At 44.5% G+C, this 236367-nt stretch overlaps 3 protein-coding genes across 9 annotated transcripts; 2 read left to right on the top strand and 1 right to left on the bottom strand.

The window, feature by feature from the left end:
• Positions 1–29226: 29226 nt before the first annotated feature.
• Positions 29227–153837, top strand: RREB1 (ras responsive element binding protein 1). Of its 6 annotated transcripts, none has more exons than XM_082754007.1 (12): positions 29227–29538; positions 80754–80879; positions 85428–85547; positions 86816–87018; positions 91703–91792; positions 93198–93361; positions 111252–111396; positions 112557–112693; positions 126020–126209; positions 128155–130894; positions 145466–146212; positions 149445–153837. In XM_082754007.1, the coding sequence occupies exons 4-12, from the start codon at positions 86905–86907 to the stop codon at positions 149963–149965; spliced, it is 4848 nt and encodes a 1615-aa protein (XP_082610133.1). In that variant the 5' UTR covers positions 29227–29538; positions 80754–80879; positions 85428–85547; positions 86816–86904; the 3' UTR covers positions 149966–153837. The 6 variants fall into 6 exon arrangements, with proteins under 6 accessions (XP_082610133.1, XP_082610131.1, XP_082610136.1 ...); XM_082754006.1 differs by lacking the exon at positions 29227–29538 and adding an exon at positions 30022–30334; XM_082754008.1 differs by lacking the exon at positions 29227–29538 and adding an exon at positions 75411–75429.
• SSR1 (signal sequence receptor subunit 1) lies at positions 153778–173264 on the bottom strand. Of its 2 annotated transcripts, XM_082754012.1 has the most exons (9): positions 173085–173264; positions 171813–171931; positions 170473–170560; positions 170033–170295; positions 169176–169252; positions 167441–167519; positions 166518–166611; positions 163978–164041; positions 153778–153941 (listed from the first exon to the last, which is right to left on the bottom strand). In XM_082754012.1, the coding sequence occupies exons 1-9, from the start codon at positions 173164–173166 to the stop codon at positions 153917–153919; spliced, it is 891 nt and encodes a 296-aa protein (XP_082610138.1). In that variant the 5' UTR covers positions 173167–173264; the 3' UTR covers positions 153778–153916. The 2 variants fall into 2 exon arrangements, with proteins under 2 accessions (XP_082610138.1, XP_082610139.1); XM_082754013.1 differs by lacking the exon at positions 153778–153941 and having other exon boundaries at positions 163265–164041; positions 173085–173262.
• Positions 173265–187813: 14549 nt separating this feature from the next.
• RIOK1 (RIO kinase 1) lies at positions 187814–203136 on the top strand. The gene is made up of 17 exons (XM_082754132.1): positions 187814–187956; positions 188084–188297; positions 190021–190111; positions 191222–191291; positions 191728–191770; positions 192449–192541; positions 193520–193632; positions 193766–193846; positions 194395–194481; positions 195029–195166; positions 195698–195801; positions 197480–197586; positions 198817–198882; positions 200631–200750; positions 201011–201064; positions 201697–201837; positions 202849–203136. The coding sequence occupies exons 1-17, from the start codon at positions 187883–187885 to the stop codon at positions 202957–202959; spliced, it is 1707 nt and encodes a 568-aa protein (XP_082610258.1). The 5' UTR covers positions 187814–187882; the 3' UTR covers positions 202960–203136.
• The last annotated feature ends 33231 nt before the right edge of the window (positions 203137–236367 follow it).

The raw sequence follows: 236367 nt of genomic DNA, 5'->3' as shown, positions 1-236367 counted from the left end.
CTGTGTCCTTAAGTTCTGTTTAATTCAGCACAAAAATTAGCTCTGAAGAATACGTCAGATATTTATTTCTGACAACAACTGGCAATACTTGTGTGTGTTTCAAATGCAAGTCCAAGAACCTTTTGAATTGTTAAAAGGTGTGTGAAGGTTGTAAAGCTCAGAAGTCTTGCCAAGGATGATACAACTTTGCTGAATTTGTTAGCCTTACATTCCCATGAATTTTTCACAGTCACCATTCAACGTGACATCTGCCTAAGTCTGTCCAAATCTTTGGGTTCATGTGACAGGGAAGAAGTGACCAGGCAAAACAGCAGAAGAAACGTGGAATCACCAAAGAGGCCCAGTCAAAACCTGTGCCACTGTGGGGTTATATCTCGCCAGGCTCTCCTGGTGATTGATTCCAGCAGCAACATTTGGGTTGGCACACAGTACCAGTGAGTCAGCATTTTTAAGTTACAACTGAGAAAACAAGAAAAAAAAAAAATAGTTTCGTTATTTGGTAAGGCAAGGAGCATCATAATGTGCTCAAGCTTTAGTGCAAAGCAACCTCCTCCCCGTTCCCTCCCCAAAGCCTGCCTTATTTTCCTAAACTGTCGATTCATAAACCAGGAAGGGTGCTGCTGCTTTCTGCTTCGTATCCTCCGTCCTGCTTGCACATGTGCTCAGCCAGTAACAGGCACCCAGAGCGAAACAGGATTACGTTCCTCTGGTTTGGAGCGTGAGCACAGCCCTGGGTGGGGCTGCCGGAGGATCAGCTCTTAATAAGGTGTCCAATTTATAATCTAGCAGGGTGAGGAGCAACTGGCTCTCACAATGAATAGCTCTTCTGTCTTACCATCTCCTGAGGCTGGCTGCCTGGCCAGCCTGCCTCATCCCTTTCTTTCTCTCTCTCTCTCTCTCTCCCACAGATGTTGCTCTTTTACTAACTTTTTGCTGTTTCCCAGGCTGGAAATATAAAGAGGAAGGAAAACAAGCAGCATCCACCCGCATCTCGTTGGAGACTGCAAACCGCGGCAGAACGTGCAAACTATCTGCTAGCTAGCTGAATAGGAAATTGAGCTAGTCACTTATTCCAAGGAGGCTGAATTTCATCTTATGGTCCTGCTCCCGGGGTGCCCAGAGATGCCTGCACCAGGCAGGCTCTACGGCCCCGACACCCTTCCCCTCACAGCTCAACATGGCCACAAGCCTTCTCTTCAGGGGGGAGCCGGGGCTGGCCAGGCAGCGGTAGCTCTCCCGCAGGACCAGCAAACCGAGCAGCCCCTGCAGCCACAGCCGGCTGCTTTCTCCTGCCAGGAGGGCTTGGAGCCGGGGCTGGCTCCCGAGGGGGACCGGGAAGCCTCTCGCTCCCCTGGGCCCCCGCCGCCCCCCGGCCGGGCCCGGCCCGGCGCAGCACCCTCTGGCGGCACCCGGCGGCCGGGCTCGGGAGCTGGGCCCCGGCCTCCCCTTCCTCCGTGGCGACACCTGCTACACACAGCGCCTGGGCAGGGAAAAAGCACAAATCCACCACGGCCTGCCTTCAGGAAATACACCTCTGCCTCCAGGCACCTATAGGCCCCCTTTCCGTGCATAACGACTTGTTTCCCTCCACAGCGCTTAAACAAAAATTAACTACATCGCCACCTGGAAAGCCACCATCGCCCTGTGCTGCTCCCCTTGCCAAAGAGCAGTGAAAGGTGATACCGGCAGCCACCTGATCAGGCCTTGTCAGGGTAGGGGGCATCTGGCTCCCGCAGGATTTTTTATACAAGCAGTCTGTTTCCAGCACCGCCGCTGCTTCTGTAGCAGGATGCTGTTTTCAGGATGTGATTTAAGCTGAACTAACGACCACAGAAAAAGAAGAAGCAGGGAGCGTGCACTCGGCTTCCTGGAAAAGACACCCGAGCCGATCCGATGGCCTCCTGCAACCACAGCCTGTCCTCTGCAGCTCATCCCAGCCAGCACTGTGGGCTCAGGGGTCGTGGTGAGCCGTCCGCAGCTGGCCAGGGAGCCTGCCGAGTTTGAGCAGTGAAATGCACAGTGTTTTCAATTAACAGCCTGCTCGACAGCCATGTCACGGGCTGTGAGAAATGCTAAGTGTCTGAGGCAGCTTCTTGGTCCAGGCTGTTTGGGGGGGCCGCTGTTCTGCCCCCATCCTCATGGGCTGCATCTGGGAGCGGTGCAGGAGATGGAGAGCACAAAGGGACAAGCTTAGCTGCAGTACCCGTTATGCCATTGAAAGAAAAAATAAAGTAAAAAATAAGATGTCAACAACTTCTACAGGCCTAATTGTTTCTTCTTAAACAGATTGTTAGCTTATGTGAATCAGGGTAGCTCTGCTGAGTAAACCAAAGAATGGAAAGGGGGAGGGGGATAGCCTTGGGTTCAGAAAGACACAATATGGGTCTTTATCCACAGCAAGCCCTTTGCTGCTGGGTCCTGAGTAACATTAACTTACTGCCACCACCCCCACCACCAAGAGATAGTGGCAGTAAGGCAAAGAGACACAGGGTGGCAAATGGTAAGACCACATTCCTGCAACCACCTCCATGCGAGGCCACCTGAAGAATCGGGCCTTGGCTCCCTGCAGCTTCTGTTCTTGCCCTGCTGCTAAGCCCTGTCACGAAACCGAACCACATAAAACAAGGCTGATGAAAACCCAGAAACTGTTATTTTCTGAGCCAGATTCCTTCCTTGCTCTGGTCCACCCTACAGCCACGTGCACCCTGGACTAGATAAAAGGGAACAGGTATAAAGAAAACATGACTGCTTCTTTCAGCATCAGTGCCAGCTTGGAGTGTTCATCCAACGGCAGCCTTGTGAAATGCTGGGAAATCCCACTGCGAGCAAAAGAGAAAAAGCTGTGCTTTAATTTCAGCAAAACACTGCATACAGACAAAGAACAGGCGGTGAGTGAGTGATACAAACGCACCTAGCCAGATTTCTCCACTGGACCTTCAAGAGAAAAAGAGGTAAAACATCAAGCACAAAGGGCAGCCTGAGTTCTCCAAACACAAAATCAGGACAAGCCAAATCCTGTCCAATTTCACAACATTAAAGAGTGATTCTGTGCTCTCTTACCTTGTGTTAAGGCAATAGCAATGTTCTGACCTGCAATGATTTATGTGTAGTAAATTCATGCTCATAAACAAGTGAGAGGAACCAAAATCTCATGCCCTAATCCTTCGAAGCAAAACCAACCTCTTTATGGGCATGTAACATTTAGCTGAGCTTGCTGCAAAGGAGGTAATGTTTATCCTTATTTGAATCCAATAAAAGACCAAAACAGGAGCAACAATGCTCAAAGAGCTCTTCTCCTTTACATGTGCAAGTAATGCTAAAAAAATATATATAAAAAGAATAATCGCTTTACATCCTTTACTAAAGTTAATTAATTTAGCCTTATGTCTCCCCAGCTGGACAGGTGTTATCCCCACTAAACGTATGAGCAAGCTGAGTAAGACAAACCTGGCCCTGTTTTTCTAAGTAGCATCTAATTTTCAGTGCACTTCTGTGTACAGGCAGCTTCTGTTAATTCTGGCTGGAGCTGTAAGTGATTAATACATGTGCAAGACAGATTCTGGGTATCTTGAGCTACAGGGCTAAAATTAAAGCCCAAGCCTGAATATGTGAACCTAAAGGACTTACCCATGGCCGGGCAAGACAGGAAATCTGTTGCAGGATCAGGAAAATAAGCCAAGTCTTCAGATTCCTTGGGGCTTGTCTCCACAAGAAACATAGGGAAGAAATGTAAAATTACAGCACGCCAACAACTGACTCCCCAGGTGGACCCTTCAGTGCTCACTGCTTTTAAAGAGCAAATTTTAACCCCTCTGTAAATTCATCCCTACACACACACACGCAGGCCGAGTTCTCGCTTACTGCTGAATGCTGTGGCTCATTGCCACTTTCTAAACTGAAAGGTGGTGGTGACAAGAGAAGGATGTGGTGACTCAGGAGGTAGCAATAAGAAAGCCAAGGGTAAAGTTTCACTTTGATTTCAGCAGCAAAGCTCCCTGTGAAGATGCTCTTGGTTTGCAATCAGCCAAGCAGCAGCTCACCTGAGTTTCACAGAGGGGTAAGCCACCTCATGCTTGGCATACACAAAGATTATGTCTCACCTAGTTTTAAGGCAGATGTGGACAAACCAAGTTGCTGTCCCCATTAGCAGGAGCACAATGGCAGCCCAAAGGAGGAGCTGCATGGTTTTGTGCTAGAAATAAGCAGCAGGTCTCTTTGCAATCATCTCCCTAGAGATAATCTAACAAAGTCCACACAGGGGGCTGGGCTACAGATGCATGTCCTCCCAAGCTAAGTGCTGGTAGAAAAGGTTATCCTCCCAGCCTGTGGTTACAATCCCTTCAGATCTGCTTTGTTGAACTGTACTTGAATGCTTCACACATTTTTTTTTCAGCCTGAATGGGGGCAGGTTAGCAGCAACGTAGTATTTTCATTTTACAAGCTACCCCCTCCGTGCATGAGGGGAAGCTCTCAGCCCACAGCCTGCACCCTGGACCTGAAAGCAAAGCAGCAGAAACCCCCAGCACTAGGGAAGAGCCAGTGATGGTAACTTCTGCCACAGCCTGCATGCATAACTGCTGCCTACGTGCAGGGTGACAGTGTCCAAGGCGTTCATACTCAGGCTTGTCACACGCTGGCTTTCACGTGGAGATAAGCCTGCTGCTAACACATCCAGCTTGGCTAACATTTTATGTATTGCAGGCATAGCTTTGCCATTTTTTAAATTCTCAAATCGGTGTGATGTAGATTCACTGGCAAAAATCAGTGTAGAGATGACCTGCCAAAACTGGTGGGTCCAAAGGAAGATATTCAACACATCCCAAGCTGAGCTAAGCATACACAGGCCAGGATTTCTGGGTGCCAGCCCATCTGTACAGAGGAACAATTGCAGTTGCTGTTGCAAGCAGCAGCATGCAGTGAGGGTGCCAGCCGACCACAAAGTGACCACCCAGGAGATGCATACTGTACACAGGCAGGCGTAAGGTCGCTTTATTGTCTGCTGACTTCAGAGGAGTAGGAAGACCAGAACAGACGTAACACAAAAACACATTTTTGCCATTTCAAGTTGCAGACATCCATCTGTTCAAGCTGAAGTGGAGCCCCACAGTATCACTGCCCTTCATCCCTCCCACACCCCCAGAGACTTATACCCGCAGTCCCATGACGCTGAATCAAGTGTTGGTGTAGCTCCACTCTAAAGATTTTTTTAAGGACTTTTGGCTTAAGAAGAAAAAAGAAAAACAAACAAACAAACAAACAAACAAAAAAACAACTCCATACATCCTCCCTAAAAATCACTTATTTTCTTGTAAGTGGATCATTTCACAGACCTGGCTTAAAGAGCAGCTAGACAGACAGCTGAATCAGCACAGCCGATGAAGCAGTAACCTGGGGCCACCGAAAAGAAACCGACCAGCGCTGCTGCCTCACTAAGCTGCAAGCTACAGCAGGACACCTGACTGTGGCCTAGCTCCTCCACTACTTTCCAAAGTATGTGTTTTTGTTTTGTTTTTGTTTTGTTTTGTTTTCTTTATGTTTCCTAAGGAAAAAAGGTTTATGCAATTGCTCTGTCTGTCAGCCTTCCTGCAATCCCTTCCAAATCTTCTGCCCAATCTCAGGCAAATCTGAAAGTGTCTTGAACGTGCAATGTCTCTTTAAACCACCAGCGTCTGTGTAGAAGCCCAAGCTGGTGTCTCTCTGCAGGGAGAAATGCAAGAAAAACTCAGCTGCCAGCCAGTGCTCCTGATGAGCCAACACAAGAGTCTGGCCTACAAATTTCAGAGGGACACAGAGGGTGCCGAGATGGTGAACTGGACACTCACCCTAGGAAGGATGGCTTTATCATTTTGATTGCTCATGCACAGCCCGATTTAATCCTGAGCTGGAAACTTTGAGCATGGAGAATTTAGCGTGTGCTGAGGTTTTAAAATGCAGCATCCTCTCCGAAGTTCCTTCTGGAAACTGTTGAGATGTGGTTAGTGCTCTTAGCTCTGTTCAGTTATTTCTGTATCAGACTATCATAAGATTAATTGTCTGAACAACACCAGTATTACAGCCATCTTTAGCGCACACACACACACACACACACACACACAAAAGTGATATTTTCTTCAATGCAAGGACTCAGATGTACCATTTGCACAATATGATGCCTGATGCTGTATTTATATTGCTTAAATGTGTTTTCTGAGGGGAGCTCAAGACAAAGATGAATTCCATCTAACACGAGAGGAAAGAAATAACTTGCTATCCAGATAGGTTGTTCACTGAACTATAAATCACAGAGAATAACCATGCATACTGTATTCCTGCCTATTCCCACAGCCTCCCTCTTGTCATCACAGAGGTCTTTAGTATCCTGAAATACAGCTTGACAATAAAAATTAATTGAAAGTGTGCTAGAATCATTGACTTTTGGAGTTTCACAGTTTGCCCATCCTTAAATAACTCTGGTTATAAAATCCTGTTTGTGCTACAATTCCTTGGCTCTCTGCCACGTAGCATGTACAGAAATCAGCAGTGTGTGCAGCAGGGACTTAGCCGGCTATATGAGTGCACATAATGGACTTTCTTCTTTAGCTCAGCAGCAAAATACTGAGTCAGATCTAGAGACCGGTTATAGTCCCAGTGGTGTTTACTCCATGTAATTAGCAGTATCAAGTGTGTTGTCTTTTGGGTAGTCTGATTGTTTCCATATGCACAAGTACCTTCGGTGAATGCACACAGGGCAAAAGACAGACAACACTCAAAGCGTACACAGTGCTACAGGAAGCACATATGTTTTAAATATATTATCTCTGCAATTAAAAGGAGATTATAAATTGGTCATATAAATCTTCAAGAACAGGGTCAGCGGAGAAAGGAAAAGATCTCCTTTCTAAGCATGCACTACGCCTAGGTAAGAGCTCGCACTGCAGGTCCTGTGATGGGCCAGACATTTCCTCGCTTGCCTACTGGCAAGTGGCATGGATCAGCAGCTCAGGCCAAGCTGGAAACCTTGCTCCCGAGCTGGGGCGCGTTGCTGCGGGCAGAAGGCTGCTGGTGCTGTGCTGGGGCCCGGAGGAAGATCATCCGTGTTTGTGGTGGGGCGTGCCTGGGAATGCTGCGCAACATTAATCTTAGGGGCAGGTACTTGTTGAAATTCCAGTTCGGAGGGAGATGTCTGAGGCAGAGCTGGGCCTTGCCTTCACAGCTGAAAGAGGTGTGCTTTTTAACCTCAGGGTAATGTTTCTGACCTATCCCGAGGTAAAAGCGGTGAAGCCAAGGAGCTTCAGCTCTCCTGTGAGGCAAACGAGGCAAGGTCAGCACCCCAAATGGGGGTATGCTGCTGGCCTACTTCACCACAGCAGCAGCAGTTACGGCAAGGTTAATAAATAAATAAATAAATAAAATCCTTGAGAGCAGGAAAGACAGGCCCTAACATCTGTTTCGAAATTAAGGGCATAAAAGGTGTTTTGTCTGTTTTCTTTTTTATTTTTTTTCCCTCTTGTTCTCCCTCTCCCTTCTCACGCTCCCCCACATTGCTCCATCCTCCCCAGCCATGCTCCCTTGCCCTGGCTCCCAGCCCTGCGCCCCGCGGCTGGCTGTGCTGCTGGGGGACATGGGGAAGGAGGAGAGGCAGGCAGAGTGATTCCTGCTGTGGCCTGGCTGCTCTGGCACTGTGCTGCCCTTCGTGGCTCTCCTCAGGGTGCTCCCGGCGCCGCTCACCGGGGCAGGGCTGCTCCAGGCCTCACCCATAATGGCAGCACACCTCGCACTGTTCTAGGCTGCTCCTTCATGTGCCTGCTTTTACGGCCGTGGGGGGGGGAGGGAGTCTGAAGAAAGGTGATCTTAGGTAACAGCCTCAGGATGCTCCCCAGTTCCTGCCCTTAGTGCAGCCCAGGCTGTGTGCTGTCCCTCGTGCCACCTTGCCAGACTGGGGCTGTCTGCTGGCTGCTTTCCTCCAATCCTCCCAAAACCTGCTCAATATGTGCCCATTCTGCAAATGGTATTTTAGTACTGTCCCATAGCGAACCACTGTTTATAAAAAGGACTCGTCAACGAAGTGTTCTTGGCCAGGATATTATAACTTGAGACTTCATTGCAGCAGATACGGTAAAGATCTCACCTTAAAATGTGCTTTACAATACAGAAAGTACACCTTCAAACTTGAGCAATTGTAGCTACATTTACTGTCTGTACCAACCTGCATCATACAATTTCACTCTTCAAGCTCTAGGAACTAGCACAAAAAGCTCTCAAAACAAGCTCTTTAGTTAATAAATCCTCATGATAAATTACTACAAAGCAATATTTTATATATTTTATATATTAGTTATTATATTATTATATACCTAGATATGTTAGCTATTGTAGCTGATATATAGCTATTTTCTATAGTTCTTCTTGGAAATATCATGCAGTTGCCGATTTGGACAGGATTTTTGTATATTTAGTCAGAAGCAGAGATTCTTTATAGGAAAGGGTTTACACTGATCATTGAATACATTTCATTAAACAGCCTAGCAATTTGTTTTGGTCATGTCTTCTGACATTAGGGATGGGGATGTTAGTATTTCAATAATAAACTATCAAACCATATTACAAATTGTCACTGTTCAGTAATTTCTTGAGAAGTTTGACTAGATGGAAAAAGGTATTTGTAGCACTGCTGCTACTGCCTAATCGGAAGCGTATTTGATCTCAAACACGAGATTTGGTTATCTCAGTGAAAAATACAGCATCCCAAATCATAGTTTAGTAGTTTTTACACCTATCACTATTGTCTCTATGTTTCATATTTTCTTGTTTTTCTCCCATCCTTTTCTAATTACTCTTTGCCCATTTCCACTTCAGTGTTTTTCAGTGACAACTGAATGTCATGTCATGCAGTGCTGTCATGGTCACAGCATATGAAGGGAAGCCCACTTTATTTACTCGACCTGAAAAAAACATCACTGGGGAGCACAAGAGCATTGGTACAGTCTTTTATCATTGTTAACACCCCTGCAGGTGGAGAACTTTTCCCTAGCACACAGTGAGCTTTGAGAGTGAACTTGCCCTAACGCAGAAATACCTGAGGAAGGTTTAAATATGATGCTTCAGGTACTACTGCCAGTTTAGTATTGGCCATACACAGCACAGCACAGGCTAATTTAAAGCTTAGGTAAACAATAGTTAGATGTGTTTTAGGGCCCTTTTATGTGTGAAACATTAGTTTAATGAGAAGTGTGAACATTTAGTTCAAATTTAATAAGTCAAAAGACAAATGTACTACATGTTCAGTATCTAGAACTCTGTTATATTCACATTTATAGAGAGAATCTGGAAAACCACCTTTTTCATGGTGCTGGAAATAATATACTGCTTGTGTGTCATGTTATTTTGAGTCATTATTAATCTATTACTCAACTATCTTTGTTAATTTGGTCCAGCTCTGAAGATTTAGGGTGATGTTGAAGATTAAGGCCCCCAAGTCCACGGAGGCAAGCATGTGTGTACCATGTGCTCAAGCACTTACAGGAGTGGAGCAGAAGTATGTATCAAGTCCAAACTTGAAAACAGGTGGTTTTAAGTTATACAAGCACAAAGAGCAGCGAACTTTTTTTTTTTTTTTTTTTGAGCAGCAGCTTTTATTTTTTGCGTTCAGAAATTGAACAGCTATTTTTATTTCTGTTTCAAAAAAAAAAAAAAAGATGATGATGAAGAAGAAGAAATAAACAAATAACAACAACAAGATAGCAGGCTGAGAAAGAATCTCGTGAAGTCTAGAGGCAGCTGTACAACCGAGGCTGTCCCCACCACACGCAAGCAGCGGATCAAGGCCTGTGGCCCTGGCCAGGCCGTGCTGTGGCTCCCGGGGAGAGCTCTGCAGCCCACTGGCATTGGCAGCAGGTATTTTGAAGTAACAGAACAACAACAACAAAGGCGTTCATTAGCATCTCTCGTGGAAGAAAATCCTCTTTAAAAATAAATAAATAAATAAAAGGGCCATCCCACCGCTAAGCAGCACTTCTTAACAACGCCACCCTCTGAGGGGAGCAACGCTTCCCAGTTCTGCAGTGGGGGACAGGAGGGGACAAGATGGGGCCAGGCAGCACCCTGCCCTCCCCTCCTGCCAGCCTCCCTGGCAGGGCATCCCACAGCATGGTGTGTCCTGGTGGTGGGGCTGAAGACAGGCCCTCATCAGCTCCTGCTGAGACCCAACACCCCTGGGGGGGTTGCAGGCTGCCTTTGTCACCCCTATACACATGTTTAGCCACCCCCAGGCCTCACGAGGCTTCTGCACCTCCAGCCTGGGTGCAGTCACCAATCCTCACCCGCACGCCCCCATCCTGAGCTTGTCTGCACACCCTGCAAGCATACGGGGCTCTACATGGCCTCAAAAGGCACAGGGCAGGCTGTGGAACAAGGCCGGGGATGTGTGGGGTGCCCTGATGGTGGGGCAAGGGGAGGTGGGGTTTGGGGGTTCACGTCTGCCCCAAGATGGGGTGAAATCCCTTGTGACTGTGGGGAAAGAGAGTGTCGCTCGCAGGGTAACAAATGGGTGCCACGAGCAGCCGTCAGGATGCAGAACCTGCCCTCCTCTTACTCACCTACCTGCCTGCCACGGGTGGGGGGAGGTTTTGCAATATCTGGGGAAAGGGACGAGCCCCGGGAGGATAAGAGTGGGAGAGGAATGGCGAGGTTACATAAAGGAGGTGGGTGAGAGCAGGGCAGTCAGACGTGCACACTGAGGCTAATCCAGAGATGAGGGGATGGCAGAATAGGTATTGGGAGAGGAAATGAAACACACTCCTAGCCTTTCACGTCCCCACCAGGGAGAGGAGGGAGGGGGGACAGCCTTGCGCTGTATTTGGTGAGGGTGCATGAAAGGCCAGGACAAAAGAAAGAAGCACCATCACTGCACGTACAGGGCAGGGAGAGGGAAGTTGTCCCCTCCAGGCCTCACTTGCAGCGGAGGTTTGCTGTTCCCTCCCCGCGCGCTGCTGGGGAAACCTGCGCTTCTGCTGCTTGCTAGGAGACAGCACACAGCTCAGTGGCTACGGGTGTTACGAGGCTTGCTAAATGGAGACTCCTGCTGCCCTGTTGGTTGCTGCTGTGCTCTCCGAGGGAGGAGGAGATGGAGGAGGGAGGGATGTGAAAGTGGGTCAGGAATGTAACTAGACTCTGCCCCCCTTGTTGCAGGCACAGGCGGCGCTGCCTTAGCGATGGAAAGCAGGCATTTCACTGTTGATGTTCCCCAGTCATACGGCTGACGGTTACTAGGGGATCCTGAAGGATGTGTTTCCCTGTGACCCTTTGAGAAGAAAAACTTAGTTGCCGCAGTAACCAAGTTTGGCTTGGATGCAATGATGCAGTAAATATCATAGGTGAGCCTTGCTAATGGAGGAGGAGGAAGCTGGAGCTGCATAGGCTGGATAACTCTCGCAGGCAGCTCAGAAAACATTTAAAAAATGTCCCAACAAGCTGTATTACTTAAGTACATGGCTTGCATTTCCTGCTGCAGTAGAATGTTCAGATCGTATCCCCTCTGTATTGTAGACTACTAAGAAAACAGAGAGAGAAATAAACTGCCTTACTGATGTAGCAGGAGGTGCAGAGCTCACTCACAACTCTGTAGTAGCACAGCCCTTTTGCAGAATTGGGATGCAAGTAATTTTTGTTTGATGGCCTTAATTTTTTTGAAAGTAAAGGGGTATGAAGGAAGATGAATGCTGACTGAAAAAGATTTGCATTCTGCTTCTTTCAGCATCACTACTTTAGATTAAGAATTTTCAGTATTGTTACTTAGATTAACAGAGAGAATTCTTCAACCCTGCTCTTAAAGGAAATCTTCAAACTAAGTACTTTCAAAGTGGAAAACAAACTAAAAGAACAAGCGAAAAATAATTCGGCTTGAGGCCCAGTCACACAGCATTCGTCTCTATTCCCTCCCAACTTTTGTTGCCTGATTTCCATCTTCCTTTTACAGAGAAACAGGCATTTATTCACAGGGGTGGGGAATTGCTTTTCAGAGTGAGAAATAAGAACTGAAAAGAAACACAGAAGGCAGATACTGTGATATATCGTTTTCTTCTTTAACTGTTTTCTGGAGTTGTGCTTTTTTCTGAAGCACTGGTCTTCTGAAGAAAATCTGTCTTGCTGTATGATGGGGTCAGTCCTGCTGGCAGCCTGAGCATCAACAGGGGAGAACAGAGCTGGCAGACCCGCAGATGCATCAAGAGCTAGAGACACACCAAATATGTCATTGTAGGCCATGCAGCACATAGGTATGCACCCTGCCGATGGATGAGGGTATGCGTGTACATTTCTATGGGAACAAAGTCACCGGAGTAAACTGCGCTGCTATTCCTTTGTTACCTCTTTGAATTATTTGTCGAGGAGGTATTGCTATAAATAAAACAAACACCCCTTTAGCTTCATTAATCTCTGAAAGCTGTTCAGTTTTTAAAAGCATCTATACCCTATAATTTGTGGACATTCAAGGATGCACAGTGAATCTTACTGTTTCACTTTTTATGTGGGATAACTTGTGAAGTTGATTTCCCAAATAAATTGCTACTGGAAGCTACATTTAATAATGGAAGTTATATAGAAGTAAGCAAAATGTGGTGAGATATGACTACTTTAATGTAACATTACTCCTGCTTTAAGAAAACAGTAGGAACCGATAATGATTGAAGTGCTGTGGGGCACAAAGCTCTTAAAAAAACTCAGTGGTCAGCCTGGGTGATACATCACAGATGAATGTAGCCTATTGCCTCCAGTCATGGAAAATATTTAGGCAATCTTTATCCAGTTTTACGATCAATAGTTGCTTTGGTATTTTATGCTCTTTTCTTTTTTTTTTTTTTTTTTTTTTTTTCTTGTGGACAAACATTATCTGTTTTTGTCAACTCCCCTGGCAATGTAGAAGAGTCAGTGGACACAGTCTTTCATGCCATCTGTCTGCACAGGCCCCTGCTTCTGTGCAGTCTTGCAGATACAGGCAGGGGAATCCCACAAGGATCCCTCATTACTGGAGAAAAACACAAGGTTAGAAAGTTTAATCTTTTGGGACTGCAAGACAACATCTTGATGGTCCTACCTATTACCAGCAAATTTCCACGTGTTGAGGCAACCTAGCGAGCTGGGAAAACTAAACATGATGGGGAAGAAGTGCTTGTCTTAGCAAGCATTCCTTCACTTACTGGTAGGGAGGGCCTGATTTCATTGTTTTGCTGGGCCTTTTTTATGCCCCTCTAGACAAGCAAAAGGCATGTTAAGCCTTATGGAAACAGTCACGAGAAAATCCTCCTGTGCTCAGTGTGGGAGCATGGTCCTTCCTATCTTTTTCCCTGCACCCCTTTCTGTAGGGATGCATGGTGCGGTGTGAGGAGGGAGGTGTGGCCAGCAACTTGGTGATTTCTAGTTATTCTTGGCTCTGGTAAAGGCCTTTCAATTCAAGGGTAAATAGCAGGGACCTTGACGCTGCTCTAAATCTGCATTGCTGTCTTAGTGATCCCCAGAAGGACTGGATAAAATTGCAGGGCTCGACACACAGTTTAGGTATAACAGAGAATTAGGCCTTTGAACGGGAGTTGGTTGTGGCATCTAAGAGTAGTTCTTCACTGGTAAACTTTGTGCATGGGCCTAGTCTGCCATGAGAGGCTTGTTAATGCAGAAGGATGGAAAAGGAAATACGGAGAAGTTTTGGGTCTGCTGTCTGAGTTCATCTGCAGAAGTATTTTTGCTTCGTTTTTGCTTTAACTTTAATACTGAAAATTTAGGAGGAAAAAAATCCTGTTTAAATAGGCCTTTTTCTAGCGGTGTTCAATCAAGTCTCCTGGTTATTACAGGGAAAAGAGATGTATGAAGTTTTACCAAATCATGTTAACAGGCTAGTGTGCATAGTTATACTTCTTTTCTCAGTAATTTTAGCATGTTTGGGCTTCTAAAACCATCATTTCCAACACAAATGATAATAATAACGAAAGTTGTTAGCTTGTCTTGTTTCCACCTTGCAGGGGAACTATTTTGCATCCTACTAAAGTGTCTGACTGGTTTCAGGGAGAGAATAGATCGGGCCCTACTAAAATAGATTTAAAGATTTGGCCACGTGCTATTTTTGGAGCTTTATTTCCTTGGTTAATATCTTGTTCTTACCAGACTGGATTGCAGAAACTTCTTTGTAAGTGGGATGAAACAGTAACAGCAAAGGTACAATCCCACACCATGCTGAATAGGGACCTCAGAGCCTATTACCATTTTAATGATGGCATTGTTAAGCAAAGTAGTCTCAAGATGAAACCATTTACTTCATTACGAAAAACATGCTATTTGTTGAGTGTTGTACCTTTAGCTACCAAAATACAGCAGTGTCTATCTTTCTTTTGAAACTCACTCATGCTGTTTCAAAGCTTTTTGCAGCTGAAGATTGTCAGCCGCTCACTGTACTTACAAAACAGGTTTAAAAGCAGACACGGTTAACAGGATGTGACATAGACTCTCTTCAGAGCACTATGTGACACATCCTTGTACTTTTCTAATACCTTTGAAAGAGTCTGTTTAAGCCTGTAATGCAACAACTCTCCTTAAAGCTTGGGTTCAGCAAGAAAGTCTTAATGAAGGTATATTCCATATGTATCTTATTCGGAATTATTTCAGCGAACTTCTGCTTATCAGTACTGAAAAGATGTGTTAAAACCAGTCCGACAACTTTTTTTTCTTTTTTTTTTTTTTTTTTTTTTTTCGTAACGCCATGTGCTGGAGGGCCTTGAGAAAACAGTTTTGAAACAATATCAGAGCTGAACTAGTGAAATGCTTTGAACAAGAAGAATGTTCATTAAACACATTTCCCTGATTTTTGTAGTGTCCCAAACAACAAAAGTCAGGTATTGAATGATTTATAGCCCCTTTTCCAGTCAGATGCTTCAGAAGGAGCTCAGAAGATTTGCATCTTGCAAGTAAGAACATGGTGGACTTAAAATGTTTAACCTACACAATTTTTTCAAAACTTTAGCCATGAATTTACTGGATCCTGTTTCAAAACATGCATATAAAAGTCTTAATTACCCACCCAGCTCCCCTTATCTTAATTCACTGTAATTCAGCCAACACCCACGGGAGAGGCTATGTAGTGACTGGACCACGGGAAACGTAGGTTTTCGTACTTCGTCAGAAACAGTCAATCCTCCTTTCTCTGAGTTCTCATTAACTAGAACTCCTTGAAGTGAAAATAGGTTTCATTGCCCAAGGTTGTACTCTTTGCTCTCCCGCAAAAGGGCTGTACTTCAGGTCACAGGGCTGTGCATAGGTCCTCCCACACCAGCCCCGAGCAAATGAGTGCCTGGCAGATCAGCTCCTCTGCAGCCACCTGGCAGTGCTCGCTCTACTCTGTAGGGTTGAGGAGGAAGGACACAGGTGGATAAGGCCTTTGCAAAGTGTGCTAGCTTCCTATTTGCTTCCCCTTTTCCAAATGCAAAGTTCTCAGTACTTCTCATCACCCCTTTTTGATGGGTAGCAAAGCATTTCAGGTCAGAATGAGTTACTCAGCACCTCTGAAAGACATAGTCACACTGTACGTGGCTTGCTCTGAAAAATAAGAACTGAGTGGAATAGAAAAGTAAAACAGGATTTAGAAGAAGTTGCATACATCAGTTTTCAGGATAGGGACATGAAAAATGATGCAAACAAGCAGTAGCATCATGTCAGAGCATGGGGAGCTGGGTTTAATTTAGTCTGAAGTATACCAGCTCAGACTGAAAAAAAAGTTTTCCTAAAGGTGGAAGGCCTTCCAGTGCGATCAGTCAGTAGTACAAAAATAAAAATAATAAAAAATAATAATGTAAAAAGTAAAAAAAATCAAGGCATTGAGAGAAATGTACACCTTGTGTTATTATAAAAATATAGGGCCCAACTCTGGAAATGTACATCTTGTGTTATTATATAGCGCCCAACTCTGGAAACATGCATGAGTCACTGGAGATGCTTCCTGAAGTAGCTAGCCGGCAGGGAACAGTAAAGGAAGAATCTTCTTTACATCCAGGGCTGTGTTTTGAAGAGCTGCAGTTGATGGTGCTTCCTCCTAAGCATTCCCAGGAGCTGTGTCTATGTCTGCTTTGGTAAGTAGAGAATAGATGGTGGATCCTGGTATTGACACGATCATTTGCACATGCATCTTGGTATTTTCTTTGAAGTCTTAGGTAATAGCAAACACGAGTCTCTGTAGAGATGACTTTTGCAACACAGGAAACACCTGTACACCCTCTTCAAATTATTTCTCTGTGTAACAAACGCACACCAGAGCTGCTGTGTCACAGGGCCTTCTCACCCTAAAAGCTGGGGTCAGGAGCTACCTCAAGGAAAAACATCGGACGAGGCAAAATCTTTTCCCTAAGCCTTCCCTCCTCTCATCTCCCACTTTGTTTTAAGTTCTGACTCTCTGCTTTTTTCTTCTGTATTCCTCAACCCCCAGCTTGCTTTCATAAAAGCATCAATCCATCACTCCCTATATTTATTTCTGTATGTATTCCTGAGTGGCCAGGGAACAGAAGATTCTTCTTTATTACCAGTGTGTGCAGACTCCAGCTACAGTCTGGTTTGCATTCAAAAGCTGTAAAAGTAGAACTGCATCAGTCAATGATGTGACTTCTGTAATTTCTAAGGTTTTATCTTTTCTTTTTTTCTTTTTTTTTTTTTTCTTTTTTTTTTTTAATTTTAACATGGCTATATGGCTGACAGCTCTCTTCCTCATTTAATGACAGCCAGTTCTATTTCCTGTGCTAAAATGAGCGCTATTGATATAAGCAGGCCAGGAGCTGGAAGAGGTGGCTCTTATTCCTGGCCTTTCTACATCTTGTTGATTAGTTCCCCTCTCATTGCTTCAGTTCCTTCAGCTGCAGAACGAGGCTCACAAAACTGTCCTTTTTATTGTAACGTACTTTAAGATTCATCACGAAGAACATGACATGAAATTAGGCAGCAATAGCGGCTGCAAAAGTATTAACACACCATTGTCACTGCATGAGGGAGTTCTGGCACATTGTATTAGTATACATGAAGCAGCAAAACTTTTTTCACAGTTAGCATCTTCTACTCTTCAACCTGGCAGGGGTACAATAGCATCTTAGATAAGAAAATGTTTGTGCAGTGTGATATCATTACTGTGGTCTTCTTAAGATCTTGTCAGGATCCTGGCAGAAGTGAGCATCAGGTATTTGCAATAAGGCCAAAAAAAAAAAAAAAAAAAAGAAGCAATTTCTCTTTTAACCAGTTATTAACCTTGAGACAGTCTATATTTACAGGGAGGTAGTTTAGTGTTTAAGCATAGTATCTCTTCCTTTGATTTGTGAAATCAGTGTGGTTTCTAATCATTTCAGTGTTGTTATTTTATTACGAAGTGCTACTGTATTTCTTTCAGTGTTTTACAAAAAACTGATATTAAGTGAACTACACAGTTCTGGAATTCCTTACAGTTGGGAATGTCAGCATTTCTACAACTTCATGTGCTGCAGAGCAGGACTAAGAAACTGCTCTTGGAGGATGTAGCTATCATTAGGCGATTCAGTAATGGTTTGATAAGCATTTAGACCTCTCAGCCACACAGCCTGATTTTCTCTCTGAAGAAGCTCAATGCCCAGCTTGCCATTGAGTTTTTTTTATGATAAGCTCAAAGTAACTTGGAGTGAGAATCATCCAACTAAAAATAAATGAATAAATTTGTTGCACTGAATCGTGGGCCAGTACAAAACTTTAATACCAAAGGCTCTGTTCCTTAATCTGATGAAATCTTAATGAAAAATCTTTCATTTTGTTTTCAAAGTAACTAAAACGCATGTGCGTGTTTAGGGTTGGTATTTTTCTGGAAGGAAAGTAATTGCATTGCACCTTCATCCTCCCCCAACCCATCCCTTAAAAAAAAAAAAAAATCCACCGAAGCAGCAGGCTGTACAAGCTGTGCAATGATTGTATATGTTGTATGTTTATTAATCTGACAGTGAGCCTCTTCATCCTTGGAGCATTTTGTCCCCAGGTCCTGTAACTGCCTCGCACTGGGTCAGACACCCGTTTTGTAAAGAATGCCCCAGAAAGCACTGTGTGGGTGATGCTATAATGCTGCATATTCCTACAATGGAGCAGTGTGTCTGCGTAATGGTATCAGGAATTTTGCTTTGGAGAGTTAATGTGAATGCCAAATGATAAATAAAATGCTGAAATGAAAAATAGGCCCTAAAGAATGGAAAGCATTGTAATAAGACAACATTTATCTTTCTAACCGTGGGCCCTCTGAAGTCTGCAGAAAGGGTTTATGGATGAGACATGACCAGCAGAGAGCACGCGGGATCATTGTTAAGAGCAGATCACCGGAGTTCTGTAGAGACCCTGTCACAAAACACAAGGCTATTTAATGTTCAAGTTAATAATTCATAAAGCATGGATTGTGATATTCAGAAGCATTTGGCAAACATCATCTAATATTACTGGATTGTTTAAAGATGTTTGCAGGTCACGTTCATAAGCAGATGTCTTATCTGGTATGTTTTATACGCAGTATTTTTAACAACTCTTTTGGCTGTTACCTGTGCACTACCTCCTTCCCTTCATAGATAGCATAGATGGATAACTCCATCCTCTCATTTTTCTTGCATAATGGCTGTCGCGAACAGCCTTTTGGGGAGGTCATTTTGTTATCCTGTTTGCAAATCCTTATCATAGGTGCCTGATAATCAAAGTAAAAATTTACTAACCATATGTGTTTTGAAATTATCTAAATAAATAGCTCTCACCTCGTGCCACTCTTCTTTAAAGTTCAACCCATTTCTTCATTATATTATTTGCATTCCTTAAAGCCTTTTCTTTCGTGTTCATGGTAACCTTCCTATCTCCCATTAATTGCAGTGGCCTCCATCACTTCTCCCAACCGTTTAGAATTTGTTGGGAAGAATTCATCTTGTTTTCTTATTGTAATAGTTTTTCAAGTGTTTCAACGTGCTGCAGCACATTGGACAAATTGTAGAGGATTCTCAATGAACACTTCTTCCCAAGCTTCATTTTTAAATTAACCTCCTGGTATTATTATGATAAGTAGATTTGCTTTGGATTTTTTTCTGCAAACTTTTGAGATACAATTCTCTCACATCCCAAATTTTTCACTTAAATGTCTGAGCACTGATCAAGCCCTTCTTGCAAGGATTTCTTTGAGTCAAAGGTGTCTCATTCAATATCCCAGGAGTTTGGGCAGTTACCTGAGATGCAGAAGAGTGTTTCCATTCATTTTCATTCCAATTTTCATCAGAGATCACACAACTAGTTATATGTGTTATGCCATTAAACTTTTAAATGGAATGACCATAGTTCAGCATCTAACTCATACTCATATGCTTAAGTTTAAGGGTTGTTCAGAAGCCATTTAAGTAATGAATGCACTCAGTATCTCTGAAAAGCAGGCTATGTAGGCACCTAGGAAACATAGAATCAAATATCTAACTGCAGGCATCCTACCTGGAAAAAAAACGTTTGCCTTTTATTTTCTAATTAATTGAATATGGCTGAAGTATTGGTTCCCAGCAGAAGCACAGTACATGACTTAATGGATCTCTTGCTCATTCAGATATGGTAAATCTGATACATAGGTCTATGTTGTCCAGCAAATTTTGTGTCTTTTCTATTCCAAAGCTAAAAAGTGGTTACTGAATTCTGTAGTCTGATTTTCAACATATTTGTTTCATTTTCTAAATTATAAAAAAAATCTGTTATATTTTGTAGAATTTGGGGAGAACTGGCAGTGTGTGTTGTGCCATGATGTATTTTACTGATCCTGAAAGCTTAGTGTAGGCCCTCCTAATTACATGAAGTTCCCTCTTCTCACGTAGCCCTGGGATAATTGGGTGGTATGGCAGCCTAAAGCCTTTGGGATGCTAAAATAATCATGCATTAACCCTATAAACATGCTCTTGCTTTGATGTTATCACCACTAGCTGCTAGCTGAATAATTACAGTTCCCTTGTGATCAACTTTCATATGATAAGCGTGATAGCAATGGTTTAAATAAAAGAAAAAAGTGAAAAAAATGCAAGACACTCGACATGTTTTTAGTTTATATGATGAAAGTATATCAATTTATAGAAACTGATGTGGAGGGTGCCGTGTAATTAAAGCTTTTGGTCCCCATTTTGTTACTGCAGGCAAACAGGGCTTGCGCTCCATGGTGGGGAGCAGCCACGGGAACTGGTTGTGGCTCTCTGGCTGAGATAAGTTTATGCCGTTCCCTTTGGCAAATCATTGTCTTTTAAATTCCTCAACGCTTTGTTCAAAGTACAGCTGTGTTTCAATAATAACTTATTTCTGTATAATTCCAATTCGGTGGTTTTTATTACATATGCTGCTAACATTTTCACACGAGTACTCCAGCTGTATACCAGTTCTCTGCAGTCTGCACTACCCAAAAATCATGCCAGGAACTGTCTCTATTAGTTTCCATGTTACTAAACTTTTGTATGCTGAACTGTACACTGCTCTCATTTCATTTTCCCTTCATTCCACCGTTGTCCTGGCCCTCCAAACCTCTTTTTTTTTTTTTTCATGTTTAGGCTGTTTGCTGCCACAAGCTTTTGCTGCAGTTCCTATTTACACACAGCATTATCCAGGTAACAAGCTTTAAAAGAACTGTCTGTTTCCAGATATGAAATCTGAGCCCGCTCTTTTCTTTCCCAGCGTGGTCAGGTAATGTGGTGTTCGTAATAGGACGGGACTAATGATACCAGCTCTACTTAATCACCGCATGCAAGTAAGCACAGTGTGTATTTCCTCTGCTTTGCTGTGTCAGTAACCAGGAGTCTAGACCAGAAACATCATCTGCAGATCTGTCTTCAAGATTAAGCCAAGAAAAGTGTGCAGACTGTGGTGAATCGTGCCCGTTGGCTGGTGGGTTGAGGGTTTAACAACTAACACAAAAACAAGTATTTCTATTGATTAAGTCTGTGCCCAGAGAACGATGGAGAAGATCTTCTGAGGTGAATCATCGCCACTTATAGCAGAAACCACAGTTCAGAATTTCATGTCTTTATCTGCTCTTTATTACATGTAACTATAACCATAGCAAAGCCCCAATAAATACCAAGGAAAAATGAGCAGGAAACGAAAAGAAGGGTTACTTTTCAGTTTGAGAGACCTTAAATGCAACTTTCTAGCTGTGTGTGTGCATGTATAGGATAAGCAGTGGTGGAGGACATCGGTGTCCTTCAACAGATGGTATTTTTACATGTGGACATGTGGACTGCTCAGAAGACAGTAGGGAGAGTTCATCAGATTCATTTCTATGCGTACTTTAAGTCATTCGTGTCTCTAGAGGTAGAAAGCCAGTGCTCCAATCCATTGTGCTACTGGGTGCCTTACTAGTGTTCTCCTCAGTCCTTCCCTTGGGTTGTCTTCTATATGACGCTTCTTTTAGTGGTTAGGCTCCACCCTCAGGCCTTTTCTTGTTTCTTTCTTTGCATTTTACCATTTTTTTCAATAATTTTGCTGAACTATTCAGACTATTCATTTGCACTCTATATTTTCAGTTACTTCTGAGGGCAGGATGGTATTGAGTAAAAGAGACAGCTTAATCAAACAAATTTGGAAGGTCACTGTGAACTGAGTACATAAGACTGTTCATAAAATTATTAAAGAAAGACTTTTTGCAGTTGCCATCTAATCAAAAGTAATATCTGTGAAGACTATTTCACCAGTGAAATTAGGGAGCCACAGCAGTGTATTATCAGTTCACAACAGGTTGCAGGAAAAAATTTGTATGACTGTTAGGACTTCAGGATGTTCATGTAGGTATTAATCACAATTTACTCCTTTGCTGTAGGCACGTGGGACACTGGCTGCAAGCTGAAAATGTGGACTTCAAATGTCTTCTGCCCTTCATAGTTACTCGGAATTCTGTAGAAGGCACAGATGTCTGTGCACTGTGCTTAGAAAACATTTCTTTCAAGAGTCGAGATTTCCATACAGTGAATCATTTCAGGTAGCAGCTTTCTTACGCTCATTTTAATAATAGTGGTTTGGTTTTTTTTTTTCCTTTTCAAGTTTCAGTTTAGATAGAGCACAGTCCTGTCTGACCACCAATGTAATTGTAATGGGGAAAAAAAAACGTTTAGTAGCATATCTACCAAATCTAGCTTCTACCAAATCTTTGCTCTCTAGATACTCATTAAGAGAGTTTTCACCTCTGTAGCTCTCTGTAGCTCACAGAAGGAAAACAAGATTACGAACATTATCTATCATACAGGCTGAAGACAGGAACAACCCAAAAAAAAAAAAAAAAAAAAAAGTATTGAGAAAGGTTTCTTCTCAAGAATCCTTTGTCTAAAAATCAGGATAATTTAATGACAAATGAATGTAAAAGTGTCAGTATTGGGACTCAAATCCTCTTAGCCATGTTTTCTTAATATTCAGACACTTTGCAAGCATTGAGTCTTCTTTTTGTGGAAGCAAGTATTTTCCTATATGAAAGCTCCAGCAATGATCTAAAACACTTCATATCTGATGGCCCTGTGGTCTACAAGCCTGCATTGTTCTACCAGGAGAAACCTTCTGCTGACAGTTTTTGCTATAGCCTGGAAGCAATTTTATTATATCAGTAGAAGTCCTTTTACCTGTCTTAATCATGTCTGTGTTACGGACAGTCTGCTAACTGTGTGAGTGTGACTGTTTTGACAAGCAAAGAGCTCTTCCAGCGTAGTTACACCTCGGTATGCTGTAGCAGAGGTATATCTACCATAGATACAACTTGCATCAGCAAAACTGTGCTTTTGCCAGTGTGGCTTATCTTATCGTTGTCCGAATGACACAAGATGTGCTGGTGAAAGTATAGTTCTGCCTGCATAACTGTGAACATTAGCTGCTTTGGGGAGTGTGGCTCAGTTTTAACCTCAGTTGCAAATCATACCCCTTTGTATATCTGACTAGCATAAGTAGGCCTGCACAACTTTACAGCAAAGACCTGGCCCGAGGCAATTTTGCCTCTGGTTTAAGGAGGCACACAGATTTAAGTAAGTACAAAGCTCAGGGGGCAATTTTCATGCTCATTTACCTGATGTTTTTTCTGCTCCCCATTGCTTCTTTGTTTATCACATCCTCCGGCCATTTCTTCCCTGATAGTTCTGTTCCTCTGTTCTTTTCCCCAAATCCTGTCACTGCATCCTCCCCTGAGTTACATTAATCTCTGCCCTTGAAAGTCGTCCTGCTTTTTCCTTCCCTGCAGGGTTGCTGCTCCCTTGCATACTTTCTTCATGACTGCTGCTTCACTTCCTATTTCTTCACTTCTCTGCTGTTTCCTGGCCCTCTCTGCCTGGTTTCTCCTGCTCTGTGGGTGCATCTCGAAGCGTTGCCTACCATGTTTCCCTGAGCTGGCTGGGCTTTCCTTCTCCCCCACCCAGTTTTCTACTTGCAGTCTGTCAGCTATAATTAGCTATGACATGAAGTTAGGAAAATACAAATGTAGGCTGGAAAAATCAAGGAAAACATCCCAACAGCGAAGTCTGAAAGAGTATGGAGCAAGATCCCAAGGGAAGCTGTTGAAAAATCCATAATTGAGGATGTTTAAAACTAAACTAAGATAGTTCTGAAAAAAATATATTGTGTAGAGCTATACTGTGGCAGCCTCAGATGATGAACAGCAGGTATTTTTCATCTGCCTGTGACACCAACGGATAGTAAATACTGCTTTAGGTGGATATCGTTGCCTTCCTTCAGCTCCTGATGTCTCTGTTGGTGCTTCTGAACAACTAAACATGAAAAAGTTGCTGTTAAAAAAAAAAAAAAAAAAAGGATTGTGGGAATTTATTTTGTTTGTCAGAGGTTTCAGAATCAGCTCTCCATAACAAATTGGACATGGGGAAACATGCAGCTGGCTTACTGCTTGCCTTCACTGGGGAAAATAATCACATTTAAACTAACGACCAATTAGGTGTGAGAGGCTGGGTGGTCAATAAGATTGAAACGTGTCATATGCAGTACCAAAGCACAAACTGGGCATTAAACACTGACTTTTTTTCACGCATGTGTTTTTTGCATTACCTGGCAACAAAAGCTTCTCGGCAAAAATGCAGAGCTTTAAAAGAAGCAAAAATATTGCAGTGGGTGGTTTTGCTTACCGCTGTTCTTTTTCCTGCTCTGTCTCTACACACAGCACATGGGCTATACAACCTGTTTCTGAAACTGTACATTAGTGATCAGAGAACTGTTTGAGAACGTAAATGTCAAACATCTGCTTGTTAGGTTTTCACGCTATGTTTTTTGAACAGTTTGGGCAATAAGTAGGCTGTGCTGTTCCAAAATTTGCTAAGTAATTAAGTATGTGTGAGTAGGTCTTACTTGGTTGTATCCAGTTGAAACATACTGTTTTTTTAAACCCTCCTCTTTCAAGAATTTCAGTTATTAGAATTGTAATAGCCCTCTTTTGTGCGCCTGCTCTTTGCTTCACTTATGAGGCTCAAGGACATGCTAGTTGCTTGCACATCACTGCAGCCGTTCTCTGCAGTTACCACTGTATATAGGATATAAACCTCCGAGTCTCCTCAAAGAATAGGTTTTGGTTGTTATCTTTTCCAGAAATGATTTAGAAACATTGGCCACTGCTAAGGTAGTTCTGTGGGAGAGTTTATGCTACCTTTTATACCCTGAAAATCAGGGCTGGGGAGGGGACTTGTTCATCAAGCTGGTCCAGTCCCTGGGCTGCTCTGCATTGCATCTGCTGGAGACTCCCACAGTGAAAGGAGAGGAGATGGGGGCAGCAGCTGTGGCAGGCAGAGGCTTCAACCGGTCCTGCAGTATGCCCTACACTCAGTGACCTATGGGGAAAAAAGCGATGTGGGTTTCACACTGTCTTCGTGTTGCCAGATGAGTCTTGAGACAGGAGGTACTCTTAGCGGGCCAGGTGAGCCAGCAGCAGGTCTCCTTTGCACTGCTGGAATGGCTTGAAGCAAGCAGGGAGTAAAACTTAAACATTCAATCTCTAATTTTTGCTGTGTGTACTCAGTAAAATACTGTATGCTGAGGATAGGACATAAACCAGTGGGGATGGCTTAGTACCTGAAGAACCACTCCAGGATTTCGAGGGAAAGCTGGATTTTATTTCCTGCTCTACAACTGCTCTCCCGTTGAGATGTCAGGCAAATTGCTGAAGTTCTTTGTGCTACCTCTGGTTTTCTTTCACTCACTAAAGGCTAATGTGAAGATAAATTTGGACTGAAATGTAGGTCTTGGCTTTCTGATCATCCAAAGCTGCCCTTGGAGATTAATGGGTGGGGTGGCTGCAGGAGCAAGTTCCACCCCTGTGCACCCTAGCTGCAGGATTTCCAGAGGCCAGGAGAGCAGAGCATGGCAGTACATCACATTAACCCAGGTACCGAAAATGGGAACGTTGTATGGTACTGTGTTATCTGACAAATGCTGGGAGACTCTGCTCCTGCTATTACACCAAGTGCCATTCTGTGTTGTTTTCCTCTGCTGGAATTCATTAAGTTTAGCTTTCCCAACATTTTGTTGGAAATATATTTAATTGACCATGCCACCTTTTATTCTGTATAATTACCCTGCCTGTATAGCGGCCACTGTTGACAGTTCTGGTTCTCGAATGGAGTTTTTGATCCAAAAATTGTTGGAGAAGAAACCCCTCACAAACAAATCAAAACAAAACCCCGGCCCCAGAGGAGACCCAGCAGTGGCATGTTCATTCATTTAAAGAAATGCTTGGTTGATATGTAAAGGAAATTCTAGAATTTCTTTTGGTCTTAGGTATTACAAAGACTTATTTCTCAAAGCCCTCGGGGCAGTGTTCTCTGATCCTTCGAGTACGCTTTTCCCTGTGTTAGTATGTCAGCTGGATTTTGCCTCTCGGCATGAGCGAGGACATCAGAAGTAGGATGGAGGCTGAGGGGACAAGGGGATGCCAGTTTTGTTGCACCAGATGCTGTACAGGCGTAAGCTCAAGCGGCACACAGGGCCTCTGATACTCGTAATCTCCTCTGCAGCTGGACAGGGTGAGGGAGCTGGCCTCGCCCAGCCTTCATCGCAGCCTAGAAAGCCAGGGCTAGAAAGTCAGGGGCCACCGCTGGCTCCCCAGTGTGTAAAACACTCCTGGCTAGTAGAACTGACTTACCAAAACTGCTTTGGTGGAAACGGAAGTGTAAGCATTGGAAGAAATTGAAGTTACTTCTAAATGCTATGCTCTGAAGCAGAGAATACTGGTGATGTCTAGTAAGAGAAGGAAAAAAAAATATTTTCTAGCTAATCTTTACCTCTTCTTTTAATGCCATTGTTTGCTCTGGTCTCTTCACTTTAAGACATCATTGTATCCTCAAGCTGTGGCCTTTATATAAGCTACATATCCTGTTTTTCTTCTCCCCTTGAATACCTTTAATCAGCATCTCTGATATTTGAATTGTGGGTGGGGGCAGAGTTGTCCTTTCCTTGGGACCGCAGCAGGTGATGTTTATGTCACCAATATGGCTACATCGCCCACTGTTTTTAATGAAATTAAGACCACACAAAATATCATCACAGAACAATTTATTGTGTCTGTACTACTGTTAAATGTATTTAACAACACCGTGTAGGATCAGAGAGGTGTGTGAGGGTTATATAGGAGACGGAGGAAGTCTTCTTGCTCCTTAGCATGCTTACCATCACTTCTGAGTGCTGATGTCACAATTCCAAAAAGCGTACAAGCCGCATGCACTCTTAGGCAAACAGTGACGTGACGCTTCAGTTGTCACACGCACAGTGATCAGAGGAGATGGGATGAAGCACAGGAATGGAAATGGAAAAAAACTGAGAAAGAAAAGGAGATCTGTATCATTTAAGCAATGTAGCAACATTTTGGGGGAGTCGTTTTATTCAAAGTAGTGGTTTCTATCAGGCGAAATTATATCTACTTTCCCTTTCACTGAAATACAAAAAAAATGAAACCATTTGCTTGAGATTTCACATTCAGCCTGCGACCACAGTGGGTTTTGACCTCTGCAACAGATAATAAAATTTCAAGTGAGGGGAAGTTTGAAAACTGAGTTATTTTAATTTCTCTTGCCCTGCGATAGCCCGGAGTTAAATCCTAAACCGTTAAAGACATATCAATCTTTTGACACTTTCATAAACCTTGGTAGTTAATTTTTTTTTAGTTATTATATCGCATTTTTACTTTTTTTTTTTATTATTATTATTTACAGCATTAACATAACATAATATATACTGATTTACCCTTCATTATTACATCTGTCTGTAAGAGTAGGGATGCTTAAACCATAAAAATATAAATGCGATTAAAAAAACGATCTACCTATTTTCCCCAAACAATAAAATCCTCTGATTTTTTCCAGCGAGAGGTTTACAGTACCTACATTACTTGCATTTCCATGTTTCCAGAGTAGGTTTCAAATGCTGAACTGATCAGAGCTGGTTTCCTACACTATCAATGCCCTGGCTAAATTTCCTGTGCCGGGCTGCTGAAGGACCTCTGAAGCTGGAAAGTCTGGGGAGGGTGGATCAGAAACTTCACCAAGAGGTGGTCCAAAAATCCCCGAGGAGTATTTGACAGAGATTAGCAGCAGGTGAGTTGCCAGCCTCTAAAGAACTTGCACCAGTTTAAACGAGAGCAGTTTATGTAAATGTCTGTGCAAACGAGGCCTTAGGTTGTAAACTCTCAGGCCTAATCTACAGCCAGCTTGTATGGATGTGCCATGCAGGCTGAAATCATCGCAGTCTGCTCATGCGAATAAAAACATGTCGAAGGCTGAGCCTGAAGTGGACAACTGTTCCGTTTCTGGTTTGAGGGGATGCCTGTCAGCAAGAGATACTCAAGTAAAGAGGTAAGGTGGCTACACTGCTACTCCATTTACCAACAGCCTTATCACTGTGGGTTGGCAGTCAGGACAGCGGCAAAGATAGTTAAAGGCACCTTACAATTAATTTATTTGCAGTGACTTCCCTCGATTATTTTTTTGTTTGCTTGCTTTTTGCAAAACAAGAACCTTGTAGGAGAACAGCTGGAATGCACTTTCTAATGTTGGCTGTCTTGTGGGGACAGCTTTCTAGAGCTGTTCTGTCAGTCAGCATCCCAGCTTTAACAGACCTCGTTGGCACTGAAATTTATACACAAAACTCACATGTAGTACCGCACAAAGCTCAGCTGACAAAAACTCAGCTTGCAGAAACCACTGCGGCAAACACATGTAAGTTAAAGCTGATGTTTTGTGTTGTGGATACACGTGTGAGCCTTTCAGCCTTGTGGTTGTGGCCTTCCCAGGTTCCCGATCACCAGAACTGCAGATGTTTTACTTGGAGGCTGGAAGGGAAGATGGTTATTCCTGGCCCAAGACACAGCTGATGGCCTTGGGATGGGTTCTGTCTATTCCCAACATGATGAAGCCTTCATCCAGCGTGTGCAAAGAGCGGTGCTTAGACAAACGTAATGAGGGCACCTTGCAGGCAAAAGGCTCGCTGTCACCTGCCTGGAATGCAGCCCTCCTTTCCATTTGATGAATCCCTTTTCAGGACAGAGCTAGGACACCACACCGTGTGGGCTGGTGCAAGCCGCCTGCCTCCAGGCCAGATCTCAACTTCTTCACACGCCAGCCTGCGACTTCAGGTTCCACCTCGCAAGGAACCGCTGCGAAAGGCCTGCCTGTATGCGCTCAGAAACAGCGCAAATACCCATTTCCTTGAAGACTAACCCAGTTCCTCCTAGAGCCACGACCTCACTCCTCCCATCCAGTTTTACTCTTCTCCCCCGTCCAGCTCCGAGTGCTCGGTTTCCACGCGCTCTTCCCACTCACCACAGGGCGAGTGTGAATCCCTGCTGCCAAGGGGCATCCCTGCGCCTCCCCCCAGCTCCCTGCGTCCCACGAGGAGCCCTCCCCAGCTCCCCAGCTCCTGGAGGGTGCACCCCCCGCAGCCTTGCTCCCAGCCGCTGCCGCTGCCGCTGCCGGCGCCGCTCCGACCCCGCAGGTAGCGGCAGCCCGCGGGGGGCGGCGCGGGCTGCAGCCCCGGCACCTGGCGGTCCCCCGCCGAGATGGGATGGGATGGGGTGGGGTGGGATGGGGTCGGGTCGGGTGGGATGGGATGCGATGGGGCGGGACGGGATCCCAGCCCAGCCGCGGATGCTGCCGAGCGGCAGCGGCGCGCCCCCGGCCGGAGGCGGCCTCCCCGTCCCCGTGAGGCGGCGCCTGCCCGGGCCGCGGGGCTGCGCGGGGGCGGGCCGGGGGCGGGCGGGCCGCGGAGCGCGCCGGGGTCCCGCCGCGCGCCCATCGCTCCCCTGCGGGGCGGCGCGGGCGGACGGCGACTTTAGCGCCGACTTGATGAACTTTGCACAGCCACACAAACGCCATTTTGAGCGCTTTCCTTTCTTTTTTTTTTTTTTTTTTTTTTTTTCTTCTTCTTCTCCTCTCCGGGAGCGAGGCCGCGCAGCCTCCTCCCCTCCCCTCCCCTCCGTGCCCCCTCCCTCCCTCTCCCCAAGTGGTGCCCCCCCCCCCGCCCCGGCTCCTCCCGGCATGTCGCGCCGCAAGCAGCCCAGCCCCAGCAAAGTCCGGCGTAAGTACCGCGCACAAAGGGCAGCCCCGGGACCCCCCCGGAGGGAGGAGGGCTCTTTCCGGACCCGGGGAGGGAGGTGGTGGTGGTGGAAAGAAAATTAAAAAAAAAAAAAAAAGGAAAAACTTGCTTGCTTGCTGGGGGGGGGGGGGGGGTGAGGAGGTCGCGGCGTGCTGTCGGCCGGCCGGGAGAGCGGCGAAAAAAAGCGAAACGCTCGTCCGGGGGGAAGGAAGGAAAAAGTTTCCTTGCGAAAAAAAAAAAAAAAAAAAAAAGGGGGAGGAAAAAAGTTTGGCTGGCAGCGGTGGAGATGATGATGAGTTCGTGCAGCCTCCCTCTTCCCTTCCCCCGCTCCTCCCTCTCCTCTCCTCCCTCCGCGGCTCCTGTTTTTTTTTTTTTTTTTTTCCTCTTTCTTTTTTTTTTTTTTTTTTTTCCTCTCCCCCTTCCCTGTTGCAGACTTTCTACCAACCAGCGGCACCAGCCGCGGCGTTTTGCCTCCAGGACCTGATGCTCATCCATATTAAACCGTCTGAGCTCAGGAATCCGGCCAGCTCATCCCCCCCCTCCCGCTGCAAAGTTTATTTTTAACCAGCCACAATTTGGATGGGGCTGCGAGGAAGCCACATCTTCTAGCCCAGCTCCGGCAGCCCCCCCGGCCCGGAGCCTTTTCCCTTTTCCCTTCTTTTTTTGCCCCGGGGCTCGGTGCCCCCCCCATTGCTCGGGGGGGCCGGCGGTGGGAGCGGGGCCCGGCCGGGAGGCCCCCGCCGAGCGACGGAGCCGGGATGAAGGCGCCCCTCCGCAGGTAGACCGGGCATCCCCCCGACACACCGCCGCCCCCCTCCTCTCCTGCCTTCCCTCCGCTGCCCCGTCCCTCTTTTCTCCTGCTTTTTCAGGGCTTTTTCTCTTTTTTTTCCCCCTCTCTTTTCCTCCCCCCCCCCCCCCCCCCCTCTCCCGGGACGTGCGTGTCCTTTCCCCTCCCGGCCTGCGCGGCGGGGCGGGGAGGTTTGGGATGGGGGGGGGGGTTATGGGGGTAAGGGGGGCAGGGGGACGTGGCCCCGACCCTGGGGGTGTCCCCCGGCCCTGGGGGTGTCCCCTGCCCTCGGGGTGTCCCCCAGCCCCGCCGCCTTTGTGCGCCGCTACAGGAAGGAGCCGGGCAGCATCCGAGGAGGGGGGGGGGGGGTCCCTGTTTCTTCTCCCCCATCCCCGTGTCCCCATCCCGTCCCCTTCTCGGAGAGCCCCCAAATCCGGCTGCCCCGGGGCTGGAAACCAACTTTTGCCCCCCCACACACCCAAACTCTCTCCTCCGCGGCCAGCCTGGGGGGGATGCGGCGTGCGGAGCCGGACCGGGGGGGGCCGGGTTTGGGGTACCGGGGGGCTCCGCTGCCGTGCCCCCCGCCCCGGCACGCTGCTGGGGGGCAGCGCAGGGCGGCGGGGAGCGCCGAGATGCTGCTGCAGCCCCACGGGCTGCTTTTCTCTGCCGAGAGCAGAGGAGGGAGGGCGGTGGATTGAACTTTGTCATGTCGCAGATAAGTTTCCTCTGGCTTCTTCTCCCTGCGCTTCTCCCCCGCCTCCCCTCCGCACGCACGCGGGGTTGGTTGTGTTGTGTTGTTTGTTTTTTTTTTCGTATTTTTTTTTTCTGCTTTCTTTTTTTTTTGTTTAGTCTTTTTTTTTTTTTTTCACCCTAAAACGAGCCAACTTTCCCTCGTTTCACCTCTCGGCTGCGATATCCTTGTCTGCTCGGCATCCTCGGCCGGGAGGAGCGAGCAGGGCGCTTCCCCTGGCTCAGCACATTTCCCTTCCCGGCCCACCGAGCCCCCCCCAGCTCCTCCAGCCCAGGCTGGGGCTGATGCTGCCTTGGTGCCGGCCGCCCAGCAGCCAGCATCCTGCCGGGGAGCCGCCGAGCTGATCCCCGGAGGGAAGCAAACCAGGAGAGTTTGAATCCCTCGCAGGCAGGCGGGCAGCCGAGCCGTGCCCCGTGTGCTCAGCCACAGGGCAGGCTGCAGGTTTCGCAGGGGCACCGAGGGCTGCTAGCGCAGTTCCTGTTTTCCACAGGGTCAGCCTGCCCGAAATGCAGGGATGCAGGGGCTCGGGGTCAGGCCAGCCATATTTGTTTTAGGTCCTGGGTTTCCCTTTGAAGGCTGGAGGGTGTGCAGCCTCTTCTCGGCGCGCCTGCATAATGCCCAGCAGCCCTAACGGGGGTTAGGTACGTCCAGGGAAGAATGGGGCCTTTTGTCTGCTAGAAACCCAGAACCAGCATGAGCCCAGCACCCAGTCAGCCCCAGTACCGGGGCTCTCCCTCACCTGCCTGCCTTCTGGCTGCGGGGCAGCTTTGCTCAGCCTGGTGTGGCCTCTTTCGCTGCCTCACCTTCCTCCTCCCAGCATCCGTCTCCGGAGCGGAATTTGCATCGTGCAGTTGGAAAAACACCGTCCCGTAGGTGCAGTTGAGTAAACTTTTCTGTTGCTCCTACTTCGCAGGAAGCTTCTAATTGTCAGGCTGCCGTTTGTCCGTCAGGAGTGGCTATTTTTGTCGCCACTATTTCACATTTCCTTTAATAACTGACGACCCTAAAAAATACATATGTGTATATACGTATCATGTATTTACTATATACATATAGATATCACGCATGTATGTATACGTGTGTATATATACCTATTTTTTTAAACAATATTAATTATTAAGACAATATAACAGGGTGTTTGCTGACTGTTTTGTTCTTTTTTTTTTTTTTCCTCCTCACCCAAACCTGGGCTTTGGAGCTTCGTTTGCTTGCAGATTTTGGTGTAGTGGAGCATCTTACTGCACCTCTGCTTACTCAGGTCGTGCACCCCTTAACTCCTTGCTGTGTTTGCTGGCCCTCTGACCAAATAGCTTTTGGCTGTGATTTTGAGGGTTCAGCAGATGCTCGAAGTTTCAAAACTGTGAAAGCTGAATGTCTTAATTATCTGTGAGTAATATCTGCAATCGCCATCGGTACCAAAGGCAAGTGTAGTGTTTCCCAAGGCATACAGACAGTGACTTCTGTAGTGCTTTTCTCAGTCCTTAAGGATGTTATCGCTTTGTCTACATTGAAGTCACAGGGCAATCATAACAAAAGCTTGACTTTAGCCAAAGCAAGTTTCTTCTTAAGCAGAAATGCAGTTTGGATTGCCCTCGGTTGGATTTCTTATTTAAATAAAAACTGTTCCTGTACTTACATTGTGTAGATTAAAAACATATAGATAAATCCCTTTGGTTATATTCATTATCCCTTGTAAAAGTAGGTGGTGCTTAGAAGGTCATAGGATAAGTGTTGCTAAGCAGCTAAACAGAAGGATGCTAAAATTAACCTGAGTGTTTTTGTAAGGGATTCACTTTTTAAGTTGCAGTGGTCTTTTAATTGACGTAAAATGCAAGTTTCTGATAGTAAGACATCTGAAAAAAAAATGCTTAGATGTGTGAATAAAGCTTTCCAGAGGACTGTGCTGAGCAGTCAAGTTGTCTAAGTAGAGAAGTAATTCCAGCCTCCCCCAGTATGCCTAAATGTTACCAGGATCGGGCCCTCCATTTGTGCCCTTTGCAAATGTCCTTCCAGAGTTATCTGTTGCTCGCTTCTCCGAGAGCATCTGATGTGTATTGGATAGCAGCCTGTAGGGACGGTCTTGGAGAAAAAAGAAACTGCAAAGGCTCCCCAGGAGCAAGCAGAAAACAAGTAAATCCTGTTAGTCTCAAATCTATGCAAGTGCAGAAAAAAAAGCCCCTTTTAACTTTTTGATGGATGATGCCTGAGATTGGAAATCTGTGTTTTAGGTGTACGCTCCTGCAACGTGTGAAGTCATGTCTGCTGCTTCCCGTGCAGCAGAGGCTGCTGCGAAGGGAGCGTGCTGTCGGACCGTGCTGGTAGCAGTTCGAGACGGCTGCCTTGATGATGTGGTAGTTTCTTTCCTGGGAGGTAATCGTCTTCAGAGGAGGACGGCAGCGCTGCTTGCAGCTCTCGGGAGGCAGGGAGAATGCCTGTTGCTCCGTGTCCTTTTCTTTTACCTCTTTTGTGAGTTCAAGCAGAACGGCCGGTCGTGGGATTACAGCTTTAAAATATGCTTTTTCAGGAGTATTCTGCGCATTGGAAAGGGGCCAGGAACTGCTTTGCTTCATCGTGGATGTAGTGCTCAGGTACCCGGCAACTTTTTTGAGAAGTGTCTGGAGGAGCAAACGTAAACTTGTGGGGGTGAGAAGGAATTGCCTCCTGAGACTGTGCGATGATTTAAACAGCCTTGTTTCTGGCTTTGAGGTGGGAGGTTTGACTTGCCGTGTTGTTGTCCAGAAGTTACAGCAGATTTTCTTTGGGGAGGCGCAAGATGAGCCCTTCCTGTGTGTGGTGGTTTGTAATATCCTACGTGAAACGGCAGCTGTGGGAGCTGCCCCCTGCCTTCCATTTAGAGGTACCTTTATAGGCAGCTGGTCCTCTGGAGCTGGGGAGGGCTCAAAAGTTGCTGAGCTTTGCCGGGTCCGGTTTGGTTATCAGCCTGTGGTTACAAATGAAGGGAGGTGAGCTCGGCTGAGCTGCAAAGTGCTGGCTCTGCTCTGGGGTACTTCTGGAGAGGAATTGTCCTGAAACTGTCCTCTTGTTTTGAGGGCCAGCGGCTCAGAAATGAGCGCGGGGCAGCAGTACCAGAGCATCTCAGTCACCTTCCCTTGGCGTGTTGCTCAGAGCAGGGTGTGACAAAACTTACCTAGAGCTCACGCTAACGTTTTATGGGGAAAGGTGAAAAGTGCAGGTAATTGCCAGCTGGGCCATATGCTGTGGACTCCTGTTGGGTGGCTCGTTTGGCTTGTGCTGCACTACCCCAGTGGTGGAAAAGGGTCGGAACAAGAAAAAGGGCCTGGACAAAAGGGAGAAGAGTCAGTGGGATACTTGGCTCACAGCTGTGCCAGCAGTAAAGCTGTTACAGATGCCTGCTGCAGTCAGAAGTGAATTGCTTGATGTAACCGAACAGCACCTGGACCCGTGTTTCCTTCAGAAATGACACAGGCACTTCTGGTGTATCCTACTTTTTTTTTTTTTTTTTAGTAGTAGTATTTCAGCCTTCAGGTTGGCCAGCCTAGGAATCAGTAAAGGTGCTTGCCTTTGAATAGGTGCTTTACACAAAAGAAGTAGTTGATGGGTGGAGACTGTTTATTCAGAGTGATTCAACTAAGTAATGCTAAGAGAATCTGAATACCTCTTTAGAGATGTAGGGAAAGGCAGCTGTTTTAACAACAGGATTCACCTGCAGAGTCCACAGAGATGCTAGAGCAAGGGAAAAGAAAAGCTGTCAATATCCCCCAGGGGCGTTGTTAGGCTCCTGGCCTGAAATAGGTATTCAATGACCATTAGAGAGAGAGGCCTTTAACGCCTTGATTGCCTCCCCCATCTCCTTTGCTGGTGTCCCTGCAGGAGCACCTGGAATGCAACTTTCACATTCCGCTGCCTTCCTGCATCTAACCTTACTCACCAAAACCACCTCGTGCTTAATCTTATTTGCTTAGCAACTTGAAAGATTTTTTCCTTGTGAAGAAGACATTTCCTGCCTTGGCCTGGTGTCTGATGTTGCTCTGAAGATGGGTTTGCACGAGGGATGTTACTTCGTGCAGAACGCGCAACAGGTGTTGGGAGAGCTGATCACACACTGACTTACCAGCACAATCACTGGCAGCTTCAAAAAATTAAATTTTGGCTTTTCAGTGGCTTTGAGTAAAAACTACATTAAGCCATCCTAGAAGTTTTCTATGCTGGTATGCCTGGGCGACTTGCTAATTTGCCGCTGAAAATAAATGTATTTTGTGGTTAATGATGGAAGTGTCAGCCCCTGATACATGTAAGACTTCTCCGGTTGGCATCTCCTGGTGGAGATTTTAAAGCATGCTTTCTTGATACAGCACAAACTGACTTGTAGGTGTTGTAGGAATGGGTGGCCTGCATCACCCCTCCTTTGAAAACTGAGGATGATCAACTGCTGACAAACTTTTTTTTTTTAGTTAATTTAGGTATGTATCTCCTCTGTAAAGGTGAGAGGAATGAAATGTTCACGTTGAAGTGTAGCTGGCCTTTGCTTTTACCGTGTGTGATGAGCTGGCGTTAGCAGGAGCCCTTGTTAGTCCCGCTCCTTACGGCAGGTGATGTCAGTGCTCAGATGTATCAGCGCCTGGGAGTGTTTTGCTTGCAGTACTTGCATCACAGCAATAAATCCATTCCTGTGTTGAGGCCGTGCTCCTTCACACTGCTGGTGCTGCAGCTCAGGCAAGGGAGAACTGCTTTGGATTTTGCAGTAATCAGCAGCAGTACTTCCTTTTGCTTCCTTTGGGGAGCAACATCACTGTTAATTTGGACCACTCGCAGCTTTGGGTAGGGGAAAGAGCCTAGTTTAAGTTCCTCTCCTTGTTCTATTACACAAAATGCATTTTCCTCCTCAAATTAAGTTTATTGTGTCTCGTTGCTCTTAGGGTTTTGAGCACATGAGAAGCGGCCAGGACATGAATACCCATGTACTGTTCTTCATCCAAGTGCACGTGTTTTTCTGCTGCTCATGCAGTTGCCTGTGTATTGAGGACAACAGGTGGCTGTGGCGTCTTGGGCATGTGCTTGCTGGCTTTGTCCTCTTCTTCTCCCCAAAAGCCTTAAGGGATCCTGAACTGGTGTGCACTTGGATAACTTGTGGCACCGCTCAGATGTTCTGCAGTCTGAGCGTCCTGATCTTTTTGGATAGAAGGAAGGAAAGCTGCAGCAGGAGGCTCACTTTTTAGGTGAGACTCTGAAGGTCCAGGAGGTGGATCTGCATGCTGCAGAAGACAGTTGTGGACGAGATGGAGCTGGGTTACTGGGGGCTTCTGTTCATGAGCTTTGACTCTACTTTCCAGGCAAGGAAGTATGAGTGCAATTACGAGTGCTTCTCAATGGAGATGTAACTTATGCCTTGTGTTTAGTTGATTTGGAGGACACATTTCTTTTGTTCTCTTTTTCTAGCAGCTGCAGGTATCAGTGGTTCTTCTTCCTTATCAGACGGCCCAGCCAGGTGCCAGCTAGTACCTCTTACCACGTTTCCAAGTAAGGTTCAAAGCTCTGGTCCTTGGCAGCTTCTGGAACAAGTCTTGGATCAGCTTCCAGCTTTCACAGCAGATAGGTGGCTTTTCTGCTTGGGAAGATCTCTTAGCAGTGTTTGAACTGGCAGGAGCCCGACTGTCGTGTTGCGAAATGGTAGAGAGAGCTGTATCACCGTGCCCCTAATTCCCTGATGTAAACTTAGTTTATTGTTGGAAACCGTGCTTCTCTTTAAACTGCGAGGAATTTCTCATTTTCATATCAGTGTCACCTACATTTTGAAGTAGAAGCCTTCTCGGTCCTCTGTCTCCATTCCTCCTTTTTGGGAAGCATCAGTGTTGTTTTGCTGCGTGTGAAGTGACTGGGAGTGGCTGCTGCATTCTGCCTACCCAGAGGGTGAATTCCTAGGGGTGGGCGAAGTGATCGATACCTCAGAGTGGATGCCAGTTACCGCAGAAGGAAGCCATGCAGATTATAAACTCTGCAGGAAGGAACTGGTGGATTCTGTACGCTTGGTAGCCCCGTTAACTGCACCTCAAGCCATTCCCAGTCTGTACTTTCAAAGCTCTTGGAACTTTTAAGCTCTTTAAATCTAGTGACTCAGGATTTTCCATGGCTCCCTTTTCCCTTGAGAAAGAAAAAAAAAAAAAAAAAAGATTGGAATAAGTGGTAAGGTTTCTCATCTTAAGTGCTCCATAGTCAGCAAATGCGTTCACGGAGCTGCTAAGTGGGCCAAGCTGAACACAGATTGTGTCTCATTACGGTTGCTTTTATGTGTTTAATAAATCAATAGATGTGTAAATAGTATGTAGAAGTGGAAAACATGGCTTCACTCGAATCAACAGCAAAATTCTTTCAGACTTCACTGGACTGAGGTTTTATGTGGGGTATGTACAGCTGAAAGCTCTTGAGCATTCATAGCATGAAAGACGCCAGGAAACTTTAAAAAACTGAAACACTAATGGTGCCTTTGTATTTTTCTGCTGCTTGAAATTCCTACAGGTGTAGTTACAAATTCAGTGTATCTATTTTAGGAGCTTGTTCGATAAACAACAAACTGAATTTGAACTATAATAGCCTATTTGACTAAATTCTCTTCCATCCTGGGTTTGGACAATGCTGAAACAGCGTGGGCATCCCTTTTCTAAATCGTAGAGGCTATGCTCTAGCTTTCGTGAGTATATTCCCTCTGCTGAGTGGGAGGAGGACTTGTCCTTCCCAAGCCTGTTGTTCCCTGCAGGAAAAGGAGAATGCAGAGAATTCTCCCCAAGGATGGATCTGGGGCAGAGATGGCCCCTGCGTCTTTGGGGATGGAGTTTTTATTTACACCCTTGCGTAACCCTTAATCTCCATAGGAAAAGATGTGGGCTAGTAGATTTGGAACGCCGCAGGCTTGCATGTGGCTGTGGTCTGCCCGACGGCCGACGTGTGCTGGTGTGGCATAGTGAAATGTCCTGCTGCCTGCCTGGGGTCGTCCAGCGAGGCACCCCCTGCAGAAGGATCTGCTGGTGCCTGACTTTTGGCCTGGTGCGTTGGCAGCCTCTGTCTTGCCTGCGCTTGACTTGCAGTAAATGCTTCCGTCTGTGTGCTCACTGTCTTTCTTTTCCAAATGATCACTAAAAAGTGTGTGGGCCAAAAATAATTTACGTTGGACAAGAGGATGCCAGCAGCACGTACAAACGGCGCGCTGTATTTGCCGTCCCGGCGGGTGATTCGAACAGGGCTGCGCAACTCGGTAGCACAGATGTGGATTAAGAAAGTCCAGATTGCTGATGTAAAAATTCCCCCTCTTTCTGGTAATGGATGTTTATACGAGCTGCCTAGTCCACAGACCCGAGAAAAGAGCTGGTGGTGGTCTTTGTTTAATTCCCACTATACAGATGCCAAGTGTTAGGCTTTGATTTCCTACACTGTAAACTCTTCGGGGCAGGGATCAGCATTCAATTACTGAGTTTTGAAAAGCCACCTAACACACTGTGGAACTGACCTGCTCGGCACTACCTCAGTATAAATGTTTAATTATAACTATCTCCTTACCCCGTGGTGGAGTCTTTCCAGATATCAAGGTTGAGGCATGCTGGGAACCTGCGCTGCTGCTGCGGACGTGTCCGTGTATAAACAGAGAGCTTTGGTTGCAAGGCACAATTTGGGTAGCTCTCCTGAATGCCTAGGTTGCACACGAGGGACAAGGATTCGGGTGTTTTTTTTCTAGGTAATAGTGCAAGAATATGCACATGTTCAGGGGGCTGCGTGGTGCTTGGTTTAGAAGGAGGTATGCTCCTCAATTTAATACTAGTTTGAAAACATCAGTCAGAATGCATCCTCTCTCGCTTTTGCTTTAGGTCTGAATGTAAAAATGACAAATATTAAAGTTATGAAACGCAGAAATTAGAAGAAACTGGGATTAGAAAGGTACCACCCCTCGACACGTCCTGTTCCCAGGACTGAAACGAAGTGCAGTTGCTGGCTCGTGCCGTTCAGAACATAATCTAATTCTCTTGCCTTGAGTGACTTGCATTGTAGCTTTAAAATGAGTTCTTAAATCACCCCAACAGTGATGTATGTATCATTCGTTATGTTTATATAACATGAAAGCATATGGAGTAATGGAAACATCTAGAAATTAGACCTCCGGAGAAGACTCCCATTTTAATCAGGTTACTTACTTGGATTAAACCAAACCAAATTTAAAACATGTGGGCTCATGTACTAACCTAGTCGTGTTTTCAGCACTCCGGGGGTCCGTCTGGGAGTTTATCGGTGCGCTGTCGTAGGCTGTTGCAGCCGCCTTTATAGGAGCAGTTTGGTGTTACTAAGGTTGGAATAAGCTGATGTCAGATTTTTGTCCACAGTGCATAGCAAGTAGAGGTCAAACACTTGCACAGCCGGTGATACTATGACTTGTTAAGAATGTACGCAGCAGGTCGCTTTTCAAAACATCTTTTGAAAAGCAGCCTGTGAGAGCGGTGCCACGTATAAGAGACATGCATCTTCCTCTGGCATCAGCAAATGGATGCATCCTATCAAATTGGACTGCTGAGCGTGTTTAGTCATGTTGCTGTAATAAGCTCTGGGAACAGGAATGGGTTTTACCCTACTGCACTTCATGAAGATTTGAATGAATTTGACTGGTTTGTTCCAGAGAAACTTGTGTTTGTTATCTGCCACTTTTGTGCTGGGTATACAGAAGGAAGGAGTCAGTTTTGTTTCTTGGCTGAAGGGGGTTTCTTTGCAGTGGAGGATTTGCTAAGATTACTGCACTCAGTTGGACCTCTTCTAAGGAATAATAACTTTTAACAAAATCCCAAGCGATTCCTGGAAGGGTCAGTGTTTCTGGAGCTGGTGGTGTATGTGGCTACTCGATCTTGAGACTCACCTTTGCCCTGATAAACCAAGTGGTGGGGACCCTCCTCTTGCTTCCCGCTGTAGCTTTCAGGCGCCTCTACTTCTCCTGTCCCGATGTCTTGTCCTACAACATGCACAGATGTAAAATTTGCTGTGCTGGGTGTTACCATCTTTACCTTTTTCTTCTTGTCTTATCGCAGCTTGGCCTGATGGCTCTCACGGTATTTTTAAAATTTGCCTCTGTGTGTATGTCGGAGGCAAGCCTAGATCATGCCAAACACTGATCCCGCAGACACTTCAAACATAGATATAATTCTGCTTCAGGAGGCTGTTCCATTTAAGTTAAAATGCTGGCATGGGTGAAGTTAAGGGAAGTGTTTCAGGACTGGGGCCTGTGTTTAACTTGCAGAAAAAGTATTCGTGACACAAGCCAGAATCTTTAACCCATTTGAGCTGTGTCTCTGAATGCATCTTGCTGCCTTCCATTTCTGACCTACTTGAGGAAGCAGTGCTGAGCTCACGGAGGTGCAGCTGGTCTCGTGGCCTGAGAAGAGCCAGCCTTGAGGAGACGCAGCGCTAGACATGGCTGCAAACCCAAACTCCTGCGGCACACGGTGTCTGCAAGAGTTAAAGCAAAGCGCTCCAGCAGCTCATGTGTTCTCTGTGTGTGCATACTTTCCTAATCTTGACATGGGGTCTGAGCTGCAGGCTCCGAGGCTGTACGTGAAGTTGGCTTGGCTGCCACCTTTTCGCTCCCCGAGTCTGGCTGCGGCTCAGCGGAGGGATGCTCTCTGCCGCTGGGATTACTGCAGGCAGCCAGCTGCCGAAAACTTGCGCCCGTGGGGCCGGCCGGACCAAAAGGTGTCCTGGCACAGCTCACGCGTCCTCGCGCTGCCTGGTGCCTTTGCAGGGAGCAGCAGAGGGAAGGAAAAGTCCCACAGTGGCCCCTTCGCTGCTTCTGGAAGACATCTCACACCCGCCTTGCGCTCTCGGGTTGGTCTGGGCGAGCTTTCTGCTGCTCTGCTATCATCATTTGGCTGGAGAACAGCTGCCTCCGAGGATGGGGGTCTGTTTTAAAACAGGGGAACAGCTGTACAGAGCGGGGCCTGCGGGCTGGCAGGCAGTCCCCGCGTCTGGGCAGGGGGAGGACAGAGCACGTGTCTTTCTCCTCTAGGTGACAAAGTCCTCAGGGCAACGTGGGTCCTGCCTGTCCGGGAAGAAGAACTGCAGTTCCTTCACCCCACAGCCCGGCTGTCAAAAGTTACTGAACGCTTCTGACCAGAGGCTGCAAATGAAAACAGCCTTTTTTTTTTTTTTTTTTTTTTTTTTTGCTAAGGTTTCCTTGGAAAGGCTGCCAGTGGCCACCTCGCCCCACCCTGCAGACGTGTGGGCGGGAGTGGGGGTAGCCGGCAGGAGGGAACATCACCAAAAAGGCAGAGCGACTTGGCTCCCGGCCACGAACAGGAGCAGGAACAGCTGCCTGGATGGCCCCCGGAGCCTCACTGATGTCAGCACAGCCAGCGCTCCTTAAAACCCCGCACTGTGTGTGGGGGGCGCAGGGGGGCACGGCTGGGAGCAGGTTCGAGGGGGGAAAGCAGTGCATAAAAAAACTGCTTTTTTTTTTTTTTTTTTCTTTCCCCCCTGTGTTTGCTCTTCGAAGCAAACCTCTGTTTTCTGTAGCAATGGGAAGGTTTTGGATGAGTGAGTGTGAGTTACGAGAAATTCGTAAAAGTCGAACGAGTTTCCAAAAGCAAGGAGCAGAAAGAATAAGCGTTGTAAAGTTTGTGTGTGTCTGCGGTGTGTCTGTTTGCTTGCCTTTTTCCTCTTAAGAGAAGCGTGGCTAAGAACAGTTGGGTGCTGCTGGAGAAATCTGTCAGTGCCATTCCCTTCTCTCTCTCCTGTGTTGTCTCTGAGAACTTGTCATACTGTGACAGATCATACTGTCAAACATCATACTGTGTTTGAAAAGTATCTGGCTTGCCTTGGGGAGCCGCATGAAGTATGGCAGGATGTGGCATCCTGCAGTCAGCGTGTAGCGTAGGCTCACTTTGCCTCCTGCGCTGGCTTGAGCAGGGGCAGGGAGCGCACATAAGAGCAGCGTTGTCTGTGCTCCCTTCTGCTGATCCAGAGAGACGGCACCCGCCTCACCCTGTGGTTTACTGAAGCTGTGTTTCCCCGTACGTGGATAGCCGGAGTCCCTCTGTGAATAAGGGCTGTGGGGGTGTCTGTGTAGCCGCCCTGATGTGGGGTTCACAGTGCAGAATTACCCTCGGCTGATACTGAACCAAATGAATGCGAGTTCCTCTCAGGCCTGAGACGGCTTCTTCCTATTAAACACGAGTGCAGTAGTTTCCAAAAGTCACAGGAGAATCTGACGTGTGGCTTGCAATGCTGAGGGAAGAGGATACCAGCTTTTCCAGAACTGTACAGCTCGATCGCAGAACGAGGTTGGACTGGACATGAAACTGGATTCCAGGGTGACGTGGTGATTGCAGTCTCCGCCGGCTCTGCTTCTTCCCACAGCTGGGGAGTTGATTTTCCCAGTAGGCCTGTGCCAGCATGGTCCTGCTGCTAGTCTTGTGGTGTTTCCCCAACACAGAAGTCGTGCTTGAATTGCTTGCAAGTGGTGTGCAGCGCACAAATCTAGGCGACAGGGGTAAGCCAACCTATCCAGGCTTGTTGCAAAGCTGAATTTGCAAAATGCTGTCTCCATCAAGGCCAGTGTAATAATAAGTTGCAGAGAGTCTGTCTTGAAAAACAAACAGCGTGACACAGGCGTTCAGGGAGGAGGTCGTTGTGCTCTTGTGTAAGGCTGATGCTTTTTGTTAACTTTACAAGTCGGGTTAACGTCTCCTGTATCGTTCCAGAATTCTTGTAGCAATTAGCAGAAACGACACAGGGTCATAGAAGTTGTACAGGCCAGGATAAGCATCTGTTCGTGTGCTTTTCGATCCGGAGAGTGGCATGAAAAATATGTTTGCTGAAGGTGACAGAGAGACAGGAACAGAGTCAGGGAAAGAACCCACACACTCTAAATCCTGCCCCGTGTCTTCACCATTAGATCCTGCTTCCTGTCTAGGCAGATGAACCCACATAAAACCCCTGGTTCACAAACAGATGACTTTCAAGTACTACCAACATTAGAAAATACAGCTAGGGCTAATATATTTGTCCTGACTTTCATCTTGAGTGCCTGGTGGAACACCTGTAAGTATTTACATTTTAACACGAGCTTTTGTACTTGTGAAAGCAGACAGTTTGACAGCAATGACCTCTCGCACAAAAGCCTGAATAAGTGATGAACTTCCAACAAATCCATGACCTGAACTCTGCTGGATGCATATTGAAGGCGACAAGTTAATATGGCCCGTGGCAGTACCAACAGGAGGCCTGGCTCTGTGCTGGGCTCTTCTGCTGGAGGTGGCCTGCCTCTCGCCACCCAAAGGCCTTCATGTAAGTCCTGGGAAATAAGGGTGCCTGTGCTTGCTGCCTAGGTGAGGGCCTCAGGCACATGTTTGCTGCAGATTTGACTTCAGTGTTCCTGGAGGTTTCTCGTCCTGCTGCTCTGCTCAGACGCTGGGTGAAGGGCTTGGTTTGAGTAGCTGAGAAGGCGGGAGGGTGGATGTGTCTGGGGCCTCCTAAGTGCTGCACTTCAGAGTTTGCTGTGCTTAAATTGAATTGAGAGATAGTTAAGACTTCAATTATGGGCAGCCCTGGTGTTGGACACGTCTCTGCTGCAAGCGTGGTAACCTCTGGCTGTCAGACAGGGAAGACAGCTGTGGTATGGTAACCTCTGAATTCACTCTGACCTGAATCACGCTGAAGCTGCGGTTCCAGGGATGTTTCCCAGTTCTGCCCTGCCCTGGAATAAGCAGTTCCTGGTACCTGCTTCTCCACTGAAACTTTGGGTCACAGCAGGGAATGCCTCTTCGAGCTGGCACTGCTGCTGTGAGAAATGCCTCTGGATCTCTGGCTGGAGGTTTTTCAGACCCATGGAGTACGTCATGCTGCATTTTTCAACTGCAAACCTGAAAACTCAAGTGAATGCTATTTGTGTCTAATACCAAGTCAGACCTAAAGCCCATCTAGCCCAGGTTGCCAGTTGATGTGAGTTTATCAAGACAGAGTATAGCAAAAGGGCACCTGCTGCTGATGCTTTTCCTAGTGAAGTCTTCCAGGATTTTGTAGCCTCTGGAATCTCTTCAGCCAAAGGGTTCAGTATTTAGGTTCAGGAATCCTGTTTCCTGAGCTTGCCCAGTGGCTCTTTGAACCTGTACAGGCACTTGGCATGTGTCTCACAGTTTCACTACATGCTTTGTTGGAGGGAAGGTGAAAAAAACAACTTTGTAGACCTGCCATTTGATGCTTCCACTTGGTACGATATAGGACGTGGGCTATGGGAAGTAATGCGTGATTGACCACTACTGACCGTCCTCATGCCTTTTGGGGTTGTGTGGACCTCTGTCGTATCCCGTCTGTGGCCTTCCTCCCAGGCTGGAGCCCCGGTCTGATATCAGTGGTTATGCAGAAGCTGTTCCATGCTCTTGATTACGTTGTTCACTGAACACTTGTTAAAGCCATGGTTTGCCTTGTTAACATCTATCACAGACACATGCCAAAAGTACTTTATTTGCCTACATATTTATTGCTGTAAGACATATACTTGGAGAGGCTTAAAGATTTCCAGGTGCTGCCAGGATTCTCCTCTTCAGCAGCTTTTTTAGTGGAACTTTCTCTGTATTGGCAGGTTACAGGCAGGAGATGCTGACTGGTGAGGGTGTTTGCAGATCTGGCTCATCTGCTGAGCTCCTGATTACTTGAGAACTGCTTGTTTAGATGGTGCTTAGCTCTCTGCCTTCCTCCCTTCTGGTATACTACTGGTTTCTAAGAGCAGTGTCCGGGTATCCCTCCACTTAATATCTTTTTTCCCCCTACAGATGGCAGCCTGAAGCACGCCCTGCACATCTGAAACCTTAGTGAGTGGAATTTAGTCAGAGACAATGGGCATCTGTCCTTGCCAGCTGTGGGGGTATTTCTTTGAGCTCCGCCCGAGCCAAGTGATACTGCCCACAAAAAAGTTAGCCTCCTTTCTTCATCTGCACTGCTCACATGGGATGGTAACTGGGATTTGCCCATCTGTACGGTCTCAGCAGCTGTCAGAGGAATTGTTTTGAGCTCCTTGAAGTGAAATGCTTATTGATGTAACTCTCTTATGTTTGTATCCCCTTGTCCACTTGTAGGACTGCTGCATGTTGCTGAACTTGGTGATTTTAGCTTCTTGCAACCGAAGGAATGTTGCTTCAGCACTACCATACTGCTGGTATTTAATTACGTTAGATCACTCCCAGGCCGCTTCACAAATCAATGCCTACAATACTTACTGAAACGCAGATACTTGTGAAGTGCAGAGTGAGAACGGGGAGCTGTAGATCAGGTCATGCTAACCCCTTTCTCTGTGTAAAGTGCTGCACATTCTTCAGTACTGACATAGCCTAAAAAGGAACCGTGGCTTTTAAAGCCCTACCTTACTTAACCTGTGTAACAAATGATGTGTGCTACTTGATTTGCCTTTAGTTGGTGTAAAACTTTATTCTGACTTGCCAGAACAGGGAACTTGGTTCCAAGTAATATGAATGGTGACAATAGTGATTCCAAACCTTTTGGTAAAGAAAGCATTTCACAAACAGAACTCAAATTTATCTAGGTTACTTATTTCCTTTATTAAGCATGTGAAGATTTATGAAATATAGCGGTCTTATGAGAAACAAACCCTGCTCGTCGTGTAGTACTGGTTTATAATGATAATCTTTCAATGTAGCTGTGTATAAAACCATTCTAATAAGCCGTTGAGCACTTAGTCCTGTACTCTGTGGGCCCTGTGATTTATGTAGTGTTTGGAAGTAGCTAGCATATCTGTTCGCAGAAGGGAGGCTGGGGCTGTCCTTTGAAACTATCAAGCTGTGTCTGTAGTTCTTACAGTTGAATTCGGAGCTCGTCTTGCAGCGCGCTGCTGCTGCCCTGTGCATTTAGTATCCTACATTTAAATTTAGTATCTTAAGGGTCGCACAAGGACCAAGGAATGTAGCTCTAGCATGGCATTCGCTTTGCAACTCTCTCTCCGCTGTTGGGTGTCGGACCAGGAAAAACTAAAAGCTAACATGGAGTCACTGTGTATGTGTAAACAGTAGGGCACATCTTTGTTGCTTTAATTAGAAGTATTTTCATTACTGCCTTTTTTCTTAGGGTACATATCTGAAATATTAAAGGTCTTAAATTTCTTAAAGGTACATCTTACAGTGCTAGACCAAGAGGCTGATAAGGATGTTTTTTTTACTTGTTCCTCTGCCTTCCAAAAGAAGTTTAAACTTGGCTGGATCAATTCTCTAATCTGACTTGCTGTGCAGCTGATGTAGCTGTGCTGGCACAAGGAGGCCGTGGAGAAGACATAGCAGAAGAGGACAGGACTTCTGATTGCGACACAGACAGGAGAGATTTAAAATGACCGTGCAACCAGCATTAAAAAGACCAGTGCTCAAGCCATCAAAACCACCACATCCTTGTAGCAAAGCAAGGGCCAGGAGGAAAAGTGGAGGAACTGCATGGAATGCCTTTTTGCCAGTTCATCTTTGCTGGGGCCTCAAATCAACCTTAGATGAACCAGAAGGCATTGTTTGCTAGGATGGATCCTAGACTCCATGCAGCTATGCTGCTGGGTTGATTAATTCCTGCTCACAGAGCCTAATCCAAGCTCTGCTCCATGGGTGGGGGGTCATTAGCAATGTCTGTTGTATCTGTCCTGGTGTATAGGAACTGCATCTGCTCTGTTCCTGTTGTTGGGCTTAGGATATTTGCTGGCTTGGAGTTGCAATGTTGAAAAAACAGCATGGCCTTTTTTTTTTTTTTGGGGGGGTGCTTTATTTTTAATTTTAGTATCTTCTTGTCTGCATTCTGGCTTCCAGAGTCACTGAGGGTAAGTGTGAGCATCCAGTCCATGGTTGCTTTTAGTTCAGAGGCATCTTTGTACCATGATGAGAGCAAAGTACTGAAAGAGTGGCATGCTTATGTTAATAGAGTCACTTTCCTCCTTCTTCCCCCTTTTCCTTTTCCTGCTTGTCCCTGTCTTTCAGGTACAGTTGTGGTATTTGCCTTCAAAGGTTGTGTTTAACACCACTTGTGTTTAATGCTTTTTCCTCCCACCACTTCAAGGCAAGTATTCTTCCAGGTATGTGACTACAAACAATGCAAAGGGAAAATCTCAATGGAGATCTGTGCGTGATGTTTGTTATCTCTTTGAAGCTGCCTTTTTCTTAAGAGTCTTTTGATATTTAGGTATTTCCTTCCATCTTTCCCTTCTGGTATGTTTTTACCTGGATAATTAAAAAAATTCGTAGTGATGTCAAATTAGTGACCTCGGAATGGTTTTGTTGGCAACCTAAATGTGTGTTTGGCATCAGAGCATGAAGAAGCAGTTTACAATCTACAACAAAAACAGCTTTGGAGGGTTTTTTGTTATTGTTTTCCATAATTTGTTTACCCCCTCTCCTCTAGCCATTCACTCCTGCCTCCTTTCCAGAGGTGCTGATACAAGTGTTTGTGGGGTTTCCCTCTAAGCCTAATCACTAAAGTGATCCAGGTCGCCAGTCCTCCTCCATTTTTTTCTTTCTTTAAACAGTCACACCCTGCAAAGTTCTGTTTTGTTCACTGAAAGGGAAGCAAACTGTAGGCTTTCCCTGACAGGGGAATGAGCATCTGGAGGAAGGGGAAGAGCTTCTGGAGAGGTGTTGACCCTAAGTGCAGGCATCACAAAACTACATGCTGTTTGTGTAAATAGGTTTTAGAGTTTCAGCTGTGCAGATAGACTCGTCTTCCCACCTTACCACACATTTGCTGGCTGCTCTCTTGATGCAAATAACTTCATTGTATTAGCTGTGCAAAAAATCTGTTGCTTCTGTAAATTGTGTTGTCTTCAGCTGTTCTTTCTGCTCCCAAAGTAATTTCCATCTTACGAGAATATCTGTCTTAATTACGCTTGATATTGTGTAAGGAGGTCATGTTTCATCATGTCAGACTGTGGTCCAGGTTTTGTTCTGGCTGAACTGGTACAAATCGGGTGCACCTACTGGTGCCCCTGGGTTGCCAATGCTGGTGCAGTGTCTTCTGTGGGAGAAGTTGGTTTGTGTAGCCAGGAGCAGAGTATCAATCACTGCATGGAGATACCGGGTTAACTGAAATAATAGTGAGAACTGATGGAGATTTTATTTGAATGGCAAGGTTTCTGCTATAAGATAAATAATTAAATATATGGTAAAGGCCAAGTAAGAACCGCAACAGCACATTTCTACGAAAACTGTCCTGTTAAAAATGAACATGGATTGTGAAGGGGCTTTGTGGCATATGCAGGCTTGATGCAGGCTCTATCAGCAGCTATCATCACTTACAATAGTCCATTTGTTTTTAGATTTCTGAAGTTACTTCTTACTGTTTTGGGGAGTAGCATGTAAAACAGGACGGCCTGTAGAAATCTAAAACGCCAGCCAAAAGACACCTCCTTTTTGTGTCTACGTGTTGCAGCTGTCTATCTCTTGGCAGCAGGCAGCGTGGTGTAGAATGTGAGGTTTCAGTGCTGAAGCATGAAAGAGTGAAATAAGGCAGTGCAGGACTTAAAATGCTTTTCTTTTCTAGGGAATTTCAGTCTTCACCGTTGCTTAGTTATTTGGGAACTATTTGTAGAGTTTGTTTTTTGTTTTTTTTCTGACGGTAACTCCTTGCATTCACAAGATGAGAAACTGAGACAGGTCGCTCTTTAATTTTCTCAGTTATTCTGCAGTTTAGTAATCAGATGAATTGTAGTCAGTTGCATTGATACCAAGCTGGGAGGAAATGGAGCACGTGTGTATTTCTTACAGGGAGGAGGGGAGGAAAGGGGAGACTGAACTTTTTTTTCCATTAAATAGACTCTTGTATACGCCAAATGACATTTTCATTTAGGAACATCAGCACTGGTAATATCATTTTGGTTTGGATCACATTGTTTCTGGATAAACTCTGGGCGGCATTGTAGCACCTTTTAATCTCCCCTAGTTCAACCTGGCAAAGCAGGGGATTTTGCAAAATGAGCCACCATAGATTCCCTCAGCTTGCCAACGTGACATTGAGAGCCTTTGTGTTCCGGGGTATGTAGGTGCACAGTTTCATACTGTGCATGTACAGGAGATGTGGGATGATAGGCTGTGAGGTTTCCTGGTGAAAGCTGTTTTTGCAAGCACGCCGTGCGTTCGGTTAGGCGGGTGTTCTCAGAACGTCGCATGGACACAGTGTCCGGGGGCTCGGAGCCCGGTGCTCCTGCACACGGTGTTTGGGGGATGACTCCAGTCCCTGGTAGCATTTAGGATTGGACCTTGCCTTTTGCAGAGGCTTTTCGTTATTCCAGCCTCGCCTGGGACACAGTTTCCCTTTCGGCTGATGGGTTTGTAGTAGTGCAGTTGCTGTGCCTGCACTGGGTGGGCTGAGAAGGCAGTCGGGGGCTGCTTGGTGTGCCTGTCATACTGTCCCCATGCTAGCCAGGGTTGTGCAATGCTGCCTTGAAGAGGTACGGTTATGATCGCTCAGTCTCTGTGTGTGTGGATGAAGCCTGACTTTTCTCTCCCTGAAACGCAACTTAAAGGCTGTGTGGTGTTTTGGAAGTCTTGGGCATTCTTTTACCTTTTTTTTTTTTCCCCTCTTTGCTTCTAACTTCCACACGGTTTTTGAGCCTTTCGAGAGGCTGGCATTCGGGGGACTGGAAGTCATCTCAGGGAGAGGAAAAGGACGAGCTAACCTTGGCACCTGGGGCCTGGCTATTACGTTGCACTTCCCTCGCGCGGCGCGCGGGGCCAGCCCCGGTGATGTTCTCGCAGCAAATGGAGGAAGTGGCGCTGGCGGCGGCCTCCTCGCACCAGGGGGATGGGGCTGGTGGGCTGGATGCGGGCCGCACACAGCACCGAGGGGGGGGAGAGGCAGGAAAAACCCAAACCACTTGGCTACGGGCGAAGCGAGGCCAACTTTTCCAGAACTCCTCGTCCCTGGGGGCAGAGATTGTTTCCCCGGGCGGGAGGGCGGTGGGGAAGGTACCACGGGAAGGAGCTGGGGAAGGATGGAGGGGGGGCGGCCGCTCCTCTGCCTGCTTGCTGACTAAACAGTTATGTCAGCTGGCAGCCGGCGCAGCCTGGGGATTTGCGATAGCTCCTGCAGGGTGGGGGCGGCTGCGCGGGGGGAAGGGAGGGGAAGGGAAGGGCCGGCCATGCTACAGCGCCAACTGCTGCTCCGGCCTCCCTTGGCGCAGGGGGCAGAGGCCAGGCCTGCGGCTGCACGCTCCTGTCCGGCACTGGGAAGCTTTCGTGGCGATGTCCCAGCTCAGGGGACGAGCCATCCTTGCTGGCTAAGATGCCACACAGCAGCCCGCTGGAAAGCCGTCCGGTGGGGGAAGGCCTCCCAGCCTCTCCTGCAGTGCTGGAGCCCACACACCAGGGTGTGAGGAGCAAGTGCTGGGTGCTGCTGCCAGCTGCTCGGGGTCAGAGCTGCCCCTTGGTCCCCCGGTGGCCCCAAGCCCTGTTAGCGAGGCTTTGTCACTGCTACCTGCTGGCCTGCCACGGGGAGGGCCCTCCCTGTGCAAGCACAGCACGAAAGGAAAGTGGATGGCGAATCCTGGCTACTGTTCAAGTTTAATGTTTCCTCCTTGGCCTTGAAGGCAGATGGAGCCCGAGGTAGCCTTTAGACAGAGCAGGAGCAGTTTGTAATGATTCCTGCAAGTCGAAAGTGTTCAAATCCCATTTTTTCTGTGCTTCTCATTTTGTTTTCCATAAATCGGATGCTGTAAAGCTGGAACAGCCTTGGAGCAGCTGTGGCTTTTCGCCCATGTGCTTCCCTCCCCTCCACCCCCCATCAGGAGTATGCGAAGGATGGGTTACTTGTGAATCACCTCCCTACCTACCTAACTTCTCCTGTCCCAGCAGCAAGACAGAGAAGGACCCTGTCCTGACAGGCAAAAAGGGTGTGTGTCTCAATTGTTTGAGGTCAACTGAGTTAGCTGAACACAATAATAAAAAAAACAGCCCTCTTGATGCTCCTTAAGGTACAGCCTGCCATGTCCGAAGCCATGTTTGTGGCTGCGTGAGACCAGTTAATGTGTTAACCTGCATCTTAATGAACATTCAGACAGATTTTTAGTAATGTTAGTCTGACTCAGCTGAGCTGACATGACTGCAGTCGTGAGTGAACCTGTCTAGCCCACTTGGACAAGCTTGCTTAAGTTAGCAATACAGCACCAGTGGTTCTAATGGCCTAGTTAAGATGATTTGCTTTAATTTTTTTTTATTTATTTATTTTTTTTGACAAACACGGAGCAAGGTGAGTGAAGGCCGTAGAAAAATGTTTATATTTGCGATGTGGAACTCTACAGATCTCAACCAGGAGTTGCTTTGTTTTACCTTTGTGCAGCTCTCATCACCTCAGCGCAGTTCTCAAATGGGTGTGTTGTGCCTGGCACTCCTTCACAGCACACCTGAATGCTATTTTATGCGCGAGTCAAATGGTAGCATGATTTCATAGGGCCTTGCAATCCTTTGCTGAATGGCCTTACAGATGAGCTGGGCAGTTGCGCTTCTGGCAGTTTGTTCAAAACCATCTAGGAGTTTTTTAGTTGCTGTGGGAAGGTTAAAAAGCACTGAAATACCTACGTGACACCTCAGTCTCCCTTTTGTTTTAAATGTTCCACTTTAGAACAATCCAGGAGAACGAGCACTTCGTGAGAGGGTGTTAAAGCTGATAAAATTTGAATCCTTAAATCATCCCTAAATCCATCTAGTTCTTTTTTTCCTGCTGGATGTAGGTAAAAAGGCTTGGTTGTGGTTTGGTTTGGTTTTTAAGCAGGGGGGAAAGTCTCCTGGAGATAGGAAACCACTCAGAAGTTACTGTTGAGGCAGCTGTATATTATCTGTGTTTTAAAGCAGTCAGATGGTCTGTGGTTGTATGAAAATGGGATTATTTTGAAACAAGAAGGGTATATAACTGCTTGAGTACTTAGATGTAGGGTCTGAAATGCTGAATAACTGCAATCGCAGCTAACTTCTCAAGGAACGCTTCTGGAAACTGCTCTTGATGCACTGGGTACAAAGCACTACAAGTGCAGGTAAATAGATCTCTAAAATATTTTGGCACACTGAGAAAACTTCAGTGAGTGCTACTTGGAAGCCGAGCACTTGACTTTTTGTGGCTAAGATCAGTTTAAATAGGTGGGTTTTTCTTCCTTCTGTGTGTAGGAGAGAGGGGAACAGAAGGGCAAGTAAAAAAATCAGAGGAAAGACCTCACTGCTGACTTGGGAGACGTGTTTGACCTTCTTAGCCTTATGCGCTTGTCTGTGGTTTCCAGCCAAAGGCTCTCACTTTGAGAGAGCCTTGCTTCTCGTGCTGAACTATTTTTTGACGCAGTGAATGAATGCAATATGTTAACACTCCTGTAAGTCCCAGAATTGCTTGGCTGCCCCTTGCCCTGCCTGCCTCATACTGGCTGAAAAGGTACCATTGTTTGTTCTGCAAACAGTGGGTGATGTTTGTTTCCAAGGTGACTGTGGCTCTGTTGCTGCCCTCTAGTACAAAAAAGAAAAAAAATAATTAAAAAATTGGTTTTAAACACCTGAGAGCATCCCACTGTCACCAGAGATGGTGGGAGGGTATAGCTCTCTGGGCTGTTTATTAGAACAAAGACAAAGAAAATGACAGTAATCTAAGAAGTGGTGATGCATATGTTTGCTTTATGCTATGAAACATTATTCCTAAATAGTACACAGGTATCACTGTTGAGACACTTGATTATTTCTAAGGACATATAAAATTTCTATTTCTATGTATGTCTTCAAGGAGAAGAAGTTAATATGAATTTCAGGTCTCTCAAACATCTTGGTCAAATGTTAGCTGTAGGTTCAGTTTACAGCAGTAATGCTACGCTTTGTCAGTTATTTAAATGAGAGGATATTTTGAAGACTTTGCTCAAGCAAGGATGTATGAACTTCCTAATAGGAAAGCTGGAAGGGAAAAATCAGTAGTTCTGCTAAACTTGTAGGTTTTCAGATTGTTTTGGAAAACTACTATTTGGCAATAAAATATGCATCCCCGAGGAAGAAAACTCCAGTAATCGGTTCTCTCATTCCTTTTGTGTATTCTTGGATTCCGTGGTTCTATGTATATGATACTCAGCATAGTGCTTTTTAAGTGTTTAGGTAGATGGATTGGAAGCATTTTGAAGTGCTTCCCCTCTGCTGCTTGCCCATCTACTGATGTCTGCTTTAGTATGGAGGGAATGAGTTGGAGAAAAACAAGACAAAACTTTTTTTTTAAGCTGGTCATGGATGCTGCTAGCAGAACTTTGCCTTCCTCCCCATCGGGTTTAGTACAGTTCATACGCAGGTTTCAGTAAACATTAACTACTTTTATCAGGGCTCGCAGCATGTTGAATGGTTAGCAAAGAGCATGTACCGAGAGAGACAGAGAAAATGAACAAGTCCAAGGTCAAAAGGATGGTAGATTTTCCTTTACTAAAATACGGGGTGAAGAAGGTTGACACCACTTTGTGGAAAAAGGTCTGTGAAAAATCCAGTTCTTGTCCTTCAGCTTTCCTCAGGGTGAAAGCACTTGGGGCCACTGCTAGGAGGATGTGCATTGTAAGTGTTTTTCTGCTGTAGTGAGATGATCAGAAGACATCAGCTCTTTCACACTCGCACCGGCTGGCAATGTGAACTCCTGACTTGGATCAAGTCAGAGCAGGGTATGATCTTTGTTATCGCTGTCACATCTTTATGTGGCCTGCTCCTGCCCAGCATCACCATAACTCCCGTTGACTTCAGCAGTGCACAGCCGAGCACGGGCAGCAAGAGATCGTAATTTCCTCCCTGCCGTGCCTGCATGAAGCGATGTTACAAAGCCATCCTGATTAAGAAGAGTTGGTTAAGAAACTGTATGGTTTAGCAACTTGCCTCACCTTTCTTTCTTCTGGGTGGCATGGATGTTTCTTTATTACTTTTGAGGGGTGCAGTGCTACTAATTTTGATGCAAAGTGATATGCTGTAGCGATTAAAAAAGAGTTGATCAGCTTACGAATGAAAAGGGGGAAAAATACAGTTAATTAATTTTAAGTTGAGGTGTGAAAAGGAGCATTTTGAAAAGAGTGTGCGACATGCCTTAATGAGCTCTGTTGAAACATCCGATGCTACAGTTCAAATTCTAAGTTATTTTTATTTGTGCAAATCAACATAACCTGTCCCTCCTAATTCCAGTCAAATAACGTTTTGCAAAAGAAGGAAGCAGCAGTGTTCACCTGTGTGTTTCCTAGAAGCTAGAATTATTGAAAGGTTGTACCTCACTGGAAAAACACAGATTTACTTAAATGACACATCAAACACACAAGAAATCCAAACAGTCTGTGGATGATCTGACAGTAGTTTGAGAAACACCCTCTGCTGCATGCCCCTCAAATAAGAAACGTGTGCGCACAGTTAAAAATCTCATCTTTGTGGTGACACAGATGATTCAGTGCAGGAAACGAGAGGAATCTCATTCAGCAGCTAAGCATTTGTGGGGCGGGGGTGTGAGGAGGTCATGGTGTTCAGCACCCGGCTAGAAAGCTTTGGGCTCCTTTCTCTCTTGAATTTTCTGCTGATTTGAATCAGCATCGGCGCGAGATGCAAATCCCTTCCTGTTCGTTCTACCTGGAGCAGCTGAGAGATCAAAGAAAGACAAGACGGGAATCTCCTGCTGGTGCTTTTTTTAACTTTAACTACAGATATTAGCCATCCTGCTCGAAGCTGTGCCCTGCAACAGGAGGTGCAGGGGCACAAGTGCCTGCACCCTTGCCACAGCCGAGCTGCGGGGTGGCCAGCCTGGCAAATGGAGGAGGCCAGCGCTGCAGCCCTGCTGGTGGCCTGAGCCCTTCCTCCTGCGGTGGCTGCACATCCTGCTGGGGGTGGCAGCGGGAGAGGAGCTTGAAGTGCAGGCTAGCAGTTGTTGCAGCCTCTTGGAAGATGCCACCATTCGTCTAAATATAAAATACGGACTGTGGTTTTGGTCTTAAATATTTGTGGGATTTTAGCAAACCACTACAAACAAACAAACAGCAGCAAAAAGTGACACGTTTGAGGCAGGATATATTTTTTATTTTTCTTTTGCAAGGTAATACGGAGGCTTGTATTCTGTGACTCAGTGTTCAAAGGGAAGACATTTCTCAATTTGAGAACTTCTTTGTTCATCTCTTATTCACAGACTTCCCTTAAAGAGCTTTATTTTACTTTTTTTTTTTTTTTTTCAGGACGCTAGGATGTAATTTTCTTTTTAACTCTGATGATGTTCTTCCACAGCTTCCCAGGTGTTTTCGCCTCCCTCTGAAGCTTAGAAAAAAAAAAAAAAAAAAAAAAACAACTCCCTTCCTTTCCTAATAAGTAGATCATGTGTGGTATTAGCAGCCTTTATAAAGCCTGCAGAGGGAAAAAATCATGTGTTCAACTTGAACTCCAAAATATATTCATTTGGTACTAAGGGCAAGTTTAACTGGAATGTGGACAAAACATTACATGTGTGTTAACTTCTGTCTTGCCTGGAAACTGACCAAGGAATAAAGTAAGAAAAAAGATTTTTAGATTTTTTAATGTCTCCGCAAAGGCATTTGCAGTTATGTGGTTGCTGTAGGTCCTCCACTGATAAGCAGCATTAATGAAGCGGCTTTTCATGCAGTTTTATTGAAATTATGTATGCAAATACAGTGCAAACTTTATTGCAAGCACAGTTATTTACAATGCACAGTTGGTAAACAAAAGCATTGCCATTCATTCTCCAGTGCCTTGATAGCTTGTAGAAAGCCGGCTCACTTCTCTCCACTTTAGCTGGCCGTGTGTGCTCCCAGCTTTTATTCCTTGTCTCCAGCATACCCACAGGTTTTGTCAGCTCGTAGCACTGAGGTGCAGGAAGGGCTCACTCTTGAAGAACCGCTCATCCTGTTTTGCCTTTTTTTTTTTTTTTTTTTTTTAAAGCGCTGTGGAAAAATATGTGTGCTGTCAGTCTGTGAGACCACAGTCCTGTTCCCCTCTGAAATTGTTTCATGAGAGGTTCTCAAAGAAGAGCTAGGTACGCTGTGGGCAGGAAGAATTACATCTGTGTCCTCTTTTAGATACCCTTGCAGAGGCTTCAGTGCGCAAGCACTCTCTGAAATCTCTGATGTACCAAGTCTTTTGATAATGTCATGTAGAGACTCGCTCTGTCAACCATTACCAAAAATGTGTCCTCTCTCCTTCAGCTGGGCCTCCCCTGGCTGGGGAAGACATCTCTTTACCACGTAACTACTGTGTTCAGGCTCGACTTGTTGCAAAATCTTTGGTCTGATGGTGAGATGTGAGAGGCCTCCGTGCTGTGCAGGCACTCACAGAAGACACGGTGGATGCCCCACCACAGCCTTGGGGCAGCCAAGAGGGGTCGGTGTGACTTTTTTCATTTCCTATCGACGTGTAGGCAGGCCTCAGTGCATTTCTCCTCTTAGAGAAACTCTTGCTGGCTTTCCTGTTGAACTTTAGGTACAGTCTGTGACTTTGGGCTGGTTTTTAATGGCCAACCTTAGTAGAACAGAGGAGGTCATAAGTATTTATTAATACGTTGTACTTCTTCTCTGCCATTTAGGAACCCTTCTCTGTTGACTTGCGTGGGTGCCTCACGTGTCCGAGGTTCAGGCAGGATTCCACCTCAGCGCTGCAGAGGGAGGCGATGGTGCCTGCTTCCTGGGCCGAGGGCTGACTGTAGGGCATGGCCCCATCCTGCAGCAGGACCTGGCCATCCACAGGACCTGTCTGCACACAGGGATGTCCTGGGATTTTGGGCACTTGCTGGTTTCACCCACAGCTGGCGTCTGGCAGCCTTCTGTCCAGGAGCACCTCGGAGCGGGAAGTGGTAGAGCCCAAGATGAAGGCTGCCACCCCGACAGGGTTTCTGCATCCTGTGGCTTGTTAATGGACACCAGGCGTGGGGTGTTGGCCTGGTGAATCCCCCATACGGGTACACAGGGCACTGAGCATCCCCATTGTGAGGTGGTGGGCAGCCCGGGAGGTTCCCTGTTCACGCCGAAGCCCCCGGTCTGCCCAGCTGAAAAGCCTGGATTGTTTCAGTCCTGCAGCTCTGGTGCAGGGTCCTACATTCAAAGCACTAATGACTTCCTCGTTAGGACCCAGACTCTTTAAATTTTTATTAAAGGGATTGTCTGTGCTGACATTTAGCTATTACCAGATGTTGGCTTTTAGTTACCAGTGTGGAGGTGGCATGGCTAATAAAGGCAAGGGTGAGAAACTTGTGTGAAGCTGACTGTCAGATGCGGCTTTGTGTACTGCAGCCTGCGTGATGTCTGTCGCGTCTTCATGGGCCAGTGTTCTAGAAGAAAGCCATTTTTTTTTTCTTCTTCCTTTTCTTCTATACTCTTGACTGGCCAAGTGTTTTCCAAGTGCTTGTCTTTTTCAGGTGGCGTCGCTCTTTTGTTAGAGTCTAGCTAATGCAGGAAGAGTGCAAAGGTAGCTCAATGGCAGCTTGTGTTTTTTTTTTTTTTTCCTTATATTTCGGTACATAACTTTACTGTAGATCATACTTCTCCCCCTCAACCTCTTTTCGCCATACCCTCCCTCAGAAAATGTCAGCAACCGATTGTTTCCTTTGCAGAGCGTAGAGCCCCTAGACAGAGGCTTTTCCAGTTTTATGAATGCACCATTTGTTGCTGAGGGCACAACTGTTCGATATAACTGGCTGCATCCCACTCTGCTTGGGACCAGCATGCACTACAGCCAGTCTGTGCATAAACCAGATTTTTGTATTAAATGGCACCATTTTGTCCACAGCAGCAGTCTGTCTGTCTTTTGTGTGTGCGCGTGTGAGACTTGCAGCTTTCAGATGCAAAATATATAAAGAGCAGCAGTTTTGCAGAAGTATGTGTTTCTCAGTGAGCATACATTTCCATTTTAAGGTTTATTTTCCTAGGGAGTTCCTGATGAGTGATATTTCTTCGTTATTTTGTGTAGGCGGACCGAGGCAAAAACAAGTTTTTAAATATTTTATAAAATGGATGCAGGGTATAACATTACCAATGTAGTAGTGTTATTGGGGGCACGCTCAACTATAACTTCAGTGAAAATGCATTTAGCATGTTGAAAGCGTATGTGCTCATTTATGTTTTATTCTCTGTCATCAACCCGCAGTATTCCCCCTCCTCTTATTTTGTTGAGTGCTGTAGGGTCGGTGACTGTATAGATGTACCAAATTAAAGATGCTCTGTGCTTCACATGTTCCAGCAGTATCTAAGAAGTGGCATGTGATGTGAAACCCGGTGCTTTTCCTCACTGCCTCCAGCAGCTACCCCCTTTCCAAGGTCAGCACAAGTCATCAGTTTCGGACAACAACATGTGCGGGGCAGCTGGAGGGGCTGCATGGGCACCACTCCACACTGGCTGCATGTCTGCAGCCGGCGTTTTGTGTGTATAACGTGGCATCCGCAGCCTCCTGGCAGAAGGGAAGGTGCCACGATGGGGGCAGAGTTGGCTCTGGGTGAGTGGGTACCGTGCTGTTTGTTTGCCTTCTCACCACCCTTCCCCTTCTCCCCTTAAACGCAGTTTCTGGAAGCGCAGCCCCCGTGTGCAGTGCTGCGAGTGCAGGCTGCAAACCAGGGAGGCTGCGTGGGGCTCTGGCCCCAGCGGCTAAGTCACGGCTTAGTCCACACTGCCTGCCTCGTTTGTCTCAGTGCCAGGAGTTTCTCCTCGGAAGCACAAGGCATTGCTTCCCCCGTCTCTCCACTTACGTACCTGCTGAGTGTCCCCAGCACATAAAAACACCTCCAAAGCAACCCCGCTGCCTCAAAGATCGCCCACTTTTACATCAGTAAAAATGCTTTCCCTGCTCCGCCTTCATGGTATTTAAGAAATGGGGAAAGCTAGAAGCACCCCTAATATTCCTGCTTGTAAGAAGGCAGTGGTACAGAAGATGGGGATTCCCCACCTCACCCTCCTTTGGGTACCCAAACGACTGAGCATTGGGCAGGCTCGTCTGAAATGTAATAATCCCTCAGCTAAAGAGAAATAATAAAAAGTACAGCTTTGCAGCCTTTCTGTGGAGGTTTCCATTGCCCCCCTCTCACCACGTTCCTCTGTATATTCACTGCCCACATAATGTTGCCCACGGGATGAGGGCGGGAGGGGGAAGCTTGTTCTCTTTCATGTGACTGCAGCACAGTTAATAGTTGTAGCAGACTTCAAGCGCTCCTGTGACCAAAGGGATCGATCAGATTCGTTTCTTGTAACTGGAGGGAAAATTTTCAGGCACATGTTCGTGTCTCGGCTTCCTAGCAGGTCCAGGGAAGGAGCCAGATCTGCCTTCTCTGTGATTGCTCATTTGTTAGGAGCTGGCTAGCGTATAGTGTGCAGAGACAAAGGCAGCCCTGGCCTGAAAAGCCCCCAAAGACAAGTAGTATCGTAAATACATCTGTAAAACTCTTCAACTTACAGGCTGCATGCGTCTTGCACTCGTGCTCCATTTCTCCCCCCACTGTCTTAAAAAAGGGATGGCAAAATAGTTTGATAAAACGCATCAAGTACTAAACTGTTGATACAATTTAAAAAAAAAAAAAAAAAAAAAAAGAGAGAGTCACAGCTCAAGCATATGTCTCCAGCACTTTAATCTTTTATGGGTTGCATACTTGCTGTGGGAGTGGAAGGGGATGTTGCAGGCTTACTTTCAGTGTACTTAGAAACCTTTCCCACAGCAAGAAAACTCCCCGGAAAACATGTGAAACAACTGACTGGAAACCAGGACATTTCTTATGCCCAGCACTCATTGCTCTGAGGGATTTGCTGTGCTCTGAAGGTCATTTAATAATCTTTCTTCTTTGTTGGTTTCTTTCAGCGTAGCTCACGCATGGTGCTGCTGCGATCGAGTTGTTCATGTGTTGCGGAGCTTTTAGGGGCCCTTGTTTCTCTACCATGTTTTTTGCCCCTGGTTCTTTTGTTACGGTGCTCCCATGATTACTACAACTGTTGCTTAAAATGGCTACCGAGCAAAAACACGTTCTTGCCATCAGTAAGAAACTGCTTAGCCCGTGTCAAAACCACCCTGCAAAGCTTTGAGTTGATGCCTGCATTGCTTAGCTGGTATATTTCTGGTCTTCAGGCTATCCATTAACCCTGTGTGTACTGTTCACAAGGAAGAAATAAATCTGCTGCAGTGATGGAAGTGGGTCCTGATGCTGTGATCGCTGCTGCTGCCCCTCACCGCACTCTGGTTAGATTTTTGTGGCATGCAGTCCTTTGGGTGTGTGGTTTGGGGTTGTTTTTTTTGTTTGTTTCCCCACCCCTTACCGCTTTGCATAGTTTTTATTTTTGAGGTGCTGCAGAAGTTGCTAACGTAGAAAAGCAGCGACGAAGGCGGGAAGTCTGGCGCTGGAGGGCTGGCGGTCCTGACGAGTTGATAAGGAAGATCCAGTTCCCTATCATAAAGAGGCTGTGTGTCCAGTTTCAGCCTGCGACGGACTCGGCATTTTGCTTTCTGGCATCTCCTTTCCGTGGGCCGATGTTTGTGCTGGAGTGCGATGGAGTGTGAAAGGTGTCAGAGGAGAGAAGGGGCTGCAACACAGCTCTGGCTGCCAAAAAAAAAAAAACACAACCCAGACCAACAAAACGAGAGTTAAACGAAACATACCACAGAACAGGTTAGGCAGGACTCTGAAGCCAGATACGAACCTTCTCCTGCACTTTAAGGCATCTTTCGTACACCCTCCTCCCTCTACCCTTTCAGGATTTCCCCCCCCCCCCCCGTTATGAAATAGTCCTGCACGGACTCGTGGCTCGCATACGGGGCAGGCGGGGAGTTGCAGTGCTTGCTCGCCTGCTGCCAGCTGTTTCTTAAGAAAGAGAGGGTGCACTTGTCTGTGCCCGTCATCCCGCGGCAGAGGCAGCGCTCCGCGCGGCATGCACCCCGTGTGCCTTGGTGCCCGCCGCCTGGCTGCCTTGCGGACGGCCCGAGCCGAAAAGTAGCGGGGGAGGAAGAGAAGCAAGGAGATGGGGAATGCTGGCGGGTGGAGCTTGCTGGGCTGATACTCCCCGTAGTTAATCATTACTTGCAGCATAACCTGTTCCTGTTTTCTAGAGGTTTCACTGGCACCCGCAGCCAGGAGCGTATGAGGAATATGTGACAAACTGCTCTCCGAGCGAGACAGCTCGCCTTGCAGCAGCAAGCCCGGCGTCTAATACGAGACATCCTTTCTCCTGTAACATGTTTATGCCTAATCGTTCAGTAAACATACCATATATAGTCTGGTTCGTGCTCGCTATAACACCCTGCCGCAAGGCGACTTCACCAGTACCGTGCAGATTCCTCAGCTCCTGGTAACCGGCTGACAAATAGGATGGTGCCATATGTAACATAAATATTCCCCACAACTGTTTTTTTTTATAGTCCTGCCCATAGAGCATAAAGCCTGTGGTGCTGACCATGACAGTCTTAAGTCTGGCGCTTTGAACAACGAAGAGGATTGCACAGAACAAGTTGCCTGTGGAAGGATGGGCTGGGTCCCATGCATGCACGGTTGTTGCAGAGCAAAGATGCTGCTCTTGCCATACATGTCAGACAAAGCTCATATTTATGAATCAGTGGTTCATCGACTCCTTTTTTTTCTTTTTTTCTTTTTTTTTTCTTTTTTTCTCCTCTCTCCACTTCAAATATCTGTTGCCTCCTATGGGTTGGGTCCCAAGGTCGAGCTATGATTCATTGAGAACTTTCTCTTTTCATTCTAGCATCTTTCGTAGAATTTCTGCCCTTCCTCTTTCTCTGTGCCCTCCTTTTGTTTACCCAGCACTAGCAGTGTACTCAGCACAGCAGAGGACATGAAAATCAGCATTGAGGTGGATTCACAGCTTTCTTAATCAGCTGTTATGTATGAATAGCCTACAGCTTTTTTCTTTTTATTTTTTTTAATGTTGTGAAATGACTTTCAGTAACGTTCTGACTCTTTTTGTGCTAGCAGAAGTGGTTTGGGAAAAGGAGATGAAGCCTGTCTACCTAGACTGGGGTAGGTTTTGTTTGCCTTTTGCTCCCTTCCCTGGTCTATGCGAAGACAGCACAGTGGTGCGGACCCAAGATAGCCTTGCACAAAGCTTTTCGTCTCTCTGCTTGGTAATGGCTGCTAGCACCTGGTTCCAGCAGTTTAGTGAGTGGCGGTGCCTCCTACAGCACTGAGATGATTTCTGAATCGGAGAGGGTGCCCATTAGGTGCAGATGGATACAGGTGGATTTTCCTCCCGTGGCCTGCTCCTCATTTAGGCAGAGCTCCCAGAAGGGGAGCGCTTGCAGCAGGGGAATGTTTAGGTGTTACATAAATGGACAGGACATGCATTTCTCTGACTTGTCTCTCATTGGCCTCGTCAGAGTGAATTATGTCTGACTGCCTGGCAGTTAATTGGACCATCCTTCCCATTTCCTAAGCTGATAAGCCCCTCACTGTCTGCCTCAATCAGGCTTCTTTGTTTGAGAAGTTACTAATGCTCCAGAAGAAGAGAATAACTACTTTCCTATGTACTGTAAGCAAGTGAGGTGCTCTGATCATTTAACTGCTGTGATAAGTCTGTGAAGATTCACCATCTCTCTTCAACAAAATCCTTTCATGAGAATTATTTGTACCGTAACACCGACAGGAGTTGGCAGGCAGTGAAAGTAGGTACAGCTGGTGTATTTACTACATACCTTGTCACTTTTTGAAAGAATTGCATGTGTACATAAGGTATCCTGTGAGCAGCTTTATTCTGGCAGATCCTGGTAGCCGTGCGGTGTACTGCTGGTGTCTGTAATGCTCTGCCCATCGGGATCGGGTCTCGTTTTTATGGCTCCCTTTTAGCGCAGAGCCGTCAGACTGGGGCCGTCTTCCTGATGAGTCTGGATGGTGCCTAGCTTAAAGTGGGTGTTGCCAGAAGGTGAGTAATAAATGATGATTAATCGTCTCTGCTCTATGGATGAGTTAGTATGAAAAAGCACTTGGCTAAAGGCTTCAAGCTCATCAAAATTAGCCATGCAGGAGACAGTAGTGCACCATCCTGAAGGCCTGATTCTTGCATCTCTGACTGGTTTTGTGTTGACTTCCGTGCACTTGCTGCTTCTGGTTGAGGGAGAAATGTGGCTCCTCTTGTCTCCTATGTAAAATGGTATCAGTACTACAGGTTGCAAATGGGTTGAGTGATACTGAATTGTGTGTATTAAAAGAAAACAACCTTCAGTTAGATTGGTCAGTAACCTTTTTGATGCAGAGGTATGGTTATGAACCTTGCAGATACCCATCCTCGTGTTTGTACCATTGAGTCTGTGCTATGAATGCAAAGATCCTGTATGATATTGTGTCTTGAAGTTGAAAACTCATTTTATTCCATGGGAAATGATTCATCTTTTCCTGTCAAAACTGTAAATAAGTAGAAGGAGAAAACCTAAAGCCGTACCAATTTTTGAAAGAGTTTACATTTTGAGTTTTCATATTGATTTGAGCAATGCATTACATCTGTTTGATTATGCAATTAATTCTAAAACCTTTTGAAAAGCAGGATTCATCACAGAAATCTTTCTTCTCCCCCCATCCTTCAACTATTTCTGGCGGCTTACAGGGCCCTAAGCACACAAAGGGAGTATTGGAGGACTTGCTCCTTGCACAGAAGTTGGAAGGACTGGGCTTTTTTTGTTCTTTCTTTTCTTCCTTTTCTTAAAAAAAGCTTTCCAAGGACATTAAAGTATGCAGAGAAAATAAATGTTTGCGCATTGCACTGTGTGCCTGCATTTGTAGGTACACTCTGACCTCGGGAAGTGACCACCGGTTTATTTCTTGCTGTAACTCTGAGTTTGTACTGTTGAGCCCCAGAATGTCTGTGGCATAGCTGGAGGAAGAGAGGGCACACACACTGTCCATGAGAATTCAAGCCACTGTTAGTGGTGCTCAGTGGTAATTCATTCATTAGGTCAAAGAGAGGTAAGGGCTGTGGTGAGCTGGACGTGGGGCCCAGCCAGCAGGACAAGGTCTTGTGGAGAAGCTAAGGGGGGCAGGTGTTCAGAAGCCCCATATATCCCACCAGTGGTGGCAGCGTCTCTGTGCTCTCCTCCCAAGGACTTGTCTTGAGCCTCCAGACAGCTAGCTGAGGACTTCTCTTACTGGGACATCCTTTACTAGCATTAATGTTGCCTGGCCTTCAGGACGATGGGCAGAGAATTTGCATTTGGGTTTCAAAGTTTTTGGAGGAGTGTGTGTGCTTTGTGTGTTGTCCAAACCTCAGTGAGGCTGGTAGCTAACAGCCATGGAGTGGCACTCTGAAGGCCTTGCCATCTCCTAAGGGGGCCGCGAGCTGTGGTCGTGCTGAATGGAGGTGCTGAGGAGAGAGGGGGAAGAAGTGTCCATGTCCTGCGGGAGATGAAAAGGGAAAACTGGAAAATGAGCGACTTATCACTCAAAAGTTATTGGAAAGAAAGGTGCTGCAGATGTAGTACTTAGTGCAAATGGCACTCTGCGTGCATGGAAATGCAGGCTGGCTCTGGTTTTTCAGAGGGCAAGTCGGGATGCTGTAGTGGCGTCACTGCAACAGTGAACTGAGAGAATTCGGAAGGCAGTCTGACTTTCCTGAAAGAGTTAAGGGAACATCAGGGATGGAGAAGTGTAAAAAGTGTTTAACCTCAAAATTAAGGCAACTTGAAAACAAATTAACTGCTGGGCCTGGAGTGATCTATGAATGTATAGGACCTTAAGCACAGAAAGTATTGGGGTGAATCTGGAAAGGGTCCACATGTAAGGAATGTAGTTCTTCTGGCTTCTGAGATAGCTTTTTGTGTAGACAGCATGGAAAACGATTACAAAAACAAGTATTGCAAGACACTTAGATGGCAAACTGGCAGTGCTAAAGCCTATGGCTTTTGGAATCGAGTGATTGTGGGAGAAGTGCAGCTTTGCTCTGCTTTGTTTTTCCAAGCAAACATTTTCTGACTCGTGAATGACCATGAGTGGAGTTTACCCCATGGGCTTAAAGTCAGCAAGCACCAAAAATGCATTGAAAATCTCTCTTGGGCTGAGGGGCTACGACAGCAGCTGGACTTGGGGAAAAAAGATATTTTTGATGTTTGATGGCAATTCCACCAGTGGAGTCCAAGACTTCACTTCATCTTTTGAGAAGATGTTGAACTTGTCCACTTGTGCTGGTTAGGAATGGGGTTGACTGGGACTGACCTAACCAGTTTTTAGGGAGCTTAGTTAGCTTCCTAATTTCCAGGTATACTGGGAGAGCCATGAGGAACAGGAGTGGAGAATGGTGGTAAATTCCTCTGCATGAAAGAGGCTGGGCTGCCGGGAGTATTTTCAATTGGAGATCACCAGGCAGCTTTATTATGAGCCCTGTTTTCACTTGCATACAGTTCTACCAAGCTTTAACCATTTGCACTGAAACACCACATTTCAGGTGTTTAGCTTCAGGCCACATTTGTTTTGTTTGAAAGAAAAACAAGTAATAATAATAAAAAAAATATCCTTCAGTCATTTCTAAGAATGCAACTAAGGGAAAAATAACTTCAGCTTTTGAATTCTCTTTTGTGACCTCTCTTTTCTTATTAGAAAGAAGACAAAACAAACCAAGAATAGCTAAAAAGGGGGAGAAAGCCTGACCTTTTTTCTAGTCCTTAAAGCACTACTGCGGGAGCACTGAGATTTGGGAAGGGGGTGGGAGGTTGCAGTTACAGCTAATGGTTGAATAAGCTAGCAGAGGTGTCAGCAGTGACGCTTAGTCTGGTGTGTTCTGTGCCTAACATCTGTCGTAATGTGTGTGGGGAAAAAGGGCTGATGAAAGCCAAGCATCCTCTAGTCCCTCTGACCCCGGACTGGATTAAGTTGGTTCAGCTCTGTGAATACTCATGTTGGCAACCTAGCCCCTTATCAAGTTAGCAGCCTCATGTGCCTGTCTATTTGTGTGCTCTTTCACTAGCGAAAAGTGTGGTGAATGCCCAAATATTTCTCTTGCGCTGTGACATAAGGGTATAGACCTTCTGTTTGAGGGGTTTGCTGGTGTAAGATGAAAATGCTTCTTGTGGATGTGTTGAGCTTTATAGGCACTTCTGTTCCATATGGAGTAAGGGTAGCTTGAAAGTTGTCTGGCGAGATTTGCACACCTTGCCAAGCACAGCTGGTCTCTTAAATTAAAACAGAGGCCCAGGAGTTCATAAATACCTGGGCACGTGACATAAATAAGCCTGATGATGCACAGGCCCTGTAGCCCTCCCTTGCAGACCACAGCTTGCCCAGGGACCTCTCAGCCATGCCGATTAGAAGCTTCTGTTGACGTTAATGGGTCTCTCCCGTAGAAGGAGCCTGTTGGTATGAATTCATTTGCAAGGCCGAGGCCTTGATTTGTGGTGAGCCCTGCAGTGTGGTTTGCAGTGGCCTGCCTGCATCTTCCCAAGCTGCTGTGGGTGTGAGAGGGAAACAGAGGAAGGCTGCAGAAGCCTCCACCACCTTCACTTCCAGCCAGGAGCACAAAGGAGCTGCGAGCGCAGAGGATGAGATTCCACCGGTGCTGCACGCACAGGGCATAGGCGGCCGCTGTCTGTAAAAATATGCATATGAAAACGGAACTGGAAGTGACTGCAAAGCTGCATTTGCAGGTATCGTAGTTTTTAGAAACTAGGTCCGAGGGGTTTAGCAGCAGAGAGTATTGCAGGACACTCCCTGATCTGTTTCATTTGTTTTGCCGAAGCATTAAAAGGACCCCTGGTTTCCATTGCTAAGGCTAGCAATTAATAAATCAGTTCAGGGTTTTACTTTATGTTTTTGTTTTGATTATATACGGTATATGTGTATAGTGTGTGTTTTAATATACACCTTAAAAATAACTCCTTTATTGCTTGATTATGGAAGCAGACACAACGGAAAGAGTATTTTGTACATTCTTTGACAAAACACCTGATTGAAGACATTTATTCTCGTTAACCACCCAGGAGCAGAATTGATTAGCTCTGTCCATCTCTGTTTTGAGAAACTCATCAAAACGAAAGAAAAATCACTTTTTTGTTTGCTTTCCAAGAGAGAAAAAAAAAAAAAAAAAAAAAAAAAAGAGTTTGAAGAGGGGTTAAATAGCGCTTTGTATTCCTTTTCTTGCAACCTCCTCCCTCCCCCCAAAAACCCTAACCACTCTTCCCCTCCGCCGTTGCCCACAGAATTACCATGCATCTAATTTTAGAGGTGGGTTTACATGTTTGTTCTAAAAAACGCCGTCGTCTCCCTCTCTGGTAATCCACCAGGTGGAAGCAAATGTGTAGAGTATTTGTATACGTATTTGTAAATCTGAGTTTGTGCAGGGCGGACTTCTGAGAGAGCAGCGTCCGCGGAAGGGCGAGGGAAGCCTCCCTCCTCGGTGCAATACCCTCGGTAAAGCAAAAACGTGCAGTTAACCACCGGCTCGGATCGTTGGTGGTTTTTGTTCATGTGGTAGGCCGGGTGACATTGTATTAGCCAATTCTTCTGATGGATGGTTAGAGATCAGTTGCCTGGTTGTTCTGAATTGCAGGAGGGAGCAGGCTGCCTGGGAGGGGATGGGGAGGATCGGATAGGAAGTGGTTTCTTAGAGATGGGTGCTTTTCTGGTGCTAACAGAAGTTCTGGTCTGTTAGCCACGAGTGTGCTTTTCTGACCTGCAAGGGTACGTTTGTAGCTTGCTGCTGTGCTTTTCCCTTCCTGCTGTCTTCCTGATAGCCACCTTGCATCTGGGTACATCTCTGCCCTTGCAAAAAATGGCAGCTTTGAAGTTTGGGGAGTATCCCTTTGCATTCAGCCCTCGCAAGCATTTTGCTTTGAAGACACCTTTATCTAGAAGTGCTAACGGGCTTGTTCAGTTGTTTTGGTGAAAGGGGGAGTCCACGCTCAAATGGGGAGCTTTAAGTAGCTGTGAATATCTTGAAAGCATCCCTCTGGCCTGCAGTTGTTTGGAAAGGGACCGTGCTATCAAGGTTGACATTGCCTGTAACATTTCGTTTAACATAAACCCTTTGTCCGCATACTGCTGCAGGTTCTTGGTCTGCTTTAATACAATTTTTGTTGTTTCTCTGCTGACTTGTCGTACTATAATTAATGTCAAAGGGTGACAGATCATGTTCTTAATAACTGAAGTTTCACTCGTAGGGCAAAGCCTGAACAGTAAGTCATGTTGAATAGGTATTGGTTTAAATCACTTGCACAGTTTGGGCTTTGCTTTACTCTGAACACGTAAGAGTAACAATCCAATTGCTTAAAATTTAAGTGCTCCTTTCCAGCTGTACCAGTGAATATATTTGCATTTTCAGTCCAGGGTTGCAAAACCTAGCCCTGTGCTTGTAGTTAGTGCATGTTAGGACAAAAATAAAATGGAGGAAGAGCTGAAAGAAACTGTTTGCATCACTTGAGGCCCATGGGAGCTGAGGGTCAGGATCACTCTGAAAATTAATCAGTTCACTAGAGAATATGATAATTCAAGGAAATGATGGTATTGCAATAAGGTTTTATTTATATATATATATATATATATTTATTACTAGCAGAAACTTTAAAAATAAGATGAGAGCGAGAGAAAGCACGGGAGCAGAAGTGGCTTGAAGGGGAAATGACCAAGTCCCCTTTAGAAATGCAGAGCGTGATGGTTCAGGGGTACTGCTTTCTTCCTTAGAAACTCCTTTCTGTCTTGGGGAGGAGATCACAGCCCTGTGAAATCTGATTTCTTAATACTGTTTTGATTAAAGCAAAATAATTCTGGTCCCTCCACTTCTCTGGAGGATTGAGGACTTAAACAGGGTGTGCTGGGCCTGCAGAAAAGCGAGTGTAGTCTCAAATCTGTAAGCGGTATGCAGCCTCTATTGTTATTTTTAACAAATTAAAACATCACAGAAATCTGCGCAGGCAAACTTTTGGTCCTGCTGTACCCCAGTGCAATAATTATAATGCAGAAACAGCTGATGGGTCACGTCTCCAGCCCTGCACAGCGTTATGACTTGCTACCTACATTCCATGTTTAGCTTTGAGCGATCAGATGGTGCAAGCAATGTGAGCTAGCAGCGCCTGAGGACATGCAGCCAGGCAACACGTCCTTTCTCCGTGCAGCTTTGGTTTCTTTTCTCCGCTTCTGTCCCACCCCATCCCCTTGAGGTGATGCACCGTACAATAAATGCCGCTCTCTGGAGGTGGTCAGCTGCTGGCGTGGGAGCATGTGTGCCATTCCCACCGCGCTGCATGTTAAGTCCAAGGGTCCAAGGTTTGTAAATATTGTTTCTAAAGTACCTGAGAACTCCAGGTGAGCCGTTTGCCCTACTTACCAGGTACTCTGTAGCTCTGGTTGAGACATGTGGTGGCACGTGGTGGCAGACTGTTTCAGCTTTGTTACTGATGTGGCTTAACAAAGCAAGAGTTGTACTTTTTTGGGAAGGGGATAACTTCATCTTTGTGCATGGGGAAGGGGTCATTTACAGAGGTTTACAAACAAAAAAAGGTTGAAAATGCAGTTTTATTCAGCCCTGAAAAATTTGAGGGAGGCCAGAGGGAGATATTGTAGACTTCTGTTTGTTTTGTGCTTAGCACTGCACAAAAGGTACACCCAGTCCTTGATCTGGGAGAGATTGGACAGGCAAGTAGAAAATGGCTAACTGGCTGCCTGGGACTGCTCCTGCTCTCTTGCTGCCCTCTTCCAGGGATGCCTTGGAGAGATGCAGTGCAGGCATTTTAATTGTTGTAGCTCATTTTATTGTGAGAGTCTTTTCACTGTGTTTAATTGGAGAGCTGAACTTCAGGTAGACTTTTAAGTGGAAGGAGTTTTCTTCAGTGGCAGAAGGACTGCAAACGAACTCCGAGCTGGAGCAAAGGGAGAGAGGAGGAGCAGGAGGAGGGACTGCAGATGGAGCTGGCAGTGAGTTCGTTCCCCGACATCTTTTCATCTTTCCCTGGTACTGCTGCACCGCAGGAATAGAGTTACAGACAACATTCTTGCTCAGGTCTCTCATCCCGCACTCAAATAGAGGGTGTAATTTGACGATGCTTCAGCTACCCTGTTTGAAGGCTGTTGATGAAACTGTATGTCTGTGCATATATAAAGAAAAACAACCCCCAAAAAACCACACATCCCAAAACAGTGTGACCAATTCCATGATCCCAGATCACTGTGTGGCTGTTCAAATGCCAGGACTGGCACAATGCTGGAGGGGGAAGGTGTAGCTGGAGCTGAGGGGTGAAGTGAGGACTGGCTTGTCTCTCCTTCTGAATGACAGCCGTGGCTTACATCAGGTTAAATCAGCCTGTACTCTGCAAGCTGAGGCAAAGCAGAATGGATTAAAAACGGTTTTCCACTTCTAACCTTGAGTTTCCTTGCAGCTGTAGCTCTAAATCAGCTTGTGTGGGGGACATGTATTCCTGCATCTCAGCAGAGAGACGTCTTCTTACAGGTCAGTTCTTGCAGTCGGTATTGGCTACAGTTTTTTTCTTATTGGCACGTCTGTGTTCACGACTTCCACAAATAGATTTTGAACTGGATTTGCATCTCCTCCTCCATCTGTATCGGCGGGTTAGCAGTGAGGCCTGCAGGGTGGCTGCATGGGTGGCCGCCTCGCGCCCTGCTTGGGCTGATGCAGATCTTCTCAGTTGGCCAAGGTTATCTTGCTGCTGACCTTGTAGCCAGAACTCAGGCTCTCAGAGGCACAGTAATTGTGAAAATGAGGGGTTTTGAAAGAATCTGCAAAGGCTGATTGTCCTTACTTGCTTTTGTAAAAGCCACGGTTTATTTTCAGCACCACGCTGAACTAGGAAAGAAAGCGACTTTGTGTTAAATCCACAAATTCTGAGAAGGTCCCGTTTGAAGATTCTTACTTCTGAAATCCACTGTGGAGACTTCTTAAATTTAGCATGACAAGAGGCTGCTTTACCACAGCTCAGCCTAAAAGCCTGCTCCTGGTGTACTTTCTCGGTTGTTTGCTGACGGGGCATTGATAGCTTGCTGTACGTGATACATGGCATCTGATTTCTTCCTAGCTGTGGCCGTTCATACCAGAATGTCTTTGCCTTGGTTGTATTTGGTTCAGTGTACTGAACTAAATATGTTTGCATGCTTTTGGGATGAAGAGGGACTTCTGTTAGCTGTGTGTCAGAATGAGGCATGGGGATTAATGGGGGGAACGGCGAGAGAGGGAGGAGTTGTATGGGTTTTCTTTTTTTCTCGAGGCATCAGGCTCCTCCTGTAGCGAGGGAGAGCACAGTACATCGAACCTAAAGACCTTTAAAGTACATGCTGAAATGGATGCTGGGAAGATACAGTACAGTGCTTGGGCACAACTCCAAGGCTCCCAAGGCAAGTAATATTTAAACAAGCTGAACAGCCCCTTTAGGCAAGCAGCAGGAAATCCAGCACTGAGCTTTGTGTTGTTGCATGGTCAGCAGAAGATAAAAGCTCAGGCTATGCAGCTGGGGTTCCCTCCTATCACTGGATGGCAAACTGTTAAGAAAAGATAAAAGGACAGAAAAGAACAGGGGGTCGTCTTACTGAAAAGCATTCCTTCATATTGTAAGCTGTCGCAGTACTTTGAAATACACCGGGCCTGGTGTAAGTCAGAAGCATCGTCATTCTGGTGCTTGTTGGAGCTTTTACATCAGTTGGCAGGTGAAAGGCGACTTCGGCCCTCGGCTTCACCGGAGATCAATGTTTAACATGGGCAGGATCATGACACACATAGGTGCCTCGCAGCAAGCAGGAGCCTCCCACGTACGGCCTTTCCAGGTTCCGCTTTCTGCAGCTTATCCTTGATTGGGCACTATTTTAACAATGAGGAAAACAAATTTAACTGAATGAGATTACTATTTCAAGTCTTCTAATCACTATTTACTGTGTTCCTCCCCTCCATCCCTCCCCCTTTTTTCCTGCATCACAGCACTGGTGTCTTGGGAAAAAAAATGCTTCAGAGCATTTGTTACCAATTTAGCAGCAAGTACGTGCTCAAATTTGGGATTTCTAAGATCTGTGTGTGCCATATGTAGGCAAAATGTAATCTTTGCTAGTTCCAGTAGAAGGGAACAAACACAAATTTGCTGTTCTTCAGATAGAGATTCTTTAATCTAGTGAGACTTACATTTGTGCAGCCTTTTTGTTTTGGTAAGACAGTTAACTGCCCTCCCTGGGGTGCCTAATTGCTTATCATGAACTAATCAGTCCCCAGGGTATATGAAGGAATGAAATGCTGCCGAGATAGAGCCTCTGACTTCCCCCAGAGGTGTGATAACCCTCCCAACTACCCCACCCTTTCAGGAGCTTGCTTATTTTAAAGAGCTTGCTATTTCAGAAATTATCCATGCTTTGGTGTTTTCAGGGAGTTTTAAAGGGCTATATGTGCTGAGGAACTTTTGAAGTTGCCAGCTTTTTTTTTTTTTTCTTCTGTCAGATGTGTATTGAATAACATTTCAAGTTCGGTGTGAAATATGCTGAACATGTTGCTGCTGCTGCTTCTGTTTATGGAAGTGTCTACCTCCGTAGTCTCCATGTCATGCAAGACCCTAACAAATGAGGAAAGGCCTCCTTTCTGTCTTCAGCTGTCAGTAAGCTGGGCTGGTAAAATCTTCTAGCTTCAGAAACCCTGTTTGAAGTTCAGATGAACGAACAAGGGAAACAAATCTGGTGACTGTCTTCTAATTTTTGGTAGAATGGTACTTCCACATTACCATGTGTGAAATGAGTGGGTAGGCTGAGAAAAGTTTTTCACCTTACCGTGAAAAATTATTTATTTGGCTGGTGTTTTTTTTTCTTTCTCCTTTTAGTTTCTTGTTTTAACTCATTCAAATATGCACTTCTCTGCTCAACAGGTGAGACTGCTGCTAATTTCTTGTTTTCTTCCCATGTACCTCTTTATACTGAACAGTTGAGCTTCAGAAGGCTTTATAAAGCAATACAGAGCAATAATGTCTGAACTGGAAGTGGAAAATAGCTCCTGCTATTTAGTATCTGACTGAAAGTGTGAATTCTGGCATTGAAGTTTTCTTCATCCTTTACTTTTGCTTGGAATTAACATCCATTTTCTGTGAAGTTTGGAGGATGAGATCTGTCAGTTAGGTAGCAATACTGTTTGTGCCTTTAAAGAGTTGTACCCCATTCAGAGAACCACCTCCAATGATTATCGTTTCTTTTTTTGGCTCTCTTAAAACACTTTTGTTCTTGTTTACCTCTTGTCATGGAATAGATCCTAAATGACCTCAGCAAGATTGGTGTAAACATGTATATATTGCCATAATATGGACTGGCTTATAACTGTAAAGCAAGGTGATTTCGTTTTTAGAATTAAAGGAAAATGGCTGTGTGGGTGTGTATGTATATGAACAAGAAAATGTTCATGTGAGAACATCACTCATGAAAATAAGTATGAATTTCAGTATCACAAGTTTGATTCTAATACTTTAGTGTTGCTTTGCTATGTGTGCACATGTGAAAGCAATTGGTCAGGGCTCCACTTAGCGAACTGTTGCTCTTCTGCTGTTGAATTGGGGTGGCCATGAGTGGATGCACAGGTCACTTGGTTGATATTTTTGTTTGCATGTGTTGTTGGTCATTTTTTTTCTTTGGTTAACATCAGCAACTAGTAGAGAATCGGGTTGAACCTTTGCATAATTCATGCTACTTTGTTCCAGATTAATATTGTGGTGTGCAATCTTACATGTCAATGGGAGTGAGCAGAAGGAAATAAGCTGCCCTTTTCATACATAAATTGTGGGAAGAATTGTCTGTGTCATCTGTTTGATGGTAATGTGTGAAGCGCTAGAAGTGAAATTGTTTTTTTGGAAGAGAAGAATGATTTTGGACCAGCAGCAGACGTTTTTGGCTGGAGGAATAGCAACTTGAAACTTCACTTAGTGAAGAAACCTGTTCACAATTTTGTCTGTTTTCCTTTCCTTTTTTTTTTTTTTCCCCAGCTTTCCTGAAATAAACTTCCTACAATTCTTTGCAGTGTGCAGGTGTCCAGACTCCCCTTTACTCATACTCACTTGTGCAGCCCGTCAGCCAACTGAGGGCTGTGCCTAAAATTCTGCCTATGGGTCTACACTGCAGTGGTCTTGGCGGAGTTACAGTGGATACCTTGTGCACCTACAGGCTGCAGCATCCCTCTTACGCTGAACAACTGAGTATTGCATTCCAGAAGTCTACACATGGGGAGCACTGCCCATAATAGACAAAAGAAAGCTGCAGAGGTTGTAAACTGCTACTTAATCCCTGTGGCTGTGGTGCCGAGGAGCATCAAAACTTTGCTGGGTGGATCTGACAGCTTATTGTGGAATAGAGGGTCAGTCTTGCTGGTATTTGCAGTTACTAACCTTAGCGGATTTTTTTTGTTTGTTTACTTTGATTTTTTGTTTTTCTCTGCGTGTGTACGAGGCTTGTGGCCTTGCCACCGGAATGCTCGTGTTCAGAAAACTTAAGACTGTTCCCACTGAAGAGCTTTGAAGATCAGCAGGCGTTTCCTCCAGGGGCTACAGCATTGTTGGAGGAGCCAGTTGCTGCAGAAATCTTCAGGCCTATCCGCCCGACTTTGGTCATTCCTTACCTCACCACCTCACGTGGATTATGCTGTTTGCAGACTGTCTAAGCTCCATGATGACCTCCATGGATTCCTCATGAGCTTTTACAAGGCCGGGCCTGTGTACTTTGTAAAATCCTTTTGAAATGCCTGCTAGGCTTTTAAAGTCCCAGAGCAAAAGCTATATTACAAGGAACGTAGAAGGTCAGCAGCGGGATGTGGTTGTGGATGAAGGGGGATTTATGTTTGTGAGTGTGTAGGCAATTCTTGGTTTTAGTATGCATCTTTTTCAGATTAGATAGAGAGATGTCTTTTCTGAGGAGGCTTCTTGTACTCATCTGATAAAGCTGAGGGACTTCTGAATTCCATAAAAAACTGTAGATCTGGATTTCTGTGCTCTTGTTTGGCATGTGTGCTGCACTCTATGAAAATTGACAGATGCTGTTTCATTTTGTCAGTGTGCAGGAAGCACCTCCCACAGGTTAGTTTCACTGTGTTTACTTCAAAATAGAATGAAAACTCGTACTGAAGAATACCACTGACAAGTAGTTCTGCTGTTTAAAATTTCCCTGCTGGCTCTCCTGTGAGGATCTCAGCTTTGCCTGCTTGCCAGCACCGTCTACTGCTGTAACTAATTTACCTAACTAAAACAAGAAGCAAACACTGTATTTCAGAATTTAGAGCTCCACAAACAACCCTGGAGGCTACCTGCCCAGCTGGTATAAGCCGGTGGGTGTGCGCACAGGGCTGCAGCAACTTGTTCATCAGCGATGGAGAGAGGTATTTTTCTTAAGGCTGGGTTCTTCCTTCACCTTCAGGAGGCAATAAGCCTCAGTTTGAGTGATTTCTGGTACTCCGGCATCTACGGCAAACATTGAACTAGAACACTCCAGGTAAAATTGAACACCTAGCTTGTATCTCTTGTCTCTGCTTGAAAATAGTGGGAGAACAGTATCCAATGGTCATCTAAACTTAGCATCACCTGGAGATGTAGATGGCATATATGTGTTTCTGGTCTTTAGCAGATTGTAGGAGGTGGTTGACTTAAAACCTGTTGTGTCTCGTGCAGTGCAGTGCAGGAGGGTGGCTTTGGCTTGTGAGTCCGTGCAGGGTCTGCCTGGTGTGGGGATACGAGGAGCGCTACAGGTTGTCTTGCTCATGAAAAAGCTGTGTAGTTGTGTTGGATATTGCACTGGAGGCTGACGTTAAAAAGAATGAGGTTTGTGCAAAAGACTTCTGACTCCCTTTGCTCCAGCACATCTCTCTTTCCTCCTTGTGACATGTGGTTTTCCCTCCTAAAATGTCAAACTAAAACCTTCTAATTAAAAATCTCTTTCAGTGTGTGTGTGTGTGTTTGAACATTTTAAATTGTCTTGGTTATAGATTTTTTTGTTTGTTTGTTTGGAAAGTGTGATAGAGGGAATAGTTCCTGTGCTGACCAGATACAGAAGACAGGAAGATAATGATGTTAACAAGGTGAGGGAGAAAAGGAGGTGTTTGTTTAGAAAAAGCCTAGTCACTAAAGCCTGTGGAGCAGAGAAACCCTGCTGATAACACAGATGAAATTGTCTGCCTTGCCTAACTTTAGAGGAGTGGAGCTTTGTAATAAATGGCTGCCATGTGGCAGCTGTCTCCCAGCTTCGTGAGCCTGGCAGTAGTTAATCCTGTCAGCAAGTCATGCTCCCTGGAAAAGAGCAGCAAGAAGAGCTGCAAACTCTTGAATCATTCTCTCTGCAAAACATTTGCATGTTGAATCCCTTTCTGCTTAAAACGAGTTTGGTAATTTGGTGGAGGCTCTCATCTTTAAGTAGCATTAGAGTGCAGCTGTGTTGGCTTTTAAATAAAAAGTTAGAAACGTGCCGAGATGTAGAGATTCTGTTCCCTCTTAAATAAATAAAAAAAAAAGAAAGAAAGAAAGAAAAAAAAAGCCATTTTAGTTTTGGAGGGTGTATGTTACAGGGTACAAACCACACTGTACAAAGAAAAGACTCCATGTTGATATCTGTGTGTTAATTCAGGTTTAACATCTGAGGTCATGATTATCCTTAAAAACTTGAGCCTTTAAGATACAAAACCATTCACCTTGGTTTGTTTTTTATATTTTGTCGAGCATCTAATGTTTCTGACCTTTCTCCACAACCCGGAAAACTAGAACTTTTGCTTAAAAAAAAAAAGTTTGAGATTCTTGTGCAGTAATGTAATACCATCAGATTTTTACAGGGCTCATGATAAAATCGTGATGGTTGACAACACCACCACCAGGAAATGAGTTTTAATCCCTGTAATTTCCGTCTTTCTTTTCACGTCGCGCATCATTTTACTGTGTTACCCTGTGAGGTTTAGAGTGCTTTGGCACGCTACCTGGTAAGGTGCTGCATGCGGAGTGTGCTGGCATCTCCCTCGCAACCAGCACTGTCGGGCTGCAAAGGATGCAGTAAGTGAGCTGATGCTGTCCCCTCTGGGCTTGCCTACACAAGGAATGTTGCTGCGTGTGGATGCACTTACAGTGGCAAAACTCCATGCAGGACATAGTGCAAAAGGAAAATGTCTTTTCCTGGTTTAGCATGCCCTGTTTCCAGAACACTTCTTGTAAACTCGCCTCAGTGAAGCCTTCTTTAAATCCGTCCCTGGAGGAAGAGGATCATAACCAGGGTGCTGTGCAAGAAACAGGGCACTGGCACAGGAGATTTTCTGTGCCTTCCTCTGCGTGATTCATCCTGCCTCTATAAGCCTTTCCAAACCTGTCCTGCTGCACACGCACGGCTCCAGCTACGTGCAAAGAACAGGCGTGAAGGAGCGAAACATTTGCTCGTTTCTCCTAGCACTTTCCTCCAGAGCTTTGCCTGGGACCTTCGCCCAGAGCCGCGGGTCCGAGGCTGCCCTTGGCCAAGCTGTTGGCCATCAGGGCCGCAGGGGCGAGGGCTGGGGCCGGGCCCCCCCTCCTGCCCCAACAGCTGCAGGCACCGATTGCCAGAGAGCGGCACAGCGGCGGCGTTTTGTGGCTTTTCTTCCTCTCACTGTTACTGTTCCTTCTTCTTTCTGTGATGCTGCGAGGAGGAACAACCAGACTGCTTGTCTCCCTGCCGGGTGTGTGCCTGGGCATCTGCACAGCCAGTTGGTAAGGCACAGAAGCCCCTGTTTTTTTAAGCGACACCAGGGGCTATTGATTGCAGGCTCGGGCTGTGCTGCTGCTGCACAGATGCTTGCTTTTGGCCCACCTTAAAAGGACAAGACATCCCGCGGTTTAGACTGGCCATATATTGTCGGGGATGCCAGCATCTCCGTCACAGCTACCCAGCAGAGTTGAGCGTCCCGTTTTGCCCGCGCCCCGTCCTTGCATCCTTTTCTTCATCGGAGTCGAGGGGTGCTGCAGTTTGCCTTGGCTGGAGGGGAGGTGGCTTTTCTTTCGTACTCTGAAATGTTTTCCATCTGGCTTTCCCAAGTGCAGTCCATCTAGCTCACCCCTCAGACTCTTGGGCAAGCATCCCGTTCTCTCAGCACAGTGCTTGCTTAGCTGTCTAGGTTATGGCACATCAATGTGTAGCTTTTTTTGTTTGTTTCTTTCTTTCCCCCAGGGTTTTAAGTTTACTGGGTTTGGCTGTGTTGAGATTCTTCCTCTCAGCACAAGGCAAAAATGTAAAAAGAAAAAGAAAAACCCACAGGGCTTTCTACTTGCTTCGCTTCAGATTGTTTCCTCATTTTACATCCCTTGCCCCTCTCTCAGGCAGCAGCAGCAGCAGCGAGTGAGGTTTTGCTTCCCCAAGGGCTGCTGGAGGGGCTCAGCTCCCATCTCAGCAGGGGGACATGCAAGGCCGAGGGGTGCCTGCTGGTCACCATTTCGGGCTCCTGCACCGCTAAATTTTCCTGAGTTTTCCTCAGCTCCTTTTGGGTAGCATCTATTGCAGCGGATGGTGCGGCACTACGTGCCCGGCCTGCTTTCTCCTTCACGCCAGCCCGGCATCGCTCATGCCTTCGGGGCTGGGTCCTCCAGGCCCTGGCGCTGCCAGGGGATCGCGGTCCCGGGCTCCCACGCTCTCCTGCACCACGTCCCACGGTGTCTCCTCGCCCAGCGGGACGTGAGCCAGTCCCGGCCCAAGGGAGGGCCGTGGTGGCTGGGCTGGGGAAGGCCCATCGGTCCGGGGAGAGACCCTGCGCCGTGTCTCAAGGCACGCCGCCGTCTTGCGGCTTGCCCGCCCGGGGGGATGCGAAGGGACTTTCTTGGGTCGCCACTTCATCTAAGGCAAATAAACTGGAGTCGAAGCCAAGAAACACATCAACTTCCTGGAACTCTGCGAGCCGTCCACACAGCTGTCCTAGCTTGCCGAACACATGCAAAGCAGAGCTTATAAGGACAGACAGTATTGCTTTTGTGTCCCTCCTCGGCACGCGGGGAGGGAGCAGGGGAGGGGACGCTCTGGGTAGTGCCGAAGGCCCGCCTTGCCCGGCGTGCTCCCTTGGCCGCATTTTGGGGAGCTGAATCCCTCCCCAGAGGCCTCTTTGCACCCTGATGGTGCACAGGGAGCTGGCAAGGATGAGAATGGAGGGGCGTTTGTACACGGGAAGGAGTGGAGGGACGTCTGTTTACAGCTGCTTGCATTACTTCGCTGTTTTCCCGACTTCAGTTTTTTGCATGTGTCTGAAACCGGCTCTCATGGCCCCAAGTTTGTTAAGCTGTCTTCAAATCTCAGTGTCCTTTTTGCCTGAACAAGTTCTCAAAGCTGACTGCAGTTTGGTGACAAAGGCTTCCTGGAGGGCCAGGTGCTAGCCCGCAAGCTGATACAAACGGTGAGGATGAGGAACAGCTTTTAGACACATCTTTGATATGGGGGAGGAGGGATAAGGCGTTGGGCAATCTCAAAATTTTTCAGCAGCTGGTCAGACAAAACAAGGGGGGGTTGCAGCTCCTGCAGGGCTGTGCGTGTTGTGTGGCATGGCCATCCTGGGCATGGTGATGCCGGAGAGGTGCTCGTGCAGGCTCAGACTGAACCCCTGGAGTTGCAGAGCATGCTGGCAGAGGACTAGGCTTTCCCATCAGGGGCCTGGGGGCTGTCAGATTTTGCTTTCACTCTCGAGCAGCATGTGCCTCGCTTCTCTTTTCTAGCCTAGCAAGACCACAGGCTGTTGTGTGAGCTGCGATTCCCACAGCACACAGCCATTGTGAAAGAAACAAATGGGGGGATGCTGTGTAAGTTAGAAAGCTGAGTGCAGGGCCAAGGAGACAGGTATGAATGCGTCTTATATTAATGCTGTCTAGTGTCTCCTTGTATTGCTGTAAACCAGTTGGAAAATACAGAAGCATTGCATCCAGGAAGCCTCTCTTTGCCAGTACAGCATCTGCCTGTTAGATTAGTGTAGCTTCCTTGTTTTCAGTGTGACTTTATCAGCACGGTACCAGGGTATCATGATGATTCAGAGCTGCAGTTCACTTAAGGCAGTAACAGAGTTCAAATTCCAGTGTGTTTTATGAGAGATGCTTTTGGTCAGCTAAGTCAAAGTCCTGAGGACCACTAACGTTCAATAAGTCATCCAGACATGGATTTCAAAACCTGCATATAAACTAAATACGCTTGCATATCTCATCGTGCTTGCAAAGGAATAAAACCAGAGGATTAAACATACTTGAATATTCAAAATTTAGGCTGGCAGTTAGGTGTTGTAACAACAGCGTGCAAAGTGATCTGTATACACAGGGGTCTTCTTGCTCCTTTGGTGCTTCCTCCCCTGCCCTGCCCTGCAAACAGGTGGTGCTCCCCAGCTCTGCTTTAAAGCATGTCCGTGAGCATGTGCTTCACTTGTTTATTCAGTGTCTGTGCATATCTGTCTGTGTCTGTGTTAAATAAGAAGAGGCATATGGCCATGGTGGGTCGTAGGGTTATTTTTCAGGGCAAGGTATGCTAACACAGGTAAAACAACTGTATCGGTAGTAGCTCCAAGAGGTTAAATAGGAAGATGAGCAATCTGTCTTTTAGTGCTCAGAGAGTGCCTTTCCAGAGATATAGCTCTCTTTGGTTGGTGTTTTTGAAGGTTTGTGGTGTTGGCTTCCCCTTGGTCCCCCCCATGGTCCCCAGAAGAAGATTGTAGTTAGAGGTACAAGTTCAAAAACATTGGGGTAATATTCTTAGTGTCTGTTTTTTTCCAAATACTAAGCGAACAAACGACCACCAAATATTCCCGTGCCACTGTCTTTTTTTTTATGCTTGTCTTCCTTTCCCCGTAGGCTGCTCTGTACTGGTGCTCCAGCAGTGGTGACAGTGAGGTGACGCTGCCAGTATAATTCTCTACCGCTGGGGTGCCGAGTCAGCACCAACACTTCAGTAGCAAGGGCAGAGTTGGTATTAAAAAGGTCAGTTGGGAAAACTTTCTTCTTTTGGTTTTCCTTTGCCTTGAGGCAGTGGCTTTGAATACCATTAACCCTTTTTTCTTCCCACACAACGCATTTTCACCCTCTTTCCTTCCTGCCATCTTTGAAGCAAAATCACATTCAAAAAGTAGTTGGAGCGATGTGCACATCTCTGGGGGTGGGAGTAGCTGTTTGTGCTTGGGAGTGTCACCTCGTGCCCTGGGAAGAAAATCTGCTCCTCCGGGTAGAAACTTGGTGCGAGACCAGTGCATCAGAAACATTTTTGAAAGTGGTGTAGCAGTTCTCAGGTATTATAATCTCAAGGGTAAACCATAAACTTTTGTTTATTCAAATGTGATATCCCTCTTTGAAGTTCTGTTCTTGTCTAAATTTGTATACTAGAAGTTCTGGCCTTCATTTAAATGATCCTTGTGTTTTTTTCTACCACTAAGGGGAAAAAAAAAGAAAAAAGAAAAAAAAAAAAACCAACAAAAAAAAAACAGCGGGAAAGCCTTGAATAAGCTAATAGCATTGCTAAGATGGAAATGATGAGGAAGGCTCAGGATTCCTGTTTTGGCCTCATGGGAGAACGTGGTTTGAAATGCGTGTGTGTGGGGGGGTGCATTCCTCAAACTGTCATTTGTTTCCCCCATTTCTCCTCCTCCCACCGTGTTCTGTACTACGTACTGCGGCATGTTTAATGAAACCAATAAAAGTATTTGGCGGAGAGTGTTAATCTTTCCCTGGCCCAATTAGTGCATGGCTTCTACTTTAACGTTGATGTGGACTGTTTTTTTAGGGCAGAACAATGAGCAGCTTTGTGCTACACGCAAGGTTTTCCCCCTCCTTGCCTGTATTGTGTATTTCTTCCTATCTATTCCGAAGGGAGAGCTCATGTGCAGGGACAGTGGAGCAAACTGGAGCAGAGACTTGTACCAGCTCCACGCTTGTATAGCCACCTCTGGCTGGCAAGTCAAGTGACTGTGACTCTGAAGACTCATCATCTCTTCTCCTTTCTTCTTCCTTCCCTTGTGGCCTGTGTTCTCCTTTTTGCTTCATCTGTGATGCTCTTCACCAGAAGGAGAAGCAGATATAGCTGTTGAGAGTGGTCTTCAAACAAGAAAATTAAATATAAATAACTGCTGATGGGCTTAGTACAGTGGACACACTTTATCCCAGAGGAGGAAATAGGTCTAGCAAGTGTCTTCCTGTACAGACTGAATGGGAAGCAACAAGGCTTTTTTTTTTTTGGTGGTGAGCCCTCTGCTTTCTCGATGACTCTCCCATTAGCTGGTTATGTGCAGCATCAGGGGTGGGCCTCTGGCAGGAGGAGGAGCTGAAGGCCCCTCAGGTTTCTCAGTGGGATTGCAGTTGCCCCAGTTACATGGTTTTAGAAACAGCATCACGTGGAGGGAGCCAGGTCTCTTGATATGGCCGGCAAAGCGGGCTGTGGGGATTTTGTATTGTGTTTTTTTGTTGTTGTTGTTGTTTGTTTTGTTTTTTCTCCTCACATGTCTTAGCACTCTCTGCTTTCATAAGAGAGGATGACTCGGGGGGGGGGGTTCATCAAAGTAGAAGATGACTTGAATGCTCGTGACCACTTCCCTGTTTCCTAGAGGCTCTGGTCAGATGTTGAATGCAACCTGAGGCCGCACTGTTTGCCAGCCTGTTTCCTGTTTGTCCCTCTTTCCTGGAGGTCTTTGTTCTCTTTTGGGGAAAGGGAGGAAGGAGGCTCCATCAGCACGGCCTCTGCGCTGAGGCCTCCACTGTGAGCTGAGAAGGCTTGCAGTCCTGCAGGCAGCCTGGTGCAGGGCATCCATGCTGGTCGCTGCCTCACAGATTCCCTGGGTTTCTTAGGTCTGTGGAAAAAAAACATTTCCCCATCCTCAGTGATGCATTTATTAAAAAAAAAAAAAAAATCTGCAAGAGAAACCTCTCAGTATGTTCCTGCCTGAAGGCTTTCTGCCATGGGTTTTCCCACAGGAAGGAGTGATTTGGCCCAGTATCCTTATTGTTCCTATATCCTATTGCAAATAGAAAGTTAGGCTTCTGAAATTGGTGCGTGCTGCTCATGCAGTTGTCTTTGTTTCAGAGGCACATTTTTATTTTGTGCAAGAAAATGGAAAATACATATGTAAATAAAAACATGCATAAATCTATTTTTTTTGATAATTTAAGGATTTTTTCCAACTGCTTATAAATTAGGAAAATTTTAATGTATTGAAAACAATTTTAAAAACAAGGTCTGTTGTTTGCATTAGCAGTAAGATGTTTTAGATTCAGAAATAAAATAGCTGTTGATTCATAGAAATTGTGAAAGACTGTAATAGCACAAATACAAAATTTTCCTCCTGAAAGAAGAACAGAAAGCAGGCTGGCAGGTGTTTCAAAATCAGGAGGTAGGTTTCTTAATGTGTGCCTGTATGCCTGCCTCTTCTCTTTTTGATGAAAAAGTCACGTTTTCACTCTCGCTAAAACCATCACTAGGAATTCTGACTCCAGTACTCTGGGAAGATCCTCAGCAATTTTAAAGTTACCTTCACTGACACAGCAGTCTTCACACTTATACAACAGATTAACTTTTTCCAGGATGTAACAGTGATAATATTAATGTTATTGGTATTGACTGAAAGAGAAAAAAATAGGTCTACTTTGGAAGGAAGAGGGTTTTTTTGTTTTGGTTTTGTTTTTTTGGTTGGTTTGCTTGTTTGTTTTTAAGTGCTGAAACGCTTATTTGCATTAATTTTGACAGCAATCCCTCCAAATAATTTAAAATGGTGGTACTAAGCAGATATAGCAGCAACTTAGAATATTTATACCAGTCTTGAAAATAACTATAGTGTTTGTTCTATTCAAGATTAAGCCAGCTACCACATAAGCGGTTAAAAAGAATAAAAAAATAAATGACTGTGTTGCTCTGGAATAAGATGAACCTTTTTTAAAGACCCTAACAAATCAATAGCTCTTGTGCTTGCTGGAGAAAATACAGAAGGATGGATGCTTGGCTTCTCTTTGAATCAGGCAGTCCCTGCCATCATAGGGAACACTAGTGTTTTGCTTAGCAGAAAAATACAAAAATGACCAGGGAAAAATTAACTTAAATTGTTTAGGATAGCATCAAAATGGTCTTTTTGTCAGTTTTTGGAGACTTTAACCAAAAATGCTGTTTTAAGAAGTTAATGTTATCTAGAGCCTTAGTCTAGCCTTAGTCAGGTCCTGCATTTTGGCTCTATCCTGTGCTGGTTCACTGTGTCAAACCATTCACCCGTGTGCAGCTCCCAAGAAGGTAGGCAGTTAACTATAGGGAGCTTGAGCCTATTGCTTTTTCTTGTGTTGGGTGAAATAAGGATCTGCTTGACACAAGTCAAGAGAGCAGAAGCTGGGCCTTTTCTCTTTGTCTGCCTTTTGGTGTGCACTGTGAAGTGTTAACAGTTAGGATGCTGTGATTTCTTGTTTGCAAATGCTGTTCAGAAAGCATTTGGAAGTGTTATGTGAGTGACCGATTTGCATGTCACCCTAGAGAGCATGTTTTTTAAAAGGAAGAAACCCCGTCAACCCCAGTTTGAGACTGAAGGCCTGTGCTTTCTGAAAAAAAGGGAAATCTGTATTAAGTCTGCTGGATGCAATCTGGAAATCTGAGATGATGCAATGTCCACAGTGTGTTAATTTACGCAATGAACCATTTTGCTTGTAAAGTTATAAAGGTGTATTTCTCCATTAAAAATGTATTAGTATCTTTCAATATTACAAATGACCTTTTTCAGAGGCTATCAACATGGGTGCCACAAGGCAAGAACTCCTCTCTTTCTCCTGTGCCGATCGTTCACCATCACCTCTCAAAATGGTGTTCAGCTGCCCTATCATTCTCCAGCCAGAACAGGCATCCTTCCTGAAACCCCAACGATAGCATGATAAGGTTGTGGTTTCAGAAAGGGGCGTGGAGAAGTTCTGTCAGCAAATATGGTGGTTGCTTATGTCTTCAGCTCACCTAAAGCCCTTGGGCCGTGGGTGTGAGGAATGTGCCAAATGGGCCCAGAAACCTCAGTAGTCATTTCACCGCTGCTGGAAGGAATACGGTCACCATGAAGTCTTCTATTGGAGTAAATGTTAATCCTCCAAGAAGAGAAATAGGAGGGTGGGATATTCATGAATGAAAACAAATTACTTATTGTATCTTTAGCTGCAGAATGTTCTTCCAGCCTCCTAACCAGATATCACAACTGTCAGTGATGTGCTGGCTTGTTCTCTCCTTTGTTTCCTCCTCCTTTTTTTTCTGGATGAATACTGGGGACCATGTTGGGAGGGTTTCCTCGCTTTGTTTGCCTGGTTTCCAGCAGAGGCAGATCTATCTCGTGCAGCTGTATCTCGTGCCAGGCCACTCCTGGGGGCAGGCGCTTGGCTGCGCTGTGCTGGCTGTTTACGTGCTTCCGTCATCAAACCTACGTACCCATTGGGAGAGCTCTCAAACTGAGGGATTGTAGTCTTACTTTGCTAAAACGTCTTCCAGCAAAACTTAACCCCTTTCTCTCTCTCTCCATCTCCATCACCTAGTGCTAGAGGGTGCTGCTGAAGAAGAGGCTGAAGAGCCTGACGCTACTAAACCTACTACACTAACTGAGGAGACCAGCAATCAAGAAGAGAGCCTCAGTCAATCAGGGGATAAAAATGAAGGTAACTGGTTTGACTAGCTCTGAGTAACTCTCTAATTTAGGACATTGATTAAAGCTTGTAGAAATATTTCTTACCCAATCCATAACCCTTATCTGTGTGAAGGGTGTAATACACATTGAGCAGAGGCACTGGTGCATACATTTCTCTCCCCATCCCTAACCTTTATCTATGTGAAGAGTATATGCTGAGCAGAAGCATGGGCACATAAATTCTCAACTACCACTGCAGGCTTCCAAACTAAAATTTTCTTGGCTCCAAGTAACTTGGCACCACATTACTTAGCCTCAAAAAACACCTGTTTATAATGCTCAAGCTTATCTTTCAAAGACAGTATTATGCAGAGATCAAATGTTCACAAACATTTTCCTCCTTGTTCACCCTCACATCCTCTTGTGTTAGAGTGACTCTCACAACACACATTAAGATCCTGTGCTGTCCACCTGAGATGACAGAGCAGTAGACTCACAGGGTGTTTCTGTTCAGCTGGGAGACTCCTTTTCAGGGAAAGGAGCATTTAGGTTGAAAACATTCTGCTTTTCAAACTCCAAAAGAGGAGAGTGGAGGGCCTTACCTATATGTTTGATGCACTAAATAGAGAACATGATGGAGAAGTCTGAATCTGAACAGCTTTGCCTGCAAGGCAACATTAGTCGTGGATGTAATACATACTCCATGGACTGATAGGAGTTGGTAGACCAAAAAGAAAACAACTCTACATTGATGACAGCTGTGGCAGTAAAGAGGCATTTTAGGGGATTTGGGGTTGGATTTTTGCTAATTTAGTTTACTCATATGCAGAGCTGGCTTAAGCTATGCTAGGCTGAGAACCCAGTATCCTTTGCTGTGTTACTAATGCCTTAATTGTGCAGTTCTGCTCAAAACACATGCTTGTTTGGATGACTGTGTTTGCCGGCATGTGCATTCATCAGTACTGCTCTAATAGTTCATTGTGATCACTAGGTACCACAAATAATACCATTTTATAGCAAGAGAATTTAAGGTAAATCGCTCCATATGTGCCATACTCAATTAAGGTTGAAAATCAAGATAACATGGATGTTCTGTGAGAAGAAATGCACACCTTAACCTACACATTCCAGTATAAGAAACTTTTACAAGAAAACCTCCAATTATTATGGGCCATTGTATATGGTCCATGAAGATCAAACAGTGTGGTGCAAGGTACAGGCAGCTGAAAATACTGTGAGGATTTGTTTTCTTTCAGATGACCTAGCAACTCCTGTGTGTGTTTTTGTTTTTAATTCCAGAGAAGCAGCTGGAAACCTTAAACAGTTACAAGGTATCACCAAGTTCACCAAACAGTTTGGACGGAGCGGACTTGTCCTCCATTGACGCCATGATGTCAGCAGTAATGAATGTGGGGAAGATAGCTGAAAATGGCGGGAACTCTCAAAATGTTAAATCCCCCTCCAAGTCTCCTGCACCAAATCGGATTGGCAGGAGGAATCAGGTATGTAAGCCCAAGTGCAGTGGACGAAGGGAATTCAGACAGCTGCATGGGAAGTGATAAAATGTAATTATGTTTTGTTGATGGTTTTGTCTGTTTTTCTTTCAGTGGGTATGCTTTGCCTCTGCCATTGCTCCTATATGGATGTTTTCTTGTGTCCCTCCATAACTTAACTTCAGAAAACTGGGGGTGGAAGGGGTCCACTTGCTTGGATTCACATGTAAAACATTGGAGCACACGCTCCCATATCATACAGTGGGCAGGCTGATCTGCCAGATGACAACAGCAGAGGCAAAGCCAAAATTGCCACATTTTCCCTGCCACATCTGTTATCCAGGCTCTTGCATTTGTGAGATTTGTTGGGAGACCAGTTTGTTCCATTAACCTAGGAGAAAAGAAGTAGCAGGAACTGAACTTGCTCAGAGAAGGAGCAGGGTGGTCTGGCAGGGGGCTGTGGGGCTTGGCTCAGCTGTTGTGGGGGTGGCTTCATGAGGTGTGTGATTGCTCCAGGGGAAGACCCAAGTGACTGAAGGTTAAAGGTGGTGCTGGAATGAAAGGTCCATCGGGGTGCTCAGTTCACACAATTGTACTGTAAGGAGCCCTTACTTCATTGTTAATGAAAGTATGAAGAGCTATTGCAGAATGCTTTGTATAAATCTTAGGGAGCAAATATATGTAGTTTTTATCTTTTTTTTTTCAATTTACCAGTTGATGGCATCAGTTGATTGCAATAGTGGTCTAGAAAAGTGAAAGGAGACTGTTAAAGCTGTGATTATTGATACCCGTGTTCCTGTCCTGCTGTGTCAAGCCCTGCACATGCAGGTGCTACAGAACAGCAAGAAATACCCCAAATCCCTTTGCCCATTTGACTTCAAAGCTTATGGCAAAGCACAGAGAATTTGTAAATAAATCAAGATATAACAGGGACCAGAAAGGCTGAGAAGCATGACTCATGTGATGTTCCTATAGTAGTTTATTAATAGCTTGCAGAGTAGCTGCCCAGTTGACAGACTTATGACTTGTCTTGAATTTTTTTGCTTAAAAGGAGTTAAAAGCTGTTAACAGTAAATGAACGTGGGAATTCTTAAATAAAGAGCCTGGGCAGTGTACTGGCAACTGTATTTGTGGGGTCGTACTGTCTAGCACCTGGCTTTGAGGTTTATTTGCAGTGTTGCCAGTTAAGGGCTGCCATGGTTCCTTGATTTCATCATGTGAAGTAAGGCACTGGAGTTCAGACGAGTCTCAGTGGCGGTGCTATTACACAGCTGTCTGCTGGTACACCATGTGGTTTGGCTTCAGGGAAGTTTATTAGCGTTGGTGACCTTTATTCCACCTGATATTTCGATGGGCATCGAATCAAAGGAAGCTCGAGAGTAAATGTGACAGGATTAAGAGGGATTCTTACAGTGTAAAAATAAATAAATACATTGAAAACATAGTAAATAGCCTATTTGTTTTTAGTCTGAAAGATTGTTACTGCCAGAGGGGCAAATGGCTACATTACTGAGAAAATAAAAGTGTGATGTGAAATATTAAGTGGGTATCAATCTGGTTAGCAACATCTAATACAGTGAATTTCCATTTTCAGAGTAGCAGAATGAAAGCACTGAATTGTTTCAGTGTGTAACAGCACACAGATCTCCGATTCTGATCAGAATGTGCCCCTTAGTACAATTGCAAGGATAATAACAGTCAGCTAGTTTTCTGGGTCTGACTGCTGTTTCCCATGAGTTGGCAGTGAAACATTTTGCCCTGAACCTTTGTCCCAAGTCTATGGTTCTCTTTATAATGCTGACTTTATCTTGGCTCTAGGCTACCCATAGTCTAACAAACGTGTTCTCACATCAACCTGCATCCATTTGAGCTTCTCATTTGCTTTGCTCTTGAAGAAAAGACAAGATGTGACAAAGGTCTTTCTTGAGCTGGAGAAAACCCTAATGCACAAATCTCGAAGCATTTGCCATCAGCTGAATGCAGAGCAGTCCTGCCAGGTTGACTAACTTGAGAGTAGCTAACAAATTAGCTGCTAATTTAATCTTTTAGTTCAGGAAGTGTGTTTTCACCAGCCTGGCTCCAGTGAAGTAGGCAAGTGCCATGTTTTACACTTGTGAGCCGGGGGGGGATGCTTTTACAGTAGGGATGCTAATGTTTTTTTGGTCTGGATTGAGTCAGTCAACAGCAGTCCAGTTGTAGCTACCCTTGATTTGCTTGAGCTGTGTTACGGTATGCAGCATGTACCCTGTGTGACCACTGGAGAAAGTTTGGGTTTTAGTTAATAATAAACCCCAGATTCAATAGTAATCAGCTCTGGCAGAGCTATAGTGTGTTTCTGATCTTTGCTTCAAGGTGAACCATTAATTACTCTATCTTCTGTTAATTTGCTGATGCAAAGAGCAGGCAGTCTAGAAAGCAGCCTCTGAAACAATTAATTGCATCATGTAGAACTGTATCACACATTTAGAAGGGGGGCAAAATAAAGTAGTAGGTTGATAATTTCACAGAAATACCCTGGGGATTAAACACCATCTAAACTGTCAGCACAGCTGCAGGGATTTTCCTCGCAGCACAGTGTGTTTGTTCTCTGTCCTGAGCCAACTTTAACAGGGTTGCAGTATAATTGGAGCCGAACGTTACTCCACAGACTGGTTGCATATAGTGAAATTAAAGTTGTATAAGTAGGATGGAATGCATGTGTGTGAATTATATGTTTGTATATAAAAATGTGTGTGTGGGCCACTGGGATAATGCGTTTTAATTTTCTTGGTGTGTTCAGACTTCATAATGGCAGCCTTTCTTGCTTGCTTTCTAATGTTTTTTGAGTAACAGTGCAGTAGGCTTTGGCCCGTGTGCATGGCCTACAGTGATTAACTTCAGGATGGAGAGCCCTGAAAAACATTTGGAAAAATATCTGCAAGAGAAACAATACGGGGGAATGGGAGAGCGTAACTGATGTGATCCTGATACTTCTAGAAGTGAGGTCTGAAGTTTTGTTTACTTGAGGCAAAATGAGAAAGTAGCTCTTCATTCATCACTGAAGTTAACAGAAAAGTATCATGGAGCCTACGTTTGAAAAAATGTTAGATTTTAGATTTTAGCAGATTCTGTAGATTTTAGTTAGATTTCTCTATAGAATTTTTTCCCCAAAATGATGTGGAAAGCTTTATTAAGTCGAGACTTAAAAAAAAACAAAACTTGATCATTGTGTCAGCATCTTTCCTCACCAAATGCCCAAGGATTTGTCACAGGGGCTTGAGTCAGTCATTCTCAGTGTTCCCCACAAATGCCCATGTCTGACAATCCAGAAACAGTCCTTTCTCAACTGGTGACTTTTGGGACAGCGATAGGGAATAAGAGTTGTTTGGAGGGAGAGGAAATGGATAGACAGTCACTTCAACCCCCTCTCATTTCTGACTGAAAAGCTGCTTATGTTTTTTGTTTGTTTGGTTGGTTTTTGTTTGTTTGTTTTGTTTTGTTTTGACTAATGATACCTACAGTGGCCAGCAAAGAGATTCATTAGAATGCTTTCCTTTAGCATAAATATTGTCGTTTCCCGTCGGTCACACAGAGATGGTTTTTGGTACTCTCATAACCAGAAGCTGAGATAACAGGCGGTGGATCTCTCTAGCTGGTAAAGATGTGCATTATTCTACAGAAAACGAAGATTTAACTCAGTGCCAGACCTTCTTGCTTTGAGTCATACAGGCTTGAGTGCAGAAGCCTCATCTGGGCTTGTTAGCGAGATGGTGAAAATGCCCATATGTTACTCAGTAGTCATCCTTGCGGACAATTCAGGCAAATCCCTTTGGTTCCTGTGAGAGTGCCATTTCATCCTTGGCTGAAAGAGTGGCGGTTTTGCTCAGTGTCTCAAGGGCATACTTAAATCAGGCTGAGCTCTCCGGGTCGGCTGCACTGTTTGTACTCGTGGTTTGACCATGGTTACTCCTGATTCTCACCTGGGTGGAGAACAGCCGGGTTCATAATGTGTTCTTTTTGAGTCACGTACACTCCTGCGTTGTCACCTCTTTCTCGCTATGATCTCATCAGATCTTGCAAGCTTAAGAAGGGTTGGGCCTGGCCGGTGTTGCCTGGATGGGATGCTTCCAGGAGAAACACAGGATGCTCAGGGAAATGGTGCTGGTGATTCAGTAAATGCCGCTCTTCCTTCTGAGTCAGACAAGGAGCAGAACGCACAGCTCTGAGAAAAGGGCACAGGGCTAGCGCCCTGCCACCAAGATGGGGTGGAAAACCCAAAATCCTGAAGACGTGTGCTTATTAAAGATCTTTTTGTAAGATTAGTGGTGTTTGCCCGCATAATCTGGCGGGTTTCCAGGCCGGGTAATTACTTTCTGCTCACCTAAATTCCTCCTGGCAGTTTGAGCTGGTCGCAATAATTGCCTTCACTTCCTGTCCTAAACTGCTACTGCTGAGTATCAGTGTGCTGTTAAAACAGCTGCTGTACTTCTGTGGTAGCTGAAATGGCCCCTATTTATAAATTCAGAAGTTTCTGAAACTTCCCTGAGGGATCTATCAGGATGATAAATGCACACAGACAAGTTGTTCTGTTAGCAGTAGCCTTTTGTACTTAGGATGGCTTCTATTTTTCCATCCCCAGCAGTAACAGCTTTCCAGTTCTTTTATATTGATACTCCTTCTGATTTTTTTTTGTTTTGTTTTGTTTTGTTCACAGGAAACAAAAGAAGAGAAGTCTTCCTATACCTGTCCTCTGTGTGAAAAGATTTGCACTACACAGCACCAGCTAACTATGCACATTCGTCAGGTACACGAAGTACAAGCTTGATTCTTTATTAATTGTGCCTGGTTTGTCAGTATGCATTTGCAATGGTGAAAAACAATTCCGTGTACAAATCAGAAATGCTTCATTATAACTTTTTTTTGCAATCGATTTGCTTTTATTTAAGCCCTCCCCTGCTATTTCTTTAAAACAACAACAACAACAACAACAACAACGGGGTAATTCTCCTCCCTTCCTCCCCTTCCTCTCCCCACCCCCCGAGTGGCTCAAACAAGGATGTGTGTCCTGTTCTGCATAGCTTAAGGTATCCTAAGGATCCGGAAAACCACTTCCATCATGAAGCATAAGTCCTGTTTTGTTATCCTGTTTGAATACAGTTCCCTTTACTGTTCATGCAAATTAAGAAGCAGGAAGACACAATTTTAAAATCATCTCAGCATTGAAGAACCTCTCTGTCCTTTACAGAGTGCAGCAATTTTGGGAGGCAGAATTAAAAATACACTTTACAAATATATGGTGCTTTTTTTTTTTTCTGTCAGCTACAGACTGCCTCCTGCTCCTCTTGAAATATATATGTATTTTATGAGGAGCTTTGGCCTTTTCTGTCAGAAAGTTCTACTTTAGTTGTTAGGTTGTGGTTCACCATTATGACTCCACTAGATACTACTTCAGTTTTCCCTTCTGTACTGTAGCTGTTACTTAATTTTTTTCCTAATTAAGCTGTAGCTGTTACTTAATTTTTTTTTCCAACAACACCTGCTTTGTTGTTGTTGTTGTTGTTTTCTCTCTTTTTTTTTTTTTTTTTTTCTATGTGAAGAAAAAATCATTTATCTGAATGCAAGTAACAAAGAGTGGTACATATATCACAGGTAGTTAATAGCCATATTTTGCCCTGTAATGCATTCATATGGCCATAGGAGCCTGCATGTGAATTCAGAAGCAGCTTCCTTCTGTTTTCTTACTACTCAGTTACTTCAAAATCAATATACTTAAAGAGCATTTATTGTGAAGTGTCTTCTGCCATAAAGTTCATAATTACATCCTCTTTCTGTCTTCCCCCTTACCACTCACCCAACCCCAAACCACTGCATAACTTAAGGTATCCCAAGGTACCATTTGTCTGATGGGTTGTTGCTGGATCCCTTTCTGTACCCCTCTGTTGCACACCCAGGGGAAATGTGGTGGGCACTTCAGGCTGCACAAAGCAACTGCCTGTGCTGGTGCATGAAGGAGTTAAAGTGAAGGGTGAGGGTGGAGTTGAGGGGGGAGTGCTCAGGAAAAGAGAAGTTTATATGGGGCACACCTTGATATAAGGCATTGTGTTAAGTGGCTCTTCAAAGCTGCTTTTAAGATGTTTGTAAATGTCTCTGATACTTTACTGGCACTTTAGAAGGGGCATTCAATGAAAAAAAATCATTGCTTTCTCTAGCATAACACTGACACTGGAGGAACAGACCATTCCTGCAGCATCTGTGGAAAGTCTCTGAGCTCAGCGAGCTCCCTTGATCGCCACATGCTGGTGCACTCAGGTGAAAGGCCTTATAAATGTTCAGTATGTGGACAGTCCTTCACCACCAATGGAAACATGCACAGGTGAGTGCTGATTCTGACCCAGGAGTTTGGAAAGCATTACAAGATAGGGGGCTGGTTTTGTTTCTGTGGAAGGACTTTGAAGCAGATTAAAGATCCTTACTTGGGCAGAAAGTATGGACTCTGGTATCAAATGTGGAGTGACACACATGCACGCTCTACAGCTACAAGGATGCTTATGTTGTGGGAGGGCACCAGAATTGAGACAGGTCTCCTTGCTCTCTTCACATAGTACTGAGTTGTTGTGGATATCCAGAAGTATTGTGGGTTTTTTTGTTTGTTTGTTTTATTATTATTATTATTTTGACAAATGGGATGGATTTTTCTTGAAGGATAAAAATATATAGCTAAGCTGTAGAGGAGCTTCTGATTTCATAGCTTCAGTGTAGCAGATGCAAATGGTTGTACCAGGGCATCTTTGGTGTTGGAGGATGTGAGGAAGTGAGGTATCCAAGTGCCATCATGAAGATGTATCTTTAGTATAATTGCTCTTGGTTTTAGCTACACGCATCAGTACTTACTTGCACTGTAGACAACTTACTGCACTGTGGATCTGGAAAATTCTCTGTAACTGGAGTTGCCAAACATATTTCATATAGTTTCTTTAGTAAGAATAAAGCAATATGTACAGTTGTGAAGTGGGGAAACTGAATGTTAAACCACATGTATGTTCCTTCCCCCTCTCTCATCCCCCAATTCAGTATTCATTTATTTGCATGGGTGGAGCACCTCAGAGCTGATTAACAGTTTGTGAATTCCCACATAGCTTTAGTCCCCATATCAAAGAGTTTACAACCTACAAAGAAACTGTAAAACAGGTGGGGGAAAGGAACATAGCTTATAAGCAAAATGACAAGAGCAATGGTTACGGACTGGTTTTGTGTGGGAGGGAAGATACCTTGTTTCCTTGATTATTACCAATCATTTTCCAAGGAATATGCTTGGAAAGGGTGGAATGAAAGGTGTGATTTCAGTGACAATGGAAGAGATAACATACTCCTGCACAAAGAAAGCAGTACCTGCTTGCAGCTCTACCTTAACTGTATCTTATTGAACAGTTTAAACAGTCACTTAAAAATGGAGGAGAAATGAGAGTGTGTGTGGTTTTGTAACTCTATTTGTTTAACCTGTACTTGATCAGAATTGGAGAGAAAAGCGTAAAATGGGAAGGGGAGGACATAAAGATGCTCGGAGGAGATAGTGGCCTTGGGCATTGAATAAATCACGTCTGACTCATCTGACCAGGAGGCAGTGATGTTGCGAGCCACATGTTCCCCAGACTGGGTCATTGCTCCATGTGCCATGAGGAAGGCAGGGCTGTTTCTGAGTTGCAGCTGATGCCACTGTTGGCATCAAAAGGGTGAAATCCAGCACCAGGAACCTTTTGTTGGACACCTTTGTGTCCTGTTCCTCAGCCCAGGCTGCTTGCTGAAGGATTGCATGTTCTGTGTAGTTTTTTGCTCCCTAGGCATCTCCTCATCGTCTCCCAGAAACTGGAAAGGGAGGCTTCCTGTGGCACTTTACTCCAGGCCTATCAGATGTTGACGTAATATCCTTTGCTTAGTGGAGTTTCCCTGTATAACAACCCTTACCATGCTTTAAGTAGTTCATCAGAGTTGCCAGGCTGACTGACTTGCCCAAAAGAAGTAACCATAGATTAGGACCTTCTAATGAGAAGATTGTTCATTTAAAATTTTTCCTCTTAATGAGATGCTACATGAAGTTTCCAGGATGGAGCACCGTGTTTACTGCCCACACTAAGAAGGACCTGAGTTCATGCAAGGAAAAGATTCCTGTTAAAAGTTCTTTCACAGCTGTCAGTTCCTGTCTGCTTTGTAAAATTCCTTCTTGTGTAGGCCGACGCTGCAGCAGCGTGGTGGGATATTGCAGAAAGCTCATTGATGCTGCGGCAAGTGGCCCCAGACCTGGGACAGGCAAGATCCTGAGCCTACCTACAGAGGGTAGTTTTGCAAAAGGAGGGTAATGGTTGGCAGGACAGCACCAAAATTTTTTTTTTTTTTTTCAGCAAGTTAACCATTTCTTGATGCCGTAACAGACTATAAAAGTGAATCCTGATGCCAAGGTGGAAAATATGAATGTGCAAGTAGGCAGATGAAAATAAATACAAAGTGAAATTTTATTTGTTATCTGGTACTATGACACACTCACAAGGAAGATGCTCATTTTGCCCACCAGGTACTTCCTTCAGAAACAGGTATTTCTAGTCTAAGATGGTCTGAAAGAAATTCTTCTGTAGGCACCGCAGACCTAGCTAGCATCGGGTCCCATGGCCTGCCAGTGCTGTGGATGAAATGCCTTTCGCATCCCATTCAAAACTGCTTCTGCCTCAGGATCCGGGGGCAAGGACCTGCTTGCCAGGTCCTGCCTTGTGTGCAATACCTGCAGGTCTTGCTTGTGGTGGTACCACGTCTGCTCTCCTGCGCCAGTTGGGTGATAACACCAGTGCATCTTTCTCTGCTTCTGCACGCAGTTCCTTGATTGTTCTCTGGCTTTGTGCTCGGGTGTCTAAGTAGTGACAGATAGGTGTCCAAACCAGCAAAGAACAAGGTTCCTAATGTGCCTCTGGTATCCAGGGTTGCAGTCCCCATGGAGCATCACACAAAATGTGGGGTCAGAGAGAGAAGCCGTGGGTTTAGCAGAAAGTTGTGGATGTTCTGCTAAAGAATCAGCATAGCTCGTGGAGGTCCTGAAGGAATCTTCCCATGTATTGCGGTATTTACACCAAATATGCTCAGTGCACAGGGCAGGACCAAGGGAGAATTTAGTCTGCTGGGATCTGAATTGGGGGGAGAAGGTGTATGCACATACTGCGTACGTTCTTCTCTTCTCTTTCTCCATCTGTGCCTTGTTCTGGCTCTTACTTAACTGCCTATGCTATTTTTTTGAATCAAGACTTTTTTTTTTTTAAAGACCTTTTAGGATTAAAAGCCCAATGAAACAGTTTTGTCAAGGGCAATGCTGTACTGTAGGAGTGTTTATTACTGTTCCGATAGAGGATGAAATTTGTGATCCATTTTTTTACCTCCTAGCAGCCAGGTCATTAGACATTTGGTAGAGAAGAGGAGGGAGGGAGACAAGTTCCAGTTGGTTTTCAGGGTTAGAAAATGTGTTCTTACACTCTGAGGTGCCTATCATCTCCGTGGAAAGTAATTTTTCTCTTCCCTCCCTTTCTTAACGGAGAAAAAAAAAATAAAAAAAAAAACAAAAAAAAAAACACCTCTAATTTGGTGTTTTTTTTGCACGACGGCAAAACTTGGTTGCAGTACCCAAACTTTTTGGCAAGTGGGAGCACAGTTTTCTGCCTGGCTCTCCTCCGGGTTAGTCTAGCTGTGCTGGGGTGTTGCTTGTACTCTTTACCTGTTAAATTGATGCTGCCCTTCCTGACTCCCACAATACAAGCAAACACTTCATTTGTAAATGAGTCAGAGCCTCTCACATAAGGTCCAGTTTCTTTTTGTTGTGCTCCTTGGCTCCTTGTCAACATGTCAAGTTGAATGGGCACAGCAAACGGAGGGGTGGAGAAGGAAGGCTCCCTTGTGCAGCACCATTCAGAAAAAGAGGTTAAAACCTGCTTCCTTTTCTGACCAGGGTGACTCTTGGCCAGGATTTTCAACAAAGAACTGTGAGCCCAGGGCATCCCCGAAAACTCGCCTGAAGCTGCCAGACTGCTCAGGAGTGGCCCCAGCCTCCTGTGGGGACAGTCACGGTTGGAGAGAGCAGAGGTCTCTGGAGATTGCTCAGTGTCTAGAGTGAAGAGCTAATTTTCTTGTTCTTCTGAATGTGCTGTCAACCTAATTGCCTCTTTATCAGTGCCCAGGCTCCTGTTAGAGGGGGGTTGTTGCAGTCTGGTGTGATAACTGGGAAACCCGTCCGTGCCTGGGATCCCTATCAGGGACATGGATTGCTCAGGAGGAGGAGAGCTGGAGAGGGTGCTGCCTTTTTCTTTTCGAGCAGTTCCAGAAGGAGCAAGCCTTGTAGTATAAGGGACCGGGACCGATGTGGGGTTTGAGGAGCTTGTATTGTTGCGGTTTGTAGGAATTTAGAGGAAGGGGTTAGATCATTGTAGTTTTGAGTTCAAAATTCCTGCAGCTGGAATGGAACTGTGATGATCAGTATGTAAGGAAAATGTACGTAACTCAGTATGTAAGAAATACAGCACATGGTAATCCTTCAACTTCCGTGCTAGAGACACAGGCACTAGGGCTTTATCTCAGTTGCAGTAACTTGAAGTTGAATACTCTCAGATCTCCAGCAGAAGCGTAAACTATATGGAAAGAAGGTGTGTGCATATAAGAGTTTTCTGTGGCTCTGAAATAGCTGAGCATTTCCGAAGAAGCATCTAAAATCAGTAGATTGCAACTACTAAAGGCTTTCCATCTGTAGCTCTCTCGGGAGTTTATCTATGAATAGTGAGGAGCCCTTTTGGGTCTAGACTCTGCCACCAAATAGGAAGTTGCAAGCCTCTTCTTCCATCGCCCCCATTACATCTCCCCGAAATGTAGACAGAGGAGTTAGCCCGCTGCTGTGGGTTTTGATGGTGGTGTTGATTTGTGAGCTTTAGCAAGGGACCTTAAGGTAGAGAAAAGAGTTTGCTTGACTTACTGTGCTGCATTCCAGTAGAACATGCATCAGGCTTCAGTGGGAAGAGTGATGCCTCCACTTGCTCCAGAAGGGTTTCCTCCGGGGTAGGAGAGTTTGCCAACAGCTCCTTTTCCATTTCTGTAGCTAAGGATGGTCTGTACCTATCACTTTAAAATCACATTTTCCTCCCTGCCAAAGACATGTTCTGCATGCAACTTGGAAATGTTAATAGAATATAAATGCCAGACAGGAGGCGAGAAATGACCTTCCTGCCAGTTTCCAGTGGGTAGCTATTAAAGGCTCTGTGGCAAGTCTGAAAAGAGTTAAGGGATAATATATGTATTTCTACCACAACTTCCCCAGTTTGGTAAACTAAGCTGCAGTGTCTACGGCTGGTGGTTGCCATGCTGTCTGTGAGTGTGACCGTGCAAACTAACTGAAGCGTTGTGAACCAGAATGTCACACGTATTGACCTTTTCTCCCCTTCCACTCCTTGCCCTCTGCCTGGCAAAATTCTTCATAAAGGCTTTTTAGTTGCATCCTGCTTAAGTACTCATAGGCTGTTTATGTACTATCTCAGGAACAGGTCTCAAAGTTTGGGGATTTTTTTTTTTGGCACATGCAAAACACCACATGCAACAACCACATGCAGAAGTCTTTGAAACTCAAATTGGAAGATCTGGATTGCAGAAGCTATGCTTTGAAGCATGCTTACAAAGGGTCCTATCAAAGAAGGTATTTCTTCTTTTAATTAAGAAGGCACTTTCATTCTCAATCCTATTCTCAGTGTTAGATAATTTTCCCAAACTTCTTTTTTTAACGTGCTTAGAGAGACAAACAGCTGTTTTTGTTATCAGTGTATGGTCCTGTTCTGCTATTCAGATTTTTTAAGCGATGCTTCGTGTGTATGTATATGTTGCCGAGTGCAGGTTTTTTGAGAAAGATGGAAAATGCATGTGCTGGAGGGGAACCTGTGAATTTTGTTGTTTCAGCCAGCCACCTTCACTGGCAAATGAAGAGCATACACTTAGTGAAGGCTGTAACTTACTGTTTGGATGGTGCATGCTGGATCCCCATAACGGCACAGGGATTGAGATGCATATGCTTCAACGATTTCCCAGCTCTCTTTAACATGGATCTGTGTTTTATGGGCAGGCACGCATACAGGCTGCCTGTGACTTCTCAAACATCCAATACGCAGAGTGTCTTCGAGATCTGGCTAAATCCATCCTCTCCCTGCGTTCCACCTGTGAATTTCTCCTATGTTATTTATGGCACTGGCCCGCTTCCAGTAAGTTGTGTGTGCTTTGTAGGGTGCAGTGCAGTAACAATGCCCAGCCTCGAAGTACAAATAGGATCTCTGCAGTCTAGCACATGCATTCAGTCTAGCATTTGCTTAAGATGGGAATTTTTGGAGGCAGAACATAGCTAAAAAGGCATGATGAGCTGTTGTTTCTTTTTTTTTTTTTGGGGGGGGGGGAGGGATGGGAAGGTAACAGGAGGGGAGTTGCAGAAGGGGAGAGGAACTGTCTTGTTAAAACAGTGTTTGGTTTATGGTGGTTTGCAAAGATGGCCAAGTGGAAATTTGGTATCAAATTTTGGGTAGCGTTGGAAGATTGAACACGTAAAACTTGAAACAAAAACAAGTACCCAAAGAACCTGCCACACTGAAAATGACTGACACTTCGCGTGTGTGAAAAGGCCATCGATTATTGTCTTGCACAACAGGAATGTCTCTTTGGTCTTCTCCTGAGGAGCTTTTATTTCAGTGCTCTTAAATATGAAGAAGCAGGATGCATACAGGCATCCATAAGGAATGCATTTCAAATGCATTCCTTATATGTGGGGAATGATTTAACCACTGTCACCGTGCTAGTAAAATATAAGCTTCAGCAAATACAAGTGCCCTAATTCTTGAGCGGGGATAACTAACACAAAGGACTAATTTCTGCTTCTGGTAATTGATAACTGTAGCTGTAGGAGACAAGTGAGATGTGATACCTGTTCTGGTTTTCTTTGCGGTTAAAAAATATTCCTTATGTTTTCACTAATACATTTTGTAAATAAAGGTGGGGAAACGGATGGAGAGAAATGTTTTTGGTCTCTCCTGTCAGCAGATATGTCCAGAGTAAATGTTGGGTACCCTGCTGGGACCTCCATGTTAAAAAAAGAAAGAAAGAAAAGGTCAGGACTTTTCAACAGCAGTGTATAGCAGGAGTCTGTTTCTCTGTGTCTTTGATAAGAATTGGAGGAACAAAGTAATTTTAATAGTACCAGGCAGAAACTTTTGTCTGTCTCACTGTTGCTGAGTAGATTGGCCATCTTTGTAAAGATTTTACATAAACCATTATTTAATTCACATGATACATAAATAGGATGCTCAAAAAAAAAAACCCACCATGGATATCTTCAGCTGTAAGTGACCCTAAAGGAGCTCTTGTGTCACAGTACCACTGTGAGCCCTTGGAGCTGTAAGGAGATGCCATGATTTCAGATGTGTTGAGCACTGCTTGCAGCCTTGGACAGTATCCCCCTTCAGTTATCATTAAAGAACAGCAAAGGAAGTTAACACAAAAACACTAATGCTGAGATCTGATTAGAATCAAGCAAAGCAAGGAAGTGCAGAGTTAAGATTTATATGCTGACCTTAATTAGCTCCATTGTTCTTGAGAACCAAAGCGTACACAATGAGGAACATTATACTTGCATCTCCACAGCTCTTCGGTACCTAAACATAAGAACCACTTCCGTGAGCTTTTCAGCCCCAGATTTTGTGTGTGTGCGTGTCCTTTAATTAATACCTAAATCTGAGCTTGCACCTTGTAAGGTTGTGGGTTTTTACGGTTTGGTTTTCTGCAGGCAAAGTGGGGACGCTCTGCCCTCAGTGGTCACTTCAGGTTTTGGGTATGAATCGTGCCGAGGGGAAGGTGGTCCGACATTGCTGGGTACTAACACCCTCCTCACAGGCAGTAACATAAATCTCCGTGTAACAGAGTGTATTCAGCATAGCTTAGTGCTGCTTTGTTACCCGTGTCACAGCTCAAATGAGCACAAGCCACTTGACAGATTAGACGCTAGTCGCAGAGCACATGGCTGCGGTGACCTTGATCTTTCAGCGTATGTACCCTTTCAGGAACATCACCTCCTCTAAAGGTTTAGTATTCCTGGGGATGTTACTTCCCCTTCTCACCTTGGAAGAGCCACAAAATAAATACAAGCTTTAACTTTGCAAGCACTAGAAAATCCAGGTGATCTTTGCAGCCAGTTGAGGGGCTGTTAGTCCTTTGCCATGAGCCTGACATTGTAGCGTGTCTTGTGGATATGTTGGCTCTCAAGGTTAACAAGCAGCGTGTCCGGATGGCATTCTGGTTTGTCTTCTAGGTCTGTAGTTCACTGTGGGCAATTCTGTGTAGAAAATGCTGGTTGCTGAGAAAGTTTGCTGGGAAAGTTTGTCTGTTAGGGAAATCTTTGCTTAGCCTGTTGTGCGTGCATGTCAGAAATGCTTGCCTTGCTGCCCTAATGAGCGCGTGTTGAATGTTGTCTGAAGAGACTCCTGGGCCACGTACCAAAGAGAAGGAGGAAAAAGTCTATCTCAAACTGCATTTGTGGTTGCTGTCGTTCCACCTTTAATGTGTCTTCCAGCTTTACCTTTTCTCCCCCCAGTATCTAACCTGCTCGACCTGTTCTAGTTCAGCATGCTGCAACCAGCACACTGTAGTATGTGCCCCCTCTCGGGGTCAGCGGGTTTATTTTGCCTTTCTCTTGTCTCCCCTTTTAAAAATAAGCTCTTCATTCACTGGGGCCTTTCACTCATGTTTTTGAGCTGTGATGTTCACCTGCACGATGCACAGCTTCAGAAAAAAAAGAAAGAAAAAAAAAAAAAAGGTCTATAAAGCAGTAGCACCATGGTGCAGCTGGTGAATACCACCCAGAGTACAAGCGCTGCTTTCTCTTTCTTGAGGGCATCAATAGGTGTGCTGACTTTGTCAGGCTGCTCCCTTAGCTGAAGTTTTCTGAACAGTCTCGGTGATTTTTAGTAATTCCTCAGCGCCAGCACTCCAGTGCATTGTGTGGAAAGATGTCGTCAAGCAGAGGAGGTGTGCAGCTTCTGTGTGGGCCCAGCATCCTGAACTCCCCATGTCCTGCTGCAGTTTCTGCTGCCTCCTGTAAAGTAGCAGAAGTCGTGCAGGGACTGCAGTTTCCAGCGACTCTGCTGGACTAAAGCAGAGCCGTGGAACGAGACGAGAAACCTTTTCCTGGTGCTGTGTGTGAGATCACCGCTGGTGAGGAAGGAGGACCACATGTTCAGGAACAGGAGAGGAAATGGCCTGAACACGTGAAGCCGGGCCTGCTAGGATGCCGTCTGCAGCGCTGGCAGGAGTTTGCACAACTTGTGTGTGCAGCGATAACCCTGGCTTCCTTGCCCCTCGAGTCACTTGGTGACTGCAGATATCAGGGTTATGTGGAGACCCTGCTTTAACGAAGATGTGCTTGTTATCTGGCACAGCTTCCTTGTTTGCAGGCCTGCGTGTGAGGGGGGAGGTACTGGGCTCCATCTGCGCAGCATCCCCAGCATGGCTGTGGCCCTGTGGCCGTCTGTTTTTTCCTCCTTGAGCTGTGTGACGCAGCAAGTTGTTCTCTGCTCTGTGCCATCGGGATTGCTCAACACTGGAGTGTGACAGGGCAGCAACTGCACGAGGGCTCTGCCTGGTTCTGGGAAGTAGCTGAGGCTAATGTTTGCTTGGTTGTTAAAAGGGTGCGGTGTCGGGGGAGGCAGGACGTACCTGGGACTTCTTCAGCCTTGCTTGCTGTTACGGATAAGACCTTCTGACATCCCTTCTCTATTTTTTTTTTTTTTCTCTCTGATTTTTTTCCCTGATGCTAAAATTTAAAACAGCTTCAGTTGTCCTTACCATCTAGTCACACTTGTTTTACTGTGAACTTTAAAATCAATTCTGAATTTATTGATAAGCCTTTTATACCATGATAACTAAAGGAAGTGCCTGAAAACCACAAATTTCCAAAAAGATGAAAGAAAACAGCAGTTCAGAATGTCCCAGGCCAGGTTTTTCATACACTTTGAAAGCCTTTTTCCTGCTTAGTTTTACTGTTGTTAATAAACTTTTGTCTCCAAGCTTAAAGAAGCATGGGGGCCGCAGAGGGATGTTGTTTAATACTTATTAAAGAGTTTCTTACGGCTTAGAAGTCTCCATGCAGTATTTGGCAATGTTAATTTAGGTCTGCTCTGAATTTAATGCAGACTGCAGGCAGGCAGTTTGGTGAAGTGATACTGGGAAGCTCAGACTGTATTTCTCGCCTCTTTTGCCCTCCCTTCTGCAAGGTTTGATGCAGTCGGCAAATGAATACTTTCTTTTGCTGTCCTTTGGTAAGCTTTGCTTTGGAGGCATGTTTTGAATCACTTCCCTGTCACAGCATCATCAGGCAAATATTTGTCTCCCTTTTTTTCCTTTGAGGTGTTCTGACAGCACTTCTGGTAGAGAGAACAGGAGTGACTTTGAGCCAAGCTGGGAATGCAGTTGTATCAATCCCAGCCTGTTACAACTTGCTGATTCTGCGTCGCAAGTAGTTGCTTAAATATCTGTGAATACAGCATAATTATTCAGAAATGGTACCTCCCCCCCACTTTTTGGATTTGTAGATCAGTATCTTTCCTCTCAGTCACGCTTGCAACTTGCCTTTATTCGGCAGCAAAGGAAAAATTTTATTCCAGGATAAAAATACAAAATACTTTGTGTGCATGTACGTGTATCATATGTCTTTAGGTGTCACGTACTGGCAGCTGTATGGCACTGGTTAACTTTGCAGGCCAGCCTGGTAGTGCTGCAAGAGGTTTCTAGTCTGTTGTTTGAACCCAGTCACAGGTGGCTTTTGCCACTCTGGTGCTCCCAGGTAGTCTGGGCGGATCTAAATAATTACGCTTGTGTCACCCAAATGATGCTGCCTGCCACCCCGCTGAAAGGCTGGTTTTGCTGTGCCTCATGTCGCAGGGAGATGGACAGGCCCAGCAGCCCGCACTGGGCTTGGAGGGACACTGGGGGCACGTCTGCATGGCAGCACGTGGCTGCAGACACACGGCCAAAGTGAGTCAGTGCTTCCCCACCTGGTCCTCCCGGGACCTGTCTGCCCTGCCCGGGCTTTTCAGTGGAATCGTCTGCATTGCCATGGCGCTCAGCAGCTGAGCCCTGGAGATTGCGGGCTGTTCCCTTCGCCACAGGTTAGCATCCGTCACTGGCTAAGACTAGGCTGTTTGGTGGGGCTTGAAATCTGTTTTGAGATTGGTGTAAGAAAGCGTTTCCCAAGTAGTTGAGTTTTTTGTGTTGTCACGCCTCTCAATTTGCTGTGAAGTGTGCTTGTGTGGCTTAGGGCTTTTGGGATCATTTTTGTAATTTTGAGGATAAAAGTAGCAAAGGAGCCAAGGAGAAGAAAAACAGAAACTCATCCAAGTACAGATCAGGTTTGATTTGCAAAATTACCTGCATCTTTCTGGTTCCTGTGATTACAACTGGCAAGGGCTGAGTGAATTGCTCTCTTAAGTGGCTGCTGTTTGTAATTAGCACTGGAAATACATTGTCGATACAGATTCTGTACATGTTTTAACGAACAAACAACTGACTAAACTCTTTAACCCAAGGGTATAATGTTACTGTACTTTTGACTTAAGTTCCAGTCATATTCACGAGACACTAAGGAGAGGGTTAGCAGAAGTGTATTAAGTGATTGCTCCAAAAAATGCTGCTGCTTCACTTTCTGTTTGTTTAAGATTCATTTCCCATGCATGTCAAATAGCAGAAGCTTTGAAGCATAGTCCCTTGTGTTTTGCTACATTTCTGGACCATTTGGGCTGAAGTAAGATTTGTTAAGCAGAACAAAGCAACAGTGACAAAGCTGAGATGACATAGAAATTTCTCAGAGGAGACATTAGCAGTGTAATTTTGAAGGCTGCCTTCTCTCGCTCTCTGAGACTTTTTTCATTTTGTGGGGTCCAAATAACATCATGGTCCAATTTGCATCCTGTGTGCACACATCCTGCGCTCTTGTTGGTCCTGATATGGTGACACAAAGTTGAAACTTAGATAAAGCAAATGTTTGTTTGTTTGTTTGTTTGTTTTTAAACAGAAAGTTGCTCACATATTTAATGTTAGGTATGTTCTTTACTGCAGATTACTGAAAATATATATTTTTTGATTCTTCAGAAATTTTACTGTTATTTGAAAGTAGTAATGTAAGTGAAAAATCTCAGGGTAGAAAACAGTGGAAGAAGTAAAGCAATTGTATCAACCAAATCATGCGTAGGGAATCTGACCAGCTCAGTCCTTCCCAGACTAGCCTGGTGAACTTGAGGAACTCTACTTTGGGAAAAAAATAATACAGTAGTATATTTTCAATAAGGTAAAGCCTAAAAAGCATTATTTTTTATTTTCATTCTGTGAGTGTCTTCAGATAAGTATCAGATGTGTGAGAATCATCCCCTAGATTTTGATACCAGACTGCTCAGAAATCACAAGGGAGATGAGGAACAGCAATATGCAATTCAGTAGAGTATAGGGTACATCTAGTGGTAAAGTGGAGAAACTTAGAATAATATGTGGGATATGAAGCCAGAACCTGAACTTGATACTGTCAGATGATCTCTCTGGACTGATAATGCCCAGATTCATTGGCCTCCCCACTGTGTTTTCACAGAAGTGGAGATGTGAGGGAGGAGGAGGGTGTTTGTACATGCACTGGATCCTGTGCTCAAGAATTAATCTTGATTTAGATGCTGGGACTTTCCCAACCGGGCCCCAGTGAAATTGCTTGCTGCTCCCCCTCTGGACATGCTGCTCCTTCTAATCAGACCTACCTGGCATAAACCTCTTGACTGAAAGCCAGCAGTGCTTGTGCTGCCATGGTTATAAGGGAGAGGCTTTAACCCTGGACCCTGCTCAGAGGCTGTAGACCCACCCTTTTGTTCCACACCTTCCTTTTGCCTGGGCCTCTGGGGCAGGCATGCCCTTTTTCAGGGATGTGGAGCACATCGGCAGCCACGGAAACCTGGGGCGCACGGATGGTGCGGTTTTGCTCCCCAGAGACAGAGGTGAGGGATTCCCACACAAGCTGAGGCAGAGGGATGCTTCCTCCCCAAGAGCCAAAGTGGTGCTGCTCGGGTTATCTGCATGCAAAGCAGGAGCTCCTGGTTTTGTTCATAATTCAGCGGGACCCGGAGCTGGGAGCAGCTGTGTTGTGCAGTTGCCTCTTTCAGGATGCTTTGACTCCTGGTTCTAGCCTTGAGCCAGCCAGTCAAAACCTTCCCACGTTCTGGTTTTGGCACTGGAGATGTGGGCTGCCCTGTTTCGAGACCTCCAGAAAGCTTATATGATCAACATGCAAATCCCCTCTGCATTAAGAAAATGCAGCAACCCTTTTTGGAGACGCAGTAAAGATGGGGATGTGACCAATAGAAACTGCGTATCAGTTCAGTAGGGCACATGCTTCCCCCCCTCCCCGTGAGTCACCTCCCTTAGGCACTGATCCAACACCATCCAAGGAGAGAAAAAGGAGTAGGGCACTTGAGTTCTGCATTTGTTTGTTTTCACAAAAGTCTCTTCTTCAGTGAAAAGCAGTGAAGTATTCGCTTGCCACTGTTCTGGTCCAATGTTCACCCTTCTGAAATCACGCTCTGCACTGTGCTGTTGGGACAAAGACTTACTGCCCATTTGTTTTTGGCTTTGTTTGTTTTGCTTTTTTTTTTTTTTTTTTTTTTTTAGAAAAAAAAGAGCAGAAGTGAGGGGAATTCTTGTGCACTATCATCTTGGTCATTCTGTTCACGTGATGCTTGGGGGAAGAGGAAAGCTGTGGCACAAGAGGGGAAGCGGAAGGTGATTCTCCCAGGGAGGATGGAATTTTTCAGCTGCAGTGAAGCAGTTGAAAAATGTGGTTTTGTTGTGAGGGCCGACTGGCACACAGTCATAGCTCAGTTGGATCCTCTTGGCTCACCTGTGAAATTCTTTTTGTGAGGGGGAGGAAAGAGATTATGAGGAGAGCATTTTCACGTACAGCTGTGCTGTGAAAAGCAGAGCATGTAGTAAGTTATCTGCATTTTTTGCATAGCAATTCTTAAACGTTAAGAGTTCAGATCAGAGGTGGATCAGACCTTGTTTGGAAAATACTTAATTTCCTCTTGCCGTTTCAGGGCTATTCTTTGCAAATTCTTCTGGCTCTGTGTCTGGACTCATTCTAAATAGAGATCTATCACTTGCTTGGAGAGTTTAATCAAAGCCAACTAGCACATAGCGCTCAGAATCCTCGCTGGTATTAAGCACAGATTTTTGTCTCCTTCATTTCATCTTGTGAATCATGGTTGCATTTTAGTGTTGCACGCCACAGAACTTGTCCAAGTGTGTGTGACCTACCTGCGTGCTGGGGGGACTGATAACCACTGCATGCAGTGCAGTTTTCAGGACTCTGCGCCATCCTGAGCTTGTCTGCTGCTCGTGGGCTGCCCTGTAGGATGGCTCACAGCTACATTTCATTGATGTAAATTAGAAAAAAAGCAAAGTTCCCTCAGCTCTCCTGAGCCGAGGTAGTGGTCACTTCAGAGATGCTGGCAAGTGTTATTGTAAGCTGGTTCTGTGGCTGAACATGAGCATTTCCGTGCATGTCCTTATTTTGCCCTTCTTTTTTTTCCTCACTTAAAGTGTTGAATGTTTATCTTTATTTTTTAGAATTTATGAATGTCATATCATTTTTCTTTGTCACTGTAGATTCTGAAAGCCAGGCTGACTTATGAGCTGGACTTTCGCGTTTGAAGTATGCCAGTGTTGTCAGGCCAAAATATGTTGTTATAGTCACAATGGGAAAATAACTTCTAAGCACAGCTTTGTTCCTGTTCTTCTGGTGTCTTGGCAGGCTAAACAGTGAGGTCGAGCATTTTCAGTGTTACATGTAAGATCTAATCAAGGCAAACTCTTCTAAAGGAGAATAAGGCAACACTTCCCCCCCTCCCCCCCCTTAGTTAGGAAACTTTTAAAGTAAAAGGAGCCTTGGTGAAGGGAACATCTAACTTTAAAAGAAAGTCTGTGGATGTGACTTGGCATCTTCTGCAGTTCAACCTAAGTTGGGTGATAAATGTTTTCTTGAGGCAGAATGACATCCATGTTGCAAGGTAAAAGAGGGAGATGAAGATTGTGTCTATCCTTTGTACTGCTCAGCTTTATCTTCACGCTTATCTTGGGTTGTAGCTCTAGTAATCTTTTTCCTCTCCACCCTTGACTCGATGTAGTGAAACTTGCTTAACCTGTCAAAGGAATAAACCTGCTTGCTGTAATGAAGAGGACAGGTTGCAACTCTCCTTGAGAACTCTGGAACCTGTTGCTTTGGTTTCAGATTTTTCTTTTTCCTTAATGATTGGATGCAGGGAGCTATCACGGTGTCTGTGATATTTGACCTACACAGTAAAAGTCAAAGGTGCAGTCAGGGTGTCTTCCTGTTTATAGCTCAATAGCTCAGGCTGCTTCCTCTCAAATATGCAAAGCTGAAACATGAAGGGATTACCGTATTCCCTGCTGGGGGTATGGATTCTGCTCATGCTTTTCGGGCATGGCAAAAGCGTGCATGGGAATGCAGGCAGGAGAACTGCAGGCTGGGGACAGCTGGTGACTTCAGCGCCAGGTGTAGTAGCAAAGCCCTGTCGCTGCGGTGCTGCACCCACATTAACAAGCCCTGCCTTATTAGCATGCATTATATTGCAAACACAGGTGGACTGCTTCTGGGACTTGCAGGAGCCGGTGTATTAGCATGGATTGTGTCAAGCCGGCCGGAGGTGCCAGGCTGGACTGGCACTCACCTGGAGGTCTCCACAGTTTCTCCTGTTGGTACACCCTGGATGTGCCATTGCACCCCTCTCACGTAGGAGCAGCTCTGTTGAAACAGGCAGAGTTAAGCAGATGGATGAACAGCAGGGAAAATAGCTCAGCCCTGAGGAAGCTGTTTTGCATGGGTAGCTACTAAACAGAAGTTCTGTATACTTGATACCAACAGAAAGAGACTTGGAAAGAAAATAGAAACAAAAAGTCCCACGCTTTAGGTATAGCAGTTTGTTGTTGTTTGTTTTCTAAGTGAATGTGATTTAGCTCGACTGCTTTCACTCTCTACCTCTGTGAAAAGTTACTGGCCAAGTAATACTAGCTAGGTGTCAGCCAGGCTGCCAGAAGGGTGAGCGTGCAGGCTGTCTGTCTGTTTGGCTGGCTGGCTCTGTCTGGGGGGACAGGCACATGCAAAAGGGAGATCTCATCAAAACTAGAAAGCACTCTTTACCAAAAAAAATAAAATTAAAAAAAAAGGGCCAACAGACCACCTTCTGCATTTTGCTGTGCCTCTGGAATTGGATCCTTTGTTTTTGGCTGGTCGTTCCCAGTTTCTTTCCAGGTTTATCTGTAACCACTGCAGGCAGCTCTTGCTACCCAGCCGGCTGCACACATCTGCACACAGATGCTCTCTTCTTCTGGAGCCTCCCACACTGTGACCAACACATGTCACCAGCATCCATCCCCTGGTTATGTGACTGGTGAGGGTTACCAGGGGGCTCAGTCTGGTCCACCAAAAGGCTGGGAGCTGAAAGCTGTCAGCATCTTACCAGCCATGTTAATCTTGCAGTGGTTCTGATACATCCGGAGCTTTTGAATGCTGGCTGTTCCTACATAACACCCTCAGAAGCCCGGGTGTAGTTTGAGACAGTAATTTAGTTGGCTTTATCTAAACGTTCACAGATTGTGAAAGGAAACAAATAAAAAGCATTGTGCTGGGAGACAGTCATCCCAGCAGCTTCTGCCCGTGGGTCAGTTTGGTCCAGTGTGCTATCTTGCAGCATCATGCCCTTGGCATTCAAAACTAAAATTGATTTTATGTCATAACACCCAAGCAGTTATGAGGACATATGAGACTCGTTTAGATTACAACATTCTCTCATGTTTGAACATGATAGCGTGCAGTCAAGTGAAATGGCACCGTCCTGAGCTGAGTTGGTGGTGTGACTTCTGAAGGAGCGTGCCCAAATGCCATTAACATTGTCTCCCTTGTGCTGCTTTGAAGTCAGTCACACAGACAAAGGACACCTCTCTCCTACACTCCTATTTCTAACTATTAGAAGTGAGAATTTCCATTGCATATAGGAAGGTAGGAGCCTCAGTTAGATTATTTTTGAAAGCACTTGAGTACAGAAAATTTAAGGCCCAAGGCCCTACATCTGTTTTTTAAAAAAGCACTAGTTAAGCTTTGAGTACTCCGAAGAAGAAATGCAGGAGTAATACCTGTCATCTAACTGGGCGAGAGTACCTTCCTTGGGCTGCAAACACAGCAGACTGTGGGGCAAGTGGGTCAGGTGTGCAGATATTCGTGAGATTCCTTCCTGAGCCACTTCCTCCCTCGAGTTTATACACAGCATCAGAGAACCAAAGAGATGCACTAGATGTCTCTCGGTCAGTCTGCTGGGGTTTAGAGACCCATCCTGCAGTGACGGTACTTGTAACCTGGGGGAAGGATGGGTGGCTCTGTGGAATCTTTTTTCCCTTTTTCAGTGCCTCTGTGATAAGAAATAGTCATGGTCCTGGGGACAGGGGCTTGTGAACACATTTTGGCAATACTGAATTTCTCAAGCCACACCTGCTGCAGCTAAACAGTGTTAGCAGATATATCCTGACTTCACATTTGCAGCTGAAATCTGATTTTGGGGTGCGCCAGTATTCTGTGTTAAGGCTGAGAAGGAAATAGGAGTGCATTTAAGTGTCGTTCTGACACTGGGGCATACTGATGCAATTTGGGGTACGGTCCGAAGCAGCAAAAAGGAGAGCCAGCTGAAGACAGGGCATTTCTTTTGCATTGAGAAAAGTAGGTGCTGAACTGCAGGCTCTTACTTGCTTGACCACCACCAGACTGCGGCCAGATGTGTGGATCACTGCGTGGCTTTGGGCAGAAGCAGGGCCTCACGGGTGATGGGGGAGAGATGCGTTGCTCCTGGGGCCAGGCGGTATCGGGGTGAGAGCCGTCCTGTGGGCTGGGGCACGGGGACAGATGCTGGGCTCTATGCCCACCACCCCGCACGCTCAGGGGCGCAGTAAAGAGCCCATGCTGGATCGCGCCCCAGCTGCCTTTCAGAAGCACGATGCAGTTTGTGGGATCTCTGCCGCGATCCTTTAAAGGCAAACCTTGGAGGAGTGTTGGCACTAAAATTTACGCGGACTTCCCGTCCCAATTATTTGCCCGCTGACAGTGTCGTCTTCCCCCTCCTGCTCAGGCACATGAAGATTCATGAGAAGGATCCAAACAGCACAGCGAGCACAACTCCCCCGTCTCCGCTGAAGCGCAGGCGATTGTCTTCGAAACGGAAACTTAGTCAAGATGCTGAGATGGACAGAGAGGAGAGGACGCCTGCAAAAAAGGTTCTTTACCAGGCATGCAGCGAAAGGCTTTCCTGGCTGCCTCCTAAACTTCCAGCTGCTGTGTTCATGCAGTCGGCATGGGAATAGTTAAATTTGGTCTTTGTTACAGCCCTGTACATTTTAAGATACCATGTTTTTCCTTTGTCGTCAGCACTGTTGTCTGAAATCAACAATGAATTTCTAATTTCAGAGACTGAAATAATTCCTTTTTTTTTTTTTCTATGCTGTTTATAAATTTCTGGTTTGCTTATGATTTGTATTAGCTGATGTTGGATGAGAAGAGGATGAACTATTCTTCTGCTACCATAGATTTTCCCCTATTTTTTCCCTTGTTTAATTATTAGTATTCTTGCAGGATAGTGATTGGAACTTTAAAAAAGAAACAGTGTTTACTTCAAAAGCTGAAAAAACTTAAGTGCATTTTTGTTTTGGTCTGGAGAAAAAAAATGTATAGCGTGTTTCCCTTCTGCAGTAGCATAATCCTGCATTATTTGAGTTGCAAGAGCAACCAGAAAATATTTATTTGAAGGCTAGACATTTCCATTAGAGTTTTGTTTATGAAATATTTTATTGCATTTCAGTCATTTATACAAAATGTATGGTGACTGCCAAACTTAACTCAACCCTTTCCACTTACAATCTCTAAATGGCGAACTAGTAGCAGCTCCATTTAGCTCAGTATCCCCTTGTTCCTGTGCAAGCTTTCTCCCTGTAATCAGAAGAGGGCTATAGAAAACATGCAGAAGTTCATTGCTTTTCCATGGACCACTTGAGTTAGCAGTTGGCAGTATTTCAGTGGCATAAATAATTTAGTCTGACAGCTCGCCTGGCTTTCTGAAGGGGGAGGAATGCTAGTTCAGTGGTATATAAACATAGGGGTTTATAAGTTGTTCCCATCACAGTTTCTCATTAGAACTGATATATCCGTGACTTAGCTGCACGCTTCATCTCTTGCTGAGCCTCCTTTTCTGTTGCGCGTATTCTCACATGTGCCTCTCACCCTCTTGCTGCTCCCAAAATGAGCCATTTCTGGTCACCTGCAGCAGAGTTGCAGGTGAAGCCCGCTGCTTTGTTTTTGAGAGGAGGACTTTGAATGGACTGCATATTGGGTTTGTTGCTTAAAATTCACTCTAGTGAGTTTTTTTTTCCTGTCTCTGAAGGTCGTCGAAGATGGTCAGTCAGGTGAAGGGGATAAGAAGGACGACGACGTTTATCACTGTCCAGTGTGTTTCAAAGATTTTTTTTGCAAGTATGCGCTAGAGTCCCACATGGAGACACATCCAGATAACTCGCTGAGGTAAGAAATGGGCCTGAGAGCATTTCTGGTCACCAGATGGTCTGAGAGAGCTTGCTGGGAAGGGGAGAGACCCAGGCGTCATTCAGACCTCTGCACTGTTAACTGTCCCCTGTTGTGATTTTGAGCTGTTTTTTAAACCCTTCTGCCTCATCTTATGTCACAAGGGTGTTGGAAGGCTTAATTTTTGGGGGGTAATTTTTTTTTTTTTTTAATACAGAAAATCTGCCAGTTAATAGCTGGGAATGTATTTAGAGGAAATTAAAGCACCCTTCCTCCCCTCCAAACTCATCACAGTTGTTATGTGAAACTGTAAAATGCCGCCATCGCAAAATTTTAACAAGTTAAACTAAAGATGGTTAAAATAAAAGTGTTCAGGTAACAAACCTATGACATTTTTCTTCTTGAGGAAAAGAAGACTGGATATAAAAGTTTTGTTGTTTGTCGTGGGAGTGAGTGAAGATAGATGAGTTTCTGGTTCCAAACTTTTTGTAAAATGTATTATGCTTTTCTGCCTGTTGAGGTTAGGGAATGTTTTGGATTTTGGCTTAAATCAGCATCTCTTAACAAGGAAAAATTAGTTATTAGTTGTCTGGGAAGGTGTTTCAGTTTAGTGTTTTCATTCAAGTAATTGCTCCTGGGACTTCTGATACTTTTTTATTTCCTGTTTTTTACCATAGAAAAAAGTAGAGCCAGATACATGAAGATATAAAAGAGGTATTCCAAGTCTAGTTTAAACACGTAGAAAAGCTGCTATTTTATGAAACCAGATTATCCATTTGCAGAAGCTTGTCAGTGTTTTGGGCGTATTTTAGGACACTGGACTCTCCAGTGATCTTTCCAGAAGGTTGCAAAATTCAACATCTTGAAGTGTCAACATTCTTTCCTGAACACTTTGCCTTAGTACGATGGGATGGAGCAGACCTGAGGTTAACTTTTTTTTTTTTTTTTTTTTAATCAGAAAGCCTTGGTAAATAAGTGCAAAACCATTTTTTAAACAGGCATTGTATGTATTGTAATTAACAGGGAAGGGATTTTAAAAGCTGTTTCTTAAACTTAGTCCAGCAAATAGTAGATATTTAAATGAAGTTCACTGTTTCTGAAGTAAATCAAGTAAATTTTCATTGCAGGGCAAAACTAAAACAGTTGTTATTTAACCCCCACTGAAGAGTCAAGTGTATGGCAAAATTATCTCAGACACATTTTAGAGAAAATGGCTGTATTACTAGGCTTAACCTGATGTTAGCCTCACTTTAAAGCTTCCATGAAGATACAACCTCGTTGCTAGGCCATATGCCATGAAGCTGAGTGGAGAGGTGGGTTCTGGCTTTGTGTGTTGGATAAAAGATAACAGAAGAGATGCCCTTCTAGCCTGGCAGCTTTACAGTCTGCTGCTGCAAGGCAGAAAGACACCGGCTGTGCAAACAGTGCTGTTCGTCTTCATGCAACTCTTCTGCTGGGATTGGGAGACTTGCTTTTCGGGAACTTTCTCCTGACATGGATTTTGTTACCCCTAGCTGTGTTGAGCAACAAAGGCTAGAATGTGTCCCTAAATCAAAGCCACGACTGTCGGTGTTGATAGTCAGGCTCTGTGGGCAACAGTTAAGGGTGGTGCTGGGATGCTGATCTTTATGGGCTTGTCTAGATGCTGGTAATGTTTTTTTTTGTCAAATGTTTGGTTTAGCAATTTAAGACATTTCAGTGGAGATAGGACAAGACAAGGAAGCCAGGATTTCCCCTGATCAGCTAACGTACTCAGATGCAGCTTGCCCTGTCTATCTGGCTTAAAACACACCTTTTGTCCTGGTCTAGACAAGTCAAATGACACTGTCTGCTTGGCCCAACCTAGCAGAAAATCCTCTGGTAAGCAGTCAGGGCTGCTGTTAAGGTGACTCTTTCATCCCACAGAAGATGGGTTAAATCCTAGGCAGGCATGGGCTGCAATTCCCTGGTTCTGAGCTCTGCAAGACTGTAGGATTCAACAAAATACGCCAAATGTGGTGTGCCATTCTCAGCCCTGAGTTAGTGTGACTGAAATGATTCCTCTTGTGAGGCTTAGGGTTGTTTTTTTGAGTGAAAGAGATGAAGAAAACAAAAAACATGTTGCTAGAATAACAGAGCAGGAGGCATGTGTGTATGGGTGTGTTTGTGGCTGGGGAGCAAACTGCAAAGTGTTAGAAGGCATTCATCAAATCCTGGTGCTTCCTTATTGTAGAAGACAAGGAGGAAGAACTCTGCTTAAACAAATTTCAAACAAACAAAAAAGCATACCGCCTGTGTTATGAGCAAAGGGCAGAGAGCAGAACATGCCCGGTCTCCTTTTATTGCCAGTATTGTAAAATTAGAGTCACTTGATCAGGACTTCTGCGAGGCAGGTATCAGGTGTGCATCCCACAGCCAGATGCTCTGGGTCTGGCAGCTGGTTTGCGGCTACGGCCGTAGGTAGCCCAGCACAAACTGTTGTGTCACGGCCAAAAAATAAGCCGTGCTCTGTCAGCCTAGCCGTGCCTTTCCTGCTTGGACCACAGGGCAAACATCCTCTCTCCCCGAGCGGGGCATCCGTCTGTCCCTGTGGAGAAGCAGGAAAGGTAGGGCTGTCTGGCAGCCCCTGGGTGGGTGTGTGAGCAGCTAATTCACGGGGTGGGCCCGTACCCTTCCAGAGACCGTCAAATGAACAACCGGGAATCGCAGGGTTAGCTGTTCAAAGGCGGATGAAAAGACATCCCGCATTGTCCTCCCGAGGAGGGCTTTTTCATGTAAAGCCCCGAGCTGGGAGCACCTCATTGTTTACTCGCAGCAGAATAAACAATGCTTAATCCATCGATTGTGTCAGAGAGGCTCCCGCTTGGGAGAGTCTCTCTCGATTATGTAAAATCCCAAATCGGGCATCTTTGTCTCCTAATTACGGTAAGAAGTGCCCTGCTCCAGGGAGCGAGAATAGGGCCCTTTGTCCCACAGACAGCGGGCTGCAGCACTGCATATCCTGCGCGCATTACCCCCCGGCCAGCCTCTGTCCCTTTGAAGCCCTGGGACCCGCACCCCAATTAGTGACACCAACTGGTCCCGGCGAGGCTGCCTGCATCCCTGTTAGCCAGGGGGAGCCGCACAGCGGTGCTTTCTGAGCCTCCCTACCTGGATTATTTAAAGCCGACAGCCATTTCCCTGCAGCCGGGGCCTCAGGACACCGTCTATTTTGGTGAGTTTGTATCTGAGCGTCGATATAATTAGCAGGGCGCTGAAACGCCGGGCAGCCAGTAGGGAAAATGAGAAACCTCGCGGAGCGGGGTAACTTCTCTGGAAACTTTTGTGGCTGAGGGTTGCTGTCAAACATGGTAATGTGCTTGTAAAGGTCGCCTGACAGGCAGCGCTGAGCACCATCAGCAGCCCGAGCGAAGGAGACGTGAGGATTTCCTGGGGAGAAGCCTCTCGAGGCGCTATGTGAGGTTTCTCTTCTTTCCCTTGGCAAGTACAATGGAACAGGCTTAAAGTAAAACGTGTGGCTTTTAAAAAAGTACATACACTGAAAAATTCCTCCGTTGGGTTTCTCTGTAACCAGAGCATACCCTTTTCATTTCCTCTCTCTCTCCTCCAGGAGGCTTCTTACAGTACTCTCTGTACCAGCAGCTGAGGTTTTTTTTAATTTTCCTTCCTCAGCAGCAAGGAGACATTTACGCTGCTCCTTGTGGCTGTGCATCTTTCCGCGGAGAGGAGGAGGGAGGTGGTGATAACATGGCAGTTCCCACCTTTCACAGAGGCATGTTTCAACATTAGCTCTCAGCAAGGACAGATTGTACAGTTTGAAATGTGGTAAAAGCCTGTGTCTTAATGAGCGCTAGGTGGACTTTTTGATCACACTCTGTTAAGTGTGGTGTTGCTTACAATAACAGGATTTGTTTCTGCTGACTTTTTTTTATAGGAACCAAGCAGACAGGAAAAGAAAAAAAAAAAAGACATTGCAGGGTGTGAAAGACACTGCCTGCCTCAGTCACTGAGCTGACCTAGAGACCAGTACCAGTAGATGCCTGTTGCCATGAATGGATTCAGGGTAGATGAAGTTTTCTGACCTTTTACAGAGCATGTCCAAACAGTGATATGATCTATTAAGCTCCGTAGCTTGCCAAATCCCAGGCATATTTTCACAAGAACAGCAAAAGCAGTTCTCTTGCTCCAGGGTAATGTACTTCTGTAAAACTTCCAAGCAAAGAACCAACAGCCATTCACAGTCTACCTTGTTCTTCAAACTAGCCTACCCAAGTTTTGCTGAAACTTGTAAAGTCAGATTGGCTGGAGGTGAACACCCCCATAGAAAGCTGTTGTTTTGAACAGTTAGATCAGTAAAAGATACAGCAACAGAGCAGCTCAGGACCTGGAATGAAAAGTGTCAGGACACCCTGACCATTGGAGTTTGTTGTCATCTGCCTGCAGTTTTGCCAGGGTAACCGCTGTGAGCTCAAGTTTCTGAAAACACTCCCAGGTAGGAAATGCTGCTGTGGTGGCCTGGTGTAACATGGCTTTGCTCAGAAGGAAGGTGTATAACTTCAGTGCTCTGAGAATGGTCTCCTTGACTCTGTGGGTAAATTGTTTCATGAGATGTTGCATGGAGCTTGTGATTCAGTCAGTCTCGTCACCAGGCTCCCCCCTTTGCCAGCACACCGCTGTTCTTCAGCGCATGGTGTCAGGTGGTCGGATGGTACTTGTCCTGCACCCCAATACTAGCCATTTTAGCTAATGCACATGAGCAGCCTATTTTAAGTAAAGTCAAAACCAAGTGGATTTTGAGTCAAAATTATTCCAGGTACTTAGAATGTTACATGTTCATTGCCCAGTTACCGTTCTTCACAGTGGTTCTCTACTTTGGTTTTGGGGAGATAAAATACCCAGGAAAATAAAACACTTATTTTAAAGTGTACTGAGATTATTATTTCATTCTTTGCCAGCAGTAGAAAAGACTAGTACAAGACTGAGTTGTGTACAGAGCAGCAATGTGACTGAGTAAAAGTACATTGTACAGGATGTAAAAACAAACAAACAAAAAAACACCCCCCCAAAAAAAACACCAGAAAAAGCCCCTTAAGTTTCATTCCTGTTTTTGCCAATGCCTACTTAAGCAACTTTAGGAATTCACTTTCTCTCCTTATGTAGTACAGAATAATCCTGCTGACTTCAATTTTGTGAAACACATTGCTTTCTACACACAGTCATCATTTTGTAGGAAGGGGGTGTTAGTGACACTGAAAAATTAAGAGTGAATGTGTTTGAAAACCAAATGTTGTATGCAATTTTTATTATTTGTGAGCCAAAACTACAGGTTTGTGGTGAGAAGAGAATTTTCTTCCTAGTAGTTGACATCACTGTTACTGGAAGCAACTTTGAGCATGAATGACAAGTAGTCTTCATGTGGCATTGTGAAATACCATACTTTTCCATCTTGATCACAAGCATTGGTGTGTGCATAGATAAGTCTCATTTGTTGTTTGCACTTCAAAATATGAAACTTGAGCTCTTACTATGCTGCTGGATAATTCTGAGGTTGTTGTAACCTGCACAGCTGTTGAATACAGAGAAAGAGAGAGAGGGGATGCTCTAGCATGGACGTGTCATGGACTCCTTGACCTTTGGTTTTGGCACTCTGTAGCCCTGACACTTCCCTTCTTAGTCATTGCTTTAGGTTCTACCAGCAAGGATAATTTATGTAGGAATGTTTGCTAGAGTTACCAAGTGCTAACTGCTCCAAGACTTCTTATAACCAAGGACAGAGACACAAGGGTCAGTTGTGTGGCATTGCCAGCTGGGCCAACTCTCCTGTGCTCAGAAAGCTGCTTGCTTGCTTGGTACCTGGCTGAGAAAAACTAGGAACTGAATCCTGATCTCTGTTCCAAGCATATTCAGTGCAGGAGCAACTCCATGAGCCAGCTGTTGGCAATAAAATCCAGCTCTGGTAAATAGTGGGATCAAAAATATGGCATGGTACGATGCAACTCTTAATGCCCATAAGGCAAAGGAGGGGGTGTGCAGGAAAGCTGGTGAGTGCATCCTTTTACTGAGCAAATAAAAAGGGGAAGTAAAATCTGTGGGTTGAGCATCTGTCTGTATGCTGTCTTGCAAAAGCAGACCAGAATTGCATTTTAAGTACTTTCTGAAGTTTCTGCTCAGAAGAGAGAGATGGGAACCATCTGAAGAGCTGCGCAAGTCCGGCTCCATCCCAGAAGTGGTCAGCTCACACCACGGAGCTCATTGTGCCACAGGACTGGGAGTCCAGAGCAGCCGGGTAAAAATACCAGATAGTGAATGGACACAAGGAGTGACGCTCTCATGTGAAGCTGTGTGGTGTGTCACATGGTGGTGAATATCTTAGCTCGGTTACCAGAATAGAAAGTGGGTAAAATGCAAAGCTGACTGCAGAGGAAAGCTTCTCGTAAAAGGGAATACAGGAGGGAAAGAGGGCTGAGCCAAAGTGGGTTATTAGCATGCCTGTCTGGTCCCGATGACCAGGGTTTGTTTATACGCACACTCTCTCCAAGTACTGGCTGCTGCTTATTGTGTTAACAGTCATGTCTGCGTGCTGAGCATAGCTTACCTGTGAATGTAGATAAGGGCAAGTGTGTTCAGTCCAGATTCGGCTGCACCCATTTGTGAGCCCTGTTGTCACCAGTCGATGGTTGTAGGATAGCCAAGTGCCTGTAGATGTGTTTCTTCTTACGTGACTTGGTGAGGAGCGTTAGTTTTATTTTTTAAAAGCCTGTTGGGCATGCACAGACAGTTCATTACAGTGTTAGGGAAAAGTGAGATCTTTTTTTCTGATTTGTCTTTGCTCACACACAAAGGAAGTCGAAAGATGTCGCAGATGGATATTTGTGCCAAAAATGCCTTCTTTCTAAACCGTCTGGTGGTCGACCCCACTTGAGGAGCTCTGGCAGTGGGAGTCACAACACCCCAGGACTGGTGCTGGGACTGGTGCTGGCTGGTGCTGCGGCATGCTGACAGGTCTCTGAAGCACGGCAGCACCACGCTTCATACCGGGCCCACATCGGCTCCTGCGCGATACTTTTCTCGCCTGGACCAAAGCGTGGCTGCAGGAATGCGCACAGTGTTGGGCATCCCCCTATAAATAGAAGGCCTGGCAGGGTGGTTTCAGCTTTTGCTACAGCCAGGCATGGCTTCTCTGGGGGAGAGGATGAAAGGGAGATACGGGATATGCTGGGAGCAAAGTCAGACGCACAGTGGGGAGGCAGGAGATAGGACAAGTTAAAATAAGTCCCTCCTTCATGGGAGGCAGCAAGCCCTGCAGTTGCGGTCCCCTGTGCACCTCTTGGGAGCTGGCTCCCTGTGCTGTCATGCAAACCCCATAGCACAGACCTGCAGCAGGGTTCCAGCGGGGTTTGCCCCTGCTCTGTGCTGGCAGGAGGGAGGAAGAGTTGTGGGGCGAGGAGGAGGTGGGGGAGCAGCAAATCCCTCGGGGCTGGACACGCTGTGATGCTGGGGGGGACCCGCAGGGATCCCTGGGAGGGAGGCAGGAGCAGCGTTCACAGCGCTGCTGCTTTTCCATCACTCATCTGCAGCAAGTGGGGGAGATTAGTGCAGCTGCTGGATGTTGTTTCCCAGGGCCCTGGGTGTGGAGGCCAGGAAGGGTTTTTCATCCAAAAAGAGATGAGTATCTGGACCTGGGTGGAGTTGCACGGGAGCAGAAACCAATTTGCTCTCTCTCATCTCCCTCCCCTTGCCTTGCCCCAAAAGAAGTGAGAGAGAAGTAAAGAAACCTTTCTCCTGAAGGGGAATACATCTGTAACCTGACATTTGAAAGCCCTTATGTGCTTAAAACCATCCCTTCTCCACCCCCATGCTCCTCATCAGTCTCCTCTGCAGCGCTTTGCTGGCGGTGGCGAGGCTGGGAGGCTGCTCCCATCCGTGGGGCAGGCAGCAGGCAGCTGGAGGCAGTTGCCCACCCTTCTCTCATGCCTACTTGTAGGCACATCCCTCCATGGATGGGAGCCTAGCTGTGTTCATTTTCGGTCAGGGTAGAGTTTCCTTTGCTCATAAGGAGAGCTGCGCTAATGTGAGGCAGAAAGGAGAATAATATACAACGAGGGTGGAAATTGATTTAGGGTGCCTATTAGAGATTTAAGAGGGAGGAGTTAGGTGATTTAACAACCTAACTGTGTATTAATGACTTCTGTCTCAGGATATGTTTCATCCTTGCTTTGTTTTCCTTGCTTCTGTTTGTGGCAGTTGCTAACGAGCAGAGTCAGGAAAGGAAAAAGAGGTACCAAGCTTTTTATTTTAGATAAGGCCTAGAAGTTTATTTGGTTTTACTTGTTAATGCCCACAAAGTGTGCAACGCAGTGTTAGTGAGCTATATGGGTGAAGACTACAGGTTTTGGTCTACTCATGAATGTTTTCAGATACCTAAGTACAAGAACACTACAGAGCACTTTTCCCACAAGTCTCAGATGAAGCTGAGTGTGCTACGTGTTTAATACCTTGGTGAGAATGATGGATATAACTATTTGGCGTTTGAATCTTGACTACTGAAATGCAAAATCTGTAAGGATCAAATTAAAAGCCTTTGCTATTTGACCGCATCACCCGTGATAAAAACCAGGGCTGATGAATTTTGCTTAAAATTTGTCATTTGTCTCTACATCTCCTTTCTAAAATGTCTTTCCTTTTCCTAAAAAAAAAAAAAAAAAAAAGCAAGCTACTATTTTCATTGCTGGCAAATTGGAATTGGCCGAGAGGGGAGTGTAATGCAAGGCAACAGGCATTACTTATGTAAACTTTTCTTGCATAGGTGCCGCTTGTCCTAAGTGTAGCAAATCCTGGCTTGCCTCTTGAACAAGCTGCACAAAGGATTGACTATTTCTTAAAGCATGTTAAAATGCTTTTATATCCTAATTAGCATTACAGATTTCAAGAATATTAATTTATTTTAATGGAAAGCTTTTTAATGGTGTGTTTTTACATAGAAGCTTTGTCTGCATTTTCAAAAAAAAAAAAAGTGCAACAGTGTAGTAATAATTAAACAGACTCGCCTGGTGTGATACGTGGACTGAGCACCAAGGTCAGTCTGGTCATTGCACTGTCATTGCAGTTGCCTTAGGCTTCTGCTTTTGTGTTTCAGCAGTTCTCTTTTTCTCAGCCACTTGATTCGTGCACCTCTGTCAGCAAGCCGGAGCCTAGCGTTGCACTCGCTTCATACAGGTATGAATGACTGTAACGTAAAGGCTACTGAGAGTGGAGCTCACTGGAAAGCAGTCTTAGCTGCTAACAGCAGGTTTTGCTTATAATTGAATCTCTGTTTGGAACCGAACGGCTTTCCTCTCTGTTCTGTAATCATATTTATAGAAGAATGGAAAATGGTGGCCAATGCCAGCAATCACATGATAACACGACAGCTCTTACTTGGTACATCTGGAAACTTACCTTGCAAGTACGGTGCTTTTATCTGCACTCAGGTGTTGAGCCATTGCTCTGCCTGTTCTGCTAACACCCTCAGAACCTGTTCCCATCTCTGTTCTTTGCAGTCATACCATCCCTGTTTGACTTGGCACTACACGTGGGCAGACTTGTGAAACTGTAAGGAGAGGGGTTTTGTTTTGTTTAAGTTCATCATGAGCAAAGTATTACCATATGTTTCAGATGCTTTATTTGATATGCTGGACTTTTCAGACTTTCCACATTAATTCTCCATTTTTTAAAAAGCAGTTTAAGCAAGATGAAGAAAAATGTCCGTATCACCTAGGATTCCTTTGTCCTTTGCTTCTTAAACTGTGTTTCTGGATTTAAAAATATTGTAGGTATTGATATTACTTAAAGAAGGAAAATAGTACTGATGTCAAAACAGTAATTAATGGCTAGGCTTCCTTAAAAAAAATTAAAGCTGCCAGTCAATGCATTGTTAGGCATGGCAGCCTTCTCCAATTTAAATTAACACACGAGTTAGTCAATACAGCACAATGCTTGCCTTAACTAGTTCAGTTTTGAAGCTCCATACCTGTAAGTTTTCCTTGGAGGTGGTACACGTCCTTATCTACATCTGCAGTGCTAATTGTATTCAAAGCTTATTTAATGTCACTGGGGAGAAACTCAGATTCCCGTAGTCCCTGAGGTGCAGCAGGGGGAACTCAACAAAAAGGCACGAGAAAAAAAATTTAGTGCATGCGGCTGGGCGACTGGGCGCTGCATCTGAATTAGCCAGCACCCATACTGGAATGACGAGCCCAAGTGAGGTCTGCAGGGCCTGAGGGACTTCCTGGGGCCAGCAGCTTGGTGGCACCCCATAGCACCAGGGGCAGCTTCACGGTGATGTCCTTCGTCCTCGGTGGGTGGCTGGGGCGCAAGGTGCCAGCCAGGGCGCTGGAGCTCGCCTGCAGTGCCTGTCCCAGAGGAGCTGCCCCGATTGTTCCCCCTGAGGGCTTTCTCAGGCAGATTTTACTCCACCTCTCTGAACTCCTCACAAACAGGTGTTATTGGGGTTGGTGCTGGCATCTGGGAGGCGTTAGGGCCAGGACCATGGAGGAAGGGGCACGCTTTCCCCCTGGGGTACGAGGATAGCAGTGGGTGTCCATGGCTCCAGTGTGGTTCCCTAAGCTGCAGCACCAGCCGAGCTGAGATGGGCAGCACTGATGCTCCCTGCAGTGCCTGCATCTTGAGATGACAGGCATGATTTATCTGCTTGTTTCTTTATTTTTTTAGCCAGGATCTTGGTTTCGGCCTAATGGGAAAAAAAAAAAAAGAGTTCAATCTTTTTTCCTGACTTTTTGCTTGATCCCAACAAGAAAGAAAAAAAGAAGACTAAGGAGGAAAGAGAAAAACCCAGAGGAGTATTTAATTGTATGCTTTATGGAAGAGAGAAGAACACGTATGCCTTTTTCAGAAATAAGGATTTTGTTTTGGGGGAGGGAGGGAGGTTCTTTTTGCATGAAAACACCATTTTTAAATTGCAGATTTTTACTCTCCTGAGGCGTAATAGTTGATACAGGTGTACTATGAAGGCCTTTCACACGCTCTGAAAAGATCTGGTCTCGGGTGCAGCTTTTGACGGGAGCCCTAGGTAAAGCAATGCTGAAAATCAGCCTGCCACGGCCAGTGCAGGGAGCGCGGTATGGATGAGGTGCCTGGGGGGCTGGCAGCTCGCCCAGGAGCGCTGGCTTCTGCTCAGCCCAACCCTTGGGGGCACTGTGGTGGGTGCTGGCTCTCCGGGAAGGGAGCTCTGCAGTCCCCTCCGCTGTAGCTGTGCCTGCCCCGTCACACGCAAGGGGACACGGCCAGCACAATGGGTCACCGGCCCAGGGGAGGCCAGGCACATCAGGGACCCCTGGAGCTGCCTCGAGGCTCCCAAGGAGAGGGCGAGGGTCTGTGTCCCTCTGTGGAGCAGCTGGGCTTGCTCATGGTCCACGTGCTGAGGTACCAGGAGGAGCGTGCCAGAAGCGCTGCTTGCTTTCACAGCGGGCTTTTTCGCCACCTCTAAAACAGGGTTTGTTCCGGCAGCACGCGAGTTCTTGAGGTGGCTGCCCTAACCCTGTGGTGCCCTCCTTCCCCCAGTGGTTTTGGTGGTTGTGTGTTATTGTTTTCCCCGAAGATGAAAGCTTTGCATCACGGAATAGGTACTGCCTGTTGGCGGTACTGCCAGGCGAGCTGTCCCGGTGCTCGAGCAGCGCTGCACGTTGGCATTGCCCCCACACCACCAGAGACGGCTGTCACATTTAGCAGGTCTCTTTAAGGGAACACTTGCCTTGTAAACGGCTGTGGCTCTGTGTTTAAAGGAATGCCAGCACTATGCTGGCAATGATTATAAAAAGGTAGGATGCAAGTGAATTGACAGGGGAGATAAAACAGATTAAACCTGCAGTGCATAATATTTATGTCCCAGCCTTCTGGGTACCGTGATAACAAAAGCAGTGGTACATATACTTCACACTTGCCTCTTTCACCACTCAGAGACTACGAGTCCGATTGCTTTGTGAGTGACTCGGTTATCTCTTCATTTTCAGGGAATAAAAGAGGTCTGTGGAAGTTTATGTAGTGATAAAAAGAACAACAATGGGAGTTTGTTAGGGACAGGACAGGGAGGGGGTTGTTTCAGGATTTTGTCAGAACTCATTTCTAATTGCAGGATGTTTTCTTAATGAGTAGGCACATGTCCTTTTCCTTGATGTGGAAGGCAAAGACGGTATGGGGAGAACTAAAGAGGGGAGAGACGTGAAAGACTCCTAGTGCAAATAATATTCTCAGTGACACAATCTGTCCGCTTCACATTCACTGGTACTCTCTTCCGTGAAACTCAAGCGTTGGTCACAAGCTGGAGGTGTAACCACGAGGAGCCGTGTTGAGTGAAGCTGTGTGTCACTTGTTGGGTTCAGAGTGGACGTGCTCTGTCGTGCTGCAGGGCTCAAGCACCCGGTGTTTAAAAGTGCTTGTTTGCTGACACGTTGGCCAAATGTCGCTGCATAGTCCTTGCTGCCTCGAGCATAGCTGCGTTTCCCGTACCTTTGATTGTTTCATGCAAGTCTACCGTGCGCAGGAAACTTTTGTTTGGATGAATGTGTGAAGAGAAGTGAAGAAAAATCCTGTGTGGACAGGAGAAGATGTTTCTTCTGCATTTTGGGGGGCTCATGCTGTCTGCGATGGACATATATGAGTGTCAGAAGTCTTGAACGTGTTTCAGGTCTTCCTCCTGGCCCTCCTCCCCTTCAAGAAGCATGCATTTTTCTTTTATAGAAAGTTTATTTGTCGTAAAAGCTTTGAGAAGAATCAGTGGAAGTTTATGGAAAGGCAGTGCATTTGGGGAAAATTTACATGCAGGAATTTGAGTGGTATGCAGTAGCATGTTTTAAGTAGTAGTTAAAAAGGTGCTACCTAGCCATTTGCAGCTGTGTGCTGTCTAGGTCTGTTTTAGCCTTTCCTTGTCACTAATGTTCTTTGTTGTTGTTGTTTTTTATCTTAACAGTACTTTTAAGTAAAAACTTGGGGAAATGAAATGTTATAAAGCCATTGAAATATTTTATGTTGGATAATGAGGAAAGTTGTCAGAAGGTTGTAATCTTAGCTGCCACTTCACTGTCTGCCCACGTGTGATGTTCAGTTCTCATTTGCTCTATTCTTTGAACTTCCAGTGAACTTAATAGCCAGAAGCTGGTAGAAAGTGACTGTGATTGAAATGGTCTTTCTGTGGCAATAGTTTTCTGACGTGCTGTGGCCTTGTTCTCCATTTAGCAGGTTCTTAGTACCATGGGGAAAGCGGAAGGAGGCCAGCCTAATGTGAGACGAATGCTAGTCCTTATGCTTGCAGCATTCCCTAAGTCATTTTTATTTTATTCCTTTCCTTTCCAGGTGTGACATCTGTTGCATTACCTTTCGTACTCATCGGGGCTTGCTGCGCCATAATGCAGTTATCCACAAGCAGCTTCCCAGAGATCCCACCGGAAAGCCTTTTATTCAGAACAACCCTTCAATTCCAGCAGGCTTCCATGACTTGGGATTCACGGACTTCTCCTGTAGGAAGTTCCCCCGCATTTCTCAGGTACACTCTGTTCTTAGTAGCTTAAGGTACCAGCTGATACTGTGCCTGTTTTCTGAATTCATTGAAAGACTTGACCTTGATCCACCAGAGGCTGGATATACCATACTCCGTGGAACCCACGTTACTGCTCTCTGCCTAGGCTTCAGACACTTCCTTTCCTTTTTCATCTAAAGAATATTCACCTCTTTCTTTCCTTCCTTCCTTCCTTCCTTCCTTCCTTCCTTCCTTCCTTCCTTCCTTCCTTCCTTCCTTCCTTCCTTCCTTCCTTCCTTCCTTCCTTCCTTCCTTCCTTCCTTCCTTCCTTCCTTTTCTTCCTTTTCTTCCTTCCTTTTCTTCCTTTTCTTTCAGTATTCCAGTGGGTAACTATTGGTATGAAGATCTATATGTGTATTTTAAAGGAAAATGGTGGTGGTGGTAGATCCTTGCCCTTCCCATCCTGCCTATTAGTTCTCTCCTTCCTCAAACCATTTCACATCTAAAATCAATAGGGAGGAGACATGGAAGGGAAGGCATTATTTATTTTAATTTACAGCAGCAAGGATGTAGTTGTGGTGTGAAATATTTTTATCATGAAAAACTTTGGGAAATCATCTTACTTACAAAAGGGTGACCTCTTCAGTGACTTCTTCATGAAACATCCCCAAATACATTGCTACACATTTGTGCTACATTCCTTATATGAGGTTTGAACGTTTTGCACCTTTGAGGGGAAGAGACTAGGAAAAGGCATGGGGTAGCCTGTAAACATTTTTTCTGAGATCTTTAAAGCTTTCTATTAGATTATATTATTCCTCCTTCTTTCAAACTTTGCCTGTCTTAGTTATTGTGGGTCTAGATGAAGTTGCTTAACTACTTAAAAAAAAAACAAAAATAGAAATCAACAGCACAATCCAGCAGGATCGTGCTTATTCACAATCTGTACTTTTCTTACTCTCCTTGGATTAAAACATTGATTTCCAGCTCTCCTGGCTGCAAGGTGCTAGACCTGAAATTTGTCACCAGTCCAGGAGAACATGTACGTCATTCTGTAACTCTAGTAGAATTTTGATGTAAAAGTTGCATATTGAGGAGGAGAGAGGACTTTGTAAGCAAATTGGTTTTATTTTATTTGTGGCAGTCATTTGAAGTTACTAATGGATTTGAATGTTGGGACTGCCGTTTTGTAATAGTTCTGATTGCGCTGAGAGGCATGACCTACTAGTTAGCAGAACAAAGCATGTACGGTGTACATAAAGATCCTACCAGCCCTATACTTAAATTATCACTTGTGCTCTCCTTTGGCGTGGAACATTTGCCACATATGAGCCATCTGGGTAGCATTCAAATATAACATTTACATTTATGATCATTTTCAAGGACAGGCATAAAATCTGTTTGTGAGTTTAGTATTTTTCGTGGGAGAATGAATGTAATCAGACTTGACTAACCAAAAGCCTGTTTGTTTTGGTTTTGTGTTTCATTGATTGGCTTTGAGGGATGTTATTTTATTTTATTTTTTTTTTCTGTTTTCCCTTCTTGGATGCTTTTTTTTTTTTTTCCCTTCCAGTGTCTTTGTAGTAACAAAGCTAACGGAGGTGATTTTACTTCCCAACTTAGAGGTGTTAACTGGATAGTCCCCTGAAGCTACCGTCCTGTCAATGAAGAGAGGGGATTTCTAGAAGGGCAGTTCAGGGTAGAAAGGTATTTGAGAGCCTCAGTAGCTCTCTGAAGGAGTTTGCCTCTATAGAAGGGAAATTTTGGAGAATCAGCCTCTAATATAGATACACCACTTAGGTGTCTGAAGGCTGTGGAGTAGTAATGTTTCCATGCTAGCTAGGTGGTGGCTGCTCTAAACTCCTTAACTTGGACACTAGAAGAGAGTGTGAGCTGGTGTAGTTTTGCAGTAGCTTGTGGTGCCTTTGCCAGATGGAGGTGTCTACTCTAAATATTTCTGCGTGTCTTGCAGGTGTGGTGTGAAACGAATTTGCGAAGGTGCATCAGCGAATTCCATCGGTTTATTTGCGAGACGTGTAACAAGGCATTCCCCATGCTTTCGGCACTCAAACTGCACACAGAAACTCACGTGATGGATCAGGGAAGAGACAAGCACAAGCCACAGTCCGCGACCCCACCTGGCGAGAACCCAGACCAGAAAGCCTTCATGGCATCCTTGGGCCTACAGTACACCAAAGACATCAAGCCTGTCAAGCAGGAGGACGATACACAAGACGAGGTCCAAGAAATGCGGCTCAGAGCACTGAAGAGTAACCTACCTCAGGAACCCGGCAGCACCAGCCTGCTCAGCCTCTCTCCCCTGGAAGCTGCCTCCATGGGAGGGTCATTTTCAGTCCTCCCCCCTACAAAAGAGAACATAAAGCTTCTCTCACTGCAGCCTTTCCAGAAGGGTTTTATCATCCAGCCTGACAGCAGTATTGTGGTAAAACCCATCTCCAATGAGTCTGCCATCGAACTGGCAGACATTCAGCAGATCTTGAAGATGGCTTCCTCCGCTCCTCCTCAGATCAGTCTTCCTCCACTTTCTAAGGCACCTTCTGTCCCCGTGCAGTCCATTTTCAAGCATATGCCGCCACTGAAGCCAAAGCCTTTGGTAACGCCCCGAACAGTTGTCGCAACTTCTACACCTCCTCCTCTCATCAGTGCCCAGCAAGCCTCCCCTGGCTGCATTAGCCCAAGCCTCCCACCGCCTCCTCTGAGGCTGATCAAGAACTCGGTGGAGTCCTCCTCCAACTCTCACCTCCCCCAGCCAGGAGCCAAATCAAGTCCTTCCTCACAGTTGCTCCTCCAACCCAAAGTAGAGCCTTTAACTCAGCATGAGATGAAGACACAGCTGGAGCAGGACAGCATCATTGAAGCTCTCCTGCCCTTGAGCATGGAAGCCAAGATCAAGCAAGAGGTGACGGAAGGGGACCTCAAAGCCATCATCGCAGGGGCAGCAAACAAGAAAGCCCCAACGATGAGGAAAGTCTTGTACCCGTGCCGTTTCTGTGACCAGGTGTTTGCCTTCTCTGGTGTCCTGAGAGCTCATATCCGTTCTCACCTGGGTATTTCCCCATACCAGTGCAACATCTGTGACTACATTGCGGCTGACAAGGCAGCGCTGATCCGGCACCTGCGGACACACAGTGGGGAGAGGCCTTACATTTGCAAAATCTGCCACTACCCGTTCACAGTTAAAGCCAATTGTGAGAGACACCTGCGAAAGAAGCACCTCAAAGTGACCAGGAAGGATATAGAGAAGAACATTGAGTATGTCACCAGCAACGCCGCAGAGATGGTGGATGCCTTCTGCTCCCCGGACACGGTGTGCAAGCTGTGTGGCGAGGACCTGAAGCATTACCGGGCCCTCCGCATCCACATGAGGACGCACAGCGGCTGCCAGAAGAAGAAGCCGTTTGAGTGCAAGGAGTGTGGCACAGCCTTTTCAGCCAAGAGGAACTGCATTCACCATATCCTCAAGCAGCACTTGCACGTGCAGGAAAGGGAGATTGAGAATTACATCCTGGCGGTGGACTGCAGCGCCCAGGAGGGCCACGCAGATGCTCCTTTATTGGAGGACAGCACTTACATGGACCGCAAGCCCATCACGCCTTTCCTGGAGCCACAGAACGGCTTCTTGCTTGGGACATCATCTCACGTTCCCATCAAACTTGAACCTGCGGGCAACTTCCCGATGGATTTTGATGAGCCGCTGGATTTCTCTCAGAAGAACAAAAGCCTGAGTGCCGTGCAAGTGAAACAGGAGAACCTCTTTGGCTCTTCTCCCCTGTCCCTCTATGATTGTTCCATGGAGCCTATTGACCTGTCCATCCCCAAAGCCCTGAAGAAGGATAGTGATGTCCCAGGTGAAGCCAGGAATCAAGAGCTGTCTTCTTCTGGGAACAGTGACGCAGCCTATAACTGTCAGCAGTGTCCTCTGGCCTTCGGCACCAATGGGAACTCAGAGAAAAACAGGGCTGCCAGACATCCCCAGCCACTGAAAGGTTCATTGCATTTGACTGTCCCGATCATTTCCCCAGCTCTCCTTGGCAGTTCTGCCTTGCTGAGACCCTTGAGGCCTAAACCACCACCACAACCTCTCTTGCCAAAGCCTCCAGTAACTAAAGAGCTGCCACCGCTGGCTTCCATCGCACAGATCATTTCGTCTGTGTCTTCTGCTCCTGCTCTGCTGAAAACTGAGGCTGCAGATGCCAGTCCCAAGGCAGTGAGCAGCTCCACTGGGTGTGACAAATCAGGGAACGCCAAAGCAAAAGTGACAATCGTGACCACCGTTCAGAGAGACTCCAGCCTTCCCAGTGACCTGACTCAGGTGTGTGACTCGGAGCAGTCTCCCATCGCCGACACTGGGCTGGCTAAGAAAAGAGGTAGAAAGAAAGGAACGAAAAATAAGCCTAAATTGGGCAGTGGTGTGGATCTGGAGTCAAGTGGGGAGTTTGCCAGCATAGAGAAGATGCTGGCTACCACAGACACTAATAAATTTAGCCCATTTCTGCAGTCCACTGACAATTTCAAGGAAGAAAGCGGCAGAAATGGAACAAGTGAGGACGAAAAGGAAACTGCCGAAGATAAGCTGCTGAGAGGGAAGAGGAATGCTTACTCAGACTGCCTTCAAAAAATCCCCTGTCCTTCCTGTCCTCGAGTCTTTTCATGGCCAAGTTCCCTGCAGCGGCACATGCTCACTCATACAGGTAAGAGTGCCTTATCCTGGAGGGGGCCTGTAGCCTGAGAATTTTCCTCATTAAAGGGTCTCCCCATGGAGGAATCCTTCTTTCTTGTCCTCTCTCTGATGTCTGAATCATGTTCTTCGTTATTCTGCAAAGCCTCAGCTGTTGCAGTTGCATTGTGGTGGTGTTAAATTTTTTAGTAATGGAATAATCTCTGTGGCTTTGAGTATCAAGGGGGCAAATTAAACTGCTAAACCCAGTTGACTTCAGCAGCGTAACTTAGCGTACATGGAAGAAGAATTTGGTTTCAGGTTTTCTATTATTACTGTCTCATCTTGACCGTGAACATGTGTGCTGAATATTTTATTGTGCCTTACGTGGTTTGTTTGGCCGCATCCAGTGGCTGTTTGTCTACTTCAGTAACGATAAAAACATCCCATCAAAACGAGAGCAAATAAATGCAGAATTGTGGCAGGAAAGGAAAATAACTTAGCGTTTAGCATTTCTTTTTCTTGCGGTGGCTTTTATTTGACAGATCAAAGGAAGTGAATGCAAGAAATATCATCCCAAACATTATGCAGCAGCTTGCCTCTAGGAGATGTTTCTTCTTAGTGTTGACACAAGTAAAGGTGGGCTTATGCCCTGGGGCATGGAGGTGTGTATGGAATCTGTAGTATTGTGCTGGTGAGTAAGTAACCTCAAACCGAGGGGTAGACAAAAGGAGGACCTGGGGAGGAAAATTTGCTCTAGCTTTGGGATTCTTCTTCATTCTTCATTGTAATGGAAGTAGTGTGTTGAATGCTGTGTCAGTTTGAAGTCCACTCTTTTTTCCACTACACTGTAACAATTAGATAACCCAACAGTAGATTCTCATCCTGCTTGGAGAGGAAGAGGACGAAGCTCCGCTTGCTGTTGCTCCCTTTGAAGTCAGTCACAGTTGTTGATATTGTTCTCTTCATTATGCAATCTCAACTCATGTTGTAAAGAGTAAAAGTTAGGAATATTTGTAAGAAGCTTCTGGGAATTGAGTACAGACTTTATTTTCTTTTTTGTTTTCCCCTGAAGTAGTTGAGTTTTCATGAAGCAACAGATTCATGTTGGTCCTAAATGGGAACCCTGGAGAGGTAAAGAGGTTAGCTAAGAGGTTTAAAGGCAATCTGAGCTGTGGAGCAGCCCCTGTTACTGTTTGCTTTGAGTGACACAAGGACGTAACTTGCAAGGTATCTGTGCAACAGTGAGGCTATTGTTTTCTGGCCTGCACAGACCAAATTCTGTCATCTTACTACGTATATATATGGTTTGCTTTCAGTGGTGAGGGAGAACTCTTTACTCGTATCAATTGTTTTCTAACACCCTGCCCTCCAAAAATAATACATCGTTACTGAAGAACTGTTCATGAGACAGAAAACAATGAAGGGAGGTTTTGCCCAGACTAAGGGGGTTGACCTGCTTATTGATGGCAGCCTTCCAAGGTAGCAGCACTGCTGTAAACCCTGAATGAAGACAGGAAAAATGCACTTGGCCGTGAGCTATACTGGTAAAACCTGCCTCCCCTACCATAACTGGGCTTGGAAGGAGACACCATCCTTTCAGAAAGCCTGTGCTGCAGTCCCCACAGGCAGGACACACAACTGCAGCAGTAGCAGGGTTGGGTCCTCGGTGCAGGTACAAGATTTTGGTGATGGCACAGCAGTGGCACTAATCAGATTCAAGCTGATATGCGCTGGCACTGCTAATAGCAAGCTCTTTCTAATCATTGTCAGAGCAGTGCTGAGGGAGATTTGGTGCTGGAGAACTACTCTGCAGCTAGCTGTGGTCCTGGGGCATCTCCTTTCAGGTGACTCTAGCACTTTGTCTCTAAACTGGGAGTCCACAGCAGCTCCCCTGTGGCAGCAACGTAGATGAGACTGACAGGAGGGAAAGGGGAAAGGTAAGATAGGAAAGCAGAGGAGGTTTAGGCCTGGAAGGATGCATTTCTTCTGTCCCCACCTGTCGCACAAGCAGTGACTTGTTAGATAGCTCTGTTATTTAAAGGGAGCTGAGGAAAGATTTTGATCACTGATCTTACTGCAAAGAGAAGAAGTGAACTTTGTTGTTTGAACTGCTGCTCCCTAACCTGGGGAGGGAAGAGGCCAAGATAAGCTGATGTGAGTGTGCTAAGTGGGAGTCCTGGTGATCTGCTCCCAAAGCACGTGCGCTGGGTACCTGGTCTGTAGCGAAGCACTGCAGGCAGGCTGGTCTGTGCCCCAAGATTCCTGTGGTACGCTGCTGTGAGAAGGACAGCGCAGTCGTATGAGCTCAGAAGTGGCAACCAGCTCCATCCATTTGTAGGGAAGGTGATCTCAGGATAATTTGTGCCAGGGGCCTGAGCTAATGAGTGAGTGTGGCTGAGGAAGAGGTACATCATTTTGAGCATTTAAGCAGTATAGATATTACCAGTTCTACAATACTGTCTTTATAGTACGACATGAAAAGATTTTTACAAGCATGTCTTCCACGTTCAATAAAATTTCAGCATGGAGGACTGCTTCCATGTGGTGTCAAGGTTACACTTACCTTTTGTGAAAGGGCACAAACGCACACTGCTACCAGTAACCCGTATCCTCCACGCAGCCAAAAGTCTCTGATAAAAGCCTTCACACTGCTCAGTCTTGCCTCAACACCGCTATGTGTTTTTACTTCAAAAGCATTTCCCTGGGAAGCACACACCTTCTTTGTTGTTTTTGATTTTAATGCAAAGCTCACCAAGTGGGGCACTGGGAATTTGGCACAGCTTGTTTTTATACAGTGTTTAACATGGTACCTGTGTTTTGTTTGAACATGCTTGAACGCTTGCTTTTAATGCTTTCTTTCTCTTGATGTCGCCTTATTTAATTTTCTCTTCTATGTTCAACTCAGTTTGCCTTTCTGTCTTGCTTTTCTCTCCTGCTCTTGACTTTTTTCATTCTCAGAGCAGCAAATAGGATGTGCCCTGCAGATGATGCAGTTAATTTTGCTGCCTTTATGGTGTGTGAATCAGACTAGGTTCAATACAAAATGAAAGTAATGGTCCTTTTTGGCCATTAATTAGTTACAGATAACTTAGATCTATTTGCAGAGAATCACTTGAGGGTGTATTCAGAGCAATTGTGCCAGGCCATATTTGGCCCAGCATTGTTGTTTGTAGTAGGTAAGATGTAATGGCAGAGGTGGTTCTTTTTTTTTAAAAAAAAACAAAATAAAACAAAAACAACAGATAGCTATTGGCTTGCCAAGCATGCAAAATAAATACTTATCTTAGAAATTAAATGGACAGAAAAATATCTATAAACAAAATAAATGAATAAATAAATAGAATACAGTTATCCCTAACCTGTGAGCTTGAATGTTTCCTGTTGATGGGCAGATGCAAGTTGTAAAATAGGATCAGAGGGGATTTTATTCCTTGCTTTTACAACTTAAGTCAAAATAGAATTGTAGACATCTTTTATTTGCAATATTGCAATGGCAATAATGCATTTCCACTAGTACAGCGGTGGGAGGAGATGTATTAATTAAGGAATGATCTTTTTACATTCTGTGATTGTTTAGATGACCTATTATTTTGAAAAAGACTGCCTTCAAATGAACGACTTCATGAAGTGTCCAGCCTAGAATAGGCTTGCTGTGCTGCTAAACAAGTTCTACAATCACTTCTGCATCAGTACACAGATGCAGATGTATTTTAATCCAACTCATGACCATTCTTATGTAAAAAGATAATAATAAGAAAAGCAAATCACATTGCATTTTAACCATAACTGCTTCGATTACCTTCCAGTAAGTTTATATATTTTCTCAGAAGAGCAGGTGCCATTAAGGGACAATATGGGAAGCAAGGAATACTGCTTTTTTGATTTTTTTGTGTTCCTTTAAAGGTGACATTTTTGTAAAGCAGTGTAGTTTCCGTTTGGGAATAGGAATGTATTCTTGGGGGGGGGGGGGATGTTTGCACAGTAAGCAGGGTATTTGTTTGGGTTTTGAGACCTCCAGTTGGGATGTTTGTGTGGAAGGAAGACTACCTTATCTGTTGTAGTTATTGGTCCATATGACAAATACTTGGTAGATACAAAAGTTTTCAAGTCTGAAAATATGAGAAAATTGTGACCTGGGATGCAAGTTGAGTTTCAAGCAATTAATCCCCAGCTAATCCTGTCATTGCATGCTTGAAAAAATATGTGGAAAGGAATTGGGCTATCATGAAGGAGAAGGATTTCTGCTGAACTTTGAAGTTCTGTTCTGTATTTGCATTGTGAATAAAGCCAAATAAAAAGTGCAGAAAGTGGTGGTATTCGTAGCCATAAATTTATGGTTGATTTAGCAGGCATATAAAAAGAAAGAGTGAGTGACTTGAAAGCCTGCAAAAAGCAGTGCCATGAAACTTCTAAAAAGTTGTGTTAACACTGCAAGAAAATGAAGAGAGAGAAACAACCTACATGAGTTGTCCGCAAGATACAGGGAATCCCTCGTTCAGGTTGAGATGTTAATTAGGACAGATCAAACTCGTGGAAGATTAAAGTGAGAAAAGTACCCACAAAGTCATATCAAAGAGGCTGCTGGTTGTATGTTTGCATGTGTGTGTGTGCACGTGCATGTCTGTGTTCAGGGGTTTGGTGTGAGAGGGGAAAGGTTTGACAGGAGCAGATCTTTTACTTTTAACCATCCTCACAACCTCTTTCTTCGTCACAGAGACGTCTTGAAGGGCAACTTCCCTCGTTCCACTGTGTGATCCTGGCTTTTTTTCCAGACGGTCCTGTACTCAGTCCCTTCCCTTGTTTTAGTCATTTAAATGAATTGCAGACATGAAAAACTTTCTCCTGTAGGGAAGTAATTGATAGTTTATTCAATATACGGGGCTTGATTCCACAGAAGTCTATGGGAAGATGCCCAGTGGCTTTGATGGAAGTTGTGTAAAATTCAAACATGTGATAAACATCTCGGGAGATGACCTGTTATTGAAAAGCTTGCAATGAGCTTGTTGTAGCAGGTCAACTTTGACTAGGGAATTTTTTTTCCCCCCACAAGAGCAGAAGAGGATAAAATTTGGTTGCGAAAGGCTGGTCTCAGAGATTACTGACCAGGTGACTCAAGAAAGAAAGGGAGGGAGAAAGCAGTAAAGGGGAAAAATGAGAGAAAAAAAAAATAAAACAGAAAGAAAAACACAAGGAGATTTCTTACTACACGTTACAAGCACAGATAAGCACACTGTTTTCTTGTGTCAGGTCATGAGCCTCCATCCCATGTCAAAAATACGTTATCTTTTCTACCAAATCTAACAGAAGTTGCACAAACCTGGAGTTGCCATCTGCTCACTGGGGAGAAACAGGCTTATTCCCCAGTCTGAGGAATGCTGGATCTCCCCCTAGAGCAGGCAGCTCGCCCAGGTTGTTCAGAGTGGCAAGACTGAGTTGTGTTAGTTGTACTGAGCGCGGTAGAAGAGCAAAGCGTAAAGATGGAAGAAGAGTCCTGCTGCATTAGAGCAGTGGTCCATGCAGCTGTGTACTCTCTCTGATGGTATCAGTAGGATGTGCTATTTAGGGTGAGCTTGTGGGCCTGGCCACTTCCTGCAGTCTGTGCCTCTTGTGCTCTGCCAGCATCCGCAACCACTGCATTGGGGTTGCATCTGGGAGGGCACATCCCTGCCCACTCCTTTCTGTATCTGTTTATGGTCCGGCTTTCTGTCGTTCTCTCCGATTGCTTTCTGGACCTGCTGATGCTGTCTGCCTCTGACCTCACATACGTGGTGTCAAGCTCCAGAAGTTCAGTACCTGCTGTGTAAAGAAATATTTTTTTAAGCCGATCCCCTGCGAGCTTCAGAGAGCCTCTCTTTGTTCCAGCACTGCAGGATTCAAAGCTCTGTTGGTTGCTCTCTTTGCTGCCTTTGAGATTTGCAGACCTCAATCTTATCAGCTCCTTCTCTCTGCCAAAATTAGGATCTTGAGCCTTTCTGGTGTCTCCTCACAGGGCAGCTGCCCCATCGCTTGGATCAGGTTTGCTCTGTGCCTTTTGCGTCCCAGCCATGTCCTTCTTGTGGCGCTGAGACCAGAACTACATGCACAACCTGAAATGAGGGCACACCAGGCCTTTACACTTCAGCAAAGGGACACCCTTTGTCTTGCTTTCAATACCCTTGCTTGTGATACCCAGCGTTTTTTGGCTTTATTTTGGCTGCTGATGCAGGCCAAGGCAATGATCCTGGGGAACTCTGAGAGATGGCTCTGAGACCTCCTGCCTAAGCATACTGCCTGTACCACCTTCAGCATCACGTAGGCATGGTTCAGGTTACTTTTTCTAGGTATTTTTTACTTTAAATTTGTCTGTACCAAAACTCACTTGTCATCTTTTGAGAGTTTTGCAATAAAGGAGACCACCTGTCAGATCACACAAGGCTTTTTGTTGTGGGCAGGTGAGTGGCATTCAGAAGAAGGGGTGAGCAGACATGAAGCCACGCTGGGTGCAGCAATTCAGTGTTCTTCTGTGCTGGCCAAATGGAATCGATGCACGGAGGAAGCTTGGCAGAAGGTGGTGCACATCCCCTCCCTGGAAAGGGCCGGCACAAAGCAGCCACCTCCAAGAGAGGCAGGGCAGCGGTGTGTCACTCTGGGTATGTTTCATGGAAGATTTGTTGAAGTAACAAATCTAAAAGCAGCAGGAAGTTTGTTCAGAAGAGCGTGCCGTCCTCACTGCCTCTCTCATCCTTTCTCTTCCTTTTGTTACGGCAGGTTGCATTGCAGTGATTCAGACGCAGTCTTTCAGGTCTCGGTGCTAGTCTGGCAGTAAAATCTGCCGTGCTGGAGGCATGTTGCGACGTGAATTGCTCCTGCCTAGCGCGAAGGACGAGGCTGTCTGGTTACCATGCTAACGGCCCGGCACAGTTAGGGGCTGCTGGTGCAGCTCGGTATCCGGCTGTCACGTGGGCTGATCCTGCCCATGCAGACAACAGATGGTTGCAGCCTGGGAGAGGAAGACTCATGTTATAACACGATCCCCTCGCGGAACAAAAGCCTCCAGGAAGCGCTCTGCGACAATCTTAGCGGTGGGACGAAGCCGCAGCGCCCTAACGGGGTCTGGTGGGAGCTTCCCCTGTAGCCAGAGGGATGCTGACGGCAAGGAAAGCCTTCCTAAAGTTGCTCCGGCGAGCGCTGGGGTGACACGTAGGATGTGCAGGACGTTGGTGGAAGGTAAATGTTGTTCTTAGTGCTTGTGCAGGCGGCGCTGGGCTGGTCAGAGTGGTTCGACCTGCCCCCGGCAGACAGAGCCTTGGGCCACGGTTGGATAACACAAAGCACTTCTCGTAGGTACTGGCTCGACCTGTTCCCAACTGTTCATCCCCACAGCTGTAACTGACCCAGCTGCCCAAAAAAATGAAAAGGGCAAGGGGAGGGACCGGCAGTCGTGAGATCAGTTCCTGGATCCGGCTCGTGGTGCAGCCCTAAAAAGAGCACATTGATGCAGCCGAGGCGTGGAGCTGGCAGCATCTCCTGGGAGGCGCTGGGGATGGATGCTGTTGAAATTGGCTTTGCCATCAAACGCTTTGTGTCTTCAAATAGCAGCTTCAGAAAGCAAGGAAGGAGCCCAGCTCATGTGCTGGTAGCGTTACCACGTGCACTTTGTAGCATGGCTGAATATTTCTAGCAGGCTTCACCAGCTGGTGTTTAATCATGGGCCAGAATCATTCAGCAGCTTTGGACCTGTGGTCTCCCTCCACTGTCCAAGCAAAATGGATTTCAGAGTCAGTGGAAGTAAATTACAATTTGATGCTGTGGCTCAGTTTAAAAAGGGCCATTTCTCTTTTTGTTCTGGGTGAGCAGCATGGTTGGGAATCACAGGAGAAGCCCTGCGAAGGCTAGACCTGCATGTGAATCATAGTCCAGATTGCACTGTGTGCTGAAAGGAAAGGGAATGAAGGGAGATGCATTTGGTCTGCCCTAAAGGAAGCGGAGAGGAAAGCTTTAAGATGAGGTGTAAGACAGGAAGTGCAATTCAATAGAGTGTCATTGGGAACAAGTTTATAGAGGGCTTCTTTTGGTCTTGCTTTAAACTGAAAGGAAAAACAGGATGGTGGCTTTGAATAGGAGTCAGGCAATGTGTGTAAGCGATGGGGCTCATGCGTGTCCTTGCTTGGTGGAGCAGAAGGAGCAGCCTGACGACAGCTCCTGACACAGGAGGAGAACATCTAATCCAGGAGGGGCGGCTCGCAGCGCTCGGGCCAGGGCAGACTGCTACAGCTGCACGGTGGAGCAATTCAGTGAATCGCCCACTTTCATCACGTTAAAGCAAGCCTGCCCTCGCCTCCTTAGGGCTTTCTGAATGCTCCTTTCTTGCGACAAAATGTAGTCGATGGAGGCGAGATGTGGGATGGGAATGGGGTAAGGGATTATCCGTTACGTAATTCAGAAAGACACTTTCCTAAGGAAGGATCAATTTCTTTAAAGAGCTTGCTTCTGATGTGAGACAGTCAAAAACAACTGCTCTGTGCTAACTAGGCAAATATTTACGAAGTAAGTATGCTCAACAGTGAATTTTCCGATTAGCGTTTAGCAGAATTCATCTTTGCTCTAGAAATCTGCCACTCTGTGATCCCCACAGAAATCATGTGAGCCCTGGTTATAGTGGAGGACTTTTTGTTTTTCCAAACTGTTGTAGCTGTCTGTACCTCTGAACTACATTTGTGGTTATTTCCTAGAGGACAAAGGGCTTGAAACTGCATTTTCTGTCAGGCAAAGTTTAACAGCCACTCTAGAGCTGTGGCTCATGGCAAAGCAAGAGTTGCTTAGTGCAGGAGTGAGTGGCAAACAGAAGAGCCATGAAGTTGGACTGAATGCTAGAGCTGTTGTATAGAAGATACTGAGGAGATGATATATAACTTCCTGAGTGTATTGCCAGCTCTGCATAAAACTGCCTTTCTGATAAACAGGAGAATTCACTGTGAACTGAAAGTCTCTGGCCTTTTTCCCCCCAGTTCAGTGCAGATTTCCACTTGCTAGGTGCAGTCAGATCTGGTCCTGAATGCCTTTGTTTGTGTTGGTGAGTTGAACTGCTCACTTGAAGGTAATGGGGGATCCCAGCTTGTGTGAAAGGCAAACAGCATCGTGCTCTTTATCTGTTCTCCAGAGTTTTAGTTTCAACCAGCTGTTTCATTTAATAACCCATTTCTTTTCCAGATTTGGTTCTCTCCTTTTTCCCCAGATGTGTTCAGTTCCCTTTACTTTAAAAAGTCCTTTTCTATCTTTAATGTTTTCATTTCCAAGAGGCATGCAGATATGACCGAAGATCCCTCAACCATGGGCAAATTAAATATTTAACTTTGGGTATGATTTAAAGTGATGTAATGAAGGTGGCTAAATGTTAGAGTGTTTACAATAAAAATGGACAAAGATAGCCCCCATGTTTTTCCAAGTTGACTGCAGGTTGGAAAGATGTTCTCCGAACTGCGCGTAGAAGTAAGAGCAACACGGTGCGAATTCATAAAAGGTACCAAATTTACTAATCTGCTACCACCTAGTGGTGGCTGCGGCTATCGTAAAAAAAAAAAAATAAAAGCTGGGGTTATTTCAGTTAACATAGGGAAAATAGTAAGTCATTGGCTCATCTGACTGGTAATGCCAGCTGCTTGTCCAACATTCATTTCCAGTGCTCTGTCTGCTCCAGTTTTGAGCATTATTTATGTGATGGGTTTGCTGACATTTCTCTTGGGATGTCAGGAGTGTTTGGCAATAAACACTTGCTTTAAAGTCCCCAAATCATTTCCACTACAACACCCTGTTTTATCTAATAGCTCCTCAGCATCTCAAGCTTCACTCTCTATTCCACCTTAGTTCCAAGGAAAAAAAAACAGGAAAACAGAACCAAACCAGCAGCCTCCCCGCCTTGATCTCTATCTGCTCTTTTATCTGAAACTTTCCATGTTCAGTGTCTCTCCTGATAATTTTGTTTGTGTATGCAGGAAAGCAGTTTACTCCTCGTTTTGTTTCTGCTTGCCATCTCTAAAAGATGAAGTGGACTGTTCTGACTAGGCCAACTTAAAATTGCAGCTTGAATTGTAAATAGACTTCAGCAAAACAGTCTTCTCTTGCCACAGTTTGAAGGAAAAAGTGATTTTGGCTACAACTATATAGTGGTTTCTTTCATGCAGTAGGAAAAGTTTTTGCATTCTCAGATGGAGTCCTTGAGGTTTTGCTTATGAATATATCTCCTGAGAAGTTTGTTTTTTCCCAGAAGCTGAAGAGGCAGCAGCCGAGCTGCAGCTTCACATGGCCGCCTCCTTACGGCCTCACCTCCCCGCCTGTCCCCTCCCTCTCCTATCTTCTTTGTCTCCAATCTTCTTTGGCTCCTGTGTCATGACTGACTCTGTGAAACTGTGCCGCCTTCATTGCCTCGCCTCAGAGAAGCAACACAAACGTGGTCAGCCAGGACAAGGTTGTGTGCTCTGCAGGGGCTTTTGCAAGGGCAGCTCTCTGCTCTTGTCTTCACCAGCTGTGAGTATCTGCAGGATAAAAAGTAGACTGGAAAGCGTTTTACAGCCTTAGTGAATGGTGAATAGGAAAGGATGAAAGAAATAGCAGGCCTTTCCCATGCAACCTGCCTTTCTCTCTGCCTACATGTGGCTGCTCGGCACTGTAAATCACCAAAACCCTGGAGCCACTGGTTCTGGAAATAGGAATGACCCGTCTGAGAGGAGCGCGGGCTTTTTGCAGGTGTGTTTGCCCAGATCTGAAGGCTCGGTCAAAATCCTTCCTTCTGTGTGGCCAGCAAGGTTTTCTGTCACTAGCAGTATGCGTGTAAAGGGGGAAAGGCCATCAGCGTGGGCCAGGCCTCAGCTCTGCAGGAGCAGAGAGAGCAGTGCCTCTTGCACTGCCAGGAATCCCAGCCCAGGCGCCCAGCGAGGCTGTCCTCACGACAGTCGTCTCTCCCACACACCTGCCTGGCTCCTGTGCTGCTCTTCCAGTTTGTCTGCAGCGGAGCAGGGCTGATTTCTCACCCAGCCCCAAAGAGCCGGGTTTTGTGCAAAGCAGGTCACTTTTTCACCAGCTGCGAAACCAACCACGCAGGTTGGGGGTAACCACAGAGCAGCTCGACTAGTCGGGAGCTGCCATTTTACGATATGCATGCAGTTTCGTAAGGGGCCTGTGAAACTCTTCCCTGACACGGAAAACAGCAGGTCTAGTTGGTGCAGGTAGGAAGGAAGAGCGCTCACCCAAACACGTACGCATGTTAACGTGATCCCGGCTCGGCCCGTACCTGAATTTTGAATGTGTTCATTCAGTGGTGGTGAGCCAGTTTTGGAAGTTTTGGAAGAGCGAGCACGTGTGTGCCTGTGCTGCCAGTGTCTCAAGTCTTCGCCCTTCCTGAATGTGTGGTGTTGAAACTTCACCTTCCTTTTCTCGGTGTCAGCCTCATCCGTCTGCCTGTGCTGGTAAGACAGCGTGGCTTACCTGTGGCCTGCCTGTCCCTCAGAGCCTCTCTCTCCCACATGAAAATGTAACTGTGGGTCAGCCACACAAGAAGAGAATAACAGCTGAGAGGGGTACAAAGGCTAGAAAAATGAGATGGAGTAAGCAGGACAAGGAAAAGTTAGGGAAAATAAGGGGAAAAGTGGAAAATCATGCCTGATAAGCAAAATGCTGAACTTAAAAGTTGGTAAGGTTTCTGCATTTGAGGGATTTAAAAGAAAGCCTTCCAGTTTGAGCTTGCTCTTGCTTGAGTGCTACTGATGCATATTCCCCTCCTTAACGTTGCTCCCAATATTTCCTGTCTGAAAAGTCAACTTATTCTGCACCCACTGTCTTGTGTTTGGTCAGCAAAGAGTTGCAAAGCATGGCTCCTGCCATGACAGAAGAGGAACTCCATCTATCTTGGTCTCCTCACGCTCTTTACCCATCTCCATCCTAACAGCCTTTCCTGCCCTGCTCCCCAGTAAAACCCTCCTCCTGGCTTTGCTTGCAGTTTTAATTCAGCCTAGTGCACATACCCTCAGGGGAGCGTCTCCTGACCTTGACCCGTGGACCTCACCTTGCTGAGGCCTGGAGCTGAGGCACCAGCACTGGGTGTGCAGCAGCCATTTGGGTGCTTTCCATTGGTACTGCTTCAGGATCTCCATGCCGCAGCCCACTTTGCCACACCAGTTTGTTGTTTTTTTTGTCCATCATTCATCAATATGTCTTGGTGGCAGTAGCAACCAAAGGCTGCTGGCAAGGAAGCTCCTTTCCTCCTTCTTTGCGTTCTCTCTTGGAGCAGTGGTTCTGGGGGTCACCTCAGTCCAACCTAAATCCATGTCGGTGAGGAAAAGACCCTGCTGACTGTGCAGTTCTGTGAGTGTTAGGATCACGTAAGGGTTGGGGCAGGAGTCGGTGGCCAGGGACAAGGACAAGGACCTTTTCAGCAGCATCATAGAGTCGCATTGCTCATCATTAATCCTTCCTTTCATCCAAACTCTTGGGCCAAGATGAGGGGTTCACAGGGATACACAGATGTCCTGTTCCTGCCCCCAAAATGCTGCGTGTGTAAGAAGGCAGCAGGCCAGAAACCCACAGAAGTGCTTCTTCCTCTGTGTTTTTTTTTTTTTTAATCATTTTCCCTGTATGGACGTGGCCTGAGTTTGGGTTCTGGTTTTGCTCCCTTGCCTGCAGCATCAGCCACAAGATCCTGCTGCCTGCGTGGAACCAAGAATGCTTTGTGTGCCCCCTGCTTCTCATACGTGCCAGTCTCACATTTCTCAGCTTGTAAAGCAGTGCTGCCCCTTAATTATTATGCTTTGGGATTTCATCTGGATTTTTAGAAATTGCCTCTTGCAGTTTATAATAACTTTAATTTTTTGTCTTAATTTATCCAAACAAGGAGCAACAAGTCAAAACAGAATTCAAATGCAGGTTTGTAAGGCACTTGTAGGTGACCTTTGTTTTCAGGTGCGCACATCCTCAAACTCTCCAGCATTATACACAGATTAGGGCTTAGTTGCAAGTTTTAATGGGTAGATAATTAGATGAGGAATGAATTTTGTCAAATGCTTTTGTGTAATCCACTGTCTATGTAAACTGATCTGTTTTGATTAAAAGGTAAGATTATTTTTTTGACAGATGACTTCTCCCCTTCAAACCCCCAAGAGAAAGAGTATCATGGATTATGCTGTATTAAGTGATAGTTCACATTCTGGAAATGTTGCTTAGCTTTGGCATTTGTTTAATAGCCATTGATTATCACTTTTGCAAGGAGATGGGGTCAATGCAAGTTACCCTGCAAAACTACATTTGGACTACTAAGTGGCTGAGAACTACCTTCATACCTTCTGCAATTACTCCTTGCTTATGAAAAAAGCCCCTAATGGGCAATCCATGCAATTTAGAGACAAGCACACATGGTGCTGTGTCAAATGCAGGATTTAAGTCCACCTTGTAGATACTAAGTGGTTATTGGACTTGCAGATAAATGCTGAAATGACTGTTAAGTTGTGTGGTGCCTTGGCTGCATGCTGTCGACAAGAAGGAGGTGGGGGAATGACTTAAAACAAGGGAAGTTTCAACTTCCAGAAAGCATGACTTGCTAAGCTCATGTCCTGGAACGGCCGCTGGAAAGTGGCACAGGAGATGCAGTTACATGCCGTGCATCACTCAGCTTTAGCATCCAGATCCAGTCCAGCTTATTTCCTATTTACACGTACACTATTTGTATAGAGCTTGGGAGAGGTGCAGCTCTGCAGCTCTGCCCCTTTGTTCACCTTACCTGTGTTATATTTTTTGAACATGTTATGTCCTCAGCAATGGTAATGCTGCTGCAAACTGATAGGGTCATGGAGGATGTCATTCAGGTGGACATTTTAGGTGTGTTTTGGTCTTTAGTTGGGGGAATGAATGGTGAAACAGCAAAGGATGTCACCTATTAAGCCATCTTGGCTTAATATTTCGATTCCAGGTGGTATCAATGTAACAACAAGCGTGCATCAAATACCCACATGGAGACAAACTTCTGCAGCTTTTGCTTATATGATGTATACCCAATTTTTTAACTGTCCTCTGTGTTAATGCGTGTGATAATCTTTAACATTTAATTGTACAGATTGGTTGCATGAGGCCTTTACGTTCCCTTGGAAAAACATTTCTCACTACTTACAGTTTATCAGTTAGATTAATACATGTGTTACTTGTGTTAAATGTGCTACATACATGGTGTTACTTCAGCCTATCCATATTTCATACGTGAGTTTATAAATACTACCTCTGTGTGTCTCTGATACAGCGTATTTCTAACAGCAGTGACCTAAACTCATCCTCAGTGTCTCAGCGTTTTGTGTGCTCTTGTAAAAGCGATTACATCCCACTTCAAGAAACTGCCACGAATGCGTGTGTATTTTGGAAAAGAAAGCATCTTATTACAGATTTTTAATCGTGTTGTTAACTGGGTTCTGTGGTGTTTTGATCTCTTTTCAGCTGTAAGTTACTGGCCTGGGTCACAGATAAGAAAAGCAGATGTTGGGACACTTGATCAGCAGCCCTGCTCGTGGGTCCGTGTGAAGCCTTACTGCTGATAGCTGTGAGTCAGCGGAGGGCGTCCCACTGAAAGCTTCTCTCTGTTTGCTTGCAGACAACCAGTCCGATGCGGAGACACCCACCACAGGAAACGAAGTCTTGGACCTGACCTCCTGCGAGAAGGAACAGCCAGAGGAAGTAACAGAGCTACCAGGGAGTGAGTGCAGCCCCAAGGAGGAGCAAAAGGCTGACTCCCCTCCGGCAGAAGAGGACGCTGAAGAAAAAGCAGATGAATATGAAGAGGGCCCTGAAGAAGATTCTGTAAGTAACAAAAGTCTTGACCTCAATTTTGCCAGCAAATTAATGGACTTCAAGCTGGCAGAGAGTGACCAGAGCACAGGCAGCAGTTCTCAGACTGAAAAGAAACATGCCTGTGATGTTTGTGGCAAAACCTTCAAGTTTGCTGGCACTCTTAGCCGTCACAAAAAGGCCCACATTCGTGAGGACAGAAAAGATGAAAGGAGCAGTGAGGATGAAAGCAAAAGCATCCAGGATGATGCAGGTGCTCCCTTGATGCAGGACTCTGGTCTTGAGCAGGAAGAGTCTCCGATGGACTTGAAGGTAGTGGAGTCTCCTGTGGACTGTGAGGCAACAGGAAAGGAGAATGAAGAGAGCGAAAGCATCTCTGAGGGGGAAGGCACAGAGAGAAAGTCCACTGAGAAGAGCAGTGATGACAAAAAACCAAAGACTGATGGGGCTAAGAGTACTGCAAAAGCAGACAAAAGAAAGAAAGTCTGTACTGTGTGCAACAAGCGTTTCTGGTCCCTGCAAGATTTGACGCGACATATGCGGTCTCATACAGGTAAGAGGAGATTTCAAGGCAGAGCAGATTGCAAGCCAGTCTGCCACCAGACTGGTGCATCTGATCTGGAGGTGCACAATTACTGCTAGCACTCGAGGTTGGAGACACTGCTTTAAGTCCTGCAGGTAGCTGCAAGGTATCTTCTCTGCCCCAATCTCCATGCTGCATACAAAGCCTATTAAGGGAGCAGGAATAGTCACAACACTGCCTTACCTTCAGTTCCCAAACAGTTTTCCCCTATGCTTATTTAGAGTGTTCAGAGGTGAAGGCAGATATGGAGAGCTCCACACAATTGTTCTTGTCCAGCTTCTCACTCCCTTCTCACGGTGTGTGCATGGCTCTACCTCTTCCCAGTATTACTCTTCCCAGTATTTTGATGAGCAGTGAAGAAACCTGGCAGTACATGATAAGACTTCTCTGAGCAGAAGTTGAGAGAAAGAGGGTTTTTGTCTGATTGTCAGACATGCTACTATGCTGATGATGTGCATGACCTGCTGCCTGAGTGAAAGGCACAGCTACAATTGGCACTCTGCTTTTCCTTCAAACTTGGGCAGAGAAAGTGGAATACAGGTAGTAAAGTCTTTGCCTCATGACTTGGCTCGGCAGTTAAAATACTTGAGATTGCTTTATGGGATAAATTTCAGTAGTGCATTGTGAAGAAGATGAAGTCATGAGCCAGCTCAAGGGTGAATTAATCACTCATCCTTATTAATTCATCCTTATTAATGATGTATTTTTACCTGTCAGTGAGCTGTTCCAATGTGGGAAAGGAAGCTGGTGCAGTTTGAAGTTTTGTGTCTTTTGAAGGCGCTTTCTGCTGAAGACAGTATCTTTGAGATTAACTTTGAGTACAAAATATTTGTGCTGTACTTGAAGGTAAAGGTTCAATAACCTACACCAAAGACCAGTGCCTTAACCAAACGTTTTACCTTCTGAACTGTAAATATTGACCTCTGAAGTGCAGAGATGACTTGTTTTTTTTCCGGCATCGAAGACTCAAATCTTGAGTGAAACAAGGGGTGGGCCCCATTCTCGTGCCTATTTTTATACTAATACAGAAGCTTTGGGAAGATTCTAGTATCTCAAACTCCGAGCTTTATACCCAAATGAGTGTAACACTGGTGTGTGTCTGTGGAGATCCCATAGTGTGTGTTTTAAATGTTTTCATTGCACACTGAGATAGGCAGACCTTGTTGACATGCCAATTTCTTTGCTGTTCATTTCTCCGTCTTATTTGACACTGAAGGATATTTCAACATAGACCAGCTGCTGAATAGAAACATGGGTCAGTGCTTTCTTCAAATAAATTTAAGTACCTACTGTTCAGATCAGTGCATTTTCAAGTGATGGTTTTGCCTCCATACTGCCAGTTGACTCTCCTCTTTCCTCTCTCCATCCCACTCACTCAGACATATTGGCAGAATGCTGTCTATGTAATATTGCCTACACTTTAGTTATAACTTTTTTTTTAAGATAAGTGTGGGAAGTTTTTGTAATTCTTTTACTCGAAAGAGGAGCATGGGGGCACACATAAGCGTGTAAGGGATCCCTGTTGCAGTGCCTGCCTATGGATGGAAATCAGGCTGAAAACAATTTCCCTCACCCAGTGCAGGCTGCCCCCTGGCACGTAGTTGTAGGGTGCTCTGGGGCACCCTTCCCAAGCGCAGGGTGAGCCATGGCACTGCAGTGTTTGCATCCAGGTGGTGGATGGGCAAAGGCTGCTGGCTGAAAAAGCTCCTGGCACGGGGCTGGAGCTCTGTCCCCTGACCTCTGTCAATAGCAGGTGCTTGAGCAGGGCACCAGGGAGAAACATTGCTCAGAAGTGTCACACCTCTCGGGGACAGCAGGAGCAGCTTGTACACAGCAGCCAGTCTTTGTAATTTATTTACATTACACTTTGTAATTTATTTACATTTTAATGATCCCAAGTGTTATAACAGAGAAATAAGCCTCAAAAGTGTTGTTCTGTGTGCTGGTTTGCACAAATTGGTGTCTTGGTGGAATTGCACTGCTGAGAAGTCTTTAATAGCTACAATCAAGCTGAATCCATCAGGGTGGGACCTTTGGTTCTTCAGGGTTGGTAGGGCAGCAGTGGCAGGTAGCACCTTGGGGCACTTTGCTTCATCAGGAGTTTGGGGGAATTTTATCAGTGGGGCTGTGGCTGCGTTGTTTTTCCATGAACTCATGCTCAGGAAACTCTTGAAGCATTTCAGGTGCAAAAAGCGGTTCTGGAAGCAGAGCAAACTGCCTGTCAATTACAGCACAGGAACAGCTTTGCAGCTGCTCTGAGGCTTAAGGTTGCAAAGAAAGTGGAAGAATTTTGCCTGGAGAGTAACATTTCTTGCACAGGTGTAAAGAGGTTTTTTAGGGGCTTTCATTTGTTGCTCCTATCAGAGATCAGAGTAGAGCAGCAGGTTGAGGAATATCAACAGCGTTGTAAACAATATCCCAAGGCAGATGTTTTCCACTCGGTTAGTAAATGTTGATCACCTCTAACAGACACCTCTGGTGTCCTGTAAATGCCTGACAAATCTAGGCCCTGTAGCTGCTTATTCTTTCTTGAAACACAGCGATGCCATCAGCCTGCTTCACAAAAAGAGTAGGGGTTGTTGTGTTGAGTAATTCACGACAGCTTCTCTTTGACTTAGCTAAATAACTCAGGTATTACTTGCCTGCCAGCGTCTAAGAGAGGGAGATGTTTTTTCATTTTTAAGTCCTGTTGATCGCAGGTGCCTGGGCAGTATCCCTACCCTTCCATCTCAAATCCCCTCTCTCTGCATATACCGGGGCCTGACCTGTAACATCGAGCACCTGTGGAGGGGGAGCTGCTGTAGCAGTGCAGGTGGCTGCTTTCACGAACGCATTTAAGCTCCATAGGATGACTACAGAGTTCTTCCAGAAAAGTTGCTGGCTAACCTAGATGGGATGCTCACAGGCACCTGGGGCGTATGGTCTTCTTCCCTGCTTAGAGCGGGGCCATACCAAGTTTGTAGAAACCTCCAGACACCTAGGTTTTGGTTTTTCATTTGTGCCCCATGGCATTTGTCTGTATACCTGCTTGCATACCATGAGCTGGTTTGATGGTACGGAGGCAAAAACCTGCATAAATGTGGCACCCAAGTTCAATGAAGGTACTGAATCTGCAGGGTGTGGAGCATCTCATGCTGCTTGAAACAGGAGGGCGGTGCGTTTGTGACCTTACGGCTGACTTTGCACTTCCATTCTCTTGTAGGCGAGAGACCGTACAAGTGTCAAACCTGTGAGCGGACCTTCACTCTGAAACACAGCCTGGTTCGTCACCAGCGCATACACCAGAAAATCAAAAATACTCGAAACCACGGGAAGGAGAGTGACAAGGAGGAGACCCAGTCGAGGTGCGGAGAAGACAGCGAGAACGAGTCGAGCCACAGCGGCACCAACCCCATCTCAGAAAACGAGTGCGACTCCGCGGGGGGTGTTGGCAGCCACCCATCCACCTCGAGAAGCCGAAAAGAGTCCGTGGCTGGCACGGCCAAGGACTCCCCCGGCAGAGAGGAGAGGCCGAGCGGGCGAGGGGCTGGCGCCTGCCTCCCGGAGCCCACCAAGAGCGCACAGAAACAGACCGCAAAAGACCAGGAAGCTCGGGGTAGCTCCGAGCTCGAGAGACCGCCGGGTTTCATTCAAGACTTGCTGGAGATGCACAACAAGAAGTCTCCCATGAATCACATTCTTGCCTCTGCAGACAGTGCGCCTCAGCTCTTGGGGGTGGAATGAATTGCTAGGAGGTCGGACCCGTCCCAGCACACAAACTAAAGCCAGCAGAGCAAGGTTTCCAGGGTCTTGTTTTGGAAGAGCGACCTAGAGCTGTGGGGAGAGTATGGCAGACTGGATGCAGTGCCATATGCCTTTCAGTATAATAATGCAAGAGACTACAGTATATACTGATTTGAGTGCCTTACTACTTTATTAGATCTTTTGGTATCATAGATTTTTTTTTTTCAAAAATGATTTTTTTTAATATTTTAATGAATTATTTGGAGAGGACCTTTTTCATTTAAGCATTAATGTTACCTTTTGTATTGGTGTGTGTGAGCTTGGTCTTGTATATCTGTGATAGTCGCTGTGTTTGTTCTCTGAGCTGGAAATGGGGCAGTGGGGTGGGAGGCGCTTGGATACCACAGCCAATAACTGGAAGAAAATTATGTGAATTTCATACAAAATAGTCAGAGGAAATGCAGATGAGATGTTGATTTTTTTTTTTTTTCTCAGTAGATGTTCTTGCATTTGCCACAGGGTGGAGCATTAAGCCTGTTCCAGGCATTAACAACGTGGCAGTTGAAGGTGTTCAAAGTGGTTCGAGCCAAAAGCAGGAAACACAAAGAATTTCAACCTCATACTTGTTTCCACTTTTCAGCATTAGAAATGGTGTTGTAGTTACTAGGGTTTTTTTCTGGCCGTCGTGGACTGAGTGTGTATACAGAGAAGAGTTACATAGCAACGTAACCTATGGAAATTATGCACCCGCTGTTATATATGTTTGATTTGCTTCAATATATTATTATTATTATTTTATTATTATTTTATAAATTCATCAGTTCGCTTGTCTCTGCAGTCAGCAGAAACCAATGGGCAATATTTGCCCACGCAGATGTATAATGCAGCTTGGATCCCCTCTCTAAATGTTTTTGACTTCAAGCTTTCACCAACTCCTCTTCTTATGTTGCAGCTCTTCTACTGTACTTTAAATGAAACCCTTCCTCTGACCGGAGAGTCAAATGGAGGCCAGCAAATTACCATCACACCCGTACAGGGGAACATCTCACTCGTGGTGGGGTGTGCGTGAGCGTGTGTCGTGCGTGTGCGAGCGTGTGTGCGTGTGTGTGCTGGGGGGGGCACCTGGGAGAAGACGCCTGCGAGAAGGGGGTGGCCGAAGGACCCTCCGCGTGCGTGAGAAAGGCACTGCAAGCACGATGTGGGTCTCGTTGCAGTCACGTCGGTGACAGCGAGTGTTACTTAACGAGCAAAGTTTTTCAGTCTTCCAGTTGAAAGCAAGCAGGAGAGAAATGCGAGCCTTACCGTGATCTTGCTACTGTCATGTTCTAGAGCAAGAGAATACTACTGGTAATAAAACTACAGATATAAGACATGTTAAAAATAAATAAAGTAAATTAAAAAAAAAAATCTTCCTGAGATTTTGGGGTTGATGCTTGAAGACTTGAGGTGTGTGTCTAAATTTCATATCGATAATTTAACCCCTTTAATGCTGGGAGCTGGGATTTCTCCGAATGGCTCCTGTTGCCGGCAACAGGTGACACTCCAGCCACCAGGATTGAAGGGGTTAGGCAAAATGTCTCCTACTGTAGCTGTGCGCTTTTAGGAGCACACAGTGTTTTTGTTGTTGTTGTTCTTGTTGTTCTTGTTCTTGTTGTTCTTGTCGTTGTTTGTTAATCGTCCTTCAGTCATGACCTCTGGGACAGACAGAGCCATAATAGCATTGCCGGAGCCTCACTGTGCTATTCCACCACTGCAGCCCCCCCAGCCCGCACTGTGATCCTCCCCACCCCTGCAGAATCGCTTTTCCTGCTTTCATCAGACATGGAGGAAGTGGGCCTCAGACCCGTTCTATATTATATAATATATATCTATATATATCTATATCTATATTAAAATTCTCCAAAAATTTCTGGAGACTGAAATCTAACTGTCCAGAATTCAAAGGAAGAGAAACCTTCTTGAGTAATATTCTTGCAAATAGAATAAGAAAAAATGGTTGAGGTATATGTGATTTCTATTTTGTTTTTGTTCTGTTTTGTTTTTAAATAGGGATGTATGAACCAGTTCAGAAACAAAGCTAATGCCAGATAGATAAATCAGTCAGAACCAATGATTCATGTAAAACTCTACCCAGGTGCATTCTACTTAATTAAAACCAGTTCACACATCCCTGAAATTGTTATTACTATTATAATTATAATAATAATTATTATTATTATTTTGGGTATTTTTTGGTTTTTATTGTTTGTTTTTTGTTCTTTTTTTTTGTTGTTTTGTTTAGTTTTTTGTTTTTTTGCAACTCTCCACACTAAACTGCGCAATACTGTGGGGGAGAAGCCATTACTAAACTATATGCTGCAGAACAATGTAGCAAGTAATTAATTCCCAGCAGCCTGCCGGGACATCTGCTAGCAATAATCACTATTGATTTAAAGCTTTATTTAGCCTTTATCTATATCCTAGTAGAGTATAAGGTCTTGCCACATTTTATTGACATTTTTATTAGCTGAGTTTGACTGAGAACTGTTGCTGTTGTTGGGTTTTTTTGTTTCCCCCCCTCCCCCAATATTAAACTGTGAAATTTATAATGTGTTTAAACTATGGGTGAATCTTAGGCTTTAGTTTGCATGTTCAGCTAATTTGTCTCTATACGATTTTTGTTTGAATCTTTTTATTTTTTTCTTCTCTCAGGGCTTTTACAAAAAACAAAAAACAAACAAAAAAAGGATCTTCTGAAATTCTTTTGCCTGAGTTGCAATGGACTTAACTTGGAGATAATTCAATCACTACATTAAGCACTTGACTGTGAAAGCGCAAAAAAAAAAAAAAAAAAAAAAAAGGAAAAAAAAAAAAGGAAAAAAAGATTTTTATTTGTTTTTTAATGAGAGAACCTTGTTTGAGGCTATTCTGAAATAACTTTTCGGGGCTATGTGACAGTCTGATTCCATTTTCAGAATGATTCATAATTTTCTCTCTTCTCTGTGTGTCTCCTTTCTTTCCTCTCTCTATCCACGAAGGAAGTTTAATCCTAGTGATTTCATCCCATGCAGGAAACAGTAATAAATGTGTAGAATTCATATTTTTCTAAAGGGAACTTAAACTGCTGCTACGAATTGTGTACAAGACTGGTTTATGCCACATGAACAGAGAATCACACATTTGTTTTGGTACTTTTATTCCTCTTTTTATTCAGTTGTACAGTACTTCCAAATTCAAAATAAAAGTAAAAGTTGTTCTGTATCAAACCATCTAAGCAATAAAATGTTATATTTAAAAATTATAGGTTACAAAATGGACGTGGCTCTTCTTGTGGGTTTGTTGTAACTTGCTTTCAAGCTTTTCTGTTAGAGGACAGCATGCAAACCAGAGCTGTCCTGCATAACTAGTAGTACTGTTTCTCTTCCTTCATTTGGACAGAGTTTGAACCAGCGGTAGCTGTAACACTTTGAAAATCCGTGTGCGTTTGTTCTCTGGTAGTTGAAACCCTTTGAAATGGTGCTCCTCTTTGGTGGCAGTTTCTTAAAATAGCAGCTGAAAGCAGAAGAAAATGACATTGGTGCTGATTTTCCTGTACAGGTGTTAACTCAGAGCTGCATGTCCTTTCGTTGTTAACCATAACCCCATGGTCACAAGGGAGTGTCCTTTCGGCACGGTGTGGTGATGGAGAGCGTATTGATTGATTTCTGTGTAAAAGGAGCTTTCTGCCATCCTTGTTTTATTTTTGCGTAAATGCATATGGCTGTGAAATCTTCGGGATGTATTGGAAAGCCACAAGCATGTGTCAAAAGAGAAAAATCCTTTGTTTTATCTTGTTGGAGCCGCCTTAGTTGCATTTTATATGCTTTCTTACAAATAAAATGCATTTCACAGGATGGTGAGCCGAAGAATCATCTGAGTTGCGTATCCAGTTCTGGAGGCCAGGGAACCATAGAGTATCGGAGCATCTGCATCCTAAGTCTTGGTGGGATGAGTCTTTCTGGTAGAGAAGTGAAACAAATTCAGCATCAGAGAGCCATACCCATGGACTACTGCATGCCCTGCTTCTGCTTTCCTTCTTCTAGCCTCTGGTGCCATCATGGCAGCTGCTAAGGCTCCCCACAGGGCTTTTTTTGGTGAGGATCCAATTCCTCACTGCTGAACAGGGAGAGGTTACAGTAAAACCAGTCAGCATTGCCTAAAACCAAGGAAATCTGATGAGGCAGGACTCTCTGAATTACCTCAAAGGGGGTGGCTGAAGGGATTGAAATGATTTCTGAGGGAGAACTACAGAAAATCTCATTTTCCCTCTGACACCTATTGGCATGAGACATCTCCCTTCCTCTTGCAAGCCTGTGAGGCTGATGGGAAATTCATGTACAAGCAGTGTCAGAAGGTGTAAAAAAAACAAACGGTGGGATGAGCTTACATGGCTGGGAAGAGATCGTGAGCAATGATTTACGAAGTAGATGGCTTGGAAGCACTTGATATTGGCCACGGAAGGGCGGAAGGGCGCTAGCTGTCTGCCCAGCCCCTTGCTGTCTTCTAACTTTGTACCTGGTGTCCCTGGGTGGGGAATTTCCCTGTTCAGCGTGTTCAGCAGGGTAACACTGGGCTGGCCAGCTGAACCTTGCTCCTTGTTGGAGTTTTCCTCTCCTCCTCCCTGTACCAGCTCCTGTGGTAGCAATACCCAGATCTGGCCTGAAGCGTGGAGTTAACAGGGATGAGGTGAGGAGGGCTCCACAGCTCTCATCGAACTTGGTCCTTCCCCGCTTTATTCCCCAAAGCTTTTTTTCTCAGCTTTTTTAAAGGTGAAGCCGCAAGCTCGCACCCCTGATGTGGATGGAGAGCGTGGCCCACCCGTGCGGCCTGTGTTGTGGGCCCGCCTCACCACAGTGCTGTGGGTGCGGAGTCCCTGTGCTTGTCCCAGGGCGCTAAGGTTTGCTTGGGGTAGAGCTGAGGCCTCTGCCACCGCTGGGCCACCTTGGTGGTGAGGTGCAGGGAGGTGCTGTGGCTTTCTCGTGGTGTGGAGCGTGGATCTGTGGGCACCTGGTCGGTGATGCTGGGCACTTCAGCTCTCCTTCCTAGGAGCTGCATGAGGTGCTTTCCCTCTCTAGTCCCTGTGCCGTGCCTGGCCTGGGGAGATGATCGGTTGGCTGCAGTGTGTGTACTGAAATTTGTTAGCACTCCTGTCACCTCTGGACTTTGGGTCCCAGGAGTGCTCTGGAGTTCCTGGCCTCCAGCCTCGCCCACAGAGGGAGTGGGTGTGCAGCAGCCCTCTTCTGGCTCCATCTCCTCATGTGCTCACGCAGGAGAGACGGGAAACAAATGTCCAGAAGCCAAATGTTGTCACTGTCCCAAAACTGGTGACAACAGGTATCTGTGAATTTGTTGGCAGACACCAGTATTTCCCTAGTCTCAGGCAATTAGTGCCATGTTGGCTCACAGGACTACAGAAAGTGGCAACGTCCCTAAAATAACAGGAGGTTGAGCACAGCTGGGATTCCTGAGCTAATGGTGTGTACGGTCACAGTCTGGTCCTCTGGCTTTGAAGTAAAGACATTTAGCAGGACAAGGAACTTTTTTTTTTTTTTTTAAATGCAGCCTCCTCCAGAGCCTAAAGCATGTCCTGCAGATGTCCCAGCTTGTGCTCAGCAGCTCTGAGCCTTTCTCAACAAGGCCAAGCTGCTATCTCACTAACCACCTCAGCTGAAGGTTGTGTTATTAGGAGTGTGATTCTAGATGACTGAAACCCCTCTCACCAGTCCTGAAAGGATGGATCCATACCACGCAAGCATGAGGCGTTTCTTCTACCTGTTGAGTAGGTAGCAGACACTGGTGGCACGTGCCTTTGTTCCTATGAAGTTAAGAGATTCATTTGTCCTGACGTACACAAGTTCGGTTGGGACTTACTAGGGGACTGAGGGGGAGCACAGCAGAAAAAAGTACTCTGGAGAATTATTCCATGTTTTAAGGATCTCTCACCAAATGTAACTCTTCCAGGTGCAAGGGCTGCAAGGGCATCCCCAGGTGCTGCCAGGGCTCATCAGTAAAGGAGGGGGTTGGTTGTGTGTGGGTGTAGTGCTTGCTGTTGAAGCAGTGGCAGGTGTTCTGTATTATAACAAGATCTTTATGAAAACTGTTTTTCCAGTAAGATTTTTTTCCTTTTCCTCAAAGAAACTAACTGGATTCTTCTTGTAATAGCACAGAGAACGCTCTGTGCTGTGTTCCCATCTCATGCTCTTATTAGTTTATTTTCACAAAGAAATTCTACAGCTTCTGAAGCCCAGGACACTGAAACCCTGTGAAGACAACCCTTCCCTGAACTTGCTCTACAGCTGTAATTGAGGGGCTTCCTGCTGCTTACAGAACAAGGCCTTATGCTCACCCAGAGCTCCTCCATCTTCTCTTTGCTGCTGTTTAGCATCTGTAATCCCAATGCTCAGCAGAAGTTTCTCCGAGGAGCCCAGCTCACAGTTTTTGCCTGCTTCAGCGGAAGGTGCTCCAGGAGCTTGGTATCAGCCAGGAGCCGAGCGGCTCGCCTTTGGCAGTGCTCTTTGGAGCAAGGCCTCCTGCTGCTGGGGGAAATGCAGGCGGCCCTAGGAGAAGGGCAGTGGAGAAGTTGGCCTGCTCAAGGACAGTAGTGAAAACCACGGGTTGATGGCAGGAGGCTGCACAGCCTGTGTGCTACGGGGCTGTCTGTCTACCTTGCTGTCGTGGGCTGCCTGCCACCTCAGGTAAGTGGCACAAACTGTGTACAGACGATAGTGTTGGTGGGGTGGCTAACAGAGGAGAAAGTTGGTTTTAATTTTCTAGGGAAATGCAAACATTTGGATATGCCTAGGAAGGGGGCCAAGATGCCTTCATTTCAGCATGCACCTGAAATCATCCCGTGGCGCTGACACTGAGTACAGATGGAGTGAGAAGTACTGTTGAAGCTTTTCAACAATTCCAGTATTGCCTCCTACTTTCAGCTTTTTTCAAGTCCCCTCTCTGCCTAAAAAAATACATTGAAGGGCATTTCCTATTTTAAATAATAGCAAGTTGGAAGACTTGGCTCACAGAGCCTGACCCTGAGTATAACACTTCTCACGTTGGTGGAAAGGAAAATGTCAGTAATTGCCCCTCAGAATGGTGTAGTAACAATGGCACAGCATCCAGGAGAGGCCAGGCCACTGTGTAATGTAGTAGGAAGCCTTGTAGCAGTCTTAGTAGGAACTGAAAACAGCTTCCTCCTTTGTTGTGTTCGTTTATTTCTCCCCTGCCAGATTTGTTTCTTGGTCTTGCAGGGAAAACTGCCAGTAATGTATGAGGAAACCCTGTACAATGGGCGTTTGCAATACACTTTTGTGAAATCATTTGAACTTCTCCAGGGCCTTTCAACAAAGGGTTGTAAAGTAGTTTACAAACATCAGTTAGTATTGCACTGTAAATAAGAAGCTTTCTGGAGAAAAGGCATCTTATCAGGGAAGACCCAATCACTTTTCACCATCTTAGAGCCAGAGGTTAACATGGTAAAGGCCAGCTTTGCTGCAGGCTGACTCTCACTGGGTAATTCTTAGCCTGTAGCAGCATGTGGACTGTAGCCATGCTAGTAGTAAAAAGGTGGAAAGGTTAGGACAAAATGTCAGCCAAATGTTTGACAGCTCTGTGGCAATGCATGATTAGGAACAGCAAAATGTGTGTGCTTGTGGTGGGTATTAAAAAAAATGGTCCTGTGCAAGCATGTGCATGCATACACAGGCATACAGCATACACAAGCCTAGCGGCTCCTCCCCTAAACCCAGGAACAAACACATGAGCAAGCTCAGTTACTTTTGGGTAAAAGCAACCCATGTGTTGGCTGGTGCAGACTCAGCTCATGGAGAAGCTGAGCACTCTCATGTCCCACCACTATCAAGGACCTTGCACCTGATAAGGTCCAGGTACCCTGAAGAAGGAGCTTTTGGTGAGCTAACCTTTTAATCTTTCTGCAATTCTTAATGGGAAAAGTACTAAAAGTAGCTTTGATTCCAGCCTGTGCATACAATGGCACACCTATAAGTAAAATACTGATAGCTACAGTATTAATTCTAGCTTCTGCTGTGCTCAAGGGAAAATACTGCAGGAACGCACTAGCTTACAGCTCTGCAATGCCTAGTGCCTAAATGAGGAGATAGTACTGGCATGGTGTGTTAACCTTTCCTTCCAGCTCCTCTTACCTGATGGTACAGAGAAGGATGACTGCTTACATTTGCACTAGAATCTAGCTGTTGTTTTAAATAAGTAACATCTGACTTTTAGTAAATCTGCACTTAAGATACTTGTGTTTTATTTTAGGGTGAGGGCAGTGCTAGTTGTGAGTTTCTGTGATGCAGATTTGCTTTAACCCATAAACACTTCTTCCCCAGTGTTTCCAAGTCAAGCTTTGCCACCTGTGACCTGTGCTTAGAAATAGAAAAGTGCTTACCTGGCTGTGAACAAAAAACAATGTAATACTTTTCTCTCCCTCTGTCAAAGTGTGGTTCTACTTGCACAGAGCTCCCAGGCAGCAACTAGGGGAGGAGGCAGAACATGGGGGGGGGGGGGGGGCACATGTGCTAACTCATACACTGCTGAGTGGGATGCAGTGCTCACATCTTTGCTCGCTCTGCCAGTTAATCGATTTTTGCTGGCAGGATATTTAACACCATTTCATCTGTTGCCTTCAAGACACTTGTGACTGAAGCCTTACTATATGCCTACAGGCTTCCAGGTTGCATCTGCTAGGTCAGTTATATTCCACAGATGAAGAAAATCAAAGTATTGAGCTGTCTGGGTAGACATCACAATCCATCAGAAGTCTGTACCACAACACAGCTGTTCTGATTTTTGATCTCCAGCCTAGATTGTTATCTGTCTATCTTGAGGAGCTGAAACCACAGCAGCCTTTTTGCATAGCTACCTGCAACCCAGCTCTGCACCACACCAGTCAGAAGGGCTTGCCAGGGCTGTAAATAAGAGAAAGGAAGGGATCTGGAGAAGTGAGTGGAGAAGTGAGCAACTTGTGCACCTAATGAGTAACAGATTTTGGCACAGGATGCAAAGCCATGTGCTGTGTTTATTGCATGCATTTGGTGAATATACCTCTTATGTTTTTGTGATCTGAAACAGTCTCTTTAGCAGCTGTAAGACACCTGCTTAAAAAATGAAGGCACTTAATTTGAACAACAATTAAGAGATAGCAGCTCCTCCCAGGGTTCCTTGTAGTGTTCTACTGCAGAAGTGCAGCTGGAGGCTCTTTGCAGTTTGTCAACAGATCCTTGCTAGCAGCCTGTATGTATTACTGCTGCAGGCAAGCAGGGACAGCTGCTGTAATCCCAGAAACACAGCACAATAGCAATATTATTTAAATTCTAGCTTTTTCTTTCTAGTGGAAGCCTGCACTAGGTTGTTTTGAGACTTTCCTCCTTTCTGTATGGACTCATGCTAAATAAGCCTTCAAAACAGTTTATTCTTTCTCTTGGAAGTTTGCTGGTTGAGGTTTGGATCTAGCACACATGATCCAAACTCAGTCCTGTGCATTACTTATTTCTGTAGTGCTGCAGAACCAGGGCTGTGCCAGAAAAGATGCTTCAGAATTCTGGATGAATATTGATTACACCCTGACTTACCATTAGTGGAAAAACACTTTGAAAACAAGATTTGAACCTATTTGTCTATGAACAATCAAGCTCACATGGAGTTGAAAGGCCCCATTTACACAGTTTCAGTAACAGGGAAACTGAGGCAACTTATAGCCAGGAATCACTAATTATACATTAAGCACAAAAGAACAGAGCAGCAAATACTCACTAGAAGTGATTGAACCAGTGAGATTACAGCTAAGAGAACACTGAAAGGGCAGTTTTAATGCAAAAGCAAGCCATCAGCTTTTATCTACCTGCTCTTTAAGAAGCCAGTGCTTTCCAGCATCTTACTCCATAGGGGCTAGGGAGACCTCAGCTGTACAGTAAGCCACAGCAGAGAAAAGCTTGTTATGATATGAGATTGCTTGGTCATCTTGCTGCTTTTCTTAGTCTTCACTGACAAAAGCAGAAGAGGGCCTGGCACTAGATCAGTCAACTACAGGGTTAAATACAAGTATCTTATCACCTCAACTCACTATATGGATCATCCCTAAGTATTATTGATATGCTGCTGTTCTCCTCTAGTTCCGCAATTTTTATATTACTTGTAAATGAATGACACTGCCTTCTGCTATAGTGACCTGCATTAGTATCTACCACTTCACAATCACTTAATTAGGATAGTTCAGAGATGAACTGAGGCAAAGTGAAAGATTATCATAAGGTATTATCACATCAATTATTTCCAACTAGCACTAAATGCTAAGAGATGGAACAAAACCAGGTTTTAATAGTGAATTCTTTCCCACAACCTTAGTGAGACTCTACATCCACACAGATGTAATGCAGTATCACAATGATTAAAAACTTACCTTGCTTTATGAGTTAATCCCTCCCAGAAGTTTTACCCTGTCTTCTGTTTAGGTGTAGCACCTGAACTTTCAGCGATACTTTCGGGTATCACTGCCTGGAGTACTGTTCTCTCAGTCAGACAACAGCACACACCTTAAAGCTGCAGGGATTTAGCCTTGTTACCACCTTGTGTTTCAGCAGCCTTTAGGCACCTTAACAGATCCTTTTCACACTGCCTACAGGTTAGTCCATCTGGAAATGCAGAACTATGGCTTGGTTTTTAACAAATCAGGATTCAAAAATTATTTTCTGAGTGCCCTCCCTTATCCTTCTAAGGATATTTGATTTTTAATCCAAGTGTTTAACCATTGTCCAGGATATCACAGAATACTTCCTCACAGAATAATTCCTAGCTATTATTTCCACTACAAATACATTTGCAAAATAGCAGCTTTTGAAGTACAGCGCATTTTCATTCTTTTTGCGTATCTGCTACTACAGGTTACTTATCAAGGAAAAGAGCACCCGAGTACCACTCAGGCTTTTTAATGCCATACTCATGCTTTATTTAAAAAAAAAAAAAAAAAAGCAGCTACATGATGCTAAGAAAACTTCAAGTTTACTTTACAAAAAAAACCTGCAGCCATTTTCCAAGAGATCTGATCTCACTTATAAATGAAAACCAGCAGGTAAATTCTTAAATTAACATTTCACTTGCAGTATATCTGAACTTAATCATTCAAAACAACCAGTCATTCTTAAATTCTGACTGTCCATTGTATGTATAAGAACAATCTATATCATTTCTTTGATTAAAAAATCCCTGGGAATATTTAAAGTTAGATGGAGAAGCGTGAGGAGAACTTACTTATCCCACTTTTAAGCTTTCACAGAAGGTGATTGCTCATTCTAGCTTTACTCTCCCCCATCAGTTAACTGCAATTCCTCTGCATATTTAAGAAAAGTCTTAATATAAAGCTGCTAAACTCTTCAGTGAAGGGATTAAACTGACATAATATGAATCTATGCAGTTACCGCCACACTACAGCAGTGTGATACCTTACTATCTTCATGGAAGTGTATTGTGCAAGTCTCAAGTAGCTTCAAAACACTCCTGAAACAGCCCTTGTGTCACTCCTATGAGGTAGGTACTATCTTTCCTTCGGAGAAGAAAAAGGAAACTTAACTGCTGCTTAGCACATCAGGCACACTGAAGAACAGGACAACCAACCTACATTATTATTTGACTTTCCCACTACTTCCTGAATTTAGAGCTCTGAACTGCAACTTTTTAGTGCCATGCATACCAGGAATAAGAACGGGGAGTGATGCCTAACTTCATCCATTCCAGCATAAGAGAAACATTCAGCATAACTGTTTTGAAATGAGAAGTACAGCCCTTGCTGAGTGCTCCATTCAGATTTATGGCCTGCATTTAACTACTTGTATGTGAGTAATCAAGATGAGGCTTGTCCTTCTGACAGCTGCCAGGAGGAACCTGCTGTATGAGTAAGGGACAAACTGACACTTGAAGAACTAGCACTAGGATATTAAAAGTTAATGTTCCTGTGTTCCAGTGCTTTGCTCTTCTAGAGCACCACTGTAGCTAGAGCAGCTCTCATTATCTCCTAAAATGGGCTGCTTCCCATCTTGAAATCTTGGGAATAGTTAACACATTTTAAGGTTTCCTATTATTAGAAGGTGGGGAAAATACCACCTTGATTTCAGTTGAAATGCTGAATCCAATAGCAGCTATAAGGCTTTACCATACAAAGCATTTAATACACGAGAGTTTTGCTGAATCAGTGCAGACTGAATGTAGACCCTTAAACCTACCACAGAGCCATCATTAGAGGCAAAGTTTTTGTACACAGTAGATTTAAGAGCAGTCACCTGTTTTGAAGTTGTTCAACGATTTGTTAAGTGATCTAATCATCATTCAGCAATCTTCCCTGTTAAAAATATTCTGCCTGGACTAGCATATTACCCAGTAGTTGAACAAAGCATCACTGAGGAGTTGTTCTTACAATTCTATTTTCCACACCAAGATGAGTCAAGAACATTTTTACAGCTAATTCTGGCAGCGTGTAGTAAGATACTGCCAATAGTTTCAGATGAGACCTAAGCATTGCTCAACTAATCGGCTCAGAAGTTCAGTCCCTGCAGAACAAGTACAGATCAAAAGAGAGCTCTTTCACATACGGGGATCAGGAAGAGGGGGAGAAAAAAAAAAAAAACAAAAACACGGATTTCACATCAATGCCTTTTCCTGAACTGAAGAGGCTCCCAGAGATAACCCTCAGACAGAAAGAAACAGTTCAAGCCTTCTCAAGTGCCTGAGTGGCAGCAAACTGATGCTGATTTATCTGTTCCACCCCCCAGCAGTGAATTCCTAAAAGCAGTGTATGCAGATCAACATCTGCTCCTAGTAATTCTGTAAACTAGAGCTGGCATAAGAATTATTTGATTACATACAGCTTCTCTGTTGTAGTACTGAGGTAACATGTAGTTAATGGAAATGCATGTGTTACAGTGGGAAAGCCAGGGTGATGAACTTAACTCAGACCAAGCCACTGACAGCTGGAAAGAAGTTTGTGATTTAAGACCTGTAAAGAGTAAATTAAATAGTATGCCATTTAAAAAGATTACTTGAAGCCAACAGCTTTTCAAAGTCAGTTCCCTGTGCATGGAATGAAGTTGAAATCCTTGGTACAGCTTGAAGAGAAATCCACATGTTTTGATACATACAACAACCTAGTCTTGAGAGAACCGAGAACTTCATTGTTCTGGCTTACTCAATTTCTTGAGTGAACACTGCAGAGCAACCGCTATAGTCAGAATAATTAAGCTGCTGGTACAACTCAATAACTAACCATTTAACAAGTCAGGTATAAAAAAAATTTATGTAGTAATACCAATTCAGCACACAAATTCCATGCTTCACAAGTTCTGCTGCTGTGTAAGAGTCCTCTTAACATTTATGCAGATAAGTTTAGGTTTTTAGGTCACTGCATGCCTAGATCAAAACAGCAGCAAGAGATCTACCACTACAAGCAGCTATACCCAATTGTGCCTTTAGAATGCTAAACAAATGCAGAAATCCAGATGAGTGCCTCACTGCTGAGACAGGACTGTGCACACAAATTTCAGTGTATGTGTGCTGCAGAGAATAAAGTTACCTACTGAGAAGAAAAATGCATACAGATTCTGATACAGAGAGGATACAATCAAGACAAATTAAGTCACTAGACATTCAGATTAAGGGGAGGGGAAAAACCCTTTGAAGTATACAGATGACAAACCAGCATTAAAAAGGATTCTAAAGGCACATTTCAGGTAACATGATTCTGTTAAGACCAACTGCTTACACACGCAGGCACAAGTCTTAATGGCTTCCCCCACCCACCCCAACAATTATTTAACAAAAAAGAGAAGTGCATTTTCAGTAATATTAACACCATTCAGTTAATCTGTTCAGTCCAAATGTTTAGCAGTATTTTCCTTATGGTGATATGGATTCTTTGCACTACTCCAATCCAAAAATCCCAAACAGGCAGGATTAGTAAACGTTCAACTGTTGTACTAGTTAACATTTACTCATCAGAGCCCACTGATCTCTTCTGTGCCCTCTTGCGGGGCAACCTCCTTGGTGAAGCTTTATCTAGAAGAAAAAAAGGTAACTGTGTTAATTGCTGCAGCTACTTCATATTAGTTCTTATGTAACAATGCATTGTTCTCCCTCCCAAACAAAGCCATACTGCCCTTCTAATGCAATGCATCACTAGAGAAGCTACTTGAAACATCTCATTAATGGTTTCTTGTTTTGAACTATTAGCATTTTGAACAGATTAAAAGAAAAAACATTCCTATTCTGTAACATGCAATTCTAAGGTAAGGGCCATTCAATTTGCCAGTTACTAAAATGGACAACAAAAACCTACAGCATCTCCTGATGAAGCCACATGCTTCGCTGTTTAGAAAATTTCCATGCACAACATTTTCAGAGAGTTAATGAATGATTTATCATTACTGGTTTTAGTTTACCTGCCTGAAGAACAATTAACCGTCTTTTAGACAGCTTTGTCTTACATGAAGTATTTCCAAATTCATACAGCTTAACAGCAAAGTGTTTCAGTCCTGAAGAGAATACCCTTACCCAGGAATCTACGCTTGATTATGAAGTTATCACTTTGTGATCAGATAACCCCGAATGGGGAAGCCATCCAGCTTTAGCTGTATGATCACTGGATGCCAGAAGCCTGTTCTTACATTTTAAGGTATGACAGGTCTATAATTGTCCTTTCACAGTGATAGTTCTTACATAGACAGCATCTTTAATCATTATAGTGTTATAGAGGAGCTACAATACTTTATATGAAGAAAAAAAGCACTGAGGTGATTGCTAGGTGTCTGCTTACAAATGTAAGTTCATAAACTGATCAGCTTCCAGTCCCACTGGCAAGCAATGCTCTTAATGGCATGATGGCTGTTCAGTTAGTACACTTTGAAGTATCATCAAAAGAACAGGAAAGAATCTGAGGATCTTGAAGGCCAGATATCTCAAAGGATTCTAGTGTAGAGTTCTAATGAAACAACCAAGAATTAAAGAATACCACAATTAAGAAAAACTTAATACCTGAAGGCTAGAAAAAAAATGATGCTTAAGAGATTAATACCTAATTTACCTTAAAGAGCAGGGGGGCAAGGACAGAACAACACTGGCTGGATTTGAAACCTTTGGAAGACAGCTTGCTCTTCAAAGCAGTTTATCATTCACTGCTTCAGTCTCGCTTACTAGACTGAGGCCTTTTAAACTTTTTCTAGGTTTTCATACTACCATTCCACTGTATATTCCAAGAATACAGTGGAAGAAAGCTGACATTTTCAGATGTGAAACAAGCCCTCATACCTTTGTAGTAACTTTTGATTCCTTTCCCCTTTAGCTGTACTGAAGTCATCAACTTCTGGCACAACTTTGTGTCAGATCTAGAGCCTCCAGGTCTTCTAGGCTGCATACAGCTGTCAGACTAAGATTGCTCATTTCATCAAAATGAGTCTTTCAAGTAAGGTAAGTTCTAGTATGCACTTTGTTTCAAGCAAGGATAAGTCACCTCAGACAGACAATGTTATTGGTGGTAAGAGTTCATCTGGGATCAGGAAGATAACTCCATTTAACTATTATACCCCAAGATGAGGTTTGTTTCTCACTGAGAATGAGATGCACTCAACCATGAGTTGTGACCAGTCAGTCCTCCACCACTTCAACAATAGCTTGACACTATACTAGGGTGGTACACAGTATTTTAGATAAAGTGTTCTGGGAACTGGTAGAGACCACAATACTTCAGCAATATTTTCCTCAATAAACTAGATATAAGTTTGTGGCATTTTGCTTAAAGTATTTTTTTATACACATATACATTTTTCCCTGTTTGGATGGTTATATGCATCTGCTCTGTAATCTTTTACTACTCATGCTCTATCACCAATCACTGCATGCAGGAAGACATTTCTATCCATGCCCGCTTATCACATGGATAGTACATTAAGAACTTGCACTCTTTAAATCACCAGAGTTTGCCTCACCTCTTCTACTTTGCACTGAAGTCACAGGAAAGCAAGAACAGAAGAAACAGCGAGAGAAGTTAGAAATATCCAAACACATGTTCTAAAGAAACCAGATTAGTTTTACTGTTGGCATTTCACACCAAGAATTTAGTCATTTTGTAGTTGTAAAGAACATTAATTTCAGGTTTTAATGTGTCTTTGGTTAAAACACGCTCCTAATACTTATTTGTCTGTAGGCAGCCTTCCAACCAACTCGCAGAAACTTTCAGATAACACCTTTAAGCCTTCTTTATGAGGCAGGTTTTGGGTAGAGATTTTATACTATTAAAGTCTACAGAACAAAGCATGAAAGTCATTGATAGCCTTCACAATATCAACCAGTCGAGTTTGTTCTGCACAGGAACAGGTTGATAATGTAATCTAATCATTAAGGCCAGTGCTTTAGACAGTTTTTTTTTATTCCCTAGAACAGATGTTCTGGGAAATCGGTATTAGCTACTTGTTTAGTTACAACTATTTGATTAACTAAGTGTAGTTCTACTTCAGTTTGTGACACACAGACTACTTACTTATTTGATTTAAAGTTTCTTGGGGAATCCAGCTCATATCAACATCATTCTGATTTGATGTTCCCATCTCTACTTTCTGTACTGGTCTTTTCCTCTGAAAATTCAAGAGAACAGATTTTTGTCTTCCGCATAAAGTTCTGATAGCACAAATATTAGAAATAACCAATAGTACTTTAATAAACTGTAATTATTTCACTAGGAGACAAACCTAGTATATGAAGAGACAAAAACAATATATGAAGCTGTCTTTGTAACCTAGCTTTAGCTGTCTTTAACCATTAGCAGTTTATTCACCTAGGCTCAGTATTAATACTCGTAAGGCCTTGCAATACTTATTTCACACAGATACCAAGACTTCATGAACACCTTTGCAAGTTCACTACACCTGCTACAAAAAAAATGGCTGACGATAACCCCAACTAGATAACTGGTTTCATTACACTTCCCCAGATTAGCACAATACTCTTATGCAACCTTGCAAAGATAGAATTTGAAAAAACAGTAATTCCATCCTTTTGCCCACAGGAAACTATTTAGAACTAAAATAATGGCTGGACAGCTGTTTGCAAAGTTACACCTAATCTAACACAATAGATACAGACAACATGGGGAAGTTCATCCAGCAAGTATGCAGCTACTGATTCAAAACACGTAGAGATTGGAACACATCAAAGCTCCCAATTCAACCATTCCAGTGTTGTGGTAAAGAACAGACCCAGAGAACATTAGACAATCGACCTAAGTGTCTCCAATTTTGATTTTCTGAAATTTCTAGTTTTGCACAGTAACCTTCACAGTCAGTTCTGAAAGTGTATCTTTTGAAGCTCTACTGGTACCATTGTACACTGCAAGTGATTACTGAGTCACTCCCCATACCACTAAGGGGTTTATGACCAGCTACACAAAACAAATACACTACTCACCTTCCTAGATTCTAGTAACTGATGTAGACCAACAATAACAAGTAGACCAAGTCCAGCAAGGAACATGTACATGAAGATCCTTTAAAAAAAAAATAAATAAGAAACCGTTAACTAAAATCTTTAAGCAGCATAGAAATTAAGACCTTACTTTGGCCACACACCAGCTTGATCTTTTCCAAGCCCTTTTGTAGGTATGGGGGGAAAAAAAAAACAAATCTGAAATTTAAGTGCTAACAAGTTTTAAGTAATTATTCTGACTGACTTCAGAAACTAACCCTGAGTTTAACATTCTATTGTTCACAATCCCATACAGGTTGGGAAATTAAGTAATTACTGAAACCTGTTACCTGCAGGAATCCTTTTGAAACACAATGTTTCAGGATGCTGGGCCACAGAATTTGTTTTTAATTGCTTTAACCACTTACAAATGCCTTAAAAGTATCCTACGCACTTTTAATTATATTACTGCAAGTACCACTAGGATATTCATTTACTTATGGAGCTTTGAGATGCCTTCCTTAGACTATCTTACTTTGTGTTCCACTGTTAAATTCCATCAACAGCGCAGATCATTTTTACATGGGTTTTTCCATCTATGCATTTTGTTTTCAACAATTCCACCTAAAATTCCTGTTGGTATCTTAGCAGGAGGTAAGCAACCTAAAGTTATTTTAGGGAGCAGGCAGGACTTTGGAGATACAGAGTTTAACTTGGAATAGACCATTTAACTCTGATTTATAACAGAAGAGTTAAGAGTTCTGCAGGGGAGACTTAACTGAACATCCCTGTTTTATAGTAATTACCCATTCACAGGTCACCAACTCAAACTGGTTCTGACTAATGATTTGAATTCTTCAGGTGCTCTGTTACCCAAGTACTATGCTTTCACATTACCAATTATTTGGTATTTGTTCGCTGATGCTGTTCTCTTTGGCAAATGCAAATTCCTACAGTACCTACTTCTTCAGATTGACCTTTTTTTTCTTAAGAAAAGGAAGCTTACTTAGGAAGCTTGCTTAGCAGGCAGTTTCTAGCTGTGGCAGGAATATCCAAGTATTCAGTACTGCCTTCAATACTGATTGATGCCTGATTTCTGAAGACTTCTTTAAAACTCACAGGTTCTTTTGAAGTTCCACTTCTTTTAGGATATTCTAAGAGCATATTGGCACACCATACACTTGCAACATATAAGGTGTCCTTAAAGCACTCCTGAAAGAAGTCTCCTACCAACAGGGAAAGTGCAACAACAGATGAGCATAAGTTCCTTTATCTCATACTCCAGGCATCTTCCACTTTACATTATCTTAGATTATATTGAATGCTCCAGAAGGTCTACACGGTAAGACCAACAGCCCAGTACTACGGTACTGCTGCATCTTTAACTTGGAGGAAAAAGGCACAGTAGTATAGAAAAAGATTAACAGCTTTGAACTGCTATGTGGCTATACGACACCGGGTCCTATTCCAGGCTGTCATCTGAGCAAAGCAGTTGCATAAGCCGTTCACTGACACAGTACCAACCCTGAAGATCCTTAGTGTTAATGAAATCTTAGTTTGGGAGAAAGCTCACATTTTCAATCTATCAATGCTGCACAAGTCAAAGCCTTCGACACCATCAGCAAAATACAAGACCAAACTCAATAAAAACAAAGGTACAAGAACTATTCTCATCAGCCCCCATCAATAACCCATTCTACCAGTACACTAACTAAACACGCATCTCCAGCTTCCTTACGTTTCTCCATCCAGTCCATCTTCTTTTTCAATAATTGTAACCGTCTGATTGAAGACAGCATCTTGAAACACATTGCCCTATAACAAAGTTCCCACAAGATATTTTAAACAGTTAATTACTTCCTTGAAAATATACGCAACTCTTCACATGTTTTCAGAAAAACTCTAGAAAGGAATAAATTCTGTATAGATAAGGCTTCATTACATTTATAAATAATGCAAGTTTAACTCCTCACATAAAACTGCAAATTTTCTGGTGTAAGTACCAATGAAAGATTAGATATTAACAGGAAAGTCTTATCTAGCCTTGAAGATGTTTCCTGTAACATGAGGTACTACATATGAAGGGATCTTATTAGTACCATTAAAACACTGAAGGTACAGAAGCCTTCAACCTGCACTAAAAAGAAAGAATCCCCTACTTTAGTACTTCACATTTGTTTTACATCCCCTACTTTACATTTAAGGTTTTGGGGAAAGCCCTCTCCCAGGCTGAAAACATTTCATTTATTTCCTCACAAGTTTACAGATGGGGTTCAGGCTGTTAAGTTTGTTAAAGCCTAAACTGAATATAGTGAAATTAAAGATTTCTGGAAGGTTTTTTTAAAGTTAGTATATGCTACTACTACTCAATTCAATGACATTCTGGATTCCATTGCTAATATAAATCTCAAGTGTAATGTACACAAGGGACAACTGTGAAACATGCAGGCAATCTCTTACTGTGCTTATGCATGTAGTGATTTGCTTAAAGATCTGAGGCAAGGTCTGAAGAAATAGTAACTTGACTAAGCAGTTCCTTCCTGACATTTCCACATCAATAGAAGAGATTGAAATGAATTACAACATCAGGCTTACGTTTACATCTCTGTAGTTGAGATTGATAACTAGTCCAAAAGGACGACCACCCATAGGCTCAGCAGGGATGAAAGAGTACTCAAACGTGGCTTGTCTCTGTGGTGGAACTACTGTATTCAGAGGGAGAGCTGTGAAGTTCTGGATATAGAACTGGTAGTCTTGAGGGTACCGGAAAGAAGCATCAAGAGACTCGACAATGAAGTCTTCTGTACCCTTGTTGGTGAAGCCTACCAGGAATTTTACAATGTTGTTTGCTGGAAAATCTAAAACACAAAAGTAGTTAACTGTTAGAAACTTGGTACAGCACACCTAGCCGATTTCTAAACAGGGTCTCTAGAACAGACCCAATTTTTTTTTTTTTTTTAAAGCCTCACTGTATTAACACACACACATTGATGTACAACTGTACAAAAGATGGTAGATCAGCACAGGACTCTTACCTTCACCCTTCACAAATAATATGGTTGTATCAGCACTAGGTGAGGCTTTAGGTTCTCCCGACAAGTCCTCTTCCTCTTTTTCTTCTGTCTAAGACAAGAGACTTTTTTTAAAAATCCCGTAATTAACAGTGAAGCAAAGACCATGCTTATTTTATGAGAATCCTATGCAGCAGTTATAAGTATGTCGACACATACAACAACCATTAGTACCAATTCCTGCCATTGCAGAGGTAGCACAGTGTTCTACCTCTAAATTAGCATCATTTTCAGTATTTATCCTTCTCATTAGATCTGACATAGTGACTAAGCTCAGCTCAATTTAGCTGTACTGAAAGGCTTCTGTGTAGGGTCAGATGGAAAAGAATAGTATCTGAGTGTTAAATAATCACATCTAAGCTATTTCTACTCAGAAGACAAACACTACCAAAATTATGGACAACCACAAAACAAGTGAGAGTTGTTTCAATACAGAGTGCTTATAGAAGCTTTTATTCAGTTTTAAGAAGCATTATGCTTGCATGGAAACAGTTACACTTTTGGAACAAAGCAGTTATACAAATTCACTTGTTCAAGATCACCTTTGTGATTACTCACTTTTTAGTTTAGCAGTTTCAATCTTTAATGGTTTATTTTCAAAAATAATCAAGGTAGCAATCAAGGGATCACTACTGCCTCAAGCAAGGCTCTCCCCAGCTTGCACTGTCTGCTAAACAAACTGGTTTAAAGTTAGTTCTATTGTTTGATTTTGCTACTCAAACAACTCTGAAGCAGCGCACAGCCTACTGAATCAGTTGTACACATGCCATTTGGTACGGAAGCCATGAACCAGAATTGGGCTTAGCATCCTGAAGTCAACTCCACATGTAAAACCGTTTCAGTGACATATAAAACATATTGCCTAAGAAGTATGCTGTTTTGTAACCTTGCTTAGTCATACGCTACCTATTAAAGTTACATTTGGAAGGTTAAATACACTATCAGTGCCGAATACCAAGCACATCATCGACCATTTAGCAAACTTGGACAACTGTGAGCTCACCAACATCAACTAAAGACTAACAGAATCAGAGAACAGTGTACCAGGTCTCATACTACACAAGCCTTCTCATCCTAATGCAGTTCTGGCAGTTTCTAGAAACCTAGCAGTCCCCACGTGCATTCTTGGGCTGGTAATTCATGAAAAGACAAATCCTTCTGAAACTTCAAGCAGGTCAAATTTAAATTGAGACTTTAGAATAACTATTTGGAAATACCAATACTAACAAACACATTCAAATATAACTACTTGTTGCAAGCATTTCTGTTTCAATTCCTATTTATAAACACTCATGTACAGTTACCAAGTCCGTAGGCTCATCTTCTTCAACCTCAGCTTCATCATCTTCATCTTCAACTACAGTATCTTCCACAGCTTCCTCATCTTCTGTAGCATCTTGAGCTGCAACTAATAAACCTGAACCTACAGAAACAAGATGCAAAGGCTTTTCAATACCTCATTAACCAACAGAAAACTGACATTGCAGTATGATTTTTAAACTAAAATATCGACGGACTGTTTCGGAGCTTCCGCTGCAAATATGTGGGAACAGCATTAAGCTGAGGCAGGGGAAGTTTAGGCTGGACATCAGGAAGAGGTTCTTCACCGAGAGGGTGGTTGCACACTGGAACAGGTCCCTCAGGGACATAGTCACTGCACCGAGCCTGTCTGAATTTAAAAAGCAATTGGACTGTGCACTTAGTCACATGGTCTAAACTTTTGGGCAGACCTGTGCGGTGCCAGGAGTTGGACTTGATGATCCTTACGGGTCCCTTCCAATCTGGGACGTTTTATGTTCTATGAAATAAACTCACATTCAAGTGATTGCCTACGTTGACGATTCAGCCATTCATTCTCTAATTACTTTGAGCTGCCCATTTATATATCAGCAAGTTCAGAACACTTTACAGCTGGATAAATTTCAGCACTTGCACAGCAGAGAGCAAACAGTTTACCTTCAGTTATAAAGGTATTTTCTGTTATTATGAACGTTAAAGTTAGAGTTTCTATTATGAGCAAACTAACTCGAGTTTTTCTCCCCTTCTAAAACCAGCAAGCTTCAGAGCAGTGCTCCAAGATGTGAGTAGTCAGAGTTCACTCCTTCTCTACTTCCGTGGCACTGAGTCTCATACATTCAAACACCAGGCATAGAGGATTAATGAGAGTGGCCACAGGACAGAGTTCACGCCGTTTGTATTTACAGCACATGCAGGCTAGGCCGAGAGCTTCTCACAAATACACACACGACTTAGAGGTTTTGTTTGATGAAGCTGGCATTTCCCAAAGAACAAGAAGAACAGAAATGAATGGTTGACTGGATTGCACAAGCCTAGAAGAGCCAGGTGGGTACACAAGTTAAGCAAATATTCAGCTTTCACATGGCACAGAAACCCTTGAACAGCACAAGTGCTCCCGAGGACTGGAGGGCTGCCTCTCCGAGCTAGGAAACGCAATCAGGAGCCCTCCATCAGTGCCTACAGGCAGCTGCCCCCCAGAGCCCGGCGAGCCGCTGCCCCCCTCCCTCTCCCCCAGCCAGCCCCCGCACTCACAGCTCGGCCCATCCGAGCCCCCCTACCTGCGCGGCCGGCGGCAGGCGGCACTGCGGCGGGCAGGACGAGGAGGAGCAGCAGCATGAAGAGCCGCCTGGCGCTGCCCATGGCCGCGGCGCGGTGCGACGCAGCGTAGCCCCCGCACCCTGCCGCCCGCCCGCCTCCCCTCTAAATGGCGGCCGCCGCCGCCGCCATCCGGCCCCGCCCCGCCGCGCGCCGCAGCGGACGTGGCGCTGCCGGGGAGGAGCGGGGAGGTCACGCGGGCTGCGCACACGTCGCCCCGCCGCCGCCGCGCGTGCGCGGCCCCGCCCCGTCCGCCCGCCCGCGAGTTTTTTCTCGCTCCCGCAGGGGAAGGGGCGGGCGCTGCTGTGGGGGCGGCGGGGCTCGGCGCGCATGCGCGGCACTTAGCGCGCGTGGCCCGTGTGTGGCAAGGCGAGGGGGAGGGGAAATGGCGGCCGTGCTGCGCCCCGTCGGCGCCCCGCGGGGAAAGCCGGCGGACACGGTTTCTTGTAGCGCAGGTTAACGCGCCCTGCGAAGGAGCAAGGACAAAGCCTGCTGTGCTGAAACGTTAAGAAAATGCCTTGTATCGAAGTTCTGACGTTACCAAAACCCCACGTGGTCACAGTCTCGCCTACTGAAATCTCACATACCCATCCTTCCTTTAGATCAAGCCGGTTTTCAGGAATAAAGTCTCACGTACCAAAATCTCACGTCACCAAAGTCTCACGCACCAAAATGTCACACGCTGAAATCTTAACAAAATCTCACATACCAAAGTCTAACAGAAGCCCTCTTCCTTTAGACCAAGTCGGTTTTCAGTAGTATTTTTGATGGTTTAACTGAAAAGGTTTCTCAAAGGGTAATACACAATGTCCTTGAAAGTGGCACATTATTCCAATTTAATTTGTTGTACTGAAACGTAAAGTGTACTAAGATGGAAAAGCCTTCTCAGATCCCACAAGCAGAATATTCAGTGAAAATACTGAGGGCCAAAACTGCCCTCCAGCTGTCTCTTCTCCCACAGTTAATAACAGGGGCTCTCCTAGAGAGTATAATGAAACACAGGCAGTGTTTAGATGTACTCTGTATTTTGCAGGAACTTTTATTTGTCCTGTGTAAATACAACTTTCTGTGATGGTGGTGGTAAATGACATCTTTCTTCAGTATTTTGTTTTCCATATTTTCATTAATTTGATTTTGAACCTGCTATTAAAAAAAAAAAAAAAAAAAAAAAAAAAAAAAAAGCTTTCTCTGTAAGTTTTGTCTTATTTGTAACAAGCTCAAAATATTCCTGAAATTCTGCTCAGTATTGGCAGAAGGTGAAGCATCATTATGAAAACTAGAGAACATCCATTGCTACTGATAAAAGTATTTCTAGTCAGATAATATCCACCCAATGGCACAACATTACCTTTTCTGCAAGGGGCTGTAGGTTGTTTAACATAATCTTTGGCCAAACATGTCCGACATCTTCATCTGAGTTAAGTGATCCTTATGTTACTAATTAACCTGTGTGGAGTTTACATGTGGTGGGAGCAGAGGAGAGTTAATTACAAGTGTGCGTTGAAAATAAGTGAGATACATTGACCACCTTTAGTGGTCAACACTGTCTCATACTAACTGCAATATCACAGCTGTGCCTAAGAGCTTATTAGGCCACAGTTCTTTTGTGCTAAGTATCCTATCCAGAATGAACAATTTATAATCTGAAAAGAAAGACTAAATGAATAACTGGAGCAAGCTGTGGAGAGATGTTTTCTGTTTTTTTTTTTTTTTTTTTTTTTTTTTTTTTTTTTTTTTTTTACACCGGGTGTATATTCAAAGACATAAGAAATTAAGTGTTGACAATAATTGCCATTATTGCAGCTTTTCTATTTGACATCTCAAATGTTGGATGATAACCCTGAGAAGCCTGGGAAGAATGGTAGGAGTTCTTCTTGCCTGTGGGAATTCTGCATGTGGCCATAGTTGTGTACAAGCACTGTATACTTGCATTAAAAAAATAAATAAATAAATAAAAAATACTTTCTACACTTTCTAGTTAGAATTTTGACTTGAATTGTTCTGATGAAAAGCACCTTCAGTTTCATAACATGCATCACAAAAAGAGTGAGCATTCTGAATGCCTATGGATGAGAAATTAAGTTTACCTCAGGTTCCTCAGGTTTCTGGTTTTCATTTTGAACTTAAACGATTCCCTGAGATGTGTGTTTCTTTTTCTAAACTATCAGCAAAACACAAAGCTGTTTATGTACATATAAGTAAAGTATTATTTCTTTGTTGATACTTGCATTTGGCATGGCAAAGAGTCAGTATCCTTGCATCTGGAAGCTTTGGGGAGTGACAGTACAGAGGCAACTGAACTGTCCCATGTTACCATGGAACAGTTCATCTGCTCGTCTCTCTCAGGTCATGTTAGCTTCATTGCAGTGCCCCATGAATGCTCCACTGCTGCTTCAAGATGCAAACAAACATGGCAGCACTGGACTTGTAGCTGAAGGCAAGGCTAGACAGGGATCGTTGTGTGATTTGAGCTGGCAGGGAAGAAGACCGGTGTGGCTGAACAGGGAATTTGTGCTAAATGCCTGGGAGAAAAAGAGAGTTTATGTCTGGTGGAAGAAGGGGCAGGCAACTCAGGGAGAGTACAAGGAAGTGGCCAGCATATGCAGAGAAAAAAATCAGGAAGGTCAAAGCCGAGTACGAGCTCAACCTTGCCACTGTGGTTAAGGATGACAAAAAATACTTTTATAAATATATTGACAGCAAAAAGAGGGCCAAAGAGAATCTCCATCCTTTACTTTCCATTATAAGGAAAAGGCTGAGGTACTTAATGCCTTCTTTACTAGCCAGACCACTTATACTCAGGGTACTCAGCCTCCTCACCCAGATAGTCTGGGATGGGGAGCAGAAGAAATTCCCCACAGTTCAGGTGGAAACAGTCAGAGTCCTGCTGCTCCACCTGGACTGCCACAAGTCCATAGGGCCAGATGAGATCCACTCAAGGGTGCTGAGGAAGTTGGTGGATGTAATTGCCAGGCCTCTTTCCATCATCTATCAGTGGTTGTGGTCATCCGGAGAGGTGCCGGGTGACTGAAGACTTGCTAATGTGATGCCCATCTATAAGAAGGGTCACAGGGAGGACCCGAGGAACTACAGGCCTGTCAACCTGACCTCAGTGCCAGGAAAGGTGATGGAACAGGCTGTCTTGAATGCAATCACGCAATGTATGTGGAACCACCAGGGGATCAGGCCCAGCCAGCATAGGTTCGTGAAAGGCACGTACTGCCTGACCAACCTCATCTCCTCCTACGACTGGATGACCCACCTGGGAGATGAGGGAAAGCCTGTTGACGTAGTCTACCTAGACTTCAGCAAGGCCTTTGACACGGTCTCCCGCAGCATTCTCCTGGAGAAGCTGGCAGCCCATGGTTTGGACAGGTACACTCTGCTGGGTTAAAAACTGGCTGAATGGCTGGGCGCAGAGAGTGGTGGTGAATGGGGTGAAATCCAGCTGGTGACCTGTCACCAGGGGTGTTCCCCAGGGGCCAGTGTTGGGACCATCCTCTTTAATATCTTTATTGATGACTTGGATGAGGGAATTGAGCGTACCCTCAATAAGTTTGCAGATGACATTAAGCTGGGGGTTAGTGTCGATCTGCCAGAGGGTAGCAAGGCCCTGCAGAGGGACCTGGACAGGTTGGGTCGATGGGCAGAGGCCAATGGGACATGGTTCAACATGGCTAAGTGCCGGGTCCTGCACTTTGGCCACAACAACCCCATGCAGCGCTACAGGCTTGGGGGACAGTGGCTGGAAAGCTGTGCAGAGGAAAAGGAACTGGGGGTGCTGTCTGATGCTTGCCTGAACATGAGCCAGCAGTGTGCCCAGGTGGCCAAGAAGGCCAACAGCATCCTGGCTTGTGTCAGGAATAGTTTAGCCAGCAGGACCAGGGAGGTGATCATCCTCCTGTACTCTGCTCTGGTGAGCCTGCACCTCGAGTGCTGTGTTCAGCTTTGGGGCCCTCACTACAAGAAGGACATGGAGGCCCTGGAGCATGTCCAGAGAAGGGCTACAAAGCTGGTGAGGGGTCTGGAACACAAGTCCTGTGAGGAGCAGCTGAGGGAACTGGGGTTGTTTAGTCTGGAGGGGAGAAGGCTCAGGGGAGACCTTATTGCTCTCTACAACTGCCTGAAAGGAAGCTGTGTGGAGCTGGGGATCGGCCTCTTCTCACAGGTAACTAGTGACAGGACTAGAGGGAATGGCCTCAAGTTGCACCAGAAGAGGTTTAGGTTGGAAATTAGGAGACATTTCTTCTCAGAAAGAGCAGTCAGGCATTGGGACGGGTTGCTCAGGAAGGTGGTGGAGACACTGTCCTTGGGGGAGTTGAAGGAAAGGTCGGACTTGGTGCCTGGGGACATGGTTTAGTGGGTGACATTGGTAGAAAGGTGATGATTGGACCAGATGATCTTGGAGGTCTTATCCAATCTTAATGATTCTATGAAATAGTAGATATGATGGCGTTCAGAACTGGACCTGCTTTCTTTGCAGCAAGTGGACATTTTTCCCTTTTTCTTTCTGATGTGAGAAAAAATATGGAATCTCTTGTTGAACTACGAGAAGGTGGTTTGCAGCCTTTCAGCTCAGAGCTTTCCCCTGGTGAACGCCCACAGCTGTGAAAGCTCTGAGCATCTCCAGTACAAGTGATCAGTCATTCTGAACTGTGCCAGTCAGCAACGCATCACCTACACCATCAGATTCATTTCCATTCCTGAGCTCTGCCATGGTATAAGTCCAACTTATGCAAAAGGGAATGCTGGTACCTTAAGCCACTATGCTACCTGGGTTCTAAAACAAGTGAGCTCTCACACCTACCAATTTGTTTGATTTGCATTCAGAAATATTAATTTAATTTTAATTGTGATGTTTATTTTTATTTTTATTTTTATTTTTTTCCAGCTTGGTTTTCACCAATCTACAAGGAATAGTAGATAAACATAATAAATGGACATGATGAGTCCTTAGTCTGGTACCACACACAAAACCACTCTGTCTGTCAAGCCAAATTTTCTTCAAAATGTTGTACATACATGTAATTTTACTATTTAACAAAAGATGCAATCTTTACTTAAACATAAGTTATTTAGGATAGTTTATTGGGTTGTCTTTACTAATTTTCCCCAGCTAAAACAAATACTTAGATCCAACTGGGGGAACTCTTCAGAAGTCAGGACTCCCCAGCTTTGTGCTTTCCTGGTCTCACATGGCCCTTCTCATTGGTGAGAAAGACTAGGTATTTCTCTCCTCAATGTTCATCAAGGCTGCCTCTAGCCAGTGAGGGGCAGGCAAATCAGTAGGGTGCAATGTGAAATACTCCTTTACACAAAGGAAGACAAGATCACTTTTTAACATCGCTGGTTCCGATGCTAGCGCAGAGACCAAGAAGCCAAGCTATGTCACAGTTCCCATGTCACTTCCATGGAGCCAGGCTTTACGGCTAAGCCCTATCAAGGTTTGGCCCACGGAAAGAGAGAATTCATCCTGCAAACAAGTGGAAGTCCTTGATCCTCATCCTAGTCGCTGCCCCACCTGTGTGAGTTACGATTATATAACCTACAGGACAATCCAAAACTGGCAGAATTCCCAAAGCGAGATTTGTGATGACTGCAGGGAGCCAAGAGTTGGACTCAATGATCCTTGTGGGTCCCTTCCAACGCAGGATATTCTATGGTTCTGTGATTCTATATTGTGCAAGCATCACAAAGAAAGGGGAATGGATGCCATCCAGAGGGACCTGGACAGGCTTTAGAGGTGGGACTGTGTGAACCTCTTGAGGTTCAACAACGCCTAGTGCAAGGTCCTGTACTTGGTTCATGGCAATCCCAAGCACAAATACAGGCTGGGTGGAGAATGGATTGAGAGCAGCCCTGAGAAGGACGTGGGAATGTTGGTATATGAGAGGTTCAACAGGAGCTGGCAATGTGCCTTTGCAGCCCAGAAAGCCAGCCAGGGCTGCATCAAAAGCAGCGTGGCCAGCAGGGCAAGGAAGGGGATTCTCCCCCTCTGCTCTGCTCTCATGTGACCCCACCTGGAGCCCTGTGTTCAGCTCTGTAGTGACATGGGTACACTGGAGTGGCCAGAGGAGGGCCACGAGGATGATCAAGGGGCTGGAGCACCTCTCCTATGAAGACAGGCTGAGGGAGTTGGGGTTGTTCAGTCTGGAGAAGAGAAGGCTCTGGGGAGACCTTATATCAGCCTTCCTGCACCTAACTGAGTACTACAGGAGGGCTGGAGAGGAGAGGCTCTGTTAAGGACTGTAGTGAGAGGAATGGCTTTAAACTAGAAGAGAGTCCATTTAGATTAGATAGAAGGAAAAAATTCTTTACTCAGAGGGTGGTGAGGCACCGGAACAGGTTGCCCAGAGAAGCTGTGGATGCCCCGTCCCTGGAATTGTTTAAGGACAGGTTGGATGGGGCTTTGGGCAACCTGGTCTAGTGGGTGGCATCTCTGCCCATGTTGGGGGGGGTGGAAAATGGCCTTTGAGGTCCCTTCCAACACAAACTATTCTATGATTGTGACTCTATAATTAAACTAGAACTAGATGAAAATCGCAAGAAAAAAGAAAAAAAAAAAAAAAGATGGAGAAAAAAAAGGAGCTTCAGAACTAGGTGTAAAGACTACACCTGACAGAAAGAAAAAAAAAAAAAAAGCAAACAAAACAAAACAAAAAGACCCACAGAAAACTTCTGGAGGTATGAATGATAATCCTTACACTATGCTGAGGTTTCTCAGTAGTTGGTGTTGTACAAGCAACTTCATATCCTGAGGAAGTATTAAAGGCATTTTTCTCACATGACGCTTGTGAATTGCTATAAGGGATTAATAAAGTGCTGCAGAAACTATTAGCACTTCAGAAACTGTCTCCTGCCTTCTATGCCTTCCTCCTCTCCATTGTTGACAAGGTTTGTCCGCAAAAATCATTATACTATTATTTTAATTTATTATTTTTCAAGATTAAAAAAACTAAAAAATCACCTGGTGTTGAAGGATGGATTTATATCTCCATTAAATATATATAACATTATTTGAATTTAATATTTTTAAAGAATAAAAAAAGCTAAAAAAAAAAAAAAAGTCACCTGGAGCTGAAGGAAGAAGAATGCAAGAGCTTTATGGAAGAAAATGATAAACTTCATGAAGAACTGAGAAGCATGGCACTGAAGGAACAGAAGCTTTAAATAGCCTGGTTGGGTGGTATTTCACTGACATATCTCTTGAAAACAAACTGGCAATTCAGTTGTGCATATACATAGAGCAGCGTATTGTACCTTTTAGAGTCAATACACAGGTTATTTGAGCTTCTTCTCTGATTTCCCAAATGAAAAATCTGAGATAAATACAATGCCAGACTAAGAATCTCCTTTGTATTTCCACCTATGCTTAGTATACTCTTTTCTAGTAGAAGATGAGGCTATAGCACAGCTGTTGTGATTTAATGTACAAGGAACTTAATCTAAGAACTAAATCCTGTTAAGTATCTTCCTATGTCATTCCAATGAAATTGCCTAAGGCAAGTAGGGTGCAGGCAGTGAAGTTGATTGGTGTGATCCTTTCCCAATGCAGCAGATATATATTATTTATATATGTGTGTATGTACATATCTCAATTGTATTGTATCAATTAAATTTTTAAACCTAGTACCATATGAGAAAATGATTCAATACCCTGAAAAAAGGCTTGAGAGTTCCCAGGCTCTAGGGAGACCTTATGGAAGGCCGTTGCCTTGCAGTACATGAAGGGGGCCTACAGGAAAGCCGGGGAGGGACTCTGTATCAGGGAGTGTAGGGACTGGACAAGGGGAATGGCTTGAAACTGAAAGTGGGTAGATTTAGATTAGATATAAGGAATAAATTCTTCACTCAGAGGGCAGTGAGGCACTGGAACAGGTTGCCCAGAGAAGTGTTGGATGCCCCATCCCTGGAAGAGATCCTTCAAGGCCAGGTTGGATGGGGCTTTGGGCAACCTGGTCAGGTGGGAAGTAGAATCATAGAATCACTAAGGTTGGAAGAGACCTCCAAGGTCATCACCCTACTACCATTATCACCCAACTAAACCATGTCCCTAAGCACCAAATCCCACCTTTCCTTCAACACCCCCAAGGACAGTGACCCCACCACCTTCCTGAGCAACCCGTTCCAATGCCTGACTGCTCTTTCTGAGAAGAAATGTCTCCTCATTTCCAATCTAAACCTCCTCTGGTGCAACTTGAGGCCATTCCCTCTATATGTATGACCAGTGAGAAGAGGCCAACCCTCAGCTCCCCACAGCTTCCTTTCAGGTACTTGTAGAGAGCAATAAGTGCGAGGTCCTCCTCTTCTCCAGACTGAACAAGCCCAGCTCCCTCAGCCGCTCCTCACAGGACTTGTGTTCCAGGCCCCTCACCAGCTTCGTAGCCCTTCTCTGGACATGCTCCAGGGTCTCCATGTCTGTCTTGTAGTGAGGGCCCCAAAGCTGAACACAGCACTCGAGGTGCAGGCTCACCAGAGCAGAGTACAGGGGGACGATCACCTCCCTGGTCCTGCTGGCTGCACTATTCCTGACACAAGCCAGGATGCTGTCGGCCTTCTTGCCACCTGGGCACATGGCTGGGTCATGTTCAGGTGAGTGTCAACCAACATCCCCAACTTGTCTTCTAGCAGGTACCATGCCAGGTACCATTAGAACCATGAATAGGTGTGGTGTTGGTGAGGCATAAGCCTTTGAAGTTGTTGAGAAAAAAAAAAAAAAGAATTGGGACATTTGCATACTAGAAAAGTTACTAAGCCAATGAGATCCTAAGTGCTACCAGCAGTGTTCAGCAACCCCACAGCACTTCAGTGCAACCATATCATCCTGCTGTGTTTATATAGTGAGATGCCGTGCAACACATGCATGATTTTTTTTGCATTCATACATCCTTCTCAAAGGCACTCAAATAGCTGTCTAACCAGGAGCTAGCAGCAAGCACTCAACTAGCAAGCTGAGGAGGCCTACACTTCTTGAGTTACATATTACTAATAAATTAATGCCCTCATCAGCTTCCAGACTCCATTGTATAGGCTGTATATGAACACAAGAGGGAAAGAGGCACAGTTCTCAGTAACATTTCTGTTAGGAATTCTAAGTACATCTGAACAACCCCCAACCTCTAATTTTTATGATTGTGAATAATGAGGAACTCCCTTTAGTACCTTGGTCTTAGAAAGACTTCATTTCATTAATTAACAGTGATTGCTGTGTTTTTCATGTACTTCTGTAACTAAACACTCATGGTAACAGAATTTATGAGACTCAGCTGTAGTCTACCGTGACTGTCTTATAAAAACTATCAATTGAAGTAGCAGTGGTTAAGAACAGTCTGTCAGTACAAAGCCTGAACTGGAAATAATGCTTTATACTTCCTGTGTGGAGCCTCTTTCTCATACACATCTTATAACGTTCTTCTAGATAGGGAATCACTGCTATGAAATGTAACCAGCTGTTCAGATCTTTGTATCATGCCCTTCAGTCTGTACACTCAGTTATCTTCAGCTAGCCTGGGCTTTTCTCCATTAAATTTTATCTAGCTGGCCTGAAAGATAAGCCTATAGAGTAAGTTGCAAAGTAATTAAATCTTTTTATTAGATACTCTCTCCCTTTATGGGAGATAAGAACTGCAAGTCCTGGGCACGCTTGGAGAAGGTTAAGCCTGTTGAGTAAAGGAGCTGTAGGTTCAGTTCATTGGAAGTTAGTGACCCTTTTGGATACTAGCAGAGAAGAATCTTTCAGGGAAGCTCTAGGATTATAATTTTATTCCACCTCAATACCAGAGCAGTTGCATCCTTTCTTTTGTTAAGGCTGGCTACAAATACATTCACTTTTTGTTTGTTTTGCTTTGCTTCTAATCTGTTTCACACTCTCTCCTTTTTTCCCAACGAAACACAAAGTCCTTCTGGAGGACCTTTTATTACAGCACTGGATAATGGCAGGTAAATTCTCTTTGAAGATAATGAACAGTTTCAGTTGTTACCAATCTTCTTAACAACACGGTTATATCAGCAGGTGCCTAACTTGACACTCCAAAAGAGAAAGTTACAGAAGTCTGTTAGGCAGTGTCTGGTGTGCTCTGTAATGACATTAAGCTGGCTCCCGAGGTCAGTCAGTGGGTCAGGCTGCACAAGAGCAATATGGAAAGCAATATGACCATAGTTAGAATCTTACAAGAATGGAATATCTGCAGATGCAGTCATTATCCTGTCAGTCCTGTATCCAGCCGTGGAGGTGAAACTCCCTATCACAATGTTTCTGCCAAGAAAATACCTGATGGTGTCCCCAAAGGACTGGTTTACAGTCACTGTACTCATCCATGTGATTCTCATTCACTGGAATCACTGCAAGCATTTCCTCATCAGTTCTTGATGATCTTCCCAATTAAATGTATATTATAATAAAAGCAAATAATGTCATTGGTTTTGGCTTACACTATAATTGAAACTTTTTATAAATGGCTAATATAATAGATGTGTCATAGATGAAGAATGATTTTTCTGAGTCATTTTCAAAATGACTTAGAAGTCTGGTAATTAAACCTCAATAGGCATTATCAAGATAGAAAACTTTATGGTATTATGCATAATACTGGGTATAACTGTGTGTTGACTGGACAAATTCAAATTCAAATCAGCAATAAAAAAGAGTAAAAATTCCTTTACTGGGAGACATGTGGAAAGTGTGATGGAAAATTAAATAAATAGCTTTCATTATCAGTTCAGTAAAAAGACTTACTAAGATTGCTGTGTACATGTACTTGGTCTACAGAGCCTTTCTTTATCAGCTGGACAGGCCCATTTCTAATTCCCCAAGCATTCGGGAAGATTTACTTTTTTCTCCAGGTCTTTATATTCGTGGGTATGGTTATTCACTTTTTCTCGCAGTTCAATAATTGTTTAATTCTTTTTGTTATGTTCAATGGTAAAAAGATGATCTCTGTTCTAGGGAATGTAACAATGGAGAAAAATTGACAATGTTTGAATAGCCAGAGAACCAAAATTTAGCAAAGGGTTCATCACTGCCTTTCCTTCAAGTTAACTTGAAGATAACTGTAGTGTCTTGACTGAGACCAGCTATGACAAAAGGAAAAGAGAATTATTAGGAGAGACTGGAACACTCCAGCTGTCTTAAGATCACGAGTGCGTAAGCTACTGACACATTTCATATGTAATTAAGATTATGTTTATTTCACAGTTTTGCTTTTTGAGTATTGAAATGCAGAATATATTATGAAACCCAACATGTAAATGTTTGAATGAAACCCCCTGAGCCTCTTCTGGTGGTTTTACTCAGGCAGGCAGCCTCCACCACAACCGCTCTCTCACTCCTCCTCCCCAAAGGGAAAGGGGAAGGAAATATGATGGAAAGGGCTCAGGGTTTGAGATGAGGATGGGGAGATCGCTCAACAATTATCATGATGGGTAAAACAGACTCAGAGTATGGAGACAGTAAAATTTATTGGCTATTACTAACAAGCTAGAGAAGTGAGAAACACAGGAAAGAAACCAAAACCACCACCCCTCCACCCCCCATCAACCCTCTTCCACCTCATCCCCCAGAGCCATGCAGGGGATCGAGGAATGGGGTCTGCGGTCAGTCCCTAACATTTTGTCTCCGCCACTCCTTCACGGTCCCTCTCTGCCCCTGCTCCCCATGGGGTCCCTCCCATGGGATGCCGTCCTTCCACAACTGAGCCTGTGGGGGCTGCCCACAGGCAGCAGCTCTTCAAGCACTGCTCCCACACGGCTCCATACCCGGGGTCCATCCATCCGCCAGGAGCAAACTGCTCCAGCACGGGTCCCCCACGGGTGGGGGCAGCTCCCCCCAGACCTCCTGCTCCTGCGGGGGCTCCTCTCCATGGGTTGCAGCTCCGGCCCGGGGCCTGCTCCTGCGGGGGCTCTCCATGGGCCGCAGCCTCCTCCAGGCCACAGCCACCTGCTCCACCAGGGGCTCCTCCACCCATGGGGGGGCTGCAGCATGGAGATCTGCTCCGTGTGGGACCCGTGGGCTGCAGGGGGACAGCCTGCTCCACCAGCGGCCTCTCCACAGGCCACAGGGGAACTGCTGCCGCCTGCCTGGAGCACCTCCTGCCCTCCTGCTGCACTGACCCTGGGGGCTGCAGGGCTGGTGCTCACTCCTCTCTCTCCCAGCTCTTCTACAGAAGTTTCTCTTCCTTCCTTCCTTCCTTCCTTCCTCCCTTCCTTCCTTCCTTCCTTCCTTCCTTCCTTCCTTCCTTCCTTCCTTCCTTCCTTCCTTCCTTCCTTCCTTCCTTCCTTCCTTCCTCCCTCCCTCCCTCCCTCCCTCCCTCCCTTCCTTCCTCTCTCTCTTCCTCTTTCTTTCTTTCTTTCTTTCTTTCTTTCTTTCTTTCTTTCTTTCTTTCTTTCTTTCTTTCTTTCTTTCTTTCTTTCTTTCTTTCTTTCTTTCTTTCTTTCTTTCTTTCTTTCTTTCTTTCTTTCTTTCTTTCTTTCTTTCTTTCTTTCTTTCTTTCTTTCTTCTTTCTTTCTTTCTTTCTTTCTTTCTTTCTTTCTTTCTTTCTTTCTTTCTTTCTTTCTTTCTTTCTTTCTTTCTTTCTTTCTTTCCTCTCTCTTTCTCTTTCTTCATTCCTTTCTCCTTCCCTTCCCTTCCCTTCCCTTCCCTTCCCTTCCCTTCCCTTCCCTTCCCTTCCCTTCCCTTCCCTTCCCTTCCCTTCCCTTCCCTTCCCTTCCCTTCCCTTCCCTTCCCTTCCCTTCCCTTCCCTTCCCTTCCCTTCCCTTCTTTTCTCTTTTTCTTTCTTACATATGCTCTCACAGAAGCACAAACAACATCACTTATTGGCTGGCGGCGGACCCCTTATCTAGCTTCTTATGAGGTTTACAGATGACACCAAATCAAGGATGGTGGTGGTGATGGTGACCTACCTGATTTGGACAAGCGCAGGGGTGCCACCCAGAGGGACCCAGGCAAGGTGCAGATATGAGTCACCAGGAACCTCATGAATTTCAACAGACAAATACAGAGTCCTGCACCAGGAAAGGAAGAGCCTCAACAGAACAGGATGGGGACTGACTGGCCAGGGAAAGGCTGCTGATGAGAAGGACCTGGGATGTCACTGTAGACAATAAGATGCCATAAGCCAGCAGTGTATCCTGGCAGCAAGGAAGGTCAGTAGCATCCTGCACTGTATCAAGAGCAGCGCAGCCAGCAGACTGAGGTGTGTGACTTTCACCTGTCTTCCAGTGAGTGCTAGACTGCATCTAGAAAACTGCACCCAGTCTTGGATCTTCCCAACCCAGGGAAGATACCGACAAAGCTGGAGTAAATTCATCAGGGGGTCAGCAAGATAGGTAGGGATCTGGAGCACTTGTCTTGCTCAGAGAAGCTGAGGGAACTGGGCATACTCAGCTTCAGGGGGACCTGGTAGCTGCCTGCCAGTGCCTGTAACAAGCTGACACAGAGGATGCAGCTAGGCTGTTCACAGTGTTACACGGTAAGAGGACGAGGACCAAAAAACTGAAGCAAGAAAAGCTCAGACTGGTTAAAAAGAAAATGATATCCCTGTGACGGCAGTCAAGCAGTGGAGCAGGTTGCTCACAAGGGGCTGTTGCAGTCTCCGTCCTTGTTGTTGTTGTTGTTGTTTTCTTGTTCTTTTTTTAAACCTAAAGGATTAAAGCCCTGAGTGAGCTGCTCTGACTCACAGCTTACCCTGTTTGAGCTGGAGGGGACCTTCTGAGGTTCCTTCCACCCTGCGTTGCCCCATGATCCTGTGCTTGCAGTGAATGTGAAGGGCATGCTTTTGGCTCACTGTCAGTCAGTCCGCAGAGCTGGGCCTTGTGGTGACCTCACGTGCTTATAGTGAGGGTTGAGCACTTGGAGTTCATTTGGAGTCCAGATGGGGCTTTATTGTATTAAAGCCTTGAGTTTAGTATTTCAGAGTATATTAAACCCCTTTTCAATCAATTTATTTTGCAGACAACACAGACCATAACTAGTGTTTCAGGAACCACGAATCGATGGCCTTAGCAGAAATAAGCAGCCACTTCCAAAGCCAAGAGGGCTTGAAGACGCAAGATGGTGAAGGCCCTGGGACACAACTCCTGTGAGGAGCGGCTGAGGGTTGTTCAGTCTGGAGGAGGCTCAGGGGAGACCTTATTGCTCTCTACAGCTACCTGAAAGGAAGCTGTGTGGAGCTGGGGGTCGGCCTCTTCTCACAGGTAACCAGTGACAGGACTAGAGGGAATGGCCTCAAGTTGCACCAGGGGAGGTTTAGGTTGGAAATGAGGAGACATTTCTTCTCAGAAAGAGCAGTCAGGCGCTGGGACGGGTTGCCCAGGGAGGTGGTGGCATCACCGTCCCTGGGGGTGTCGAAGGAAAGGTTGGACGTGGTGCTTAAGGACATGGCGTAGCGGGTGGCATTGGTGGTGGGGTGATGGTTGGACCAGGTGATCTTGGAGGGCTTTTCCAACCTTAATGATTCTTAGATGTTTATGGCTACATTATATGGTACTATACAGACACACCACAGCCGTTTACTCCCTGTAAACCCCACCACAGAAGCCCCGCGGCTATACGCCCATTCGGGCACACAGCCCCACAGACCCGCGGCTCCCTGAGGGAGCGAACCAACACCCCGCCCCCCGCCCCCCGCGCCCTCACGCGCTGCCTCGCGCCGCCATTTTGCCGCGCGAGCCCGCCCCCCTTCCCCCCCCCCCGCTCCGCGCTCGCTCTCGCCCGTTTCTGTCCCTCCGCCGCCGCCGTAGCGGGCGGGCGGCCGCCGAGCGCAAGATGGCGGGGGCACGCGCAGCCGGCCGCAGCCCGCCCGTGCCGGGGCAGTTTGACGACGCCGAGGGCTCCGACGGGTACGGGGGGGGGGGGGGAGAGGGAGGGCGTGCTAACCTCGCAAAATTTATTCTTGGGATGAACATATTAAATTTTTTATTTCTATGACGGTAAGGATGACTTATCCGAGCGCGTGTTTGTTTGAAGGGAGCTTGCGCAGGACGCAGAGGCAGCCGCGGAAGGTGGGGGCGCTGAGGATCGCCGGTCACGTCTGCACGAAGGAGGCGATGGCGGGGATAACGGTGATAACGGTGATGATGATGATGATGATGGAGAGGAGGGCGATGACGACTGGGACTGGGATGATGAGATGGGAAGGCTCACGAAGTGCCGCGGCAGCGCTGCTGGATGCAGCCCGCAGGTACGTTGGAGGCTATTCGGGAAGCACCAAAGGTAGCCAAGAGGAGGTGGGACTACTCTGGAGGCGTTGTTCTATGTTAACGTTATGGTGAGCATAAATCCAAATGGAAAACTTACCTTGAGAGGATCACCTTTCCTCGCGTCTGTTCCTGTGTGCAGCCAGGCCTCTGCTTGACCTCCTTGTCTCAAACCCTGCTGCTGGATGCTTCTTGTCTCTGCAGTTTTCCTCCTGTTCCTTAGCTTCCTCAACCTTCTCGTTGTCTGTCCCAGTCTTTAGCGATGTTGCTTTTTGTTTGTTTGTTTGTTTCTGGAATTTGTCTTTTGTGATTTTGAGCATCTTCCCCGTTCTTTCCATTGAATTTTAAGACAGCACCTGCTCAACATGCCCAGGATGAATTTTTTTTGTTTGTTTGTTTTGGACCATGTTTTGGTTCAACACCTAGGGGCAGCTAGGTACCATGCAGCCACTCTCTCACTCCCTGTCAGCAGGACAGACTTTGGGGGGAGGACAACAACCTTGAGGGTTTGAGACGAGAGCATTTAAAAAAAAGGAAAAAGCAAATGTTCTTTGGAAGGAAAATGAGAAAAAAAAATCTTTACTTCCTATCAGGAAGCAATGTTCAGACACTTCTTGAAAAGCAAGGCCTTGCTAAGCATGGTGGTTGCTTGGGAAGACAAACAGTTTTGTAACAGGAGTCCCTCTTCTCTCCCCCCAGCTTTTTCTGAGTATGAGGTCTTACAGTATGGGATATCCCTTTAGGGATATCCATATCCCTTTAGGGGATATCCATAGGTTTAGGTCACTGTCCTGGCAGTGTTCCCTCCCTGCTTCTTGATTACTCTAGCCTGCTGGTGTTTTGGGGGGAGTTGGAGAGGCAGCCTTGATGCTGTGCCTGTGCCGCTCAGCAATAGCCAAAACACTGATGTGGTATTGATATGTTTCTAGCTACAAGTGCAAGGCATAGTGCTGGATGGCCTGTTGTGGTGAAAGTTTAACTCCATCCCAGACAGACCCAGTACTGACTAATGGCACAGGAGGTGAGGGGAAGTGCTGGAAGTGGATTTAGAGTGTGTGCTGTTGCTTTAGAAACTTGTGCAGAATGAAAAGCACACAATGCGAGAACCAGCTTCTTTGTCCTCAGCTTGGACAGCAGAGGTTTAAATTTTTTTTTATTTTTTATTTTTTTTTATACATTGGTACCAGCAGAACAGAATAGTTGAGAGGAGGGTGGTACTGATCATGGTGTATTGTGTCTGACTTGGCACTTCTGAGATTTATTCTTGCCTTTTGTTAGCACTTTGTGCTGTCTAGTGTTGGTGGAACAGTGTTCAGGTATTATTTTCAGAGAAGGGTACCTGTAAGAAAAAATACCATCTTTGAAAGTTTTCTGTTTGCTACCTTCTCGTTTTTGTCCTTGTTTCTGTCTGTTACTCCCCTTTCTTTTAAAGATGAAAAGGTGTTAATACGAGAGACTTGCAGCTCAGTTTTCTGACCAAATATAACCCTGAAATTGGGTACTTCTTGGAATATAGCTGGTGTGTCACTTTTACTCTCATGTCTTGAGTTAAAGAAAATCTGGTGTTAATCCATTTCTTTGCCCTTTCTGTTTTTCTGTTTATAGTTGTAGACACAGGCATCTGAGCTGACTTTCCCTATGATACAGTGTGTATTTCAAAGGGCTGTTAAGAGAAGGCAACTTACGTTAACAAATCATTTGTTTCAGGCAAATAGGCAGAACCCTAGTTACTCTTCAGCAAAAATGTCAACCCCTACAGACAAGGCCTTGAGGAAATTCGAACATAAAATTAATTTGGGTGAGTATATTTGTTTTGTTTATAGAAAAATTTTCTTTTTTGAAAAAGCGGATGCAGTGCACTCTGTGATGTTCTCAGACTGGTTCTGCTTGCTTTAATCCAGAATTTACTGGAACAGCAGTTAACCATTTCCAGACAGATTAAAAAGGACTTGCCTTTGGTCTTCGTTAACTGGCTGTCACACTGTTGTCTGTGCCCTTTGAGAGCCAGAGGATTCTTTTTCCCTTTACTGCTCCAAGTCAGATAAAGTGTTTTTTCCACAGCTCATCTGTAGGAGCGAACTGTTTGGATCGTGGGAGAATATCAGCTCTGTTACAATGCCAGTGTTTGTTCTCAAAGCTGCTACCACAGCTAAATGTTTTTAGATGATTGCTGTTCCCTGTAGTATTAGTGTGGTACTTTATGTAGCAGTTATCTCACAGGGGTAGAGTTTGTGTGATAAGTAAAGAGGCTGCTGTCCTAGCCTGTGTAGCTTCTTGTTTGCCATGTGATGGAAATGGCTGCTCTGCTTAGCCTGCTAGGGTGAGTTGTAGTCGTGACTTATTTATTTATTTTTTTTCTGATGGGACAGTAAACAGTTGCATTTTGCTTCATAGCAAGGTGGTTCTAAAATGTAGGCTGAAAAGAGTAAAGAGTGGTCTTGGTATGTGTCCAGACAAAGTACCTCTTACATATTTAACAATTAATCAAGCACCACTTTGAATACGCTGGGGGGGGACAGAAACCTGGAGGTTATTGCTTGCTCTATTTAGAAAAATGGCATTAGATTGTGGTAAGAAAAGGGCAGATGAGTTTAATATAAGATACTATCAAAAAGGCATTAATTCAGGTTGGCATTGCATCTCAAAGTTTGTGGGACTGTCTTAGTTGTTGTTATTTTATAATCCTACTTTGAAATGTAGACAGAATGGAGAGCTAGGTTAACTGTGATGTGCAACTAAACTCTTAGGTAAGCTTCCATGCTTTATGTACCCAATCAGAGATCCATTGGTGTTTGAACGTTGTGTTGTAGCATATTTGCTGGCAAGCACAATTGCAGAGATGGTACTGAACATAGGACGTGATTTTTTTTTTTTTCCCCGTCTCGATGTTGTCTTACATGTTTTTCAGATAAGCTGAATTTTGATGACTCCGTTATAAACAGAGTCACAGAGAAGTCTAGACAGAAGGAAGCAGATATGTGAGTATCATGCCTGGCTCTGTTTTCATTGACATGAGAACTCTTCTGAGTTCAAATTATTATTCTTAGTTTGATCCTGAACTTTTAATAAATTTATTAAAGGAAAAAAAGATCTGTAAATAGATGGCATGCGGTTTGCATTTTGGCCTTAAACCTTTTGATTTCTTGATCAGTTTCCTAAATAAATCCAATATTTTGATGCTTCTGTCTCTGCAGTGGAGGCAAGAAGATAACTATAATAGTGAAGGGCACTGATGCTTGTGGGCTTGGTTTTGTTTTGTTTTTCCTGCCTGCAGGAGAAGCCTTCTGCCTTTGTATGTATAAACTTATGTTTTGAGGCTGTCATCTTCTCTTTGAAACAGAACGGCATGTTTTACTCTGTCAAAGCATTGAGTCCATGTGTGTGATTGTATCGCTTTATTTTCACTTTTGCTAGGTACCGAGTCAAAGATAAGTCAGACAGAGCAACAGTGGAACAAGTAAGTACTTAAATGCATCAAATTTCTCTTTTGACCAAAATAAGTGATCTGGAATCTTGAAACCAGTGATAAAGCAGCTACTATAGCAACAGGAGTTTTGCCTTGGAATTCTGTTTGTCTTGTTACTCTAAAGAAAACTTTCACTTCTTTTATGAAGTTTGTACTTGTAAACGTTTTGGAGCTCAATTTTGTGCATAGTGTTGTAATTTGATGGTATATACAATACAGAATTTCATTTTAAGCTTTTATTAAATTCCAAGAAACAAACAAAAAAGCTTTGCTTTTATTTTTTTCTTAAGCAAGGCTGAAATATTATTGGCCCTTGGCCACGTAGCTGCTCTGTTTCATTTATGAAAACTCTAAATTAAGAGAAACCATATTTTAACATATATCACAACTCTGGATAGGAAATGATTCTCTTATGTCTGTTTTAGATCCATCTCAACGATGTGTACTTGTTTGTTTTTTTTTTTTTTTTTAATTATTTTTAAAGGATGTGAAGCATCATTCTAGAATTACGGCAAATTCTGTGCAGCCATTGTTTGAATTATTGTTTGATCCTCAAGAATAATCTGATGCTGTTAGTCCTGTCATATAGTACTAAGAACAGACTGTAGTAGTAAGTTTTATTCTCTTTATAGAGAGCAATTGTGCTGACTGTTCTGTATTGAACTTGAGGTGTTGGATCCAAGGACTCGGATGATTCTGTTCAAGATGCTAACAAGAGGTGTCATATCAGAAATCAATGGCTGCATCAGCACAGGGAAAGAAGTAAGTTCTGTTACAAAAGGCAACATGACAGTCTTATTCTCAGCAAGCTAGGTGGAAGCTTATGGTACTCAAGATATATTGAAACGTTTGGCTTTAGTACTAGTCTATGTATGTGTTACTTGAGTAGTAGGAAGTTATTTTAAGATAAAATGCAAGTTACTGTGAAGGAGATCAGTTTCCCCAAGTACGAAGGATTTCTCAGAGTACTTAATTTTAAATTTGTCATTAATTTAATTAATTCTATTCTTAATAATTTCTATGTGAAACTTCTGCAGAGCGTATATGTATATACAGTATAAAACGGTGCCTGAAAAACATGCAAATCCAGGTAATTCTTTCTTCACGCAAGGCTATTGCATGTGGATCAGATCAGTTCAGCATCTCTCCAGGGATGTGAATATCTAATGGCATAACAAAATTCTGTTTAAGATATTACTGAGCTTTGATTGCTTTTGCAAAACTAGAATGTTTGTGCACTGCTATTATCAAGTTATATTGCAGATAATTAAAACCAGACAACAGTTTTCCCAGTAAATTAATAAATCATTTTTAGAATGCCTTGTCCCTAGGCTGATCTGGTTTTCTTCCAGGTCCTTGGATTGTGATTAAAGGCATGCTTCTGCCTGGTGTAGTGGTGCCAGCATTACATATTTAGGCCATGCTTTAGGGCCTAAATAATTTACAGGCTCAAGTTAAGCCTTCACACAAGGCCTTGCTTCAGTGTCAAAATATGAATGGTGTGGAATTCTTTGTTGTTGGTTCTGTCTTGTGTTCGTCTTCACACACGTACTCAGTCTTAGGTACTTACTGCAAGCTGTCTCTGGTAGAAAAAGATGGCCATTATGTGCAATTTCACTAATTCATCTGAGTGCCACAAAGGGGCTGAGGTGGGGATGTTTTCCAGGCTGTCAGAAAGAGGAGAGAAGGTTGGGTCAATTCAGAGTTCTTTTTCTTCTTCTTCCCTTATTAATCCAATAGGCCAACGTATATCATGCCAGTACTTCGAATGGAGAGAATAGAGCAATAAAGATTTACAAAACATCCATTCTGATGTTCAAGGATCGGGATAAGTATGTGAGTGGGGAATTCAGGTGAGTTGGAGTTCTGTTTGGTTTTACTGGAGGAGAGGGGTTGTCTGAAAGGTGGTGAAATGACCAGTGTTGATATGATATTGATTGGCTGAAGAATTCCCCTTGTATATGTATTTTTTTTTTTTTTTTTAAGATTTCGTCATGGATATTGCAAAGGCAACCCAAGAAAAATGGTGAAGACATGGGCTGAAAAAGAAATGAGGAATTTAATAAGGTGATTCTTCCAGTTTTTATTTCAGCATGCAAAGGTAACTGAAAAGTTACAGGATATACTCTTCTACTGCTAGACTGTGGCTGTTACTGCCCTTAATGATCTCTGGAATATTCAGAAGTGTCTTATGCTTCCATGTCAGAGGGAAGAGGGAGAAAAACGGTCAAGATACTCCTTTGTCTGGCTGTTCGTACTCCAAGCTCTTCAGTGTCCGAACTCTCTGATTTGATTGAAAAGTGAGGAAAGGCTAGAAAATAGCTGCTGCTGAGTACACTGTGCTATATAAATTAATCTAGCGTTAACCTAAAATTATGTAAAGATTCTTCGTCTGATACAGGAACATTTTGAGAAGGGTCAGAACAGAATGGCTGTTTTTTTTTTTGCATTTGTTTCATAGTTGTTCTTCACAAGCATGAGTTGCCTGAGTGGAGGAGCTCTTACTGTGTGTGATGTTTAAAGCAACGGAGCTCCTGTGGGCACTTTTGCAATGCAGACAGGAGAGTTATTCTTTATTTATTTTTTTTTTTTGTGGTTTTCTTCCCATGTTACAGGTTGAATACAGCCCGGATACCTTGCCCAGAGCCAATTATGCTAAGAAGTCATGTGCTTGTCATGGGCTTTATTGGTAAAGGTGATAGGTATGTATCCACAGAAAATCAAAATGATTCTCTTTATTAGTAGCTTTCCACAAAGGTTTATTAAAAACAAACAAACCCTCTGTATTTACCTACTATTTACCTATTAATTGAGGCCTCTGAAATTAACTTGTTATTCCTGCCTGTGTATGTGACCTGTAGAATACCCAGATGTTTGCCAGCTACTGCTGCAGACAGTCTGCATGATTCTGAAGCATCAGCTGTGTGCAAAATGAATCCAGAAAATGACTTAACAAGAGAGTATGGCTAGAAAGGCTTCCTAATAGTATTTGTAGTTCATTATTTTGTAGTACAAATGTTAATGTAACCTGTCCCAACTTCTTAGCTCATTTTGGAAACAGCTACAGTAACTTTGGCAACATAACACAAGCTTTCCGGCCTTACATGCTGGCTCCATGCACTTAGCTGCTCATGCCGACTTTCTAGATGCACTGAGTTGAAGGACTGGGTATAGCAGTTAAAGCATTTACAGCAGTTATGAACAAGGAAAAAAGTATTCACTTTCTATTATTTGTGTTGTAACTTTAAGGCCTGCTCCTCTGCTGAAGAATGCTCAGTTATCTGACTCGAAAGTCCGGGAGCTGTACCTGCAAATCATCCAGTACATGAGAAGAATGTACCAAGATGCCAGACTTGTTCATGCAGATCTCAGTGAATTTAATATGCTGTATGTTTTTAAACTTTGTTCTGGATTGTGACATTTGAAATGTATGTGCTGACAACTGCTGTGTATCAGTTTGAGTGTACTAATCTACCTTTAAGGGTGGGTGGGTCCTTTTTGTGACCGTTTCTCAATTTATCTAATTAATTATGTAGCTTTTAACCTAGATCTGAGATGTATGTTTAAAAAAACAAATACCAGAACAACAAATTATCAACTAGTGGAAGCATTAGTGAGGGACATACAGATACGTACTATTTTTTTTTTTTCTCCTCTCCTCACCCATAAGACTCTTTTGTGTGTTCTTGAGGAGACTATTCCTTTAGGGTTTAATAGTACAGGTTGGATAAAGGAGGGAAAGAATTTACCAAAAGAAAACCAAAAAACAAAAAACCTCCGGCTTTAATATGTGAGGTGTATTCTAGAGAAATTCATTAAGTTTGTTTATGGGTTCTTAAGTTTGAAGCATGCTTTGTCCCCTGCCCCTCTCCTGTGTAACATTGGTGGACTCATGCAGCCTGGTGTGTTTGTCCCCAGGTACCACAGCGGGGACGTGCACATCATTGACGTGTCTCAGGCAGTGGAGCATGACCATCCACATGCACTGGAGTTTCTGCGAAAGGACTGTGCCAATGTTAATGGTGAGTAGGCTGCACTCTTGTTCGTATAGATGTCTTTTTCAGGAAGGTGAATTGTCTTTGAGTTATAACCCTGGTTGTAGAGGCTGTCAAACCAGTTAAATGCTCCCTTTCCTAGGTTCTCCTAAGTTCCTCGGGGAACTGTGTTCTGTGCTGAGTTCAGAAGACAGTGTAACCTATTTTGCTAGAAATTGTCTGGATGAAATGAGTCACCTGGCTGAATCTCAGATTTACAATAGAAGGTAGAGGTCAGAGTCCCAATTTGCAGCAGCACCTCCCCCAGCCTTAGCTTTCCTCACTTGAAGAACTGTGCAGACAGACCGATCTGTCCTGTGAGTGTAATCCACATCTGGAATTCTTCAATTTGCAAGAAGTTAGTGTGTGTCACAGAGCTCCTCGTATTTATTTATCTAGGTCCACTTAGAAGATCAAGCCATAGAGTAATTTATTAGAGATTGTAGACTTGTCATAGTATTTTGATAAAACAGCATACCTTTATGGTATTTTTCTCTTAAAAATTTGGTCGTTATGAGTGAGCGCATATGTTATGTAACAGACAAATGTTTTCTGGTAGGCTGCGTTTCTCCCTGAGAACAAAAAATGTCTTGGTGCAGGCTGCTTTCCAACCCCTCCCTTTTCTTTTCCAAATGATTTTTCAAATTTTACAGAGACTTTTGAAAGTTTGTGGAAAAGAATATATACATTTTGAAGTTGTGTTTGATACCCAGTATGTTTGTTATTCCTTATTTCTTTCCTGTTCATGGATTTCTGATTGATCCCTTCTGGCTCAGATATTTGCAACCTCGTTCTTTTTTTTTTTTTTTTTTTTTTTGCATGTGTTATGGCTTGCCCTATCTAAATGCCAGTGCCTCGGTGACTTGCAGTGTTTTCTGATTTTTTTTCTGCTTTGTTTTCTGCTACTGCTGTGTAGTCCTCCTACAATGACTAAGAAATGCCTTACTTTATGCTCTGCCTTAGCTGTGAGCATTGCAAAGATTTGTGGCTCCATGGGCACAGAGTGCTGCTTCCAAATTATTTTTTTTGTTCTTTCTATGATTGATTTCTTATGGGTGAGATATCTTATGAGAACATTAGCAGGGAAACACTTACTAAGTAGTCCTTTGTGTGTTTCACTGCTGTTTTCCAATACAGAAGCGCAACCTCCAAAATTAGTTATACTTGACTCAAGAAACCAATTCTGAATATAGTAAGTGAGGAAAATTCTGATGTTAGTGTGTCCCATGTTTCTTTCCATTTCAGTGGATCGTAACTAGACTGCACTGTTTCAGTAGATACTTCAGTTTGGCAAAAGTTTGAGATCTGCACTCCTTATTTTTTTGAAAAGATTTTTCATCTCAACCATTGCAAATATTACACCTGTCTTAAATTGTTTACTTCATCCTTCTTAGCCCCTGCTCCATTCAGTATGGCTCCTGCTGAAGGTGATTTGACTTATATTTATTCAGTTCTATTCTTTTTTCAGTATTTGTTGCACTGGGAAGGCGAACGATTTTATTTCAGGTCGCCAAGGGTCATCTGATATCTAAAGCCAGTACAATATATGCTGCTATCTTAAGTCGTCAGAGCTGCTATGTTGCTGCAATTGTCACTTAACATCACAGCTGCATATGTTACACATCATTATTTAAGGTCTCTTGTCTCTGCCCTTGATTTCTGATAGGCTTTTTCCAGAAGCACAATGTTGCAGTGATGACTGTGAGGGAGCTGTTTGAGTTTATTACCGATCCTTCTATCACAAGTGAGAACCTTGATGACTATCTGGCAAAGGTAAGATCGCATGGCCTTGTTGCTTATGTAGGTAGATTTGAACAATAAACTCAGATCTAGTTCAAACTCCGTCTTGTTTGCTCTACGTGCTACTGTTGAAGTGGACTGGTATGTTACATTGCATTATGCCAGTGCTTCAAAAATGCATAGGGGTCTTTTTCATTTATACTGTTACAGGATGAACACATCTTTATTTTATGTTTTCTGAAAAAGCCTAAGCATGAAAACTCAAACATCTGTCTGAGGTGCTATTTGCATTAAAATCTGGGTGCTTTAAATCTTTTGTTTCCTTTATGAAAAGGAAAGAAAAAGTTACTTAGTTCTGCAGAAATATACCCATGCTGATACAGAGAATGGAGTTGGGAGTTAACTTAAGACTTAACCCTGCAGACTTCAATTAGGGTGGGCTGAGGGAGGAAGGGAGTGACTCAGAGCAATATTACTCCAAAGTATGCAGTCTGACTAGCCAAATATTATGGCTGGTAGGACATCCTTATTCTAAGAGGAGGTAAAATGCTTGGTGTCACTGGCAGCACCCATGCATTTTGTCTGTAGCTGTCAGTCCTCTGCTCCCAGTCAAATCTCTTATTGAAAGAGAAGGAAGGATTTTTTTAAAAAAAAAAAAAAAAAAAAGAGGGGCTGGTAAATGGAGAAGGGCCCACATATGTCATGAGTGGATATGAGGTATTGTTCCTGGCCATGTTCCTAGTCAAGACCATGAGGCTGAGTGTTGTCCGGATAGCACTATGGCATGAGGATTTCCAGATGCTGTGTACTTTCAGTCATACTGGAAGTTGAGAGAAGTAGAGCTGTGCTTTATGGCTTTCACTTCTTTCACTTCTTTCACTTTGTGCTCCTCTGGCTTACGCTTTGTGTGACAGTGAAAACAGCCGATTCCAAGACTGGGTTTTGCTCACTGTATTGCCCTGTTATGTATTACAGTAAATGTATCACTGTTATGTATTACAGTAAAGCTAGACCTGTTATAATTTGGTCTAGAAATAACAGTGAGCGTGGCTTCTTCCTGTTCTCAAAGCAGATCTGTGCTTGTGCTTTGCGGAAACGCTGGTTACCGTTAGGGGTCGCTCAAGGCATTGCCATAAGGAGGGCTGGAGCATTTTGTCAGTGAGAGTGGGGAGTACAGGGAGAAATACAGATGGGAATGGTTAGTTGGATTAAATGATGCGATTCTAAAGAGTGATAACTTTGTATTGTTTTATATTTCTTCAGGCAATGGAAATAACATCAAAAAGAACAGAGGAGGAAAGATCCAGTCAAGATAAAGTGGATGAGGAAGTAAGTGAGGATTTTTGTTCCTGCTATGAAATTAAAATTAACCTTTCCTCTTCTGAACAATTAAAACTGTTCTGTTTGGAAAAATGCACAGTTGATAAATAAAACATAGTGATATTGCTATGTCCTGAACTAGCAGTAAGTGAAGTATTGAAGGATGCCGTGGGTAAAAACAGGTGACATTGACCAGGTGTTAAACAGCTAATAACTCAATTACCTAAACCAGTATGCTTGCTTGCAGCTAGGTCCCTTGATGTATCTTCAGTTCAACTTCAGTTAACAACAACGATAAGAGTGGAGTTCTAATTGTGCCAGTGATTTTTTTCGAGTGGTGATCTAGAAACAGGAGGATACACATGATATTCAGATGGATGCATTCATGAAATTGCCCACATGCCTTTGTTCCCAGTCTCATTCATTCAATCTTCCAAATACTGTTTCTCTCCCTTGCTTTTACATGTAAGAAGAACTACCTCAAGTCTGTTCTGTTGCATAATGAAAATGGCTAATGATCTGGGAAGGCTTGATGCAAAGATAAACAGTCTTTATTTGATTTTTCAATCTCATCTCTCTGTTACAGAAGAGTTAAATTAATAATGAAAAAACATGAACAGCAACAAAAAACTGGTGTAGAATTTGTATCAATGAGAACCTATTTGTACTAGGTCACCCGGTGTTTATCCTTGGAAGAAGTTTTATTTGGATAAAAATAAATTCATCAAAGACTTTTCTTTTTCTCTTGGAGCTGTAGGTTTTAGTGATTGCTGCTGGCTCAAGATTGACCAATGAAAGATTTTGTTTCCAAAGATATCTTGAGCATACAAATCCTTTTGAACTGTAGAGTCAAATGCTATTTTTCTTGTTGCAAGTCAATCTTTTGCAAGGAATAATTTGTTTGCAAAGGAATAATCCTTTGCAAACAAATTAGTCCTTTCATCAAGGTACTGTCCAGTTAGAGAATGTGAAGTGGTTAAGTAGCATCAAAGTTATGTTTACCTCTCTCACTTCTCACATTACCTCAGGCTAGTTTCTGTAACTTCCCTTGTGAAAAAATACAGCTGATTAAGAGCAAGTTCTGTGGAGACAGTCTCTGCTGTCCATGCAGCACTTAGTCTAGTACTTAGGATCATAAAGGGTACTGAATTTGTTTCTGGGATTGAGCTGATACTGTGGAAAAGAGAAGTAAAATACTCGTGTCTGATCTGGTAGAGACTTAATTTTGCTGGAGGACTGTTTCAAAAAGATTGCCTGATAAATTTTAAGTATGTTGTTTATACTGCAGTTAGGTTCCTGCACCAGTACAGTACTGTGAAACCCTTTTTGAGTTGGAGTGTAGGTTGAAGAGGAATTTTTATATAAAGAGATTAAGTTGTAACAGCTTGTTTTAATGGAGCTGTCCCCTGAAGACATTGTAAACATAACAATGAAAACTTCAGAATAAAAAAATTCAAATCAGTAAAGAGGAAGTTGGAGAGACCGGTGAAGTCCCTAAATTGGTTGCTAGTAGTGATACTAATGTAGGAGCCTTATTAGTGATGAGCTATCAACAACCTTTGGGTCGTGTATTTAGAACCTGCTCTGGGAAAAAAAAGATACTCTGCAGTACAAATGGTAGTGTGAATGCTATGTTCGTTTTTAGTTTCTCTGAGCCATGAAATCCCTCATGGTCGTTCTCTTAAGGATGTGTAATTAGGATGGAAGAATATCATGAAATTATATGCAAATGAATGTGTTTCCTTTCTCTTTGGTAGGTGTTTAAGAAGGCTTATATACCTCGCACATTGACTGATGTTAAAAACTATGAGAGAGATGTGGATATAATGATGAAACTGAAAGAAGAGGATATGGCATTGAGTGTTCAGCAAGATAATGTGAGTAGATAATCCAGAGGTGCTACAGGGAAAAAAAGGGAGGAAATAGGAATTTTTCTTAGTTAAAACTGGTAGCAACAAACAAAAATGGAAGCTTTGGTATCAAGGCATGGACTGCTGAATCTAGTGTTGTATTTAAAATTCTTTGGTTAGTACTAATGCTAAAATCACTGTCTTTTATGAGGTACTCGTCTTTTCCATGTGCAAAGATTTAAGATTTGCAGTTTGATAACATTTTCTTTCTGTGTCTCTGGGTGTAGATTCTCTACCAGACTGTGACAGGGCTGAAGAAGGATTTGTCTGGTGTTCAGAAGGTGAGGTGGCCTTTTTTGGAATCCTTCATTTTATCTGTTTTCATAAAAGTGCACATAGGGAGTACAGAGAACACCTTGTTTTGAAGCTTGTGACAATGGAAGAAGCTTCTTGTCTGCAGAGTGTTTGTTTCTGCCCATTACTTGGCAGTGGTGTAGACTTTTAAAAATGGAATTGCAAATACGGGAAGGGATCAGGCTGTGGCACAGTCTCCAGTGTTGTTTAAGAATAAGTGTGTTTTGCAGCATAGATGCTTGTGTTTGCTCTAAAGCCTACATACAGTGCCCCTAAGGTAGATTTTGGTATGATCCAAGTATAATTAAAAATTGGCTTTCATCTATGTTAGGAAATTGCTGTTTAACTTAGGGAAATCAGTTTGGGAGTGCCAATGCATCTGTGCTGTGAGCCCTAACCTAAAAGATCCTATGCTGTATACTAGATTTCCTGTTCTTAATTTAGATCAACCTCTTTTTCGCTCTTCTTGTTGAGACTCAATGGTGGCTGTAGTAGAGGAGATGACACAAGCTTGCCTGAGGGCTTCTTTGTAGGAGATTTTTTTTTAAATCTGTCTATTTTGTTGCTAGGCTACTGAGTTTGGGTTTGCGATGAATTCCCTCTTCATGTTATCTTACAGATTCCTGCACTTCTTGAGAAGGCAGATGAGTCAGAAACAGGCTCTGATTATGAAGACAGTAGTTCAGAGGACTCGGATTCAGGTTGTAAAGAATCTCGGCATCCCAAAGATCTTCCTGCTGAAGTTACCATGGATAAAAAGGTCAGCTGGCCAGGAGCTGTGCATTTTCCTACATCTGTCCAAATGACAGGAAAAAAATCCAAACGTAGTTCTGAGTGGTTCTTCCTACTTCTTGTCTGAAACAAACTGTTTTGGAAAGAGAATGAGTGCGTAGAAAGTGAATTTCATAATAAATGTTCTATTAATGGTGTTTTTGTGTAGAGGAACTTCATGACATACTGCTCTCTAGCCTAGACAAAGCTAGAAGAGTAATCTCTGCAGGGAGCTCTAAGGCCATGCAAAGCACTCATTTTTTCCCTCTTAGGAAAGATAATTTAGTAGGTTCCAAGTCCATCAAATGAAACTGCGTTGTTCTACTACAAGCTTTTTGTACCTATCTGGAAACGTAGAGCTACTGCATTTCAGATATGAAACAGGGATGTCTTGGTCACTTCTCATCCTTACGGACAGGTTTTCATTTGGACTTCTTATTGTGTGAGTAAGGTGAACTTTTTGGTATCCCGCAAGTGTATTGGTAGGTTGGATGATTGATCAGTGGTGATTGCTTTCCTTCTCCCTGCCTTCTGTTATGCTGATTTTTTTTTTAATTATTTTATTCTAGTTGAGCATAGTCTCTGCACTGTCTGGCAGAAATTATAATGTGTTGCAGTGGCCTAGCCCCCGTTACCAACAGTTACTGGATCAGTATTTTTGTGTGGTGTTTAAAAACATACTCCAGTAGCCCTGTGGGTAACAGAAAATTTAGATCAGACTTATTATTGTATAGTTGCATACTTCTTGTTGTCTTTCTTCAAAGCTTGCATGAAACTCAGGTTTTAACTAGTTTGAATTTTGTATTGTCATGAGCCTGGGGGTGGAGCTGCAGACTGATACACTTTCTTTTTCCTTTCTTCTCCTCACTCCCACAGATTTTTTTCTTCTTGATAACAGCATATTTGATGTGATGTGTTAATTAATTTAAAGATTGACAGGCCTGCTCAAAATCTGTCATTCCTGCTGGCTTTAAATGAATGGTGTTTTGATTCTTTGTAGGAAAGGAAAAAGATGGTCAAAGAAGCCCAAAGAGAGAAGAGAAAAAACAAAATTCCAAAGCATGTGAAGAAGCGGAAAGAAAAGACTGCAAAAATGAAGAAAGGCAAATAAAATCAGCTTTGGCTCGAGGAATGGGCTGGCTTGTTGTTGGTTAATTAGTCACCATCTTTTATAATTAAATCTTATATTTATATACATACAGTATTAACTGTGAGGGTGGTTTCATTAACAAGGTGGTGTAATTATTTGAACAGAATATATGCCATGTTTTCTTAATAGGAAAGAATGAGTTTAACATACTTGTACTTGTTAAAAATCCTTCACATGTGGAGATTCAGCCTGATGTTAGACTCGCACGGATTTGTCGCTGGGGTCTTATTTCTGCCCTACACTATGGGAGATGTACAACTTAAGTGGTCCTCTGCAGGCTGTCACCTCACCTGCCGGTAACCCTGCAGACATTGTGCCCTTGCTGCCTCCCTGCGCTTGCATCACCTTTGATATTATCTTACTGAAAACGGAGTTTCATGATTGGGAAGGCAGCTGTCCTCACTGCCCAGTGCCCTGGTGAAGCAATCAGGCAGGCATACCTAAGCAGACCAAAGCCATGATTTTTTGCTGGAGTTCTTTTGCAACATGAGGCTCTGTTCTTAAGGGTAGTGTGAGACAGCGTTTTGTAAGCTGATCGAATGAGTATTTGCAAGATTAATTGTGTGTTCAAACCCAAACCTCTCTGTGCGGAAGGCTGTGCTAGGAGCTGTTTGTGGTGTGGCTCGGCATTAGCGGTCCATGTGCTAAGGTGCCCCAGCTCCTCAGGGAGGAGTTGGCAGAGCTCTGCTCATAACTGACCCACTTGTGTTGGAGCAGAGGTGCCATACAGAGACAGCCCACCTTTTCTCTTGGCAGCTGCTTAGGCCTCTGAGGTTGACAGATGTTTTGGGAGAGGTGTCATCCTCATGCGTCAACCATCTTTTCCTGCTGCCTATAGTTTCAGAACTCCCTGTACCAGAACAGAGAAGGGTTCTGATTTCAGTAAATGTCTTGATTTTTTTTTATTATTATTTTTTTTTTTTTGCAGTGTTGGGGTGGAGTTGATGCCCTGGGGATTACACTTCTGGGACACACATTCATGACAGAGGAAAGCTTTTATCCATCAGTGCATATCCAACAATGATGGGTTGGCCAGGGGCAGGGTGAAGCTTCCTTCTCTCTACTCCTCACCTTCCACACCCAAAAGAGATTGCAAGATGGTCATAGGCAGCCACCCTGGCAAAGACTGAGATGTTGTCCAATTGCACATGTGGTTGCTCCACTCAAGAATATATTCCTCAAGGAAATATGGTCTGGTTGCACTCCCCAGTTTGACCTCTACAGCCCTGTTGGTGCCTGTGGCTAGAAATATGGCAGGGCAGGAACTGGTCAGTGCTTCCAGACACCTCCCTCCCTTTATCCCAATCCCTAGAGGAACTGACAGACTGTGTGGTGTACAGTGTGCACGTAAATGTAGTCTGTGTTGCAGGATCATGTTGGGTGGCAAGATCAGTATTGCCTCAGCAAATGGGGATGTTAGTTAGGAGACTAAGAAGAAATGCATATGTTTTGGAAAATAGCATTACATGAGGAGAGAACCTGTACCTCCCTTTCCCTTCACTACCAAGGTATAAGACCTACATGCTGAGGTGAGTGGGTACTGCCCATAGTGCTTTGCCTTATGCCAGGGCTGAGGTGATGCTAGCTGCATGGACATATTTCCTGGCTTTGCTTGCCATCACAGGAGCTTGTGCAGTAATATAATCAGGCAAAGGTGACCTTGGCTGCCGTAGCCGTGGTTGGTGGTGTTTCTAGGTGCCATGCTGGAGGTGATCGAGCAAATAAAGGCTTTGTGCCCTTTGCCATTGACTCGTATTATATCAGTGATTCTTCCCTACTGACTGACAACACTGTGGTGCATGCATCCATGCCAACATTTGTGTATCTTGACATGAATGTATGCGCACCAGGAAGCGGGGGAGTAGGGGCTAGCAGTGGTGGTAGGGGATTATGTCCCCTCTGTTGCCTTCTCCATCAGGAGATGTGTGCCAGGTAAACCTCAGTGTGTTTTGTGAAATGGGCCAAGCATAAGCAAGTCTCTAACAAGCCGTGTGTGCTCCACCAGTGGACTCCTGTACCAGAAAACTGGTTTGTGGCTGATCATTGTGAGCCTGGGGCTGCCAGCCACAAGAGGCAGCCCTCTTTTCATTGGGGCTGAGTGCTGTGAGGCTAAGGGTAGGTACGCATTTTTGGCATTGGGCCTGGGAGCCACTGACCCAGCCCATGTGTCCCACAGGGGCCTTTGCCTCCTGTACCTGAGGAGGCGCTTCAGAAAAAGGAGGCTGCTGTGATCTATGCCTGAGGGAAGAGGAAACACAGCTCACACAGCCTTGTCTTCCCTCTGGGCTGTGCGGCACAGCCTGATCGGGTTTGCCCAGCTCCAGCCGTCCTGTGGCATGGAGGTGGGCCTGAATCAGCCGTTTAGGAGCCTTGCTTGCAGGGATGTGCGGCAGGACTGTCTGTGCAGGCTATGCAAAGCTGGCTGTCTGCCTCAGGTGTTTTTCTTTAGGGCACCCTTATGCAGTCAAGCTGTTCACAAAGCACCTGTGGTGGAACATGCTAGAAAAGCCTGTGTTTTGCAAGTGCAGGTGGCCTGAAGATAGCTGTTACAGCTGGGTATGCACTTAGTGGGGCAGGCTGTGAGCTCAGGTGCTGTGTCCTGGCTATTGCAGGCTTGAGACATGAAGAAGTGAGGCAGGAAACAGGTGAGCCAGGAGCGCTTTGGGCCATGACCATGAGATGAGACATCTTTCTGGTGAACCCTGAAGTGGGAGAATGGTCATTAACAAACACGTTAGGGTCAGAACTACTGAAGGGCATCTGTCTGGTAATAGGTGGGGGAACATGACTTTGGGTCCTGTGCTAAAGAAAAAGCCTTGAGGTTCAAAGTAGCATAGGATATTCAGCTATCCTCTGTAGACATCGATGTTTGATAGTTCTTCTTTGTTTTACTAAAGATTAGGATCTGAAAAGGCCCGCTCATCTTGCATTTGCCATAGTAACGTGTTTATGGATGGCACCTGTGCAGGTGGAGCATTGCTAGGGCAGGAATGCCCATACCTCTTATAAGAAGAACTGAGATGCAAGCAACTCAAGCTAGTGCTGCATCTTTATCCTTACACACACATGCACCATTGATATTGGACTTACTGATGGTTTCTGGGATCTGTTGTTTGTTATTTCAAGTGTCACACCACAGTGGAGCGGCACAAATGGACGGACCCTGGAGAGGTTGGTCATGGGCTAGCTGTTGGGCCGTGGCTCCTGCAGATGACTGAGATGGGTTGCAGCAGTGGTGAGGATGTGATAACTATTCCTGAGACAGTGAGAATTCCTTTCTGTTGACTGCAAACCTGTTCCTCCTCTGCTCCATTGCTCACTGGGTTTTGAAGTGTCAAAATGTAGCAAACAGATGAGTTTTTTTTTTTTTTCTCCCCTTTTGAACAAGAACATCTGTACTTGGGTCATGACATAAACTCAGCTACTTTGTCACCATGGCTTTGGGAACACTTCTGCAAACAAGATTGTATATTGTCTGACATATTTTTCGAAGTATGAATGTTTTGTTATCTGTGCTCTCTGAAAATGGAGGGGAGTCCAATTCTGTCAGACAATCAGTATGAATTTTTACAGCTGCAAAAGAGCATAGTTAACTGTAAACTGCTTTAATATTCCTTTCTGGCTAAAATATGAACACTAAATTTCTAAAGTACCAGTTATGAAAACAAAGCCCCAAGTAAAAAAAAAAAAAAATAATAAAAAAAAAAATAATTGGAAAACAATATTTTATTTTAAATTAAGGAAGTATTATTAGGGGGAAGAATAGTAAATAAGATTCTAACCAGCAAAAAAGCATTGTCTGACCAAATTTTAAAGCTGATATTTAGTTCTGGTCAGAACATGGACACACAAAGCATGCTTTTCTCCCTTAGCATGGCACTGTGCGTGGGATGGGACAGCCACTGCGTGGGGAGTATGTGGTGGCATCACCTTTGGCAGTCCTGAGATCAGAGGATCAACCTTCTGGTGTCATCAGGAAGAATGGGGAATGGGATGGAGAGCACCATTCTGCTGCTGCGCCAAGCCTCCATGCACCTTCGTGTTGGGTGCTGTGTGTGGCTCTGGTTTCTGCATCGTGGTGGTAGTACAGGGAAGAGTGTGGTCAAGGTGATGGGGCAGCTGCCTCATGAGGAGAGACAGAAAAGGCCAAGGTTCATCAGTTTGGAGAGGAGAAAACAAAGCAAGAGGTTAAAAAAAAATAAGAAAACAGTAGAGAAAGTGAACACGGAGATATTATTCACCAAACTCTGCAAATAGTAGTTAAGGGGAAGTAACTTAAACGAATGAAGGGCTGGTTTAAAACAGGTAGGAGAAGGTGTTTTACCTGGGGGCAGGCTGCACCAGTGCAGGTAAGCAAAGGTTGACAATTAGCCCTTTAATTTGAGGTGCCTTTAACTTTTAAACTTTACTTTTAAACAGACCGAACATGTGAAAGACATCAGATTCTCAGACACAGGTCAGATACTTGGAAAGATGCATTTCTGGGAATTTGTGGCCAAAAGATTTAGTGATATTTGAAAGCTTAACTATGCACAGTGGGAATATTTACAACTGAGCTATCAAAGATAAGCATGTAAAAAAGCAATTAGTCCTATCTTAGAACATTCCAAAGTAGTCCTATCTACCAGCCAGTTACTGGGATGTAGTGGGAGAAGTATGGGAGGGGAGGACAAGGAGGGAAATGCTCTCAGCAGGTGTCTTATGTTCTGTAAAAGTTCATCTCTGAGGTATTGGAGTTTTCCTCTTCCCCTCCTCTTGCATCTTTCTGAAATGCTGTATGGCCAATTTGCACTCTGAGCTGTTGTTGTCAGACTTCATTGCAGTTCTAAGGACTGCACCAGGCTGGTCTCAACTTACTCTGGTATTAATATGTTGCTTCTCCCACACTGTAGAGCTTATAATATGTAGCAACAGAAGGATTGGAAGGTGGAAGTTTCTGGATTTCGTTTCCCCACAATGAAGTCAGTAAAACCAGCTTTACATGTAAGGATATGTCTGCTTAGAGGGTTTTCATTTCTGTGCTGAAATATTTTGATTAAACAATGCAAAACTAGCTGTGGCAGGCCTCTGGAGCTGAGATGCATGCTTGCTTTTGGCATGTGTGCTCAGACAGGAGTCACACCTACAGTCTCTCAAGATATAAGAGAAGCGAGGCCACTGTTTTGAGGTCTGATGTGCCCTGCAGTTTTTGTTCAGAGCTAGTTGAGATGTTCCTGACAGTAAGGCTGCAGGAAATAGATTCCACAAGTATTTGACCATTTTTTTTTTTTAATTTTATTTTTTAACAAAGACATATACCTGGTTCTGTAGCTCAATCTTTTACCTGCTATTTTCTCCTGTAGAATTGTGCAGGCAATTTGGATGGGATACTGTAAATATGAGGCACTGATGCAGAATGTGGCAGGTGCTTTGTCTCTGCATTTCCTTTACCTGTAGGATTCTTTCCTGGGACTGCTTGCAGATGAAGAAGGACCACGAGGGCCAGGAAGGGTATAGGAGTCTCATGTCTGATTATGTGGATCTGACTGTCTCCATTTCCCTACATTACAAAAGGGGAAGGATTTGGATGCTCAGTGAGTGAAGGGGGCACTTACAGAAATATTTCTGTTACTTTGAATGAACTTTAAAACATTGCTTGGTAAAGAGCTTTACAGATAAATTCTCATTTAGCTTATTGTATTTAAACTATTTCTAACTTTCTAGGGCATAGCTGTAAAAAAACAAAAAAAAACCAAAAAAAAACAACAAAAAAAACCATAAATCTTTAACTTTACTATTTTTACAGTTGTAATGTTGGTCCTTGTAAAACACTACTAGACTTTGAAAGCAAAAACACTGACCTCTGCCTCAGTGTCTCATTACTTTCCTGGTCTTGACATAATTGTATTTTCCTTGTGTTCATTTTCGTATCCTCTAGAGGGAGAAGTAAGTTGCTCAGACGATGTTAGAAACTCTGCTAAGGCTCCATGAAGAGTGCTAATGACATTTCTACAAATGTTGGTGGATCTGTACATGGCATCTAGATTTTTATTCTCCTGGATTTGTAGTTCCTGGGTAAAGTTTTATGCTTACAAAGGTGATAGGGACATAATTTGTCCTGGGCCAGGCATGGCTACAGCTGTGGTATTAATGATGGCTTTGGGATGGGATTTTAGACAGTACATGACAAACATGCAGCAGACTTTTTTTTCTTCTTGTATGAATGAAAACCCATGGTAAAAATCTAAAAAATTGTGAAGATGCCACTCTGCAGCTGTCCAAATTCATGGGCATAATCTACATTCTTTTGTGTAATGCAATAGATAGCAACTGCTTTGCCATAAGCACTAGCTCTAAATGCAGTTTAAGTAGTTGACAGTTGCTCTTTTTTTCTCTGCCTATGGGTTGTTTATTTTCAAAGAACTGAAAGAAAAAAAGTTTGGCCCTTCTTCCTGACGTGCAACAACCTGCTTCTGATCTCTGCAGCCTGTGTGGACCTGTAAGATCTCCTAAGCAAGAACGTGAACCTAGCCTTCAGCATTGGATTTAAGACACTCTCTTTCTAATCTAGCCCAGAGATCCATGTCTGCTTTGCAGGTTGCAGAGGCCATGAGGCTGAGATTGTTGAGCAGCAATGACAGTAGGCAGCATTGCTTGGTGTTTGGTTTTGGTTGTGTTTTTGTTTTGGCTTTTTTTTTTTTTTTTAAGATGTGTTTATATTGGGTTGTTACACAGCAAGATGACAGATGGACTCTGACCCTTCTCTTGGCATTAGTGCTGGGCTAAGGGAGTGGTGGAAATATAAAGACAGAAAGCTTGGTTCATGGCTAGCTTCTGGAAGGTCTGCGGGATGCCTAGAGACAGAAGGTTTACTTAGCATTCTTTTTCTTCAGCCTTGCTTTTCACCCCATTACCTAATCTGAGCCCTGACCCTGGAAGTTTGATGTGAACCCCATGTTCCAGGCAGGGAGATGCTTCAGATCTGTTACCAGCATTTTGGCTAGGGATCTTGACATCCAAGTCTGCAATTTCATTTCTTCATAGATTCTTCAACATGCAGGTTGGTGTTTGTAGGATACATGAGTTAAAGTCATCATATTAGTAAAGTTGCTTTTAGCCTATAAATAGTCAAAGCAGGAGAGGGTGGGCTGGGTAAACAGGCTTCTCGCTAGATCTGGTAAGGACTGAGTGTTAAAGTGAGGTCAGATGTGTTGAGACTTTTGGGGTAAGGTTTGCTCTGAGGTGGTAAGCATACCAGTTGTGGTCTGCGTGGCACCAATGATGGGTGGAATACTCAGATCTTGGAGAGCTGTGAGTTGGCAGGAATAGGTGAAGCCTGATGCTGACTAGAAATGCAGAGAGTTTGCTGACTGTTGCTGTTGAAAAGACAAATTTGGCCTAATTTGTGTGTTTAGGATAAGATGTTGCTCTTGATGCTCTTATACTTCTGGTTAGAATAGAAATTTGAGGAGTTGTTTGTCCTCAGTCCTCATCAGTCTTCTCATTCTGCAGTCCCCTGATGTGTGTGAGCTTGCTGAGTACAAGTTTGCACACGTTGTGGAGCGTTGTGTCTCTTTGGGCTACAAATTAGCCTTTGTGTGAGACTTGAGAGCTACTACTATGGGTGGTAGACCTCAGGTCTGTCAAAAATTTGGGCCCTCAAGGAAATGTAAGGGGGCAATATCATATTGCATGAAACACACTTTATATAACTTGTTTTGTTGTAATAGTGGTGAATATGAGAAACAGTTCTTCCTTGGAGATGGTGATAGCTTGAGTGATGGAGCAACAGTCTAGATGGGAAAAGCTAGAGGGGAAAGAACAGTTGAAGTAGGGGCTGCCATTTTGTGGTCCTCCAGCATCTTCTGCACCATCACTTGTTTTGCATGTTGTCACTGGTCTATCTGCAATGCTCGGAGTGCTTTCCAGTTACCCTTCTTTGTTGTTCCAACCTGACCTCAGCTCCTTGCCATCACTATAGACTAAACACTGGCTACTTGAGAGGCAAACCACAGAAACAGCAGGGAGAGCTGGAGACACTTTTCAGGGCCATTTTGACTTGTTTGAAAAGCCACTCCCCGTGAGGGTATGTGGCTGAGGTGGCAGATTTGCAGTGACTTGCCTCCATGACATCAGGAGCATCAGTGCAGCACATGGTGCAATTCATTGTTGGGGATGGGTAGGGACCAGACCAAGGGCTTAATCCTGCTAAAAGCTTGACTCCTGGTGCAACTGATGGGAGTTGAGAGCCATGCTGGATTAAAATAGGCCTGACTAGTTCATATCTGAGTAGGGGTGACAGGGACATAGTTTTCTGAAGATGTCACATTTCTGCTATTCTGACATGTTAGTATTGGAACAGCAGGAGAAAATAAGTAGTTCCTTCAAAGTTGTTACTAAAGCACTCAAAAGAGGAACAGTTCTGAAGAGTCAGTTATGCAGTTTTATTTTTTCAGTGATTAGTACAGCCTGTAAGACCAAGAAAGACTGAAAAGGAAGAAAATACCCTGTTTTTAATGACCTCTTTAAATCACCCGAAGTATTTGCATTAACATCTGTCATGTGCATAATGCTGAACTATGAGTGAAAAGACCCTGTTTTTTTCCTCAAAGTACATCAAACTCCACCCTGCAATGGAGTTACTTATATTTATTTAGAGAAAAAAAAAAAAGGTGAATTTTGTTATTTTAGAGAGTCAAAAACAATTTGAACCTGACTTCAGTCAAAGCTTTCCAGGTACTTAGACAAATTTAAAACTTTCCTAAGATATTAGCAAGTCCTTGTCAAACATGTTTTATGGGCTATTTCCCCTCCCACATGTGAGCCAGGAACTCCCTCTCTTCTTTTTCATTTGGGGAAACCAGTTGCAATGCCCATAGACGCTACTGCAAAGTGATTTCCACTTAAATAGAAACGAGAAGTCAGCTTTCTGTGACCAACCAGCGTAATTGGTGGACTCCCTATTAAAAGAGCCTATGTACCCTGTGGCTGCCTATGGATTGCACTGTGCAGAATTAAAGGATTACAGTTTGTATTGGATTAACAATATCTGTGTTTGCTTTGCTCTGTATATGGCTTTGAAACATGTTTAATGAGTACATTTTATTGACAGTTGGTGAGCCTGGGTGGTGTGCTGTTCTCTTGCTTTGAGATGCCAGAGGAGTTAGAAATGGGAGCTGAGAGTAATGAAGTGAGTTTGGTGGCGAGGTTTAAGTGAAAAGAAAGCATGTTTTCATTGAGGCCTGAAAGTACCTGTTATTGGCACTGACTTCTATGCAGCCAGGAGAAATTATTCTATGGTTTGCACAGAAAGAAAAGGGGGCAAGTGAGGGAGAAAATTATATAGATTGCACAGAGCTGTCAGCATGCACTATGCTATCAGCATGCATGCCTTCAGGCTGTTAGGTAGAAATGCATGATAAGAGCACCTTCAGATTTGAGCCAGCTCTTCACTGCTGCTCTTTGCTATCTCACAGTTGTGTTGGTCAGGACAGTGAAGTGATATAAGGTCCCTGACCAACACAGCAGCTCTTGCAAAAGCCTCAAGAGAGTGCTGTCTTCTGGCAGCTTGCTTTGTACGTAAGGGATGGCATGGACAAAAGATGAAAAGGCTTCTGTGGGAAGGAAGCTAATGGCAAGCACATCAAAACTGTAGCTCGTTAGGAGTGGCTTTACCATCCCAGCACTGAGAGTGATTGTTTGCTGATGTAACGGAGTCCACCCTAGGTGTGCTTGGGCAGCATGATACGCTGCTGATTTATGCCGTGAAGCACTCCCAGGGGAGCTGTAGCCTTGCATCACTGAGCGACTCCCAGGCTGCTGGATCTGGCAGCGTCCATCAGGCTGCACAAGGCACGGTGACTGAGCTACCTGAGCTTTGGATGAGTCTGTGATGCCCAAACATCTGCATTCATGCAATTGTGGCCAATGGGTCAGGGATCACGATGCTGTATTGACATGTTTGAAAGAAAAAGCTGCAGAGCTCTTCCAGCCTTTGCCAATGGCAGGACCCAAAAGCTGAATGAAGCACATGGCTAGATGGGCATGGCTGGGAGCAGCTGTGTGGTTTGGGGCCACAAGTGACCTCTGATACAAAATACTTAGAGCTCCAGTTTGGTAGCTGTCAGCATTTGTGAGAGAAATGACAGTAAAAAAGAGGTTTAGAGGAGGACAGGTGTATTGATTGACATCTGGGATCTCCTTCATGCGGGGAGGACTGGTGACTCCTGTGGGCAGGAGATGGGCAGCTGTGGAGGTAGTGCTTCCTCTGCTGTTTCAAAATGGGGATTCTTCTGCGTCCCTCTTGCAAGTCACAGTGAAACCCGTACAAATGCTACTGGCCAAATTCTGTTCTCAGTTACACCCATGCAGCCTTCCTGAAGTCAGCAATTGTCTGTTTTGCAACCGTCGCCTGATGCAATAACTTGAGGGCTGTGCATCCTAAAGGTTTAAGCTGTACTGGCATTCCCAGCTCTGTGACAGTGAGCAGTGCTTGATGTTAAATTGTTGCTGCCTGAGTAATTGGTGAAGAATAACTGAGGTCAGTGGTGTTGCATGGCTGTAGCTAACTGCGCTGGGCCAGGAGTGCTCCTCCTCCGGTATCTGTGAGTGCACTGGGACCCAGAACAGGCCGGCCCTGGCTCTCCCTCACGCCGGAATGCCATTTTCCCACATCAGACACTCCCTGCACTAATTACACCCTTTTTAGACTCGCCCTTCAGCAATTACTTGTCTAAGCCCTGCCTCAAACTGACATCACTGGAAAGTCCAATAAAAATACAGCAAGCTTTCAAACCATCCCAGGAAAGCAGAATACTGTATTATTAGTAGTAGTATTTCAATGCAGCTGTTTGTTGCTGATTTCTTAACCTTATCTCGTAATAGGAAGAGTTTGAGTTCCCTCCCAGCAAACGGCCTCCAGGGTCAGCAAAGTCCTTGTCTATTCTTCAGTGATGTGCTCAAAGCCCAAAGGGCTTTGTGGTGGCTCCTTTCTTTTTCTTCTTTCTAACTCTTCTTTGCAGTGCCAAGCACTTCCTTCTGGAAGGCCCAATCCTAAGCTTCTCAAACCTCAAAATATCAGCCATCCCTATAAGACAATTATTGTTGTCTCATTTTTTTTTTTTTTGGGGGGGGGTGGGGAGAAGGGAATAAAGCTGAAACATTTAACCTGAATTAGAGCAAATGTTTTTTTTTTTTTTTTTTTTCCATTATGATCCTGTCTGAACTGGCATCCAGTTCACTTGGTTAGCATGGAAGCAGTAGTATAGAAAAGAACATTCCAACCAAATAATAAGAAAGGAAACTACTTGGAAAAAAAAGCCAAGGAAGGTAATTGGAAATTTTTGCAGGGAAAAATTCCTGTTCTGTAACACCTGATGATGGAAGCATGAGGCTTTGCAATTGTAAACATAATTTCTTTCCACCCTGGTTGGCAATTGTATTCATTTTTTGGGTGTAACCCTTTCATGTACACAGCTGCACGCCCCATTCCCACAGCAAGGCACGCCGGGTAAACCTTTTGATCTCACATTCTAGCCTTCGCTTGCTTGCACTGTGTTTATTACAACTTTTTAAAACTCCTCCAGACCAGGGAGTGATGGATGATCCTCAAGGAGCTGCCCTCCAGATCTCTGTGATTATACAGAGCTGATGGTTTCTCCCTGACAGGTGCAGGCAAGCTGATGTAAAAACCAAAACAAATTGTTTTAGTAAAGCCCAGCTTACTTGGTGTTGCCTCTTTCCTCTGCTGTTGCTCTCAGTTCAGGAGAGCAGAGGCTTTGCCATTTCTAAAGCAATGACTTCCACTTTTGCCTCTGGCACAATAACCTCTTTGAATCCCAAATTGCCTTGTACTTGCTGTTGCCATTTGGTACTGGTGGTGGCTGCTCCTCTGGAAACCCTGAGCACAAACCATGGGAGAGACCTTTGGGTCTGCAGAACCTCTTTTTACCTTTTGATTTCTTCCTGGTTTTGTTGCATTTTGTTTTTTCCTATGGTGCTGATGCCCAGTGTGCAGCGGGCTCTGCGGGAAGTGTTAGAGTCCTAAATTCTTTGCATGCTGAAAGCTCTGGTTGGCGTCCGTCCCCAGGCCGTGCCCTGGTATGTGGCGCAGAGTGTGCAGGAGGTACTGCCAGGCTGTCCCGCAGCTCCCTTGCCCCTCAGCTGGTGGGTGATTTGCAAGCGTTCTGCTTGTTTGTAAAACACCATAAGTAAAAACAACTGTCTGCATTTTGCTCTGATTTAAGTAGTGTGAAAACTAGTTACAGAACTCAGCTCCTTGCAAAGCATGGCTGTGTTGCCTTGCTGCTCTGGAGGTTGCAGAATGGCTGTGATCAGGCAGAGCGGACTCTGGAAAGACATTAAGTGCCCTTCTCCATTCCCTGCAGCTTGAGAAACCTTTTAATTTTTGAGATGCTGCACATGTGCTCATATCAGTTTCAGGGAAATGTAAGCGCGATGGTGCACAGGGTGCTGAACTCTCCAATATCAGGGATGGCCAAGTATCTTACCCGTTTGCTTCTGTGCATTGTATTGGCAAATGTTGGTCATCTGTGGTAAGATGACACAAAGCTGTCATCTATGTATGTGATTTGTGAGCAATACAAAAAAGCACATCTCTTAAAAAAAATAAAAAATCTTGAATCTTTATGCAACTTGGAGCATGGCGCTTTCTGTGTTTTTGGGTGTGCACACATCACTTTAAGCTGCACCTTTCACAAAATACATTGTGGATTTTTTTTTTTTTTTTTAAATAATGGAGGAAAAAACAAATCATGTCCCTAATCCATCATTTGAAGCCTGAGGAGTTTGGATCGAATCTTACTTGAAAGGAGATGATATACAAAGCACATGCGTCAGCTCAGCTACTTTTTAATCTCTGTTTCGTGATTTGTCTGTGCTCAGCAGCTTTTTTTTTTTTTTTTTTTTTTGGCTGCAACAGAAGCCAGCACAGCGCCTGAAGCACAGGCGTCACCCAAGCTACCTCAGCTGATGAAATTGAAGTCGCTTCCTGAGTGTTACTGTCCTGTGTGCTGCTGGGTGAGCCGGCTGTGCATCTGTGGCCAATTTGGGTCTGGGAGTGATTTACTGAGCTCTGAGCTGCGGCTGCTTCGTGTACAGCATCGGCTCTGGGACCACCACCATGAGCCATCACCACCGAAAGAGAGGCAGAGATTAAAGCCAGTTGAGGGGAAAAAAAAAAAAAAAGGGATTGTTTGTCTTATGGTACTTCTTGGTAGGCTTTTTTTTTTTTTTTTTTTTTTTTTCTCTTCCATTTATTCTTTTATTAAAAGATAGAAGGCTCTAACTCCCCAAAATGTCTGAGCTGGTGGTTTCCTTTTCGTAGTGAGTTACTGGGAGATGACAGGAAGATTCACAGAGGGCTGCTGTTCCAAAGCCCATGTGAGGAATTCCAAAATACAAATACAAAAAGCTATTCTTGGGAGAGCTCAGGGCTGGATTAACAGGGCAAATTCATTAGCATCCATTTGATCTCGATGATTTGAAGGCAGCAGTCCTTCAAAGCATTGGGTAGGGGTGAAACCCTGCAGAAACAATGATTTTAGAGTAGGAATCCTGTCTACTATCCACTGCTCTCTCTTAGCTATCTGGAATGTCCCAACTGTGTATCAGGAAGGTTTAAGCCACAGTAATAGTTGTTGGCGATGGAGTGCGTCTGTGTAAATATACATCAAACCAACTTTTAGTATCAATATTACCAAGGTTCCCCAAAGTGCTACTTAACTATTAGTTGAATAGTAATAGTTACTTGATATAGTAATATTGAGTATGACTAGTGTCACAGACAGATATGGGCAGTCATGCATTAACGTGGGGATATTAAAGGAGGGCTTAATACCATATTTCTTAATTTTAACAAAAACAGATGGTATTTTTCCAACTCTTGAATAACTGTAAGAAGAAAACATCTCTCTTAATGAAAACGATTCTCTGTAAAAATGTGCCATAAATGTCCTTCTCCTTACAACCACAGCTTATTAATGCAGACCTCCTGAGTCTAGTATGTGGGGTGTATTTAGCTATGAATATCTAGACAATTAAAATCTCTTTCGGTATTTTCTCTGTCTGAAAATTGAAGATAATATAAGTAATATTAACACATTTACAAAATTCAACAGTCTTGGCACAAATATGGAAGTATTCAAGAAGAAAAATGCCTACAAATGCATTTAGTGTGAGAGTTCGCATTTTTGAGAGGAAGCAGTATTACAGAATCACAGAATTGTAGGGGTTGGAAGGGACCTCGAAAGATCATCAGGTCCAACCCCACTGCCAAATATAGTACTCTAACAAATTTAAATTTATTCATGAAGATCTGTCCCCCAGTAACATTTGAGACCTGATAATAAGTGTGTAAGGGTATGTACTTAACACAAAGATGTATATTTGCAAACTCTTGAGTCGTGGGGAGGAGGGTGTGTGGAATCTGCATGTCTCTTGTGTATTTCTTGGGCATTAATGTTCCTCTGACCTTTCCTAAACCTGATAACCTTTCCATGGCTGGAGAGCCTGTCTTTTCCATGTGGACTCTGTGCAGGCATTGAGTGCCCTAATCCTTGCAGAAGATGAACATTTCTCGCCAGATCATAGAAACATTTCATCTGTGGTTCTGCCTGGTATCCCCTTGCAGCTGGTGTTGGGGGTTGAGCAGTAATTGGTCCTGAAATTTTAATGCCTTCAGGATGGTGAAGGCCAGGCCCCCCCTGGGAGAGGGCCCTGCCACAGCATGTCAGCCACCACTGCTCTGCTCATCGGTTGCTCTGGGGAAGAGATGAAGTCTGGTGCTGTAATTACAGAAATCACTTAATAGTGACAATGAATGAGTGGAGTGGACTTTGTTTCAGTCATACAGGAGCAGAGCTCACCACTGGCATATTCAACACCAGCAGAATTGTCAGGCATTTAAACCTCTGCACCGGTGGGAGAGTGAGTCCTCCAGGAGCAGTGTGTGGGCTTCTGTGAAGAGCCTCATTGAACTTGGAAGTGATGTGCATGTGTGGATGTAGGTTTGCTTTCTAACACAAGTTAGCGGTTGGGTGAAGTGTATAAGATTTATAGCCACTATGGTGAATCCGTTGTCCCTTATGCCCTTTACAGCCATAAATGCCCACACAGTGTAATTATGAAGAGAATGAAGTCAGTTAAAGGGAAGATTAGTGCAATGGTAATTAAAGAATTAGCGGAATTCAAGAAGCCTTCACCAAGTGCTATAAGAGATGTCAGCCTTTGGGGAAGGAAAAGCGGATGGAGAAGCATGGCCATGGAGGGAAGTTCATCAGTGGAGTCTCCTGTGAGTCTGTGCTGTTCAACATAAATGATCTGGGAGAGGGTGAGAAAGATCTGCAGGGGATGCTTAAGTATGAGGATGAGAAGGTTGAGGGTTGATTGTAGAGAGCTGCAGAACAACTTTGTGATGCTGACTAGCTGTGGAAATGGCAAGTTAAAATACAGTACAGAGAAGTGCAAAGTGAGGCACCTGATGAGGAAGGGGGAAATAATCCCCATGCTATGTACAGTAATGGAGACCAAGTTGGTGGTTGCCACTCAGGAAGGAGTTCTACATGTAAGTTTGTAACTGAGATGTGAAATATGCTCAATTCTCATTTTAAAAGAAAAAAAAAAAAAAAGCCTTATGAAAGATGAGAACAGAAAGGATGGTGTCAATATGTCACAGTGTATGTCCATGGGTCTGGGCTCTCTATATCAAAAGCAAACTGGAGAAAGTAGATTGAAATGTGTTTGGTGCGATGAGAAGTACAGAATAGCCACTCTATGAGAATTTCTTTGATGGCCTAGGATGCATCAGCATGGAAAAGAGGTGTCAGATGGCAGTCTACACCTCAAAAAAAGGAGAAAGTGGATGAGGAATGAAGGTTTACTGTGTCATTTAATGCAAGGTCTAGCAAAAGGCAAAGTTTAAAAGAAATGAATGTTGATACTTATTCACAGTATGTCTAAAGTTTTACACAGAAAAGGAGTGAATAAATTTATGAAAGGAAATCCATTACATCCAAGTCAAATCAGTCATTCTAGTATCTGCCTTAAAGCTCAGTGGATGCTGAAGATCTGGGCAGGTGTTGCTCTCTGCTTGCCTTGCACCTAAGTGACCCTCTAGGTATGTGCCCTTGAATACCCAGTGGAGTCTGGATGCTGAGGTGGTTGGGCCAGCCTTACATTTCTCATTAGATAAGCTTGTTCCTGTCTGAGCTACTGTAACTCTGCTTCTCAGTCCTTAATACTACAACTGCCATGGATGTAGAGAAAGGAATCAGCCTGAGAACTGGATTAAGTTCCAGCCATTGCCTGCAGTGATACTCCTTGGTCTTTGAAAAGAAGAGCTGTCTTTAAAAAAAAAAAAAAAAAAGAAAAAGAAAAAATATCTGTGGCTTCTTACTTATTACCGTGCTTCTCCTCTGAAGACTGGTGGGGAGGAAGCAACTGGAGGGGTTCCCATGCCTCTTGCAGGCAGCAGATAGATCGCTGCTGGAGCTGGCTGCTGGCACCTTTGGCTTCACCAAATCCCACCACCAAGGGAGAAGAGCATGCCCCTGTAGCTCCATTTCAGTGATAAGAACACAGCTGACTGGAAAATGCAGCAGGGCTTGCTCCTTCATTCATACATTTTTGAATATGTAGTTTTGTACTGTAGCAAAGTCTAATGTCTTTGAACAAGTTTGGGGTCCCTTTCAGCTGCAGAGCAGCTTACTGGGAGGCAACCTGCTCCCCAAAGGGTGTATGAGCTTGGTAGCTGTGATAAGCACAATGTGGGGGAAAGGAAGACATATTGCCGCTCCCATGCACTGCTATTCAGGATGCTGTTCATCTGGGACCTGCTGGGAGCTGGGCCACAAAAGGCCTCATGAGAGAATGGCTCAGCATCTTCCCTGACCACGCTTTCAGGTACAAAAATGTAGGAGATAATTCAGGAAATCCAGCAGGGAGCTGCTGCCTGCCATTTTGCACCAGCGGGGAAAAGGAGTCAAAAGGAGGGGGCAGGGCTGGGCTTGTCAAAGCAATGTCCTGAGCACACTCGAGGGTAGTGGTTCAGGATCTTGGGTCTTGCAGCAGAAAGGGCTGGACCCTCCTGAAGCCGGCCAGAGATGTGGTCCTTACCCAGGTGGAACATAGCACTGCTTTATTGGCAACCTGACCTAGCAGGTCAGGATGAGTTTTAGAAGTGTATATTTGTCCGCACAAAAATGTAATATGTTAGTGGGGGAAAAAAAAAAAAAAAAGCAAAAACCAAACAACAACAAAAAACACAAACAAACATTTAAGAGAAATAAAGCTAGGCAGCTTCACATGCAAAATCTGGGCATTACAGTGATCACGTGGGCTTTTCCTCCTTCCCTGTTCGCGGTCTGCTTCTCTCATAATCTCAACAGGCAAAGGACAATGTCTAGCTTTTTATCTTTTCGTGATACAAAGCATTATTCTTTGATCACTATCAGTATTGTTTGCCTGGATAATATTGTCTTTTCAGGGAAAACACACAATACATGGAAAAACACACAGTAATAAAGAAAAGTAGTGGAACTATAAATGTAGTTTGGCCTGCTCCTCAGCTGCCATAAATTGCATGTGCATTGCAACTGTCTGATAAAGTACTGCCTTATTACATGGCAGAGTAAGAGAGATGTATGAGCAGGTTTCTGGAAAGGCATTAATAAGTTAAAACCAAGTGATAGGCTATCACAAAGTTGTTGGAAATGACAAACTTTTGGTAGAGGTGTTCAGTGAGATGGCCCGATGGGTGGTAAAATCCAGCAAGGGCATGATGCCTGTGAGGCAGTGCCGGGGTGGCTGCAGCCACCCTGCACACACAGCTGGTCTCCAAACATCCCTTCAGCCCGTTTGCAGCTGAACCATTGACAAAGCTGTGCTTTGAGAGGAAGGAAAAGGTGGGTTTGGTTTTTAAAGGCCTCGCTTGCGCTAGGCAGCAGGGAGCTTTGTGTGTTCCCTGCACTGATTGTGTGCCATGTGATGGGAAGGGCATGGTCAGGAGAAACACTGGACTGAAACCTGGGCACGTCTGAGAACAGTGCTCAGGGATGACGCTTGTTGGCAGGAGGCATCAACAGATAGCAGCTTGTCACACCATCAAAGGCTGTGCACCGACTGTGTTGTTTCATACTATGCTCCTTGGCATCAGGTAGGGCATACGGGTTGGTCAGTGAGCCCATCCCTGAGCTCCCTGCCCTTTCCCTGCCATGGTATGCTAATAAAAACCCTGGCCTGAATCTTTCATCTTGTCCCATGCGTTCCTTTGCTGAAGTGGAGCTAGGAGCAAGGGCTGGAGAATGAGAGATAAAGCAGGTTTGTTTATGGCTGAGTCAGAGGACAGTCAGATGCAGCGTTTTCCTTGTAACCCAGCAGCTGCATTAATCACTGGGGCTGCAGCTACTCCCAGTGATGGCCAGAAAAGGGGCTGAGTTTCACACTCTTTTGCTGATACCAAAGGATTTCTCTGCAAAGGTTCTCTCCCCAGCAGGTACAATTAGAGTGTTTTAATAGGTACACAGGATGTGGAAAGATTTTTAATTATTGTGTTTTAAACGCAGCCTAACCTCAGCAGGAACAATTGTTCTGTGTAATTTCATGTTAAACGAAACAATTTTGTACTAGCAGTGAGGTAATCAGAGCATCACTGGGCAGCTGGCTAAGAGCGGCTGTTTCTGCAAAGCAGTTATGATCTGCTAATGCTGATGCCTTATCACATTGCATACACTAATGTGGGGCTTGCTGGGGAGTTCATAGCAGTTCAGTATGGCCTGGGTATGATCACAGGTCCAATTTGCAGAAGCCTTTGTATATGCTCAAACATGCTGGGGTCATGTAAATAAGGTGTTTGTGCTTACTTAGAGAAGGAACAAATAAATCCCATGATTGAAGCCTGATGCTCTGATTTCAGCAGAATGGCTTCGGCTCCTTGCTCTGCCACAGACTTGAGGGCACGGAGCAGTTGCTGGCTGCCTCTCTCCTTTTATAGAAAGTGGGAAACAATGTCTCATGAATAGAAGGGTTCCCCTTTTATTCCCTAATGTCCTTTGACAGGTAGAATTTCCCTGTTGAACTATATATCCCAGCAGAATGAAGTTCAGCGCTTTGCCCTTTGGACTTCAGGAGGTTCCTTCTGCTGGAGCTCTCTGAGCTCTCAGCTTTACTATGAACCCATATCCCTTGTTGCTAGGCGGAGGCTTTCTAAGTGGCTGTCTGAGTTACTGTAAATCGCATGAAAAAAATACGGTTTATGATCCTACACCACTATGTCATCTTTCAAAAGCCTCCTCTTAAACCAATAACAAGGTGGATGGATAATAGTCACAGATTATTCTCGTACAATTCTTACTCTGATAAATGAATAGGGGAAAGTGGGGTAAAAGATCATAAAACCCCAAATTCTTTACTTCTATCTCTCTGCAAAGATACCACTCCTGCTAGACCTATGATATCTGAAATCTCTTCAGAGGACAGAATTACAGAATGGTTTGGGTTGGAAGGGACCTTAAAGACCACCTAGTTCCAACTCCCCTGCCATGGGCAAGGACACTTCACTTCCCACCAGACCAGGCTGCCCAAAGCCCCATCCAGCCTGGCGTTGAACACTTCCAGGGATGTGGCATTCACAGCTTCTCTTGGCAACCTGTGCCAGTGCCTCACCACCCTCTGAATATAGAATTTCTTCCTTATATCTAATCTAAATGTACCCTCTTTAAGTTTAAAGCCATTCCCCTTTGTCCTATCACTGCATTCCCTGACACAGAGTCCCTCCCCAGCTTTCCTGCAGGCCACATGTAGGTATGTGAAGGCTCCTGTAAGGTCTCCCTGGAGCCCTATCTTCTCCAGGCTGAACAACTCCAACTTCCTCAACCTGTCTTCACAGGAGAGGTGCTCCAGCCCCTTGATCATCCTCAAAGCCCTCTTCTGGACTCACTCAATCTAATAGTTTCATGTCCTTCTTGTGCTGGGGGCCCCAGAGCTGAACGCAGGGCTCCAGGTGGGGTCTCACGAGAGCAGAGCAGAGGGGGAGAATCACCTCCCTCACCCTGCTGGCCACAATCCTCTTGGTGCAGCCCAGGACACGGCTGGCTTTCTGAGCTGCAAGTGCAGATTGCTGACTAATGTTGAGCTTCTCATCCACCAACACTCCTGGGTCCTTCTTATCAGGGCTGCTCTCAGTCCATTCTCTATCCAGCCTGTATTTGTGCTTGGGATTGCCCCAGCCTGGGATGCACAGCGTCTGCTGGGCTGGTGCGGGACTGTAAGCTCTTGCTGCCCTTTCGCCAGGGCATGCCCCCAGTGACGTGTCACAGCTTCTGTCCCTTTGGCTGTGCTCAGCCTCTGCTGTGAGCAGTGGCATGTTCAGCGGCCTCTAACATCAGAGCCACCTTACCGTGCTTGCTGTGGAGCCTCTTGCCAGTACCTGCATGCTCAGCAGGTCACAGCGGTTCCCCCATCCCCTCTTCTTGGGCCTCACCTTACCCTTACAATTTCTGTTCATCCGATTGCCTCATGCACATACTTTTCTTTTTCTTTCTTTCCTTCTTTCTTTCTTTCTTTCTTTTTTTTTTTTTTTTTTTAAAGACCTGCCCTCAAAAGGTTATGTTCCCATAATATTCACAAGTCCCATGTGCGACTGCACCCTCTGCTCCTACCCAGCCTCATTGCTGCAGAGGTCATTGTTGTTTTATTTTTATTTTTCATTGTCAACATGAGTGCCAAGTTGGGGAGTCATTTTCAGTCTTAAAGGCAATGGTGGGGAGGAGCTCAAAGGTGTGAAAATAGGAAAAGGTAAGTATTTTTTGGCACTCTGGTCCAATGCCACAGTGGGATGGACCCACTTCTGATGAGGAAAGAGGGCATTTCCTTGTGTTCAGAGGGTGGAAAGTACTCCACTTACACACGTGGTTGGCTGTGTGGGTTATTTTCAGACTTTATTGTGGTCTGCAGCTTGCTAGACCCATAAAAACAGTACCTCTTGTTTTCTGTACAGCTAACTGCTAATTACCAGCAACCATCACTTACAGAACAAAACCAGGCAGCCGTCCAGACTACATGTTGCTACCTGTGACAGCAAGCAAATCATTTAAAATTCATTGATAGCAAGGGGATGGGAGGGTGGAAGCCACCTGCCTTTCCACACCCATCGCTAAGTACTAGGACAGTCTTGTGGGAGCTGGAAGGTGCATCAAGAATACTAGAGGTAAACTCCTCTCCTACTCCTGAAAAAGGGTGTGCCCTTTGTAAAGCTCAGATCCAGTGCAGCTTTGAAAAGAGTAAATGGGAAATAGCTTCTCCTAGGGGTGCCTGACTCGCACATTGATGTGGCTTCTTGCAAAAGTGAAGATTAAAACTGCTGAGTGGTCAGCTTGAAAATCCTTTGCACTTAAGTGTGCAAAGAAAAGAGCTTTGGACAGTTTCTGCTTTGAGATAAAATTTTGGAATATGTGGAGACTAATAGGTGCCACCTACTTTTCATGCCTTCTTTGCAAGGTTATTCTGTGTCTCCTCAAACATCACCTACCAGAGGTTCTGGAAGATTCCTACCAAAAGATGGATTTCCAGGCAATTATTATTTTTTCCAGATCACTTCTAGTTAGTATAGAAGAGAAAAGGAAAACTATTCCACACCAACCAATTCTTAGTTCTTTCATGCACTGTTACAATCATATTCAGCAGGAATTTTCCTGAGATTCTTTATTGTATTGTATTGTATTTTTTTTTGTCTGAGCTACAGTTGTTTCTGAAGACCACTGTTGGATGGAGAGTGTTGAGGCTAGGTGACAGGACATCTGGACCCTCTATGTTACTTTTATGTATTGTTTTATGTATTGGGTTGATGTTAAATAGTGTTGCTCCAGAATTTGGATAAATAAGAGAGGTGGGCTGAGGCCTGCATAAAATGCCAGGGCATAAAAAATCGCACAACACTTGCAGACAGCAGTCTCTGCTATACAGTGAGTAGCTGCAGTGCAGCAAATGCATCCCTTGTGCACAGCCACTGATATCAATGGATTTAAATAAAAGATGTATTTGGTTTGGCAGGTGGAGTTGAACCCTTACTGATGTGCTCTGTGATCCAGGATCACAGGCTGCAGACAGACACCATCATCTGTGCACGTCCCAGGCAGGCTACAGGACCCTGGGGAGTGGTACAAGGCCCTCAGCTATCCCAGGTGATGCAGGAGCAGGCAGAGGGACAGATTCTTACCCCCCATCTTATCCCTTTTAATTAGTGAGAACTCCAATCAGCTTATTAAGGACTGAGGGATTTCTATTTCAAGTACTGGAGGTGGGGGTCTGCCTGTAGTTTGCAGTTCTCCAAGATGTGTTAAGATGGCAGACACAACCCAGGGCCCCACAAATGGTTCATTCTGTCAGAAGAAGGTAAGTTGTCTTGAGCAGGCTGCAGCACAGAAATGTAGTTACCTTATGATCCCAAAATGGATTTCTGTGACAAATTCTATTTTGCAATCAATGCACCTATTTCACCATGAATTGTTTCTCCAGACTCCATGTTTGTACAAACTGAGGTTGTGTGTCAGTCACTGAAATTAGTCTCCAGGTCTTTTGCATCTCAGGAGCTCTTGGTGCAGCTGTGCAGAAATGGAAGCACTAAAAATTAGGCCTGCAATGTGGAAATGCATTTAAGTTGAGCTTTAAATATAGGAATACATGGCTGATGCCAGACAGTACCTCATCTTGTGGCAAGTCTTCCCAGGTGCTGTAGGTGTGGAGTACTTCTTCACAGGCTGTGAAAGATGGAATTAATTTCCTTTCCTCATATTAAGCAGAGGAGACCAGGTCAAACCATTTCCTCCACGCCACCCTTGACCAAGAGGAGACTGGCTGTGCACCAGCAATGAGCTATTTCCAGCTCATGTAGGAGTTCAGAAGAGGTAGGATTTTACTTTCCACTGAAGGGATGATGAACACAATGGAAAATCATGCTGCGTTAGGTCAGAGGTATTTTATTGCAGAGGAAGATGGACTGTATTGCTGGAGGAACACTGTGAGGATTTCTGGCTCATGGCCGTGCCCCACCTTACCCCTCCTCTTCTCTAAAGGTGAGCTTGGCAAGAGCTGGCTTTCTGATGTGCCAGGACTCCTTCAGGATGCGATGGTTAGCCATGGCTGTGAGGGGAGGGGAAAGGCACGGTCATCCTCAGTTGAAGCAGCTTTGCTGGGATGGAGGATGCCTGGAAAATTTGTAACTGCGGATCTGTTTTTAGCTGCAGCAAGATGAAAGGCATATTTTATGAAAGTAATACATTGCAGTGTTACACGTGCAAGTCAGGAGAGAGACAGCATGCATATGAGTGCAATGCTTGCTTGTTTGTATGAACTATTTTATGTGTATAGGATCAAATGTTTGTTACTTACGCAAAGCTTAATAACAGGTCTCGAGACCATGCTACCTGGCTGTGAGCCAAACAGTGGAGGTATAATATGCTTTGGTATTTTGCTGTGGTTTTCTCTTTTGTTGACATTTTTTTAATGTACACTCTTCTCCAAGGTGAGATGCAGGATGCAGAGGTAGAGCTGTGGTAGTTGAGATGATTTAAGGGTATCAGGGAACCAAGATTTAAGAGACTAAAAATACTCTGTCAGATCAAGTGTCATAGCTGGAAAGTTACCAAGCTTTCCACCTCTTTAACCCTCTGTCTTGTCTTTTTCCCAACTGAGCCTTCCCAGATGGTCCAATACAGGACACCACTTCTCCCAGCTAGTCTTCTGCTCTGCCCACAGCTGGACAGGACTGAGGTGTTTCTGCACTGCTTACAAATCTGGTGACAGAGTAAAGTTAAGATACCAATTTCTTGGATCTGTAATCCAGATTGAGCCTTTAAAAATGATTTTTCCTCTTGAAGCTCATAACCATCCCTGCCACACTATCATCTGAAGTGGAATTGTGACTGCCCGTCTTTCTAAAAGCTACTTTCTAACTCAGCCACAAAACACAGGTTTGATTGCAGATTAGATGCACAAAGTGAGATTATGCAGTCTACCTTGTGCCAGGGACCAATTATATTATCAAAGCAGTCCCTTGTGACTTTTAAAAGTTTGTCTTTGTGGAAAATGGCCAGCTGTTTTTCAATTATGCAGGATGGAATGCGACTTAGAGTATTATTTCTCTGTTACATCTCTTGCAGACACATTACGCTGGCATATCCAACTTGATTGTGCACACAGTTTTCCTGAGAGGCAGTGGCTTGCTGACTTGGACTCTTACGGATGAGAAGAAGTGGAGAGCAGCTCCTTGCATGGTACAGACTACAGACGAGGACGGCTGCAGCTGCAGTGCTGGCAGTTCCCATCTGGATGAACAGTCTGCTCCCTTGTGCTGGGGGCACAAACTGCATGTTTGCAGGGTTCAAGGAGCTCACGTGGGCATCTGAGCCAGAGCCTCAGCTGGGAAAACTGCTCTTTCAGGTAAAGTGTAAAGTCTGCTTTTAGCCATGTGTCTATCCACGTCTTCATTGTCCCTGAAATTTTGACTTGCACTGGGTTTTGACTGCTAAGTATTACACTGTAGCACAGCTTCACTGAAGTTTAAGTCCTTAGTTTGGGGTCAAACTGCCCTCTGCTAAATTAACATTACATTCATAGTGAAGCATGAGCATTGCATGCATAGATACGCTGTTCTACTCCTTCTGGGAGCAGTTATTGTCCTCTTCCTGCAGGTATTATAAAGAGAGATTACTCATTAGGTCAGGGGAGGGCAGTTCTGTATTTCATGCACTTTTCTCAAATCCTTGAAAGAAGAATTAAACATATTCCTTTAACAGAATTCAGCTAAAACTTGTAGGAGAAATTATACAGTTCTTTTCTGTTATCCTCATAAGTCCTTGCCTCCCATCATGGCTCATCCAAAATGCATCTCTGTTCAGTTCAGGCTCCCTTCCTCCCACTGACTCCGTTACACTCCTTCTCCAGATTTTCCTCGCTCTCCGTGCAGGTTGGAGTCTGCCTCCATCACAGGCGATGCCCTGTGTGACCCCCTCTCCCCACACCTCTTCACACATTCCTTTCTTATCTGGTTTTTGCCCTGCTCCAGATTCCCTCCCGACCATAGGCCATGCATGTTTACATATCCCAACTTTATGCCTTCTAACAAAACTGGCATTCATTCTGACACCAAGTCATACGACCTTCATCTTTTTTTTTTTTTTTTTTTTCCAAAACCCTATGTATATGCATGAAGCCTTTAAACAGTGGCATCTGAAACGTTTCTCCATCTTCTCCATGTTTGTCTGCTTATATGATCAATGTTTATGTTATGTAGTTATTATGTTCTTCTGAATCTGTTCTAGCTGTATTTTGACTAGACTGCGGTGACCTTCAGGCAAAGACTCTGCTCTGCATGTTTATACATCACTAAATACTCTGTTGATGCTCAATAAATAAGAAAATTACACATCTTTGAAATTACTTTTATGTGAGGAAGCAGCTTAATAAAAATTTGCAGAGTGAGAAATTGCCCCCCACCCCTGCCCACCTTTGGAGGGGGGTCAATGGGAACTCAGCCACAGGACATTTAGGGCACAATTTTGCAATTATTGTTGCTGCATTGTAGGTTTAGATTATTAGTTCACTTTGTCCTTTTTATATATATCATGTATTGTCTTTGTAAAGTTCCCTCACTTTCTTAAGCGTTGCAGATCTGAATGACTTTTGGGTTTGTAAACCTGTAAATATCAGTACATTTTTGCCTGTTAAAATGATCTGACCTCAATGAAGCTTATTTTTTATTTTTATTTTTTCCAAAATGGGTCACGTGGGGCAACACCACCCCCTTTTAGGGGCGATACTCAGCTTCTGGGAAAGCAGTTGCTGAAGTACACTGAATGCGTGCTGCCATAGTGCTCATGTTTAATGCCTTGTGCTGTTGCAAACTTCAGGCCTGCAGAAACCCCATTGTTTATTGATGGGAGAGGCCCCACCCCAGCTGTAATTAAAGCCAAACTCATGTCATAAATTTGCTGGCATCCCAAGTGAAGCTGGTGTTCCCTGAGAATGAAGGTTATCTCTTTCTTTTGCTGCTGTTCCTTTGAACTTCCTGTGGTCAGGGAATCCTAGTGTTTTAAACTAGAAAAACAATTATGAAACCATCCCTGCTCATCTGGCCAGAGTTCATGTCTAATTAAATTTAACAGGAGTCATAATTTTAAGAGTGATTTCTCAAAAGCTTTATAACTAAAGACAATTAAGGCTTGAGAGAGTGAGCGCGAGACAGGGAGGGGAGAAAAACAGAGGCACTCCTTGGGGCAGGGCACTCCATGAGTATTAAACAGCCATGACTCATTCCTGCCTCTAGTCCCAGCAGAAGAAATACCTTTTGAATAGGTTCTGCCTGCTAGATAAAAACTTGTTTGCTGGTGCAAAAATCATACAGTGCATGTTAGAACAAGAACCTTGATGGGCTATTCCCATTAAAAACAATTACACAGAAATGGACTTTTTTTTTTTTTTTTTTTTCCGATCTGTTAGTATAAATTGGGTGCTTTTTTTTTTTTAATTATTATTTTTTTAGCTGTGTCAAGGTCTGCAAAAAGAGGGGAGAAAGGGGAAGGAAACGCAGACCAAAGAATGAATGAATTAACTCAGTTGTCCTTGTGGAGCAGGATGTTTTTATTTTTATTATGTATGAAATGTATAGTAGTATGTATGGAACAAATCCATCAGCCCATTTGACAGGCAAAATCTGAACTTCTTGAGGACATGTGAAGCTAGAAAGAAGACTGCAGCAATGTAGAACACCACCATGGGGGGACCTCTAGCTCTTACTTGTGTATTTATTCTAAAGCAGCTCTGCATGCAGTACTGAAGCCTGACAGGCATCCTCTGAAGCCAGGGAATCCCACAGGCTTCTCAGAAGCGATGAAACAGAGGACAGTGTCTCTACATGTGAAGGACCCAGCCTTCCATGAACATTCAGAAAATCAGGTTTTATGACAGAGGATTGTAGGGAAACCTCCTGCTGGTACTATGGGGTGACGTGAGGATTGTAGAGGAAACAGTATTTTCACCACAAAATTGGCTCAGAGCAAGGTAGGTTGGAGCAGTGGTTAAAACGGAGCCAGCCAGCCGACACAGGTGTACCGTCATTACAGCGTTGGTGGAGACGGGCTGATGCTAAAGCAGCATTGGAATGCTTCGATGGGAGGCCTCAAGGCCTGCTCTGCACCTACGCAGGGTGATGCAGGCCTGTCGTGCTCCTCGTAAACTCACTCCGGCAGCTGTGTCCACACTGGGGACACGAGATCCTTACAGAGGGTGGGGAGGCGGCGGCAGGACGGATTGCTGACATCATGCGTCCCTTCCATGATTATCATCTGCCAGGCGGAGCGTGCCCACACTGCAGCTGAGGTGCACCTGCAACAGGGGTGGACTCGGCTGGGCTGCTTTCAGTGGAGCCAGCTTGGGTGGTAATGGCAGCGTGACGACAGCAACACAACATCAGCACGGAGCTGCCCCAGCCTGCTCGAGACCTTGGAAGCATATTTTGGTCACCGACCACGCTAACTCCTTGCTCCTGAAGTTTTGCTGCTCCTGGTATCTGTTCAGAGCTAACGCACAACTCCTGAATGAGCCCACAGCTGGGCAGTCAACCCCAGACAGAGGGTCTAGTAATGGTCCAGTGCAACCACGTGTGGGCCCTGCCTCTTTCTGGTAGTCATCTAGCCAGAAAAGAAACACATGTTCTCCCTTTAAAATAGGACCAGTTGTGGCATATCTGCAGGTTTCTTTGATCACCTCCTTGCAGTACTGTTTTTTCCCTTCCTGAAAAATCAAAGGTTTCAGCCATTCAGTGCTGTAGGTCCTCTGCCTGCTCAGCAGCTTCCCCTGGAGCAGCTTTCCAGCTGCCCCGTAAAAAAAAATGCTTCATCTATTCTAGATGAAGCAACACAGCAAAACGAGTATCTTTGTACGACAAGGCTAAAAGCAAACCTACGTAATCAGTGGGCTGCTGAGGAAGTAAACCCTGATCACCTAGAGAAGAAAAATCTGAGCTGCCATCTGGTAGAGCATCTTGTGTCCTTGCAGCAAGGACTTGGGAATTTTGTGCCCTCTGGGAGGGTGCTCATTGACTTTCTCTGTGCAGGAGCCTGGGGGAAAACCAGTATGTATATGGTATGGACAATGGAGCCCAGGAGTGAAACAGGGAGTGAACCACAATGATATTCTGCATGTATCCTAAGGATGATGCTTGGTAGTTTTACAATGTATATGGTTGTGAATGATGGGATGATGAACATGAATCATAAATTGTGAATCAATTTACTTTTCATTTATTCCTAAGAATGTAGCTTTTTTTTTTTTTTTTTTTTTTTTTTTTTTTTCCCTCTCCTTGCTAATGTTAGCTTAGCTATTAGGTTGTCTCATATGATTCCATATGATTCCTTGGATATGCTAAAATACAAGGTAGATTTTGGGAAAGTATTTCATCAGTATTCTTTCTGGGAGATTTATGGTGATTTCTAATGTATTAATGTGCTTGAATGTGGAAATAACTAACATGCACACCTACATCCCTTATTCTTCTATTACTGAAACAGTGCTTAACAATGCTGATACCTCCACCTTCTCCTAAAAGCAATTCAGTGAGAATTAACTTAAAAAAATATAAAAAGTCCTAGGGAAAGTATTGCCTTCAGGCATCCAAAAAGCAAAAGTATCGGGATTTCCACTGAGCAAGTTAGAATTGCATGTGTGCTGCTGAATAACGAAGAAGGTGATTTTATGCCCTTTGGAATAAGTAGTATTCCAGGGCATGTATGGTGTTCATGCTTCTATCAAAACTCCATGAAGGACAGTGGTGAATGCTTTGTTACATGAACAAGAAGAGGGTGCTTGGGAATGGCCAACGTGGATCTACCAAGATTAAATCATGAACCACATGAACCACAGGTCATGTAGGCTTTGTGAGACCTCTAGAGGTATCTTGTCCCACCCATGTCCAAGGTAGAAGAGGCTGCCCAGGGCTTTGTCCAGTTGGGAGTTGGGTTTTGAGTATCTCTGAGGTGGAAATTCCACAGTCTCTCTGGGCACCTGCTCCAGTGTTTACTCTTATGGCAGATTTATTTTCTCTAGTATTGAGTGGGAACTCCCCCTGCTTGACCAACCTGTTTTTTTTTTTGTTGTTTTTTTTTTTTTTTTTTTTTTTTTGATAAGGGAAGAACAGCGGTTGTTATCTGCCTTGGCTTTAACTTAGCTTTAGACATGATCTCCCACAGCATCTTTGTATCCTAGCTGAAACATTCTGGTCTGGACAGATGGATTAATAGATGGGTAAAAAACTGAAAAAACTCTCTTGTTTGCTGAGCTTAAAGAGTTTATGTTGTATTTGGAGGCCTTTACATGCCAGAATAGATACCAGAGAACTCTGCTTGTATCTGATTTATTATCTTTGTTAGTGATGTGTAGGTTGAACAACAACTTGCACTCAGCAAGTCTGCAGCTGACACCAAACTGGGGAGAGCAGTCATCATGCTTCAGGGCAGGGCTGTCACTCAGAGGGACCTGGACAGCTGGGGGAATGGGACACCAGGAACCTTATGAAGTTCTCCAACTGGGAAGGGATAGCTCCTTGCAACAGCTCTGCAGAAAAGGTCTTAAGGATGCTGATGAGCAATAAGCTACACATGAGCCAGCAGTATGCTTTGGCAGCAAGGAAAATCAAGAGCCTGAAGCAGACTGGGCTGTATCAGCAGAGCACAGCCCCTGTACCCAGAGGAGTGGTTATTGTGATTACCCCCCTCTGTGCAGTATTCAATAGATCCCATTTACAGCATTGTATCCAAGTTTCAGCCCTGGTCCAAGAACTAAGTTAATAAACTTGCTGCTAAGCCCCTCAGATGGTAGGGGTTTGGAGATCAGCCTCATGAGGAAAGGCTGAGGGACCAGTGCTTGTCCAACCTAGAGATGAGACGTCTTCGGGGGGCTAAGAACAGCCTGCCAGTACCTATGAGGCAGTTATCAGAGCCAACAAAGCTCTTCACAGTGGCACAGTGACAACAGATCGTAGGCATAAATTGAAATGAGAGGGTTGAACTGGGTATAAAGAGGAGCATTTCTTCACGAGGACAACAAGAAGTGGAACAGGCTGCACAGTTAGGTTGTGCAGGCACTATCCTTTCGGGTTTTCAAGACTTCTCTGGACAAAACCCTGAGCAACCTGGCCTGATCTCATAGTTAATGAGCTTTCTACAGGAGTTTAACCACAGACCTCCTGAGGCCACTTCCAGCCTGAACCATTCTGTGATTTCTTGCTCAAACTGGGAAGGGAGACTTTATCACTTAAGTTATTCATCACCTAGAAGCCCTGGTGTCGTCCCAGTGAAAGTAAGAACTTCTTGGTGTTGGTCATAGTTTGCACAGAAAACAAAAGTCCTGAAAAACTTACGGTCTGTTGAGATGAGACAGGCAAAGCGTAATAGCAAAAATATAACTGACCCAGGTGCTGGCTGTTACACGAGAGTCCCTTTCTCCTCCTGCCCAGCTCCACCACCCAGGAGCTCCCCTCGGGCACAGTGCATCGCACCACTTCCCACACACCAGAGGCAGGTGGAGTAAGCACCAGGTGCTTCTGCCTCTCTCAAAAGATCCAGGTCATGGTACCTCTGGTTCTTGTGTTAATCAGAGAGTGTTAGCTACAGAAGTACAAGGAAGCACGGTGTTACAGCTACCCAGTTCATAATTACTATTTTATTGCCTTCTTGCAGACAAAACTGGCATTTTTTCAAGGGTATTGCTAGATTCTGTCCTGGAGGAGGGGACATACCTAGCATGAAACTGGCAGCACTGGACTTAGTTTAAATTCACACTGTGTTTAACAGAGTAGTGTGGACAAGTGAAATTTCTGATTCAATTGAGGGAAATCATGTCTACAGTGTATAACACAGTGTGGTCTTCCAGTATCTGTACAGGTGTTTTGAGGACTACTAAAGCACATTTAGTTTGTTAAGATGTGTGCACAAGGAGCCATTGTTACAGTAAGATGATCTTGTTTTGTACAAAGTCATTTGGAGGTGATTTCCCAGGAATCCACGCAGAAAATAAGACCTCAGAATTGTTCCAACAAAATTAATGTTAAACAATCCTTTTTCTTCCCTGTTTCCTGTCAAAGTCTGTATCATGTTGATATTGGTCTTGCTGGCTCTGATGGTGCTAATTATGCAAAAGATTAGCATTTTTATGGAAACAGCTGACTATGTCCTAAATGAATCTAGTTCTTCCTAACACAGAAATGGATCTGAACAGAAAAAGAGTAAATCAAGTAAAAATTTTATTTCATACATGTCTGTCTCAGAGCTACTTAGAGAGAGAAGATACTTTAGATACCCACAAACCTGTCTAAATCACATGGAGAGCTGTGGAGAAAGCATTAATGCAAAGTAGTTTCTTTAGCATCTCATATCATATTAGGGCTCTAATCCTCTGGTCTTTTTATCAGACTTTTATAATTACATGGAGCAGAGAATGAGAAGGTGGAAAACTAAATGAAATTGATTCTGGTATTTCCACTACAAGGATGGTGTAGGTGTTTGGGGGTAGGAAGTGAAGCGCACCAGCTTCTCGAACACTGAGTAGCTATGCTGGAGCAATAATTGAAGACTGAGAAGGAGAAGAATGTTCCAGTGCAAGTCTGAGTGATATTGAGGTATCACTGGAATTTGGTCTAGACAGGAGAACACTTCCATATTTACACTGTCACATCTTGAGTGGTGTGGTAATCAGAGATGTTTCACGATCCCCAGTGGCTGCCATGTAGTTTTGTGGTTCTGCTGATGGCAACTACTCAAGTTTTAAATGGGTTATAGTGATGTTTGTGCTTTTGCAGTGGAGGAGAATATAGATGTAGTAAAAGACCCTCTCATTTTTGCATTTCTGTTCAACATGACTCAGCTGGATGGAAGAGAAAGATTGGCTTCAACTTTTCACTTCTGAATTTATCCTTAGGGACTTGTGGATCTGTGTGTGTGGAGGCTGCCTCTCTTTTCCCTTACTTGTAATGCAAACTTTATAGTAACTAATTCCACATTAAATGATCACAATAAAAAAGACTCCTAGGAATCTTTCTTAAGTCAGGTTTTACATGTTTGAAAATGCTTTTACAACACAAAGCAATTCTTAATGCTGCCCTTGCTGAGTAGCCAGAGATTCCTTTGGTTGCATACCCAACGTACTGGTTGGGTATACATGCAAGTACGTCTGGAATACACAATGCTGTGATAACATCTGGAGTTTGTAGAGTGGGAATCTTGGTAAGGAGGTTTCCAATTCTATGAGGAGATAAATCACCCTCTATATAGCCTTGGGGTTTTGGAGAAGAAAATATTCTTGTAAGGATGACACCTCTACTTCTCAGCTGGGAGAAGCAGAGCTTCTGGCACAGCAAAGAACTGAATCTTTATCTTCCCTGTTTGTTATCAAAATAGCTGTGGTATGACCCACAAATTGAACATGAAACGACAAGTCTGCTTGCGAAAACTAATGCAAACTGAGTTAATTTCCATTCTTTTGTATATATTAGATCCAATTCTCCATTGTCCTCCACGGCCTGCAGCTATTATACACCATAAAAGTTCAGTGTAGGGGACATGTGCGTGCAAATCTGTTTAAAAACTCCTATTTTTCTCCATTAATTGGTAAAGATACTTAGGACCTTTATAACTGCTCCGATCTGGTATTCACTCTTACAGGTTACAAAGTATTTTTAATTATGGTGGTAATATTTTAATGAGACCATCAGTGCCTCAAGCCAATACCATAACCCAGTTGTTTGACATGCTGGGATGACAAGCATCTGTTATAATGTGCAACCTTGCTAATGGAAGATTCACGCTAATGAGGGGAAACCATGGGTGTCTACGGGGCGAGTGTAGCAGTCCCATTTGACCCTTTGTTCCCATTTCCAAGAACGAAGGCATAAGCAGAAGAAAGGGATGAGTGTCAATAAAATCATCATGCTCCTCATCCCTTTGGGCTTGCAGATACATGGGTGTAAATTAGAGCAGCCCTGCCTGGTGTGAAGCAACTGTAGATCCCTTGAGAGCTTTCTGTTCCACTTCTCACCTGGTGCTGCGTGCAGCCCAGCTGCACTGTGGTGTCTAGAGCCAAATATCAAACCAAATAATGAGGGAGGATGCACCCTGCCAAAAGTTCATGTTTTGTTAAAATAATTCATCTTCACAAATGAATGCATACTGCATGCACATCATGTGGCTGAAAAGACTTTCAACCTACTGCTATAGAATAGTTGGTCAGAAATAGCCTTGTGTTGCTGTCAGCACTATCAAGTATCTTTCTGTAAACTTCTCAAGCTCTGGCAAATGTCAGTGAGCGTTGATGAAACAGTGTTGTGAA

The sequence above is a fragment of the Aythya marila genome (assembly GCF_965140915.1).
Source record: "Aythya marila genome assembly, chromosome: 2".
NCBI classification, from domain to species: domain Eukaryota; kingdom Metazoa; phylum Chordata; class Aves; order Anseriformes; family Anatidae; genus Aythya; species Aythya marila.
This window is presented reverse-complemented; position numbering and strand designations above follow the sequence as displayed.

What these genes read in the sequence shown, in the direction of transcription:
- RREB1 (XM_082754005.1), top strand. Translation starts at nt 29,307, where the DNA reads ATGAACTTTGCACAGCCACACAAACGCCATTTTGAGCGCTTTCCTTTC. An exon ending in CAGCCCCAGCAAAGTCCGGC is followed by an intron (nt 29,539 to 85,427) that starts GTAAGTACCGCG and finishes TCCATCACCTAG; the next exon opens with TGCTAGAGGGTGCTGCTGAA. An exon ending in GCACATGCTCACTCATACAG is followed by an intron (nt 130,895 to 145,465) that starts GTAAGAGTGCCT and finishes GTTTGCTTGCAG; the next exon opens with ACAACCAGTCCGATGCGGAG.
- SSR1 (XM_082754012.1), bottom strand. Translation starts at nt 173,166, where the DNA reads ATGGGCAGCGCCAGGCGGCTCTTCATGCTGCTGCTCCTCCTCGTCCTG. An exon ending in AGTTACTAGAATCTAGGAAG is followed by an intron (nt 166,612 to 167,440) that starts GTGAGTAGTGTA and finishes TTGAATTTTCAG; the next exon opens with AGGAAAAGACCAGTACAGAA. An exon ending in AGATCAGTGGGCTCTGATGA is followed by an intron (nt 153,942 to 163,977) that starts GTAAATGTTAAC and finishes CTTCTCTACCAG; the next exon opens with AAAGACTCATCCCACCAAGA.
- RIOK1 (XM_082754132.1), top strand. Translation starts at nt 187,883, where the DNA reads ATGGCGGGGGCACGCGCAGCCGGCCGCAGCCCGCCCGTGCCGGGGCAG. An exon ending in GACGCCGAGGGCTCCGACGG is followed by an intron (nt 187,957 to 188,083) that starts GTACGGGGGGGG and finishes GTTTGTTTGAAG; the next exon opens with GGAGCTTGCGCAGGACGCAG. An exon ending in AAGTTACCATGGATAAAAAG is followed by an intron (nt 201,838 to 202,848) that starts GTCAGCTGGCCA and finishes GATTCTTTGTAG; the next exon opens with GAAAGGAAAAAGATGGTCAA.